General features: G+C 45.2%; 4 protein-coding genes and 1 pseudogene across 5 annotated transcripts; 2 read left to right on the forward strand and 3 right to left on the reverse strand.

Moving 5' to 3' along the window:
• The first annotated feature begins 3743 nt into the window (after window positions 1–3743).
• On the forward strand, window positions 3744–35415 carry FIGNL2 (fidgetin like 2). Of its 2 annotated transcripts, none has more exons than XM_036300664.1 (2): window positions 3744–3945; window positions 30923–35415. In XM_036300664.1, exon 2 carries the CDS (start codon window positions 30934–30936, stop codon window positions 32908–32910), a length of 1977 nt encoding a protein of 658 aa, XP_036156557.1. In that variant the 5' UTR covers window positions 3744–3945; window positions 30923–30933; the 3' UTR covers window positions 32911–35415. The 2 variants fall into 2 exon arrangements, with proteins under 2 accessions (XP_036156557.1, XP_036156558.1); XM_036300665.1 differs by lacking the exon at window positions 3744–3945 and adding an exon at window positions 22273–22507.
• A 2501-nt stretch (window positions 35416–37916) lies between these two features.
• On the forward strand, window positions 37917–40178 carry LOC118651357 (transmembrane and death domain protein 1-like). Its single transcript, XM_036300426.1, has one exon. It carries the CDS (start codon window positions 37933–37935, stop codon window positions 38890–38892), a length of 960 nt encoding a protein of 319 aa, XP_036156319.1. The 5' UTR covers window positions 37917–37932; the 3' UTR covers window positions 38893–40178.
• A 208-nt stretch (window positions 40179–40386) lies between these two features.
• On the reverse strand, window positions 40387–226445 carry SCN8A (sodium voltage-gated channel alpha subunit 8). The gene is made up of 27 exons (XM_036300192.1): window positions 226292–226445; window positions 163040–163369; window positions 135486–135604; window positions 132412–132501; window positions 131644–131772; window positions 129759–129850; window positions 119842–120063; window positions 118729–118792; window positions 118284–118425; window positions 116816–117022; window positions 115209–115502; window positions 105638–106033; window positions 94632–94764; window positions 86712–86950; window positions 77829–78002; window positions 75421–75777; window positions 72192–72662; window positions 71534–71651; window positions 70149–70303; window positions 66042–66215; window positions 60859–60981; window positions 54850–55134; window positions 53013–53066; window positions 52167–52304; window positions 50808–50912; window positions 49510–49780; window positions 40387–46239 (listed from the first exon to the last, which is right to left on the reverse strand). Exons 2-27 carry the CDS (start codon window positions 163313–163315, stop codon window positions 45092–45094), a joined length of 5976 nt encoding a protein of 1991 aa, XP_036156085.1. The 5' UTR covers window positions 163316–163369; window positions 226292–226445; the 3' UTR covers window positions 40387–45091.
• LOC118650673 (peptidyl-prolyl cis-trans isomerase A-like) lies at window positions 209331–215970 on the reverse strand. Its single transcript, XM_036299004.1, has 2 exons — window positions 215922–215970; window positions 209331–209856 (listed from the first exon to the last, which is right to left on the reverse strand). Exons 1-2 carry the CDS (start codon window positions 215968–215970, stop codon window positions 209357–209359), a joined length of 549 nt encoding a protein of 182 aa, XP_036154897.1. The 3' UTR covers window positions 209331–209356.
• On the reverse strand, window positions 216127–218027 carry LOC118650674 (annotated as a pseudogene).
• Window positions 226446–252390: the final 25945 nt, after the last annotated feature.

The following is a 252390-nucleotide window of genomic DNA, read 5'->3' on the forward strand; positions in this document are numbered from 1 at the left end:
CTAAAGGCTGTGCTGCAGGGTGGGGGTGCTTCTGCTCACAGGCCAAATGGCAGAGCCAGGTGCAGGGTGAAGATTTTGGAAGTGGATCTCAGGGTCCCCAAGTATTGGGCTCCTAGGGGAGAGGCGGGTACTGATGGCAAGTCCCAGCTCCTCCTCCCAAGCCTGTGTGGTCTGGCACAGAGCTGTGTCTGCCCAGGAAAGGACACTTTTTCTAATTCTACGAAGAGCCCCTAGGCTGGCTGTGGGGTGGGGGTGGGGCCCAGACAAAGCTGGAATCAGCACCAACGGTAAGGTTGTGAGTGGTTGGGCAGGGCTGGGGAGGCATGGGAACTGGAAGGCCAAGCAGCCAGAAGAGGAGGGCTAGGGCTTCCATTTGTGGGCGAGCAGCCTGAGCCCAGTGAAAGTGGGGGACAGTAGCAGCCAACAGGGTGTGGTGTCCACTGGGCATGCACCCCAGTCCCCAGGCCAGGACACATTTCCTTCCTTTCCTGCTTCTTAATGACTCCTGAGTGGCTCATGCCTAGGACCACAAAGAGAGGTCTCCCCGCCCTTTCCTCTTCCTCTCTTCCATTTCTTTCTCCCTTCCTCCCCCCACCCCATCCTTCCCCAGGGCCCTTGTCTTTCCTTCCTCCTCACCCTATCTGCTCCTGCCTGCTCCTTCTCTGGCTTCACACATCTTCCCTCTAACTCTCCTCTCTCCCATTCACACCACTGAATGCTGATTCTCTCTGGGCCAGCTGGGTTATTTTATTTTTTTGAAGTTTTCAGAAAGGCCCTGTTGCAAGTCCCTGGATCAGGAAGGTCATGGACTCGCACACCCCTGCATATATTCACATGCCCCTACCCAAGCCTAGCACTAGGAGCCGGGTGGAGGGTAGGATGTGACACAAGCAAAAGGGCTGGAAAGAATGAAGGGCCCTCCGCCAAAGCCACACTTTACTGCCACCAACACCACTATTATTATCCAATCCACTGCTGGGCACTTGACCTGCTGGGGGGTGATCACCAGACGCCCTGCCCAGCATGTTCTCAGCAGGAGGCTCTCCAGGCACAGATCCATTGGCTGGGACAGCCAGAGGGTCAGCAGGGCGTCTTCAGAGGCAGACCCCCCCAGGCCTCACACATGAGGGCCGAGGGAGAGACATGATGAAGGGCCATTTGCCAGGATTCAATGTCAGCCCAGGAGGCTGGATGATGTATTAACAGGACTTTAATGAGCTCGCAGAGGGGGGTCACACTTCATTGCCTGAGTACTGGTGCAGGATGGGGGGCTGAAGGGTGAAGAGACCAGCCTCACCCCCACCTGCGAATGTGACTCATGCCAGTTTACCCATCAGAAACAGTTCAGCACCTCCCAGATGCCGAACCTTGGAGTCCAGCAAAGGCCTCCTCAGCATGCTGGCCCACCCTCCTTTCTCACTGGGAAGGCCTTCCTGAGGTCTAACCTTGTCCTTCCTACCGGGACTGGAAGGGGGATGCAGAACTAGACCCCTGCTACAGGGGAGCACCCTATCAATTCTTTCCTCCATCCTAATGCTTGTCATCCACCCTGGGGCTTGTCACCCGGCCCCAGTGACACCCAGCCACAATGCCCTGGCAATGCCAGGTTTGCCCTGGTGCTAGTCTTGGTGGTTGAGGTCACTCAGCTCATGTGGACATTGGTCTCTCTTGCCTCTGACCCTTGGGGAGCCTGGCAGGCGGGGTGGAAAGGGTACAGTGGATTCTAGATCCAGCTCTGCCGTGTGACCCGAAGCATGTCACTTCTCTCTGGGCCTCAGATGCTCCGTCAGGAAGAAATACTAAACAAGGTCCTTCTACCTCTGTTATCTGTGGGGTGGTCCCTGCAGCACGGAGTTCAGCTCTTCTAGGGAGGTGGCTATAGCCCACTTCCTCCTACCTTCCCATTGAGAGCCTTGACAGATACCTCCCCTGTGCTGGGGTGTGGTCCCGCGTGTGTGTGTGTGTGTGTGTGTGTGTGTGTGTGTGTGTGTGTGTGTGTGGTGGAGAGGAAGAGAGGATAATGGAGGTGGAGAACCTGATCTTGGTGAGTTTTAAAGCCTGATTGGGTGCTGGTCTTGTTTCCATGGTTGGGCTGGGAAAAACATGGGAGCTATTGAGCCCCCCCTCCTTTTCCCCTGAGGGTGGGAAGGGGGATGCCCTGAGAGGTCAGAACCCAGAACTCCAAGAGGAACCATCACTAGAAATGTTTAGAATTCTTCACCACACAGAGGACAGACACTACCCTGCAGGCTGGTGGTGAAGGGTGCAGGGGCAACCCTGTCCTACTGGTACTTAGACTGAATTGCATGCAAAAGGGAAAAAAAAAAAAAAACCCGCAGAAGAGAGGACCCTCAGACACTGCCTTGGGACCCTCTAGGTCAGCGGTTCTCAACCTGCGGTTCGCGACCCCTTTGGGGGTCGAAAAACCCTTTCACAGGGGTCGCCTAAGACCATCAGAAAACACATATATAATTGCATATTGTTTTTGTGATTAATCACTATGCTTTAATTATGTTCAATGTGTAACAATGAAATTGGAGGGTGACTACAACATGAGGGACTGTACTAAAGGGTCGCGGCATGAGAAAGGTTGAGAACCACTGCTCTAGGTGCTCAACATCTCCTCCAGGAAATCTATCTGCATCCTCCAACCTACGCCCAGCCCCATCTATAACCTCCTGGGGCAAGACGGGTGCTGCTACGGGTCCCTCACCCTGCAGGCTTCCTTTCCCGGCCGGATCACTTCGGGAGCTGAAGCCGCGTGCCTGTGTGTCTGATGGAGTTCTGTCTCTCCGTGGACTGGACGGTGCCTTTGGGACCCTCTCAGATGTCCCCAGCACCTACTAGCCCCATGCCGCACAGCGATGGTTAATGGACACCTTGGGACACTCTGAGTGGCCACCCTCCGTCTCCGCCTCCCACCATTCAGCCCGCCTGGCCTAGAGGGGAGGTGGCCTTCCTGGGGAAACCCTGCTCGGGGGAGCACGTTTGTAACTCACACCTCACCCTCGGAGGCCGCGTCCGGGCTCGCGCTCGGCCCCGCACCCTCCGCTCTGAGTGGCCCTGCGCAGAGGGTGGGCTTGCCGGCGGTGCGTCCAGCCTCTGCATCCCGGGCTGGCGCGGCCACGGCTGGTACAGTGGGTGCTCCGTTCACCTCGGGGCGGGGATGGAAACGCGAGTCAACAAGGCTCTGGCCGGCCCAGGGGCGCAGGCCGAGGGGAGAGGGGTCCGGGAGTTAGCGGACCCGGCGGGCGGGCTGCCTTCCCCTTTGCCCTTCGACCCAGGAAGCCGCTCACACCCGGCGGACTCGCTCGCGGGCCGCTGCCCAATCCCGGCCTCCCCCTCGGCGGCCCGCTCCCCCACCCGACCGGCCGGCCCGGCTCCACCCGCACCCCAACTTCCCGCCCCGACGGCCAGGCAGAGGGGGCGGGCCGAGCGGGCCCAAGGACACTGCACACAAGGGTCATTGGCTCCTCCGCCCCCGAGTGGCTAATTTATTTCAGGGCCCGTGGAGGCGCGGGGCGGGCCGGCCCGGGGCGGAGAGGAGGGGCCGCCGAGCCCGGGAGTGGGGGCGGGGCGGGGCCGAGGGGTGGAGAGGGCCGCGAGGGGCGGGAGTTGGGGGAAGGGAGGGGCCCCGGGGGAGGGAGGAGGGGAGGAGGGGAGGGCTGCCAAGGCGGCGAGGGAGGGCGCTGGGGGCGGGCGAGGGGAGGCGGGGGTGGGGGTGGGGGTCCTGCCTGCGGGGGGAGCCGGGGCGGCCCCTTGTCCGGCCACCCCCACTGCCCAGTCCCGCTCCCGGCCGCGGCGGCCGCAGCAGTAGCGGCTCCAGGATGGTGAGCGCCGCTGCCCTCCAGCCTCGGCCTGTCGCCCCCGGCCCGCGCCCCGGCCCCGGGGCCGGACGCCCCCCGAGGCCGCGCACACTCACCTAGGACCGGCCGGGATGCCGAGGTACGGGGCGCGGGCCGGCCGGGCAGGCGCGGGAGCTCGCGGCCGGCGGGGTCAGGGGTGGTGACCGCTCGGGCCGGGTGTCCGGAGCTTTGTCCGCGGGCGCGCGGCGGGGCGAGGGCCGGAGAGGGCGGGGGCTGCAGGTCGCGGGGTTCAACTAGGCGGCGGTCGAAGGGCAAGACCCGCGAGAGACCCAGGCGGGCGCGTGGGGACCGGGGGTCGCCGCCCCGGGGAGGCGCGGGCCGGGGAGGGGGGGACCTCTCCGCCGCGGACAGGCACCCTCCTCGCCGCCCCCTCGGTGCGGAGGCTGCCGCAGTAGCGAGCTGCCGTCTCTGGGGGGAGCTTGCGGGATGGGGGGTGGGGAGCAGGATTTGCGGGTTCGGGTCCCAGAAGGATCCGGTGTCCGGAGCCCGAGGGCCGGTCCGCAGGCCCCTCCCACTCAGTCAGGTCTTTGTCCAGCGGCGTGTGTGTGTGTGTGTGTGTGTGTGTGTGTGTGTGTGTGTGTGAGAGAGAGAGAGAGAGAGAGAGAGAGAGAGAGAGAGAGAGAGAGAGGTGGGGGCTGGGTTCCTGGCCCGGAGATCCCCCAGCATCGTGACGGGCAGTGACAGGAGACGGAGGCCACTGGGGGCCCCGCGCCCCTAACCCTAGCCCTTCCTTTCTTCTCCCCTAGCCGGGAGAGCAGAGACCCCCGCTCAGGGTCAGGGTGCTGCGGGGAGCTGCTCTCACCTGCACCCACGGGCTGCAGCCTACAAGGGAGACCCACTGGCTCCCGCTCTAGACGGAGCCCCTTAAACTTGCCCACTCCGCCAGCGCGCGCTCGGTCTGCCCCATCCCCTCGCTGGGAGCCCGCTCTGTAAAGGGCCCTCCGCAGAGCGCTGGGCACACAGTAGGTGCTCAGCAAACGTGGGCCCCCTTGCCCGGCCCCTCCATCCCGGGTGCCCTTCCTGGGCAGAGGCGGCCTGGGCAGGGGTCTGCGCGAGGGAGAGTGTGAGCGGCCTGGGGCGCAGGGGTTGGGTGGGCGGGTGGGTGGGCTGTCGAAGGGACGGTCACTAAATCAGGATTAGGCCGTGGGGCTGTCAGGCTGCCTGGCCCGGTCGCCATGGATACCTAATTTGGAGGAGAATAGAGGACGGGAGAATGTTTGTGTTGTAGTCCGCACGGCTGCGGGCGGCTGAGCGGCCTCCCGACCCGGCCCAGCAGCGAGGACCCGGGACCCGGGTCCAATTCCATTCTGGGCTTCTGAGGCCGCAGAACTTCGCGGTTCTCGGGCGCAGAGCCTTCCCCGTGGGTGCTTTGGAGTGGGCCGGGCGATGCTGGGTCAGAAGGACTCTGGCCATGCCCAGGGCGCCCTCGACCCTCCCGAACCCAACCTGAAACCCCGGTGCATCCGTCTGGACACGGCGGGGCCGGGGTCCCCGAGCTTCTCTCCGGGAGCAAACGCCGTCCTCCCTGTGCCTTAGCCCAGAGGCCGGACGCGCCGGGAGACTGGGTGCCGCGGCTCTGCGGAACCCCAGCAGCCACACGGGTGCCCCCGCGGCCGTCCGAGCTGCGGGGCAGGGGGCGGGGCCGGGCGTCCGCGGGTGGGCGAGACAGGGGCGGGGCTTGTGGGCCCAGCGGTGCTGGGCCCCGTGACAGGCCTCGTAAATCCCCCTTCCTCGTATTTAACACCATTTCATTTATTTCCACTTGATTCCATTGGGATCCGCAGCAGCCACCCTTGTAAGGAGTGAGCCCTGTGCCCTCGCTGTAATGTCTTCTGCGGGAAAGCCCACTTGGGCCAAAGGGACTTCAGCTACTCGAGGCAGTGGAGCTGCTCCGGGAGAGGCCCCCAAGACCCCATTCCTCAGGAGGACCCCGTCTTCCGAGGAGAAGGAGCGGGGGAGAGACACGGGACGGCCTCGGAGGCCCTAGGCCCTAGGGATTTTCTGGCTGCGGTATAAGGGGGGGCTGGGCCAAGGGTCCTGGGAACGGACAATGCCAGTTCAGGGACTGGGAGAGGTACCAGCGCCCAGAGGTACCAGCGCCCAGGGACTGGGAGAGGTCCTAGCGCCCTTATTTGCTGTCCTCCTAGTCCGGCCACCGCGTTTTATGGAGCAGCGTCCCCGCCCCTCCCCCACCTGGCTGCAGCTTTATGGCTGAGGTCTCAGGCTCTCCACGCAATTTCACGCCTCTCTGCCTTCGCTCTTGCTGTTCCCCCAGCCAAATGCCTTCCCCATTGTCCCTGTCTTTCCACAACCTCCCCATTCTTCAAGGCCCAACTCGGGTGCCACACTTCCTCCGTGTAGCTTCCCCAGAGCCCCAGCTCCGTGTTCTCCTGGCCCTGCACCTGTGCCTCCCTTCAGCCGCGTGGCTTTGCCTTCTGGAGGGTGGAAGTGGAGCATGTACTTCCTTGTACCCTGCAGAGGGGCTCAGCACCTCACGGGTACCCCATAAATATGTGTTGGCTGGATTAAAGGGCTTTCATAAGGACAACCTGCAAAGCATAGAATCTGGACATTTTCAGGCAAATGGTGGGTGGGTGGAGACCCCTGGGTGGTGGTTCTCTTCCCCTCATTGCTGAGTCTCCCCCTCCCCCCACGTCGGGGAGGACTTTGCCCCTTCCTTTCCCCACAGACCAGCATTCTTTCCCTGCCATTATCATCCTGTTAAACAGAGAGGCCAGTCAGGGTCCATATGGATCACATTAACAATTGCTTATTATCTGGGCCAAGACTGCCCCCACTCTCCACCCCAGCGCCTACTGCTGCAGTTGCTGGGCCCTTAGGAGCCCAGTCTCCCTGCCTCCCCCTCCCCCCACCCTTGGTCAGCCAGGGAGACCAGGGAACAGGCTGGTCTCCCTCACCCTCCCTGTGCCTTCTAGCAGAACTTTGCTTCTTCTTGGCTTGTCTGGCAGTCAATGACTCCTTTACCCAATTTAATGAGAACCAGGTTCCCCACAGGAGCACAGCTCAGTGAGGTTTCAGGGCTGCAGCAGGGAGCGGTGGACCCAAGGCCCAGGTGCACCTGTGGTCTACAACAGCCCCTGCCTTCCAGGTGACAGAGGCGAGCCCCACTAGGCCGACCAGGGGGTATACTGGTGTCTTCTGCCACCTCAGCCCTGGGCTGGCCCTGCTGTCTTTTGAGAGCTGGCAGGCTAGTGAGGAAGATCAAAATAGGAGAGAATCTGCAAGACTGGGCCCAAGACTTGTGCTGCAGTCAAAGAAGCAAGACATTTGAGAGTTTCCTGGGGGCAGCAGCTGAGTTAGCCTTGAAGGTTGGGGAGTAGTTTATGTTGAAATGCATGTAGCCCAAGAATACTAGGCATAGAAGAGGCCTTCAAGATTACCCAGTCTAGGGGTCCATAACGTTTTTTATTTACAGACCCCCTCAAGGAACCAGCAAAAGCTGTTCCCAGAAAAGTGCACTTGCATCAGTTGACACTAGACTTTGCATTCTGCTTTAGAGATTCTTGGACCACCACCACCACCACCCCCACCACCCCTGGGGTCCATGGGACCCTACACCTAGTCCACCCCCTTCGGAAGTGCTGAGGGCAGAGTTAGCCTGCAGCCCAGCACTCCTTCCTTCACATGAAGCGCTGTTTCATGGCCTTATTACTGGCAGGTGAACAGGATGAGCTAAGGGACGAGAGGTAGTGGATCAAGGTGACAGGCCAGGCTTTGAATGGGAAAGGTTCCCACTGCCCAGGCCAGGGTATGGGTTCATCATCTCATCTCTTGAGTGTGGGCCTGGAAAGACCATGTCCAGGGCTGATTTTGTCTTAGGATCCATTTGTCCCCAGGAACCAGGATGAGTGGCAGGGAAATCTAGCTTCTCCAAGCATTTCATAAATGTCTTGATAAATCATAGCTAACACTTATGCAGCACCCATTAAATATTCTATATGTCATCTGTGAAATGGGACCAAGAACCGTGCCTACCTCATCAGCATTATTGTGAGGATCAAAGGAGTCAGGAGTCTGGAGCTGGGATTAATCAGGGATTGATAAAAAGATGTGACAGAGAGGCTGCATTTTGCTCTAACAAACCTATTTTGAGCACCTGCGGTGAGCAGCACTGTGCAGGGTGCTGGGTGTACCTCAGCCAGGCAGTGAAGAGCTCCCAGCTTGGGTTGGGGATTCCTGGGCACCTGTGTACCAGGCCAAGAGCTGGGCCTTCACACCTCAGGTCTCCTGTGACAACCCTCAGTTTTTCCCATGGCCAGGGAGGGCATCCCTAGCCCTGGCATTGATGGCTTTCCCACAGACACCTGGTGTAGCTCATGGCCACACTCACTGCACACTCAGCAGGGCCCTGTGCCAGGCCCCGGGTATTTTATCCAGGCAGCCATTCATCCAACAACCATTCTTTTCGGATGTGGTCCCACTTTCAAGGAGCTTGCAAGGCAGTTGGGGATCGAGAAGAAGCAAAGGGACAGGCTATGCTTTCAGGACCTCTCCTTGTACCCCCTATAGAAGGGAGCCACTGAAGGCGTGTGGGCTGGGGGTGACCTGCTCAGAGCTGTGGAATGGGCACAGGATGACTGGAGAGGAGAGACCCAGGGAAAAGGCCAGTACTTGACAGCAGGGCGTTGCATCACCAGTGGAGTTTCAGAGACAGAGACCCTATTCGGTGAATTAGTGGGGAACTGGGAGGGTCTAGTTGCTGCTGTCTGGCCTGTTTGGCCCTTGGATCCTCAAGAGTCTGGAGTGTTTGTTCTTTTTTCCCAAGCCAGTGGGGAAAGAAAAACTGGTGAGATTCAGGTTCTACTGAAACAAGAGCACCCTGTCCCCTTCATGTGGTTCTGCCCTGCCCCTACCCAGTCTGCCTCTGGTTTCCCTGGGGACTCTGGCCACCAGGGGACATCACCCCTTCATTCGGCTCCTCATTCATTCGTGGTCAGACCCTCACTTCTCTATAAAGGGGATCCTTTTCAGACAGCCTGGGTCCTGTGTGGGATGCCATTCCTATGTCACCGTCTCTCACACTGAAGTCTTCTTCAGGCTGAAGTTTTAGGGTCGAGCTGCCTGCCTCTTTGGGTTGGGGAGGGCAGCTGGAGGACTGCGAGGTGGTCAGTTCAGTGTGGGACTTGGGTTGACAGTGCCTGTTAGACATGCAAGTGGGGATGTCCCAGAAACAGGGCACAGAGGAGGGGAAGAGCCCTTCCCCAGAGAGCCCCTCCCAGGAGAGGTAGCTTCTTCTGCCGAATGCCTGTTCTGATGGGGAGCTCAACACGTCCAGCGACAACCCACATGTCGTCAGACAGCTAACATTAAGCCAATATCTTTTTAAAAAACAAATTTTGATTTCAGAGAGGAAGGGAGAGGGAGAGAGAGAGAGAGAGAGAAACATCAATGATGAGATAGAATCATTGATTGGCATCCTCCTGCACGCCCCCTACTGGGGATTGAGCCCACAACCTGGGCATGTGCCCTTGACTGGAATCAAACCTGGGACCCTTCAATCCGCAGGCCAAAGCTCTATCCACTGAACCAAACTGGCTAGGGTCAGACATCTTCCATGAAGGATTCACCTCATTCGAGGAGGGGGCAGGAACAGCGGGGCTGCAATGAGCTGCATAGTCTGCCACCCGACAGTCATTCAGGTGTTTTTCTCACACGACCCATTCCCCTAGCCCTGGTCTGCATGCAGCTGGCTGCCCTGGCTCCCTGATCAGTTTCCTGGTTTGTAACATGGGAGTAAGAGTTGCACCTGCTGCCAGGGTTATTGTGAGGATTAAATGAACTAATGTGTGCCAAGCACTTAGCACAGTGCTTGGCATGTGTGTGGGGATCTGTACAGCAGCAGAAGGAAAGGGTTGCTGTGGTTGTTCAGACTTTGCCTAGCACCCTCCCCCCAAGTTCTCAGTCTCTCTCTGCTCCTGTGGCCCTGCAGGTGTGGGGGGCCACCCCCTTGAGGACAACCCTGCCCACTCACACCCAGGTAGACCGGCCAGGCTGCATAGCTGGAGTTACTCAGCTCAGCACCCCAGGGCTGGGAAGGGTGGAGGAGGGGACAGAGGAACGCTGGGGAAGCCTGGGTGGGCTGCCTGGGCCTGCTTCCTTCCTTCTGCTCAGGCCTGGCCCTGCAGGGGTGTGTCTCCGACAGACCTCCAGGCACTGGGAGGGCGGCAGGTTGGAGCCCAGGACCATAGGATCACCTAGACTTTAAAGCTTATGTATTTTGGAGGTCACATGCCATCAAAATGGATTCAGTTCCACCTTGGATCCTAAACCTGGCTTGGCGGGTGGGGGGATGGGACTCTAGTCTCGTGGGCTGAGACATGTGGTCCATGACCCCTGATGAGTTCATGGATAGAATGATATTTCAATGCTATCAATTCCCTCTGTGGCCCCATGTATTTTTAAATTTCTTCCCCCAGCTTTACTGAAGTATAATTGACAAAGTAGTCCTGTGTATTATTTTTTTATTGAGGCATAATTGACATATTGGTTTCAAGTGTACAACATAATGATTTAATATATTTGCAAAATGATCACCACAAGAAATCTAGTTAACATCTCTCACCATACATAGCTATACTTTTTCCGTTGTATTTTTACCTTATGCATTGAAAAAAAGTTATTTTTGAGAACAGACAGCGTATTTACCAGACTGGAAAGAGAGCATCTGACTGAAAACTGGTAAATAGCCCCGAGCTCTTCCTCCATCCCACACCCATGCAGAGCCGAGTCCCCAGGGACTCAGAGATGGGCGCTGGGCGGGCCTTACCCAGCCCTGGAGAGCTGTGGTGCCTGAGTTGGATAGTAACCACAGCCCTCTCTGCCTGGTGCCTGCGTGGCTTGACTCCACTCAAGGCCCTGGGAGCCCTGTGCATAGCTGTCACTGTCTCCATATGTGGTGGGAAGCCCCAGGGAGGGATCGGCTCTAGTCAGGGCAAAGCTCAGGGTTCAGCAGCAAATCTTGCCTCAATGCCTCGATGAAAAAGCGCCTCAATGAAAAAGTAAGTCATCTTTAAAAATTACTTATTATAAGTAACTAGAGGCCCAATGCATGAAATTCATGCAAGGGGCTTGGGTCCCCACCGCTGCAGCGGCTGCCTCTGCCCCGGCCCTCACCCACCCCAGTAGCTGTCTCGGCCCTCACAGCCCTGGCTTCATCTGGAAGGTCATCTAGAAGGATGTCTGGTCTAATTAGCATATTACGCTTTTATTATTATAAATTCCTCTAGTAAGAAAATACTTCAAAGGCCCTTCTCTTATCGCCATTGCATCAGGGAAAGTTTTCTGAGGGAGGGGACTTTGGGAGGGTAAAGGACATGGTGGAAAGGGAGCAAGAAGGGGCTGCTGGACAAAAGAACTGCTGTGCAAAGGCCCAGGGGCAGGGGTGTCTGAGCAGGAAAGGTGACATCAACTCTTAAATAAGGCCTTTGAGTGGCAGGATAGATGTGCAGGGGACCAGTTCAGGCACCAAGCGGAAGCCAGCAATAGTGTCAGAGTGAAAGTGGCCTAATAGTCTGGGAGCACCCCAGCTGCAGTACCAGGAAGGCAGCCTTCTAGGCAGAGGAACTGACAGAGCAAAGGCCTGGAAGCGTGAACATGTATGGCCTAGAAAAATGAACCATTGTGGCTGGAGGGGCTAGAAGAGACCAGATTGGCAGGATCCAAGGCTGGAAGGAAGGAGAAACTGACTCACCGCTGGTGCCAGGCTAAGGGGTTTGGTGTCTACTCCATGGTAAGTGGGGGTTGAATGTGTTTTAGATAGAAGGACCACCCTGGCAGCCATTCAGAGAAGGACTAGGAGGGCAGACACCTGAGGTCAGATGCTGGGCCAGCTGTGGTGGGCGAGGTGAGAACTGTGGGTCATTTCAGAGAGAGTGTCAAGGGGACTCAGCAACCAGCTGGATGGGTAAAGGCTGCAAGAGTGGAGACACAGGGCCTCCACGGTTTCCAGCTGGGTGAAGGACAGACTCTGGAGAGAGAAGGCAGAGATGTTTTCCCTGGGGAGTCTGAGGTCTTAGTGGGCCTCCAGGGGGTCCTGTAGAGTCCACCAAATCCCTAAATCTCCCCCCTGAAGTTCCCAGGGACCATGAAAAGTGTGGATCAGCATGAAGTTGGTGTGGCAGGCTTTCCAAGAGGCAGAAGTTTGGGGGTAGGTGGGCATGTCAAAGTCCCAGGTCTCCTCCCTCTGTTGCCAGAGGAGGAGCTGGTGAGAGATGCCTCAGGACACGTTCAGAGGGGCCAGGTGTCAGGCTAGAGAGGTTTGGGATTCAGTGATGGAGCCCAGTTAGCCCCCCAGCCTCTGCAGACCCACCTGACAGTCAGCCCGTCAGGGGTGTGACAGGGACCTCACTCCCGCAGGGCAGGGCTCTCTAATCTGTGCTCAGCAGGCAACTGGGACAGTTCTCTTTTCTCCTTGAGTCCCTCAAGCCCATTGGATGTTTTTGGCATCAGAAAGCATCCTCCTTTCTCTGCCCCCTCCGGACCCCTCTCCCCACGCCCCTCTTTCCAAGGTTGAAGCTCCTAGCCAGCCCTCTGAGGAGCCAAGTCAGAGCCTGCCCTGGTGTCCTGCCCCCACTCCAGCCAAGCTTGACAGTACACCCTTCCTTCAGTGCCCTCACACCAGCCTGTGAGGGACCTGCCATGCCCTCCTGCTTCTCCCTGAAAGAAGCAGAGATTGAGACCCCTGAACCACATCTCAGAAGCTGACTCACTCCCGCACCAACTGAGCCACAGGAGGGAGGTGGGGCTGTGAGCTGCACATGGATGCCCTGGGTTCGCTAATGTGGACTCAGGGGCCCCAAGCTCTGGGTCAGTTAAAAAAAAAAATTATATATATATATATATATAAATGATTTCAGACAGGAAGAGAGAGAGAGAGAAAAACATCAATGATGAGAGACAATCACTGAATGGCTGCCTCCTGCATGCCTCACACTGGGGATGAAGCCCATAACCCGGGCATGTGCACTGACCGGGAATCGAACCATGACCTCTTGGTTCATAGGTTGACACTCAACTGGGTCAGTCTTTCAGGCTGGCCTTCAGACACCTGCCTATCTCAAGTCGCTAATGGTCCAGTCTGCATTTGTGGGTCCCTGGGAGCAGCCAGTGACAGTGAGGAAAAGGGAGAAGGGAAGGAGTGTGCCCTGCTATACAATGGGCCTGCACACAATGCCCGCGTAGCAGCCTGTTGTGGGACTGAGTGACACGGAGAACAAGCCCAGCCCAGCGTGCAGTGGCCTCCCCAGGAGAGAACAGCCCAGCCTTCCAAGCCTCTGGAATGCACAGACATAGGGTGACCCCTCCCTCCTTTTCTGTCTCTCTCAGGGCCCAGGAGTTGAAGTCTATCCTGAACCTGTTTCACCTAAGCTCAAGTAGTGAGAAGAGGGTGTGCAGGTGGGCAGTTACCAGCCTCAAAGACTCCCTTAACTTGGCTTCAATGTGCAGCTGGTCTCAAGCAGGCATTGGGGAGAGGCCAATCAGCCTCACTGGCCCTTCATGGAGGGATGAGGCCTGGTAGCCTCAATGAGAACTTGTATTTGCTGTACCCTTGTAGCCTGGAACCTCCCAGAGGTACTGTTGGTTTAAAAGAGGAAGCCTTTTAAAATATATATATATACTAGTGGCCCGGTGCACGAAATTCATGCACATTAAAAGGGGACTAATTAGAGGAAATATTTTAATATTGCTATTTGCCCTTTCTCTATAATAGAAGTGTCAGAGATGAAAGAAAATTAGTAAAAGTATATGAAAATCTTCCTCTTGTCAGAGTCTGGGATGCACCACGGGACCCAGAGTCAAGTCCCCACCCACCCACGTGTGCCTCGAAATCACGTGAGACCCAGATCCAGCTGGCCCCCCTCTTGGGCTAGATCCAGACCTGGCTGGTCCCACCCTTGTCAAGCCCCGCTGGGTGGGGGCGCAGCCTCAGGTCCCTCAGCCCAGGCCGGGGCAGGGGACACAGCCTGAGGTCCCCCGTCAAGCCCCGCCAGGCAGGGGAGCGGCCTCCCGTCCCCCCGTCAAGTCCCGCTGGGTGAGGGGCGCAGCATCAGGTCCCCCGGCCTGGTGCCGGGGTGGGGGGCACGGCCTCAGGTCCTCTGGCCTGGTGCCAGGGTGGGGGATGTGGTCTGAGGTCCCTCGGCCCAGCACTGGGGCAGGGGGCACACCTTGAGGTCCCCTGTTAAGCACTGCCAGGGTCGGGGCAGGGCCTCAGGTCCCCCGTCAAGCCCTGTCAGGTGTGAGGTGCAGCCTGAGGTCCCCTGTCAAGCTCCACGGGAACTCAGCTTCAGCTGTGAGTGCAGCCATCTTTGTGGTGGAGGGACAGTTAATTTGCATGTTTCTTATATAGGATATATATATAAATAAATATATTTCAGAGAGGAAAGGAGAGAGAGAAACATCAATGATGAGAATCATTGATCTGGTGCCTCCTGCACACCCCCTACTGGGGATTGAGCCCACAACCGGGGCATGTGCCCTTGACTGGAATCAAACCAGGGACCCTTCAGTCCTCAGGCCGATGCTCTATCCACTGAGCCCAAACCAGCTAGGGCAAAAGAGGATGCTTTTTTACCAGAATGGTTTTCAGTTGCTGAAATTCCTGCAGCCTCACTAAGTGAAGGGAACACAATTTAGGTGAAGACAGATTGTGTTTTCCTCTGGGGAAAAAGGTAATAACCGGGCTAGGGGGAGGGGGGTGGCGGTGCAGAAAGGGACTCAGAGCAGCCCCAGCAGCACACCATTGGAGGGGCAAGGGGAAACCTGCAGGGACTGTTGGAAAGACCGGGTGGGCGGGGTGGGATTCAGAGCTGGAAAAGTGATTAGTGGTGGTGATGAGTCTGAAGTCAGCTCCTGCAGCCCCGGGCAGCACAGGAGAGAAGAAGAGCTGTTATTCCCAGAGGACAGACAAAGGTGACTGCCTGGTGGGCCAGATCAGAGCGGGTACAGGCAGTTCCCTAAGCCCTGGGGATGGGTGCCCCGCCTAGGGATTCGGGGTGGGATCGTGTCTGCAGATAAAACACTGGGGGCCTGTGACCTGGGCCAGCTCCTGGCTCCCCAGGACCTTCTGCAAAAGTAGGGGAAGCCCAGGAACAACGCCCACCTCTGGGGCGGTAGAGGGGCCGTGTGATCAGTGAGTGTGTAAATTGGGATTTTATGGATCGCTTATTCGCTGCTGGAGCTGAGGCCCCCAAATTCCTCTGTGCCCCAGAACGCTTAATCTAGTCCTGAACTTTCCCCTGGGCGGGAGGGAGGCCGGCTCTCCACAGGCCCCGCCCTCCTGCTGTGTCTCCTCCCAGGCCCCAGGCTTTGTCATTGCAGGTTGAGCAGCTCAAATGTGCAAATACACTCCCTGGGGGCCACTGGGCAGTGGGACTTACCCTTCAGTGCTGTGATTGGCCAGAGACCAAGGCAGCAGCAGCAGCAGCTGTGTGTGTGTGTGTGTGTGTGTGTGTGTGTGTGTGTGTGTGTGTGTGTGGCGTGCCTGTTTGGGGGAGGGAGTTAGAGTTAGAGGGTGTCCAGCCTGCGTAGACCACTGGGCAGAGACAAAGAAACTTCATCTACCCTGGAACAGGGATTACCGCCAGAACAAACCTCGTCCCTACCTGGTCAAGCTGGTTAGGGAGCCTACCTGTCCATCTTTACATCCTCTTGTTAGATCCTGACATGGTGGGGGCTTACTCAGTGTGTGTTGAAAGGACGGATGGATGAGTGACCACATGAGTGGCTGCACCTTTAACTGCGGTTGTGTCTGCCGGAATAATCCAGCACCTACGCATTCCTAAATCTCCTAAGAGGCCCCTCCTCCCCTCACTGAGATTTGCTTTTAGCCGGAGCCTGGCTGACACAAGGCCGGACATGAGGGACTGGCCAGGCCTCGCGGGACCCAGCTGTGACCCCCGGACTCTGTTGCCACTTGAGAGGGCTTTCACTGTGGTCACGTTTCTCCCTGCCAGCCCCCATCTGTCCTTGGGACTTGATGAGGATGAGGATGGTAAACCAGGGGGGATGGGTGTTGAGCAGCTGATGGGGTGGGAAGGGAACACAGCCTAAAGGGCCAGATGACAGACAGCCCTGTCCTCTGCTCCTCTTCCGCCTGCCCCTCTCCTCCCTGCGGCAAGCAGGACAGGCTGGGCTTGGGGGGAGCCCTGCCTCCCTTCTTCCTGGGGAAGCTGGAGCTAAGCTCACCATTGAACTGCCTGGGAACCCTAGGGAAGGAGTCTGAGTCCTAGGGAGGTCTACCCAGAGAGCCTAAGAGGTGAGACTCCTGTACAAGAGAAAGCCCAGAGGATCCCGTTGTAGCGGGAAGTGCCCTGGCTGCCAGCCTAGTGCTGGCCAGGATGGAGCTCTGTCCAGAGGGCTTTCTGAGAGATGGGAATGTTGTGAGTGTGCGATGCCCAATCCAGCAGCCACGGCCACACATGACTGCTGAGCGCTCAGAGCGTGGCTAGTGCTATTGAGGAACTGAAATGTTAATGTAATTTATCTTTAATGATACATTTTTATTTTTAATAATAATTTAAATTGTAAAATAACTAATACATTTTAGTGAATTTAAATTCAAGTAGCCACCTGTGGCCAGCAGCTGCGATTTGGACAGCATAGGATTAGAGCAGGGGTGGGCAAACTTTTTGACTCGAGGGCCACAATGGGTTCTTCAACTGGACCGGAGGGCCGGAACAAAAGCATGGATGGAGTGTTTGTGTGAGCTAATATAAATTCAAAGTAAACATCATTACATAAAAGGGTACGGTCTTTTTTTTTTTTAGTTTTATTCATTTCAAACGCTACGGCTGGATTAGAGTCTGTGTTGAGGGATAGAATCAAACGCTTGGGTGCAAACCCCTTTCTGGCTGTGTGACCTTGGCCAGGGCTCTTCCCAGAATGGATGCTCCCTCCCCAGTCTGTCAGACCACCCAGCCCCAGTGTGGACATATGCAGTTAGGGGTCATCTACTCCTGTGGGGGGCTGAGCTACTCTTAAGTGGTCCTAGGCCACAAGGGGCCAAACACCCAGGGACAGACCTACAGCCCAGGGTGGGAAAGGAGTGGCTGTATGGAGCTCTAGACTGCAGCATCTTAGGAACTTCCATGGGGTTGCCACTCCTAGAAGGCTCCCTGGAAGAGGGGGCCGAAGGCACGCTTGGGCTGGAGCTGTGCCTGAGCACTGAGCTCTGGGACGGCCAGGTGTTGGCACCTACGCAGCTTGACCAAGGCTGGCAGAATGTTCTAAGAATCCCCACGTCCCCTCTTACCAGGTGTCAGGAACTTCGGAGAATCACTCCCCCTCTTTGAGCCTCCACATCCTCTTCTGTAAAATGGGGAGAATATGAGTATCTGGGAGGGAAGTTGTACGAGTGAAACTGAATGGTAACCATGAGAGTTCTTTGCAAACACTTAGTAGGCTGGGGGAGAGGGAAGGTTTATCCTCAAGGGTGCTGGGCCCCTGGCCTGGCCTGGCCTCTCAAGAGGACAACAGATGGTCACAGCCTGTCTGTGGCCCTGACCGCGGACACAGGAGGGATTTCTGTACTTCCCCCCCACCCCCCCACCCCGCCCAGTGTGTGCACACAGCCCAGATGGGGGCCACTTGGCCAGCCTCAGTCAGGCTGACCTCCTGCTGTTTGGCATTTGACATATGAAGAGTCCAGGCCCAGAGTACACCCCCCCCCCCACACACACCCCAGAGAGGAGCCAGACTGGCGGGGAGGCCTCTCTACCTTGAGGAAGCAGGATCCCAAGGGCCCTGATCTCTTTACCATGTGTCCGGTGGCCTTTGATGGGAATTCCATTGCCCCTTTTGTCCTCTCCCAGAGGCCTGGCTGGGGGAAGAGAGGAGAAAGATTAAGAAAGAAGAAAGAAAGAAAGAAAGAAAGAAAGAAAGAAAGAAAGAAAGAAAGAAAGAAGAAAGAAAGGAAGAAAGAAAGAAAGAAAGAAAGAAAGAAGGGAGGGAGGGAGGGAGGGAGGGAGGGAGGGAGGGAGGGCGGGCTAGTTGGGGTGGCTGGTGGCTGGGCTGAGAGCCCTTCGGCTGCAGGCACCCTTTCCCTATCCACCAGAGATAATTCCCTGGCTTTGCCACCCTCGCCATCTCATTGGGCTCAAATATAGTCACCCTACCTTTTTTAAAAAATTTGGACATGGAGGCAATTTCAAGCCTCTTTGCCCGTTAGCCATCCAGCCATCCTTCCATTACACAGGTCCATTAAGGACTCTGTGTGCCAGGCACTGTCCTAGGTGCTTGAAATATGACAGTGAACAAAACCAAGTCCCTGCTCTCATTGAACTTTCCAGTGGGTACAAGAAAATAGAGCAACAGGGAGCTAGCTTACGCGAGACCATCAGGTTGAGGGGACAGTGAGGTGGCAGTTGAGCAGAGACCTGAAGTGAGTGAGGGGGTGTGTGAGCCACGGGGAGACCTGGGGAAAGAGTGTTGAAGGCACTGCACACAGCAAGGTCGAGGGCTCGAGGTGGGAGCAGGCTGGGCGTGGGGTTACCCAGAAGGCCAGCACAGCTGGCGGAGGCCCAGAGGTAAGGGAAGCAGAGCGTCAGGACCTGCTAGGCCACAGGGAAGACTTCGGCTTTTCTTCTGGATGAGAAAGGAGCCATTGGAAATTTCTAGGTAGAAGAACGACAGGGTCAGACATGTTTTCTAGGTGGCTGCTGTGTTGAGACTAGAGAGTGGGGGACAAGGGTAGAAATGGGAGGTGAGATAGGAGACCACTGCAGCCGTCCAGGTGAGAGATGTCTTGGGAGGTGGTGAGAAGTGATTGCAGTTTGGATAGATTTTGAAGCCAGATTCGTTGGTCTGAGGAAAGTTTGAGATGACCCCAAGGTTTCTGGCCTGAACAGCTAGAAAGGCTGGAGCTGCCGTTTCCTGAGATGGGAAGCTGGGGTGGGGGTGGTGAGGAAGTCAGAAATTTGGTTTTTGGAGATGTCAGGTATGCCAATTAAATATTGGAGTGGAGGTGTCAGCAAGAAGGTTGGATGCACCAGTGGGGAGTGCATGACAGAAAACCAGGCTGGAGAGCCACGTTCAGGAAACCTCAATGCATAGACGATGGTCGAGGCCACAAGACTGGATGGGGTCTCTCAGGAATTAATGTGGAGAGAAGGACCCACAGGCTGAACCCCGGACTCTGCGAGGCTGGGGGTGAGGGCGAAGGAGGGCATGGCAGAGGCTGAAGAGGAGAGGGGCAGGGAGCCCAGCACGGACGTTGTCAGCTGAGGCTGAACTGCTGAGCTGAGGCCACTGAAACTGACCATCAGGTTTTACAACGTGGTCACACCCCACACCGCAGGCAGGTGTGAAAGGCCGTTTGGGAGGGGGGGCATCAGGAATAGCAGTGTAAGTGTCTTTCAAACTGTTTTTTGTTAAAAAGCAAGCAAAGAGCAAAAGGATGTAGTTGGAGGGGGATTGAGAGATTGCTTTGAACGTTTCCCCCCTCAGGTGGGAGACTAGCAGCATGTGTGTGGGCTGATGAGAGTGAAGAACAGGGGAAATGATCGTGCAGGAGAGGGGAGAATTGAGGGAACAACATCCTTGAGTGTTGAAAGGGGATTGAACCAGTGCAAAGAGGAAGGACATCCCCTGTTCTTGCTGTCAGGAGGGACCTTCCCCAGCTGCCCCAGGAAAGCAAGGCGTCGCTTAGGGCTGGGAGGATGCATAAAGGAGCAGGACTCGCCAGGGGCCTTGAAGGATGGGAGTCAGCTGGGAGAGGGAGGGCACTTCCAATGGGTGGGACCTGGTGAGCACAGGCATGTAGGCCCTGAATGAGCAGGGCTGGGGTTTTTTTTAGATTTCTTTAGGGCCTGTGCATGGAGAGGAAAGCTGGCTTGCATTTCATTACTGGGGGACCAGAGAAGCCTGGGACTTCCTGCCCCAAGACCCGAAGAGAATTAGCCCGACACCTGTCCTGGCCATTCCCACTCCTGGGTAACATGCAGCCTTTCCTCACCTTCCTAAGCCCCTCCCCCTTCCCCAGCTGCAGCTTCACCGTTTCTCCATCCGAGGAGCACAGGGACATGGAAGAACAGGTTCAGATTCTTGTGCATGGACCCCTGCTCTAGTTAGGGGTCTGCTCCTCTGTCTGCATCCTTGCCTTACCACAGCCTGAAGGAGTGGGAAAAACACTGCTCAGAGGGAGGGGGCCCCCATCTGGACCCTGGGCAAGCCACACCTCCTCTCTGGGACTCAGTTTTATCATCTGTAAATAGTATCTACTGCGGTGGGGTGTTGTGGGCAATGAGTGAGTGATGACCCGGATGTGCCAGCACTCCCTGCTCAGCTCTGGTCCTTCGCCTTCACTTCAAGTCCATGAATACACCCCAATGCTTCCCATCCCAAGACACCCATTTTAGGTGCTATCCTGATCCCCCTCCAAAAATAGCATCCACTGAGAACTACTGAACTCATTCTTCTCTTTTTCTTTCCCTCCCCTCCCCTCCCTTCCCTTCCTCTCCCATCCCTTTCCCTTTCTTCCCCTCCCCTTCCTTTCCTTTCCTTTCCTTCCCTCTCTCCATGACCACTTATGCCTTATCTTCTCTGTTACACAATAGAGTCTGTGAGGACAGCTCGCAGTTTGACCCAATCTTGCATCTCTAACACCCGGCATTGGGGATGCTGGCTAGGAACGGGACGGGGTGCCTGCAGAAACAGGCTGCAGCCCTTGCAGTGAGTTTGCAGCTGTCCCTCTGGCCTCCTTGGCTAATCCCCTAAACGGCCATGCTAGCCCAGAACCAGGCCCAGAAGGTCCCCCAGGCAGGGTTGTGCAGGCCCAGCTGTGCTGGGGGCTGCGCTCTGCCCTGAACCGGGGGAAGAGCTTCCTGTGTGGTGGGTGCTAGGGCTGTGGCAGGTGACTGGTCCTGGGGCGTCCTTTTGTCACTCCTCCCTCTCCTCTTGCAGGGCAGGGCCCAGCGGCTGGGGGAACAGTTGTGAGCACTAGACAAAAAGCCTGGGACAAAAGGCCTGTGGGAGCCGCAGTGAATAGATTAATGAGATTTCCATATGAGGGCCAACAATGGGATTCTCCACTCCAGCCCCTTTGTTCCCGGCTGAGATAATGGAGCCCTGGGGAGCTTGCCCAAGAGGGGGCTGCAGCAGCCCCTGCTCCTCACAGGCCTGGAGCCGCCGGGCAGCTGCCCCTCCTTCCCTGCCCCGCCCCCAGCCCTGCTCGGTCCAATCCCCTCCCTCCCGGTGGGTAATGGAATTCTGAATCATAGAATTCTGTAAGCTGGGGAAGGGGGTTAGGAGGCAAAGGCCTCCTTAGAGAGTTGGAGGGGTGTTGACACTGCATGGTTGGAGTCTCTTACTGCTGCATCAAGTATAAAGTTTACTTTAAAAGGTTCCTAGTGAGAGAGAAGTTTGCAGTCCACCATCCACACCAGCTGTCTCACTTGACAACTGAAGAAAGTGAATCGGATAGAGATTAGGTGTCTTGCCCATGGCCCCACAGTGACAGCTCAGGGCGTTTGCTGCCCTGGGGTGTCAGAGTGAGCGTGGAGGAGGCGTGTGTGAGAGAAAAACAGTCTCTTGATGCTCACACTACACCGCTTCACTTCTGACACCAGACGTGTGGGTTTCCACACCAGCCAATTCTGCAACACGGGCTGGGTGTCCTGCAGATTTAGCTAAATTCTGACACTGTTTACCTGGAGATAGCATCAGATCCCACAGGCTCCGGGCTGTCCCACGAGAAGGCCCCAGTGCAGAGGGTAATCACAAGTTGGGGTTGCCACTTGTGCTTCTGACCCAGGGACTATAAATCGGAGATTCCCACGCCCCTTTCTTTGGGTTCCATTAATTTGCTAGAGTGGCTCACAGAACTCAGGAAACCAGTTTACTTACTAGATTACCAGGTTGTTATAAAAGACTGTAATGCAGGTACAGCCAGATGGAAGAGGTGCACAGGGCGGGCACGTGGGAAGGACTGCAGCGCCTCCGTCCTCTCCCAGGGCACCACCTCCCAGCACCTCCACATGGCCCCCAACCCAGAACCTCTCTGAACCCCAGCCCTCGTATTTTTGTGGAGGCTACATTACGTAGGCATGATCTAGGCATGATCGACTAAATCACTGGCCACTGGAGATTGAGCTGGGTCTCCAGCGTCTCTCCTTTCCCAGGAGGCGGGGGGTTGGGGGGTGGGGGGGGGGGGGGGGGGGTGGGGGGGGGGGGCTGGGGCCGAAAGCTCCCCATTCCTAGGTTAACCATAGGAGCTTCCCATAGCCTGTGTCAGGCCCACTGCAGGGAGTGCCCTCCCTGGGCCCATGGGGGCTGGAGAGGTCCATGGGGCGGAAGTCGGTGCACTGAGTGTTCTGGCCGTTTGTGACGCTGAATCGCTTCTCATTGATCCCGGAAGACTTCCTAAAAACAAGGGGTGAGGGTGTGAGGAGCTTTTCACTTCCTCTTCCATCAAGTAGTTCCTTCCATTACTGTCTACTGCTCGCCTGCGTTTGAAGGTCGGTGGAGTCCAGTGGATCAGCCTCTTCTGTGTGGAAGGGCGCGTGGCCTTCAAGGGTCTGCAGAGAAAGAGCTGCTTCAGAGCCCGACCTTGCTCCCCAAAGGGTGCAGTTTCAGAAAGTTACCTCTCCTCCAGAGTCCAGCCACCACCAGGGAAGTCCCAGACCCAGGTGAGGAACTGTCTGCCCAGCCCAGGGGGGTGAATACCTATCAGATGGCAAGTCAGCAGGGAAAGGGACAGCTCTACTGGGCTGTTTTGCCATGAGAGGACACAAATGCTCCTGCCTGGGGGGCACAGGCCACACTCCCAGGCAAATACAGACACATGTTTCCATAGGGCCAAGGCAAAGATGAAGGCCAGGTAATGTCCTCAGGCTCTTCCCGGGCTGTGTGTACCCGAGGGCTGGACCAGGGAGTTGGTGCAGCCAAGAGATAGGGCCTGGGCTTCTGGTCAGACTGTTGCCCTCAGAATCCTGCTCTGTTATGTGATAGCTGTGTGAGCTTGAGGCTGTATTAATCTCTCAGTCTCCCCACCTGTCAAAGGGGAATGATGACAATGGCATTGATTCCATAAGCCTGTTGTGAGGGCTACACAAGATAGAACAGGGGCTGGCCCTGCCCCCAGTGCAGGGTGCTGGGAAATGGCATGAGGACTGTTCTATCATATCAGCTGGGATGAAACCCCCTCACAGAACATTCTCCCGGTCACCTCAACCCCAGGGGGAAGGCACTTGTTCAGAGTCACTCAGTAAGGATGGGCCACAGCTCTGGTTCTTAATTGTACCATTTATCACACTACTTTGTACCCCATACTGGACTGCATACGTTACATACATTATTTTTTTTCAATCCTCAAGACAGCTCTGCGAGGCCTATGTGATGCCCTTTAACAGATGGAGAAATTGAGCTTCAGTGAGGTCAGGCAACCTGAATAGGATTGTAGAATAAGTGAGTCTGGATTCAAACTCAGGCCTCCCTGATTCAAAGCTCACACTTTTCCCCAAGTCTCTGGTGATGTAGAGGACGAGTATAGTCTGTGAACCCCGAAGGGAGGCAGGGTCTCCTGGGAGATCCCTCATGTAGGAGGCTGCATGGGAGGGGCTTGTGAGCTGGGTCACAGGTAGACCCAGAGTCCCAGTGTGAGAGCAAGAGGACTGTCACTGGCCTGGGTGCGGTGGGTGTGGTGGGTGTGGTGGGTGTGGGGCAGGGAGACAGCATGCTCTACCCTAACCTCTCTGGATTGGCAGGCGGGGAGGGGGTGGGAGGAAGGCAAGCGGGGAGGCTGGTTGTGTCAGAAAGCACCAGCTGAGTTTGCATTTAAAGCCCCAGAGAGATGAGACCGAGCGCATATGTAAGCGACAGGCACAGACATGCACATGCGCCTGCAGCTGTGCACCCCTCTGCACAGCATGGGTGGTGTAGGCGTGAATGCCGGCGTGTGCCAGGCTCATGCGGGCCAGCATGCTCAGCCCAGTGCAGGATGGCAGTCTCACCTCCTCAAACTTCTGTCTTCTCCCCTTCCTTGGGCAGTGGCATTCTGGCCAGACCTTTGTTCCTCCCTTGAAAGAGGTGAGAGGAAGTCTTGAGATCAAACATGTTGTGACTAAGTTTAGAAGTTGCTGACCTGGCCCTCTGCTCCCCAGTCAAACCATTCAAGGATCTCTAACAGAGGCCAGATCATTGCATTTAGACAACGACCTGAAAGGATCTTGAAAGAAGGGGAAGAAAGATGGGCTGGTGGCAAGTGGAGACTTAGGGTCCAGGAGGTCTTTTTGAGGACAGGAAACAATTATGCTTGCTGTGGGGAGGGAGCCAGGACACAGTAGCGGGAAGGGATAGTTAATTAATGAGGCAAGATCCCAGCTGAACCAAGATGGGATCAAGGGCTGGGCTGGATGGACCCTCAGGCTTCCTGCCTGTGAAGTGGATGCAGACATAGATAAAGGTGCAAACAGAAAGCCAAAGTGGTTAAAATGGAAGAGAATTACCTAGAGTGGAAGGCCAGCACCTGGAGGGGTTGAGGGTAGAGATCAGGTGGGCTGGATGAGCTGCCAGGGACAAGGGCCCCTCTGGGTAGGGCTAGGAGCAGCTTGAGGGGCTAATCCTGGAATAGATGAGAGAGAGGGGGTGTGGTGCTGGGACAGGCTTGGAGAGCCACGGGGGCGGGGTGGGGGGGGGGATTCCTGGCATCCACACTGCTGGGTGGAGTGGTTCAGTGGTGGCCAAGGCTGAGTGCTTGGCCTTGAGGGTGGGGACCTGAGTGAAGAGGGGCAGAGGGGGTGAAGGAAATGCCTGTGGAACCGCCCGGACACACAGCCTTCCCTGCCGTGTCTATGGATGTCCTTCCCCATCATTCCCAGCTGAATGTGTTCAGGGAAAGTGCTATCATCAAACTTCTTTTCTCCATATGAAGGAGCCAAAACACAGATAACAATGAATAGAAAAAAAACAAAACAGGTTTAAGGGTCCATGTGGTAATACAACACGGGGCATCGCAAAAGCAGGTTTACAGTTGTTTGTATAGAAAATGCAATAATTAATAAATAATACAATAAACTGTGTTTCCGGTACTCACAACTGTAAACCCACTTTTGCCCCACCTGTGTTTGCACTTGTATAACTCTGATATTACGTCATATGACGCTGCAACCAGACCCCTTGTGATTCCTGACGTCCCTGGAAATGACCCCCTCTGACACCAGCTAATGCCTCTGCTCTTTGAAGACCCTCAGTAGGACCCGCAGACCTGCCCACAGACCTCGCACTCAGCTCTACTGCCTCTGCTCTGCTTTCTTGTCATTGCTGTTCAGGGTCAACTCTGAAGGCAAAACAACCTTAAAAACGTTCCTTTTTTAAGCTTTAGTATCTAAGGCTCACGCCCTCCCTAGGGCAGTGGGGATGAGGGTAAATAGTTTTAGATTCAAAGACTGTCCTCTCCCATTGATGTCAGGTCATAGCCTCTGGAGGTGGTGCTGTCAACAAACTGCTGTAAGTACGGGCAACTGAAGAGAACCCGAGAAGCCATTTGCTTATTTTCAGCTCTTCTTCTACCACTCTCTCTGCATACACCTACTTCCAGGCCTCCGGTGACCCAACATTCCTTGGTACTCCTTCTAGGCTTGCAGTGTATGATTATGTAGGTTGCTCACTGCACATGAGCCCTATTTCTTTTTTGTTTTAATATATATATATATTAAATTTAATATATATATAATTTTATTGTTGACAGTACTAGAGATATCCCCTAATAGCCCCCTCTGCCCACCCTCTACCTCCGCCTTAGGCCTTCACCACACTATTTAAAAAATATTTATTGTTGAAATTATTACATATGTCCCTCCTTTTCCCCCATTGACCCCTTCTAGCCCACCATCAGCCCCTGCCCCAGGCCTTAACCACCCTGTTGTCTGTGTCTATGGGTTATGCATATATGCATACAAGTTCTTTGGTTCATCTCTTCCCCTCTTTGGCCCCCACCCCCCCACCCCCACCTTCCCTCTGAGATTCCACAGTCTGTTCCATGCTTCTATGTCTCTGGATCTATTTTGTTCATTCCACGTATGAGTGAGATCATGTGATACTTGTCTTTCTCTGACTGGGTTATTTCACTTAGCATAATACTTTCCAGGTCCATCTATAGTGTCTCAAAGGGTAAGAGATCCTTCTTTTTTACAGCTGCATAGTATTCCATTGTGTAAATGTACCACAGCTTTTTAATTTTTAAAATATATATATATATATTTATTGATTTCAGAGAGGAAGAGAGAGGGAGAGACAGGAACATCAATGATGACAGAGAACCATTGATCAGCTGCCTCCCACATGCCCCCGACTGGGGATTGAGCCCACAAGCCAGGCATGTGTCCTAACTGGAAATTAAATCTAAACCTCTTAGTTCATAGGTCTATACTCAGTCATGCCCGCCAGGCTGTACCACAGCCTTTTTATCCATTCATCTACTGGTGGCACTTGGGCTGTTTCCAAATCTTAGCTATTGTAAATAACATTGCTATGAACATAGGGGTGCATATATTCTTTCTGATTAGTTTTTTGGAGGTTTTAGGGTATATTCCCAGAAGTGGGTTCACTGGGTCAAATGGCAGTTCCATTTTTAACTTTTTGAGGAAACTCCATATTGTTTTCCATAGTGGCTGCACCAGTCTGCATTTCCACCAACAGTGTACTAGGGTTCCTTTTTCTCCACATCCTTGCCAGCACTTGTTGTTTATTTATTGACTAGGGGCCCAGTGCACGAATTCGTGCACCTTGAAAGGAACTGTGGGCCTTGAGGCTGCAGTGGGCACAGGGGCAGGTCTCGGCCCATCCTCTGCACCCCCACCTGGCCCCTCCCACTGTGGTCCCCTGTCTGCTGGCAGCCCCCCCCCCCCCGGGGGCCCATTTCTGATGATTAGTGGCCACTGCTTGCACCTGCTGACAGCATGGAGCAATTGGGGCCAGCGCCAGCAGCAGGTGCAAGCAGTGGCTGCTGCCCTGACCGCCCCTCAGGAGCAGGGGGAGGTGGAGAAGCCCTCAGGGGCGATCAGGGCCAGCAGCCGCTACTTGCACCCCCTGAGGCACCAAGCGATTGGGCATTGGGTGGCAGCAGGTGTGAGCGCCAGGTGAGACCCAGTGCGCGCGGGAACAAAGACTTCTCAGTAACCACCAGAGGCTCACCCCGATGACTGTGACTGGTGCCCTGCCTTGGTCTGGCACCTCCACTCACCTGCTTCACCATCCCGCTGTTGCTGCCGCCTGCCATGTTCCATGCGCGCCCCCTGGTGGTCAGCGCACGTCATAGGGACCGGTTGTTCTGCTGTTCCATCTATTTGCATATTAGCCTTTTATTATATAGGATAGGATGGTAACCACTCTGACAGGTGTGAGGTGATATCTCATTGTGGTTTTAATTTGCATTTTGATGATTAGTGACTTAGAGCATTTTTTCATATGTCTATTGTCCATGTGTATGTCCTCTTTGGAGAGTTGTCTATTTAGGCCCTTTCCCCATTTTTAAATTGGACTTAATTGTTGAGTAGTATGAATTCCTTATGTGTTTGGATATTAACCCCTTATCAGATGTATCATTGGCAAATATGTTCTCCCATACAGTGGGTTCTCTTTTCATTTTGATGGTGGTTTCTTTTGCTGTGCAGAAGCTTTTTAGTTTGATGTAGTCCCATTTGTTTAATTTTTCCTATTTCTCTTGCGCTTGGAGATGTATCAGTGAAAATTCTGCTACATGAGATGTCTGAGTTTTTACTGCCTATGTTTTCTTCTAGGGTTTTTATGGCTTCACGACTTACATTTTGAACTTATTCTTGTGTATGGTGTAAGTTGGTGGTCTAGTTTCATCTTTTTGCATGTGCCTGTCCAGTTTTCCCCAAAACCATTTGTTGGAAAGACTGTCTTTGCGCCATTGTTTTTGCTTTCCTGGTCAAATATTGACAGCAATGGTGTGGGTCGATTTCTGGGGTCTCTGTTCTGTTCCATTGGTCTATATGCCTGTTCTTATGCCAGTAACAGGCTGTTTTGATTACAGTGGCTTTGTAGTATAGTTTGATATCCAGATTTGTGATCCCTCCAACTTTGTTCTTCTTTTACAAGATTGCTGTGGCTGTTTGGGGTCTTTTTTTGTTTGTTTGTTTGAAGCCCTATTTCTTAAGGCACATGATTCACATCATAGACACAGTAGATACGTAGATTTATTATGACAATTTTCAAGAATGTGGCAATAAATTGTCTTGAGGAAGGGGATAGGGTATATGAGTTAACCCAGTCCAGGCTTTCTGAATGCATTGTGCTCTGTATCTTTAAAGGTGTTGGCACCCTCTAGCCCCGTGGTCGGCAAACTGCTGCTCACAAGCCACATGCAGCTCTTTGGCCCCTTGAGTGTGGCTCTTCCTAAGCCTTAGGAGTACCCTAATTAAGTTAATAACAATGTACCTACCTATATAGTTTAAGTTTAAAAATTTGGCTCTCAAAAGAAATTTCAATCGTACTGTTGATATTTGGCTCTGATGAGTTTGCCAACCACTGCTCTAGCCTGTCTGGTCACCTTGGTCCCTCACCATTCAAAATCCAGTAAAGACACCACTTCCTTGGTGAGGCCTTCTCCACCAGGTGTAGCATGTTCCCTTGAGCCCCACCTCACAAAAGATGTTGTCTATCTGTCTCCACATCTGGCTGAACCATCATATTCACCTTGCAATCTGCCCCCGCCCGCCGCCACCTCCCCCCCCCCCCCCGCAGCATAACATTTAGTATTTGTTGAAGAAAGAATATTGAAACTGTAAGGCTAACTTATCTCATTAAAAGCGTAGGTTTGAGAAATACTCATCAGCAAAAACCATCTCTAGTATGCCGTTTAGTCTTTGAGCTTTTACCCTCGGATCAGGCTAACCCATTGGAGCCATGTGCCCAGAGAGTGCACTTCCCCAGGCCCTGAATCGTTTGACTAGTTTGGCTCATGCCTTGACTGGTGTTGAGGGGCAGTGTAAGAAACAGCCATGTAATATTTGTGTTTGTGGCATGGCTAAGAGGACATTATTACATCTCATAGGTTTGCTTCCTGAGGTCCATGAAAAATAAGCCCTGTGATCTCTATGCTAGAAACATTTTGCTGTTTTTGAGTATGGCCATGTTTTTTTACTTTGCAAAGTGAGTTATTTGGTTACTGGGAAGCTAAGATGTGCACTTAACTGCAATGCTGTGAACTAACTTTCCCCCATCTTCCCTGGATTGTGATTTATCTAAATAACCTCTCTGTATTGTGATGATCATATTTTGGGAATGAGACAGATGGCAACACTTGCCCTGGGCACACAGCCATCACGTGCAGAATTGGGTCTGGAACCCATGTGCTCTGACCTTATCAGGCAGAGACTAAAAGAAACCAAGTGGAAAGGAAGTGAATGCTTCTAGATCAGCCTCTGGGATTTCCCAGGGATGGCGCGGAACTGCCAAAGACATCTATATCCCTCACTTGAGGCCCCAAGGGGGCCCTGGAGTCTCTAGGAAGATGGAGGTGAACAGAGCACTGAAGGCTATCAAACTGTTGGGCCATTAGGTCAGCGGCCCTGGGCAGGCCTCTCATCATTACACAACCTCAGTGTCTCTTTAGTGCCTACCTAGCACGTCGGGCATGCAACAAACAGCTGTTCCTGAATGAGCCCCACGTGGGCTTGGCTATTTCCAGGGCTAGCATGTTCTACCCTTCACGACATTAGGTCTGGAAGTCAGGACCATTGTGTTCTAGAGGTCAGGGCTGGTGTGGCCAGGACAAATAATCATCATTGCCTATAAGATGCAGTTAGTTGGTTGCCAGAGGGAAGGGGGTGGGAGGAGAAGGCAGCCCCAATATATGGTGACAGGAGATGTGACGTTGGGTGGTGGGCACATGGTACAATATACAGATCTTGTAACATAGACACCTACACCTGAAACCTATATCATGTTGACCAATGTCACCTCAATAAATTTAATATAAAAAAAGGTGAAGTTAGGGCCAAACATGTCCTTTCCAGATCCCTCTTGCTCTGAGGGAAGTATTTTCAGATAACTTTAACCCTGGGACAAGAGGGGTAAATCCTGTACTGTAAGCATGTCAAACTCAAAGGCTAACAGGGCCAAATAAACAAGGTTTAACTTTATGTGGGCTGCAAAAAACCCAAAAGCTTCAATTTTCATAGAAATGTAGGTTTATTTCGATAGAGACATGCTGAATACAAGGACTGAAATAAATGAGTAATCGTTAACATAAAATAATAGAATATTTTAATAAAAATTAATATTTTTTCTTGAACATTAACTTACCAGACACTGAATAACTGCACAAATTAATAAGCGTAACGCAAATAAATCTATTTTTCTTGTTCTCCGAAAGCTAAATATTTCGTGTTGCGCACACCAAACAAGTCAGTGCAAGAGTAATGACGCAGCAATCGGCTGCTAAAATATTTGCTGCTGGTATTAGTGGAGAGAAGTGGTGCGCCTGCATGTAAGGCACGTAAGGGAAATGAATGCAACACGATTATAGTGATCAGTAATTAGTGAATGTTGTAATTTGTTATTAATAATTTGTATAACAGGATATTCTAAAGGTTAACCAGTTAACTGCCACGCGTCCAAAACGGGATGATATTGGAATTTCTTCCACATGCGCTGGAATATTTATGAATTTAAGTTACCATAATTTTCTTTACAAACCCAGAGATGTCACTAACAAGTCTAATTTTAAAATTGGGTGACCAGAGTTGATATGCAAGGTTTGCGGCTACAGATGCACGTGGTGTGTGTGGGGAAGATTATGAAATTATTATTAAAACGTTTCTTACATACTGTTATATTGGCTGGGCCGCAAAAATATTAATTGTGGGCCACATGCGGCCCGCAGGCTGAGTTTGACATGCTTGCGGTACTGTGTACTTGGTGCTGGAGAAGATTCCCCAGGAGGGTGGTGGGCGCGGGAGAACCAGCCTGTCCCGAGCTGCATGCAGTCTCGGTGGGTAGGGAGGTGGGCGCGCGGGGCGGTGGGCGCGCGGGGAGGTGGGGCCCTGAAGGACCTCACCACCCCTTCTCTCTTGCAGCTCTGTCGAAGATGCACTGGACACCGGAACACGCCCAGCCTCTCAACCAGTGGCCAGAGCAGCACCTGGACGTCTCCTCCACCACCCCGTCGCCAGCCCACAAGTTGGAGCTGCCCCCTGGGGGTCGCCAGCGCTGCCACTACGCTTGGGCACACGACGACATCTCCGCCCTCACGGCCTCCAACCTCCTCAAGCGCTACGCCGAGAAGTACTCGGGGGTCCTGGACTCGCCCTACGAGCGCCCCACCCTGGGCGGCTACGGCGATGCCTTTCTCAACGGCGCCAAGGGGGACCCCGAGCCCTGGCCAGGGCCAGAGACACACTACCCCTTGGCCTCGCTCCACGAAGGCCTCCCGGGAACCAAGTCGGGCAGTGGGGGCGGCTCCGGGGGCCTCGGGGGCTCCCCGGTTTTAGCCGGGAACCTGCCTGAGCCCCTCTACGCCGGCAATGCGTGCGGGGGCCCGCCCGCGGCGCAAGAGTACGCGGCCGGCTACGGCGGGGGGTACCTGGCCCCGGGCTACTGCGCGCAGACGGGGACCGCGCTGCCCCCGCCGCCCCCGGCCGCGCTGCTGCAGCCCCCGCCTCCCCCCGGCTACGGCCCCTCGGCGCCTCTGTACAACTACCCCGCGGGGGGCTACGCCGCGCAGCCGGGCTACGGGGCTCTGCCGCCGCCCCCGGCCCCGCCGCCCACCCCCTACCTGCCCTCGGGCCTGGCGGCGCCCACGCCCCTGCCCGCGCCCGCCCCGGCCCGGCCCGCGCCCGCCTCCTACGGCTTCCAGGCCGCCGCTCCGGGGGCGGAGGCCGGGGTGTCGCTGAAGCGCAAGGCCGCGGACGAGGGCGCGGAGGGCCGCTACCGCAAGTACGTCTACGAGCCCACCAAGGCCCCGGCGGCCGACGGCGCCGCCTACCCCGCCGCGGACAACGGCGACGGTCGAGGCCACGGGTTCCGGGCGAAGCTGCCGGGGGCGGCGGAGGAGGCGTCGGGCAAGTACGCCGGCGGCGTCCCCCTCAAGGTCCTGGGCTCCCCGGGCTACGGCCCGCCACTCGAGTCCTTCGACAAGTTCCCGGAGCGCGCGCCGGCCCCGGCTCCCCGGGGGGCCTTTGCCTTGCCGTCGGAGGAGCCCCCTAAAGCGGTGGACCCGGGGGCCCTGGAGCTGGTGACGAGCAAGATGCTGGACTGCGGGCCCCCGGTGCAGTGGGCGGACGTGGCGGGCCAGGGCCCGCTCAAGGCGGCGCTGGAGGAGGAGCTGGTGTGGCCCCTGCTGCGGCCGCCCGCCTACCCCGGCAGCCCGCGCCCGCCGCGGACCGTGCTGCTCTTCGGGCCGCGGGGCGCGGGCAAGGCGCTGCTGGGGCGCTGTCTGGCCACGCAGCTCGGCGCCTCGCTGCTGCGCCTGCGCGCAGCCTCGCTGGCCGCGCCCGGGGCCGCCGAGGGCGCGCGCCTCCTCCAGGCGGCCTTCGCGGCTGCGCGCTGCCGCCCGCCCGCGGTGCTGCTCATCAGCGAGCTGGACGCGCTGCTGCCGACCCGGGAGGACGGCGCGGCCGCCGCGGGCTCGCTGCTCGCGCCGCTCCTGGCTTGCCTGGACGGCGGCTGCGGCGCGGGGGCCGACGGCGTGCTGGTCGTGGGCACCACCTCGCGGCCCGCAGCTCTGGACGAGGCCACCCGCCGGCGTTTTGTCCTCCGCTTTTACGTGGCGCTGCCGGATGGTACGGCCCGCGGACAGATCCTGCAGCGGGCGCTGGCCCAGCAGGGCTGCGTGCTGAGCGATCGGGAGCTGGCGGCCCTGGTGCAGGGCACGCAGGGCTTCTCCGGGGGCGAGCTGGGCCAGCTGTGCCAGCAGGCGGCGGCCGGGGCGGGCCTCCCGGGGCTGCAGCGCCCCCTCTCCTACAAGGACTTGGAGGCGGCACTGGCCAAGGTGGGCCCCCGGGCCACCCCCAAGGACCTGGACTCGTATGTGGAGTGGGACAAAATGTACGGCTTCGGACACTGACGGCGCGAGGGGGAGGCGCGGGAGCCGCCACCCCTCCCTCCCCGGTCCTGGGAGGGATGTCTGTAACCCACCTGGCTGGGAGGGTGCAGTGATGAATGTGGGGAGGGAGGAAAGGGGGCTGTTGGTGGATTTTTTTTTTTCCGTGGGAAGGAAAATGCTTCTGCTAGGCAGATAGATGCCATATGCGCTGTGTACTCAGGTTTTTTCTATTTATTGTGGACGGGAAGCTTGCCATCTCCGCACCTCAGACGGGCAAGTCTGCCTGGGGGGCCTAAGGAACTCCTGCGCTCTCACCACAATTCTTGTGTCTCCTCGCTATCTGGATGCCTCCCTCCTCCTCCCCCCACTCTCCCCTCTTTCTTTGCTTTCGCTTAGTTTTCTCTCTCTGCCTTATTGTCACCACTCCTCCAGTCCCCCGATCCTGGCCCAGTTTCTCGTTTGCTCCTCCCTCCCCTATCTCCATCTATCACCCTCTGCTGTCTCCATCCCTTGCTCTCTAGCTTCGGTGCCTCTTGGTCCTTCTCCCTGCCTTCTGTCCCTCTCATTCAAAGACTGCAGTGTCCCTTTGCAGGAGATCTGGAGGTCCCGCGGCGGAGGAGGAGGGGATAGGGAGTTCCCGCCCACCCCATTACCCAGCTGAAACCTGGGTCTGGCGGGAGGTGTCAAGCAAAAACCACCCAAAGAAGGGCTTGTTGTTGTTTGTTTTTGAGGGGGGAGTCCCAGGAATGTAGCTTGTTTAATATTTAGGCCTCTTATTTTTGTAAGATGTGTAGAACTTGCTGTTTTTCTTTTTATTTTGACAACTCAGGAAGAAACTGACCTCAGAAAGAATGTTAGACGTCGGCTACTCTCCTGTGTGATCCCACCACCCACCCTGCCCCTCAGGGGAGCACATTTTCCCGGAAGACTTGGAAAGTGAGACTTGTGGGGCAGGGCGGAGGAGGACCCAGGGCTACACTTAGACCCCTGCTCTTCCTGGGACAGAGGGAAGCAGAATGTATTTGTAGGCTTCCTCCCAGTCCAAGGTTGTAGGCAGGGGTGCTGGGGAGCGTGTTGTGGGATTTGAGATCAGGTGAGTCTGGCCCCCTTTCTGCTACTCCTCCAACTGGGTCCCACTCTCAGCTTAGTATTTTCTGTGAAGGGTTAACCAGACTTGGGTTGTCCTCGCCTACTTCCTGCCCCAGACCCAGAGTAGCCTGAGAGGCCCCAATGGGAAGGTGACAGAGGCAGAAAGTCCTCAGAGCGGTCAGTCCACCTGGCCACTGACCAGGCAGAGGTCTCCTATAATCCAGGCTAAGGGGATTGCTTCTGGAGGGAAAGACAGTTTGGCCACAAGTCTGGTTGGGCACAAAACTGACTACAGACTCAACCTTCTCTGTCCGCTAGGAGGCTCTGATGAGCAGTGAGCATCTGACACAGGAGAGGTTCTGTGGGGAATATTCCTTTCTCGTTCTCCTAGGGTCGAGGTCTTGGCAGGCAGTGTGAGGGGGGCAGGCTGTTTTATGCTAACATTGGGGGTTTATTCTCAGTCACATCCACACTTTCCACCAGAAGCCCAGGCTTGGGCTCTCTTCTGAGAACCGTATTCCTCCTCTTCCTACCAACTTCCCTTGATGGGGCTTCAGCCACTTGCCACCTCCCCCTCGGGAGCCCATTTCACAACTCTGACCTTTGGTCCAAAGTTGGGGGGGGGACAAGCCCTCACCCCTAACTTCTTTTCTCTCCCACCCCAGCCTCCCTCCCTGTACCTGCCTGCCCTTTCAGCTGCTACAGTCTCTGCACCTCCCCCCCCTCCCAGCTGGAAGGGTGTGCAGGGGGAGCATTCGGGTGCCAAGGTGCTGAGGGCCGCCAGGGAAGCTGCTCTGTGTTCCCCCTCTTCACGCCTGGTCTCTTGCTGGCCTTCCTCTCCTCGGAGCTGGCTGTTTGCAGGACTGTTGCCTCAGAAGCAGTGGGGTGGGCTGCAGGGTCTTGGCTGTGAAAGGCCCTTAGAGGGAGCCAGGAGTGAGGAGGTTCTCTCAGGTGTGTATGTATATGGGGGGAGGGCTTCAGGGAAGTGGGGGTTGGGATCCCTTCCCTTCAAGAGGCAGGCGGCTCTGGGGGGTTGGGGGGCCTCGCTGACTGAGACCCACCGCCTCTTCTACTGGCCTTGGGGAACTTTGCACAAGGAGACATCCCCTAGTCTACTAGCACCTACCTCATGGGCACTGGGTTGGGTGGGGGAAGGCAGGTCCGGCTCTGGCAATGTTGGGGGGGCATACCAAAGAATCCAGGGGCAGGGGTTGGGGGAGGGCAGACACAGCAAGCTGGCCCTCTCCTTCCTCCACCCAGATTGGGGTCGGGGTCCTCTCCTCCAGCTGTAACCATTTCTACCTCATTTTGCTGTGTGTTGTACATGGACGTATTTATCTCCTGTCTGAAGATGCTCTGCAGTTGTGGTCTGTCTACCTCAGAAGAGACTGTATTTTAAAAGAAAGTATTACACAGTATTAAAACGATGACATGTGGTCTCCAGAGGATTTCTTGGGGGTAGCAAGATGTGGGGAGCCCTCTGGGGACGGCGTGGACATCCAGGCCTGTCAGTGCCCTTGGTGTGGTGCTATGGGTGTTACTGTTCCTTGAGCACAACATTATTGTGGAACCCCTGCTATTCAATCTGGCACAAGCAGTGCCCACCAGGCACTGGGCCCTGAGGCCACCAGGTGAAAGGCTATACTCTCAGGCTCCAAAAAGCCCCTGGGTAGGGAAAGCTCTCATGCAATTCTGAGCTCTCAGAGGCTCAGAATTGGGCCAGACTCATATCCCCAGAGCTCTGAAGTGTGGGGGGCCAAGAAAGGCTTACATGTTTGTTGAATGAGTAAATGAAGGAATAAATGAGTGCATGGAGGGAAAGTGGGCAGAGGGCAGAGGAAAGAGCTAGCTGAATTCTAGTCTTAAGGTCCCAAGGTCCTTTATCCGCCACCATTTGTCAATCCCCAAACTATCTTTGACAACTCAGCATAAACCCGGAGACTGATAAAACTAGGAAGGAGCATGTTGCTGAAAAAACTGTGTGGAGATACCCGTGAGGTTTGGATTCACAGCTTCCTTGACAAATGCTCTAAAATTGCTGAAAATGCACCAGAGTCCAAGGGGAGTAGTGGCCCCAGGGCTCAGTGCTTGGTATATACACCAGGCTTTCAGGAGACAAAGCAAATGGTTCTCCCCACTGAGAGAAGCATCTGGGGGTGTGCCTGGGCATGAGGGCTCCAGGGCATTGCCCCAGGGTTCAGTGACCCCAACTCTCTCCGGCCTTGGATGTCCAGACCCCCCTTGTACTCTAGTTGGTTTATTATGCACCTGCTGTGTGCATGGCACTGAGAATATAGAAATGATTAAGCACAACCACGGTTCTGAAGAGCCCAGAGTGTAGGGTAGGGAAAGCTGAAAAATGGATCCTTTGAAAACACAGCTGCATAGAGCTGCTTGAGGAGGGGCCAGATCAGAATTTTTATTCTCACATCTGGCACAGTATTTGGTACATGGAAGACAATGAATAAATCCTTGAATTAATTAATTAATTTACAGATAAGTGTCTTGATGTAGGATGCACAGTTATCTCAAGAATGCCCGGGCCCTTGCCAGTTTGTTTTTGGTTAGAGAGTCGGCCCACACACTGAAGGGTCTCAGGTTCGATTCTGGTCAAGGGTATGTTCCTTGGTTGAAGGCCTGATCCCTGGCCCCACTAGGGATGTGTGCGGGAGGCAACCAACCGATGTGTCTTTGTCACATCAATGTTTCTCTCTCTCTCTGTCTCTCCCCTCCTTTCCACTCAAAAAATCAATGGAAAAAATATCCTCTGGTGAGGATTAAAACAAACAAAAGAGAAGGCCCAGAAAAGACCCTGACTCACAGTGGTGGTGGTGGGTGTTGGAAAAACTTCCTGGACAGGACGGGGGACAGCAGCAAAGCTACGGAGGCTGGCAACTGCACCCTCCATGGGATTTGCTGTAAGAGCATGAAGTGAGGGCGGGAGTTGGGGGAAGTGAGGCTGGAAGAATCACTGGGACGGAGCCACTGCGCCGGGAGGACCTCACATGCCCTGTGGAGAGTGGAGGCTCCACCATGAATCTCGAATCTCGTGTGTGTTTGGGTGGGTGGGTGGGTGGGTGGGACACAACTGATTTGAAAGTTAATTCGCACACTGATTCAAGAAATCTTTACTAAATAATGATGCACTGGTTGCTATGGGGACAGTAGATGGGCTTCACGGTGGAATGGGGGAGGCAACGAAAAGGCAGAGCTGTAGGAGTGGAGAGGATGGAGTCAGGGAGGGCTTTCCAGAAGAGACCTGTCAGCGGAGGAGTGGCCCAGGCAGAACTAAGAGTGCAGCCAAGATCCAAAGGCGAGCCAGAGCCACTGGCTGGGTGTGAGTGGGCTCGGTGTGTGTGTGTGTGTGTGTGTGTGTGTGTGTGTGTGTGTGTAGGGAGCTGGGGCCTGGAGGAGGAGCTTGCCTCACCCAGACAAGCCTGGGTGAAGGTTTGGATGCCATGTCAGAGGATGGGAAATGACAGTCTAGAAATGTTTAGTATTTATCTGGAAAGAAGAGAATTTGGGTATTGATTGGATACCAGAGATAACGGAGGGCTAGGGGTCTAGGGCTTCTGGTGGAGGATGGGGGGGGGGGGGGCAGGAAATGGGCTAGAAGAGATGCCCGGGACTTTTTAAATTTGAGGCCTTAGTGGGGCAGCCCCTCCCAGTCTCAGGGGGACTGAGTCCCACCCACCCAGGGGTGCCGGGAAACTCCCAATTCCTGGATTTTGTGGGTCCCTCCGTCTTAATTTCTGTGTGTTGGGAGCTGTCTCTCCAACCAGTTGCGTGTATTGGAAGCCCCCTTCCAGGTCCTGGGGTGCTGGGCTCCCTCGCCCCAGTTGCTGAATGTGGACCCCCCCCCGCCCCGCCTCCCCACCACCCGTGGGTGTTAGCGCCCCGCCCCTCCCCTCCCCTCCCGGTGCGCATTCGGAGCTCCTCCGTCACCGCCAGGCGATGGCGGCCCCCGCTCCCGGCGGGGCCCTAGGCGTGGCACTCTGGGGCTCGGTACTGGTTCTGGCGGGGGCCTTGGACGCCATGGGGCCTCACACAGCCGTCCGTCTGGCCGAGCTGCTGACCCCGGAGGAGTGCAGCCATTTCCAGTCGCTTCTGAAGGCGCCGGACCCGGACGTTGAGGCCGAGCTGGCCAGACTTTCTGAGGATCGGTTGGCCCAGGCGGAACCGTCGGGGCCCACGTCGGGGTCGCCGGGCCGGCGGCGGCGGCGGCGGCAGGCGACTGACCCCGAGGTTTCCGACGGCTGCCGGGAGGGGCTGGCAGCTTGGCTGGCCGCCGAGGCCCCGACCCTGCCCTGGGACCGCGTGGCCCGGGCCCTGCGGCGCTGCGGCCGCCCCGACGTGGCCCGGGAGCTGGGCAAGAACCTCCACCAGCAGGCGGCGCTGCAGCTGCGCCAGTCCGGGCAGCGCTACCAGCCCCCGGCGCCGGCTGGGGTCCCCGCGGCAGCCCCCGCCCCCGCCCCGGCCCCGGCCCCGGCCCCCGCCCCGGCCCCGCGCTCCCGCCGCGCCTCGGCCTCCGAGCCTAACTGGGACGAGCTGGAGCTGATCGTGGAGCGGCTGCCGCAGGCCCCGTACGAGCGCAGCCCCGCAGGCTGGGCCGGGCCGCTGGCGCTCGGCTTCTTCGCTGGCTTCGTGGGGTCGCTGGGCGCCGGGGCGCTGCTCATCCTGCTCACGCTGTGGATCACGGGCGGCGACGGCGACGGCGACGGCGACGGCGATGGGGTGCGGCCGGGCAGCCCCGGCCCGCCCGCCACCGCCCCTGCCCGGCGCGGGCCCGCGGAGGCGCACGGCTGGTGGGAGGCAAAGCCGCTCTTGACTGAAGAGCGGCTGGTGTCGCCGGGCGCCTGGGCCTGGGCTGCAGATGGGCCGGATCCTCCCGCACCCCAGTGCCCCCGGCTGTAAAGTGGGCACCGTCTGGGGGAGTGCTCCCTGCGACGTATTATAAAAGTCACAGAACCCACAAAGGAGGGAGCGATCGGTTTGTTAGTTGGAAATGACGGGCATATCCAGGGGCGCTGTAAATAGAGAGGAAAGCCCGGGGCCAGCCTGCCAGGCGGGCAGGAGGCAGCCCCCCCCCCCCCCTTCTTGTCAGCGTGAGGACCTTATTTTGAACTTATTCTTCCACTAAGAGCTACCATTTACTGAGCACTAACAATGTGCCAGGCGCTATGGCGAAGCAGTTACATCGTTTGATCTAATTTCCAAAACCCAAGGCCGAAGGTATTAACTCCGTTACACATGGGAAACTCCGGTTAGGAGTCCCTAACCGCCTCTGGTGAGGGGCACAGGACGGCGTTGGAACCGGAGCTGCCGGAGCTGCAGGTGTGGCCCCAGAGGAAATGGTCTGTGGGCAGTAAGGGGGCGTGGGAAGCATAACGGGGCCAGAACAAAATGCTGGCCGTGTTGGGGCGCCACAGCTAGAGGTGTGCCCACGCCCAGGGGCTGCTGCCAAGCTTCTCTCCCCATCCTGGCAAGGCCTCGTGAGGGTCTCCCAAGAGCCCCAAACCTTTCCCACCCCCTGAATGGCTGGGCACCGCCAGACCAAGCACCTCACACAGACTCTGCTCAGATTATGTGCCCGGGCCCCAGGGGAGGGCAGGAGGGCAGCGGTGGGGTCCTGCTGGGTGCGAGCGCGGGACTCCCCATCCTCCCTGGGCGGAGGGGCTTCGGTGTGAGCGCGATGACAGAATGACAGGCCAGTCCAAGAGGAGAGTTGAAAACAGGATTGACGTAACCCTTTATTGCAAATTCTAAAGTAAAAAGATGTACAGTACAAAGTAAAATTGAAATTTCAGACTATAAACTTCCAACCCACTTATACATTCTCATTTCTCAAGCATCTCTGCCATTTCCGCATAAACGGAACAGGGAACAAGTTGAGGCGGTGAGGGGAGGAGATACAGCAAGGGAAAAAAATTAAGTGTTTAGAATAATCACAAACCCCAGAAGCAAGTGAAAGGAAAGATATTTTCTCGACCTGCTGTCCTGGTGATGAGAAGCGGGAGTGGTTGGAGCAGTGCAGTTTAAAATGGCTCTCAGAATAGCAGCATTTATGGTACCATTTCATCTTCCTTAAGTCCAAATAACACTTCGCCCTTCCCTAGTGCCTTTGCCTCTGTATCTCAAAACATTTTACACAACATTTAGTTAAAGCCTCACAACACCCCTGTGAGGTAGGTCAGTATTATTATCCCCATTTTACAGATGGGGAAACTGAGGCACAGAGAGGTTAAGTGACTTGCCCAAGGCCACACAGCGAGCCAGCGGCCGAGCTGGGAATGGAACACAGGAGTTCTGTCCCTTTTCTGGAACCACTGGCCCCGCTCCCCTTTACCTATATACATTCTTCACACACACACAAGTGCACACCCACCCCACCCCACCCCACCCCCCTTAGCCTCTATGTACAGCAAACAGTAGTGGGGGACAAGGGCAGGGGGTGCCTCAGCAGCGTTTAATGGAGGAAATCTTGGTAATCTTAAAAAGGGAATCCAAGAAAGCATAGAGCTAAGCCACAATGCAGACTCTGTGCAAACCTTGGGCCCCTCCCAATCCCGACTTCCTCTTCTCTCCTGCTGTCCCCCTGGCTGGCTAGTTGCAGCCAATTCTTTAGGGGGTGGGGGTACCTGAAAATGAACGAAGCTTTTTGCAAAACTTTGGGCAACATCTGAGAAAAGAAAGAGGCATCGCTACAGAAGATGCCCAGGACTCAAGTCACAAAGTCGTAATCCATGGCAATCTCACCTCCATATTAGGCCTGGAGGCTGGGGACCGGGGGAGGATGGGGACTGACCTACCAGCCATTTCTCTCCAGAGTGGAGCTACTGGAGCAGACTAGAGTGGGCACTTCAGAATCCTCCTGAGAGTGTTTCTGGATCGGGAGACATGGCCTAGAGAGGGATGTCCCCAAAGCAGGGCAGGGTGAGGGCAGCGGAGGGGGGCCCCTCATCCCTGCACAAATGTGAACGAGGCCAGCCCTGGTGCGCTGGTTTATCTGGGGGTGATGGAGGGCAAGGCCCAGCATAGCTAGCAGAGTGGAGGCTGCTGGGCATCGTGCACGCCTGAGCTTGGGGGCACTGGGTTAGATTTTTTTCACAAACTGGTGAAAAAGGCAGAAGGCCAGCCCAGCTGGGCTGGCTGATATCATCCCTGGGGCTCTGCCAGCTGGACTGGTGAGGAAGGGGTTTCGTGGGCCTGTAAGCACCGGCCTGGCCTACGGAGGTGTGAGGCATGCAATGGGCGAATGCAGGGGTGGGGGTGGGGGTGGGCAGGTGTCAGGACCTTGCTTTTCTCTCCAATCTCTACCTCTCAGCCAGAATGTGGCTAGAGACCCTGATCTCTCTCCATTCCTCTCCTTTCCCCAGATGTGCTAAGGTCCCAATTCCCAGACCCCTCCCAGGACTCAAGAATTGGGATAGTCAAGCAACACACACACAGCAAGACAGGCTTCCCTTGTACAGGAAAAAGGGTCGTTTTTATTATGTCTCCTTTTTTGGATGATAGTAGTGATGTACGTTTTGTCATGTCTCATTTAGAGCAGTGGTGGCCCCCATGCATTCACTAATACACTAATCTTCACTATTGGTCTTGCACAAGTTTACGTTGGTTGCGGCAGAAAATAAAAGAGCTCTGGGCACTGTTGTTCCAGGGGCTTTGATTGGGAGTTTCTATTTAACTCTCCCAGGTCAACTTCTGGTGCCAAGAGAGGCCCATTCGGCGAGGGTGGGAGTTGGACATGCCGACCCCCGTTTGTCCCTGCTCTCGCCCTCTGCTTTCGATTGTGGAGTCTCCTCATTGCGAGTAACAAAGAGATCAAGGAAAGAGGGGGAAGGTGTTTTTCCACACAAACCAGCAACCGTGTCCGCTGCCGCTCAGTGGCTTTGGCTCTGCATTTTAAATGAACAGCATCACACACGTCTTTTTGCTTTTTGTCCTTTTTTAAAGGTGGATTGTGGAGTATAAATACTGCACCAAGGACCTGGCTACAAAAAATAAATATTTATATTGTATTTATATATCTATATATATATATATGTGCAGTGATACTGTGGCTGCTGCTGCTTTTTGATTGGCTTCGTTAATATTTGGCAAAGCGTTGCCGCTTACCCACTCAGTGAAGACGTACAGAAACGTCACCACTGATTCTCTCGGTTCAATGCCTGTTAACTGCGGGTGTAAACTGCTGGTGATGGTGTCATTTACTACCAAAGAAGTGTGGAGCAGGGCAGGTGAGTGAGTGAGAGTGGTGGGTGGGTGGAGGGACGGAGGGGAGGAAAAAGATGGTGGGAAAAATCTGAAGAAAAAAAAAGTGAAACCTCAAATAGAGTGGTGGTGGCGTCTTTCCTGTGAAGCTGGCTGATGGGTGTCAGATACCAAGGCCCGCGTGTGCCTGAGGAGATAGCCTGCTGGGCTGGGATCAGGTCTGGGGGGAGGGAAAGGGTCAGATATCAGAAAAGACTCATGAATATGTTCTAATAGCTTAACGGTATCGTTAGCACGAGCACTTGGGGTAGCGAGTGGGACCTTATAGCTCTCTTGCCCATCTCAATCCTAAGAAACAGTTATGAAGTTTAGCCAAATCTTGCATAGAAGTGGTTAGAATTTATTGCACATTGGAACAAAAATATATATTTGTGTTGTTTTGGAAAAGACCATTAGCAATAAAAAATTTTTTTGTCTGTCTGTCTGGTTTGGGGATGTACATTGGCTGACAGCATCTAAGTTCTAAGAAAGAAAGGAAAGTATAAAAAATAAAAATAAACATGACAATGGCATAAGCCAGAAGCCATTTCCTATTTAGTACGTTAATAATTTTGTATTTACAAAAAGGCATGCCAATAAAATAAAATGATATATTACAGTATTTATAATTCTCTTAAAAAGAATAACCACACACGTCAGCTTCTGTTTTGTGCTGTTTACGATGTAACCTGTACACGATGCTATGCATTCATCCTAGCGGTTAGCAGGGTCACCTAAAGAGATGCCTTTTCAACCTCGTGTTGGGCGTAGTGCGAAAGTTCCACCGTGGTGCCACAGAAGCAGGCTTACGAGAGCTGGCCCGCATCGAATGGTCCAGCAGGACAGAAAGCTCTGCTTCCCGACTCGCTGTGGTTTGTTCTACGCAAAACTAGTCAGGTGGACATACATCCAAAGTGCGTCTACTGCAAGGCAGATTGGTGTGTCTGATTATGGGTTCTTTCCCTCCCCTCTGTTATAAGGTTCAGGGAAAATTCATTTTGATTTGGTTAGCAAGCGAAAGTCTCTCCTCATTCTTTGTATAGACTTCCTGACACATTCAACTGCAGCGTCTTGGCTTTAAAATCTAGTCATCAGACAAGAAACCCCTGGGCTACTAAAAACTGTCTTCCCTAAAGCAGGAGATGGAATGAGAGAGAGGACGCTCCCCCCAAAAGCCATTCTCCAATGGCAATGAGCAGGTTGCTAAGCAGACAGCAAAACTGGCTGGAAGGGAATGCGCTGGGGGAAGCTGGAACATTTTAAGAATAAATAAGTTGTTTTCTCGTGAGAATCAGTGCAATAAAGAAACCAAGTGGGCTTGGTTCAGAGGAGGCGCCATCACTACCTCAGGTCCCACCAGTGATGAGTTATTCTAACAGTACGTGAAGAAACTGCAGCCATAGCCCCAGTGCTGCTGCCCTCACCCACCTCTGTGGGCAAGGGAAGCCCTGCTCGGTGGAAAATGTGAGGGAGGTGAGAGGGATCATGCAGTGTGTGAGCTTGGGACAACCCCTCTGCAGAAGGGAGGCCTGTTCAGACCGTCTGAACCCCTCTCCATGTGGACCCGAGCCCAGAGGAAGCCACATGCAGAAGGGCGTGATACCAGATGAAGTGAGCACCCCTTCACCCCCAACGAAAGGTGTTGTAAGTTCCCCAAGTTACCCCCTAGAGATAACATACTACTCTGAATAGCATTTTTACCTCTATCCCAAATAAGTGTCAGTTCTCCAGATGAACTTTTGATTTTTGTGTTTAGCCCTAGGATTTGGTTTTACAGTGACATTATTAATACAAGCCATTTGAGATCAAAATTTCCCCACGTACGGGACACAGAGCAGCATTAAACAGTTCATCTTTCAAAATGTGCAACAATGGCTGTAAGAGATGTCTGTTAAACATATACACACACGGATCCATCTGCTTGTTGGATTGGGTTTGTTTTTGTTGGACGTGGTCAATTGGTTGGTTATGTTTCCCTATCAGGTGTATGAAAGGCTTCTAAGAATTCATAAAGAATTATGGTGGGTATGGAACTCTTACCATTTTTTTTCCCAAATACAGTGAACGGTGCAGGGCTGGGTCCTGTTGGAAGGCTGACCCAGTGCAGGGGACAGGATGAGCAGCGTCCTGTGGTGTATGGTTCTCATGCATGACTTCTGATCACGGCATGCCATCATGCAAATCATTTCCACGCATTGAACGAGCACAATGTTTGGAATCGGCCTGAGCAAGTCCTCCTCAGCCTGAAGAAACCTGATTGTTTGCCCCCACCCATCTCCAAACCACGTGCAGCCCATGTGGAGAAGATGCGGTTTATGTCAAAGAAACTGACAATTAAATGACATGGGCTACATGTGAGTGTGAGTGTGAGTGTGAGTGTGAGTGTGTGTGTGTGTGTGTGTTTTCTTTTGCTGCGTAGCTTAACTAATGGAGGAATGCAAATATAGTTTGCATGAACAAACGAACTTTTTAAAGTGATGCTTTCTGCTTCTGAGAATCAACAAAATGAAAAAATAAGATCCATGTGGCTGCAAGGGAAATATGCTGGTCCCGGCAGCCTCTCCTCTGTTTTTGTGTCCTGTTTAGTTTTGTCCTAAGTTGCATTGACTGATGTGGAACATGCAGTAACCACCTGCCCAAGCGTTAGAAAATCTGCGAGTCGGGGGGCAGGGTCCTTTGCCCTGGGCAGGTCACTGCTCAAGATGCAACCATGTGACATGGTAAGCAGACTACGTTTGGTATAGATCGTCAGGGTAAAGTGTCTCCATAGCTGTTCTGCACTGATAATATTCAGGAAGTTTGTAAACAATCTTTCACTTGCGCATTTTAAGTCTGTACAATATTAAATTTTCGCTTTCCTCTAACACTTGGATTCTCTGGCCTCTTTCTGTCTTTTGGCTCTTTCCCTTCTTCCTTCCTCTGCCCGCTGCTGTTTCTCCTTCTCAGGTTTAGTCACACTGTCATAGGATGGGAGGGAGGCGGTAGACGGGGTGCTCTCCTTCTTCTCCGGGTGTGTGCCTCCGTTCTCCAGCTTGTTGGAAGCTGTCTTTTTGCAAATGAAGCCCCGCCTTGCTAAATGTCCCCGGTAGGCGCGCTGCAGGACCACGGCCGACACCTCCTCCTGCTTGCGCCGCAGTGTGGTCGTGATCGGCTCGTAAGACACTTTGGAAGGATTGGACGCCACGAACCGCTCCTCCATCTGCTGTCGAAGGATGTCCAGCTCCCCGCTGTCTCCCAGGACCCGCTTGGTGAAGGCAAAAAGGATGTCCAAGCAGTGGATGCGGTCCCCGCTGACCATGGGCAGATCCATGGCAATGAGCTCAATGGTGTTGGGCTTGGGCACTCGCAGAGGATGCTCCAAGGCATCTGCGAAGTCTGCCAGCTTACAGTACTCGATGAACTGCGTGGCGTCGGGGTCGAACTTCTCCCAGATCTCGTAGAAGGTCTCAAAGTCGTCCTCACTCAGAGGGTCTGCACTTTCCTCGGTGGCTACACTGAAGTTCTCCAAGATGATGGCAATGTACATGTTCACAACAATTAGGAAGGAGATGATGATGTAGCTTACGAAGAAGAAGATGCCCACTGAGGGGTTCCCGCAGTCTCCCTTAAAGCCACTCCCGGGGTGCTCCTTGTCCAGACTGCAGTCAGGCGGGCGGTTGAGAATGGGCAGCAGCAGGCCATCCCACCCAGCGGAGGTTGTGATCTGGAACAGGCAGATCATGCTATTGCCAAACGTCTCAAAGTTGAACATGTCATCAATGCCAGCCTCGTGCTTCACATACGCAAAATTGGACATCCCAAAGATGGAGAAGATGAACATGACCAAGAAGAGCAGAAGGCCAATGTTGAACAGAGCAGGCAAGGACATCATTAAGGCAAAGAGCAGGGTCCGAATCCCTTTGGCGCCTTTGATCAGACGCAAGATGCGCCCAATACGGGCCAATCGGATGACTCGGAATAGGGTTGGGGAAACAAAGTATTTCTCAATTATATCCGCCAGGAACATTCCTAAGAAGAGGAATAGAAGAAGATATGTTACTGGGGTTGGAGACATCCTTTCTCTTTACTGTGTCACATGGTATAATGAAACCCTTAAGTTCAAAGGACTTTATAGAATAACTAACTGCCTTACTATTCAATCTGAACTATCATGATAAAAAAGAAAATCACATGTTTCAAAGATATAAAAAAAGATAAAACAATAAAATAGACACCCATGTAGGTAACACCCAGATTTAAGAGACGCTAGCATTTCACCAGGTTGCTTCTTCTTCATTCCCAGAAGCAACCACAGTCCTGAACACAGTGTGTATCACTGCGGTGCCATTATGATTTTGGTATGTATGGATCCATAAGTAATATATAAATAGCATTTTACATGCTTAAGGAATTAAAATATATCTCTTTTTAGATCAAATCTTTTTAGATTTCTATCTTGCTTTTAGATTTAACATTGTGAAATCTGGTATTAAAATAATTTTAGATTATTCATGATAATGGTTGAAAATCATGACTAGGTCCTCATTTGTCTGGTTTCCCACTCAAGGATAATTAGTTATTTTCAAATTTGTGCACGTATGGCTTCCTGAGGTGCTATCAGTTCTTTTCCAAAATGCTGTCAAATTCCCATGTCCACACACAGCAATGAGAGGCCCCGCTCCGCCCTGTGGCTCTGCTCCCTTTGGCTGTGATGTCTGAGTTATTCTGGTGATGCCGCCCATTTTCAGGGTACCTTCTTCCTGGCTCTGAAAAGACATTTTGGTTTCTCATCGCCCCATGTCCATACCCCAAAGAATGAGTCTAGAAAACTAAAGAGACCACTCGCGAGTGGCTTTTAACTCAGCCTCTAAATTTTGAAACAAGTACGGGTAGATAAAAAGGTCGAGACATTAGTAGGAAATAACAGTAGATGGTGAAAATGTACACACCAGAGGGCTGTGTTCTATCCACACTCAGCCAGCGGCCCACCTCCACCAGACCACTTGCCTTAAAGCTACAGAGCAATAATGGGAGCCCCACAAGGGCCACAGAAGGAAGAGCAGATGGAAAGGATGGGAACCTGCAGGGAAGACAAAAGTGTGGTCTCCTCCTTCGGTGCCTTCTGCTGTCGAGGCCCCAGTGAGACAACACGGGCTTCAACCGACATGAGGGACTGACTTTAAGTTAAAATATGTCTTTCAACCATAAGGATTCATAAACATTGGGTGACGATCAGCAGAAGGCGGTGGACTCCCCTTACCTGAAGGTTTTAAGGTAGGTAAGACTCTCAGGAAAGGACAAGAGGCAGGAAGTTCAAAGTAGGCCAGGTAACCTCTTGGGGTTTCATCTGGAGCTAGAATTCCATGGGTGTTTGAACTTTTAAGAAAACCTCTACCTCATCCAGGCCCCAAATCGCTATTCCGCTCTCTTCCTTTCACTTCTCAATGAAGCCATAACCAGTGGCCATAAGAAGTCAGGTAACTTGCATTGCATGTATGGTGGCCAAGTAAGGCTTCAGAGAGAAGATGCCTGAGTGATGTTTTGTCGGATGAATGTCTATTTGTCCCCAGAGAATAGGAGAGAGATGGGGCAAACAGCAACCCAGGCAGCAGGAACACCATTTACGGGGCCTTTCAGGAGGTTCCAGGGCTAGTTTCACCCCAGATCCTCTTTAAAAAGATAATTTCTGCCAAAACCGGTTTGGCTCAGTGGATAGAGCGTCGGCCTGCGGACTGAGGGGTCCCGGGTTTGATTCCGGTCGAGGGCATGTACCTGGGTTGCGGGCACATCCCCAGTGGGAGATGTGCAGGAGGCGGCTGATCGATGTTTCTCTCTCATCGATGTTTCTCACTCTCTATCTCTCTCCCTTCCTCTCTGTGAAGAGTCGGTAAAATATATTTAAAAAAAAAAAAAAAAAGATAATTTCTATACTTTCATTTCTGAGCAAATTAATGATATCTAATAGAAACTCCAATCATTAAAATCTATTTTTGAGAGCAGGGGGCACGGTCTGGTCTGCGGGTTTTCTGTCCCACTCAGTGATGGGGGGGCAGAAAAGGGTTGGGCACAGTGGAAAGGGCAGCACTGTTCAACGTGTGCTCGGGGGAGGCTGAGAGTGTGGGCCTGAGGCCGGGCGCTGGGCTTGAATCCCGTTTGCTCACTTACGAGTCCCATGTCTCAGCAGCTGCTCTGTGCTTGCTGATACTTACAGGGCTGTTGGACGGGCTATAAATTAAAACATGCAAAGCACTTGGAATGGTGATCAGCACATACTAATTCCACTAAAATGTAAGGTATCATTATTATAACTTGAAAAAGATGTTGTGATCAAAGAAAAGTGGGATGGTGTATTAAACAAGTCTTTACTGCAGGACTTCCAGGAGCCTTCTAGAGCAGCGATGGCGAACCTTTTGAGCTCGGCGTGTCAGCATTTTGAAAAACCCTAACTTAACTCTGGTGCCGTGTCACATATAGAAATTTTTTGATATTTGCAACCATAGTAAAACAAAGATTAATATTTTTGGTATTTATTTTATATGTTTAAATGCCATTTAACAAAGAAAAATCAACCAAAAAAAATGAGTTCGCGTGTCACCTCTGACACGCGTGTCATAGGTTCGCCATCACTGCTCTAGAGACTGCTGTGCTCTGTGACCCTCACCAGGGAAACTCACTGTACAGTGTTGCCCAAAGTAATTTCATCATGGGATCCTTTTATTGGGGAAGAGATGGATGATGGGATTAGTGTTCCATGTAGCAACACATATTTGGACATGCTGCCCCTGAGGACAGAAACTAGAAAGTGGCCCAGGCCCAGGTGAGTGCCGCGTCACTAAACCAGCCTGGCCACCAGAGCTCTGGAACTGGTCCCCAGGGGGCTCGGGCACTCTCTCTCTGCTAGCCTGTCAGTCAGACCCACCGAGGCAGTGTTTCACCATTCAGGATGCCTTTTAAGAAGGCAAGGAATGGTTCTGAGAGGGCAAGCAATGGGACAGCATTTCCTCTGTCTGCCAGAACAGCACCCCTTCAACCTTTAGGTGAAGCAAAATGCCACACAGTTGCTGTTAAAACACCAACCTGAGTTCTGCTTCTGCTGCCTCTGAGCTGAGTGACCTTCATGTCTTTACAGTGAAGGTAATAAAATGGCCCGCTTCCTGGGCTGTCATAAGGTGACACATGGGCTTAAGCGAAGAGCGTGACCGGCCTGCACCCCAGACCTGCGTAACTCGTTGCTCTCCCAGGAATCTTGTCCTCAAGGCCAGTCAGATGCCCATCTCCCTTCCCGCCTGCCCCACTCACCCACAATGGAGAGGATGACGACCACGAAGTCGAAGATGTTCCAGCCAATGGTGAAGTAGTAGTGCCTCAGGGCAAACATTTTGAGCACACACTCACAGGTGAAGAAGATGACGAAGACCAGGTTAATCCAGTAGAGGATGTTCTCCATCTGCTTGCTCTGAGTGTCTGTCTCCACCATCATTGTCACCATGTTAAGGCAGATGAGCATCATGATAACAATGTCAAAGGCTTGTTGAGTGACAAAATCAAAGACGATACCTTGGATTTTGTTCTGGGGTGGGGAGAAGGGGAAGAAAGAAACGAAGGATTCATGAAAGCCTTTCTAAGCAGGCTGTGGTTGCCATCCTGTTGATCAGAGTGCGCTGTTTCTTTATATAATACCAGCCAGCTCGATCCTGCTGCTCTCTCAGGGGAGCAGGAACATGGGCAGACCCCAACATCAGTGTCACTTCACCTAGAGATTTCGAAATTGCCGCTCTTTTCTTTTTTTTTAGAATTTGGTGAGGCGAGTATGCCAGGTGTGGCGGTGAGTAGGGAAAATACTCTGGAACTCCCACTCTTGATTAAAACAAAGTAGCTCTACTATTATGTTTACAAAAGGAGTTGCCAGGAAAGCTTCTATTTTAAGAGTTCTGCTGGGTGTGTGTGTGTGTTACTTTAAATGCAAGTTACAGAAGAAGGAACTTTGAACCTGGTCTTTGGGGGCCACGGGGCATCAGGAGCCTCTGCTCTGAAGCAAGAGGACAACCACCAACAGAGGGTAAAGCAGAATCCCAGGCGCCAAATCTGCTTTACAGAAGGCTCAGTTCAAGGAGGAGACCAGGACGCCAGGCTCTCCTAGCTTCACTCTCTTCTGCTCCCACAAATACCCGGAAGCACTATGTTAGCTTCTAGGCACAAGGCTGACCTGTGGGGTAGAGTGTTGAGGAAATGATGGCTAAACCTATCTCGGACTGATAGGAAAGACATCAGTGTTCATTCCTCCGTCCTCTGTGAGTTTTTAGCTGCCTCTTAAACATTTCTCTGGCAGGGCCAGAGCCAATGTGGTTAACATGCCAATTTCCTGCTGCTGCCCAAGGAAGCCCAGAGGCAAGGTCAAGCTCACATGTAAAAGCCACCCCACACCTTCATCCCTGTCCTTGTGCCATTCTCCTCAGGTCTTCTGGATGCGGTGAGCAGGAGACGATGCGAGGGCACAGGCAGCCCATCACTCACCCCTTTCCTTCCTCCGAAGTAACCCTACCGGTGTCTGCTTCCATACGGGGCCTCACTGCCCGGGGCCTGCACAGTGCACTCACCAGGGGGCGGGGAATGGGTTTCTGTGGCTTCTTCGAACCCAGCTTTTTCATGGCGTTGTAGTACTTCTTCTGTTCCTCAGTCATGAAGATGTCCTGACCTCCAAAGTAAAGGAGGGAAGAGAGAAGCAGCGATTACAACCGGTTCTCAAGGGTTACGGCTTTGGAACCCAAGGTTCAAAATTGGGAACTGAGGGACACTTATCCCCTTTCCTCTCCCAAGGTCAGTTCAGCTAATGGTTGTCCCAGAGTGAGGCAGACCTGGGACAACCACTGTAATTCAAAGAGACACCTGCCTTTGTTTCAGCTTGGGTTTCCTGAGCTCTGCCAGGAAGGAAGGAAATGAACGGCCCAATTACAGACTCTCAGGGAAGGCTAACCTTGAGAGCAATGGCTTTGAAGATAGTCACATCTCAGGATTCCTAATTTTTTTTGGGGGGGGGGCGGGGGGGGGTGCTGCTTTCTTGACAAAATTCGAGGGAAAAGACATTTTAAAATAAAAGGATTTTCAAGTCCTGGCTAATGGCCCATTTATTTCTAACAATATTAAAAATATAGAAATTCTGATGCAAGAAAACAATCTGGGGCGCTCCTTGGAGTGGGTTGGGATAGACTTGATTTATAAAATGAGTAACAAGTAATCTTTTCAATTTGCTTTGGAAAATTGTTAACCATCTGGGACAAGTAAGGAAGTGAATTTTCTAAGGATGGCCTCTCAATCCCAATTTGCTAGTAGTAGTACCCAGGGATTAATGTGGACAGTTACAAGTCCAGACAATTTCTACTTCTCACTGTAGCTATTCATTTGCTTCCCTTTTCACTCCTGTCACTAGACCAGTGATGGCGAACCTATGACACGCGTGTCAGAGGTGACACGCGAACTCATTTTTTTTGGTTGATTTTTCTTTGTTAAATGGCATTTAAACATATAAAATAAATATCAAAAATATTAATCTTTGTTTTACTATGGTTGCAAATATCAAAAAATTTCTATATGTGACACGACACCAGAGTTAAGTTAGGGTTTTTCAAAATGCTGACACGCCGAGCTCAAAAGGTTCGCCATCACTGCACTAGACCCTCTCCTACCCTACTTCCCTCTGGTAGGAGACCACAACCAGTAAAAGGTCTCAAGAATAAGACTGCTAGTAACTGTGGTAAGCCACACACTGAAATCCAGGCCTCAACAGGAAGGGCTGGTTGGGGCTATTGTGCAGTGGGGCAAGTGCCACAGTGACGTGACAGTATGGATTTTAGAGGAAGAAAGGTGCTCCCTCTCTCGAGATAGGGTCAGAGACACAGAGAGCTACGCTCTCATCTGGGTGGACCTCTGACCGCTGGCAAGGAGGGGAGGAGACCTATCTTTTTCTTTTGTTGATTGAAGTTATCAATGATGACACCAATGAACAGGTTCAGGGTGAAGAAGGAGCCGAAGATGATGAAGATGACAAAGTAGATGTACATGTAGATGTTGTCCTCATACTTAGGCTGCTCTTCAGGCTGTCAAAGGACAGGAGAGAAAGGAAGAGAGTCAGCTCCTCACCTGGGGACCAGGTGGGCAGTTCTGACCTCCCACGGACATCAGCCATAACTGACCACTCGAGCTGCTGAACAAGCTGGGAAGGGGGAGCCCTAGGTTCTCTGTCTCCTTCACCGTGGAGGCCCTGCCTCAGAAGACATTGTTCCTGCCATGGCTTAGGTCAGCGGTTCTCAACCTGTGGGTCACGACCCCTTTGAGGGTCGAACGACCCTTTCACAGGGGTCGCCTAAGACCATCGGACAACACACATATAATTACATATTGTTTTTGTGATTAATCACTATGCTTTAATTATGTTCAATTTGTAACAATGAAATTGGGGGTCACCACAACATGAGGAACTGTATTAAAGGGTAGCGGCATTAGGAAGGTTGAGAACCACTGACTTAGGTGGAGAATATGCAAATCATGAGGTGAGAGGCTGTCTGCTAGGAGCCACACTTATTTCAAAGCAGCACTGAGGAGCAGACAGCCCCACTGGGCAGGCAGCCTGGTCGTCTGGAGTCAGCATAAGAGAGTGATGACTTACTGAGAGGAGCCAAGTGTCCTATAATCAATAAAACAAGCAATAAAGGTTCCAACCCCCCCTCTCTTTCCTGATGAGATCCACCATGCTGCTCCCGTCCTAGCATCTAGGAAGGTTGTGGTTTCATCAGGTACATCCTTACCTTTCGGGAATCTACAGCTGCGTACATGATGTCCATCCAGCCTTTGAAGGTTGCCTGGCAAACAGAGTCAGTCATTAGACTGTGCCTGTGAGGGGGTGGGTGGGAGCCTAAGCAGTGGTCCAAGAGGTCAGGCTTAGGTTCAGTGAGAACACAAAAAGGGAGACTGAGTGTAGCCTCACGTGGACATACACCTTTTCTGTTTATTAATACACGTCCCAAGGGAGCTTTGTCTACGTCCCTTAAAATAACATCAAAGTTTGGCAGAGAAACATGTTGACAATGGTAACTGGATCAATAGTTTTACAAAAGGTCTTAAAAGTGGGCCTGAGAAGGTTGCCTAAAGCTGGGGGAAACTCATATTCATGAATGAATAGCATGAATCTGCTGAGGGTACTTAGAACTTGGAGGAATCATTTTTTAAAAGGTGTTAAACAAGCAATTGGCTCTGGAAAATTCATAGCTGCATTAAAAAATACAACAAAAAAACCTAAGTCAGAACTACTCCTTTACCAATACGTACATGTATAGCCTATGGTAGTGGCAATACTGGCTTCACCCTAGGCAGCCCCTTCCCAGTTCTGTTTCTCAATCTAGTATACCTAGCCTGATTTTGCAAACAAATATGGGTGACCAACTACAATTCTCCATGTTTCACTCACATTCTATGTATGTTTTATTTACTTAACCAGATTCTATGTTTTTTTCAGGGTGTGGGCAGCTCTTTATTCGTTTTATGGCTCTAGCAGTGCCAAGCACAGCACCTGGCATGTGGTGGGGACAGTGGAACTAATGTTGGACTGGCTGGTGGATGTGCATTGGTCTCCTGGAGCTGCTCCAATTAAAATTCAATTTGCGGGTACAATTTCTTGAACTGGGATAGAACAATGAGAGTACTTTGGAATGAAATGAACTACTGCTCATCCCCTTAACGCTGCCTCCTACTACCAGTTAGCAGTAAGTGCTTAATATTTAAGACTGTGTTGAGAGCTTCACCTGCGTAATAGCATTTAATACACCCAACAACTATATGATGTAGACAGTTGTACTAGTAACAAAATACATAATTGCAAATACCATTATTAAGCACGACTATATGCCAGGCACTGTGGTAAGAAATTTGAGTAAATTATCATGAATCTTCCTGACAACCATACATGGTATTATTATCCACATTTAATAGAGGAAGAAACTGACTCAGAGAGGTTAGGTAATTGTCCAAGATGACATATCCAATAAATGAGTGTGGCTCAAACCTACATCAGTCTGACTCCAAAGCCTAGGAACTTTCACTGCCTCACACAGTCCTATAAAACATCCCAAAAGCTGGTAAGAGGAAGAGGAGGCTAGGCATAATGGAATGTTACCTGATTACAATAAACCCTTCCTCACTGTGATACTCTGAGACCTTCCTCTGGGGCTGACCTGAGTGGCAGCAACATAGCACCACCACGTTCTTTCCCTTAACTTCAGTGCAGGCGTTACTCCACCCAACTGCCCTCACTTTTGTTTGTTTATCTATGCACTCATCTTCATTTTTTCCCCCTTTCTCTTTAGCTACACACTTGCACTGGAGAAAGAAGGCGATTGCTCTGCAACTTTATTATGCCGCAGGAACCGCTGTTCGTTGCTGATCAAGAGCTCCTTGGAGTGGTCAGAGTACGCGGGGAAAGTGTCTCCCTGGAACTAGGTTGAGAAATGACCCAGTGCCAGGTGACCTATTAAGAATCATCTTGATTCTGGAAGCGGGGTTTGGGGGGGGCGGTTTGGGGGGGAGAACCACAGAAGATTTCTGCTACCCACCTGAACTTCATAGGACAGAAAAAATAACAACACTTACCACCTGAAGAAGCGCCAGGTATCCTGCCCCAACGTTGTCGAAGTTGATCTTCACGTTCTTCCATCTGATTTCTGTATTGTTCCCCTCCATGAGCTTTTCACAATCAGTTTTATTGTTGACAATTTCAATTTCAAATCGTTCTTCAGAAGTCTCATTAAAGCAGTAGTGGTACTTTCCCGCAAATAGGTTAACTCCCATGATGCTGAAAATCAGCCAGAAGATGAGACACACCAGCAGCACATTCATGATGGAGGGGATGGCGCCCACCAAGGCATTCACCACCACCTGCATTGGAAGGGGGAGGTTGCTGAGTGGGGGAGTAGTACGGGCAAACACACTTTTTTTTTGATTTCCAGGAGGGGAATGACATTGTGTGGCTTGTGCTGGCTACAGAAGCATCATGTCCCTTTTGAAATTAGGGTAACTGGAAGAGGTCCAGAAGTAGGACCAAAATTTTCTAAATCGATGAAATATATTTGGAAGAATTCTAATAAATTACATATTTATTTCATCTAACACAAATCCCCTGCCCATGTTGACCTAGTCTTCCCTCCTAGGTATCAACCTGGACCAAAAACATTATTTTAGTCCAACCTCCCTCTCATAAAACATGCCCCAAGGGAAAATCTGACAGATCTCAAGCTCACAGGTTGCCTTTCAACAGACATTCCCCCTCTGCAAAACAAGTGCGACTGTTTAAAAATCACAGAGAATCACCCTTTAGGGTTAGCAGTGAGTCAGTCAACGGTACATAAAGTCTCTTCTATGACTATGCAAGGCCAGTTATCTTAACGTCAGGCAACAGCTGAGCATGCATATTTTGCAGGCTCAAGAAAAAAAAAAAAAAAGCTATATTCCCTCTACCAAACAGTATACAATAAAATCTGCACAGATGTGTTTTTCATACATGATTCCTTTTTCTTCCTCAGCTTCTTCTTCCTGATTTTGTAGGTTCCTGGATCTAAGTCACCCCTTGCTTGGCTAACACTGACGTCTCCGCTCAATCCAAAGCTTGACTGGACTCTTCACATAGGATTGGCAAGTTTTTTTGGGGGAAAGTTTTTGGTTAGATCACCGCTCTTAAAACCCCAAACTGGCATCTTGTTAAAAATCACTGACTACAGTAGGCTGAGAAATGAGAAAAAAAAGTAAAGGGGGGAAAAATCCCCTCAGGAATCTAAGTTTCTGGGTTGTTTTAACTTTGATTTTGCTTCACACTGTACGTGAAGGTAGCTAGACAAGGTCCACTGTGGCAACAGTTTTCACCTAAGGAGCTGAGTGCTTATAAAAACAGCATTTCAGACGGTGAGACAAAGGCAAGGCTGGCGTTCATTTCTGCCCTGATTCTTACTTGCTGTGGTCCCAAGTGGGGCTGCCAAGGCCCAGAAAGGGGACTCTGAAATGGGAAGAATGCATCTTCCTTTTGCTGGTATTCTAGGAGAATCAGTGGAGCTAAAATGAAGACAATGGACATAAGCGAAGTCTTCCAATGTTTTGTTAGAAGGAGGGGACAACTGTCACCATGACCCTGCAGCTTTCGGTGCAGAGAGGAGACAGCTCAGGCTGCCAACTGGCACTGCACCCAAAGGGCCGAAAGCACGATGCCCCAGCGGGAACACCGGGCAGCTCTGGGCTCTAACCAGAGCCCGGCGTGGGTCCAGGTTTTCCTTATATCCCGCTTTTGTCTTAGGTTGCGTGTCACTCATTGGAACACATGGCTGAGAAGCAATGTCTGTTCTGACCTATATAAAAAAGGCAATGACATTCTGCGAAGGATCCCTCTTCCTCAGATTAAAATACTAGTTTTGTGTTTCTCCAAATCACACATGAAGGCCTTTAGACTGAGAGGCAGTTATTTCTTAATTCTCAGACCAAGAAATCTCTTCAAGATCTAACAGCTCTGTCATTCGTATAAAATCATTGTGTTTCAACCATTTATCACATGGAGCAAGGAAAGCCAGAATATCTGAAATATGAAAAACCCTCAGTGCTATTTTGGAGACTGATATTCATATTTATTTACTTGTGACCACATTTGTCAGGTGATCAGATCTGAATTTTACCTCCTCGCTTACAGTTGCTCACCCTTTGGTGGGAGCACCAGAAAGCAACGAGATGTGCTCAAGAACAGGCACAAGGAGGGGATCCACAACAGGAATAATCATTTCTCAAACAACAAGAGGTTATGCAGATTCAAAAGCGAGGTCTCTGTGACAGCGTCTGCCGCAGAGCTTAGGTGAGAGATCACAACCTTCTACTGGATCCTCTCAGGTAGGCCACAGGGAAGAAGGCTCCCAAAGATCTGAAACCTAGAAATAGTGTTTTTAAAATCTCAATTCAGAATCAACCTCCTCTGGGAACTCTCCTATTGTAATCCAGCCTAACCTGTCCAACATAGTGTCTTTGTGTTACAGCTGAATATGGTGTAATATTAACAGCAGGAAAGGATAATTAGCTAACTGACTAAGTGATCTTTTCACACTTTTATACTCAAAGATTGATCAAAGGAATCAATACACAGAACTATTTACTGAGCCTTGTTCTCAGACATGTGTAACATAAAAATCCTATGAAATCCAATGTACTTATAAGGTAAACATATTTTCATTTATTAATCATAACCAAAGAGAAACTTCTTACCTTAGTTTTATGAATCAAATAGTAAACAGAGCTGATGAAATTTACTAATAATTCTTTCTGGCTATAAACAGTAGCTGGTGAGCTGCGATATGTTAAACAGAAGTTGTTTAATTGTGCTCCGTATATAATTGTGCTGATATTCTCAGCAAACAAAGGGTAAGAAACCATGCTTTGCTATTTTGAACTCTCACGCTATGGATGGGTTATAAATGCGAATTCAAGTGTCCATGGATAGTCTCTTAATAAACTGAACCTTCTCTTCTGCTCTCTAATAATTCTCAAGAAATTCATTATTTTTTAAAAACGAGGTATAGAAGTATTACTCAAAGCTAGGTTCTAACAATCTATAAAAAGCTACTGTTTTCAGTGAAAGTTTATACTTAACAATTGATACAAATTTCATATAATTAATGATAAAATGCCAATGAATATCAAATTTTACAGCATTTTTGTCATCTCTATGGCTAGAATATTACTGCTCAATTAAACACTATAAAATATGTCAAATAGCTTCTAATATCTGGCAGAGGGAACATGGCTTTAATGGACCACTATGTACTGACAATCAACAAAAATGCATGCATGTTTCATAGCATTACTCCTAAATGCCCTCAAATATGTAATAGCACAGCAACACCTTAAATGAAGATTACTATGGAGGAGAGAAAAGCAAAGAACTACATCAAGGATTACTTTTCCAATAGCATGAGTGTTTCAGTTTTCTGGTCTTTGGTTTGAGGAAGGAGAGAGGAAGAGGCTGAGGTCAGTGTCCAGGCCCGGCTAGGGCAGTTCGTCCCCCTCCAGTGACGCTCTGAGCCTGTCCTCGGAGCAGCACAGTGACAGTTGAGCCCATCTGCATTGCTAGTATTTGGTTCTCGCAAAGTTCTTAGTTAACATTTTCTAAGGGTAATCTCTCAAGTGTGGGTAGACACAAGAGCCCAAAGCAAGGAATTAAGGACATATGCCCCCATAGAAAAATAACACATAAACTATAAATTCCGGCAAATTCAATATTTTTCCTTGCAGTTATTCTTCCACAACAGAGGAATGGACCCGAGCCCTCTCCTCCTGCCCAGCCAGAGCTGTTGGCTGGAGTCAACCAAATGAGGTGACACTCCTAAACCAGAGCTTCCTTAGCTCTACGTTTCTATACTGTTTGAAATCCTAGCTTTGGGTTCACTTGTTCCTGCCCATGTTTGAGAAAACCTTGATATACAAGCTCCTCTTTCCAATGCTTTTCCAATAAAGCTTTCTACTGCTCTGACCATCCATTCTGGACCTCTGGCCTCTTAAAGGTCCTAGAAGTTTTGGGGCAGTGGCAACTGCGAGTCCAGGAAAGGGGAGGAAGGGAAGGGCTAAAAGGAGGAGTGTGGCCACCAAAAGGGCTCCGTGTCTGGATTATTCAAATAATTTCCTCCTGAGCAAGCCGGCACCAGCTTGTTTCTGCCACATAATGAGCATCTAGACTGAGAAAGTTAGTAGCAAGTATCAGCTGGGCATTTTTTCCTTGGGCTTTCTTCCGGTAACCAGTCTCATTTTAGGAGACCCAGGATCACTGTGGGGAATGTAGAGGCTCCCAGGCTACTGGGCTTGGGTACAATGTTGCAAATATTGTCTTTAAGGGATTTTTTTTTTTTTTAAATCCTCAGTTTTTTAGTCACCAAAATGAATAACAAACTCTTTAACAAAAAATTAGTATGATTTATTTAAAATATTTAACTAACCCCTTCTGATAAAAGTGGGAACGCGGGGGAGGAGGGAAGAGCATTTTAATCCCAGTTTCAATGACGCCACGGCCACCGAAAATACCCAGCCCTCGGCAGTAGCCTCTCTCCCTACATTTAGCCTGAGCAGCACCACGACCTTATCACACATCCTGAAGCCTCTCTCATCTACGGGAGAAAGACCAAGAATCCCGAGTTTTGTTTTGCTTTTCAAGTTAAAATAGATTTACGCTGCTGGGGACTGGCCTTCCTGCAGATGGCTTTGGGTGGGTTGCAGAAAGCTGGTGTTTAGTAAACCAAACTGTGACTGTGCTACAGAAAGAAGCACAAATTTGTTGCAAAAAGCATTTGTGTGAATAAACTAAAATAATAAAATCCCCAAGCGCCAGTGAAATTTTCATCTTTCCATACAATCATGGGTGTCATCATAGAGTAGTTAGTGGCCAGGGGCACAGATGAGGAATGAATGAAGCAGCACGGTCGAGTGTCTCGTTTCTCCAATTAGCCTGGCTTTGCGTGCGGGCTACTGCGACTGTTGAATATTCATTCCTACATTCTGACATTTGCACATTGAAAAACACATCCTCTGGTTTGCTCTCCTGCATGTATTCAACATCTGAATGGAAATGAGGTTTCTTGGTCTCGTTAAGTACAACAGACCTCTCTGATCACCACAGGACAACCGTTACCACCAAAAGCCTGTTGCCCACTTGGTTTTAGGAAATTGACTTTTCAGTGTGTATGTGTGTATGTGCACATGTGTATATACACACACACTTTTTTTTTTTTATTCAAGAGAAACAGCAAAAAGGCACCTAAAGAGGGAGCCTTATTTCTAAATTGTTAGGGTGATAGCACCTTGCACCTTTTGGATTTGGGTGGAGTGTCACCAAAGCAGGAATAGCAGGTGTCAAGTAATTGAAGGAGAACTAGCTGATAATCATGTGGCATCGTACCTGGTTGCTCCTTTGACAGTGTTAGGACAGGGGATCACAGAGCATGGGCAGAGGGGTAGGGGGTGAGGAGGAAAGCTTTGCTATCATCAGACAGAGGCTGCCAGTCCTTATGGGACTGGGCTGAGAACAACAAGGTGCAATAAGAGGAATCACAATACAAAGAAAAGCATTTCTTTCCCCAGGGCCGTGCCAAATTCCGCTCAGTCCCCATTCCAGGCCTGCCAGCGTGTCTTCAAGCTCCTTCTCAGCTGCTTGCTGAGTGACTCCAAGGTCACAGTCCCCACCTGGCTGATGGCCCTACACAAGATCTCCCTACCTGCAGCCTCTGCTTTTCAGGGGGGTCTCTGGGTTACAATTCCCCTTCTTTGCACCTGGTGATTCTCCCTATTAAGTCAACAGCCCAGAAAGCTGCCCCAAGTGCTACAGGTAAGCCAGGCCAAATGAGAATAGCCAATGTAACATGTTCTGCGATGGCATGTTGTTGGGGGGTGGGGCCTTTATTAATGTGATGAGGCAGCTTAATGCAACTCTCCTCGCACGGGGCAGGTGCGGGGGAGAGAGTGGAGGATCAAAGAGCAGCTGCATCACAGAGTTGGGGTTTGAATGATCTTTCCACCATGTGATCAGTTCTAGCATGCTTAAACAGTTCCATTGGCATGCAGAAGGATCAGCGGCTCTTAGTATCTTACCCTCATCCCTTCAAATCGTGATAAGGCTCTTAAGGGTCTCAAAGCTCTTAGGGTCCTAAGGGACTTTATGGCACCTAGTTCCGAGTAGCCCAGGGCATTAGCTACAAGGCTGACTAAAGAGACCTACACGGAAACAGAAGAGAAAAACAAAAAAGGAAACACAACAAAAAGAAAAAGAAAACAGAGGTTCCAGAGTGTTAGAACAGAGCCCCTAGCACTGATCAGACAGGGTGGGCCCCCCAGGTAGAGGAAGTGGGTAACACCAGCTGCCTACTTCAACTTGGACTCAAACGACCTGGAAGGAAAGGTGGTTGAGAGGCAGAAGAAAAAACACAAAGGAAAGAGCAAATCGAGAGAGGGCGGCAGACAGACATACAAGTTGGAAAAGGGAAGAGGTTGAAGGGAGCGGGAGAGAATGAGGAAGTTCCATTGGAAGAAGAGGAGCCTGAACAGATGACAAAAACCTTACCCTCGCCCTTTACAGTCTCTGCAGGTCCCAGAAGTTCCCATTAAATTAAGCCAGACAAATTTAATGGTACCTATGGAAAAGAATACAGATAAATACACACACTCCGCACAGGCCGCCCCCTCCTCAGCTCTTTCACCAGGGACTTCCAAGGACAAGCTCTCTTACTCCTGGGTGACAAGAAACCATTTGTTGAGGAATTTGATGAGTCACTACATGAACAAAGGCAACATTCATAAGTACCACAGCTGACTTTCCAGTTCCCACGGAGAAAAGAACCAGACGAAGAAACTTCTTGACAAAATTTTGAGTCTCTGAGAACTCGCTTAAGTATAATTCTTCCATTTCTCATTTTTAACTATAACAATCCTTCCATCTTTTAACTATACCCCTGACTCCTCCCTGGCCATGAGGACATGGGCGGGTCTGCACAACTGCATCCATACTTTTCCCTCTAATCCCCAGAACAGTCCACAGCAACCTGGCCTCAGGTCTGTCCTTTCCAGGCCAGTCTAGTTCCTCATCATTAAAATAACAGCTGGCAAGATCCTTGGAAAAATTTTTTGAATTTTATTTTATAGATGAGGAAACTGAGACCCATATGCCCAATACACAAGAGTTTGCCCGGGATCACGTCAGCAGCCCTGAAGCTAGGATGAAGACCCGCACTTCTGGTTCCCAGGCCAGAGCTCTTTCTTCCAAATTTAGAGGAGAAAAATAAACAACTCATAGCTTAGTTTCATTTGTTGCTTTTCATCTCTATCTTAGGGATTTAATTCTGCATCTCTGAACTGCACCAAACTGTGTTGTTGTTGTTTTTAAATGAAGACATTTATAATTGAGCAGCAGTACTGGCAGGGGGTAGAAGGAGGTCAATGACCGAGTGAGGGTCAGGGATGGGGAGCCTTAAAAGTTTCCATTTTAAAAAGGGTTGTAAACCTTTACCTATGCAAGTACTCATAATCCACCAATACAGGAATCTTCTCTGGATTCCTAGGTAGTGTCCAAAACAAATCCAGAATTAAATGCTGCCCTATTAGGCTACTCATGTTCTTTAAAAGGTACATAGTTCAGGGTTGAATTTCTGCCTAAGACAAGGGCCTCAAAGCCTTATCTAGAACACACTAGCAACAACCAATCATCTTCCTCCCATCTACCATGGTCGATAAGACATGGAGGTGTATTTTGCCTGCCATTGCCAATTACAGTCAACTCTTAAACACATTTAAATAATAGGGAGAGAGATAGAAACCTCAATGATGAGAATCATTGATTGGCTGCTCCTGCATGCCCCCTACTGGGGATCGAGCCCGAAACCCAGGCATGTGCTCTGATGGGGAATCGAACTGTGACCTCCTTGTTCACGGAGGATGATGCTCAACCACTGAGCCACACTGGCTGGGCTTAGCAAGATCTTAATAGGTAAGTCTGAAGGTAAGCTATCCCATCCCAATCAAGTGCCTGAGTCCTAAATACCCCTTATCAGCTCTGTCCTGTGAAACTGCCAGGTAAAGACTACTGAAGGCTAAGCTTCCAGCGGCTATTAGTCCCATACAAAGCGAGAAGACCTCCAGCTCTTTTCTGGGGGGAGTGGTGGTGAGTATGATTTATCTGATAACAAAGAAGACTAAAGTGGGGAGGAGGTACAGGTGCCAATTCAGAGGTTGGCTCTAAGCGCTGTTGAGAGATAATCTGCGCTTGACTGATCAATCTGGCCAAGATCTCCCCAGGAAGATAGTAAGGATCCTAGCGGGGTTATTCCTTAGTAGCTGAGGACTTTCTTATAACCCTCCGAGCCTCCCTGTTAAACTCTCAGTGGAGATAGTGAGAACATTGCTCAAAGTATACTTTAAGGAAAGAACCAAACCTGAAAAAGGAGTTGAGAAGTCAAAATTCAGATTATCGATGGCTGGAGGCATGGGAAAAAAGGGGAAGGCATTGGGTGACTTTTTCAAAATGATGTGAACGTTTCAAACAGAGACCATTTCAGCAGTCTGAATTCAGAATGAGGTGAGTGGTTCCTGGAGCCAGCGTGCTGGCTAACCGTGGTTATGACGGGGCCATGTTTTCTGGGGAAAAGATGACAAAATTCTTCTACAGGACAAGATCTCCAGTGTGGCCAAGGACCCGAGCAAAATAAAATGTCTCTGTTTGGGAACTCAGATGGCTTATAAATACAGATAATTAACTTTATAAGTTATCTGGATTACCTCCTGATTCTAAAAAGTACTCAAAGTAGCTTAAAGGGGCAATAGGAAGAATGAAAATTCATTAGGGAAACAAACATGGTGATGAATGAGATTCGGACATCAGTCACCGGTGGGTGACACCCTGGGAGGAAGAGAGTCTCTAAGAAATGATGCTGAATTGGGCCCCAAAATGTTTACGTTGCTGGATGACCTAACATGCCAAGGGCACTAGATATCTTACTCAAAGGACACCGAAAACTCTTGAGAGTTTCAGCTGTCAGTCTCAGCCTTATTCTCCACCCACAACTCAAAAATGGCAACCAGTGCGGCCATGGTTCACACCAGGGCTGTCCCTACTTAGCACACTCTGCTTCTGCTACGGATGTTTGTATGTGCCTCATCTTTCAGGCCCTTAGAAGTGCCCGTCTTCTACTCTCTGTATTTCCCCAACACCTGGCAGCAGGCTGTGCATGTTGTGGATCTCAATAAACATTTGATGCGTGAAGACTAAATGGACTGTTCTGCCTGACAGACGTGAACAGAAGGGGGTTCCTGGGAGAGCCTTGTTCCCAGAATGCCTGATTACCACCTGCCTGAATCAGGCCGCCGCGGCCCTGCAAGCTAGTGTGAGCTCCCCAGGGGGTGGAGCACGCCTGCCCATCCCTTGTGACCCCCTATGGCTCCTGGGACAATCCCACACAGAGAATGGTATTTGCTTACTAATAACTGGTAGAGGTGTTCTCAGGAGCCACTGTCAGGCCTCATGGCAATGTGAGAACGCAACAACTCCCCAAAGCTGGAGGGACTTACGGATTGTTGTTCGTTGGCTACATACCTGTCTCATGCCTTTTACTTCCCTGACACTGAGTATAAAAAGTGATTAAAAATGTTTGCTGAATAAATGATGATGTGCAGAATTGTTAATGCTTTTAGCAGCTTATTTGGGTACAGAGGGATGTGAGATTCCTGATTGATATCCTCAAATTCCGGGGTTGCTCACCCCCGAGAGGAAGAAGATAGTGGTTCAGGTTAGGGTGGGCAGCGGAGGCAGTAAAAGTCATGGTGGGAGAGATTTGTTCCAAATCGCAGCTTCCCTAGGGCCGTTGGAGTGCGGTAGTGGATGCATCTGTCAGAATTCTTGGAAGGTCCAGAAGAGGAAGGGCTTCTTGGACTCCCGTAGGTGTGTCACCTGACTCTCAGTGTCCCGTGCTCTAGAAAGAGAGCAGGCCCAGTTCTCTTGGCCTTCTCCCAAGCCCCTCCCTTAACTCCGAGAGCTCGAGTCTCAGTCTGGGAGGAAGAGGCCCTTCTATCACGAGGTGCTATCAACAGGTGCTCGAGGGAGTGCCGAAACCTCTAGGTAGGAGGGTTGCGCTGGCACCCTCTGCGGGACCACCCGTTCGGCTCACTTTAAGAGCAGGGGGTGACCTCCTCACCTCACTGAGGCAGAGGGACAGCTCTTGGAAGGAGTCATGAGCCGGGGAAGCTGCAGACCTTGTTGGGAAAGGGATGCATTTATAGAGCAGAGATCACTGCCGCCGCCGAGTGCTGGGCGCCTGTTATCCAAGGAAGAGGTCCCCATGCTGCTCTAGCCGGGGTCCCAGAAGCACTCTACAGAGAGCTCCCCATGCAGCCAACAAACCGATATTCTAAATGGACCGACTCAGCCTCCAAATGCTCTACTTTCTTGGCACCTCTCAGCCCTCAGCAGGAACCGAGTTCTCCAGGGGCCCTGGTCCTACAATTCCCATTCACCCTTTCTCTCCAGTGCTGAGTTGGGGGGGAGAAAAAGCTGTCGTTATTACACAGAATGAGAGACAATCACCACGGTTAGAAAAGCCAACAAGAAACAAGTGCTGGTGGGGGAGAAATAGTTACAGATGCAGCGGCCTCCACCCTGAAAAATAACTCGGGATGTAACGGCCAAGCCTTGGAGATGGTCTTGGAACCTGAAGGAGAAAAGGATTTTCTTAAGTTCGATCGTCCCTGTGGGGAAGAGGGGGCTTTATGTGGGTGTGAGCTCCCCTCTCCCTGAGAAGCTGACTGGCTCAGATCAGTCTGGTATGAAGACTTGAGCTGGATGGAAGCGTCACGGGAACGGTCAGCAGGACAGTCTACCCAGACCCCCCTCTACCTGCATCCCGGCAGCACCCACCTCCTTCCCTCACCCCTCTCCTGGCAGCAGAAAGAGGACAGCCCACTCTTTGGGACAAGAGCCTTCCTGTTCCCAGCCTAAGAAACAGGGGCTTTGATACCAAGGATTCCACTTCCCTTTCCCAATCTCTAAACCGCCACGGCAAAGAGCTGGCTGGCTGGCTGGCTGGCTGGTCAGTCCCCGGAGCAGGTGCATTCAGAAGTCCCTTCCCAAAGTGAAGATCTGACGGCTCTGAAAGCAACTTACCCAGACCTACATCTATCTACATCTTGCCTTATGCCCAGGGCCCCAAGCCGCTCCAGCCATGAAAAGAAGAAAACTCCCTGTTTTTGTTTTCCTGCTAGAAAGGGTGGGAAGTAGAAAGCAGGACACGTACAGCCACAATGAGGAAGTCCAGCCAGCACCAGGCATTGGTGAAGAACTTGACGAAACCGTAGGCTGTCCACTTGAGCAGCATCTCCAGGATGAAGATGTAGGTGAAGACTTTGTCGGCGTACTCCAGCACGGTCCGGATGGTCCTCCTCTGCTCAATGTAGATGTCCTCGAAGGCCTGAAAGAGAGGCAGCAGCTGCCCATCGCGCCTAAGGGCACACAAGCACCGCCCTCGCCGCAGCTCCTCCCACCGGGGCTGGCCTCTCCAGCTTCCTGTCTCTTCCACTTCACTCCCCTGCTACACGTGATTTTTTTTTAAAAGTTTTATTGAGCTATACCATACAATTCAGCTATTTAAAGTGTACCACAGCTTTTGGCATGTTCATAGTTGTACCTCCATCACCACCATCAATTTTAGAATATTTTCATTACCCCTAAAAGAAAGCCCATGTTCTCTAGCGGTCACCCTCTAGTCCATCTCCCCTTAGTCCTAGGCAACCACTCATCTACTTCCTTCCTCTACAGATTTGCCTCTTCTGGACATTTCATATAAATAAAATCATATAATATGTGGTCCTTTGCCCTGACCGGTTTGGCTCAGTGGATAGAGCATCAGCCTGCCGACTCCAGGGTCCCAGGCTCGATTCCAGTCAAGGACATGTACCTTGGCTGCGGGCACATCCCCAGTGGGGGGCGTGCAGGAGGCAGCTGATCGATGTTTCTCGCTCATCGCTCATCGATGTTTCTGGCTCTCTATCCCTCTCCCTTCCTCTCTGTAAAGGGTCAATGGGATATATTTATTTATTTATTTTTTTTATTTTTTATTTTTTATTTTTTATTATTTTTTTTTTATTGCTTAAAGTATTACAAAGGGTATTACATATGTGTCCATTTTATCCCCCCGCCCTAGACAGTCCCCTAGCCTCCCCTATCCCCCAATGTCTTATGTCCACTGGTTATGCTTCTATGCATGCATACAAGTCCTTTAGTTGATCTCTTACCCCCCTACCTCCTGCCCCGCAACCCTCACCGGCCTTCCTGCTGCAGTTTGACAATCTGTTTGAGGCAGCTCTGCCTCTGTATCTATTATTGTTCAAAAGTTTATAATGGTCTCTATTATCCATGAATGAGTGAGATCATGTGGTATTTTTCCTTCATTGACTGGCTTATTTCACTTAGCATAATGCTCTCCAGTTCTATCCATGACGTTGCAAATGGTAAGAGTTCCTTCCTTTTTAGAGCAGCATAGTATTCCATCGTGTAGATGTACCACAGTTTTCTAATCCATTCATCTACTGATGGGCACTTAGGCTGTTTCCAGATCTTAGCTATGGTGAATTGTGCTGCTATGAACATAGGGGTGCATATATCCTTTCTGATTGGTGTTTCTGGTTTCTTGGGATATATTCCTAGAAGTGGGATCACAGGGTCAAATGGGAGTTCCATTTGTAGTTTTTTGAGGAAACTCCATACTGTCTTCCATAGTGGCTGCACCAGTCTGCATTCCCACCAGCAGTGCACAAGTGTTCCTTTTTCTCCACATCCTCTCCAGCACTTGTCGTTTGTTGATTTGTTGATGATAGCCAGTCTGACAGGTGTGAGATGGTACCTCATTGTTGTTTTGATAATATATTTAAAAATAATAATAATATGTGGTCCTTTGTGGCTCGCTTCTTTCACCAAGCCCAATGTTTTCAGGTTTCATCCATGTTGCAGCAGGTATCAGTACTTCACTTCTTACTGATGAATAATATTCCAGTGAATGGCTATACCACCTGTTGTTCATCTTTCATCAATTGATGGACATTTGTGCTGTTTCTACTTTTTGGCTATTGTGAATGCTGCTGCTCTGGGCATCTGTGGACAAGTTTTTATCTGGACATGTTTTCATTTCCCTAAGATATATACACCTAGTAGTGGAATGGCTAGGTCATACGGTAACGCTATGTTTAATTTTCTGAGGAACTGCCCAACTCTATTCCAAAGTGGTCGCACCATTTTTTTTTATATTCCCACCAGCAATGTGTAAGGGTTCCAATTTTTTCACAATCTTGCCAATGCTATATATTTATATGACAAAATATTTTCTCCTTTTAGCCCCTGATGTCACAGATACAGGTAGAGGGCCACAGGGCTGGGAGATATTCAGGTAAAAAAAAAGTCTTAGTACTACTTTCTTTCTCTGGAATTCCCGAATGAGGTAATTCTCTGATACAAAGGTATGAGCATTCCATGTGCAGAGTGGTAGGCTGCACAAGGGTGGTGCCAAGAGAAGAGACTTCCTATAGTGGGAAAAAGGAAACCTGGAAGGGGGGAAAAGTCCCTTGTCACGCAGACGGAGGTGGGGGCTCTGAGCAGTCCCAGAGGGACACTGAGCTGCCTGCAGACTCTCTTCCAGAGGAGGCACGGGAACACAGGTGTTCGTCTCACCACTGGACAGTGGGGCAGAGGTCATGGGTCCACAGTCCTCAGGATCTTGGTACAAATAAACCCCCCGGTGAAAACAGCAACAGCTTCCATGTTGCTTCCCCTGAACTCCATTTGTAGAAATCCATTCTACAGCCCCGCACATGTGAGAGGCCAAACACTGATCTTCGGGTCACCAGAGGCTCTAATCCCTTCCTCTGAGGCTCCATCACAACCACAGTCTAGTCTTTTCTGGGACAATTTGGCTGCGGCTTCACTTTGCTATTCTTAAGTCTCATGCCGACTATTGCACGGGGCCTCAGGTACTGAGCCACGTATCCCCTTTTATTCAATTATGATACACAACAATTGTCAAGGGTGAGTAGTAAACCAAGCTCAGAACGTTTATTTCACTGCTGCTTTTTCTGTGGAGACGGGGAAGAGAAGGGCCAAAGGCTGGGGCATGCTTGTTAGTTTAGGTTTCTGTTTCCTAGATTTGAAGAAGGACGGCAACAATGACACAACACCTCTCCCCAACCACTGGCCTTAGTCTGACCCGCCCTTTCCTGGGGGGCAGAGGCCAGGCTGTCTGTCACCCTGCTGCCTGCACGGAGCCTCAGGAAGCGCCGAGGGAGTGCCTGCCTGCCGATGCAGTGACTCAGGGGTGGGCAGGGCGGCAGCTCCCCGTCACTCAGACCACGGACACCAGCCACCATTTTCTGCCTCCAGCTTTCGCGCTGACGCTTTCCTACGTGAACCTGGTCCTTGGCATCCTTGGGCTCTGCTTTACCACACGTGACTGCCTGTTTCACCTTTTCTTATTCTCCGATCTCACAAGTCAGCAAAACTTCCCAAGGCCTTGGTGGGATCTATGACACTGAATTTGAGGTTTCTCCCTTGTTATTTTCTTTGCTTCCAGATTAAGCTTTGATTCCACACCTACATAAATGTGCCCACCTTCTTTAAAAACATTTCAAAAATCTCTCCCTTAGCAAACAGAAGGGAAGTGTGTAGTGTCTCTAGTCCCTGCTGTCCTCAAATCTGCTCAACTAGGAAGCAGCTCCCTCATAAATCCCCCAGGGAAAACAGGCCTCCTCAGCTACAATCCAGCCCACGTGAAAGCAAATGCTAGAAAAAATGAGTCCTGGCAGGGGAGGAGCCTGTGTGTTCAGTGCCCTATAAGCCTCACTGATTAATGACCACGTACAACCACAGGAACAGAAATACCCGTGTACCCGAGATCTAACACTCTAAATATCTGCTAAGGCCACCAGTTCTCCAAAGCCAGTAGGCTGTGAAGGGCGAGGGGGTGGAGGAACACTTCTCCCTCCATACCTTGGGCAACTGAAAAGTAAAGAGCAAGAGATTTGGGGTATTAGATGAGAAAGGGAAGTTCATTTTAGGAAGTTGCTGAGGTTGGGGCAGACCAAGCGGTGAAGACACTTGGTACTTTGTATTCTCGTCCTGATGAAAAGGCGGCCTTAGGGCTGAGAGTGATCGTGCTGAGTCTAAAGATCAGGATGTGGATTCTAATCCCAAAGGCTCAAAGCACCAGCCAAAGCACTTCAACGGACCATTATTCTCGGGTGCACACCCAATCAGTGTTCTCAGAGAAACTGGTCTTGGGCCCCATGCAGTCTTTCCCACTAGTTCCTATACACCCTTCCCCAGCCAATGCCTCATCATATTCTCCCCCGGACCTCACCAGGGCGCCACTGCTGAGCAGAATCATGAAGATGATGAAGGTCTCAAACCAATTGTGCTCTACAATGAGGAAGCACGTTTTCCGCAGGATCCACCAGGACTTGCCTAGGCCTTCTTCGATGTTGACAGTGCAGCACTTGAATCGCCGGACACAACCTGGCACCAGGGGGAGAGGCAGGTCAGACCATGAACATGCCCCACCCAGCCCTGCCCTCTCCTCTATCTCCCAGCCCCACCAGATGCTGCCCCACCACGCAGCTGGGAGCACAGCAGATGAATCAGATCATCTGATTAAGAAATCAAGAGGCTCACAGGCTGAGGCCCTGCTGCAAGGCTGCCTGGGCCCCCTGGAGTTGGGAAGACGCCCCATAAAGTGAGGGAAAGAAAAGGGAGTCAAGAGGCAGACAGAGCCATGACAGAAAAGTCCTTTCTAATGGAAATTTCTGGACTGATGCCAAGAGAAAGTGGACAAAGAAAAGTCAGAGCCCTGGCCAGTGTGGCTAGGTTGACTAAGCACTGTCATGTGCACAGGTTGCAGGTTCAATTCCAAGTCAGGGTACATGCCGGGGTTGTAGGCTCAAACCCCAGTGGGAGGCATGCAGGAAGCAGCCAATCGATATGTCTCTCTTGTCGATGTTTCTATCTCCCTCTCTCTTCCTCCCTCTCTAAAATCAATACATACATATAGATAGATAGATAGATAGATAGATAGATAGATAGATAGATTGCCTGGCCAGAATGGCTCAGTGGTTGAGCATCAATCTATGAACCAGGAGGTCATGGTTTGATTCCCAGTCAGGGTATATGCCCGGCTTGCGAGCTTGATCCGCAGTGTGGGGTGCGCAGGAGGCAGCCAATCAATGATTCTCTCTCATCGTTGATGTTTCTTATTTAAAAAAAGAAAGAAAGAAAGAAAGAAAGGAAGGAAGGAAGGAAGGAAGGAAGGAAGGAAGGAAGGAAGGAAGGAAGGAAGGAAGGAAAAGAAAGAGCCTGGCCAGTTTTTCTCAGTGGTTAGAGCATTGGGTCACTTCATTCCAGTGAAGGGAATGCACCTTGGTTGCAGGCTTGCTCCCTGGCCCTGGCTGGGGCATGTGCTTGAGGCAACCAATCAATGTGTCTCTTTCACATTAATGTTTCTATTCTCTTTAAAAATCAATGGAAAAATGGGAAAAATATCTTTGGGTGAGGATTCACAAAAAAGAAAAAGAAAAGTTAGAGAATAGTTTGAGCAGGGAAAACAGCATCAACTGCCCTCAAAATGAGGAGGTGGGGAACAAGGTTCTTGAAGAAAGCCACTGAGTCCCCACCCTCTCATCCAATCAGTATCCCTAGCAACGCTGTAAACAGCAAGTGCCCCCTGCCCCCACCCCCCTCCTTTCCCCGCACCTTCTGTGAAGCAAGCTTCTGGGTCCAAGTATTCCTCAGGCTGTTCCACTGGGACCTCTTCTACTTCCGGCTTGATATCAATGGTACTTCCTTCAGAGGAGCTAGTATCATCCAGTTTCTAGATATGCAAGGAAAAGGGAAATCGAAATCAAGAGACTCTGCAGCAACATGTCCACTCCCCGCTGACTACTCTACACCTTTGGTGTGGATGATGTACTAGCTATAATTTTTCTCCTCAATTCTTACTTGAAAGTCATCATCATCCAACTCATGATGGGCAAACAAGTACCACAGGGCCTCCCAAACCTGTCAGGATGGGATAAACATTGGAACGCACTCACAGATGTCAGTAATCCACCCTAAACAAATGTGGCCATAGGCCAGTCTCAGGGATTCCGCTCACACAGATTAATGGCAGGGAACTACTTGCGGGTGTACTCCAGCCTCTGACCTACATGATCCAGGGGCCAGGGAGATAGATCCAGGAACATCTCAGGAATTGAGGTCACCTAGGGAAGGCCTAGGATGGCGACAGGGGGGTGAGTTGGCTATTCCAGATTCTCTCTACAAAGTCCATAGCTGAACCAATATCTGGAGCTGACAGAGCCCTGTTTGTTCTCACACAGGATCAAGGCAGGTTTCTAGGCTGGGACCTTACATCTTTGCTGCCGTCAGGATCTGATTCGCTGCTAACGTCCTCTGTGTTGACGTTCTCAAAATCGGACTCGCCTACGGCAATGGGCACCCGCACGGTTAAGTTAGGGTTGTTGATGAAGGACATGTGGTCCTCATCAATAATGTACTTCTCCACGCTGCTGCCGATGCCGCTGGTGGTGCCATTGCCATTCTTCTGGAAGTCACCATTCCGGTGGATGTCTGCACCGGTGTGGTTGGCGATGCAGTTGGCCTTCTTATCATACATCTCGTCCAGAGGTTTCACTTCATCGGTCTCGCGCTGCTTGAAGTGGGCCTGCATGAAGGCGTGCACTTTCACTTTGGTCCAAGCCACGCCCTTCTTGATACGGATGACTGAGATCTGTAGGTTGTTCATCTCCCCGTCATCATCCGTGGCTGCCAGATTGTCTGCACTGAAGGAGCTCAGGAGCAAGGCCAGGAACAGGTTCAGCACCTGCGCCAGCGGCATTAGGAAAAGGGAGTGAATGTAGCACAGTATTAGGTCAGTTGTCCATTAAACTAGGAAACTGGAAGCCTACGGATTTATGTAACACACTCAAGAATTTATGTTGTGTTTTGCTTGGCCCACATAGTGTTTTAAATGTTCACGTTACTAGGTGAGCACTGTGTTTGATTTTTGGTTGTAATATAAGGAGTTTAGCACCTCTTTTCTTGGTTCTTTTATAGTTTTACATATATATATATATATGTGTGTGTGTGTGTGTGTGTGTACCTTGGTTACCTTTTTTATTAACAGAAAAAGAAAAGTCTGTATCCATTTTGGAAGAAAATCCCCCCCAAATAAAACCAAAAAGGTAGATATGAATTATTGGGGAACATGAAAGCGTGCATACATGCCAAGTGCTCATGAGCAGTGATGCCTTGGAGGACCCGTGTTAGAAAAAATAGGCTTGGAGAGCCCTACTTTCATACAACAAATCAGGAAGGTAGAACTAAAATACATTTCATGTCATCGCCTTTTAAAAATTAATTTTGTTTTCCTAACATTTATCAAAATAAAATAGTTTTATAAGACAGTGATGGTTCTGTTGTATATCTAAGTGTTAAGCCACAGGATACAAGCTTGCTTTCTTTCTTTCTCTTTTAATTTCCTATTTTACTATATTGGTCATTAAGGTTAATTATTTTTATTAAAACTTACTTTTGAAAAGTGGGAGAGGTGCTCACTTCCTGATTTATACTTGGCCCTTAATTTGTCACACTTCTGAAGAGTAAGGCATATATTTTAAGTGAGATAATAGCAGGTACAGAGTGGGAGGGATGGAAACAATACATGAAATATACATATCTGGATTATCTGGGCCATCTGTAGAATTAAAAAGGAGCATGTTGGTAATATGGGGGGGAGGGTGAACTGGAGAGGGCTCTGAAGGCCAAATTGAGGGATTTGAATTGTAATTGGATCCACAACTGATTCTTGAGCAAAGGAGTCACAGATGATTATACAGATTTGAGAAAGCCATTCCTTAGGAACTAGGAGTTAGGAGACATATTTGCAGGAGGTGATAAGGGTCTGGATTAGGCTACAGTGATGTCAAATCTTAGAATGCACAAGAATCTCCTGTGGTGGGATGTTTATTAAAACTACATAGTTCCTTGGCCTCACCTGAGAGGTTCTGATCCAGTAGATCTGGTGTAGGGCCCGGGACTTGACCTTTTTAATGAGTGAAACTTGGGTGGTTATGATGTTGGTGGTCTTCTAGAAACACCGGGTGGGTTATAGAAATGGAAAGGGAGGGGCAGATCTTAGACTATGAAGAAAGATGTATATACAGAAAAGGAAGGAAGATGTATGAAAAACATCAAACATTTACTGGGAACGGAGAGAAAAGGGTCAGAAGAGACTTACAGTTACAGATTCCTAGAGACTAGATGAGCAGAAGCACTGAGCAAAGGGGAACCTGGGAAGGTGTCATCAGAAGAAGAAATAATAGGTGGCTTTCTCATGTGCTCAGGTATCTGTAGACAGTCATGGAGAGCTGTCCTTGAAACAACCGAGAATGGGAGACTAGGGAAAGTGGGGTGAGTCAGGGCTGGTAAATGCTGATCCTGCTACACACTAGTAGGTAATAGGGTAATAGCTGTGCTCACTGAAGGAGTGGGAAAACTAGAGGGATTAGGACTGAGGGAATGGTGGTTGGGAATGGAGAAAGGGAGAGATTAAAACAAAAACACATGACAGAGGAGGGTGGCTATGGCTGGTTCAGAGGCTGGTGAGTAGGAACCCTCTACTGGAATGCTTCTCTATTGCAGAAGAGGGAAGAGAACTAATATGGATGAGCTTACAAGGGATCCTCTGAGTGTCCCTTCTTCCAGTCCTCCTTGCTCTACACTTACAAGTGGGATTCGGCCTGATCTGAGAAATGGGTGCTCCCACGCGCTTTAGCGTGCATGTCAATCATCCGGGGATCTTGTTAAATATGCAGATTCTGATTCAGTAGCTCTGGGGTGGGGCCTAACTTCTGCATTTGTCACACACTCGCAAGTGATCTTGTTGTTGCTAGTCCTCAGATCACACTCTGAGAAACAAGGTGTTAAAATCTGTTGGTGAACGCTCTATCTACAGAGGCAGAAAACAGCAGGCAGACAGATCGAAGTAAAGCAAGAAAGCAATTTGTCATTTTTACAAATTAAATAAAACCCTAACATGGTTTAGGTCAGTGGTTCTTAATGTAGGGCAATTTTGCCAACTAGGGGGCAATGTCTGGAAACATTTTTGGTTGTCACAACTTGGGGTTGGGGTCACTTCCGGCCAGTGAAGGATAGAGGCCAGGGATGCTGCTAAATATCCTACAATACACAGGACAGTCCGACAACGAAGAATTATCTAACCCAAAATGTCAACAGTGTCAAAGTTGAGAAATTCTGGTGTAGAAGACAGAAAGTTTTGTAGTAGAAAGAGTATAGAGTTTGAAGTCTAGGATCTAACACAAGCCCCAACATTTATCAACTATGTGAGTCTAAGAAAAGTCACTTTGCTGAGTTTATTTCCATAACTATGAAAAATGTGGGCAGGTTGTGGGGCTTATGACTCAGTAGGCCTCTGTAAATAGCAGCCTCCTTTCCTTCATTTGTACCTTAGGGTTCTTGGGCCAAGAAAGAATAAAAACCAACACAGACAAGGAAGATACTAGAAGGTTGAAACAGACTGGACTTCTGGGCCAAGATAAGATGTACAAGTTAGTACTAACCACCAAGTTGCCAATAACCATGACCATCATGAAGACGATGAGGCACATGGCCTGGCCTGCCACCTCCATGCAGTCCCACATGGTCTCGATCCACTCCCCGCACAACACTCGAAAGACAATGAGGAAGGAATGAAAAAAGTCATGCATGTGCCACCGAGGGAGTTCGCAGTCCTGGTTGATCTTGCAGACACACTCTTTGTAGCTCTTTCCAAAGAGCTGCATCCCCACCACAGCAAAGATGAAGACAATAATGGCCAGCACCAGGGTCAGGTTGCCCAGGGCACCGACTGAATTTCCAATAATCTTAATCAGCATGTTCAGGGTGGGCCAGGATTTGGCCAATTTGAAGACCCGGAGCTAAGGGGAAAAAAAACAACAAACAAAAACCAAGTGATACTCCATCCATTTCTTACCACATGGCTAACGTAAAAGCACATGTCATTGATACGATCAGCTTACACTTACTGAGCACCCCTGGGAAATTCCCAGGACTTTCTAACAGTCTTGGACTAAACTGGGAGAAACTGAGGCACAAATAAGGGAAAACCGGTTAATTTTACAGTAAGTGAAAGATTTAGAAGTAGGAACCACAAATTCTGGCTTTAGTCCCTGGGCCAATCTACTTTTTAAAAAAGCCATACATGAATATACCTTTTTCCTATTAATTTTCCCTCAATTTCTCAAGGGACATATCACGGAAAACGTGATACGTAGTAAACTAAAAGATTAGTATGGTAAGGACAGTGACAATAAATTATCTGTCCCCTTAAAAAAAGCATTTACAACTTCTAAATAGCTGTTTTGCTTGCCAATAAATAATTAATGGATGCTATGAAACTTTGTGATATGTTTGGAATAATTTGGAAGGAAAGCACAACTCCCGAGAAGGGGCGGTTCCACATATGTCAAACATCTCCTGAGAAGGGACTATACAGGGTGGGGCCAAAGTAGGTTTACAATTGTTTGTACGGAAAATAATACAATAATTAATAAATAATAATACAAGAATACACTGTGCTTCATGTACTCACAACTGTAACCCTACTTTGCCCCACCCTGTGTTGATACCAATTCGGAGGACGGAACTTTGGTACGTCAATCATGAAATTTCGATATTCTATATTCATTCATGTGACCAGATTACAAGGTCTTGGCTAACAGCCTGAGAATGCATAAAGACTATGAATGGAATGATAGTAATGAGGTTATCATCAGTCATAAGTTAACAACTCAAAGATAATGTAGCAGGAATTCTAATAGAAGCAACAGCATTGATTTGAACATTTTTATTTTATTTTATTGAAAACTTTAGTCTTATCTGAGGGTTCAAGATTTACCCGGTGTTGCTCTGTGTATATCTGGGTCAGTCATATTTTCCCCTCTTGACTGGCTTCTAATTTATTAAGAATATTAGCGCTAAGGCTTCTATCTTTTAATCCTGCTTCTCATTTTGTAGATAATGAGAACTGTTCTCAAAAAGTCTATTATGAAAAAAAAAAGTCTACTGTGGGCTGGATCCTAACCAAAGACTAGTAAGCAGAGGTTCCAGAAACTTGGCAGATGTTAAGTTTGTGAGTTGGACTGAATGAGATCTCTATTTTACAAGTATTTCTACTCTATTCCAATTCTTTTACTTAGATATGCTGACGATCCTGATGAGAAAAACACACCTTAAATTCTTTTAGCTGCAAGTGCACAGGTATCTTCCCAATAGGGAGAGAGAAACCTAAGCCAGTTCTGATGCTTTGTCTGAGCGGGATCCACGAAGCTTCTCAAGGGACTTAGTCAGCACATCACACTTATGCTTATGCAAATGGGAAACTATTCTGAAGCTACTGTTCACTATGCTTTCAGAGTCATTTTAGTAATTACACATTAACTTCTTCAAATACACTAATTTTAAAAATCCTTCTTAGTTAACGATATGGAAAACAAAGCCAATGTTCAACAGCTAATCTCAATGTATATATTTTAAAGATTATTTTATTTTCGTTTTCTGGAAGGAGTTACCAAAATAGAAGCAACCAGGAAAGCCATCTTTGAATAAGCAGGAATTTTTGCCATTTCAGAGAGATGTTCGGATAAAGAAATGGGTCCACAAGCAAATCCAAATAGGATCTCAGACTAGTCCTCGGGAGCCCTCCTTCATTTTTCACATTAACCATTACCTTCGGAGGAACTTCCTAAAATGGACATCTGTTTGTTGACTGATTATAAAACTAACCTCTACATTAGGTGGTTAGCAGGACAATTTTCAAGGTTTTATTACCTAAGCCAATAAATAGCCAACTGGAATTGGGAGCAGAATATAGCTAAGGATTTTTAAAAATCAAATTAACTTATGCAAAACTCCTTCTAGCATTTGCAAGACAGGAAATGTAAAAAGAAACTGGAGAAGTGTGGAATACCAATCGGAAAGATCGCAGCACCGAAAGCCCCTCCACATCTGCTAGACTCAGTTCCATTAAACTGAGGGAGACAATAAATCCATCAAAAATGTTCCAGCCTTCTTGGAAATAATAGTAGGGATCCATGGCTATGAGCTTCAGAAACATTTCCGCTGTGAAAATTCCAGTGAAAACCTGAAGGGGGAACGCATGGGTTAAGAAAAAGAAATAACAGGACAATGGCTTTTTTTTTTTTTCAGGACAATAGCTTTATCACCAAATTTGAATATAATATATCCAAGAAGCCTCAAGAACCAGCCTTGGTTAAATTCTGCATCTGAGGAATCAATATCTGGATGTCCCATGACCACGCCACATGATGCAGGAAAGTCTTATTTTTATTTTTACTTTTTAATATATTTTTATTGATTTCAGAGAGAGGAAGGGAGAGGGATAGAGAGATGGAAACATCAATGAGAAAGAAACATTGATCGGCTGCCTCCTGTACACCCCCTACTGGGGATTGAGTCCACAACCGGGGCATGTGTCCTGATCGGGAATTGAACCAGTGACCACCACTTGGTTCATGGGTCAATGCTCAACCACTGAACAACACTGGCTTTCTTTCTTTCTTTCATTCAAATATTTTTTTATTCACTGATTTTTAGAGAGAGGAAGGAAGAGAGATTGAGAGAGACTAGACATTAATTTTGTTGTTCCACTTATTTATGCATTTATTGGTTGCTTCTTGTATGTGCACTGATGGGGGATGGAACCCATAACCTTGGTGTATCTGGACAATGCTCTAACCAACTGAGCTACATGGCCAGGGCCTTATTTTCCTCTTGAATGAAGTACTCAGCCCTAACGTTTACATCTTTGTTTCTAGAACCACCCAAATCACATGATTTAAATGTAGCTGAAAAATGATTCTAAGCAATGAGAATACCACACAGGTGACTGCTTCTAAAGGGTCAGCAGTCATTTGAGTATGCATGCTTGGGATGTTTGCCTAAATAAATAAATAAATAAATCACTCATCCTATTTAATAAAAGGCTAATATGCAAATCGACCGGATGGCAGAACGACCGGTCACTATGACGCGTACTGACCACTAGGGGGCAGATGCTCAATGCAGGAGCTGCCCCCTGGTGGTCAGTGCACTCCCACAGCAGGAGCGCCGCTCAGCCAGAAGCCGGGCTCATGGCTGGCGAGTGCAGTGGCGGTGGCGGGAGCCTCTCCCACCTCCGCGGCAGCGCTAAGGATGTCCGCTGCTGTCGGGGGCGGGTCTAGGCCATCAGTTGGACATTGTTGAGGTTTCTCAGACTGCGAGAGGGTGCAGGCCGGGCTGAGGGACTCCCCTTCCCCTGAGTGCACAAATTTCATGCACTGGGCCTCTAGTTGTTTTATAATTATATTAGGAAAATACAGCATTATTTCTGATTTGATATTATGTTTTATCAAACTTAAACATATGCTACAGGGTTTCTTGTTTTAAATAGTAAAGCAACAGAACATTGCTAAAAGTGTACAAAATACAGGAAAAACATCCATAGTCTCATCACCTTGCATACACTATCCATTTTATATATCTCCTTTCTGCTTTTTTCAAATGTGGACACACTTTGACAAAGTTGTAAAATCGCTGTTACCTGTCTCCCACTCCTCTGCCTGACAGAGCACCTTGTGCTGCCTAATGCCCTCTGTGTCCCATGGCCTTAGTCACATGACAGGCAGCAGGGAAGTACAATGCCATGAACAAACCAGTTCCCTCGCTCCAAGCTGACCACATGACATCAGACTCTTACTAAATATTTTGTTTTTTAGAGGTGAAGACTTTAAATGCAATAGATTTAAAACTGAAAATAAATTAGTACTTATAACCACTTGGTTACCAAATTTACACATGAAAGAGTTTAAGAAAAATGTTAAAGAAAAGGTGTGAGGAGAGAATTAAAAATAGTGAAAAATACTTAAGATTACAGATATTGTGAAAATATATTGAAATGATGTATAGAAATGTAAAACCCCCAGAATGACTTGAAGGATAAATATCAAAATAGATTAAGTGGGCTACCAGTTTTTGGGGCCCATATACTTTTCTGTGGTTTCCCATTTTTCTACATTGCAGATGCAGTATTCTAAAATGGAAAGAAAATATGCCCTGAAGAGATCCACTTAAGCAAAATCAAAGTTCATAGGGCAAGCGAAGTATCTACAGATAAAACATCCTGCCAAGTGAGGCCAGGGAAAGTCAGGGCAGCTAGTCAACTCCAGACATACATTTTACCCTTAGTGCAAACCCATCAACGGTTTCTCTACACAGACATGTTCGTCTGCTTGATGCACCCCAGTAGAGGCTGCATTTGCTGTCCCACTAGTTCCTGGTGAACACACAGGAAGAGCCCAGTAATAAGCACTGGCTGGCTGACTACGGGGTATCCGTACTGTGGGAACGTGGTCCCTATGAGAAAATCAGCAATGGCACAGTCCTGTGGTGCTGCCTTCCAATGGGGTGAATGGCCCCCAGACGCCTGGTGCGAATGTCTAGGACAGAGGCCAGCAACCCTGTTGTTTCAACACACAGTGTGCTGCCATCATCTGGGGTTTGGGTGAAAACAAATTTGCAACCACTGGCTGTATGAAGAAATGACTTTTTTTTTAAACAGAAGAGTAGATTTATGGTTATCCCTACGATGTCATTCTTATTTGCTCTGAGATATGCTTCTTGAAGCAGATAAAGAAGAATAAAGTAGTAAGCAGTGAATCAACAACTGTATATAAATGTCCCTCTCGTGAATGTCATCAAATATTCATCTAGGAATTTATGTCCTAGTGCAGCAGTTCTCCAGGTGTAGTTGAGGATACCTGGGGTCCCTAACACCTTTTCAGAGGACATGAGGTCCTCCCTTTTGCAACTGTGTGAGGCCAGATTTCTTTCTTATGCTTCCGCCAAAACAATATTTCACAAAGGACTGAATACACAAGCAGATAGGAGAATCTAACTATCTCCTATTAAACCAGACATGAAAGATATTTGCAAAAAATGTCAAACAATGCCTTTTTCCTTAGAAAATGTAACTTTATCCCGTAAAATATGTTATTTATGTAATTATATAATGGGTACATTATTGTGATTTTAAATAAATATTTAAGATTCTCATTGTCTTTAATTTCAAATATGGTAAATATCAATAGATATAACTATCATAAACAAAAGCTTTTCAGCTCTTTTTAAGAGTATAAAGGGGTCATAAGACCAAAAAAGATTGAGAACTGCTGTTCTAATAGAATGTCCTGAATTCAGAGTTGGCATATCTTTCGAGTTGGAGCAAACCCCAGACTTGTGAAAAGTATTTAAAAAGAAGTATGCATAAGAGGCTACAAGGATACAAATGAAAGAAAAATTAAAATATAAAAACAATTCCTTCTGGCTGAAAATCTAGCTAAGCTGTGGTTAAGCTGTAGTCAAGAAATGATAACATGTGTATTTGGTAAAGAAGGGCAATAACTTTTCCCTTTTTTTGCTTAGAATCTCAGAAATTAAACTTACATGTCAGGTTAAGCTTCTGCCCTTCCTTCCATATTCCCAACCCCTCAAATGGCTCAGTCCTAAATCCCTTGGGTGGGCGTCCACAGGAGGGAGGCCGGTGCCAGGTGCTGGGGCCTAAGCAGAGCATCTGTGCACGGGAGTAGCCTGGCGTGGGCGGTCAGAGCCTGTGCAGGCCAAAGAGGGGGTCCATCTTGGGGGGCAGCCCAATACAAGCTGACTGGGATGAGGATGGCTGCCCAGCACAGGGTATCAGAGTGTAAGCAGGATGGAGAGCTTTCATGCAGGGGAAGCTTGGAGTGGGGTGAAGTGGGGGGATCCAGGTGGGGGAGGCCCAATGTGAGGCGTTCAAATCTAAGTGGGGTGAGGGAAACAAGAATGTGTGGGGTGGCCTTGCCTGGGTGTCAGAGCCTGAGAAGTGTGAGGAGGGTCCACATGGAGGACACCGGTGAGGGAGTCTGAACAGTGTGAGGGCATCCAGCTGTTCGAGGCAACAGTGGCTTCTGATCAAGTAAGTTAACATGCTAAAGACAATGGCAACCAGGTTTCTTTTTGTTAGATAAGGAGCTACAAACATAGGAAGGAGAAAACCAGAATGAATCCTGCAGGGCTGGGTTAGAACTGGAAGTGACAGCATGAACTCATGGTTTTCAGCATAGACAGTTAGCTTAAGAGCAGCAGCTAGCCCTGCACTGAGAGGGCCGAGGCCTGCATATTGCTCCAATAGATCCTCACTTCTAAATATCTTTTTCTACTAACCCAGGGTTCCTTGGGAAATGGCTGATTCCAGGCCTGAGGCAGGAAAAAGGTAAAATTAGCTTGGGAAATCTAGTGGTACCAGAAAACAAGGAAGTAATGAGGACGCGATGAAAGGACCCAGAAGCCAGCCTGAAGGGACTCCCATTGGCCCAGTCTGGAATGGTGTAAACATCGAAGTAAATGACAGTTCTAACTCACTGGATAACATTGAAAACCATGAGTCCATACTGATATAATTAAGTAAAGGACTGAATCAGAAATTTAATGAAGAACAGAAAATTCAGATAGTTTTAAAGCACCTTCATCACAAATACTTATCTATACTTATAAAAGGGTAATATGCTAATTAGACCCAGTCGACCGGCCATCTTCCAGACGTCTGACTTCCTTCCGGACAAAGCCATGGTGGTGGGGGCTGAGGCAGAGGCAGTTAGGGGTGATCAGGTCAGCAGGGGAGGGCAGTTGGGGGCGAGATCAGGCTGGCAGGGGGTTAGGGGCAATCAGGCCGGCAGGAGAGGGCAGTTGGGGCAACCAGGCTGGCAGGGGAGGGAATTTGGGAGCAAGATCAGGCCAGCAGGGGAGGGCCACTGGGGGTGAGATCAGGCCTGCAGGGGAGGGCAGTTGGGGGCAACCAGGCCTGCAGGGGAGGGCAGTTAGGGGCGATCAGGCAGGTAGAGGCAGTTAGGGGCGATCAGGCCGACAGAGGAGAGCAGTTTAGGGGCGAGATCAGGCAGGCACGCAGAGGGGTTAAGGGCAATCAGGCAGGCAGGCAGGTGAGCGGTTAAGAGCCAGCAGTCCCAGATTGTGAGAGGGATGTCCAATTGGAAAGGGTGCAGGCTGGGCTGAGCTCCCCCCTCGTCGGCCCCCCCCCCACGAATTTTGTGCACCGGGCCACTAGTTAATTATAAATGGTAAAGAGTAAGTTTACAGGGGAGAAGCCTGGCAGGCACCTCCTCAACCAAGTCACCATCACCAGTAATGACACAAATGAAAAGTGTGTGCCACTGGGCAGGTGCAATGAGAGGACAGCCTCACTTGTGTGATATTCCTGCCAAATGCATAGCTTGAGCCTAATCATGAGGAAGCATCAGACAAACCCAAACTGAGTGAATTCTACAAACTATCTGGCCTGTAGTCTTCAGAAGTGTCATGGTCATGACAGTCAAAGGAAGACTGAGGCACTCGCCCAGGCTGAAGAAGATGAAAGAGAGGACAGCTAAATGCAATCTGTAACTCTGAAACGGAATCCTTTGTTATAAAGGATATTACTGGGGCCCATGGGAAAAACTTGAAGGGGCCTGAGAATTAAATGGCTGCAATGAATCCATGTTAATTCCCTGACTCTGACGTTAAATTAAGGTTCTGTGGGAGAATGCACTTGTCCATAAAAAACACACACTAAAGTATTCGGGGGTGAAAGGCTGTGTCAGCAATTTACTCTAAAAAAAAAAAAAGAAAAAAAGTGTATATTGTACTTGAAACTTCCCAGTACGACTATTTAAAAAACCACCTTATAAACCTACTGTTGTGTTCAATTGGTTGCAAAAAAAGGCAAGAAAAGAATCATGAAAAACAATACAAAAGTTGTGTAAGTCACATAGCTGCCCTGGGCTTCAACTTCATTTAGAAAACACGGGCGTTGGATTGAATTATCTGTAAGGTTCCTTCTATTATTAGATTTTTCTTGTGGGGAGGGCAGAAGAGGCAGGGATTACAGATTTACAGAAGACAGTTCTCATCTTCCCTCAGAGACACCTCTCTGCACCTCTACAGACAGACGCACCCAACCACTGTCCTGGCTGTGGGAAAAGCGTCTCGTTCCAACAAGACGACAAGGGTGTGCTCACATCGGGTTAGTCTCACCTTTTCTTATCCTCTTTTTCTCAGGTTTCTATCAAAGACTTTGCCCAAATCTCCAAGCCTTTGAAAGTTCTCCTATTGAGTTACACTAATACAGTTCCTAAGATTTATAGAGTACTTTTCATGATTCCAAAAACTTTGGTTTAAGTTCTCATTTTATCCTCCCACCCACTGATGGATGACATGGTATTAGCTTCATTTTATAGATCTGCAACATTTCTGGACAGAAATTAATGGCTTATTTAAGGTTAAACGGCATCAAACAGGAATCAAAACCCAAACCTTCTGACTTCTAATTCTGTGTTCTTTCTGCCAAACTCAGCACGTGTGTTAATTGGCAGGAAAGTACATTTTTGAACTTATGTTATTATTCAGAAAACACTCATAATGCAAGTTTCCCCGAGGTCCAGCACATATCCAACTGCCTCATTTGGCATCTTCACTCTGAATAAATAGACATCTCATTCTGAATACATCCAAATAGAATTCTTGATTTAAAACTCCAAACCTGTTCCTTCCTCAGTCGTGCCATTTCCCCTGCAGTAACTATGCCCCTAAATCTAGGCACTATTCTTCATTTCTTTCCCATCGCCCTCACATGTAACCCATCAGCCAATCCAAAGCATCCTGGCCACGCACTACTCGCCATCCCCATTGCTAATTGTACCCTTACTTTCCCCCTGGAAACCCCACCCCACCCAGTGCTTGCTTATTGCAGAACCTGGTTGTGGTTAGTGTGCCTCATGGAGTCCCTAAATATTATGACCTTCTCTCATATCCTCTTTCTTCACCAGTGGTTCTGGGCAAGGTCTTCTGAATGCTCACAACTGTAATTTAGGTGTGGCCCTACATCTCTTTAGATTTTTAAGAAAGGGAAAAACCATGGTATTTGCTGGTTTGAGGGCCATTCTGCTGGTAGTAGGTGAAAAGGTCTCTCAGACTCCCTTGGAAATTGAGAACCTGTTCTGTAAATACTTTGAGAGAAAAAATGCTATAAGGAAAACAGCAGCAACAGCACCACCACCAACAAAATCCATCAAGTCATATTTCTTATTACTTAACTCATGGCTAATACAATAAAACTTATATCTATAGAATATTGTTGGTTGACTCAAAATTCTGCTTGATGGCCAGCTAGCTATACAGCAAGCTTACCTGAGGCACCTTTCAGAGCCAGTGAGCACATTTCCTGGACATAGTTCAAGACTATGGGTATTTCAGCCCTGGCTAGTTTCCTCAGTGGTTAGAGCGTTGGCCCTCGGACAGGTCTATTACCCGTCAAGGGCATGTACCTCAGTTGCAGGTTTAATCCCCGGCCCTGGTCGGGGCATGAGTGGGAGGCAACCAACCCATGTCAGAAACATCTAACACATCAGTGCTTCTCTTCTCCGTCCCTGCCCCCACATACCACCTCCCCCCTCACTTCCACTCTCTCTAAAACTCAATGGAAAAATATCCTCACTCCTCAGGTGAGGATTAAAAAAAAAAGACTATGGGTATTTCATCAGGCTGCATATGAGTTCACATCAAGCAGTGAGCTAACCTAGACATGGAAACTGGACAGACCACAGAATCATCTTGGGTGTGTACCAGGGAACTCAATGGACAGGGTCGCTCTTGCCACATGTGTTTTCAGAATCAGAACTCAACACGATGTTATAATGCTTTAATAGTGCATTAGCACTTAAGGCGGAAACGTGTGTGTGTGTGTGTGTGTGTGTGTGTGTGTGTGTGTGTGAGACAGAGACAGGCAGAGAAAGAGATAGAGAGTGAGACAGAGGTGATGGGAGGGAGGGAAGGATAGGGAGAGGGAGGGTGAGAAGTTGGCGGACAGGAAGGGTGAGGAAGGCAGGAACGGAGGAGAAAAAAAACATATACCAGGCAGAGATTATGCTCAAATTAAACGGTAACAAAAGATTAGACATGCCTATGGCGCGACTCCTAAAGAATAGAGAGGCCCGGACGACCTAGAGGATTCTTTCCGACTAATTCCTTACTATCTATAAAATCCAACCAACTCCTGATTTTTGCACCAAAGAAGTAAAACAGATAATCCCCAAATCACAACTACTTGACCTCAGAATCCGTTGTGTAATCTGTTTTTTAAAAGTGTATTATTATCTTCTAATTAATATCATAAATGACATATAAGACTTAAGCTAACATTAAAATAAACTTGGCACAGATCAACGAATGGAAACTGGATGACAGCCCGGGAGTTGGACTGGAGGGGAAACCAGCTGGAGTTAAAAATGTCCCTGAGACAGTCCCCACCTGGGTGTGAGTATGACCGTGCAGGCCAATTTACAGCTACACTGAATGCACTACAGAGCTCCCCCACTGTCTGGTGGTTGTCACTGAGGGTGAGAGGGGAAGGGATTTGCTGGACCGATGCAGGAATCAATGTGAGAAGCAGAACGAGAAGAACCCGGAAGTCCTTGGCTCAGGCTACTGAAGCCTGTGCCAGGCCTCCCATTCCGTCACCACAGCTGGCTTTCAGCCAGCAGCTCCTAGCGGACGGACGTCTTCTCGATTCTGCAGGAGGAGGAAGCAGCCCAGGGGTCACAACAGTGAGCAGAAGCGGCTGGGGCCCGCGGCATATGTGGGAGCATTTGCCTTCCAATTAACTACTACTTTCTCTTCAACCAAACCCCTGCTTTCAGTATCAGAAAAACACGTCCTACAGGCAGCACACGTTCAGATCACAAAACTGGGAGATGGCGCTCTGTCTTACCAGATTCCCCACAGACAAGACATGTTCGAATTGTGGGGTCATAGGATGGTGCTCCATCGCCATGAACAGTGTATTCAGGACGATGCAGATGGTGATGGCCAAGTCCACAAAAGGGTCCATAACGATCAAGTTCACAATCTCTTTCAGCTTTATCCAGTAGGGGTGACACTCCCAGATGAGGAACGTGTTGGCGAATTTATACCAGCACGGCGGGCACTTCCTCTGGGACTCTTCCAGCTCTGCAGGGAGTAAAGAACAAAGGTGGCCCCTCAATCCCAGTGTGGGGACAAAGGAGACGGCTGCAGATCCTCACGGGGCATCATCGCCGCGATCACGTGAGGACAAAGTGCAGACTCTCCCTTGTGTCCCTCGGTTTTCCTTCTCAAAGGGAGAGAGGGGGCAGGATCAGAGGGGCCAGGTCACTTCCCTGTTAATAATGATGATATGGTTATAAACAAAATTCAACCCATCTGTTTTGGGAGCACGCAGAGCAGCCAGGAGCTTAGCCTCTGGAATCTCAGCTGGCTTCAACACTTAACTGTGGGAACTTGAGCGAGTGATTTCAATTTCCTGTGAGAATTAAACGAGCTAAATTAAAGTGCCTCAGAAGACCCTAGAACAGTGGTTCTCAACCTTCCTAATGCCGCGACCCTTTAATACAGTTCTTCATGTTGTGGTGACCCCCAATTTCATTGTTACAAATTGAACATAATTAAGGCATAGTGATTAATCACAAAAACAATATGTAATTATATGTGAGTTTTCCGATGGTTTTAGGCGACCCCTGTGAAAGGGTGGTTCGACCCCCAAAGGGGTCGCGACCCACAGGTTGAGAACCGCTGCCCTAGAACAACATAAGCCAATGACTAAAATTCTGCGGTACACCAAATTATATATATTTTTCTGATCTGACCAAAAAAAAGGTATAATTTTGATTCATTCACACTGGACAGTTATCATTGTGTTGGCTGTTGTCATTTTTTAATTTGACAATCTAAGGGAAAAGAGGTCAGTACCCCTGATTAAATCGATATTGCATGTTTTAAAAACTCTTGCGGTGCACCAGTGTGCTTTGGCACACCAGGTGAGAACAGCTGCCCTAGCACATACTAAGTGCTGCCGAAATATTTGCTATTGTTATTGTCTTTATAGCAGGATCGGCATCATCAACCACGCCACCATGTGTTCGTATGTTCCAAAGAAGTATAAGTCAGTGAGTTTACAATTCATAATTCAGTAAGGAATGTTGTTACATTTCCTCCCTTCCTTCCCCTTTCTTATCTCTCCTCGTCCTTCCTCGTCCTCTCTTACCCTTTCCCACTTTCATCCTTTCCTTTTTGCTTCATCTTCTTCCCCTCTCCTTCTTTTGTCTTATCCCTCTCTTTCTGTTTGTCTCTTTTAGAAACAGAACCTGTTTTCTTCCAAACATGATTTTACGTAAGCCCCAATATGTAAAATACATAAACCAGGAATTGCTCTAGTTGAGACAAGAAGAGGAGCTTGGAGCCAGTCCAATTGACTTACTCCTTTCCTGAGGGACTTCCCTAATCCTAGGACTCTGATAAACACAGACTGAAAATCACTGAACTAGATGATCTCTAAGGTCGTTTATAAAGCAAAGACCAAAAAGGATGCTTAGACCCTAAAGGCAGAGAGCCATTCAGCTGGCAGCCACAACCACCTGGGCACGAGGCCCTACAGAACAAAGCTCTCCCCAAATTGAGTGTGAAATATAATAGCTAGGATTCCGAAAGTCCAAGGATCTTGATCCTGGAGAATGTTAGGAGATGTAACTTTGCAAACCTGTCAGCATGATAATCCTTAGAGGCACGGTATTGGTTCTAGAGGGTTGGCTATAATGGCACCCCCCTCCCCCCCGCCCAATTCTTCTGACAAAACCAAATCATTCATGGAATAAAGGAAAGTTTCCCAACATTTCACCACCAACAAGATGGAAACCTTCAATTAGTCTACTTTCCCTTTTCCAACCAATTGGATGGTCCCGTGGTGATGGCTTTATTTTACATGGGGTGCTTTGCTGGGTTTCTGATTGGCTCCCTGGTTGCTAAGAAAATGGTTGCCTTGGTTTTTCAGATTTAAGGGCCACAGTAAGCGCCACGTGGGAGTCTGCGTGGGAAAGGAAGTCTGTGAAGAAAATGTGCTTTGGCTTCTTCCTCATAGAACTCCCTCCGTTTCCAAGGTAAATTTAGTTTTCTTCCCCCCCTCCTAAAAGAAAGAAAATGAAAAGGTTCTCTTATTTCCATAAATTCTTGTAGTACATATTTGGAAATCTGGTTCCGTTTCTTTTTTTACCTCCTCCCATCTCCAAATGTCTGCTGCTCACCAGCACAGCACGCACGTGGAGGTTGAAGCAGCTACTGTTCACATTTCTGACAGCTGACACAATTGTAATGTTTTATAACGAACTAGAGGCCAGGTGCACGAAATTTGTGCACGAGTGGGGTCCCTAAGCCTGGCCAGCAATCAGGGCCTATTGGGGCCAGGCCAGCCGGGGCCTGCTGGCTGTCAGCTGGGGCCTACTGGCTGCTGCTGGGGCCTGCTGGATTGGGGGATGGATGGGGGTAGGGACTGCGGGAGGTTTGCTGGCCAGGGGGAGGGACTGGCGGAGGTTGGCTGTGGAAGTGCACTGAGCACCAGGGGACAGCTCCTGCATTGAGCACCTGTCTCCTGGTGGTCAGTGCGCATCATAGCGACTGGTCAACCAGTTGTTCTGGTCATAATGGTCACTTAGGTTTTTATATATATAGACTAGGCTCCAAGTCTTTACCAGACAGCAAAGAGGCGTTTCTCTGCCCTGTGGGGCACCAAGAAGATTCCTAGAGGGATATGAGATATCTCTTAACCACCTTTACTGAGCAAAGGGTAGATCTTCAGGCTTTTTTTCATTTCATCAAAAGTAACATAACGTAGAATGTTAGGAACTAGAAAAGCTCACTAGGTGAATAAGGAAGTGTATAAAGTAACTCACAACTTTGCAAACTTACTGGCCTCACGTGCCTGGAATAGGGGAAGTAACTGATTTGGAGGAATGAGTTAACATGGGGGATGAGATGTCCAAAGGTTTGTGGGGTTTCCTTACCTTGCTCCTGGACGTTTTCAGAGAGGGTACTGCAGGTCTCAACTTCAGGGCTACTGGGAATTGTTTCCAGAGAGGGCCTCATAATTCCACCAAGATGGTGGCATTGGCAGACCATGAGGTTTCTGAAGGCAGGGGCTTCTCTCAATTCAATTCAACAATGTTTATGCACCTATAGTTTTCAAGGCACTGGGAAAACGCTGATGAACACGAGTCCCCATCCTAACAGAGCTTACAATTGCACCGGAAAGGCAGAGATGCCAGAGAAGTGACTGTGCTGACACTTGACATTTGTCAGTTGAATAAAAGAATGAGTAAGTATGCCCTAGCTCATTGGTCGTCAAACTCATTAGTCAACAGAGCCAAATATCAACAGTACAACGATTGAAATTTCTTTTGAGAGCCAAATTTTTAAACTTAAACTATATAGGTAGGTACATTGTTATTAACTTAATTAGGGTACTCCTAAGGCTTAGGAAGAGCCACACTCAAGGGGCCAAAGAGCTGTGTGTGGCTCGCGAGCTGCAGTTTGCCGACCACTGCCCTAGCTGGTTGGGCTCAGTGGAGAGAGTGTCAGCCTGCAGACTGAAGGGTCCCGGGTTCAATTCTGGTCAAGGGCACATACCCGGGTTGCAGGCTCGATCCCCAGTAGGGAGCATGCAGGAGGCAGCCGATCAATGATTCGCTCTTATCATTGATGTTTCTATCTCTCCCTCCCTCTCTCTTCCTCTCTGAAATCAATCTATATATATAAAAGGCTAATATGCAAACTGTCCCCTCAGGAGTTCAATCATTCGCTATGATGTGTGCTGACCACCAGGGGTCAGCACAGAATGAAGAAAGGCCCTGGCTGGTAGCCAGGGAAGGAAGGCCCCGGCTGGCAGCCGGCAGCCAGAAGGCCCCGATTGGCCCTGATTGCTGGCCAGGCTTAGGGACCATACCCATGCACAAATTTCATGCACTGGGCCTCTAGTAAAAATATATTATATATATTTTAAGAAAAGAATGAGTAAGTGATTTGTGGCAGCAATAGCTACAGCCAGCTACCTCTATAGGGGAGTGTTTCAAACTGTTTAACCCGAGAATAAGTAATGCCAAGTACCTTCACTACGTCCTCATTCTTACTTTACTTACTCTCTCCCCTTCCTTCTCCCAGGGCTTTTCTGCTTTGAGAAGTGAAACTACACTATTCTCTGCCTACACCCCACCTCCAGGCCTTTGAAATATCCCCAAAGCTGATGGCTCCCCTGACTGAATTCTGCTAAGTTTATTGGATCCCGGTGAGCATGTCTACAACCGGATAGGGGTGAGGCAGAGCAGGCAGGACTTTTTCATTATTTACAGAATTCTGGAATTCTCCACTGTGGTTTTATTTATTAAAAAATATTTTTTATCCTCATCCGAGGATATTTTTCCATTGCTGAGAGAGAGAGAGAGAGAGAGAGAGAGAGAGAGAGAGAGAAATATTGATGTGAGAGAAACACATCTATTGGTTGCCTACTGCGCACGCCCTGACCAGGGCCTGGGCCAGGAAGGAGCCTGCAACCAAGGTACTAGGTATGCACCCTTGACTGTAATCGAACCCGGAACCCTTTGGTCCACAGGCCAATGCTCTATCCACTGAGCCAAACCATTAGGGCTCCACTGTAGTTTTAAACAGGTAGGTAGGAGCCTGTTTCTTTGATTTTAAATAATAATAATTTTAATACTTGGGTTAAAATGTCAGGGCTTCCTAACTGAAGGTCTGGAAAGCAGGGAACAATTATTCATTCAACGCTAGCTTTTCACATTGTAGCGATCTAGCGACCATTAATCCAGAGGGACCAGCGGTCAAACAGGAATGATCTTTCTTAAGGTCCGTAATTCCCTCTTCACATTATTCAGCTCCAGCCATTCATCGTTCTTTGCTTACAACAGTTGTCTCATCAGTTTTAACAAAGGGAGTCAACTACTAGGAGAGGGGATAGGAGGAATGTTTGAGCAGGAACAGGCAGTAAAGGTAAAAGTGATGTGAACTTCAGGGCTTAGAAAAGGGGAAATGAACTGGAATGGCATCTTACCCAGGAACACAATTACAGTCGTCTCCTCTGAGCTACCCTTGCATCTATTTTTTTTCTTTAATCCTCACCCAAGGGTATTTTTTCTATTGGTATTTTTTTTAAAGAGAGTGGAAGGAAAAGAGGGGGAGAGGAAGAGGAGGGGAGAGAGAGAGAGAGAGAGAGAGAGAGAGAGAGAGAGAGAGAGAGAGAGAGAGAGAGAGAAAGGGACAGAGAAGAAGAGAGGGAGAGAAACATCGATGTGAGAGAGACACATCCATTGGTTGCCTCCTGCACCCACCCAGAGCAGGGTGGGGGAATGAACCTGCAGCTCAGATACAAACCACTGACCCTTCAGTGTGTGGGCTGATGCTCTACCAATGAGCTACATTGGCCAGGGTTGTTGTTGTTGTTGTTGTTATTATTATTATTATTTTTTTATGTGTGTGCTGGTGGGTGGAGAATGAGTAGAGCAGAACATAAAGATAAAGAGGAGAGGGAGAACAGGAAAATATGGGACTAGAGAAAGGCAGTAAAGCTCCAATGATTTAGATCTAACTCAGTACAGGGACAAAAGTACTAGGTCTCCAGCAGAAATCCTGCCACACCAACACTCCCCACCACTCCAAGCTCAGCAAGATTCAGTTCAACGAGCATTTCTGAGCATCTACTTCTGCCAAACCCTGTGCTAGGTCACCGAGGTAATCAATAAAAAATTGCTGCATTGCTTCGTTAGTTCTCCTGCTCTGAATATCTTTGCCAATAATAAAATATGCCTATTAGAGGTCGTTAGTTTTCTTTCTCAGCTGCCATAGATAATCAGATAAATCTTGTCTTGGTGTTCAAGTGAAGAATAAAATCAGCCAAGGTTCTTAAACTAGTGTTTCTTATCTTGAAATGATCTGTAGTTATCACCTGCAACCTTAAGTATAAGCTACAAAGAGCTTAAATATGTTCTATCGGCAAGGACCCTGATGAGATGGAAAGGAAACAGGAATCACTGAAGTTGTTCAGGTGGCTGAAAGCAGTAGGTTCAGTATTGTTTTTACCTGATATATTCTCCAGATTAGGCAGGGAAAAGTGTAGCTCCTTGTAAACACTCCTTGTAAACACTTCAAGGGAGATCCTTTCTGGGGATTCTCCCTTCACCACAGACGCCCCTGCCCAACACACACACACACACACTCACTCACTCACTCACACACACACTCACACACACACACTCACACACACACACTCACACACTCACACACACACACACACTCACACACTCACAAAATGGTATTGGTCTTAAATGACTCAATGACTCAAAAAATAACTTGTCTCAAGGACACCAGGATCATTTTGAGTCTCCTGATATCTGAGACTCTGGCTATGGTTGGGTTAGTCTGGTGTTTGAACTCTGAAGGAAGGCAATTTGAGGCCTCAAGAATAGTCTGTAACAGAACGGATAAAGAAGTGGTGGTACATATATGCAATGGAATACTACTCAGCCATAATAAAGAAGGAAATCTTGCCATCTGCAACAAAATGGATGGATCTTAAGGATGCTATACTAAGTGAAAGAAACCAGACAGAAAGACAAATACCACATATTTCCACTTATATGTGGAATCTAAACAACCAAATAAATGAATAAACAAAACAGAAACAAACTCAAAGGTACCTAAAACGAACTGATGGTTGCTGGATGGGCCTGGGGTTGGGGCACTGAGTGAAAACAGGTGAAGGGATTAAGAAGTACAAAATGCCAGTTATAAAAACAGTCATGGGGATGTAGGTACAGCATAGGGACTATAGTCAATAAATTGAAATAACTAAGTGTGGTGTCAGACGGGTACTAGACTTATCAGGTGACCACTCTGTAAGTTATGTAATGTCTGATCACTATGTAGAATACTGAAACTAATATTGTATGCCAACTGTAATTGGGAAAAGAAAGCTGGATCTATAATGGGACAAGTCAACTAAATCAACACGAATCAAATGAAGAAGATTCATACAGAATCAATCAGAACCTGTGAGAGAAAACTTCGCCACTGAATCGGCTTCTAAAGAAAGCAAGAGGAGCCTGGGATGCAGACCCCGATTGGATGGAAAGCTAGCACTTGCTGGGGACGGTGGGAACTGGAGCTCTCAGGTGCTCCTGAGCATGCCCACTGCGTCATGGAGGAGCCACCTAATGCCGAGGTCGGGCACTGACAGCAACGTCACTGCAGGCATGCTAAAATTCAACAGCAGCTGCTCTGTCGGTGGCACAGTGCTGGAGAAGAGGGGTTTCAGCGCATCTACTCACACATCAAATGTATTTAAGGCTACATGAGAGTGCTTGGAGAGGCAGAATTAGGCGCAATCGAAATGCACAGTACATTCATCCTTAAGGGAAAACCCTTAAGCGTTGTAAGTAGCTGAAAAGGAAAAGAAGAAGGTATGTTTTGGGGTGATGGGATTCCATCATCCTTTATCTTCACAGTTCTTCAGTCTATATTCCTTTATGCCTTACATCACCCCACTGGCTCCTCGTGATGACAATTACAGAGACTTCTTCAGATCTTCTAGCTCACACTTATGTCACTCTTCCACACTTATTATCTGTCTGTGCACAATGCTGGCAGCAACTTTGAAGTCCTTATTGAATTCTCTGCATGCAGATTTGGGATGTTGGTTTCTATGACCAGCACCCTATTCCTAAAGCTTAGAGGCAATTTTTGTAAAACTCAGACCAAGGGACAAGCACACTACATATTTGTATCTCAGCAGCTTGGACTGACATCACAGGGCACATACCTTCTACTAGTGTATTTGTAACAACACTCAGTATACTGTTTATCCTGTCCTTCCGCCCATAGGAGGCCAGTTGCTCCATGGAAACTAAGAGAGATCCAGGACCTTTCTTCTTAATTTCCACTTCAGTTGTACCCTGAAAAAAAAAAAGCAAATGGGGTGAGTAGTCTTATAAACATTCAGGCTGGGCCTTACCAGATCAATAATCCAGACTGTGAGCAGAAACATATGCTCTTCCTTAAATTTCTTACTTTAATCCTACAATCAATCCTATTGACCTCAAGAAGCAGAATGCTATAACTTAGCCATGGACTATGCTTACTTCTATAGATGACAAGACCAAGCCATTTAAGTTTGTACAAATCTACAATGAACCTGAGTCTGGCTGGGACCCAAATAACTCATCTGCTTAATTCCAAACATAGAATAGAAAGACCAGGTCCCCTGGGGCAATGCCATCAGAAGCAGACCCTGAATTTTCCTGGCCTCGTCTCATATCCGCAGCATTTGACTAGAACTGGACCACACCATAGAATAAGTCAAATTCACCTCCATTTGAAATTTCATTAAGGGCCATGTCCCTAATCACACTGAGAGTTACAAATACTGTTCCCTCCATGTGTAGGAGCACCATCACTCTAGAGACTGTTGCTTCCAAATGCCAAATCTGGGCCTAACTGAATGTTAACAAGTTCTACCCCAAATCTCCTCCGAGCCACTGTAAAGAAGCATGGTAAGGTTTAGCTAGTTTAATTAAATATATTGCACTATATGTGTTGATCTTGTCTTTTAAAAATTTTATTTTATGAGTTAACCTGCATGGTTCAAATCCCCAACGAAATAAAAAGTGCAGAAAGTACCATCAGATTGTTATACAAAATATTTTTACATGCTCCACAGTGGTCAATATACCACTGGCTCCTCATGATGTCAATTAGATTACAGTAGCTGGTTTCTTCGTATTCCTTGCTTGTGTTCTTTGTGCCAACCTGAATATTCTACATCAAATCAGGCTCAATGGGATGGCTTAAAACCTAGCTTTCTAGTAACCATGTTGTCCACTTTTACACGTTACCCACCTAAAGTCGGCTGCCCCTTCCCTGGTGAGGACCACGGGGCAGAGAAAGTCACCATCACCGAAGGCCAAGGAAGAGACATGTTTGTATGAAGCTAGAGAAGTATCTGTCTGACCCATACCAGAGTGATCCTACCAGTTTTAAAAAGAAAACAATTATCTCTGGAGAGGTACATCAGAAAGCCTTTCTGTTCTTATATGTTCAGATTTTAAGAACCATACAGAAGAAAATTTCTGGCAGATTATAATTTATCTCATCACAATGTTTCATCAAATTTTCACTGGTTCAGACATCTGGTTTACCTTACAGTTTTGTTTGGCAGAGCTGCAGAAGAAATAGAAAGGAAAAAGCACTATTTTCTTGGCAATTCCTGCCTCATTATTTACAAACATCTGTATATGTAAGAATGACTAGTTAACTCTTGCCTCAGGTCATATGAGGTATATTTCCTTGAGAAGCCACTTTTGGTTAAAATTCCCAGCCTGATATTCACAACATCTAATAAATCAGATAAACTACTACATTTTAAAAAGGACAATCGTTTAAAAATGAACAAAGAAAGACCCCACTCAATGCACACTCTAATTTCTGGCACTTATTGAGTCTAGATTTTTATTGAATTGCTCTTCTGAAAAATTATAGTATGTGGTAGATAATCTTCTTAATACTGATCCCTAAGATACGGTATGATCTAATAGACCAGTTAATACTTCAAGGAAGGATGAAATTGCATTTAATGTAGCTCTGGTACTAATTATATCTTTTTTTTTTCTAATTATATCTTAATATTTTCTGGTCTTGCTGGATATAACAAGATGTAAATTCTTTGGGCTTTAATCACAATAATATTAAAAACAAAATTAATGAAAATGCTGTCTAAGAATGATCATTTCATGATTTTTAAAAAATTACAAAAAATATAAATACCAAGAACTAAATCTAGAAAAGATATACAAACCCCCCACTACAAACTATTCAACTTTGCTGAGAGAAACTTGAGAAGAGTTAAATAAGTGAAAAAATATACTCATAGATTGGAATACTCAATATAATTAAGATGCTCATTCTTCCCAAATTGATCTCTAGATTCAGTGCAATCAGTATCAAAATTCTCCACTTTTTTGAAGAAATTAACAAGATGATTCTAAAATATATAAAAACATACAAAGGACCTAGAATAGGAAAATCTTTTGAAATATTATCTAGAATAGCAAAAGTATCTCTTAAAAGATTACTTAATAATATTTTAAAATATTTTTTATTTGGAGAGCTTACACTGTCTCATTTCAAGAGTAATAAAGTTACAATAATTAAGACAAATGTAGTATTGGTATAAGCATAGATAAATAGATCAAGGGAATAGGAATAGGATACAGAAATAGACCCACACCTACTACATTAAGTGATTTCGACCAAGGAGTCAAATCAACTCAATGGAGATAGGAAAGTCTTTTTAACAAAGGGTACTAAAAAACTAGATATCAACCCAGGTCCACTCCTATGTAGTTCCATACACAAAAATTAATTTGAGCTGAATCAGAGACCTGAATGTAAAACTCAGAACTATAAAGCCAAATAGAAGGAAAATATCTTCACAATCTTAGGGATTGGCAAAGATTTCTCAGGCAGATGCAAAAATATCATAAAAGGGGAAAAACTGATATTTTGGACTTCATCAAAATTAAAAATTTATATAAATGATAAAGGGTTTATATCCATAGCATATAAAAAGCTAATAAATCAATAATAAAAAGAACAGCTCAGTTAAAATGGGCAAAATATTTGAATAAGCAATTAACAAAAGATATAAGAAGCCAATAAGCACATGAAAAAATGCTCATCATCATGGAAATTAAAAGGACAATAAGATCGTATTTTATACTCACTAAGATGCTAAAATCAAAGATTAACACAACCACATATTGGCTAGGATGTGGAGCAACTGGAACTCTAATACACTGTTAATCCTATATAATAAAAGGATAAAAAAAATAATGACATAGACAAAGTTTACAAAAGAAAAAAAAGAAAAAAGGAAAAGATAATGCCTTCTTGTCCCAAAAGAAAGAAAATGTGCACCTTCTATTTTTACCAAAAATATACATCCATCCATACATACATACCCCCCCCCACACGTATGTATCAAGATACAATTTATCTCCTATTATATTGAAAATTAATACTACCCTGTGATTCTGAGAATGCTGGAATTGGAGAATACATCCTTTTTTAGAGCAATCTTGTAACTACAGCAAATTCATTAAAAGAATGTCAGCTCTACCCTGGCCAGTGTGGGTCAGTGGGTTGGAGCATCATCCCTTGCTCCAATGTTGTAGATTCAATTCCTGGTCTGGGTACATGTGGAGGCAACTGATAGATGTTTCTCTCTCTTTCTCTCTCCCCCTTCCACTCTCTCTGAATCAATTAAAAACATGTTCTTGGGTGAGGATTAAGAAATAAAATCAGTTTTATGAACCATCAAAAAAAAAAAAGGATAATATGCAAATTGACTCTAACTGCAGAATGACTGGGAATGACTGGTCACTATGACACACACTGACCACCAGGGGGCAGACACTCAATGCAGGAGCTTCCCCTTGGTGGTCAGTGCACTCCCACAGGGGGAGCTCTGCTCAGCCACAAGCCAGGCTGATGGCTGCCAGCACAGCGGTGGTAGTGGGAGCCTCTCCCGCCTCCTCAGCAGTGCTAAGGATGTCCGACTGCAGCTTAGGCCTGCTCCCCGCTGGCAAGTGGACATCCCCCGAGGGCTCCCGGGCTGCCAGAGGGATGTCTGATTGCCAGCTTAGGCCCGATCCCCTGGGGAGTGGGCCTAAGTCAGCAGGTGGACATCCCCCGAAGGGTCCCAGACTGCGAGAGGGCATAGGCTGGGCTGAGGAACCCCCCGAGTGCACAAATTTTTGTGCACCAAGCCTCTAGTAGAAGTATAAAAGAATGATGTAACTATTTTGGAGAGTCCTTTGGAAGTTTCTCATGAAGTTAAACATACATTTACCATATGACCCAAAAATTTCACTGTGAGTTGAAATCTATCCAATATAAATGAAAATACTTATCTACAAAAAGAATTATACAAGAATGCTCTTGGCAAGCTTATTCATGCTACTGAAAACTGGGAATACAAGGAAGCCCATCAATAGGAAAATGGACAAATTATGATATATTTATACAATGAAATACCACTCATCAATAACAAGGAGTGAACTACTGATACACAAAACAACATGAATGTATCTCTAAAACATCTTTTTGAGTGAAAGAAGCCAAATAAAAATTTCATATTGTAGAGTCCACAAGAATGAAAGAAAACTAATCTATGGTGACACAAGTCAGAAGCAGTTGTCTGGAAGGGGGAGGGGCCAGGTTAGAAAGGAGTATGAGGGTACTTTCTGGGAGAATTTGCAGGTAAGGAGGGATAATCCTCAACTGGTCATAGAGCCCATTCTCTACCTCGGTTTTACCCACAACTCTGGTAACTCTTGGGTGAGGGTTACCCATCGTACTAATGCCATACTGATTACAGAGGAGCATATGGAATGCAGAGTGTGTAAATATGTATAAAATGTATCTGTATTTTGGAAATAAACAAAGATCAACTAAACAAGAAAAACGCAGGTTATGTATGCTATCTGACATAGTGAGGGAGTCAGCCAACAACGTGTGTTTTAGCAAACTCAAAAGCAGGCAAAGGAATCGGAAAGCATCATAGTGGGAGACAGAAGGCTTCAGGTACGCCCTGATTAAAGCCTGTTGGCCTGGGGCAGCTGAGGCAGGCTGACTAGAAGCTGGGCACCCTATGTGCTTTGTTAGGGGTGCACATTTGGCTTCCTTTGGTTGGTCCTACGTTGGAACAGGGACAAAAATTAGGGCAGTTGTCAGTTCTTAATCAAGTCATGGACATTTGGGGCTGATGTAGAAGTTATTGCTTAGCTCCCTGGATTGTCATTAGATATGGAAATTTGGCTTCTTATAAGTTTGAGTTAAAGCAGGCTGGCTTCCTGGGCTGTTTATTGTGGATAGGAGGTTAGCTTCTTGGGCAAGTTGTGGGTGAAAGTTCTATTTTATACTATGATCGGGTCATTTCAGTTAGTATATGCAAACTCTCAGTATTCATCTATCAGACTGATTAGTGGAGAGATAGAGAGCAAACATATTCACTACTGTTAACTGCTTACGACGATATAAGTTAAAGAATACCAAGATGGGCGGGTAGTTCCTGCAACTCCCTCCTCCCTAGGTGAGGTTTTCAAAATTGGGACTGCAAGTCCAGGTACTTGGATATTGTTTCTTTCTTTTCAGTTTAAAAAAATTTGAGATAAAATGCATATAGCATAAAATTCAACATTTTAACCACTTTAAAGAGTACAATTCAGTGGCTTTTACAATGCTGTACAATCATCACTATAATCTGATTCCAGAACGTTCCCAAAGAGAAACGTGGTGCCTGTTAGCAGACAATCCCAATCCCCACCTCTACCCGGCCCCTTGCAAGCAATAGTCTGCTTTCTGTCTCTAGGGATTTGCCTCTTTAAACATTTCATATGAATGGGATCATAGGACATGTGGCCTCTTGTGCCTGGCTTCTTCCAGTTAGCATAATGTTCTTCAAGGTCCATCCGTGCTGTAGCACATATCAATTCTTCATTCCTTTTTATGGCTGAGTCATATCCCATTGTAGAAACGTATCACATTTTGTTTATCCATCCATCAGTTGGTGGGCACTTGGGTTGTTTCTACTCTTTGGCTATTACGAATAATAATTTTATAAATATTTATGTGTAAGTTTTTGCATAAACACCTGTTTTCAATTTTCCTGGGGATATCTCTAGGAGTAGAAATGCTGGGTCATATGGTAACTCTATGGTTACATTTTTATTTTTATTTTATTAACTGCCAAACTACATTCTGAAGTGGCTGCACCATTTTACATTCCCACCAACAACATGGGCTATTGTTTCTCGGGTCAGACTACAGCCAATGGAAGGGAAGAAAACCTGCAGCAGACACCCTCCTATGTAAGGAAGCATCTTCCCAGCCACCTTCCACCCAGAATCTGCTCGGGATTCTGTGAGGTCAACCTCTGCTTTTGGTCCAGCTGCCTGATTCTCTCACCGAGGATGAGACCCGAGGACCAGAGGAAGATCACACGCACTTTCCCAACCTCTTCCCTATCCTTTCGGCGTTGTGTTTGGCAAATGGAGGTGTACAGATATGTTTTCTTTACTTTGTTTCGTTGTTGGGGAAGGAGGAGGAGGATGAATGACTTTTTGAAAAAGCCAGGAGCCTCTGCTTTTGGAAAATTCAGCTTCTAAGGAGCCTTGGTGCAAAACTACCAGCAACAGAGGGAGAAATTGAGAACCTTACTTTTGTTCTTTGAAATTTAAACCCAGTATATATTTGTTCCATTTCTCTTAACCCAAATGCAAAGTTGATTAGAACATCTAGCCACTGACTTCCAACCTCCTAAACTGTAGCTGTCCTCAAAGAGATATTCTGCAACCTCTGCAGGTAGCAGATTCTGCCCAAGTTCTACAGCTCTGCCCAAGGAAGCTCAACTTGCTATTGATTCTAAATCGCTTTCACATGGGAATGCATAATGGGCATCTAACTTCCAGTCCAGTCACCTTTCTTGGAGCTAATATTTAGAGCATTTTAGAAGTGGTCTTGGAACCTAGCCATTTATCTCTGTTCAAGTCTTTCTTGAACTTTTGTAGTGTTTTGCTTTAAAATAACTGTACAATTATTTCTCCGTCTCAGAGAAAGTTTCTTTAGAATCTCAGAAGGAACCCCATCCTCTCCAAGGCAGGCAATTCAGCAGAAACCCCACTGTCTACTTTTTAGGGCTAAAACGTCCAACAAATTATAGGGAGAAAAATAGAAACTGGATAGGAAGAACCTGAATACCAAGAATGGATCCAATAATATGCTTCACATTTTATATGCTATTACATTTCATGTTCATAATAGTCGTATAATAAAGGCCCTTTTATCTTTTTATTACAGGTATGGAAATAGGCTTAGTGAGGTTAATTTTTTAGGATCACACAAGTCAATAAAAAACTTGGGCTTTCGAGTTAGTATAGTATAACGGTTAATGGTTAGCACTCTGCAGTTAGATTCAAATCCTAACTCTACTGCTTACTGTGCAGCCAGTACGTTCTAAGCCTTGGTTTCCTCCTCAGTGAAATGCAGACAACTAGGGTACCTATCTCACAGGGCGGGGGCCATGTGCATGAAATGAGATGTTTGTACACCTGCAAGCTAATGTGTCGTAACTTCTGAATTATGTTTGATTTTGGATTGTCAGTGGCATTTGCCTTCTTAAAGAGTGAAGAGCTATGATTCCCACCTACTTTTCCATCTCAGAGATGAAGACATGGGAGAAGTCCCCTTATCCTCTGTTTCACCAAAAACCAAAGTAGAAATTCCTAAACTATCCAAAAAAAAATCACCACTCAATCACAAGTGAATACTTAATGAAGATGTGACATAGTTTTTGATGACACTCTGACGATATGATGGCTGGATGTCTTTTTTTAAAAGGAAGATATTTCTTAATTTGATTCTGAAGAAAAAACGCAGATGTGGCGTAGCCTAAACATTAATATTGTGTGAGCCTGCTTGTAAACCATCAGCGCTACTATAGCGAAACACAAAGCATTTGTATAGAACTGGAGGCACTCCAATGGTTCAGGTGAAGACACGTTAATCTGTGGCTGTAGACACATCCAAAATGTTTTGAGAGTAAGAATCGCTACATCCTAGCCCAAAAAGGTATTAATGGCCCATCTGGCCTGCTCTGCATATGACATTATTAATATATTGTGTCCTAAGATAAATGATTGTTTTTCCCCCAAGGAGCTAATATTTAATCAGTCAGAAAGTTCTCTTTGGCATCAGGAAGACCTTGGTTCAAGTTCCATTTCCAAAACTCACTCAATCTCTGAGTCTCATCTGTTAATAGGATAAAACACCTACCGAATAAGGTGGTTATAAGAATTAAACGAGATCATGCGTATGAAGTGCTTAGCAGAGTGTAGTAAGATCTCAGTATATGGTAGCTATAAATACTACGCCCACCATAGAAAACTGGAAAGAACAGAAAAGTATAAGAAAGACAAAAAACAGTACTTTCCCCTTCCAAAGGCAACTACTGTTAATTTTAGTCATTTTTTTTTCTGTATGCAGTTTGTCTTCATACAGATCTAACTCACAAACGATATGCATTCTGTTTTTGTTTTGTCTTTTGGCCTGTTAATGTAACTTAGATATTTAGTCACACCATTAACAACTAGGAAGTTATTTATGGCTTCTAACAAAATAGTTTTTCCTAATTATGAAGCCCTCGGGCGTGATAGACTCCTCCCTACCTCATCTTCCGGCCACTCGGGGATCTGACCGCTTTGTCTGGGGAATCCTAAGTCTGTCGCCATCACCACCTGGGACCACTGCAGAGAATCTCCTAAGTGCTCACAGGTGCTGAGCGGGCAGGCTCCTCCTCCCCCGAGGGCAGCGCTCTGTCGTTTACAATGCAAGGAGGTGCAGAGAGCCTCACTTTCCACAGCCATCTGCCCAACTGCCTCTCCGGTTTCTCTCCCACACAGTCCAACAGAAACTGCTAATCAAACCAAACCAAAAACAAACCCCAAGCCTGCTCATCTGCCGTAAGCTGAATCCCAAACTCCCTCTTGGGCGCCTTTTCTCATACCTTCTCTACAAAGAAAAAACGAGATGTATTACTGAGCTCAAATATTTTTAAGGACTGCCAGGATATTAATATTTAATTTGGTTCTCAGCATCTGAATTGCCCCAACTTTACTGCCCATGCTGACACCCCTCATCCTTTTTGATATCATTGCTTGTTTTTTTCAGAGAATATAATTATCTATCTAATTGTAGAGCCCCAAATTGACCTCTAGACATAGAATTAGTGAAAATCAAACACAAATTAAATTTAAAGTAAAGATGATAATCTATAACAGTTATTTTGACCAACTATCTGGTTTGGAAGGGATTGTGTAACCACTGTTTGTTATTATTGTTGTCCCTTTTATTGCTGATTTTCTTCTTCTTTTTTTTTTGGTTAATCCCCACACGAGGATATTTTTCCATTGACTTTTAAAGAGAGTGAAAGGTGGGGGAGAGGTAGAGAGAGGGAAACATCGATGTGAGAGAGACACATCAATTGGTTGCCTCCCACACAGGGCCAGAGATTGAGCCTGCAACAAAGGCACGTGCCCTAGACTGGAATTGAACCTAGGACCCTTCCATCTGCAGGCTGACACTCTATTCACTGAGCCAAACCAGCTAGAGCAATTATTGCTGGTTTTCCATAAACAGTTTTCCAGAAGAGCAATGGCTATGTGACTATGCAGAGAAGACATTAAAATGAACTGAGAAACAACAGATTGGGGTTTCTGAAAGGTCTAAGATTCTGGCTCTATCAGTGATGAGCTGTGTGACCTCAAGGAGCACACATTCTCTGAGTCTGCTTCCCCACCTAAAAAAAAGGAATAATAGTCTATCTCCATTTTGTCAGCCTTATGGAATTTTTATTCAGAACAAATTAAATTATACATGTAAAAGTAATTTGCAGCTTGTAAAGAGCTATACAAATGTAAGGGGGAAAGTATTTTGCTTTTAAGTAAAACGGCAGGGAAAGAAAAGATGATTTCAAATACACCCTGATTGCCTTTTGAATCTCTATACAGCCAACAACTGCTAAAAACAGGTCCTTCTGAATAATTCCAACCTCGATTGTCCAGTTTTCCTACCCACATGCATCATGCTACTTAAAGGATTGGCTATCTTCATGCTGTGTTAGAGGAAACGGAAGTGTTAGAACAAAACAGACTGACATGCTATCTCAGGGAACTTACACAGCTAAGGAGGGACTGAGGAAAGTTAAGGAATTAGAGACAGGAAGGATTAGGGTCATAGAGGCTATAAGAATTTAAAACTAGAAAAAAAGGTATAAACAGCTTAGAATTTAAAGAAATGTTAAGAGACGGTTTTCCCAAAGAGGAGAGCCATTATCCAAACCCCTAGACAAGAGATTTTGTGAAGCTATTATATTCACCTCCTCCAGGGCCTGACATGTGATTACATTTAAAATTAATCTTTTGCTTCCCTTTTCCTTCCTCCCCCGTACGCCATGTGTTCCTGCCCCACCTTCTATTTCCCGCTCCTTTGCTTTATTTCCATTTCAAGCCCTTTGGTGGCTAGGTCCAGTTCTGCAGTGTTTTCCTTAACCCCTCCTCGCCTTTCTCTCCCTGGTGTACATCTCCCACCTCAGCATCATGTAGGCACGCTCCTCTTTGGGAAAATCACCTCTCATTCTTGCAGCAGAGCCTTAGAACATGATTCAAAACTATACTGCTTTTTAAAACGGAAAGATAAGAGCTTTAAAGTCCAAGCTGTTTCCCTAGGAGGAGTGAGGACGTGGCCGGGAGAAGCAATGGTAGTTCTAAACCTGCTCAGACTTGGTCATTGGCGGTGGCACGATGCTTCTCATTCCGTCAGGGCAGGGTCCGCTGGCCAGAGGCATTCAGTCACAGCGGGGGAGGCGGGAGGGGGGGTGGGGGGGGGGACGGACAGACAGGCAGATAGAGACTTCCAAAGATGGAGAGAAGGAAAAGGAGGCAGAGTAAAAGGAGTTAATGGAGGAAGAGGAATCATCAGAAACAAGGAAAGATGGGGGAAATGGAGCAAATAATAAAGTAAACGGGACAGGGAGAGTAAAGGGGGCGGGTAGGACTGAAGAGAGAAATAGAAGCAAACAGGAGAGAAATGGCTTGGGGGTGGGGGGTAGAAACAAGAGTGTGGGGCAGAGGGTGGGGAGAGACCAGGAAGGCGCAGAGCAGGGCAGGAAGGGCGCGGCCATGCCTAGCCTCGTCTATACGGGTGCTTCCTTACACTGTCATCGGTAGCTGCCTTATCTATTTTCACCTCTGGCAGGAGCCGCCCGCCGATGTGGGAGCCGGGGCCGCCGATGAGGGACACCACGCCGTTGCAGTCCACCGTGCTGTTGCGCTTCACGCTGCGCCGCAGGCTGGGGAAGACGCGCGAGGAGCGGCTGCCCTGGCTGTAGCCGCTGTAGCCGCTGTAGCTGCTGCGGCGCTCGCGGGCGCGGATCGGGATGAAGAGCGAGTCGCGGCGGCCCTCGCTCTCCTCCACGGTGCTGTGCTCGTCGTCCGCAAACTCGTTCTCCGAGCCCGGGTCCCGGAACCGCCCGGGGCCCCTGAAGCTGAAGATGCTGCTCTTGCTGTTGTGGCGGGAGAGGAAGGGGGAGCCCGGGATGCTGAGCAGTGACTGTGGGGCAGAAAGAGAGAGGTTGGCAGGTAGGAGACAGGACGCTGACCCCCCAGAGCCTGAGCAAAGGCTGCTAACACCCGCCCCCCCCCCCCCCATCCTTGCATTCCTGCGGTCAGAGCAGAAGTGTTTGCAGAGAGCGCTCGGGAGGTTAAATTTCTACTGCTGCGCACTCCCCATGACTACTCACTTCTGGCCCCTCAGCCTTGAGGTCTACCTGGCTTTAAACCAGTTCACCGCTGAAAATTCTACTCATTGTTCACTCAGCGGAAACCACGCTTCCACCTCACGCTCTCTGCAGCCAAAGCCCTGGGAAACATGTCTGTGGTGCCTTTCCTTTCCTCAAGTGGGGCTCATGCCACACTCGGCAGGAAGACAGAATGTCAAAGTGGGCATCACCTGCCAGTCCTTCAAGGAGAACATGCCTGGAGGTCAGGTGCTGTGCCAACAGTGATCTTCAAGCATTTTTGTTCAACTGGACATTATTTATGTTCCCTTCCACGTTATTTTAAACTCAACATAAATTTTTTCACCAAAAGTTTCCATATTTGTAAATTATGTAGTTCTCAGCACTGACATTTTAAAATAAAGCTCTTCTATACCACTTAGAAATTTTTCCTCATTTCTTTTTCCTTCTACACATATTTCCTTTCTACATTCCCTAGAGAATTTTATGCTAATGTACATTTTAAACTTTGTTTTTTACTGATCACCTTTAAATACTTTTCTGCAGAAAATTATAAACTATATTTAAAAATTTTTTAATTTTCCCATGACCATGAGTCTCTGAGAAATTAAAAAACCCTCCTGGATTGAGTTATTCGTCTATTAACAAAAGTTGACCAAGATACATAAATACAGAGTTTATAAGTAATTACTAAGCTTTAAAAATTTTATAAAGATGTATCTCTTAAAGAGATGGGTGAAATTTTTTTCAATTGGTGTTTTTGGTGTGTAAATATTTGTAGATAGTATTACTTATTATTAGAATGAAACATGGCTCAACATCAACTCCCTTCCCCCCCTTTTAAAACTTGATTTTTAAGTGCTGAGAAATATTATTAACAAACAGTATCTTAGAACGGAAGAATGTTGTTATAGTAATGTTACTCACTTCTTTGAACTCTTGTCAAATTATATGCCCTCACATTTTAAGGATTTATTGGTAGCAATTAAATTAGTTCCTCTCAATTTTTTTAAAAGCAAAGACTTAAAACCATCCAACTTGCCTAAGGATTTACTACCTAATTATTAGAATTATTCTATTTCTTGATTTCTGTGAATACCCAAAAGGCTTTATTTATTATTTCTAATAATTATATGGGTTACCCTTAAAGGGTTTATTCCTTTACTTAAAGGAACCTTATTTAACCCAACAGAAAAGATTAGAATAACCCAAATATTGTTAATTTATATATATCAATGCCAACATTAATTTTTTAATAAGGTGATTTACCTTATCACATGCTTTTAAAACATTTTCATCAAAACCTCAAAGCAAAAAAACCCAAAAAACACACAACAAAAAACAAAACAAAACAAAAAAACCTCAAAGCCATAGATTTGGCTCATTTAATTTATGAAAATGTCTATGCCCTCACTGCCAAAGCAACTGGCCAAATCAGACTTATTTTCACAGGAGAAAGTATGACCTAATTTTTTAAAATGAGTTTATTAATATGTATCCCAGTGGTAACCACCTGGCTCCTGAACTTAAACATCCCAATACCCTGGACTATAACTCTGTTTCACTCTTAACAGAAGTGTGTCAGAAATAAATTCAGAAAGCCTTACGGTGGATTTACATTTCCTGGATTAAAGAAAACTTTGTAGATACTAATATTCTCAATTGTCCCTTTGTTTGGCACCTCAAAGATTTTTATACCTTAGGGTAATGCACTACATAATAATTGGATGACAGAGAGGTATGTCTTTCTTTTGTAAAGTCGGGAGGAGGTGAACTGTGAAAGGGGTAAGGGAAAAGGAGAAATGGTGTGATTTTGGACCACAGGGCTAACCTGGGGCATAGGAATAAGTTAAAGATCTGGGCCCTGACCGTGTTTCCAAGTGGTTAGAGCGTCGTCCTGCACACCAAAAGGCACGTAGCTGGGCTTTGGGTTTGCTCCCCGGCCTGGGTTAGGGTGTGTGCAGGAGGCAACCAATCCATGTCTCTCTTCTCTCTCAGCTCCGCCCCCCCACCCCCTCAATGCAAAAAATATCCTCAGGTGAGGATTAATAAAAATTAAAAAAAAGATCTGGGGATCAGGTTCCTTAAAACTGTGCTGGGAAAACCTTCAAATGTCCAACAGGATGCACCTCCAGTTTGAGGACCGCTGCTCTAACAGAAAGAAACTTAACAACTGACTTTGGGTAATCCTTCCTGTTACACTCTGAGATACTTAGTTTGCCCAATTATGACTTGAAGGAATTTTCAAAATAATTTTTAGCTATATGAGATTTTTGCCTTAGAGTTCAGGCCTTAACCTTTTTGTAAATGATCCCTCCGTGGAAGTTCTTTGTGGGCCTCTATAATACTGCATGTGCTATGTGTTAAATAAACCTTTTACAATAATACTGTTGGTGATAACCCTGGAAGGGCCGCAGGGATCCTCTTTAATATTCCCACCCAGATGTTTTTGTTCCCTAGAACTCCATTTCTAACTCTAGATTCAAAATGCTCCCAGTTCCAGTTTCTCCCTGTAATGCATGGGGAAGCCCCCGCAGGTGTATTTTCTTCGGATATTTCTAGTTCTATCATTCTCTCTTCTCTCATTTGCATTTCCCTTGGTATGCAGTCTTTTCCTGCCTTGGGTCAAAGCAACTCACAAATCTCTGAGACAATAAATGAATTTGATCACTGCAGGGGGGGGGGGGCACATCAAGAAAACCACTAACCATCGATTATTTGACATAAATGTCACTGCTAAATACATACGACATGCTGTACATAGGCCTTTGAAAAGAGAATGCAGGTATGCAACGTCTCTGACCCCTTTCCTGATTACTCTGATTTGTTTTGCTCTTTTGCCCCAACCCTGCACCACAGAGGAGAAGCGGCATTGGTTAGATTCTAGAATGTTCACTAGGTCTCATTTATGAGCGGGAAGTGTCACTGTGTGTTAAAAGGGCACACACATGGCCAGCTCTTAGACTTCCTTCCTCGGAAAGGAATAAAGGCCTCCACCAACTCCCTGCTGGCTAGTCCTCTCCTCACATGTATGTTGGGCGTTCTCACTGATTCATTCCCCTGAACCAATTCTCAAAGTATGATTCACAGACCAATGTTAGTGAGTGCCCTACTACTGGTTTGCAACTAGGCAAGTAGAAAAACAAAGAGAATCATTGAGAAACTCTTACAGCAAGTAGACGTCACAACATCCAAGACTGTGACCATTTTTCTAGAAATTCATTGTTATTTTATTTTACAACAGTATCAGTTCATGAAAACTTGGGAAAAAGAGAAACTGGTTCTTCACCACAGACAGGTTGAGAAACACTTCCCTAAACAGTGTGGCTGGCCAGAAGACGGTGTCTTAAAATGTACCGATGATTTTGTTTTAATCTGGTAAGGTAAGGTGACAGACAGAGACAACTGCCTTTGAAGGAGGAGTTTATTCCTTACAGTTTCTCAGAGAAGGGAGCATGGAGGGCCTCATGGGGAGGTTCTAGGATTAGTAAGGAGGCAGAAGGGGTGACGGGGCGGGAGGGGGGGGGGGGAGCATGGCCGAGTCTGCATTGTGGTTTACTCAGGAACAAATGGGTGAGGCAGAGTAGGTTGCTCAGAGTAACCTCTGAGCAAGTTTAGGATTGGACAGTTTAGGTAATTCCAGGCAGGCTCTGGGCTATAGGAGTGGTCCCAGTTGCCCAGTAGTTGGCCCTGGAGGGATTGGGGAAATATTGGTGTGTGAGTTAGACAAAAGGAAAAGATTGGGAAACAGGGGTTTTGCATATGAAAGGCACACTTCTAGGCAAGTAGCCTCTAGGAATTAAGCTAGCACTGGAAGGGGCAGTCCCTACCCTGCCAGCAAGGCTCCTAAAATGTCAGAGCATCCTAAAATACAGAGCACAAACATGATTAAGAGAGTAAGGTCCCATGACTGGGTGCCGAGGGGATAGGAAGTATCCTTGAGCTTCTGCCTACCTGCGCAGTTGAGTTTAACATAGAACACTGAGGTTCAGAGCATAAGTTTACATGTTAATAAACTGTGCCGTGGGCATATATATCTGCCTTGAGGGCCTCCCCAGAGAGAACTATGGCCAGGTCAAGACAGGACACAGGTACTCCTGGACTCCTTTGCTAAATCTCAAGGTCACCTTTAGCACCTAATTTATTTTCTCCATTTACCTTTCACTCTTTAACTCACATACCTTGCCATTCAGGCACACTGCCCTTGGGTCTTTATTTTCTCCATTTCCACTCTTTGTTCAGCTGTGGAAATCCTCTTGGTTCTCCTCCACAAACTTCTTAATCTTCCCACAGCACTGAGCCCTTTCAGAGTACTTACGCTCTACTATTTACTACAGTTCTTTAAACACATGCTTTATCTCTCCTTTAAAAAAATTTTTTTTTTATTGATTTCAGAGAGGAAGGGAGAGAGAGAAATATCGATGAGAGAGAATCACTGATTGGCTACCTCCTACACGCTCCCCACTGGGGACTGAGCCTGCAACCTGGGCATGCACCTTGACCAGGAATCAAACCATGATCTCCTGGTTCATAGGTCGATGCTCAACCACTGAGTCACACCGGCCAGGCTTAGCAAGATCTTAATAGGTACGTCTGAAAGTAAGCTGTCCCATCCCAGTCAAGTACCTGAGTTCTAAATACCCCTTTATCAGCGTGGACCAGCATTTACCTACACCGCCATCTTGGTTCCCCTCCAGTGTCAAAGTTCCACGAATTTTTTGTTCTGAGAAAGTTACTTTTTACAAAAATATGTACAACGTGTATTAAACATATAATCAGTTTTATCATTATTATTTTAAAATAAATCAGTAAATATTTAAATTTTTAAAAATTATAGTTTCTTCTAATATAATAAAAGCACATTTAAAAAAGCTCTTTAAGCCCTAACCAGTTTGGCTTAGTGGATAGAGCATCGGCCTGCAGACTGAAAGGTCCCAGGTTCAATTCCAGTGAAGGGCATGTGTCCTTGGTTGTGGACACATCCCAAGTGGGAGGTGTGCAGAAGGCAGCTGATCGGTGTTTCTCTCTCATCGATGTTTCTAACTCTCTATCCCTCTCAGAAAGAGAGAATTGATGCAATACAATAATTAAAATACTTTGCAAAAATGGACTCAACCTAATATTTATAAACTGTCCTAAGCCCTAAAAACACAGCAGTAATTTTATAGGAAAATGGGTTGGGCAGATGTCTCAAGAGGGTGCCAAAGACCTGACAGTGAAGGACACTGATATACACCTGAACTGTGCTTTGGGAAACTGAAGCCACATTCATTGTTAAGCCAAGAGGAGAGATGGCCATGCATGCGTGGAGTGAGTAAGGGGACGATTACAGACTGCAGTGCTTACGGACACAAGCTTTGCTCTGCAGTCAGAGGGACCTCGTTCAAATGCTGACACTAATATTTACTAGCTATATAACCTTAGACAAGTTAGCTAATCTCTAGCCCTCAGTTTCTTCAGCCATTCTTCCAGATAAAATCAGAGAAACTGCAGGAGGATCCTAGGACATAGACTACTACTACCTTGTGGGGCTTCTAAGCAAGTCTTGGCAGTCAGCCATGGCCTGTAGAAATCGACAATTTTTCTCAGATGGGGAAATTAGAGGAAGTGAACATTTTCATGCAAAGCAAGACCTCTCAGAAGCCCAGATTTGTGCTTTGAGCTATGGAGCAATCAGTACAACTCTGTGCTAAAGTGTTTGGATTAATCAGAGACCATTCAGCAGCAAAGTGTTAACAGCACTAACTAGCTCAGTGATGGTTTGCCAGTGAAAGGCGGGATTACAACAAAGCTGCAATCACACTTTTCCCCCAAAGAGGCTGCCCTAGGAGATAGGTGAGGTGAAGGTGAGACAGCTGGCGCCAGGCCATAAAGAAGTCCCAGATGGGGTTAAGTATCAGTTTTTAAAAGTCCTTCATTTAATTGTCCAACACATATCTGAATGCTAGCCATGTGCAAAGAAGCAAGTCTTGGCTTTAGGACTTTAAGAAGAGGATATGAACATAAGAAACTATAATATCACCGAGAGTAAAGAGGTATGTATAAAATAGAATGAAAAGATGAAATAATTTCCAATTGGGTGTGGAATGGGGGAGGTCAGGAAATGTTTCTTGAGAAAGAATGTGAAGAATAAGTATAATGCAGACATTCAGAGATGGAAAAATGGGGCATCTTAGGGTATATTTAGAGCAAAACAGAGGGTAGAAAACAAACACATGGGAGAAGCACCTAGTAGTTCACTCCGTTAAGAATAGGATGCTTAGTGACGAGAGACCAAAAAGGCAGATTGCGTCCAGGAGAAGGGGTTGGGACTTTGTTAGTAAGTAGAGTAAATCTGGTTACAGGAATTCTCTCTCCCATTCTTATGAACTATTTTAAACTGTCAATATTTTCTTTAAACCCTACGCAACCTCTCATTCCCTTCAATAAGATTTTAAACTTTCTACATTATTGAAAACTAGAGACTGTCAGGTATTATCTTCCTCAGCTTCCTACTCCCTACCTAAAAACTTATCCACGCCCAACCTCCCCTATTCTCCCAATGTTCTGGGGAACAAGAAGCCCGTTTCCTATTAGAGACTACATCTTCCAAGACTGTGTTCTATTTTCTTTTCTGTTCTACCTCATTTTCTACCTCCATCTCCCCTTCTTCTGGGCTTCCCTCCTCCCATATTACAAAAATGCTTATTTTCACCCAGATTCTTTAAATAAGCACGAGTGAGAAGTCTATGCCCATTGTCTCCACTTCCCACTCAATATAACATCCATCCTTACCCTGTACTGAAACGTGTCTTTAAAGTTCTCAGTGCTTTAGATTGCCAAATTCAACAAACATTTCCACTTCTGATCTCACGAAGCATCTCTGTTAAATTTTAATCCATCGGTCACTTCCCTACCTTCTCTAACCCTTGTGTTCTCTTGGCTTCACTGAACTCTTGGTTCTCTTAGCATCGCTAATGGCCACTCATTTATTTTCCTTCATGAGCTTCATCTCTGCTGCCCATGGACACCAGTGGTTGTGTTTTTGGCCCACTGTTCTGTCACTCGACACAATATTTTTGAGTAATTTCATTATTTCAATCACCACTCCTCAGCTTAGCGCCTCTTCAGTGAGCTATCATTTGATTGTATGTGTGCCTAAAAGACCACTCTATTTGGTTATCCAATAAATAATTCCACTGGGTATATCCAAACTGGAACATACTTTTCTTCAAATGCCCTTTCTTCTAACTGCTCCCTCACCAACACACACATACATCACCTGAAAATCTCTGCTGAACCTCTGGGTTGGGATAGATCTGTGTCCTCCAAAATAACCCAGCATATCTCAATTATGAAATATTGCCATCAATGTTATTATGTAAGTAACTTTTCAATGTGTCGGGCTGGTCCACTACACTGTAAGCTTCTAGGACAGGGATGGTATTTGAATCATCTTTTAACCTCTAGGATCTAGCGTAATCCTTGACCCATGGCAGGCACTCCATGAGTAATGAGAGCTATGCTTTAGGAAGCCATCTGCTGCCAGTATATAAAACACAAAGCAGAGGGAGGACCAGAGGGAATGAAACTGTGGTGGGTAACTGCAGAAGAACAGAATTATACAAGTCTGAACTAAGATCAGACGAATAAGAAGGGAATGGACATGTGAGTTCTGTTATGATAAAATGAATAGGACTAGCAAAAGACTGAACTGGGAAGAGAGGGAGGCAAAAAAGACACACAATGGCTCCAGCTGGGTGGCTCCGTTAGTTGGAGCGTCGTCCTGTACACCAAAAAGATGGCAGGCTCGACTCCCAGTCAGGGCACATACCTGGGTTTTGGCTTCAATCCCTAGTCAGGGTGCCTGTGGGAGTCAACGATCTCTGTCTCTGTCTCTGCTTCTGTCCCCCTCCTCCCTTCCTCTCCCTCCATGATCAATAAGCACATCCTTGCCCTAGCTGGTTTGGCTCAGTGGATAGAGTGCTGGCCCATGGACTGAAGGGTCCTGGATTCTATTCTGGTCAAGGGTACATGTCTCAGTTGCAGGTTCGATCCCTGCCTGGTTTAGGGCACGTTCAGGAGGCAACCAATCGATGTGTCTCTCTCACATCAATATTTCTTTCTCTTTCTTCTCTCTCTCTCTCTCTCTCTCTCTCTCTCTCTCTCTCTCTCTCTCACCCCCCCCACCCCCACCCCTTCCATTCTCTCTAAAAATCAATGGAAAAATATCCTCAGGTGAGGATTAACAAACAAACAAAAAAAGCAACGAATCAAACCTGGGAAACAGGAAGACACTGGATACAATGCCATAACCAATAACTGTAATCTATTCTATACCTTACAAACTTTCCAGCATTTCTTTAAAATGGGGAATTAAATGGCCTAAAAATTGGATTTTAGTGGCTGGTGTTCTTTGAAATAAAAAATATGTCATGTGATATTTACTGTAATGCTCAATAATTATCCATAAGTGCTCCCCCCTCTCTTTCTCTTCATTTTCCCCATTTACCAAAGTTGGGTAGAGTGGAGGCTTTTAACCTACCATGGGCTGATTTATCAGCGTGACACTATATATCTAGAATAATTACTAGAACTTGCCACATTCCAATAAGGCGACCTAAAGAGTTTCATCACATTTTTAAATCTACGGTTACATGCAATTCTTTAACAGGGGTGTTGGTGCTAAATTCGCATGTTCAGATGCTAAGAGGGGAGCAGTTCTGCCTGATGTTTTAGAACATGGGCTTGCTGAGGAGACACAGGCTTTACGCCCCAGTACGTCTGCCAAAGGTCGTCACATCGTCCTAGGCTGCGTTCGAGCAGCAATGGTCCTAACATGCCAGTAACTCTTCCTCCCAGAAGAGAACAACCGGGCGCATGGGGAGGCAGGCCCTAGGAGGCAGGGATGGGTCTGGAAAATGTAAAGCCAAAGAGGAATACGAGAATGAAGTGAGATCAGGAAAACCAGAACTTCTTAGGCCGTCTGACCCAGCGCCAAGAGTTTACCTGATTCATGATGGAAAATTTCCTCCCGATCCTGTTGTCTGGCAGCCGAATGCCCTTCCTCCTCATACCATCTTCTGACTCGGACTTGAACACCTTCTCTGGATCCCCTTTCTCCTCTCCTTCAGAGAGTTCCTTCTGCTTCCTCTTCCTCCTCCGGTTCCGTCTTTCCTTCGCACTCTTGGAACTGAGCTTAGACATTTCCGACGAGCTCCTAGGGGAGCCTCCCTCTTCTTCACCTTCTTCCTCGATGGCATCTTCTGAGACAGTTCCTGCTGAAGTGGCCATCGCAGCGGCCTAGGAAAGGAGCCAGAGCCACAGGTCAGATCAGAAGCACTTACCTGGAGCCGCCGGAGCCAAGCAGTTAGTTGCTGGTTATTTCCTTTTCCTTAGACGGAAAGGAGTGAGAAAAGGAGGAAGGAGAACCAGCCAGGGGGAGACTGTGGCCAGGGCCCGGCTCTGTCCGTTTTCCAGTTGAATCTGCTTTGTGGCACACAGCAATGAGCAATCAGAGCAGAGCCCCGTGGGGAGAACTCTGGGATTTATTCTCCTGAGTATCTCAGATAAGAATTTGGCTGCCTTCTTGGCACCAAACAATCTTTTCTGGGCAACTCTGAAAATGCATGCTAAGAAACTATATCATACATATGGGCCTGACAACATAAAAATACACGTATATTTGGATAAGGATTAGAAAGTAAAGTGTTAGGGTGGTGGCATTATGAATTTGTTTTTCTTTTCTTTTTTTAAAAAATATATTTTATTGATTTTTTACAGAGAGGAAGGGAGAGGGACAGAGAGTCAGAAACATCAACAAGAGAGAAACATCGATCAGCTGCCTCCTGCACACCCCCCACTGGGGATGTGCCCGCAACCACAGTACATGCCCTTGACGGGAACCAAACCTGGGACCCCTCAGTCCGCAGGCCGACACTCCATCCACTGAGCCAAACCAGCCAGGGCATGTTTTTCAAATTTTACTTTAGCCGAACCGGTTTGGCTCAGTGCATAGAGCGTCGGCCTGCGGACTCAGGGGTCCCGGGTTCGATTCCGGTCAAGGGCATGTACCTTGGTTGCGGGCACATCCCCACTGGGGGGCGTGCAGGAGGCAGCTGATCGATCTCTCTCATCGATGTTTCTAACTCTCTATCCCTCTCCCTTCTTCTCTGTAAAAAATCAATAAAATATATTAAAAACAAATTTTACTTTAGAATTTCATCTATATCTTAATTTTAATTACAATCAATACTTTTCTAAGACTACAGAAAATCTCTGAAGGCGATCCTAATATTCTCCTCAACAGAAAGGCTATGTTGACATGAAGCATTATCTAAACTTCTCTGGCCACTTATTTTTCCACCACAGCCTCATGGCAGCTGAACACTGAACAGTTGAGAAATTCAACAAAAGATCATATTACCAAATAATTTGGCCATTAAGAAAATGGCATAATTGCAGCAACCATGTGCAGTTGTTAACTGTATTTTAATCAGATCAATAACTGCTATTTGACAATGTGCCTAGAAGAGATCAATCGGAGTGGCAATCAGATGGGGCCTTAGTCACGGCGATCTGGCAGGCAGGACTGTGGCAAAGCGTTAATCACTAACCTGTGCCTCTTCCTGTTGCTTCTTAAGTTGCTCCAACATTGCTTTGAATTCAGCCTCTTTCTGCTCTGCCTCCTCCAGTGTTGCCTGATTCTGCTCTTCATAAGCCATGGCTACCACAGCCAAGATCAAGTTCACCAAATAGAAAGAACCCACAAAGATGACCAAGACGAAGAAGATCATGTACGTTTTTCCAGCTGCTCGTAAAGTCTGCAAAGATAAAGACCATTTTCAGAGTCACTTGAATTGACTGAACCAGGCTGAAAACAGCCCGGGGCTAATGTTCCTCTGTAGGGGCACTGCTGCGTTTTGAACAGGACGGTCCTTCACTGAGTGGTACTCCTTCATATTGCAAAGCACTGTGGCAAAAGAAGCCCTCTTCCATTTCCAAAACCTCCTAATATAGTCCTTTCATAGCATTTTTTTTTTAATAGAAAAAAATGCCCTAGGCTAAGAATTATATTTGACTTTGTCAGTTGGTTCTAAAACAAATACAAGAAAACAATACAAGCTTTAGCTCATTTACCTACTGGCCCTTGAAGAGTATTAACAGACAAATCCCATCTCTGGGATCAGGTCCAAGTCACAGGAAGTTCCCATTTTGAGTGACATTCTTCCTTATCCTCTTGTAATAGGACGGGTTTTTAAAGAGGGTATGACATAAAGCAGTGGTTCTCAACCTTCTGGCCCTTTAAATACAGTTCCTCATGTTGTGACCCAACTACAAAATTATTTTCGTTGCTACTTCATAACTGTAATGTTGCTACTGTTATGAATCGTCATGCAAATATCTGATATGCACGATGGTCTTAGGCGACCCCTTGAAAGGGTCATTCGACCGCCAAAGGGGTCGCGACCCACAGGTTGAGAACCGCTGACCTAGACTAACTTCTCCATCAGAACCAGCAAAGTTAAATGACTTGCCCAGTCACCAACGCAGCCCAATAGAATGGTACTGACCTTTTTTTTTTTTTTTTTTAAACTGTCACGACCTGCTTGAACAAGTCCAAATATGTTACAAATCCCCAAAACATTGATCTATTTAGACTCTAAGGTCCTTGTGGATAGAAATCTTATCTTTACAATGTCTGGCACAGTGCCTTGCACAATGTGCTTAATTAATATTTCTTAAAAGGATGCCATAAACCCAAAAATCCAAAAGCAGCAATACTGCAGATGGTCTGGTGAAACAATAAGAAGTAGGAGGAGACAGCAGATTCTCAGGCCAGGCAAGAGGCTGTGAGCCTCCACGGCTATACATGACTGAGCATTAAAGAAGCAGGACAGGAGCTGAAAGAATTCACTTAATTTTATAGAACAGAGAAATAACATCCTAAGGTGACTGTATAATGTCTTCACTAAAGGTCTCTTACATAGAATGTGCCCAACCCCAGATAGCCTCATGCAAACATTATCACAAAAAAATAAAAATAAAAAAAGAGGTAGCACTTGAGAAAGAGGTATTACTTACCAGTTGATATAAGTTTTCCCAATAGTCCTGGGTCATAAGGCGAAATAATGCCAAGAAGGCCCAGCTGAAAGTGTCAAAGCTTGTGTAACCATAGTTGGGATTCCTTCCTGCCTTCATACATTGGTATCCCTCTGGGCATTGCCTGAGGAAAGAAAGGGACGTTCAGGGCTTTCAACAGTCCTGTAAGTCATCTTTATGACCTTGGAGATAATAAATAACTAACTATAGAACCAGGCCAACAAATGGGAATTTAAAAAAAGAAGAAGAAGAAAAGAAAGAGGGAAGAAACAAAGTAGCCAGGTTAATTTTAAAGAAAATGCGTTAGCCCCAAAATGTTAGATCCAATTAGGGCCTACTACAGAGCACCAAGAAAAGTGAAAATATTGCCTGTTTCATCTGAAACATTATTTTAAGGGATGAGAGTAAAACTAGGTGAGCTACTTACCCAGCATCAGAACTGTTCCCACAGAGTAGAGGTTCTAGCATTCCAGGAACTGTGTAAAAATTTGCTAGAAGAGTTTGAAGAGGCAGGAAATGAATAAGGCAGATTTAAGGGAATGAGAGAATAAGGTTACACTGTCCCTCATTAGCCCCAGGAAAAAGAGTTATTGATTTTTAGCTCATATAAATATTTTCTGACAGGCATGAAACCTGATAAGAATTCTTTCCCATAATTTTCCTATATGTATTTAAAAATTAAAAGTGCTACCATAAAGCCCTTAATGCAATGTTCTTTTCCCAGACATCTGACTTTCACTCGTACTTCAAATCTACATGCCAGGTCCAGTAGTTAACTCAAAGGGGTTTAAGAAGGTTTTCTAAGCTGGAATATGTTTATATAACTTTATTCTCTATCCTTATATCTTCTCTTAACCACAGGTAAACTAGAAATCCTCACTGATCACCAGTTAACATGTCCTATATTAAACGGAAGGCATGACTTCTTTAATTTTATGTGTCCCAAAAATCCCCTTTGCAACATTTCTTTTGGCTACTTAACTGCCTTTATTTCCTCAAGAGTGACTAATAGTGATATTGTTAACTTTTCCCCATCATTTCATAGCAGTACTATTACACCAAATGTTCCTTAAAGTGCTTTGATTCCTGAAATGAAATTATTAAAATTCCTTAACTGTAATAAGATCAAATGATGCCTTAGAAATTACCTGACTCCACCAGATCAATTAATGATGTCTTGAAGAATTAAGAATGCTTAAGAGGTATATTCTAGACCAAATGTTTAAATATCTCAGGCAACCCAATTAGGGAAAAAAGAATTTTTATCTACTGAGCCTGATTTTCAAAGCAAAAAGTTAGGAGCACATGTGACAAAGCTACAAAGTCTCACTTTTGGTTTTAAAGGGAGAGAAGTGGGGTGGGAGAGCTTCCGAACACAACCCCACCTCCAGGAAAGGACATGCTCCACAAAGCTACCTCCGGCAGCACCGGCATTCCTTTCTGGCCCCAGCTACCTTTGTGAAAGCCCAGTGGTGGCTTCTGGCCGTGGAACCTAGAGATACATTTTCCTTTCTCCTCTTGCAGAGAAGGGGCCACCTACTTTTATTGTTGATATACTCGTCCCAGTCGAAGCCTCGGGTGCCGTTCTCGAGGTAGCTGTCATTGAAGTTTATGGGCCACACCACACACTTGTTCCGCAGGTTGCCCATGAACAGCTGCAGGCCGATCAAGGCAAAAACACTCAGGCAGAACACTGTCAGGATCATCACATCTGACAGCTTCTTCACAGACTGAATCAGGGCGCCCACAATGGTCTTCAGGCCTGAGGAGACAGAACCCCCAGAATCAGAGTCACCCCACAGCCCTCCCCACCTCCCCCAGCCTCCTTCTGAGCTACTGGCTCCCACTCCTCCCCACAGCACCACCCTTGAAACCAGGCCACTTCATCTTTCATATCATGAGACTAACAATGGGTCAGCAATATCATCACTTTTTCCAGAAGTATCCATTTTCAAGCCACTAACTTTTAAAAAGAACAAAAAAAGGTCCTTCTCCAACCTGTGGCTTTTTTTCTGCATGGAAGCACTTTCCTGTCGTTGACTGCTTCTTAGCAACTAAATGAGTCAAGTTTTACTTGCGTTGGGGCCTTCCTATGTGCTAGAGACCCTTTGCCTGGAACGCTTCCTTCCGTTCCCGTCCTACCTGCCTAACTCCTACTCAGCCTTCTGGTCTCAACTTAAATATCAATCCCCCAGAAAACCTTCCCTGACTTCACAGCTCTTCTCCCTCCCCATTATTATTAAAATTTTAACAGCACCTTATACTTTCCTCTGTAGCTTTTATCGTGGTTATAATTAAGTACGTCAGTCTTTTTCACAGCTGTTATCTATACTTCCTAGAACAGAGCAGGTACTCAGTAAATATTAGCTCAATAAACAAATGGAAAAATCAGGAATTGAGGAGGCTTGCAGGTTGGAAAGAGAACTACTGGAAGCTTGAAGGCCAATAAGTGAGAAGGTGTAATAATATTTTCCCAAGACCTCTGGAAATGCCGATGTGTTGAAAGGGTTAATTATTATCAATCGAGTACTTATGGTTTGTCTTTCCATTTAAAAACACACCTTTACTATATCACATATATGCCCTGTTTTCTACAACTGACCTTTTACTGTCCTACATTTAATAAAAAATAAAAAATACATAATCTACTTGAATCTGAGTTTAAACGCAAGCTACTGGTTTAAATTTGAACCTGCGGGTAGATTTCTTAATTGCACAGGAAGAGATCAGTGATTGGAGACAGAAAAATATGGTTGTGGGTTCATGAGGTTTGGGTCAAAACTGGGTCTACATGGCTCTCCTGGGCATTGCCAGACATCTGACTATCCATAGGACACGGCCAACCAAGCACTGAGCACTCCGGGGTGCCATGCACCAGACGGGCAGGAGGCAGACACAGGGCCTTGACATGGGCCTCAGGAGGAATCTCGTCTCTGATCTACTTCTGAAGGCGAGAATGTTGGATGGAAATACACGGGGGATCCCTATCCTGGCTCTGAAGTGGGCGGCTGGGTAGATAATTCCTCATCTTAACCAAGTCACACCATGTACTTATATGACCTGAGCAAAATGCCTAACCTCTTGGAATGTCATACTTTTCATCATTAAAATGGGAATAATTTTGGTCGGATATCACAGGGCTCTTGTGAAGGTTATGCGTGATTCATATAAACACTTAACACACCGCCTGGTGCACAGGAAATGACTCAAATGTTAACCATTTTTGTCTGAACCTCAGTTTACTCATCTATAAAAATGCATTTATAATACCAACCTTATTGGGTTGTTGTGAGGTTTAAATTAAGATAATGAATGCTGCCCTCCTCAAAGAGATATGACTGTGATAATGACACTGTATAGCTAACCTCATATGATAATGATCTAATTAATGGGTGATATGAACATGACTCTTCTTTTTCAAGCAACTACCTTGAATTTTCAAAGTTCAGTCAAATGGAATTTTCTATGTGAGTCCAATAGTAGTAATGGGCCTGGCACAAACAGGCACTTAGTATATTTTCATTGAAAGATTAAATTAATGAGACCTTTTTTTCGCACACTGATATCCTGAAAGAGATCCAAAAGAAATTAAAGGAGGGGGGAGGGGCAAGAGTTGGACTGCAGAGATGTAAAGTGTGTAGAACCCTGTGCTTTCTTACAGAGTGGGCCTTCCATGTTGCCACCAAAGAGATTAGAAAGAAATTGCCATGTGTTCCAAGACACAAGGCCTCTCTAACCTGGTTCCTTTTCACAGGGCTGCGCAGAAAGAACAGCAGACAGGGAATCAGAAAGCGGGAATTCTGGTCCTGGCTCAGCTACTGCTTATGGCCCACTGTGTTTCAGAACAAGTTTAAGTCACTTTTCAATCTCATTGTCTCATACACAGAATGTGGATAAACATAGGAATACATGGGCAGTGGAAGAGAAGCTGAGGAATCTGCTCTAAAAGTCTTTTAAAACAAATCAGAGATATTTGTTTGAGATTACCAGTAAGTAGTTGAAATTTCAATCTTCTATTCCTAAGGCCCTGGGAAATTGTATCATAATCACAGAGCTAAGTAGGATGGTATTGGTGGTATAAAAAAGAAGGCAGACATAAAGAAGTAAAAATTGTTCCTGTGTTATAGAACTTACTTCCATAAGTTTCTGGGGAATAGAAAAGTCTTTCATTTTATTTGGCTGGATTGGGGCAGGTCTATACTGGGTTAATAATTCAATTCTAGGCCCCTAAAATTATACAGTTCTGTTTGCAGAGTCAAAGACTGACTTTAAAACAAGTATAGTTGAACAGTTCACTGAAGAATGTTTGTAGAGTTTCTTTTCTTGGGCTTCTTTATAGAGCATCTATACAGCCATTTCTCCTGAATGGTTCAGACAATCACCTATCTGAAAACCAGATGACTGTTCAAGGCCTTTTCTATTTCTACTTTAAATAACTTGAGAGCCCGGCTGGTGTGGCTCAGCGGTTGAGGTCCCTGGTTCGATTCCTGGTCACACATGCGGGATTAAAGGCTAGATCCCCAGCTGCAGGCTTGATCCCCAGTGGGGGGCATACAGGAGGCAGCCGATGGATGAGTCTCATCATTGATGTTTCTATCTCTCTCCCCCTCTCCCTTCCTCTCTCTGAAATCAATTAAGAAATATTTTAAAAAATATAATTGAGACATGAGCTGTAAGCTGACATTTGTACAGGTAACAAGTGTATAATGATACAAAAAATCAAACCAATGCATTTGTGATATAAATAAATTTGAAAAAATAACCATACAATTTTAGCATGAGTCTAATCTGGTTTTCCTAGGGTAGGAGCTCCTTGGATGGTTCCATCCAAGCCCATGTAATAGGACATTCCTGGCCAGGAGCTCAGACTACCCCGTTTCATAATGGTGGGCTCCCAGCAACCTTGTTTGTAGGAAGTGACCTTCTGTTAGTAGGTTACAGATGACAGGATAGAGACATCTGGTTTCAATCCAGATCATTTCCTCCAGGAATTTGAAACAGGACAAGAGATAGTCCAGTAGTCTTTTCATATAAACTTGGGAGCTAAGTGGTAGCCATATTCTGTCATTAACTCAGAACACATCTGAGAAGTAAAGGCATTTAGCATGCTAAGATAGAAAGGGGAAATAGAAACATGGAGAGAGGCAAGAGGCAGGAAGGCAAAGTACTTCTGGTATCTGGGGCTTTCTGGCCCTACATTCTGTTTCACGGGCTTCCAAAAGCCCTTAGATTCCGGAAGTACTGCTGTCTCCTGCACCCAGAGATGCTCACTAATACACCAACCATACACGGAACTCTTCACTGTCCTGGGGATGGACTTGCACACTCACACACAGCTGGTTTGACAGTTCTTCTCCATGAACCAGGTGTCACTGCTGAAGAAGTATGTAAACCCGAGTCCAGAAAAGTGTAAAAAAATTTCTTCAGCTCGGCCAGTGTTGCTCAGTGATTGAGCATTGACCTATGAACCAGGAGGTCACGGTTCCATTCCTGGTCAGGGCACATGCCTGTGTTGCGGGCTCGATCTCCAGTGCGGGGCTTGCAGGAGGCAGCCGATTCTCTCTCATCATGGATGTTTCTATCTCTTTCTCCCTTCCTCTCTGAAATCAATAAAAATGTATTTTTAAAAATTCTTCAAGTGTTTTACTTGAAAATTTAAGGCATAGATCAACTTCTTGGTGCGAGTTCAAGAAGTCTGAAGTAGAAGCTTAGATTGGAAATTGTATTCAACTATTTATACTTCAGAGGGGTTCAGAGAAACAAATCTTAATTAAGCAAGAATAATCTTAACTAAATAACATTAACTAAGGCCATCTAAAAAGTTTATTATCCAAGATTCTCACCCAGTTTGCTAGGAGGAAATTAGAGGAAGGTACAGGAAGAAGAAAGGTGGTGTAGCTTAATGCTTGCAGGTCAAGGTTGGCACTGGATTGCATAGCAATATTAAATATAAATGGTCACTGTATTATACACTGCTCTCAGCCAAGACTCTTTTTCCTTCTATTAGGGTTGATAATTGCAAACAACCATGTTTGCAGACATCAATGCCAATTTATGGAAATGACGCCATCAATGCATTTCTTAAACTCAAGTCTTGACAGCAGTGGCTGCCATGTACCAGTAAGTGCAGCCAAGCAAAAGTGCTCCCTGATACCACCAACACAGGCCCCTAAAGGCAAGAAGCTGCTGGTGAATCCCTGACCTGATATGTACGAGAATGGAGACTGGCACTGTTCTGCCTGTGAAGACAAGCTGTCTTGCTTCTTCCATTGGCTCACACACCAGAACAAGCAAGATTCTGACTGAAAATGATTATCCAAAACAGAGCAGAATGCTCCTTCAAATGACTCCTACACAACAGAGTGTGCAACAGAAGCCATGTGGGGGCAAATTGGACAGCAAGAACTCTTGGGAAAGGCTAACATTAACTAGCACTGGGATGTCTGAGTAGAGCAGTTAGTACATCTACATTTATTATAGATCAAGGAAAGACAACTAGACCCAATGTACAGAAAGGTCAGCACCTGAGAAGGAGTCAGACATTTCATGAATTCTGAGAAGTAGGTGAAGCCACTACAATCCCTCCAACAAATGAACAAAGCCTGATGATGTTTAGTCCAGGGAAAACAGCCATGCATACTGGGATCAAAAACTTCCACCATGGTGATGCCAGATTACAAATAAAGTACATTTATATTTCCTAGTTTGTGGCTCAGGTTGAGAAATCTAACTGGTCTGAAGTAACGTGAGCTAATTATCCTACAAAATTTACATTGGAACAGGCCTCAATAGCAACAACAAGCAGCTGCTCACCCCAGGGGGAAGAAAAGTTCCCCAATCCCCAAGGTCTGGTTTGGCCCAGACAAGTGCGAGGAGTAAATCATGCAGGTCAACTTTCCTGCTGTAGATTAAATCCTCAAAAGGATAGTTCTCGAAGGTTCTTCAGGTCAAGAGTAATTTGGGAGAGATTTGGGGGCCACAGATTTATTTACTTGAGACCAGATTCAAATCACAAAGTTTGACAAAACTTAACTAGCTCTCAAAGGTAGGCCAAGGGGAATCCCATGTGTCTTCAATGTTTTTCCACTTAGGACACTGTGTTAAAAAAACCTTTTTCTTTTTTAATTGATTTCAGAGAGGAATGAGAGGGAGAGAGAGGTAGGAACATCAATGATGAGAGAATCATTAATCGGCTGCCTCCTGCATGCCCCACTGGGGACCGAATTCACAACCCAGGCATGTGCCCTGACCGGGAATCAAACCGTGATCTCCTGGTTCATAGGTCGACACTCAACCACTGAGCCACACCTGTAGGGCCATTGTGTTAAACTTTAGTTACCTTTTTTGAGAATGCAATGTGGATAAAGGAGAAATATAAAAGCAACTGGATTAATAACTAGAATATTTTAAGAGACACAATGAGCCTAAACATAGTCTTAAAACACTTTCTATCTCCCTTCTCTAGAAATTGGCATATTCATAATGTATACATGTAAAGAAAATGCTTTCTTAAATGCAAATCTGGGGTGGGAAGGAGAAGGCCCATCATTCTCCCTGCTTCTTCTTATCTGATCCCACAGTTAAAAGAGAAAGTAACAGAAATCAAAGCAGAGAAATAAAAAACCAGAGAGAAAAAGAATCAAGAAATCACAACTCTGAAGAGAATAAAATGATATTAAACCAATGCTGACAAACAGAGAAGTCGAAGTGCTTTCGGGGAGCCATTTAAGTGATGGAAATGAAAAGGAAGTGTGAGGGAGGCTCTCCTGCCTGGTTTCACTCACACCAATAAGGGATGTTCTCTGAGAAAAACACGAGACACCTGCTTTGAGATTTCCACCCTCCCATTGGGCCTGCCGGTCCTATGCACAGAGTCAAAGCATGCAGAAGACGAAACTTCTAGCAAAGTCACTAAAAATTTCTGTACGCAGGTCCTTGATAAATATAAACTGAAAACTAAGTTTTAAGACATATGACTTTCTACGTGGAATACTTAAATATCAAGTTGAATCTGGAAAATTCCAGACCAAAGGAAAATTAGAAAGGGTCTCCTTCTGTAAGCTTTAGCACAGGGTTTGTGTGCATTGTTCTCCAAGTCAAGTCCTTTGAAGCAAAATGGAAACATGAATGACACATATCCATTCACATCGAATTAGCATATAAAAGGGTCAGGATGTGGGTTCGTATTTTCTAAGCTAAATCAAAGCTTCTCGTATACAAAAGGCTGGAGCTCACTAATGCACTGCACCCTCCAATCTTCTGGGAGTCCTAGCAGCCCTGACGCACTCAGAATAACTACCAAAGATGCTCAGAGGAAGGACAGGGTCAGCCCCGGGAGCCGGGTGAGTGCTCTGGGAAAGGGAAAACTCTCAGGAAGGGAACTGAGACTTGGAGAGCAGGCCCCAGGCCAGTTCTGTTGTTGATCTCACTTGTTTGTGACAACTCTGGCAAAAACCTATAATCGAACTGGGAACAGGAAAAGGCAAAGAAAGCAGTAATTCCACTGAAGTGATCCATGACAAAATTTGGTATGAAAAACAATGGTTCTTACTAAGAGAGAACTATATCCCAGCTCTGCAACAGTGGAGTTAAAATGACTTAGATTGCCAATCGAGAGGTGGCCCAGGTCTACTGACTCATGCACTGGTGCTCCCACCTTGGGAGGAGGCCTGGGTAAGAGGCAGGTGGGAAGAGGACCACAGCCTCCACGGGAAAGGAAAGCAGAGCAGGCGAGTGCAGAGTGTTACACAGGATGGCAGCAGTGTCTCACGAGGGAGGCATCGTTTACCAAATAAGTACTTCACTCCGGATTTCTCTTACTAACTCTATGTAGAATGTGAAAAAAAGAATTTAGGATTAAAAGTCACACTTTAATTCAAGCATCAATTATATCATTCACTGACAGTGGACTCTTATTGGCTTTATTATCCTTTAAAAGTTACATTTCATACCAGTTAACCTCCCAAAGCCAGCTCATTTGGGGTGCTTCTAGAAACAAGAATTCAGAAGTCTATTTCAACTGTGAAGCTGACGTCTAAATTTTGATACAAATCCTTTCTCTGGGCTTAGGTTTCTTCTTTATAATAACTGCTGCTACTACAATCATTTATGGAGCACTGCTATGCACCAGAAATTGTGTTTATTTATATATATAGTACTGGAGTATTAAGGATGAATAATGTGACATCAGTCAAAATCTTTCTTACAGTAATGCTGTGGTCAGAAATTAACCATACAGCACAGAGACAGAAGCTAAAAGCTAGACCAGAGATAGCATCTGCTGCCCTAGTTAGTGAACAGAACACAGCTTTCCAATTTAATTCTGGAAGAGAAGTTCTGAGATCACAAGAACATACAGAGACAGATGCCTTGTGGAATACGCTGGGGGAAGTGAGCAGAAACATGGGATCATATTTAAAAAGAGGCCAGAGGAGGAAAGAGACCAAAGGAAAAGTAGAAGAAGTAAAGACATGGTGCTCCAGATGCTTTAAACAAATAAAACAGGGCCTGCCTATGGATCAGGCCACTGCCAATGAGGCTGCCTGGAGGATGAGCTGGGCTTTCTGTCAAAGGGATTTAAAAGGCTAGAAACTAAACCTTGGTAAGTCAGGGAGGGTTTTTTGCCAAGAAGGAAATACTCCAACTGATACCCAAACTCTGTTGATAAGGAGTAAGTTACCACAGCTGAAGACAAAGGAGTTCACTGCCAGTAGGGCTCAATGACTGGCCCACTTCATGGCCCAAATTTATAAATGGAGGAACGGGGGTTGCCTTCCTTGGAGTTCTTGCTGCTACATTCTACAGCTGTCCTCTCCAGGATGCAACCTTTGTGTTTCGCTCTGGTACCTCATATTTAGATAATGTTAAAAAGGGGAAAAAAGAAATGTTTCTGAGCCAGCCACAAGGAGAAGAACCATGTGATGCCAGGAATAGGATGTCTTCATGTCCCTGTTTCTACAAAAGTGCCGCGGGAAGTCTGGTCTCTTGCCTGAATACAACCAATCAGCAACAATATAGTCCTGACATCTGCCATGTTACTGCCAGTGTATCCTAGGCTCACAAGACTAATGAAAATATCTTTCCTACTAGACATCAAGACTGCTCTTTAAAAAGATAGTTCAATATTATCAGGTAGCAAGGATTTAAACGAAATTAAGGCATCTTAACCTGGGGCCCACAGAGGGGTTTCAGGGGGGTCTGTGAACTTTGATCTGATTCTCAAAAGGATCCAAAACCTTCAAGGTTAAGGACTACTGAGTCAGGTTAACCAGGACGAAAAAGAAAAACAACCTTTTAACCACTCACTGATTCCTTTTCTTTCTTCTCAAATTTCTGTACTTTTTGTTAGCCCATACCTTCAGATGAATTTTATCTTACCTTTGATTTTTTTTAACAGCACCTGCATATGCTTCATTGGGATTTATGTTTGAGAATGGTCTCTGACTATATGTCTACTGGTTCTTATTAATGAAACAGACATAGAAGATGATTATTAAGTAATTATTAAGGTTCAGTTCACTAACTCAAGTTCTTAAATCCTATATAATAAAAGCCTAATATGCTAAGTGTCTGGTCAACCGGTCGGCCATTCAACCAATCAAAGCGTAATATGCTAATGATATGCTAAGGCTGCTCACCACTCGCTATGACGTGCACTGACCACAGGGGGCAGACAGTCGACCGGTCAACCAGTTGCTATAACATGCACTGACCACCAGGGGTTAGCTTGCTAATGGGGTCCGGCTGATCAGGACTGAGCGAGATGGGCCAGACACTCCCTGGAGCCCTCCTGCAGTCCCTCCCTGGCTGGCCAACCTCCCACATTCCTCCCCGGCCCTGATCATGCACCTGTGGGGTCTCTCGGCCTGGCCTGCGCCCTCTCGCAATCCGGGACCCCTCAGGGGATGTTGGAGAGCCGGTTTTGGTCCGATCCCACAGGCCAGGCCGAGGGCCTCTAGTTTGTCTATAATACTGGACTAGTTAACTGGGTAGGTCTCTTATGTGATTAAATGATCTCATTAACACAGTAACAATAAAAGTGCAATTCTTTGAGTAACATCCCATCAGCAAATCATGCGATAGGAAGCATAGAAATCATAAGCAATGGAATGATGGTGAATGTTAAAATTGCTGTAATTCCACGAGGCCAGAAAGCAAATGATTTATATTCAAAGAGATAGCTTAGCTCTGTGACAATTTTCTCAATATTGTGAAATCCAAGTGATTCTTAAGCACGTGCTTTTTTAGAAGCATGGATGGAATGGGGGCTGCATGCCTGGCAAGCGCTGTCGGAGAAAGTGCCCAAAGGGCCACTCCAGAGAATGTCTCCAGGTAAACACATGCGGAATGCAAGGCCATATCAAATGTGCTGACACTGGTTGAGAATGTAGTGGACAAAATGAATGGCGGGGGAAGAGAAGATGAGGCAAAGTCAGTCTTGTGTTTAGATTTTCTCACCTGGAATTACAGAGATAGTTTTCAAAGCTCGGAGAACCCTGAATGTTCTCAGCGCTGAGACATTGCCCAGGTCCACAAACTCTGTCACATATCTGCAGTAAGGGAGGTCACACACAGACACAAATGACAAACACAGACACAAACACAAACACCAAAGGAAGAAAACAAAACCACAACAAAACAAAAAGTACAATACGTCACGTCAGGGCCCTAACCCAACACCTAACACCAACCCCGGGCCATCTTACCTGGGATTACCGAAATAGTTTTCAAAGCCCTCAGTACCCTGAAAGTGCGTAGAGCTGAAACATTGCCTAGGTTTACAAACTCTGTTATATACCTGCAGAATCAAACCAAAGTTAACTTGTAATGGTACCACTGGGCGAGGGTTTGAGAATGGGGGGGAAGAAAGGGTCTTATACACAAGCTATGATTTCATTTTTTTTTCCTTGAAAAAGAAAAGTTTCAACATATAAACATTTAAGGAACTTTTTTTTTTAATTGAGCAAGGAGAATTTAAAAGTATATTTGAAAGAACTGATACGGAGATTCCTGGAGCTTTACTCTCTTAATCAGTATTGTGATATGCGGGTCTGAATCAGAAGGGTTACTCTCGGCCAATCACTTGAGGCCAGGAGGTAACAAAGGCTTATGTCCCATGTTTTGTGCACAATTTCTTAGGAAAAGGAGACATATTTCTGTAGCAGGAGCCCCATAAAACCAAGTATACGTTAAAATAACTCCTTAGCTGACAATGGCAAAAATGCCTAAATGTCTGTATATATGACTTATCCAAAAGTTGTTTGCATATCTTTGCAGTTATGCCTAAAGATGAAATTTCAGCCTATGACATACAAAAGCAGGGCTCAGGAAAATCCAGGTCATGAGATCAGAGCAAATATCATACTAAATGCCCATTTTATCACCAGTCCTGTGCCAAGTGAGGACACTTAAATTTCAAATGAACACAAATGTGTTCAGTTTCATAATGCTGGAAAGCTAGAAATTGCCTTAATAGAACAGAAAGTCAAAGTTCCAGTTTCAAATATTCGATGCATATCGTTCACTTACATTTTACAGTGGAAATACATGTTTCTATCTGCTGCCCAGACCCATACACACACTCAATCTCTTACACATCTGCATGCACACACCAGAACTCACATACAATCTATACAACACCCTTATTCCCTCTACCAAACCATCAAGTGCTTTCTCAACCTGGAAATAAAAACAATAAGGTCTGCTATAACTCCTCTATCATCAGCTAAGTTTCCCAGGCTTACATTTCATTGTCACAACAGAAATCACTAAGAGCGCTAGCATACCGACGTGGAGCTGCATTGTTCTCTAGCAATAGTTTGAAGTTCTGGTCAGGATTTCTTTATAAATCAACCAGTCTGGATATATCTTGGCTCATGTTTTGATTCTAAAATGTGCTCTGAAGTCGGTAACATCTGGCTTGCCTCATGAAATTATAGGAAATGAAATGTACTCAGGAAACTGATTTTCAATTTAAGATTTGCACCTATAAAATGTCAAGTCTTCACCAAGGCACGCTAGTGATAAATGTGTAATCTGCGGTCAATATTATGAGGGGGAAGAAAATATGAGAGAGCATTATTAGGAAATCACTTCCTGCTATCTCTCCCAGCTGTAAAGCCTCTGCTTACCTTCTCCCATATAAACCTGCTGTCACTGCCTGAGCAGAGGACCTCACAAGCAAGAATCATAAGCATAAACCCATACGGCCTTACAGAGTTGTCCATTAATTCCTCATACAACTGTGCCCATAAACGCACACTTACACTATCATACAAACACCCAGGAGTACAACCACCCACAACTGCACCCAGAACACCAAAAAAGTAAGCAGAGAACTTACGCCATCATGATGACACTGAAATCTAACCAGTTCCATGGATCCCGTAAAAAGGTGAAGCCATCTATGCAGAAACCTCTTGCAATGATTTTAACTAGTGATTCAAATGTATAAATCCCTGTGAATGTGTACCTGTCAAAGAAATGGATAGCGTGAGGTCATTTCTGAACAGCCAGAAACGATACACGAATCTTTTAAGATAATATACTTGCCTCGGTGTGGCTTCAACCAACAGAGACAAAACAAAAAGGACATAGCCAATGCAGCAAAATAGAAGCGAGGAAGAGAAAGGGACGCTTACTGGAACACACAAATCAAGAACTTTGGAATTCTGTGCTGGGTCTTGACAGGTATCACACATATGTACCTTTGCACTGCCATCTGTATGTGATCATTTCCAATCAGGGGAGGCAGCCCCAGAGCTATTTTTAACTTTAAACAAGTCAAAATGAAGGGAAAGGTAATATTGGAGAAGAAGGTAGTATTGTCAGGAACTGAGGGTAGAAGATGGTGATGTGGCAGCAAGTCAAAGGCACCAGCTCGCACAGGAAACGACGGGGGTGAAGGGCAGGAACTTCCAGAGCCTTTCTCTTTTTAGAGATGACTACTGATAGTTCCTAAATCCTACCTTTATGTATCTCACCCCTCTCTGTGAAATAAAAAATAGGCAATTAACTATTTTTCCTCCTGATGGACAAACCGTGGCAAGGCAAGATTCAGTGACTAAAAATGAACTAAACAAGCGGTCAAATGAATAAATGAGCTACTTACTCCACATTCTTCGACCAGTCGGGAGGGTTACTAAAAGTCATGAATACACAGTTGGTCAAAATAGTGCACATAATGATCATGCTAAATACTGTAGAGAAGAGTCAAGGGAGAATGCGCAAAACGGGAGAAGACACAAAGTCTGACCACTTTATTTTTTTCTCAGAAAACAAACACGTTGCACATGGGGTATCATGTGACCTAAACCAGTAACCTGAAAGAAGGCAAAGCACAGAAGAGGAGGAAAAGGTGAGGTGATAATGAAAACTGTGGCCACCACAGAATCCCACGGTGCGTACAAACAGCTGGCCAGAGAATCATGAATGGACACAACAGAACGTCCACGCGCTTTCAAAAAGGCCGTCCTTATGCCGCTCCTTTGGGATAAAACGTTTTCCTCTCTTACCGCTTTCACCTCAAGGATGGAATAAGCCCCTAAATACCTTTGTGCACAGTAATCGAAAATCTACCAGTCTGCCAGACTCAAGGTCATCAGGTGAGAAAATAAATTAAATTTAATCTATATTACTCAGTCCTCATTTATTGTTAGTTACCTGGCATAACTCATTGTTTGAAAATCTACATGTAGTTAAGGGTTCACTTACCCCCGAGTCCTACAAAGGGCTGAACTACTCTTGGGGGGCAAGGCAATAGCCAGTGTGTGCTGAATCTGTCTACCTTGGGAAACCTGTAGTGACATGTTGGGTAAGGATTTCAAGGGCATCCACACCATCACATGTCTAAGAACTAGGCAATGGGGCAAATTCACCTGGTCATTCTGGAACTGCGGAATGTTTATGGATAGCAAAGTACTTAGCTGCCATTTCAGTTTCATTCACAACCTTTCTAGGCCCTTTCTGTTCTTGTCTACTGAGAAAAATCAAACTGCTTTAGGTCAGGAGTTACTCAAACACAAACTGTCACTTTAACAAGCACAGAAGCTGCATCTCGTCTGTTGCTAATTCACTCTTTCTTGCTAATGGCATTCACCGTCTTCATTCTAAAGGGTGTTCCAAAATTCACGCAAGAAGTAATTTTGATAGAAAACAGGTTTATAATTAAAAATTGTAAATTTTTTATTGATTCCTAAAGTATACAGTATAGGGTTATGTATGGAATAGCATATCGGGTAAATGGCCTCCACGGCTTTGCTGTCACATACGCACTCTTTTGTTGAAATTTTCCATGACCATTTTGCATAAATGTGGCTGAATTTCGTTGAGACAGCGCTCAATTTCCTCCTTCAAGGCGTGGTGGTCGTGAGCTTGTTGGCATAAACCTTAGACTTCAAAAAACCCCAAAGAAAAAAGTCCAACGGTGTTAAATCGCATGATCTGGGCGGCCAATTCTGATCACCAAAACGGGAAATCACACGACCAGGAAATGACTCTTGCAGTAATTGAATTGTTTCTCGGGCTGTATGGCATGCGGCACCGTCTTGTTGAAACCACATCTCGTCCACATCCGTATCTTGCAATTTAGGCACAAAAAACTGGATTATCATGTCGCGATAGCGAGCGCCATTAAACTCAAATCTTGGGTGAAGTTTGGGACACCCTTTACTAGTGAGGTTTTAAAAAGAAAATATACTTTGCATAGCTGGATTTTCTTCACTACAACTGGATTTTCCCCCAGGGAATAACAACATGTTCTGGTTAGGAGAGGAAAAAACACTCCCCATCTCCTGATAATAAAAAGGGAAGACGTACTAGTATTGTGATTTGTTTATTTATTTGTAAGCCTTCAGATTTCAGAACAATGTTGCTTATAAGCCACATGTTGCTCATATGCCTGTGTTCTTGCCTGTGAGGGCCTCTTGTTCAGGCTACGACAGCAGGTTTATATGGGCGAAGGTAAGCAGCGGCGTTACAGCTGGGAGAGAAGGTGGGAAGTGATTTCCTAACGACACTCTCTCATGTTTTCTTCCCCCTCATAGCACTGACCAAGGTTTGCACATTTATCACTAGGGTGCCTCGGTGAGGATTTGACATGTCATAGGTGCAAATCTTAATCTGAAAATCAGTTTCCTGGGTATATTTTAGAACCAGGTTGCTAAATTCTTGCAAGTTAATAAAATGTGGTGAAAGCTTGGCAAACCAACTTGCCAAGTTGCAACTGCTCGTTTCCTCATCCTAATTGGAGGATACAATACGCTTTGCAGCATGGGACTAAATCCTGTTATATTAAATACCAACCATGAGAGTGTCAAGCCACTATACAAAGTTGCTGCACCCATCACGTAATTTTTTTGTCATATGAGCTCCTATATTAATAAGATGTAAAAGTCAGGCCACATGAATAAATTGGTAATTTCTGTTTCAGGGGAGTAAAAATACCAGAAAAGATTCCTATCAATCCTGCATATAAACCTAAACCTCTGTACCAGGGCCATTTAACTTGAGAAACTATTTCAGATACTTTCTAAGCTCACTGTTCAAAAACTAAAAAATAGTCAAGGCAGACCTCTAAAGCATTCATTCAACTATCTGTAATTCAAGAAGTAGCTTTTAAAATATTCTAATATTGGACTTTAATACATTAAAAACCTCAATAATCTGCTTCAGGATGAAATTACTAAAGTCTGAGCACTTTAAAAAGTAAGATTTTAGTAAAAGGTTACTATTTAATTTGTCCTTCTAAATCAGAGGTGGGGAACCTTTCTTCTGCCAAGGGTCATTTGGATATTAATAGCACATTCACAGGCTGTACAAAATTATCAGCTTAAAAACTAGCCTGCTATATTTCAGTCAAACATTGAATTAACTCACCCCTAATGCCTCGGCAGGGCCAGGCCAGATGATTCCGAGGGCCTTATACAGCCCTCGGGCCAGACGGCCCCCACCCCATGCTCTAAATGATACCAACACCATTCCAGGGTCATCCTAAGAAAAAAAGAATTTGCTGAAGCTCACTGTTCAGAATTTGGCAGACGTTCCCTTCTAAACCTCTGATTGGTGGGACGGTCAATGACACTATTGATAAAATACTTAACATATAACTCAGTTGTCACAATTCACAAACTTGTACCAGAGACCATGCAATTGCTACCCTCACTCCACATTTGTAGAAAAGGATATGAATGTATCAAAATTTTAATAGCTATTCTTCTTATCAGGTTAAAAGGACTTAAAATATACAAGGCAGGCGTGGCACTAAATCTGAAGAGAGTTTTCCCTCTGTTTAATACTACAAAGGTCTGTGGAGAAAGAAAAAGAGAAATTATTAAAGCATTGGAATTAATCACCACACAAAACAACATTTTTTAAAGCAAGAAGTAATTCAAATGTACTTATACTTATAATTTTTACTTCCCAATTTGGTTTCTAAGGCAAGAAACCTTAAGGCAATACCTCTCTTTCCCTAATCTCCATGCCCCCCCCTCCCCCCAAGCTCTGCCCCAGATTATATTACAAATAGATGGCACTATTTTAGCAGTTTTACAGAACAAATGTCTCAGAAGCAAGACATCTGAACTATATACCTAAGCTGTCTATGCCAGCTCTGAACAAGATGCTGAAGTTCATTAATTTAGGCTTCACTGAGTGCCTACTATGGGCCAGGCAATGTCGTAGGTGCTTGGGAAATACCAGTGAACAAGACTACCTTGGCTGGGAAGCTTATATTCCAAAGGGGAAGACAAACAATAAATAAAAAACATAACAAAAAAGTAAATTATATTGAATGTGATATGCAATGGAAAAAAGAGAAAGGTTGGGGAAAGGGAGATCAAGAATGCTGGGGTAAGAAGGGTGAATGTAGAGGTGATGGTTTTAAAGGAGGTGGTCAGGGTAGGCCTACTGAGAAGAGAGATTGGAGAAAAGACTTGAAGGAAGTGAGAAAAGTTCTTCGTTCACCAACATTTACCTACCAAGTCTGCTCTATCTGGCTTTTAAGAGCCTCCATTATCAGTCTTGCCAAAACCACTCAACCATATTTCTTTGTATGAATCTTCCTGTCTTGCCAAACTAGTTCATGTTACAAATTCATGACTTTGGCCTTTGCTCACATTGCTCATCGTACCCATAATGCCTTTTCTTATATCACTAATTCAATTAAAATGTTCTTGAGCATCTATTTTGTGCCGACCATTGTGCTAGGATCCAGGGATACAAAATTGAATAAATTGTACTTTTAGGAAAGACATATGTGTGAACTGGTAATTATGATGCAGGGTAAATACAAAGTTCAGTAAGAAAAATATGCCTAATGTATGACAAGCAGCAGAAGAAAGAGATTTTACCCCTTTGGATGGGAAAAGACAAGGAGAAGAGTGAGCTGAGACATGTTCACAAAGGAAGGTAACTAACATTTGGAAGGTAAATAATATTTAAAAGGATAAGTAGAGATGAAGAGATATTAATTGGTCAGATATAGGGGGAAGGAATGACAAGGAACAGGAATAGCATAGGATGTACAAAGGCACCCTAGCATATAACTGTGGTTGTTTTCAGGGAATTGACAAGTAATTCAGTGTGATGGAAGATAAAATAGAGAAGGGGAGAGCAGACTGTGAAGCTGAAGAGAGATGCAGGAACCTACTGGACTATGAGTACCTAAGGAGACAGGCCAATACACACACCCCTAGCATTTCACTGTGTGAGTGAAAGAGCAAATGGGCAAATGCTAGACATTTTAGATAGTGTTTTTTATGTAAAGCAATACATGTACACATTTTTTTAAAAGAACAGAAGACTAAAAGTTCCCATCTCCCCTAGAAACTAGAAACACCAATTAGAAAGGATATATGCACCCCTATGTTCATAGCAGCACAATTCACCATAGCTAAGATTTGCAAACATCCTAAGTGCCCATTAGTAGATGAGTGGATTAAAAAACTGTGGTACATCTACACAATGGAATACTATGCTGCGGTAAAAAAGGAGTCCTTACCATTGGCAACAGCATGGATGGACCTGGAGAGCATTATGCTAAGTGAAATAAGCCAGTCAGAGAAAGATAAATATCACATGATCTCACTCATTTATGGAATATAATGAACAACATAAACTGATGAACAAAAACAGATCCAGAGACAGAGAAGCATCGATCAGATCATCAAACCTCAGAGGGAAGGTAGGGGAGGGTGGGGGTCAGGGGGAGAGATCAACCAAAGGACTTGTATGCAAGCATATAGGCCTAACCAATGGACACAGACAACAGGGGGTGAGGGCATGAGGGGGGTAACGTGGGGATAAGGACACATATGTAATAACTTAATCAATAAAAAAAAGTTCCCATCTCATTACTCAATGATAACCTTTGTTACTTGTATATCTTTTCAAAACTTTTCTTTATAAATATAAGCATCCAGATATGGCCTTAAAAAGACTTCCCTCTCTCCTTCCAATAGGATTATACTATAAATACCCTTCTGTACCTTACATTAAAAAACAAACTCCCACAAAGGAAAGTCTAGGACCAACCAGATGGCTTCACTGATAAATTCTATCAAATGTTTAAAGAAGAAAAGTAATACCAATCCTTCATAAACTATTCCAGAAAGTAGAAGAGAAGGGCACCCTTCCCAACTCATTCTATAAGGAGAGTATTACCTTGATACAAAACTGACAGAAATGACAAGAAATGAAAACTACAGACTAATATCCCTTATAAATACAGATGCTATCAGCAAACTGAATCCAGCAACATATATGAGGATTATATACCATGACCATGTGGAATTTACCTCAGAAATATAAAGATGTTATAACATATGAAAATCAATCAATGTAATAATGTTAATAAAATAAAGGAAAATAACCACACTATCGTCTCAATAGAAGCAGAAAAAACATTTGACAAAATACAACACTCTTTCATAATAAACACACTCACCTAAAGAGAACTAGAAGGGAATTTCCTTAACTTAATAAAAGGCATCTATAAAAAATCCACAGCCAGCGTCATACTTAATAGTAAAAACCTGAAAGCTTTCTCCCTAAGATCAGGAATAAGACAAGGACGTCCACTTTCTCCACTTCTATTCAACATTATAAAACGGATGTTCTAGAGAAGGCAATTGAGCAAGTAAAACCATTTCTAGTTCAGATGAAACAATCTTGCACACAGAAAACCCTAAGGAATATGTACACACGAAACTATTAGAGCTCATAAACAAGTTCAACAAGGTCTTAAGGTACCAGATCAATATGCAAAAATCAGTTGTATTTTTATATATCGGCAATAAACAACCCCCAAATTAAGAAAACTCCATTTATAATAGCATCCAAATAAATAAAATACCTAGGAATAAATTTAACAAAAAGAAGTATGATTTGACACAGAAAAACATAAAATGTAATTAAAAGGAATTAAGACCTAAGTAAATAGAAAGACATCTTTTTCTCATGGATTAGAAGACTTATCATTAAGATGACAGCATTCCCCTAAATGATCTACAAATTCCATGCACTTTTAATCAAAATTTCACCTGCCATTTTGGGCAGAAATTAACAGGCTGATCATAAAATTTCATGTAGAAATGTAAGGGAACCGGAACAGTCAAAATAGTCTTAAAAAGTATGAACAAAGTTGAGGACTCACACTGCCCTATTTCAAAGCTTATTACAAAGCTATAGTATTCAAGACTAGTATGAACATAAGGATAGCCATATAGATCAATAGAATAGAATTGAGAGTCCAAAAATAAACCCTTATATTTTCAGTCAATTGAATTTTTGACAAGAATGCCAAGACAACTCAAAGGAGAAAGAATAGTCTCTTCAACAAATGGACAACTAGGTAACCACATGCAAAAGAATGAATTTGGACCTCATACCCTATACAAAAATTAACTAAAATGGATCAATGACCTAAATAAATGTAAGAGCTAAAACTATAAAACTACTAGAAGAAAACAGAAGGTGATTAGACAAGTGTCAGAGATGTGACACCTAAAGCACAAGCAACCAAAGAAAAAAAACAGATAAATTGCACTTCATCAAACTTCAAAACTATTGTGCAATAAATGACACAATCAAGAAAGTGAAAAGACGCCCCCACAGAATGGGAGAAAATATTTGCAAATTATGTATCTAATAATGGTCTAGCAGCCAGAATAAAGAACTCTTATAACTCAACAGTAAAAAAGACAAATAATCTGATTTAAAAAGGGGCAAAGGATTTGAATAGACATTTCTACAAATCAGTTAATACACAGCAAATAAACATATGAAAAAATGGTCAATATAATTAGTCATTAGGGAAATGCAAATAAAATGACAATGAAATACTATTTCACACCCACTAGGATGGTTATAATTGTTTTTTAAAATGGAAATTAACAAGTACTGTCAGGGATGTGAAGAACTTAGAGCCCTTACCAGTGGTTCTCAACCTTCTGGCTCTTTAAATACAGTTCCTCACGTTGTGACCCAACCATAAAATTATTTTTGTTGCTACTTCATAACTGTAATGTTGCTACTGTTATGAATCATAATGTAAATATCTGATATGCAGGATGGTCTTAGGCGACCCCTGTGAAAGGGTCGTTCAACCACCAAAGGGGTCGCGACCCACAGGTTGAGAACCGCTGCCTTATACACTACTGAAAGGAATGTAAACTGGTGCAGCCACTTTGGAAAACAGTTTGGCAGTTCCTTCCTCAAAAGTTAAACATAGAGCTACGTATGACTCAGCAATCCTACTCCTAGGTGTATACTCAGGAGAACTAAAAGCAGGTGTTCATGTTAAACTTATACATAAATATTCATAAAAGCATTATTCAGAATACTTCAAAAATGGAAATAACCCAAATGTCTGTCAACTGACAAATGGATAAACCAAATGAAGTATCTATATATATAAAAGGCTAAGCGACCATCCAACCAGCTGGTAGGTATGATGCACACTGACCACCAGGGGGCAGATGCTCAACCCAGGAGCTGCTGAGCTGCGGTGACTTGGCAGCAGTTCTCCAGTAATGCACCCAGAACCAGAGAGGAGGGAGCCCAACTGAGAACCACCCTCTTGCAATCCAGGACCCCTCAGGGGATGTTGAAGGGCCAGTTTTGGCCCAATCCCCGCAGGCCAGGCCGAGGGACCCCACCTGCTGAAAGGACCCCACTCACTCCACGGAAGACCTTTGAGCCACCCCAGGTGCGGCTGGCTGGGGAGAGACTGTGGGAGGTTGGCTCTAGGGCATGTCCAGCCCATCTCACTCAGTCCCACCCCGCCAGTCACCTTCTAATTAATTTCCTTCCAATGTGCACTAATCCATGCACTGGGGCACTAGTATATATATAATGGAATATGATTCAGTCTTTAAAAGGAATGAAGTTCTGATATATGTTATAACGTATGCTAAGTGAAATAAACCAGACACAAAAGGACAAATACTATGTGATTCCATTGATACGAGGTAGGTAGAATTGGCAAATTCATAGAGACAGAAAGTAGAAGAGAGTTTGCCAAGGGCTAGGGGGCAGGGGAAATAAGGAATTTCTGTTAAATGGGTACAGAGTTTCTGTTTGGGATAACAAAAAAGTTCTGGAAATGAACAGTGGTGACAGTTGTACAACATGGTGATATATCTGATACCAGTGAATTGTGCACTTAAAAATGGTAAATTTTTCCCAGCCAATGTGGCTCAGTTGGTCGAGCATCATCCCATGCAACAAAGGGCTGCAGGCTCGATTTCTACCCGGCAAGGTAGACTGAGGTCCTACTTTTTCTGTTTAAATCATCACCTGAGGACATGCTTAGAGAGAGGGAGGTAGCGGGAGATATATCAATGTGAGAGAGAAACGTTGACCGGTTGCCTTCCGCACGCTTCCTGGCTGGGAATCAAACTCGCAACCCAGGGATGTGCCCTGCCAGGGAATCGAACCTGCAACCTTTTGGTGCACAGGGCAACGCTCAACAATTGAGCCACTCTGGCCAGGCTGAGTTCCCACTTTTTAAATGATATTTTAAATATTTCCAAGTATTCTGAGCTCTCCCTTTTCTGAACTCATTGTACTCGGAGTTTGTGTCTTTCATTACTCTTCAATCTTTTGTTTTTTTTACCTTCCTTCTACCCATGAAACTAGGTTTTAAGCTCTTACAGGGCAGGAACCAATCTCACCTTTCGTCCCACAGTTCCAATACAACACGCAGCCCATGAGCTCCCAATAAACAGTTGCTGGCAGATTAAAAAAACAACACAAAACTCCTTTCCTCTCATCTTCTATTCCTTCTCAAGCTGGCAGAGTCATGCCATCCTCTCCCTCACAGAACAGCAGTGCTGGCATTGAGCCTTATACATTCTGAAAACGCTCAATGTGCCATCCCGCGTGCGCTGGCTACGGCGGGGTCTGTGCCGGGAAGGCGCAATCCGGTAAGCAAGAGGAGCGACAGACCTGGGGTTAGGTTAAAGTTTAACCTAACGTTTAACCGTTAAACCAAGGGCTGTTTCTCTTGCCTCTTCCATACTTTGGCTTCCCAAAGAAACAAGGAGCCCAGGACTTTCCCGAAATCCCCTCTCGGAAGTCCTTGTACTCCTGTGTTTCTATAGCAACTCCCTGTAGGAAAATGGCAAGCTTTTAAAATAACCTCTTCATAATATTCCTGTGAAGTACGGGTACAGGAGGGATTATTATCCTCTATGCATTTTACAAAAGCTCAGGAGAGGGACACCACCTATCAAAGGTCACGCAGCAAAAAGCAGGACATTATGCCAAGTTTAAAGCCTCTGTACAGCTTCTACCGTGCCAGATCGAGAGGCAATTCAGTGGCGATATTGGCAGGGAATAAAGCTGGTGAGGGGGATGGATTCTCTGGTGAATGAGAAATTTGAGCCCCCGGGGTCCACTACATAAAAGCCTACTCAACAATGAAAGCCCTGGCCCATGTCCCAGGATCAAAAAGCCATCAGACCTTTGCAAAATCACCAACCGGCCTTAGGAGGCAGGCAACAAGATTTAAAAGGTAATCTACTGTGCACTTTCTATTTCTCTTGTCTTTTAGTGTGGTCGCGATGGAAAGATAGGTCTAGAGGTACCAATGAGGGTATTTCCGATCACAAAATCAGGGCCTGCACAGTGCTTGGCATAGAGCAGGTAATAAGGGCTGATTGGTTAATGAACAGATGCTGTATGTCTAAGGTGAGGAAAGAGAAGGAGAAGAAAAAAAAAGGAAGACATTAGGAAATTAACATTGTTAGACCTTGGTTGAAGCAAAAAAAAGCAACCAAGTAGGAGGCAGCACGGATTCTGAATCAGTACAGTGTTGAGTTGGTAAGAAGGGGACCGATGACCCTGAGGTTATGTTTAGTGAATTAAAAACCATGGTTTTGTAAATATAAAGGCTCTATTAAGAACATTTTATGGGGAAAGCAGAGACTTCATAATCAATTTAGGTACTGAATATTGCACATAGGATAAAAATAGTTTATCATCATTCCTTTCCAATTATTTACATCTAGTATCTCTGTCAAGTATAAAAACAGAGCTCTTTCTATTCAGACAAACAGACATCTAGTACATACTACACCTCCTGAAAAAAAAAGGTAAATCCTCTATACTTAAAGTAGCAAGTTGCATCACAATAAAACATATATCTTTGTTAAAAGAATTAGATTTGCGTATACTTACTTATATGTAATTTTTCATAACTGAATCTTTTGCATAAAGCAAGATGGTATTTGAACCAACACAAATACTTAAAGCTTAGGAATCTCCCTTTTTAAAAAAAATATATATTTTATTGATTTTTTACAGAGAGGAAGGGAGAGGGATAGAGAGCCAGAAACATCGATGAGAGAGAAAGACCGATCAGCTGCCTCCTGCACACCCCTCACTGGGGATGTGCCCGCAACCAAGGTACATGCCCTTGACTGGAATCACACCTGGGACCCTTCAGTCCGCAGGCCGATGCTCTATCCACTGAGCCAAACTGGTCAGGGCAGGAATCTCCCTTTTTAATGCAGGTGCTTGCTGTGCTTGTATGAGAGATAGAATAGTATAAATCACGGATCAGCAAACTTCTTTTGTAAAGGGCCAGATAGTAAATATTATAGGCTTTCTAGGCCATATAGTCTCTGTTACAACAACTCAACCTTGCCACTGTAGTGCAAAAGTAACCACAGACAACATGTAAACAAATAAGAGTAGCTGTGTTCCAGTAAAACAAGAAATGGACAAGAAAATTTTAATTTCATATATTTTTCATGGATCAGAAAATATTATTCTTTTGAATTTTTCCCAACCATTTAAAAATGCAACCCCCAACCCCCCATCCCCCGAGCTGGTTTGGCTCAGTGGATAGAGCTTCAGCCTGCAGACTGAAGGGTCCCAGGTTCAATTCTGGTCAAGGGCACATGCCCAGGTTGCAGGCTCGATCCCCAGTGTGGGGCGTGCAGGAGGCAGCCAATCAATGATTCTCTCATCATTGATGTTTCTAACTCTCTCTCCCTCTCCTTTCCTCTTTGAAACCAATAAAAATATATTTTAAAAATAAAATAAAAATGCAAAAACCTTCTTAGCTCATGGGCCATACAAAAATAAATGGCAGCGCTGATCTGGCCCATGGGTCAGAGTTGGCTGGTCCTTGGTATACACTAATACTAGTTCCTGACCTAGGTCAGACTAGCTGCATTAAGAATGATCTGAGTAGCCTTTTTAAAAAAAAAAAAAATGCAGATTCACGCCCTTGCCACGGTGGCTCAGTTGGTTGGAACGTCATCCCATGCACCAGAAGGTCAGGGCACATACCTAGGTTGTGGGTTCAATTCATGGTCCAGATGGGTGCGGGAGGCAACTGATGGATGTCTCTCTCTCACATCAATGTTTCTCTCTCTCGCCCTTCCTAAAATCAATTTTTTAAAAATGCAGATTCACATGTCCCACTCCAGAGGTTCTGATGAAATCAGCTGCAGAGAAATCTGTGCTCACCAGGATCTGGGAACCACCAGCTCATCTCTCAGGTCACGCTGTCCTGAAACACTGGGGCTCTCCGTCACTTGCCTCTACTAGCCGTGCGGCCTGGGTGAGCCACTGCATCTCTCTGGATCTCATTTTCCGCACTGATAAAATGAGAGAGAGGGCTGCCTGTTGGGTGTGCCCAGGTCTTTTCCAGCTCTGACATCTATGATTTAGAAGATACACAGAAGCATCCCAGATTAAGTGCAACAAAGCAGCAAGCCACACTTTTGAGGAGAAAGCCTGTTATTACTTATTCTTTCACATCACATCACGGTAGAACTCTCCTGAATTGGTTATTTTGCTCCCTGCCAAGTCCAGGGTCAACAGTGTCCAATACTATCCTGACAACTATACTTACTGTGGGCAGGGGCAGCATGGAGCAGGCCCATGGCAGACTGTGCCCGAAGCTGCGTCTTCCTGACCTATTTCCCCTATTTTTATCTCAGCAGAACAGTGAACATGGTAGAGAGAATGAATAGGGATGATTGGTGATGGGCTGACTTTTAAAAATAAAACATGAAAGCATTTTTAAGCCATATACCTAGGTGATTAAATCTCCATAATCATCGTTAAACTGCTGGTGAGGATCCAGAAAAGGAGGTTTGTCCCTTTCAACACTGCTCCAACACCAGGCCCTTCCCGCCCGGGAGGAGCTGGGAAGGGCAGCAAGCTTTGGATTCTTACAGAATACTTCTTAAGCAATAGTCACTTGGTGCCCATAAAGTCCAACAATAGTTTACCTAATCTGTCTGAAATTAGATCTTTGTGAAGTAAATGAGTTAAAAGGGAAACTGAAATTGGATTGCGGTTTGCTGCCCAAGGGGAAATACCAGTTTATCACAACAGCCACGGAATGTGTTTGAGCACACGGCCCATTAGGAGCGGTGGAACAGCTCTTAACGAGTTATGGCCTAGAGTATTAATAAACGTGTCACGCTGGCATAAAATGAGCCTTTTGAAAAGCACAGGCTTTTCATTTCTAATTAGCAATATGGGCCTCGGAGCACAGGACGGAGGAGCGCTGCTGTGGATAACTCAGGCTAAAATGTATTCTCTTTGGGGTCCACATACGGGGAGGAACATTGTACAAGTTACAAGCACGCTGTGCCAGTTACAGGCACACTCACATCAACGCCAAATCCCAGCATACTGCAAATGCAATACAATGACATACAAAGTTACCAGCGTATTGCAGTGCAGCCGACTTATTAGCTTCTCCCCACACTCACCCAGGATGGGATTAATTTTTTTAACCAATCAAAACGTATGCATTAAAATAATAAAGGGTACATAAATATGAAAAGACCTTATAGAGAAGGGTATTCAGTGCAGGAGTGGAATATACCACAGAACAGGAAGCTTCTTAGAGAAACGTTTATTATCCAGCCCCTGGTTCGCTGTGGCTCTCCGCTCAAACAAGCTCTCCCTCTCCTGAGGTTATCATCTCAGTTAGGGCACAGATAGCCTACAGGTCTCTAATGGCCTTCCGGCTGTAATGCAGACCTAGAGGCTGAGAGGTGTTGCTAATCTCCTAGAGGGCAGCTGGGAACCAATATCTTTTGAATTTATCTTACTATAACTGTCATTGATTGACACAGACTTACGACTGTCTCCCAGAGTTTGCAACCTACATCTTAACTGTTTAACCTCTAGAACTGCCTAACCCTCTAATTTTTAACTGACTTCTCTAGCCTTAAATCCTTGCCTGCCTAAACCTAATATATATACCTTATGCTCCTGGACCTATGCACCTCTTCTGAACCAGGCAACTGGCCAATTTGACTTAACAATAGTTGTTAGCTCTTTCCTGCCTAACTATAAATTCCCAAATTATAAATTCTCAATTCTGGTACTTTTTGCCAGGGGAACATCCTTGCTGCCTATTGGTTTGAGTGTGCATGCACAGAGCAGTCCTCTCCTACCCACTAATGACGTAAATGCAGCTGTTCTGAAGGGCAGTTACAGCAGGGAGAACAGCAGTAGCCAGTGGTCCGCTAATCGGCAGAGATGTGGCACTCACTTCTGAGAACCTGTCTATACAGCCAACACAGCAGGAGACAAATAAACGTCCTTTCCGATTTCCCGTTTTAATGAAGGATAATATAATCCCGAATCTGAAGACTCTACTGCAGACTGGGAAGCTGCTCGGGAATAAATGACCTGTACTGTCAAAATGACCACACCACGTTGAAAAGAGCCCCGATACCTTTCTTAATGCTGATCTGCTTAGTGGGTCCCTCAAGAAAATTCACAGTGAGTGTCCCAGGATGTCCCAGGCATGGCTCCAACAAAGGCACAACTGGCCTGAATTTCCAGAGTACTGTGTTCTGGTACCCAGCCAGCCTTAGAAATACTGAACTGAGGCCGGACATGTGGACACAGGCAAGTCCCCCACCCCTCTTTATACTTGTACTTTTGTTTGAACTATATGAAAATTTAGAGTTCTCCTCTTCCAAGTCTCTATTCCACTATATTGAGGATTTGAGCAAGAGAGATCGCTAAATCCTACATTTGTGTTTTAATCCTTCCAGTCTATTTGGAGAAATAATAACATTTAACACGTATTAAACATTTACTCTGCGGCACACACCCTACTCATATTAAACATTTACTCTGTGGCAGACACCCTACTCAGATGTGTTCTGCAACAACTATCTCACAACAACTACTCCATGAGGTAAGCACTGCTGTATAGGTGATGATACTGAGGCAGGAAGGTTAAGTAACTTGCCTAAGACTACAAAGTTTTTAAGTGGCGAAACTTAGAACTGCTCTAAGATAATGTAACTCCAGAGCCTATGCTTTTAATGATCAGACCACACTGCAGTTTTAAAAAGCTTCATGAGTACTTATCAAATGTAGCCCCTCACTTTATAAGAAACCAAGTACAGAATGCTCTGCCCAAGCTAAGGGCACGGAGCTGGAGAGCAGGAGTAGGAGAGTCACTAGGGTCCAGGTGACCTGGCGTCTAGCCCTGAACTCTTCACCACACCAGGTCCCCTGATCCCATTCGCAGGTCAATCAAGGAACCTCTTCTACTTAATTCCTTTAACTCTGCATATGCCTCAGAGATCACACAGCTCTTTACGGTCTTTTCCTCCGATTTAAGCCTGATGAAGATAATGCTACGTCACATCTGTCTGCGGCTTTACAGTTTTCCAGGTGCTTCTGCATACAGTTTCTGATTTGGTTTGACCTTGTAACCCCGTGCCCTCCAACCCACATTTGGAGCAGCTGACACCCTTCCTGCCCACATCCTGCTCAAGGAAGCCATACCTGGCAGGACAGCAGCACCATGCACCTGCTGCAGCGCTGAGCCAGCACGATGCTGCTCCCCGCCAGGGCACCTCTGAACCTCCTGCTCTTCCTCGCTGACCCTCCATATGTGTTTGCCTTTGAACTTCTTCCCGTTTACCCTCTCAGGGTGCACAGACTGCAGCTGCTCTAGTGCAGAGCAAAATACAGGTTTATTATCTAAGCGTATCGACCCCTCGATTCACTGTATTCATATTCTAGAATCTGTTCTCATTCTCCTCTCTTGGTCAAAGCAGCAGAGCAGAGTGGTTTAGAGGCTTTGAGGCCACAAGCCCTGGATTCAAGACCCAGCTTTGTTACTTATTAGCTATTACGATTTCAGGCAGCTTATGTTGCTACAGTTCAGATATCTCATTGATAAAATAGGGAGAATGACTGAAAGTGTCTACTTTAACAGGATGTTACAAGGAGTAAATGAAATCCACAGAAAGTCCTTAATACAGTCCTAGCACAGACTCAGCATTCAATAAATGCTGTGATTCCGATGGTGCCACTGTTATCACCGACGACTGCCACCCCTCCACGCCTCCTGACCTTTGGCTCCAAACGCAGCGTGCCCTTTAGGACGGTCTGAGGGCGAACAGTCACACTGCGTAGTATTCACACGCTTCACATAAGCCAGCAGAACACTTGAGCATAGGCTAGACCCGTGGTCGGCAAACCGCGGCTCTCAAGCCACACGCGGCTCTTTGGCCCCTTGAGTGTGGCTCTTCCTAAGCCTTAGGAGTAACCTAATTAAGTTAATAACAATGTGCCTACCTATATAGTTTAAGTTTAAAAAATTTGGCTCTCAAAAGAAATTTCAATCGTTGTACTGTTGATGTTTGGCTCTGTTGACTAATGAGTTTGCCGACCACTGGGCTAGACCAAGACTCCAGAGTCACTGGGACATACCTATATACCTACACTGGCTCAAAATGGGCCCCAAAGGTTATTTCAGACCCGAGAACTATGAAGTGGGAGAAAATAAAATCTGCTTAGAATGCACAAAGTGGGATCCAACCTGCCTCTCCAGCTTTATCTTCTGTCTTAACCAAACTATACCCCATGCTCCAGTCACAACCGAATTCACTATTTGAATGATTTGACTTTTCGTGCTTTTCTGCCTTTGCATGTACTGTTGTTTATACCTGAACTACTCTTCGTTCTCTTCTCCAACAAGTGAATTTATTTTTTACCAGACTTTAATACTTTAAGGTCCAGCTCAAATGTCACCTCCACTCTGAAGATGGCCCTGTTCAGCTCTCTCCAACAGAACTATCCTTCCTTACTGTGTGTCCCCACAACATTTTGTACTTACTTCTTTTAGATCAGTTTGCATAGTATCGTCATTTTTTTGTTTACATATCAGTATCTCTCACTGAACCCTGAGATCCGTAAAGGCAATGGTATATCTTCTAACTACTGTGACTTTCTCAGCTTAGCAAGCAGAGTATGTAATATGATGCCCATCTGGCCCAAGGTAGACAGTTCAGATATGTTTGTGGAATGTATGAATGAATTTCTGGACATGAGAAAATTATATAGCTACAATCAACTTACTTATAACTACATGCAACTTTCTGCTAAGTATATAATTAAAACTATGTTATCACCTTTTCTATCCTTCATCAAATTATCAAATGAATGTAAAAATACTCAACTCTTTCCATAATAAAAACTCATTAATTTTAGTTAAAGAAGTCTTTTAGTCTTTTCTATGTCTTCGATAACACGCTAAAGATATGATATGAAACAAATAAACTAAAACAAAACAAAACACCATGCTAACTCATATTGAGGCTGTGCAAAATGATGAAGATTATCTAAAAACGACAGAACACAAAAAATAATTCTGCAATATACTCTAATAAAAACAACATGGTATGTAGAAGGCGCATGAGTATTAAATGCACACATCCCTGACACTGAAAGCTGGCTCTACCACACATTAGTTGAGGGAATTTGAACAAGTAAATGAACATTTCAGAGCCATAATTTTTTTCTTGTAAAAATGTGCAACATTGTACTGAGAGCTCCCTAATATTAGTGATCCTCAAGGACTGCAGAAAGTTGGGGTGTCAATGATATCTAGAATTTGGGTGGTATCAACTAAAATAGCAGATGCAAGTAGATAAGTGGGTTTGGGTAGAGAAAACGAGTCAGTTTTGAACACAGTGAGTTACCTGCGGGAAATCCAGTTAGAGATGCCTGGCAATGTGTTGAATATTTAAGGAGTGTTCTAGGCTAAAGATACAGATTCAAGAGTATTGAGAGAATGGATGAGGTCACCCAGGGAGAGAGAGTGTGCCAAATGAGAGGAACATAAGCCAAGGAATGAACCCCAGGGAATATTAACATTTAAGAGAAAGGAGAAGAAAATGAAAGAGAAAGAGAAGGAATAGTCCAAGATATAAGGAGAATTAGGCCAAGGAAGCGAAGAGCTGCAGGAATCATAGAGTAATAAATGCTCTCAAACACAGAGGTTCAGTGAGATACTAATAAGAACTGAAAAAATGCCTGTTAGATTTGTCAACTTGAAATCATAGAAGATCTTATCATGGGAATGTCAGTAGAGAGGTAAGGTTGCAGAGCCAGGCTGCAAGAATGGAGGACTGGGAGGAAGATGTGCAGGTGGTGATGGTGAATAAAGGCTGCCCTTTAAAAGTTTCAATGGCATGAAAAGAGAGATTAGGTTAGTTAGGGACCTGAGGTCAAGAGAGGGTTCATTAGGATGGGAGATATGTTGAATATGTTTACAAGCTGAGGGCTTGTAAACCTATATGTAACTAATGTAAACATATATGTAACTAATAATGTAACTAATATGAGAGGGAAAGATTGAAAGTGCAGAAAAGAGAGGGGACAACTGAGAGAGTGAAGTTCTAGAGATTCAGGTCAAAGGCACAGGGATTGATCTTGATGGTAGATGGGATACCTCATTCTCTGAAACTGAAGGAATCTCTTATTCAAACTTAATTCAATAGACCATACTTTGTTACTTCAACAAAGTGTCTGGAAGAGGAGTGCTTCTTCAGAGCCTGTATCAAAAATTCTGCTAGAATCAGAGTTGGCAAAAACTGTCATATAATGGGGCAATCCTAACGTTACATGTGTCAAACAGGATTACATGAGCTGAAACCGGTTTGGCTCAGTGGATAGAGCGTCGGCCTGCGGACTGAGAGGTCCCAGGTTCGATTCCGGTCAAGGGCATGTACCTGGGTTGCGGGCATATCCCCAGTGGGAGATGTGCAGGAGGCAGCTGATCGATGATTCTCTCTCATCGATGTTTCTAACTCTCTATCTCTCTCCTTTCCTCTCTGTAAAAAATCAATAAAATATATTTAAAAAAAAAACAAAACAAAAAAAAACAGGATTACATGTAAAGAATTTTAAAACTAATGTGAATTTGGAAACAATTAGTAAGATAAGCATTCCTTTGTACAATGACAATGGAGTCTTACTCTCCTTGATTAAAAAAGAACTTTAAAATATGGTTAATTTAAAATATTATCAGAACATTTCTCTTAGCAATATTTTTTTTCTAAGATATCTTGTGGGAAGCTGCCTATTGTCTTCACTAGCAGAGAGGTGTGGACAAGGAACCGGGAAGGCTGGTGATCCTTGAATCCCTTGCAAAGGTCAGGGCTGTGCACCCACTGTTAGTCCAGACAATGATAGCTGAAGCAACTTCCCCATTTACTATTATGTAAATCCTTGCTGATGGGCTAGTCTGCCTATTACTGGAAATTGCCTGCCTAAGGGCTATGGCTGTATCCCAAACCAATAAAAGGTTGGCGAGGCATGAGCACCAGTGGAAGTCCTTCCCCTTGAGTTGGACTCGCCTGCCTGGCCCCCCAGTATTTCCAAATTATCTCTTGTCTCTTCTCTTTGATTTGTGTGCGGCTCCTCTTCCAGATCCTGAACCCTGAACCACGCGGGACGTGGGGGGAACAAACATTACACAATATCTATTCAGACAAGGGGAACAAATGAAAAAAATAAACAAGTGGGACTACATCAAACTAAAAAGTTTTTGCATAGCAAAGGAAACCATCAACAAAATGAAAAGACAACCTACTGAATGGAAAAGGATAGTCACCAATGATATATCTCATAAGGGATAATATCCAAATTTATAAAGAACTCATAAAACTCAACACAAAAAAACAAACAATCCAATTAAAAAGTGGGCAGGGGACTTGAACATACACTTCTCCAAAGAAGACATACAGAAGGCCAATAGCCATATGAAAAGATGCTCAAAGTCACAAATCATCAGAGAAATGCAAATTGAAACCACATGAGATAACACCTCACACCTGTCAGAATGGCTATCCTGAAGTTGTAATATGCAAATGGTTGTTATGTAATCACCGACCTGGTAACAACCAGATCACAGATCAGCAGGAGGGTGGGGCAGCAAGGTACAAGCTGGCAGTGGAGAGCTACAGGAGGGGGCAGGGCAGCAAGCTATGGGGGGCGGGGGCAGGGCAGAGGGGGGCTAGGGGAGCTACAGGAGGGCAGCAGCAAGCTACTGGCGCATGGATTCGTGCACAGGGCTACTAGTCATTAATAACAAACAACAAGCGTTGGCAAGAATATGGAGAAAAGGGAACCCTCATGCATTTTTGGTGGGAATGCAGATTGGAGCAGCCACTATGGAAAACAGTAGGGAGGTTCCTCAAAAAATTAAAAATGGAATGACGTTAACAACTCAGCAATCCCCTTCTGGGTATATATCTGAGAAACCCAAAACACTGATTTGGAAGAATATATGTACTCCTGTCTTCATTGCAGCATTATTTACAATAGCCAAGATCTAAAAGCAACCCAAGCGATGAGTGGATAAAAAAGCTGTGGTACATATATACAATGGAATATCAGTAGGCCATAAAGAAGGTGAAATCTTACCATCTGTGGCAGCATGGATGGACCTAGAGAATATTATGCTAAGCGAAATAAGTCAGTCAGATAGAAACAAATACCATATGATTTCACTTATACCTGGAATCTAAAGAATAAAACAAACAAAATAAAAAGACTCATAGATACAGAGAAAAGACTCGATGGCTGCCAGAGGGGAGGAGGGTAGCAGGACTGGGTGAAAAAGGTGAGGGGATTAAGAATTACAAATTGCTAATTACAAAATAGTCACAGCATAAGGAATACAGGCAATAATATCATAATAACTGTGTATGGTACCAGGTGGGTACTGGAAATATTGGAGGGAACACTTTGGAAAGTTCCAACCACTATGCTATACACATGAAAACGAATCTATAATAATAAAAGCATAATATGCTAATTAGACAGGACATCCTTCCTGATGACCTTTCGGATGAAGCTGGGGCTGTGAGGGCTGAGGCAGAGGCAGCCGCCGCTGCGGCCAGGGGCCGAGCCCCTTGCACAAATTTCATGCATCGGGCCTCTAGTACAAAATTATACTGAATGTAAACTGTAATTAAAAAATAAAATTTAAATTAAAAAGTATTGTCAGAAGATGATCAATATCACTGTAGTCTTTAAACATCCTCCAACATTTAAATGATTATTATTAAATAACCCATTGAATAGGTCAGTTCTCAGAGTAAGGTTCCATAACTCACACCCTGCAGAAGCCATCATAGACTAATTCCTAAAATTACCAATCAGTGGAATGTTAGGACTGAGGTGATTAGCTAATAACACACATCCTAAAATTCAAGCAACAGTTGTCTCATACACTGTAGCTCAGAATTTTGGAATCACAGCTTAGTACTTATACAAAGACAAGAAACCCAGAAGTTCTTTTCTGGAGAAAATTATAGGTTTATCTGCAGGAACCCCTATAGCTCACACTGATGCAGAAATGTATTGAACTAAAAATCCAAGATGGGCAAACTCTCAACAGAGTGACAATACTGGTTTTTAAACAACTCAGAATATCTGCATTATAGGTCCCTTTTAAAGCTTATGATTTAGTACCAGCTTAAAGTCTAATTAAGACACTAATGTCTGAGTAATCATGTAGCCTTTGGTTACTCTGGATTCTCCAAGTTTAGTCTCCGTACCAAGTCAGAGCACCACAAACTAAAGTACCTGGACCGTATTATCATCACCAATGCACTTATCATTATTCATAATGATGTTATTCCTTCACTTGTCTCCCAACAAAACTAAGTTCCAAGAGTGTATAGGACTTGTCTGGAATAGAGGCTGGGCCTACAGAAAATGCTCATTAACAATTTATCAAATGGATGACTGAATGCTCAACTCTCCTTTATCCTCCACAATAACAAAATACTTGACTACCCCTTCCCCTAACTTTACACTTCCATCACTTTAGTTCAGACCCTCATTACTCCATGTTTGGTCTCTCTGCCCCAGTTCTCTTTTCGTCTGGTCCATCCTGCATACCCCTGCCACGCCCACCTCCCTAAAACACGGCTTTGTTCACATGTCCTTACTACCATTCAAAAACCTTCAGTAGCTCCCGACTGCTTATCAAGTAGACACCAAACTTCTTAGTCTACCACTGTAAGTCCTCTGTGATTTGGCTCCAGCTCTCCCTTCCCAGCGTTGTCTCCCATTGCTCCTCAGTCACTTCCCCACATTCCAATCAAATCACACGACTCAGCTTTTCCTTAATTGTCCTATGTCCTGTCTCTGAGCCTTTGTTCATACTGTTCTTTGTGCTGGAGTGTTGCCATCTACCCCTCTTTCCTAAAATCCAAGGTGTATTTCAAATAGCACTCTTACTATGAAGTAAGTAAGGCCCGTTCTGGGGTCCCTCTGTCAAAAGTGGTATCACATTATACATTCCCATGTTTTAAGTTAATTAATCGTAAAGAATTGACTTTATTAATCTCCCCCCATAACAACCTAATGCCCCCAATGCCTCACATATAGGAAGTACTCAAGAAGTATTTGTTAAATAAATGGGTCATATTCTATTATGAGGCAACCCAAGCCACTATATATTCCATGCCAGCTTCTCTCATTTCCTTTATAGTCAGTTATGATAGCTCATACAGCCAAGAAAAAAACAAAATACTTAATACAGGTAGACACAACAGGACAACTTGTTTAATACACACGTGATACCAATAAATCAGGTATCAATTCAAGCACTAGATAGAGGCTGTTACCCAATGCCTCTTATAAAGTCTCTTCGAGTTCTAAGGTTCTACAAGAGGCATGTTAAGACTGCTAACACTTAACAATAGTTATCTAGCCCTCTGAAAAATACCCACAAAACATCAGGAAACCTATTTCCTGATCTACTTCCTGAGACCCTAAAGGAAACTAATTCTTTGGGAAAGGAAAATATATATTGGTAATTGTCTTTTTTCCTCCTAGAGTTCATTTTTGCAGATGGAAAATTTTTTCATTATAATGTTACCTTTTTTATTCAAAGCATTTAGAAAAGCAGTGTTTTCATATGCATTGTTTCATAATATTAATTAATTCATTCAACAAATAATGACTGAACACTTACTATAGGGCAGACACTGCTCTGGCTGAAGAAAATATAAGAGGATGAATAGTTAATAAATAAATTAAGTGATTATACACCAATGGAGAAAAATGAAGCAGTGTTCAGGCAATAGGCTATTTCATCTCATTTTTTTAAAATATATTTTTACTAGAGGCCCAGTGCATGGATTCATGCACTGATGGGGTCCCTCAGCCTGGCCTGTGCCCTCTCACAATCCAGGACCCCTTGGGGGATGTCAGACTGCCAGTTTCAGCCCAATCCCTGGCCTGGGGGGGTCAAGCCGAAACCGGCAGTCCAATATGCCCCGAGGAATGTAGTAGTGCATGAAGCGCAGGTGGCCAGGGAGGAGCCCGAGCCCAGGCCTGGCACCACACCGCTCCCGCTCGTCCCGGCCCCTCTGCACCTGCGGACACCACTCCACTCAGTAGCGCTGCCACGGAGGCGGGAGAGGCTGCGCCACTGCAGCTGCGCTTGCCAGCCGTGAGCCTGGTGTCTGGCATCTGTCGGTCAGCTGAGCAGCACTCCCCCCGTGGGAGCACACTGACCACCAAGGGGCAGCTCCTGCGTTGAGCGTCTGCCCCCAATGGTCAGTGCGCATCATAGCAACTGGTCGTTCAGTCAACCAGTTGCTTAGGCTTTTATATATATAGACTGATTTCAGAGTGGAAGGGAGAGAGATGGGAACATCAATGATGAGAGAGAATCACTGATTGGCTGCCTCCTACATGCCCCCCACTGGGGATTGAGCCCTCAACTCAGGCATATGCCCTTGACTGGAATTGAACCTGGGACCCTTCAGAATGCAGACCGAAGCTCTATCCACCAGCTAGGGCTAGGGTGTTTCACTTTAGATAGGGTAGTCAAGAAATGATCTTCACAACACCCTCTACCAGTAAGTAAGATATTAGCTAGTACCATAATCTTTATTTTCTAGGTTTGGGGAACGGAGACTCTGAATAGTTAAGTGACAAGCCCAAGATCACCTACAATTAGATCCACATCTAATGGGATCAGAAACAAGATTTCACAACTTTTGGTCTAATTTGCTAAGGCTATAATAGAGGACTCTGACTTCGGAATGTTTAGTTAAATTCCTTTCCCTAGATAATGCTACTTGGAGGGCGGAACAGAACCCCAAACAGGAGCATCACTAATCCACCACCCTGAGAATGACATGCCTTCCATCCGCTCACAAATATTTGCCTCACTTTGATTTGGTGAATAAAATAAGGAAAACACTATTTTATTTTCTTATATTGTTGCAAAAAATTTAACAAAATAAAACAAAGTTTTAATATATGTCGTTTTTATTTAAAACAGAAAGCAGCATCTAGGTTTAATGTGTAAAAGTAGACAAGGCAACACCTCATTAGCAACACTTCAGATCACACCTAGTGAATGTAAACTCTCCTTTAACAGCCTGTCTCTGCTCAGCCTGTTAAAAGTGTGTGAAAAAAAGAATCTGCAAGGATTTTCTGCCAGAAGCTCATGGGACACACACGCTCTCTCTATCTCTATCTCTCCCCCCCCCATCACTAGAGTTCTTCACGTGGGAAGCTGATGACTCTAATATCAGTGATGTACGGAGGAAAATGTAAGGAACAAGGTGCCCTGCCACACCTAACCTGAGTTAAACCTAAAACCCTACCAAAGACAGGGCCGAAGATCTTAATGTGTTATAGAAACTCAGAAGGAAGAGAAGTCAGTTCCGGTGTAGGAGAATCAAGTTAGGCTGTAAGAAGAAGAGGCCTCAGGTCTGGACCTAGACGAATGGGTAGTGTTAAAAGGTAAAATTAGCCTGGCCCATGTGGCTCCGTGGTTGAGTGTCAGCCCGTGAACCAGGAGGTCACGGTTCAATTCTGGTCAGGGTTTCTGGCTTGATCCCCAGTCGGGGGCGTGCAGGAGGCAGCCGATCAATGTTTCTCTCTCATCGATGTTTCTTTATCTCTATCCCTCTCCCTTTCTCTTTCTAAAATCAATAAAAATACATTTTTTTAATTTAAAAAAAGGTGAAGTTAAAGTACAGAGTACTTTCCAAGAGGAGGAGATAGAAGCTAGAAAACAGGGGACACTAAGGAAACCACTTAGGAGTTTGCTACTGCTACAACATGTGATAGGCATAAGTGTGAAACGCAATTAGAGAGATACAGACAGGTCCAACTACATCTTGCATATATTATAGATAAAAAAATTGAAGGCCAGAGAATTTGAGTGATTTGACTAAGGGCAAACAAGAGGCAAAGGTAGAACTGAAACGAAGGTTTTTATTTTCCTAGTTAGGTGTTCTTTTCACTAAACCATCCTGCTGGTAGGCTAGGCAGTGGTCGGCAAACTGTGGCTCGTGAGCCACATGCGGCTCTTTGGCCCCTTGAGTGTGGCTCTTCCATAGAATACCACGTGTGGGTGCGCGTGGGCCACAAAGTTTCAATCGCACTGTACATGCGCACCCACACGTGGTATTTTGTGGAAGAGCCACACTCAAGGAGCCAAAGAGCCGCATGTGGCTCACGAGCGGCAGTTTGCCGACCACTGGTAGGGGACTGGCACATGTGGGAGATAACCTTCCTTTAAATAGCAGGACTCTGTGGAGAGGTTAAGTAAATTGCCTCCAGATTACATATCCAGCTGAACAGCTGTGGCGGTACTGATGCTGAGCCCATGTCTGTGGAACACCTTGTCTACGGCTGCTAGGCTACTCGGAGCCCCTTCACTTGAGAAGATACAATACTGGAGCTGAAACGAATGCCATCCTTTCCCTCAGAAGCACTGCACTTCTTAGGACCCATCCGAAGAAGGGTCCATAAACCACGGGGATTATCAGGGATGTGAATGAAAAAGCAGGGTTTTTGTGTTTGTTTTTTTTGTCTCTATATTTGCCTATCTAGCTTCAGAACAGAGCCAGCTGAATCTGAGGACCAATTAATGAAAAATTAGAAACGCAGGGAACTAGAAATATGTTGTAATGAACTAAGAGTTAGGAGGTATGGGTTCTAGTCCTCTCTCTATGACTAATGATGATGTTGGCTTTTATTTTTCCCCCTAAGTATTTTTAATTGATTTTGAGAGAGAGAGAGAGAGAGAGAGAGAGAGAGAGAGAGAGAGAGAGAGAGAGAGAGAAGAAGAAGAAGAAGAAGAAGAAGAAGAAGAAGAAGAAGAAGGAGGAGGGGGAGGGGGAGGGGGAGGGGGAGGAGGAGGAGGAGGAGGGGGAGGGGAGGGGAGGGGAGGGGAGGGGAGGGGAGGGAGGGAGGGAGGGAGGGAGGGAGGGAGGGAGGAAAAAAACAAAACATTGATGTGAGAGTGAAACACTGATCAGCTAACTCCTGCACGTCCCCTGTCGGGGATCGAGCCTGCAATCCAGGCATATACCGACTGGGAATTGATCCCACAATTAATCCCACAATGCTCAACCAACTGAGCCACACTGCCAGGGCTGGTGGGTTGGCTTCTAACAAAGTACTTTACACCTCATTACATTTATAAAATGAGGAGGCTAAATGAGAGGATCTCTAAGGCTACTATGATATAATTTTCTATGATTCTAGGTAGCCTTCAATTTGCAGGAAAAGGCAGACATGAAAAGTAGAAGGTAAAATGAGCTTTGGGAAACCACATTGCCCTATTTAAAGGCTCAGTCAATTCTATAATTTGGATTTTTGTTTATAGGACTTTTTTTAAGTTGAACTTATTGAGGTTAATAAAATTATATAGGTTCCAGGTGCACAATTCCACAACACAGCATCTGTACAATGTATTATGTGTTCACCACCCCAAGTCAAGTTTCCTTCATCACCATTTATCCCCACTTTACCCCCCTCCACCTCCCCGTATCTCCACCCCCCAGGACTTTCTTATAAGAGGACATACCAAATTAAACAAAAAGATTACACAAATCAATGACCAGTTTTAAGAAATAGGAAGAGGGGTAGGAGCCTACCCTGAAGGCGTTCTTTCAACTTATCCGCAGACATTCTTGCTGCCTTAAGACAGTTATTAGAAATATATGTGGCCATTTAAGATTCAACAAGTTATTATTAAGCACTGGAGAGTATTTTTTGTAGCGAACACAGAGACACACTTCAAGCAATACAGAAAAAGTCCTTGATTTGATTCTCTATAAAAGTGAGGGAAGAGAAATCATTGAGAATTTACACTGATAAAACTTAAGATTCCATATTATGAAAGAAGAGAAAACAAATAACAAAATTAAGACTTCAGCAGGCGTAACAAAATAGCAGAGAGAAAACAAACAAACAAACAAAAAGGCATTCAGGAGAGTTCAAGTTCCTTGAAACACCTACTTGTTTTTGCTTGTACATATATAAAGAAACTCTGGAAGATACTACTAACAGTGGTTACCTGCTCAGGGAGACAGGAAGTGAGCAGAGAGAGTAAGGTGTTAAAAGGAGACTTTTTACTGAATACCTTTTGTAAGAATATCTTTTTACTGAATTTTTAACCATGTAAATATATTACCAATTTTAAAAATTAAATAAATAAAAGTTTCAAGTGCTCCTCAAATTCCATTATTTACAGGCAACAGTTGTAAAACAAGAAAGCCAAAGAAAGGAGACATTAGAACAAGGTGCCAAGAGGCAAAGAAAATGTTGTAGCATTGGGAGGTCTGAGGCAATCCAAAGAGAGGACGATCCAGGTTTTTTTCAAGAATCAGAAGGGAAGTGAGTTGAAATGCAACGTGGACAATACTGTTGAGGACGCCAAGAAGCAGATGACAGCTCAAACCAGCACCAGCTGGTACAAGAGTATCCTGAAAATGTGATATACGAATTTTAAGGCTCTGTGTGCCTGGACAGTGTGAAATCCACAATGGGAGGAAACCAGGGCTTTACTAATAGAGAAGTAGCTTTCTTTCACCCTTAAAATAAAGAGGGAAGAAAATAAGAAACAAGTTTCTATAAGAGTAACAAAAACTATTAATTAATTTGAAAAGATAAAGAAATCCACTCACATCATTTAGCAAAGAAAAGAAATTCTATTTTGCAAGAATTATTTAAGGCAGTTCTGGAAAAACTATAGAACGGAACGTCCTCTTAAAGTCATTTCTAACCTCAAGATTTTTTTATTTTGGTTTAATCCCCAGTGTGCTTCCTTGTAGGGGAGGCTTTGCTAATTTGACGTAGTGAAAGGCCTAGTTAGTAAGAAGTAATGCCAGTGAAAATTTGGAAGTAAGCTTTAGCAAACTTATCTTTAATCAACTGAAAAATCCTTTACTTAAAAGTATAATTAAAACTTCTGAAGTGCTACTAATGTTCTTTCTTGTCATGGGTGTTACTTTGTTTGCTTTATAATAATCATTAAATTAGGTACTTACGAACCTTTCTGCATGGTGGCATAGTATGGTGGTATGGTTCACAATTATTTTTAAAGGATTTCAAAAATAACAACACAACAGTTAAAGCTATTCTTTCCACGAACTATTTACCCATATGGTGAAACCAAAGGCTGAAGTCAGACTGTCTATCACGAAAGCCAGTCCCTCGTGGAACATTATCAGTATCTGGCGTACCTAAGGAATGATACTGACCAGGGCCAGAAACCCACCCACTTTGGCTCCTCTCCCCCAGGCCAGGGCCGCTGAAGTCTGAGACATTAGATATTGTCTATGGGGCAGGAATCACGGGGAAGGCATGAAAAGGAACACTAGGGCTCTGACAGCAAATAGCTCTATATGTTTTTCATATATTAATTCAGGTTCAAAAAAGAAAACTTAATTTGTATATGAGTTAGAAAAATAAAGAATTCAAATAAAAGTAAAGAGGTTTTAGCCATCTGAAAGGCAAGGGTCCAACGGGCTTTACCTGTCTGCTTATGGCTACGAGTACTTTCTGAAAAAGTTACACCAACTGGCCAAACTTATTTAAGTAGGCACAACCTGAATCCTGCAAGTTATCATTCATTTATAGTTCTAATAAGGACATGGATGCAAGTGTAGGAAAGAGGAAGGAAATATATTTCAAAACTTTACGACTAAAGTATTTTTCTAAAAACAGTCGAAGTTTCTATGCTCCCTTATTCACTCACCCAGAAAGTAAGTGTGCCTCCTCTCTCATCCACGTACCCCTACTTGCAAAGGCCCATGTAAAAAAGTTAAACTTCAAAAAAGAGAAGAGTAAATGGGGAAATTGATGACAGTTTATGAAAACTGCTTAGGTCCAGAACTTGGTATCTGAAAAAAAAATCCTTAAAAATTATGTCCAACTTCTCAGTTTCTGGATGAGAAAATTTAGGTCTATAGATGTGCAGTGACTCGCTAAAGGGCATGAATTAGTTTTGAGAAGTTTGTTTCTTCACTTATTACTTTCTTTTCCCATAAATTACTTTGTAGTTTGAAAAATACATATACTAAAAAAAGAAAAACAGAAATAATAAGCATGGTAAATTATGGTAGAGTCAGGATTTATTACGTCCAGTCTACTGTTCTCTATATTATGTTGTGTGCCTTACACTTTCTAAATTTCCCAGTGGAAGATATAAGCTACTGGTTCCACTTTTTCCTATTAGGTAGGACCATTTTGTGTAGAGAGTATCTTAAATGCTTTTGCCATCCTGAACTAAAAGTGCTTCCATAAGTATAACTAAGTCAAGAGATCTATTGGCCTCGTCTTACTTCTGTCCCATAATTAAGCCAAAGAAAGGGAAATTTCTTCTAAAATGGAAATACTAAAAGGAGATTTAATTAAAGGCAGTTTTGTTAATAAAGGCAGTTTAGTTAAGCTTTATATTTATAAAAATATAATTACACAACCCCCCCTCCCGAATCTGGAAAAACGATTGATTTAATTACTTAAATGACATCTGTTAAAAGAGGGATCCCCTAAAATGGTATCCAATGTTAGTCCTCACTGTTCAATGGCTAATTGCTTGGCTGGTGGATTATCTGGGGGGCTCTGCTTCTCTACTTGTTGCCTTGTTTTGTAAGTTAATCATGAGGAAGAAACCCAAGGTTTGGTCGATTATTTGTTAGGGAGTTTTGAAATTCGACCAAGTGAAGATTGGTATTTCTTTCACCCATGCTCCTTACTAGCAGGAATAACAGGATAGACTCTAATGCAAGAATCAGTGCTCGCTCAACCCAGACAACTGTGTAACAAGGCCAAAGACCCAGAGTCTCTCCTCACTGACCCAGTTTGGCTTCCTCTATTCTATTCCTGTGCCCAGTAGCAATGCTTCAATGTAAAAAATAGAGCTGGTAAGAGTACAAATCTATCATCTCCACTGTATTAACAGGCTCTGTTAATGTCACAATACCAACACCAACCTTATTTTTATTTATTTTTTGCTAATCCTCAGCTGAGAATATTTTTTCCACTGATTTTTAGAGAGAGTAGGAGGGAGGGAGGGAAGAAGGGAAGGAAGATAGAGATAGAGATAGAGATATATATAGAGAGATAGAGATAGAGATAGAGAGAGAGAGAGAAACATTGATGTGAAAAAAACACATTGATTAGTTGCCTCCTGCACACGCCCGGCCATGGATCAAACCTGCAACCCAGGTCCATGCCCTTGATTGGGAATCGAACTTGAGACCCTTTAGTGCACACCAACGCTCTGACCATCGAGCAACACTGGCTAGGGCCATCTTTATATTTAAAGATAGAATTTTGAATGTGAGTGTGAGATTCTTTAGGGCTATACCATCTTTTACTATGTCATCTTTCTTGGACTCTATTAAATACTTCCATTCCATTTATGTCCTCTTCTTCTAATCTGGGCAGGAGCCAAAAAACATAAGTCTTATTAAGAGAGTTCAGAAGTGCCACAGCCCACAAATGACCCTTAGCAGCAATTAAACTGAAAAATAATCCCCATGAGCCAGAACTGCAACGAAAGGTTAACTACTTATCCAAACTTTGGCAAAGAGGCAGCTCTTCCTCCCGTTTGCCCCAAGCCTGCGAGGAAAGGGGAATGTGAAGCTGTCCCTCCACCTCCTGCCACTCACTTTCTGCGTCAAATAGTATGGGTCAAAGTCCTCCAGGGGAACAGCGACCAGGCCTTGTGGGATGTCCCCATAGATGAAAGGCAAACTCTTCCCGGCTTCCAGGTCACTGTTGGGCTTGGGCTTGCTGTCCTCATCGTCGTCCCGGTGGCTGCCATCTCCCTTTGGTGGTTTCTTAAGCTTGCTCTCGGCAATGCGCCTCTCGATGTTTGCCAGAGACTCGGGGGTGAAAGGCTTGAAACTATCAGGGCCTGGTGGTGCGAGCAGCCGCCCTGCCATCTTCTCATCCTGCAGCAGCTTCGTTAGTTATGCTGCGTCCAGGACAGGCCAGCTCTGGAAGGAAAAGCAACACAGACAGCATTAATCAATCACTGCTCGGAAAGGAGGCCAGCCTAAACCGTCTCACTCAGCCTGTACCCACAACCTCTGCACCACATCGTTTCTTCCATGACATGGTTACACTTCTCTTCAGAAAAATCTGTGGCGTGAATGGATTAGGTCATGTCATAGCCACCCCTCAGGGAAATGATCAGCTAGAAGATCAAAAGATGGGAGTTTCCTGAATGCTGGTATTTATTATTCACTTAAGATGCAACTCATTGCCCTAACTGGTCTGGCTCAGTGGATAGAGCATCGGCCTGCAGACTGAAGGGTCCCAGGTTTGATTCCGGTCAGGGGCATGTATCTTGATTGCAGGCACATTCCCAGTGGGGGGGGGGGGGGTGTGCTGGAGGCAGCTGATCGATGTTTCTCTCTCATCGATGTTTCTGACTCTCTGTCCCTCTCCCTTCCTGTCAAAAATCAATAAAATATATTAAAAAAAAAAAAGATGCAACTCATTGTTAGGAACCACATACAACTACTGCACAGAAATAAATTCCAGCCCTGACCGGTTTGGCTCAGTGGATAGAGCGTCGGCCTAAGGACTGAAGGGTCCTGGGTTCGATTCCGCTCAAGGGCATGTACCTTGGTTGCAGGCACATTCCCAGTGGGGAGTGTGCTGGAGGCAGCTGATCGATGTTTCTCTCTCATCGATGTTTCTGACTCTCTGTCCCTCTCCCTTCCTCTCTGTCAAAAATCAATAAAATACATTTTTTTAAAAAAGTAAATAAATAAATTCCATATCCTCAAGGAACTTTTATTCTAAACTAATAAGGCACATTTAATGTCACCCAGGCATATGTGTTAGCTTTGGACAAGTCACCTTCCTTTTCTGGAACTCCATTTCCCAAAGAAATACTATAACTTCCAAGGACAACACAAGGGTAAATTGTCAGTCTTTCCAGCTTCTGAAAACACTAAACCTTTCAAAACTTTGGAGGCACAAAATATAGAAAAAAATAGTTCCATCTGCGTTGGCTCTTCTGTTTCAAGGTATTTTTCAATTCACCAAGTTGTGTAAAATCCATCCAGTATAAAAGCTCAGAAGTACCTTCTTTGATGACCAAGCTCCTGCCAGGGACAAACGCAAAACACTTTCCTCTGTGGAGAGGGCAGACACTGCTCTCCGCACCCCCCACACAGCAGCAAGGAAAAGCAGATGGGAGAGGCATTTTAGAGGACTTCCTGATGCAGCAGCATTGCAGCCCTGCAGGGTGAATGACAGCAGAAACGCCTGCGTGCAACCCGAGAGGGGTTCAAAGCAGGAAGGACGGAAGAGAGAACAGAGTAACAAACCACAATTCCCTTCTGAAAAGAAAAACTGAGGTAGTGCCAAAACAGAGCCAATGATTTCGAAGCATGGTATTTGAAAGCAATTTCCATTTCCATTTACACAGGTTTATGTAAATCCATGCCTTGAGACAAAGGACTCCCTGATGTCAAAAGGGACACAGTGTTTGGTGACTGTCACAAAAGGACACTGGCAGGTGAGCCTAACCCTGAAAGCTTTAGGGTGTCACTGGCAGTTCATCGGGTGCTCCTGGCGCTGCTCTTCCTGTAGTTCGGTGAGCCCCACAAAGACAACCTGAGGTTTTTATTTTTAAAGCTAGAGGTTGTTCTTTCCCTCCTCCTTAGCCCTCAGGGTCCACTTTAAGGCACCATCCATAAAACTCCAGGCTCCTCAGGAGAACAGTAGCAGAGTTAACTCTAAATAGTTTGGGAGTGAAATACCCAGGGGCTCCTTTTATAAGTACACCCGCAGAGGTCCCAGCTTTCTCTAGTGGTGTGATCGCTACGCGTTGCAAAGGCAGTAAGTAGTGTCCACATGCAGGCTGGTCGGCTCACTCACAGCACAGGACTAATGAGGCCAGAACCACAAGTTAGCCCCACGCAGACCTGTCAGCTTCTCGCTGTGCAAAAGAACACGGTTCCACAGGCGGTACGGTCAAATAGGTCGTTTGCACATATGAAACATGAAATTTTACAGCTTTGAGGGATTACAGATCCAGTCCATTTCATTTTACAGGTTAGGAAACTTGGGGACCTAAGAGGCTGGACAACCTGCCCAAAGACACAGGGCCAGGATAAAAATCACAACCAAAGAGCTCTGACTCCTCAACTCACACTCCTGCTATTATGACAAATACTAGAGGCCTGGTGCACAAGATTTGTGCACTGGAGGGGGGGGGTCCCTCAGCCCGTTCTGCACCCTCTCATAGTCCGGGACCCCTTGGGTGGTGTCTGCCTGCCGGCTTAGGCCCGATCCCAGAGGAATCGGGCCTAAGCCGACAGGCAGACATCCCTCTCACAGTCTGGGACTCTCATAGTCCAGGACCCCTCACTCCTTACCACCCGCCTGCAGTGGAGGTGGAAGAGGCTCCTGCCACTGCTGCTGTGCTCGCTAGCTGTGAGCCTGGCTTTTGGTTGAGCGGCACTCCCCCTGTGGGAGTGCACTGACCAGCAGGGGGCAGCTTCTGCATTGAGCGTCTGCCCCTCGTGGTCAGTGCACATCATAGCGACCGGTGGTTCCTCAGTTTGGTCGATTTGCATATGAGCCTTTTATTATATAGGATCAGTTATCTATCCTCCTATCCTACTCTAACTCCCAGTCTTCACAACAGGAAGCATCTGAGTCATCGAGTAAGTTACATGCAAAGGCCAATAGTTTTACTAATCCAAGACTTCATTTACAATGTTTTCCCCAACTTAGAATTCCTTCTTCTTCATCCATTTCCTCCTATCTATCCCTGAATAACCTCCCATAAATCCCCACTCCTCTACAGGGCCTTCCCACCAGCTCCAGCCTTTACTATTTTCCCCTTGTGAACTCCTAAAGCTTTATCATGATCTTAGCTAACATTTATCATGTACTTACTATGTTTTAGGCATTGGTCCAAGCACCTTGCTTGTATTAGTTCATTTAATCTCCAGAACAATATATGAGGTAGATATTATTAACTTACATGCTAGAAAATGACATAGTCAGAACTCAAAACATCCTGCTCACATTTGTTTTGGCTTTTAATTATTGTTGAATTGCACCATATAAATTTCCAGAGGTCATGGGTGGTATCTTAAACTTCTTTTGTATCCTTCCACAGAGAATTGGATTATGTCTGGAACCCAAAATTAGTCCAAATCCCTGGGACTCCATGGTTCCCATAGCCACACTCATTTTCAACTTTAAGTCTCCCTCAGTTCCGACTTAGAGGACAAATAATACTGCAAGGAAGTCACTGAAGATGCTGCCAAACTCTTGTGACCTGATATACACACCTGGGTTCTTCACAGGTAAAGTTGTCCAAGGCTAAGTCCTCTGCCTTTGCTTCCAGATCCTATTTCCTCCTGACTTCCCCAAGACCATGTTCCTTCAATTACCCCTGCTCTCTATGACATTCTCAGTCTTTCCTTTTCCTCTCCTACTTTTGTATCTTCTCCTTTAATCTTCACCCCCACCACCCACTCTCTCTTCGTTTGCCTTAAATGATCCTGGTTCTATCCACATCTGCAGTCTCCTCTTCCCCCACAACCTTTTCCTTCTCTAAGGGCCGGCCTTTTGCAATCTCTCTGATACACTTTCTTTCAGGGATCTCATCTACTCAAAATAATCTGTACGTGCGCGATTTTCAGATTCCTATCCAAAGAGCCCTGACTGTTCTTCTGAACCCCACAACTGCTGTCACCACTGGGCTTGACTGGTATTGGTCAGTAATTGAGCGTCAACCTATGAACCAGGAGGTCACGATTCAATTCCCGATCAGGGCACATGATCAGGTTGGGGACTTGACCTCTACGAGGTAGCTGATCAATGATTCTCTCTCATCATTGATGTTTCTATCTCTCTCTCCCACTCCCTTCCTCTCTGAAATAAATAAAAACATATAATCCTATCTAATAAAAGAGAAACATGGTAATTGGCGTACGACCGCTACCCTTCCCATTGGCTAATCAGGGCGATATGCAAATTAACTGCCAGCCAAGATGGCGGCCAGCAGCCAGGCAGCTTGAAACTAACATGAGGCTTGCTTGCTTCAGTGACGGAGGACTCCAACGTTCCCGGCCTGCCCCTGCAGGCCTCTGAGCTGCAAGCAACTATGTAACAAACATAGAAGCTAAACAAAACCCCAGAAACCTGCCGGGCTTCAGCCAGCAGGATCGCAACATTGTAAGCAAAGGCCAGAAACCTACTTTCAGCAGCGGAGGCCTAAGAGCTGGAGCCAAGCCTCAAAGCTAAAGCTGGCCCAGAATAAAAAAGAAAAAAAAAGAAAAAAAGGAGCGGTTGGGAGCTTCAGTCACCCCCAGCCTGAAAACAGCCCTCAGCTCCTCACCCAGACTGGCCAGGCACCCCAGTGGGGACCCCCACCCTGAAGGGTGTGTGACCAGCTGCAAACAGCCATCATCCCCTCACCCAGACTGGCCAGGCACCCCAGTGGGGACCCCCACCCTGAAGGGTGTGTGACCAGCTGCAAACAGCCATCATCCCCTCACCCAGGCTGGCCAGGCACCCCAGTGGGGACCCCCACCCTGAAGGATGTGTGACCAGCTGCAAACAGCCATCATCCCCTCACCCAGGCTGGCCAGGCACCCCAGTGGGGACCCCCACCCTGATCCAGGACACCCTTCAGGGCAAACCAGCCGGCACCCACCTGTGCACCAGGCCTCTACCCTATAGAGTAAAAGGGTAATATGCCTCCCAGCACCGGAATCAGCGGAGCCGCGAGGCCTCCCGGCACCGGGATCAGGGTGACAGGGGCCAGCGCCCAAACCCCCTGATCGCCCTGCGGCTCTGTGTGTGACGGGGGCGGGGCCACAACCTCCCTATCCACCCTGCTCTGTTCGTGACAGGGGTAAGCACCCCAACCCCCTGATCACCCTGCGGCTCTGTGTGTGACAGGGTGCGGCGCCCCAACCCCCTGATCGGCCCTGCTCTGTGTGTGACAGGGTGCGGTGCCCCAAACCCCCCGCCCCCCACGGGCCCTGCTCTATGTGTGACGAGGTAGAGCCATAACCTCCCCATCGGCCCTGCCCTGACTGTGAGAGTGGCGGCGCCCCGAACCCCTGATCGGCCCTGCTCTGTGGGTGATAGAGGGCGGCGCCCCAACCCCCTGATGGGTCCTGCTCTGTGCGTGACAGGGGGCAGCGCCCCAACCTCCTGATTGGCCCTGCTCTGTGCGTGACAGGGTACAGAGCCCCAACCCCCCTGATGGGCCCTGCTCTGTGAGTGACAGGGGGCAGTGCCCCAACCCCCTGATTGGCCCTGCTCTGTGCGTGACGGGGTGGCACCGCAACCTCCCCATTGACCCTGCCTTGAGTGTGACAGGGGACGGTGCCCCAACCTCCCAATCGGCCCTACCCTGAGCGTGACTGAGGGTGGCATCACAACCTCCCGATCGCCCTGCTCTGAGCCCGACCAGGGGCTGCACCTAGGGATTGGGCCTGCCCTCTGCCACCCAGGAGCAGGACTAAGCCAGCAGGTCGTTATCTCCCGAGGGGTCCCAGACTGTGAGAGGGCACAGGCCGGGCTGAGGGACCCCCCTCCCCCCCGAGTGCACAAATTTTTGTGCACCGGGCCTCTAGTCTAAAAATAAAAAAATAAAAACTACACGTTTTGACTTCCCAAACTGATTCCTCCTCCGGGCCTTCTAAATTCTGTTATTGGGACAATTGTTTTTCCAGGCACCTAAGTATGGAACCTCAGTCATGTTTGCCCTGTCGTCTTTGCTGTCCTTGTCCAACCCATTCACCAGCCTTACTAATTCTTCCTTCTGAGTTTCCATTTAAAATAGCATCACCCAATAAGTCAGTTCAGAGAAAGACAAATACCACATGATTTCACCTATATATAGAATCCAAAGAACAAAATAAACAAATAAACAAAATTGAAGCAGACTCATAAACAGAGAACAGAGTGATGGTTGCCAAAGGGGAGTGGGTTAGAGAACTGGGTGAAAAAGGCGAGGGTTTAAGAAGTACAAATTGGTAGTCTGTACTTCTTATGTAAGTATAGCATAGGGAATATATAGCCAGTAATATTGTAATAACTATGGATGGCGCCAGGTGGGTACTGGAAATATCGGGGGGACACTTTCGTAAAGTATATGGTTTCCTAACCACTATGCTGTACACCTGAAACTAATACAAAATATTGAATGTAAACTGTAATTGAAAAAAAGACATTAAATAGTGAAAAACAAACCAAAAAAAATAGCATCACCCTAATTCAGGCCATATGCAACAGTCTCCCACTGTGGACCAAGCTTCAGTCCACCCAGCACATCTCCAAAGGTCTGTTTCCCTAAAAATATGCCTCCATTATGTCATTTCCCTCCCTCTGAACTATCAGAGTTGTGGACTGAATCCATTTCACTGCCATTCAAGGCCTTTTACAACCTCACTTCTCAAGCATTTTCTTCCACTGCTTCCCTGCAAGAACATCTACTCTGGCAACTGTTTTTGTTTTTGTTTTCTAGTTTGTTTTTCTAAGGTAGAACATAGTACAAGTGAACAGGTCTTAAGTGTACAGACTGGTTATTTTGTGTGTGTGTGTGTGTGTGTGTGTGTGTGTGTGTATATATATATATATATATATATATATATATATATATATATATGTAACAATTACTCAGATCAAGATACATATTTATTTTCAGCACTCCAGATGGCTCTCTTGTCAATATCCACCAACCCCATACAATTCCAGCCATGGTTATCTGATATCCATCACCACAGATTAGTTTGGCCTGTTCTTGAACTTCATATAAATGGAATATAAGTATACTCTTCAGGGTCTGGCTTCTTTCTTTCAACATTATTTCTGTGAAATGAATCTGTGTTGTATGTGTAGCATGATACATTTTTTTTTATTACTGTGTAGTATTCTGTGTATGAATATAGAACAATTCTCCATTCTACCTGATAGACATTCTTGTGTTTGATTGTTTGTTTGTTCGTTCTAGAAATCTTTGCCTATCCTACGGTCATGAAGCTAATAGCCTATGTTTTCTTCTAGAAGCTTTATTGTTTTACTTTTCTTATTTAGATTTCAAATCATTTAAAATTGATTTTTGTATGTCCTGTGAGATAGAGGTCGAGGTTAATTCTTTTGCTATGTGGATATCCCACTGACTCTGCCTCACTTAATAAAAAGTCTGGTCACTGTTATTTTCATTGATTCCTAAATATACTTTCATTTCCTTGTTTTAAATCTCCTAAAGTCTCTCTTTCCTTCTTAACTAAATTCTATTCATCCATTAAAACCAGCTTAAACTCCTTCTTCCTTCTGAGGAAATTGTCTTGCAAAAAGTAAAAATAACCTTTTTAGGACTTAGACCATATAGTCCAACTATCCTTACTGTAATAAACTTATCAGTAAATTAAATAAGAGAAGCTATGTTGTCTAACTGCAAATTAGTGACAGATGCAGAGCTACAGTACACAGTTCTTGGCCTCCAATAAAATGCTCTTTTCCCATACCACCGTCTCTTAGGTAATTCGCCCTGTGCATCATCCCACTACTATCTCAGCTTTCTTCTTCCTGCAGTGCTAAGGTGATGAACAAACAATGTAAGTGACTTTTAAACCTGAGAGTTCCAAAAGAGAATGAACTAGACTCAAAGTTGGGGCCACAGATGATCAAGGCTCTCTTCCTTTGGTCATCCAGGAAGACTAAGATTTTAAAATGCTAGCTATAGCCTGGACACATAAAAATAAAGATGAATCTAAATTAAGGAGAAAAGACCGGAAGAGAGAAAGAAAACTGGCACTGAGTGAGCTTGTAACAGGGAAGAAGGAAGAAAGACATCTGGGTAGAATTGTTAAAGGAAACACTTCAGGCAAGGGCACACAAGAAAAAAATGTCAGGAGCAAGTAGTATTAAAATTTGTCTCAGACTTAAAAAAGAACAAAATTGAATAACTCAATTTTGATATCAAAAGTTACTACAAATACAGTAACCAAAGCAATGTGTAACTGACATAAAGACAGATATATAGACCAGAATAGATTAGGGAGCCTAGAAACAAACCCTCACGTATATAGTCAAATGATTTTCAACAAGATGCCAAGGCCATTCAATGGGGGGGACGGGCAGTCTTTTCAATAAATGGTGCTGGGAAAACTGGTTACCTAAATGCAATAGAACAAAGTTGGACTCTTACCTTATACCATACAAAAATTAATTCAAAATGGGTAAAATATCTAAATGTAAAAGCTAAACTGTACAACTCTTAGAAAAATCATAGGGGAAAAGCTTCAAGACACTGAATTTGGCAACGATTTCTTGCATTTGGCACCAAAAGTGCAGCAACGAAAGAAAAATTAAAGCAATTCCTCTTTTAGGTATATACCCAAAAGAATTGAAAGCAGGGACTCAACCAGATATTTGTACACCCACACTCATAGCAGCATTATTCACAATAGCCAAAATGTGAAAACAACCCAAATGTCCGTGGACAGATGATGGATAAACAAGATGTGCTACATACATACAATGGAATATTATTCAGCCTTGAAAAGGAAGGAAGTTCTGACACATGCTACAACATGGATGAACCTTGAAGACATTACACAAAGTGATTAAACTAGATACAAAAATTCAAATATTGTATAATTCCATTCATATGAGGTACCTATAGTCAAATGCCTAGAGACAAAAAGTAGAATAGTGGTTACTGAAGGCTAGGGGAAGGGAGCATTGTTTAATGGGTAGGTTGTTTTCAGTTTGATATGATGAAAATATTCTGGTAGTGGACAGTGGTGATGGCTGCACAATGTGAATGTGCTTAATACTACTGCACTGTACACTTAAAATAATTAAAATGATAAATTTTATATTACATATATTTTACCATAGTTTTCTTAAAAAGAGAGGGGGAAAAAAAAAAAAAAACCGAAGATATTTACTGTGCCCTTACTATATGCCAGAGACCGTACTCATAATAATTATAACTACCTGCCTTCAGGACCTTTAAAGTCTTCTGGGGGTGGTAGACAAGTCAACAGGTGAGGTACAGTATGACAAATCCAATCAAGGAAAACAGGCTTTTATAGACATACATAAGCAAGACACCTAATCTAGTTTGGAAAGGTCACGGAAGGCTTCCTAGAGAAAGTGGCATTTTAGCCAAAGCCTGAAGGAGAATTTGTGGAGTGGTGACGGCAGAAAAACGGAGGTCAGTAAGAAGAAGTAGCATATACAAGACACCACAGGCAAGGGCGATCAAGCCACTTGGGTACTGCAAACAGTTCAGTGTAAGTGGACTTGAGACAATTAACAAACAGGTAAGCAGGTGCCACATCAAGAAGGTAAAGTCATTACCAGGGGAAGGAGTTTTTATTTTTATCCTGAAGGCAATAAGAAGACTCAAAGTTATATTTCAGAAAGACCATTCTGGCTACAGTGTAGAGAATGAGGGGGGTGGGGAGATGGGGTGGAGGAGAAGCAAGATCAGGGTGAAGAAGTGATTTAGTTGAGAGAGAATGATGGTTTGAACCCGGCAGCAGCATTAGGGATAATGTACCAAAGAGTCTTGTCAACTAACTGAAGTGGGGAGTAAAGTAGAACAAAATCCAGAAAGAGGCCCAGATTTCTGTTATGGGCAAATGAAAGGAGGTAGTAAATTCATTGAGACGGGAAATAAAATATGATGTACAGCTCAGGTAAGACGATGACTTCACTTTTGAACATACTGAGTCTGAGTTGCTTCGTTATATCCAAATAGAGACACTAAACAGGCAGCAGGTGTGTGGTTCTGAAGTTCAAGGAAAAGATTTAACAACTAAAAGAAGAGAAGAGAAGAAGCTTGATATAGAACTATAGCTGGACTCGGAGGACTGCCAGCCAGCTCTCTGCATGTGGATAAATAGCTCGTTTGGAATTAGCCAGAGGAGCAGTTCTGCACTGGGAGGAAGGTGGGCGGCTCTTATCACAGGAGAGAGACATGCAGCCAGATGGTAAGTTTACACTGTCCCACTCCTGGGGCCCCTCCCTCCTCCAGTGACAACTACATGCCAGGATGCCAATTTTCTTCTTTGTCACTTACAGGCTTCATTTTGGGAAATCACATAACAGTTCTAGAAATCGAAATAAAAACAATTTTATCAAACCTTAATTTTATTCATTTGAAACAAAAATTGCAGACCTGGGTCTCTCTTAATAACATCAAAATCTGGCTCTCCCACCTACAAGTTCTTATGGCTCAGCCTCACCCTGGCGAACGTCATTCTTCTCATTGGCTTTCTACTTCATGAAACTCTGAAGTTTGTCCTTCCCAAGCTTCACACCCACCAAATTTCCCCAAAGCTGAGCTCTTTGTCTCTGATTTTATATACCTGATCTCTTCCTAATCCATTTGAGACACATAATCCTGGCTGATTTACATTATGTCTTCCTGCAGAAATGCTTTGAAGGGTCTGTTTATAGAATATTTTGAAAGATGCCTACTATGGATATAAATGAAAGATTAACCATAATAATAAAAAAAAGTCCATGATAAAGAACTCTATCAGAAGATATTTGCGAAGTACCTTCATTTTTAAGTACTTGAATATTTTGACCTAAAAATGCTTTTAAATGAAGTTAAAACAATGATTATTATGATTTTAAATAGATCGGAAAGTGTCTCTGAGCAAGTCCCAGCAGCCCCAAATGAAGATAGTTTCCACCTTGTCTCTACAGTCATACAACTATCAAGCCTGCTCTGCTGTTCATCAGCATATAGCCCAATCAAGACGTCATCAGACCTCCGGCATTCTGGCACTGCAAACTCACTACACGCCAAAACTCCCCTCTATTTTGTCACCTGTCCCCCACCACCGATTCCCCCCAAATGTAACTGGCTTCCCACATTTCCTTTATTTCTTCCACAAAGCTTAGGAGCCTTTTCTCTTGATAACTACACGTTAAACTCCCTGTAGACTCTGGTTGTTGCTCCACATCTATTATCATTCTCTTCACTAGTCTCCTGACTCAAAATAAAATACATTGCTTTTAATACTCATCCAAGGCTATGTGTTTACTGATTTTAGATAGAGGGGAAGTGAGAGAGGGAGGTGGGGGAGAGACAGGGGGAGAGAGAGAGGAGAGGAGAAACATTGATCAGTTGCTTCTTGTTCATGCCCCAACCAGAGAATCGAACCCAAAACTTAGGTATGTGCCCTGACCAGGAATTGAACCTTTTAGTGTATGGGACTGTGCTCCAGCCAAGCTACCTGGCCAGGGTAAGTTACACTACAAATTTTCTTGCTTTATAATTGAAAAAGATTTCATTTTTGTGATCTGTAGTTTTCTACTTCTCTTTGCTTCAATTCCAACATGCACATCAGATTTCACCCTCAATTTCCTGTAGGAATTATAATATTCACAGTAACATTGAGACTCTCTTTATCACCTATTTGGTCCCCTCTCCTCCCATCCCCATTCAATGGTCTAAAGAGAAAGTACATTTTGTCTTATTTTCTACTAATTTTTTCCATGTTTTCCAGAGAACTAAACTGTTGGCATAATGTTTAACATCTAAAAAAAGACATTTCAATTAGTGGGTGCTCATACTAGGGAGCTATATTTTATCTCAAGTATCAACGACTGGCTTCTAGGTACCACCCTAGAGCCTGGATGAGAAGTTCCCATTTTATACTTTCTCCCGTAAGCATTTAGTGGGCATAGTGGAAACAGCAAAAATCCCTCCATATGAAGGAATATGGTTGGAGTGGAGGAAGTAGCTGTACACAGTAAGAAAAATTAATTCCTAATTGTACCTGAGAAAAAAGAAATCAACACATGCTATATTTAGATATAACATGTTCCTTCACATTGGATATATAGTTAATCAGCTTAAGTTCACTGCTTCTGACCAAAAATCCAATGGTTTTTGGTTTTAAGCTCTGCCACTCTACTATATAATGACTATGAGACCTATTTAAATAACAAAGAAAGTACAGGGGCTAAAGAAGTGTCTTAACATGTGGAAAGTGCACAGTAAATATTAGCTCTTAATACCACTTGTATCACCAGCTTCATTTTTTCCATTCCACTCAATCTTCATAAAATAAATAAAAATCCAAAACAATTCCTGCAAACCATTGCTTAAGTCCTACAAAACAAAAATGACATCATTGTAGAAATAAATTTTTATTGGGCAATTGGTGACACTAAACACTATAAATGTTCATTTTTCAATTGATACAAAAATCCAAGTGTAAAGGTAATTAAGGGGTATCAATATATCATATATACAAAAGACAAATGCAGGCAAGTTATATATAATCTCTATTACATTATAGAATATATGCAGCCAGAGGCATGCTTGCCAAGTTGAACTGAGAAATGAAGATGATTTCACTCTAACCAGAGAAAGAGATGGTGGAAACGCTTGGTGGACTTAGAACATATTTCACAACTGAGGATGAAGGTATGGACCACGTTAACATCAGTAACATCCCACGGTCTTATTACTTTGGTCTGCATATACTTTTTTTCATAGCATACAGAAATCAGAAGTTAAGTCACAATATTTGACCTTATCTTTGTCATCTTCAAAAATACGGCATTTGACTATAATGAGGATTATAAGGTTTCTGCTCTCCATGATCAGTAAGATCCTAGCCCATATGCTTTTATAAAGCTTGACAATTTCCAACGAAAATAATGGTTTTGGACAGCTGACATCACCTTTGCCACAGAGATTTTTAAAAAATTAAGACATCAGATCAAGATCTCTATTAAACTCCCTAAAGAGAAACAATCCTAGGCCAAGCCTGAGAAACTGATCTTATAATTCAGATATTGTCACTGACCAGCAGGATGGCCCTTAATAAATTAATTCACCTACCCAAGTTTTGGTCTTATTTATAAAAGGAGGGAGGTGAGTGAAATGATTTATAGAGCCAGCTGTGTTGACTTTGGGCAAATTATCTTATAGCATCTCCATTTCTTCATTTGAGTGTTAAATGAGGTGATACAGAAGTGGATCTCAATAAATAATGATGATCATAATACTACCAGTAATAGTAGTTAAATGGAGCATTTACAACATGCTAGGCACAGTTCTAAGAGCTTTCCTATAATTATTTTGATCCTGCTAATAACCCTGTGAGGTTATTTATAAGAAAACTGAAGCACAGAGAGGTTAAGCAACTTGCCCTAGATCACAGAGTGGGAATCGAGCTGTTTGGCTTCAGGATCTGTGTTCTGAACCATTTCACTACACTAGTTCTTATCAGCAGTCTTTCCCCCTTCTCTGCATCTCTTCTAAGATCCTTTCCTGCATAAATATTAACTACCTTAAACTCTGACCGGCTAAGCAAAGTTTGCTTCTCTAAGAGAATTTACCAAAGCTTTAAAACACATGAAGGCTCAGAACTTTGAAAACTGTTATCAGAACACATTCTCTTAAGTCATTATCTGTCAGTCATGTTGTAAAGTATATTCCTGCACCGGATGGTAGAAAGCTGGACTAAAAATTTAAAAAGCTTTTGTTTTCAATGACTGAAAGTTCAAATGAAATCTTAGATGAAATGTCAATCTATAATACAGGGAAAAGCATCTCTGCCTGAAGTCTACCTCACTCCTCTCATGTCACCCCTGAAGACATTCCTGCAAAGTGTCACGATAGTTCTAAAACTATTACACAAAATAATGACTATGTCTCTTTCAACTCCAGATTCAATGGTCAACTCTTACAACAATGGATCTGGGACTATCTATATATATAAAAGCCTGTGCACTGACTATGGTGTGCACTGACTATGATGCACACTGACCACCAGGGAGCAGATGCTCAACGCAGGAGCTGACCCCTGGTGGTCAGTGCACTCCCCCATCGGGAGCGCTAATCAGCTGACAGACAGGTGCCAGACACCGGGCTCAGGCAATCGGGGCCTGCTGGCCAGAGGGGAGGGACCAACTGCCATCACAATGGGTGGGCGCAGGCCGATTGGGGCCTGCCGGATGGGGGGAGGGATGGGGGAAGGGACCCGGGAGGTTGGCCGCCGACCCTGAGGAGGGAGCCGGCCCTTGGCCTCCCTGGGAAAGGGGCTGTGTCTGCCACGACCCCCCGCCAGTTCCCCATCCCAGCGCGGGGGCCTGCTGGCCCCGGGGGAGGGACCAGGAGGTTGGCCCGCAGGACCCATTGGCGACTGGGGCCTGCAGGCTGGGGGCAGCTCCTGCGTTGAGCGTCTGCCCCCTGGTGGTCAGTGCGTGTTATTAGAGACCAGTTGTTCTGGTGGTTCCATCCTAACGGTCGCTTAGGCTTTTATATAGAGAGATTGTCAGACATAAAAAAATTACCTTTAATCCTCACAACAACCTAATTAGGCAGTATTGACGGCTTCATTTTACAAGTGAGGAAACAGACTCCAAGAAAAAATATAAACTCCCAAGGTTAACAAGGGAAGCAGCCGCCTGTCAAAACTCCCCCTCTACCATGATGCTCTGACAATGACTAAGGTCAAGCATTTGCCTACTCCGAAGATGAAATGTTAATATACAATACAGACAAAAGCAGCTCTGCTGTGATTGGAGCAGGGAGTGCGCCTGAAGTCCAACTCACTCCTCTCATGTCACCCCCGGAAGACTTTTAATGACAACATGAGAATTGACAGCTTGCATGGGGTTTTGCTACTCTGGCAACACACAGGTTGCTTCACTCGTCAAAAAAGACACCCAAACTGGGTCAAATCATAGGGCATTCAAGCAGCATCGAGTGACAGAGCTTGAGTGTGGACGAGAGGTCTGGATACAGGCACCACAAGGTCTGCTCTTCACTTCCTGAATCAATCACTAATGGATAGCAGCTTGGTCCCACTACACGGTAACTAGAAGATAACCTACTGACCACATTCAGAAGCACCGCTCACACTTGTATGAGACTGTAAGGGAGAAGAGAAGACTATCACCCAAGTGGCTGCTGTGGTACTGAGACCACATAAGCAGGGGACTCCAAACAGGGGAAACACATATAGACAGCTGGGAGGTACAGCTTCAACCACGGAGTCGATAAAACCATCCTCCTCAAAGAGTTACCACGAGGAACAGATGACAGGGTATCTGTCAGAGCTCTCCAAGTGCCATTTTATACAAGTGTAAGTGCAATAATACTCAGTGCCCGGCTATGAATTACTAGGAAGGCACAGCAGCAAACAATACATTGTGTTCAGCCATGATAAAAATCAAGGTAGATCTCACGTTAACAAAAAGAAGAAAAATCATATGATCATCTCAAAAGATGAGAAAAAGCATTTGACAAAATTCAGCACCCATTTATGATAAAAACAAAACAAAAAACCTCTCAACAAACTGGATATAGAGGGAACATACTCCAACATAATAAAGGCCAAAACCAAGGTAGCTCTTACCTGAACAAGATTTCAGACTTGCTAAGAATCTTAAGAGATTGAACTGACAGAGTGACACACTGCAAACAGCTGCCAAGGCTACAAATGAATGCCACCTCATATTTGTGTAGTGCTTTAACATTTACAGAGCATTTTCTATCCTCTACCTCATCTCACCCTCGCTTGTGAGGTTAAAGGAGCAAATATTGCTAGATCCGACTTCACAGCAAAGGTATTTGGGGTTAAAGAGGTTAACTGACTTACTTGGCATCAAACAGCCAGTGACACAGGACAAAATATTAAACGGTCCTTGTCCATTTTCTGAGGAGGGAGAATTCCTTTCCTGGTGAGAGTAGCTATATTCCTTATGCTGAACAGCATAATGTGTAAGGGAAAACTCTCTAAATAATAATAATATTGATTATGATGGCAATGACAAAGAGGCCAAGAAGGAAAACTCTGAGAATATGGCTGATGCTGGAGAGCGTGGACCAGGAGGCAGCTGTCAATCAGACTGGGAAGTCTGAGGGCAGAAAACAAAGGAGATAGAAAAAGGAGACAGATGCCTAATGAATACTTTTTAGGAAGTCTAGTGGTTTAAAGTCCAATACATCCTGCTAGTACCTTCAAGAATCCTCCAGTCAAGGTCTACATTGCTCGTTAAGTCTTTTGGAATTGAATTTGAGTGTTTTGTTGCTGTCCTGTTTTGTGTTTACGGTGCCTTAAGACAAAAGCAGAGTAGCTTACAAAAGCAGGTAGTTACATCTGAGTGACACCATTAAGTGGCAGAGTGTAGGCTGGGATTTAGTGTTTCTGCTTTCTAGCCTAGTGCTTGTCTATGATAACTCACTGCCTCTAAGCACTTGTGGACATAATGTAGAAAGTCTTTTCAGAAGCATCCGTAACCACCACCAGCAATGCCTGTATGAGACATCATCTCTAAATGTAAAGCACAGCAACATGCATCCCAATACTGTTAATAATACTTACACATCCACTTTCCAACTGGAGTCCCACTGCCACCCCCACGACAGGCTCACAGAGGTTAAGCGACTTGCTCACGGTCACACACAGTAAGTACCAGAGCTAGGACTTAAACTCAGGATGTGACTCTTCGTCCAGTGTGCTTCTCTGTAGTACGGTGCTCTCATTCAGGAAAAGAATGTTATAATGGGATGAGCACAGTGGTAGCAAGATGAGAAATATATTTATAATCTCATTTGTAATGTACTAACAAGACTTAATCTTATACCTTTTCTTGAGATGTTCAGAGTTCTCCCTCTCATCTACTGAGAGAAAATGAGGCCAACAAAGATCCTACACAAAAAATTAAAGCAGAAAAGTGTTTATGATTGTTATGGTACCTTAACTATTGTTAACCACCTCACTGATGACAAATGAATCTGACTAATCCTCAAGGCTGGCAGAACCCATGCAACTTCAGGGGCTGTACAGCAATTCTACACTGGCGGATAAAACTGCAAACTGGTAGGAAATTTGGTTTGATGGCCATGGCTCCCTTCTGCTCAAAAACTCTCTACTGCTTTTTGATTAAAATTTCAAACCCTTAAAAGAGCACTCAGGGCCCTTTTCAGCCTATTAATAGACATCCTCTGCTTGTATTTTATGCTCCATAAAACCATTCCTCATTCCTACTGTATTTTTCCATTCCTACACCTTTGGTTGTGCCATTCCTTTTGCCTAGAATGCTATCTTATCACTCCTTACTTGGGATAGCTATTCATAGTCCCCGTAGTCAAAAACAATCTGGACCTCCCTTAGTATTTTATATTATTCCTAAAACACTACTTTAAATTATAGTTTTATGTTCCTGCTTCCTTTTCCCTACCTCATTAAAAGAGCCTCAAGGATAAATCATGCTTATTAATTATTGTATGCTCCAGATGCCTTGCCTTGTTCACAAAGAGGAATACAGTAGACCATTGGGTAATTGTTTGTGGCATAAGTGAGAGACTGATATGGTCTTCAGTACACAACAAAAACATACTGGGAAGCAAATTGACTCTAAATACCTGTTTGAGATCTTCAATAGCCAAGAGAACCAGGGCTCAAATCAACTATATAACTAAATTTCTGTTAATCACCTTTCCACATACCCAGAGTCTAAGATCTCTGTGATAAAAGTTAAGTGATGATTTGGGGATATGACATTTGTTGTCCACAAAATTGAGCATCCCCCTTGGGGTAAAGTTGTCATGCCTTCATTCAGACCACTAGATAGAAGGCCTAATAGACTGACTTCCTCTTGATATAGGAATACAATAGGTTGAAACATTCTATAAAAACTACTAGAGGCCTGGTGCACGAAATTCGTGCACAGGTGGGGGGAGTCCCCTCAGCCCAGCCTGCACCCTCTCCAATCTGGGACTCCTTGGGGACATCCCTCTCACAATCCTGGAACACTGGCTCCTAATCGCTCACCTGCCTGCTTGCCTAGTGGCCCCTAACTGCCCCCCCCTCCACTGGCCTGATTGCCCCTCACTGCCCCCCCCCCACCCTCCCACCAGCCTGGTCACCCTACTGTCCCCCCTGCTGGCCTGGTTGCCCCCAACTGCCCCATCCCTGCCGGCCTGGTCGCTCCTAACTGCCCCCCCCCACCAGCCTGGTCACCCCTTACTGTCCCCCCTGCTGGCGTGGTCGCCCCCAACTGCCTCCCCTGTGCCAGTCTAGTTGCCCCTCACTGGCCCCCCCCCGCCAGACTAATCACCCTCAACTGCCCCTCCCCCCCGCTGGCCTGGTCACCCCCAACTGCACCCCTCTCCGCCAGCCTATTCACCTCTTACTGCCCCCCTCTGCTGGCCTGGTAGCCCCTAACTACCCACCCTGCCGGCCTGGTTGCCCCTAACTGGCCCCCTGCCGGCCTGGTCACCCCCAGCTGCCCTCCCTTGCTGGCCTGGTTGCCCCCAACTGCCCCCCACTGCTGGCCTGGTCGTCCCTCGCGGCTCCCAGCCAGCCTGGTCACCCCACACACCCTGCTGTTCAGTTGTTTGGTCATCCCTCACTAACCCCCCTGCCGGCCTGGTTGCCCCACACAGCCTGCTGTTCAGTCGTTTGGTCATCCTTCACTAACACCCCTGCTGGCCTGATCGTAGGCAGCCATCTTGCGAGGGCATGAGGGTTAATTTGTATATTACCTCTTTATTATATAGAATGTTATTAAACAATGACTACTTGGGCTAGTCGTTCCCTTGGGGAAAGGAAATGAGTAGGAGATACTGGGTTGCGGGTTACATAGGTGTACTCTTCCACTTGTTTATATCTTCTTCTATCTTTTTTCAATGTCCTGTAGTTTTCTGAATACAGGTATTTTACCTCAAAAGCTTCTGCACAGCAAAAGAAACTGTCAACAAAATGAAAGGGAACCTACTGTATGGAAGAACATTTTATTTTTAATCTTTAAATTCTTTATTAGGTAAGGAATTACAAATGTGTCCTCATTCCGCCCCCATTAACCCCCATCCTCCCCACCCCCCACTCATGCTCTCATCCCCCTGTTGTCCATGTCCATTGGTTTGGCTTATATGCATGCATACAAGTCCTTTGGTTGATCTCTTACCCTTACCCCCACCCTCCCCTACTTTCCCTTTGGGGGTTAATAGTCTGATTGCTGTTTCTCTGTCTTTGGATCTGTCCCTGTTCATCAGTCTATGTTGTTCTCTATATTCCACAGATGAGTGAGATCATGTGGTATTTATCTTTCTCTGACTGGCTTATTTCACTTAGCATAATGCTCTCCAGTTCCATCCAAGCTGTTGCAAAAGGCAAGAGTTCCTTCTTTTTTATCACAGCATAGTATTCCATTGTGTAGATGTACCACAGTTTTCTAATCCACTCATCTGGCAGAACATATTTCCCAATGATACATCTGATAAGGGATTAATATCCAAAAATATATAAGGAACTCATACAACTTAACAAGAGGAAGACAAACAATCCAATTAAAAAAGAACCTAGATAGGCACTTTTACAAAGAGGACATATAGATAGCCAATAGACATATGAAAAAACACTCAAAGTCACTCATCATCAAAGGGATGCAAATTAAGATGACAATGAGGTATCACCTCACACCTATCAGAAGGGGTACCATCAACAAATCAACAAATGACAAATGCTGGCGAGGATGTGGAGAAAAGGGAACCCAAGCACACTTCTGATGGGAATGTAGACTGGTGCAGCCATTATAAAAAACAGTATGGAGTTTCCTAAAAAAAATTACATATGGAACTGCCATCTGATCCCACTTCTAGAAATATATCCTAAGAAACCCAAAGCACCACTCAGAAAGAATGTATGCACCCCTATGTTCATAGCAGCATAATTTATAATAGCTAAGATCTGGAAATAGCCCAAGTGCCCATCAGTAGATGAGCGAATAAAAAAACCTATGGAATACTATGTAGCAGTAAAAAAGAAGAATCTCTTACTACCCTTTGAGACAGCATGGAGGGTATTATGCTAAGTTATATAGGCCAGTCAGAGAAAGAAAGATAGGCATCTTATGATCTCACTCATATGTGAAATCTAAAGGACAAAATAAACTGATGAATGAAATAGATCCAGAGACATAGAAACATGAAACAGACTGATAAATCTCAGAGGGAAGGCAGGGGTGGGAGGAGATTAACCAAAGAACTTATATGTATATAAGCATAACCTATGGACACAGAAATAGTGTGGTGAAGGCCTGGGGTGGGATAGAAGGGGTCCATGGGAAAAAGGGGGACATCTGTAATACTTTCAATAAAGATAAATTTTAAAAACACATAACATGTTATAATGGGAGAGAAACTTATAAAATTATATCATGTTATTCTGTTTTCCTATATGTGAACAAAGCCAAGAAATAAACATACCTACTTCAACAGTGGGAAAAAAAAGAATACTGATAAAACAATTTATCTGGTATTAAGAAATCATGCCAATTAAAGTAAGCACGATTTTAAAACACATAAAACCATATAAGATGAAGGAGGAATCTTTTTAAACTTTTAAAAATCATTATTGCTGTAACCGGTTTGGCTCAGTGGATAGAGCGTCGGCCTGCGGACTGAAGGGTCCCAGGTTCGATTCCGGTCAAGGGCATGTACCTTGGTTGCGGGCACATCCCCGGTAGGGGGTGTGCAGGAGGCAGCTGATCGATGTTTCTCTCTCATCGATGTTTCTAACTCTCTATCCCACTTCCTTCCTCTCTGTAAAAAAATCAATAAAATATATTTAAAAATCATTATTTATGTCAATGCTGGGTATACTCTCTTCATTTCCCTACTTCTTGATTCATTATTTCTACCTTTCTTATACCTATGAGTAGAAAACCTAGTTTAAAGTTTCCCAACAAATGGCTGTTTCCAGACGGTCCCCTTTCAGAGTGATCTTTTCATTCATTCGTTCATTCAAGAATTATCTACCAGTGTTTTCTATGTACCAAGACATTGTGCTGCATCCTGGGGATTGATTCAACAATGAACAAAATTCCTGCACCTCATCCTTATGGAGCTTAAATTCCAGTAGAGATAGATGGATTGTCAGTCAACTGCAATGCAGTGACACAATAACATTAAAGGTAAGCTAATAGGGATCCATGTAGCCCACAACGTGGGGCAGATGGATGTAGCGATGCGGGGGTGGAGTAGAGGAGGGTTTCCTATAAAAGTAACATCTAAGCTGAGAAGAAAATGAAGTTTATTCTATAAACATGTGAAATGTGTGAAGTCCTAGGGAGCAGACAGAAAATAATAACAAAAAATTAAAATTATGTTTATTTCTCTTCAGTTTGATCCAGTCTGTCTCCAGCCCCATGAGAATCTCTCCTAACTAGACGTGGTTAAAATATAAACCATCTTGTCAGTCTCTGAAAATCATTATTAGTCTTAACATGATTTTACATAATACCTTAAATAGCATCCTTTGGCTAAAAATCCTATTAGTTTTTCCCTCTAAATCTAATTCTTTTTTTAAAAAATATATTTTATTGATTTTTTACAGAGAGGAAGGGAGAGAGATAGAGAGTTAGAAACATCGATGAGAGAGAAACATCAATCAGCTGCCTCCTGCACACCCCCTACCGGGGATGTGCCCGCAACCAAGGTACATGCCCTTGACCGGAATCAAACCTGGGACCTTTCAGTCCGCAGGCTGACGCTCTATCCACTGAGCCAAACCGGTTCTGGCTAAATCCAATTCTTTAAAAACAATTTGTTTTTTCAAGAAAAGAGAACAGTCAACCACTCGTCAAGTTAGTCTTTGAATATTATAGCCAGTATTCTCAGGTCCAGATTAGAGAGAAAAAAACACCTCTCAGTGGCTGTCAGTATTATTTTACTTTCTTATTTTGATATCCTGTGATATCTTTAACAAAATAACATTTATTGCCATTTTTCCTGCCTATAAAAATAATACATCTTTCATGGTAGAAAACTTGGAAAATAAAAAATAAAAACCATCTATGAGCCTAATATCCAGAGAACTACTGTTAAATTTCACTGGCCTAAAATTTTACAAAACTGAAGATCACATTCTACATACATTGCTTCAGACGGAGCATATGTGTCCTCCCCTAAATTCATATATTGAATTATAAGAGAGTTCCTTCTAAAAGGGACCCCAGAGAGCTCCCTGCCCCTTCTGCCCCAGGGGACACGGCAAAGGGGCCACCTATGAACCAGGAAGCGGAACCTCCCCAAAAAATGAACCTGCCAACACCTGGATCTTAGACTGCCAAGCCTCCAGAACTAAGATATCAATGTCTGTGATTTATAAGCCACCCACTCTGTGGTATTTTTATGATAGCAACTCAGACTAACACATGCATTTTGAAACCTTTTTATTACAGTTGATTTATTTTATGAAATATTTCAGGTCAAAACAAAACATACAGATACTAACAGAACTTTACAGATACAACTGAAGCCCTTGTATATTCTTTTCCATGTAATTCCTCTCTACTTTTCTTAAAGGCAACCACTATTCTGAATCAGGCCTTCTCAAACTCTCCCATGTTTTTGTATGAGTACCACATAAAGAGTGTGTCCACATATGATATAAAGGATTGTTTTGCATGTCCTGAAACTGTATATTAGTAAATGCAAAATATTGATTATATCCTGAAACTTGCATTTTTCCGCCCCAGATTATTTCTTTTGAACACATTTTCCTCTAATTCATTCATTTTCATGGCTTCATGGCAGTAGTTCACCTTTTGACTATGCCACAATATATCAACTTTCCGGCTGATGAACCTTTGTTCCCTACAACTGTGTGCTATTATATCAACAAGGCTACCCTAAACATTCTTGTCCAGGTCTCCCTGTGCTCATGTGAGTTTCTCTTAGATTTACATATATACATACATACACACATACCTAGGAGTTCAATTACTGTGTTCAGAGTATAAGCATTTTCAATTTCTATACATTTTAAACAATAAAACCAGATAGTTCTTAAATAGAATTATACAGGAATATCTTCACCCAAGTATCCTTTCTCTAGTTTGGGCCAGAGTATCATCTATAATAATAAAAGCATAATATGCTAATTAGATTGGACGTCCTTCCGGACAACCTTCCAGATGAAGCCACGGTGGGCGGGGGCTGAGGCAGAGGCGGCTGCTGCAGCAGAGGGGGCCAAGGCAGCCACCGCAGCGGCCGAGCCCCTTGCACAAATTTCGTGCATCGGGCCTCTAGTCATTAAATAAAGTCAAATGATTAAGCAAATGTGAAAGGCGGAGACAATGACCAGCAACAAGGATCTACACACAGACAACCTACACACTGGTACCGAAATGACTAAACAATAATTATACCTGTCTTCAGTTTAGCGTGCAATAAGGAAACGCTGAGGCATCCTTAACTCTTCCACAGCAGGAGAACCCTCTCCAGACTACATTCAGCAGGAGAGACAGAGCACAAAGAGAAAGGCATATTCTGGGGTAATAAAGAATTAGTGGCACGAACTTTGCAATGCACACTGGAAAAGCAATCCTCCATAGCCAAACAGCTGATGAAGAGTCTTACTGAAAATCTGAACTTTGAGCAAATAGAGACTAATAAACTGATTTTTTAAAAAGGCCATTCCCGTGAGAAACCATGTGGGAGATAGGTCAGAAAATAACAGAGAGCCTTGAAAATGATAGAAGGGAATGTAAATAAAGAAGATTTCCATTGGCCTCTACCTTCAAAGTATTCCTAATAGTTATCTATATATATAAAAGCCTAAGAAACCGTTTTGACCTAATGACCGGAACGACCGGTCAACCAGTTGCTATGATGCACACTGACCACCAGGGGGTGGACGCTCAATGCAGGAGCTGCCCCCTGGTGGTCAGTGCACTCCCACAGCCAACTTCCCACGGTCCCTCCCCCCATCCAGCAGGCCCCAGCTGGCAGGCCCCCTCTAGCGGCCGGCCCGGCCCCAATCGGGACTGGGCGAGATGGCCCCAATAGGCCTTCATCACTGGCCAGGCCTAGGGACACCCCCTCCACCGCCCCCGTGCACAAACTTCATGCACCGGGCCGTGTGTGTGTGTGTGTGTGTGTGTGTGTGTATTAGTATATGTGTATTCATGTGTGTATACACATACAAGTGTAGGGTAGATATGTCATTGTTTGAAAAAGCCCCTGGGGATTCTGACCCACCACTTCCTTTGGCAATCTCCCTTCTCTCTGAATCCCCTCCCACAGCCTTGGAAAACAATGCTATCGGTTCTCTATTAGATAAAGGATGCCACACATAACAGAGCTTTACAAACTACTTCTACATACATTACCACATTTGATTTTCAAAATAGCCCAGAGAAGGCAGATGTTGCTATTATTCTCATTTTACAGATGAGAAATATAAGCCCAGAGAAGTAATTTGCCCAAGATCTCAGTGAGGGATGAGGAGGGGAAGGGAGCTATGAAAACTCTTGAGGAAGCAGAGGATAATGAATGTAGGTCATGGAAGGCAGACCTCCTACAGGGAGGCTAAGCACGCCACACTGAGCTTTGGACAAAAAAATGGTTTGTTTAGAGTTGGGGAGGGGGTGAAAGTGGTGCCTTTGGGCTTCAAATGAACCCACAATGATTTCCTATGTTAAAAAAAAAAAGACCTAAAACAAATACTATATTATTCTGTATACTTAAAATATTTCATATTAGAGAATTCAGAGGGCAAAGTTTATAAAGATGCCACGTTAAGGTTAGGATGCCAAAGGGTAGACAGTACCTGAGGCCTGGGTAGAAAAGATTTTACTTCTCCAGGGATCAGCAGAGGTGAAAGGTATAGTCATGTTTAGGACTGAGGTTGGACAAGAGTAGAGAGAACTAGAGAAGCCCCAAAGAAACAAGCAATCATGTACACTGGGCCAAGCTGATCTCAGTAACCTGAGACCACGCACCTAGCACTAACTTAGCCTTTAAATTGTTCTGAAAACAGTTTCAACTTAGCAGAAAAAACTGTTTGTGCTTTTAGAAACAGCTAAATGCACCCAAGTAAGTTCTGTGGGATAGAGGCATCACAGGTTTGAGAACAAAACCAGGAGAAATTCCTCTTTATTGTACCAGCAGAGGCAATTATGGTAAATTACTTGAGCAAGTGATGATAACAAAACTGTCCAGCCAGAGGGTCATGGGTTTGGGGGCCAAAATCTCTCTGGGAAAACCATTTTCTGAAAACTCTTCTTTTCTCATCTGTCTTGTTGGCTTTACTTATGTCCCTGATTCTTCCATATCAACACAGTGGAGTGGTGGGGAAGGGGGACTATATCTTACTGAATGAAGGTGCATGGCTGGGCCAAGAATAGAATTCCAGCATCCTGTCTCTCGGCTCTCTTCTGGACCATGCTACCTCAGGAAGGAACGTTTGAAAATAGTAATTCTCCCCCACCTTGCAAACAAGCTGTGCACAAGCACATGATCAATGAATGAAGCTGGCTAAGTGACTCAGCGCTGGGCTGGCTCTCCTGTGAGTCAGACCCAGAATCCTGAGTGGTTGGAGAACAATCTCTTTAAATAAGACTTTAAAACCAAGGTCCTTACCACTCAGGACCACTGAAAGATTTTAGGAGTATTTTATTTTGTTTGAACAAGGAATAGGATGTCACCTCTGGCATCTTAGACATGCATCGGCTTGAATAATTAATTACGTCAGCCATAGTTTCCATGGATGCCCCATTCTTTGTACACAGTGGGTTGCTTCAGGAATAGTCTTAAGAGTCCAAAACAGGTGAGGTAGATAGAGGCAAGAGCATGGACAGGGCAGCTGGTGACCTGGAGTTAACTAACAATATAGGATCACATCTGCATCTCTTCCTCTTTAACAAAGAAAAGGCCCCAAGGTAAGTTCTTTTCTTCCTCTGAAGGATATAGCTAGACACACAGCTTGGGAGGTGGGGGGCATATTAGTAATCTGCCCCAACCTGACCCTGTCAATAGCCCTTAGTTCTGACCACCTGCTCCCAGCAGGGAAGAAGCTAGCCTCTGAGCAATGACCCCTGTGACAGATGGCACAGAGCAGACAGAAAAGGGCCAGCCAAAAATATTCCTTCCCACATAGGGAGGGAGCCTGGGTGTTTACAGGCAGAAGTCAAAGAACAAAGCAAAGAAATTCTCCAAGTGTATCTAAAACTTGCCCTCGGGATATCAATGGTATTTGAATGATACCTGAATCAAAACCCTTGATGAAGGGACTTGGGGACCCTAGGCGCAGCAAGCTGCCACTAGCCAGGTTTCCGAACAAATTATCTTAGAGAAAAGTGTGACAATGAGATTTAGTGAAGGACTCTCAGAGCCATTAAGGAGAACCTGAGCACTGAAGGCAACCTTAGAGTCAACTCAACTTTCCAAAGAGACTGACCAGTCTTAAAAGAGCACAAACAGTTCAGAGAACGTTGATTGCAAAATGTCAGTCCTGGAATGGACTTTAATTGGCGGGGGTGGGGGGGGGGTACATTAGCCCCTGCTTTGGTTTGATTATAGCCCTAGGTGGGAGATACAAAAGAAGCAAAAGTGAAGAAGCTGGCATAAAACAGGATGAGGAAAGAAAGTGTCACTTATGTGCCCATGCCCAGCACTCTACAAGGAGCCTGAACAGACAGCCACATTATCCTATAAAGGAAGTGCGCTTTTTTTTGCCATTTGAAATGAAAAACACAGCATTATTCACAATAGCCAAAAAGTGAAAGCACCCCAAGTGTCCTTCCACAGATGAATGGATACACATAATATGGCATATACACACAACGGAATATTGTTCAGCCTTAAAAAAGAGATTTTGAGCACGCTGCAACATGGATGAAGCTTGAAACCATTATGCTAAGTGAAATCAGCCAGTCACAAAAGGACAAATACTGTATGATTCATCTTATAGGAGGCACATAGAGTGGTCAAATTCTTGAAAACATAAAGTAGAATGGTGGTTACCCGTGGCTGGGGGGAAGGGAGAATGGGGAGCTAGTGTTTAATGGGTACAGAATTTCAGTTTGGGAAGATAAAATGTTCTGGAGATGGATGGTGGTTATAGTTGCACAAGTGAATGTACTTAATGCCACTGAACTGTACACGTAAAATGGTTAAATAGTACATTTTGTTATTTATATTTTACCACAAATGTTTAAAATGGAAAAAAACCAACAAGATACAGTGAGATTAAGAAACTTGGCCATGTCAAAAGTCATAAATGGAGGCTATTGGATTCAAGCCAAGATTAAAGTTTGTAATTTCCTTGGGCACTTCTTCCTTCTCCACCACAGAACTGCACAGACTTTGAGAGAGAGAAAAAGATAGTGATCAAGAAGAGAACCTTTTTTAAAAACACACACACACAAATCAACCATATGGTGTGTGTTTTTTGTTTTTGTTTGTTTTTTTTTTTTGTTTTTCAGAGTGGAAGGGAGAGGGAAAGATAGAAATACCAATGATGAGAATCATTGATCAGCTGCCTCCTATACACCCCCTATTGGGGATCGAGTCCACAACCCAGGCATGCACCCTTGACTGGAATCGAACCTGGGACCCTTCAGTCCTCAGGCCGATGCTCTATCTACCGAGCCAATCCAGCTAGGGCAAGAAGAGAACCTTGCTGCTCTGCTTAACCACAACTGACCAGATTTTTATGACTAATTTACATATCTTCACCCTCACCCTCACACTAATCACTCCAGCTGTCTTTACTCAAACCTTATCTAATCTTCTCATTTTCATGTCCTTTCCCAAGAACATGCCCTGTTTAGGGAATATTCTGCATATTTCAAGCTCACCAATACTACTCAACAGATATTGAAAACCTTTCAATCCCAGAAATCGTCCCTGAATTGGAAGATAACAGAATACTATCACCTCAATTATGTAAGTCCTCTAACTCATTCTCACTTGCTAACGTATGCTGCAGAATTCACTTACAAACAAGAAAGTTTACAGTACCAGACTTCTGAGGCACCTTAATTTCACCCAGCCCAGCGGTGCTATACTGGGATGCTTCGGTCTCTCCGGGAACACTTGGCAGTGTCTGGAGACATTTTTAAGCATCACAGCTTAAGGGAGGATGACGGGGGGGACAACTACTGGCATCTAGTGGTTGGCCAGGGATGCTGCTAAACATCCTACAATGCACAGAACAGCCCCCCAGAACAAAGAATTATCCTGTTCAAAATGTCAATAGTGCAAAGGCTGAGATTCTTTGATAGCCCAACCACACCAAGGACACTTGCAATTCCTTTATAAAGGTACCAAGTGACAACAGCCTCCACTGCAATATGTATGGTAGGCAGAGAACTGCGACCCGAGGCAGCCCATTTCATCTGTTAACAAATAAGTACATTCCTCAAACTCTATCAGTTTTTCACGTAGCAGTCTGAATGCTAACTCTTGAGGTCAAACAGTAGTCAAATCCCTGTTCTACATGGCAGTACTTCAAAATCAGTAGTTACCACATCTTCCTATATAATAAAGGCCTAATATGCTAAGTGTCTGGTCATCTGGTCGTCCGTTCAACCAATCAAAGTGTAATATGCTAATGATATGCTAAGGCCACTCAACTGCTCGCTGTGACATGCACTGACCACCAGGGGGCAGACGCTGTGACCAGGTTAGCTTGCTGCTGGGGTTCGGCCCATTGGGACTGAGCGAGACAGGCTGGACATGCCCTGAAACCATCCCATGGTTCCTCCCCAGCTGGCCAACATCCCGCATCCCTCCCCAGCTCCGATCGTGCACTTGTGGGGTCCCTCGGCCTGGCCTGTGCCCCCTCGCAATCCAGGACCCCTAGGGGGATGTCAGAGAGCGGTTTCAGCCCGATCCCACAGGCCAAGCTGCGGGACCCCACTGATAAATGAATTCATGCACCGGGCCTCTAGTATATTATAAACATAGTGGATGGACATTTATACAATTGTCTATACATGCTTTTATATTTATCTATTGTCTATACATGCTTTAATGTTTCTTTAAGTTTAAGAGTCCTGTACTGAGTCCTGTCTGGTATGGCTCAGTTGGTTGAGCATCATCCTGTGCACAGAAAGGTGGCAGGCTGGGTTACCAGTCAGAGTACATGCCTAGGCTGTGGGTTCAGTCCCCAGTGGAAGTGCATAAAGAGGCAACCAATTGATGTTTCTTTCTCACATTAATGTCTCTCCTCTCTCTCTCTCTGTCTCTCTCTGTCTCTCTCTGTCTCTCTCTCTCTCTCTCTCTCCCCACCCTTCCTTTCTCTCTAAAAAAAAAAAATTCTCAAGAGCAGGTAATGTGTGTACATTGTGTTGCCCAGATTGCCATTAAGAACATCATCCACACTAGTACTAATACCCAATAGCATATAATCAGTACTTACTAATACTTAACTAAGTTGATGGTGAACCTGAGGGAGGTGGGTACCTGCCAATCTGCTACAATTCCTGGATAAGAAAGGTACTTTTTAAATTTATTTATTTATTTTTATTTTTTAAATATATTTTATTGATTTTTTAAGAGAGGAAGGGAGAGGTATAGAGTCAGAAACATCAATGAGAGAGAAACATCGATCAGCTGCTTCCTGTACACTCCCCACTGGGGATGTGCCTGCAACCAAGGTACATGCCCTTGACCAGAATCGAACCCAGGACCCTTGAGTCCGCAGGCTGACGCTCCATCCACTGACCCAAACCAGTCAGGGCAGAAAGGTACTTTTTTTTTTTTTTTAATGTTTTTATTGATTTGAGAGGGAGAGAAACATGAATTGGCTACCTCCTGCACGGCCCCTACTGGGGATTGAGCCTGCAACCTGGGCATGTGCCCGGATCAGGAATCGAACCGGTGATCTCTTGGTGCATGGGATGACGCTCAACCAACTGAGCCACACAGGCCAGGGCAGTACTCTTATTTTAAAGGAGAAGTGCCACTGGGAGCCCACACAAACACAGGCCTGTGAATACCAATATTCGACTCTTCTTTCCACTCTAAACAGTCTCAACCAGCCACCGACCGCTGGGGGCCAGCGTGCAGTCACACACCGCCCCATCCCCAAACCCAGCTTCTGAGAACACATACCCAGCAAGAATCCTCTTCATCTTCCAGAAGGAAAGTAACCCAAACTTTGGCGCATCTCCATAAAAGACTGCTTGTTTCTGGACTATCTGCTTGGCTGGATTACAAAATTGTTAAAAAAAAAAAAACCTGACGCTCTACATGGATTATATTAATGACATCAGCAGTTCTCCAAAAGCCAGGGGCTTTGTAAGCATTCAGTCTCAACCTTGAAGAGTCTATATAATGACAAGGACTTGCTTCTGAACAAAGTTTGAAGGCTGCTTGCTTGACTCTGATAGCCACAGTGAATAACTGCAATTTTAAAATTATTCTTAAAACCTCGTCAACCTGACCTTTACTACTGTTCCACCAGTCATTCACATTCTAACACACCAGCCTCATTCATACCTCTAATCCTCTATCTGGCATGCCCTTCTTTTGTTTCCCAAATTAAACCTACAGGGCCTTTAAGTTCTGTATCAGGCTCTCTCTCAAACCTTCTATCAAGTCTTTTTTTTTAACTCCACACCCTGTTGGTCTCTCTCAGTCTGTATACCAACTTCTCACTCATTTGCATTTGTTCTGCTTTAGAATTAGTCCCCCAAAGTTTTAATTGGATGTGCTAAACCTTCAACAAGTAGCAATCAATCAACAAATACTTATTGAGTACCCATAATGCACTTTGCACTCTGGCTTCTATAATAGACAGAAAATATGTATACACTTTAGTTATTGCCCTTGAGGTACCAAGACTAACTCATTCAAAACAGTCACTAAATATAAGAAAGCATGTAATTACTAAATTACAGCTATAGATTATAATACTAGAGAAGTTCAGAAAATAAGATCAACCTCCCTGAGTTCTCATTTCTTGGAATGAATGTCAGAAACAAAAGAAAAAAGATATATTCATTCATTCCCTCAATGTTTTCTGAGGCTTTTTATTTATAAGGCACTGTAATATACATTATATTTGTATTGTACTTTAAGTCTGATATTTATTATCTCATTTCACCTTTAACTATAATTTAAGATAGGTAGAGCAGTTGTAATAACCAACCCCATTCTCTAAATGAGGAACCCAGGAGCAGAAAGAAGACATCTGCCCATAATTTACATGTTAACAACAGAACCAACTCTAGAAGAAATCTCCTGACCTGACCTCTAGATCTAAGTTTATAACCCTCTCCACAGTCCCTAATATTTTCCCACAGCCCCTCCTCCCCCTACTCCTTCAGCCACACATGTATAACTGCTTACTTCCTCCATTACAACTATTTAGATGCAATAGTAAAAAGTTTAGACAACTACCTATATGAAAGCTTTCTGAGTTAAAATATTTGCTCTACATCTTTAAAACCTATCAATCATAAGCATTTGCTTATATTTTTAATGAATGTAAAAACTCAAATCCATAATCTAAGCTCCTCTAAATCTATCCAGAAAAAAAAAACCCTGAAAAGTAGAGGGTGGAGGAAAATAGGAAACACAACAAAATAAGAGGATATATTTTTATATTAAACCAGAAGCCCATTGCACGAAGATTCGTGCAATAGGCCTTCCTTCCCCTGACTGCTGGCACCGGTTTTCCTCCGGCACCCGGGACCCAGGCCTTTGGTCCGGCCACAGCGGAGAAGCCAAGCCTCTTCAGTCTTCAGTCTTCAGTCTTCACTCCAGTTGGAGCCTTCAGTCTTCGTTCCACGCCTGCATATGCAAATTAACTGACATCTTTGTTGGGTTAATTTGCATAGTCACTCTGATTGGCTGATGGGTGTAGTGGAGTGACACCAATTTGCATGTTTCTCTTTTATTAGTGTAGATAGTAATGTTTGTAAGGGAGAGTAACACACATCTGTTATATTAAACCCTGTATCTCCAGAGACTTGCAAGTGCCTGGTACATGGTAGATGTTCAATAAATGTTTACATAGTGAATGAATGAATCTGATTTTCCTGATATATCATGAGCTCCTTGCGGGCAAAGACCTCATCTCGGGCACTTTTGTAGGCAGTCAATATCTCAATTAATTAAATTATTCAACTGGTAGATAGAGATCTATGTAGAAAAGTTTAGTTAGTATTCTGTATTTTCTTAAATTATCCCTTTGTCCAATTTGGAATCCATTATTTATAGGGCCAAACTAACAAATGACCAGAGCTGTTTATACCATCCCTGGCATCCAGGTGCCCACACTCTGAACCACCATCTTTATCTAACTCTCACAACCAAGCCAATACTTCCCTGCCCTAAGTCAACCCAGAGCCAGGTTACAGACAACTGGGAACAGCTCCTAACTCCCAAAGCCCATGGAAATTATTCAAAGTAGCCAATCCTAACCATTTCCCTTGCCCTGCCTTGCCTTCCCCATGAAAACACAACAAAGGCTCTGGGCTATACTTCCCCTCATTCCTTCTTCCTCCCAACCAAACCTGTGCTTCCTCCTGTGGCCCTGTGTGGTATGGCATGCATCTTTCTCTTGGAAAATATAAATAATAAATTCTTTTAATTAAAATTTTTTGAATTTTTATTGATCCTAAAAATTAATATTCAATATATTCAAGTTTACAAATTCAAATCCCTCCTTTCCTCTTAAGAATTAAAGTTCAACTTACAAATCTACTTCTATATAAGCACATTTTAACAATTTTTTCTAAGGGGGATTTTACAAATTATACTCTCTGAATGTTTTAAATTGCATTCACAAATTTTCAATGATTCATTCTTTTTAGAGTACTTCAACTGTCTCACTTAACCCTTGGAAGTTTAATTATAAATATCAATATAGTTAGTTCTTAATGTCTCAAATGTTCCCATACTTGCAAAATAAGTCTACACCGCTTACTCAATTACCTATATTAAATTTAAATACAAGGATATTCCCTGTGAGGCTGAGACAGCCTCTGTGAGGCTGAGACGGCCCCTGTGAGGCTGGGACGGCCCCCGTGAGGCTGAGACGGCCCCTGTGAGGCTGAGACGGCCCCTGTGAGGCTGGGACGGCCCCTGTGAGGCTGAGACAGCCCCTGCGAGGCTGAGATGGCCCCCGCGAGTCTGCGCCAGCCCCTGGGAAGCCGAGAAAAATACCACATGATCTCATTCATTTATGGATAATAAAGACCATTATAAACTGATGAACAAAAATAGATACAGAGGCAGAGCAGCATTGAATAGGCTGTCAAACTACAGTGGGAAGCCTTGGGAGGGTTGGGGGGGGGGGTAAGAGATCAACCGAAGGACTTGTATGCATGCATATAAGAATAACCAATGGACACAAGACACTGGGGGGTAGGGGAGGCTGAGGGAATGTCAAGGGGGGGGAAGGAGACATATGTAATACTCTTTGTAATACTTTAAGAAATAAACAAAATTTTAAAAAATATATATATATAAAAAAATAAATACAAGGATATTTTTCTCTCATCGGTAACATTTTATTAAAGTATCTACACTAATAAAAGAGAAACATGCAAACTGGTGTCACTACACCCACCAGCCAATCAGAGCGACTATGCAAATTAACCCAACAAAGATGGCGGCTAATTTGAATACGCAGGAGCGGAACGAAGACTGAGGGCTCCGGCCGGAGTGAAGAGTGAAGACTGAAGACTGAAGACTGAAGACTGAAGACTGAAGACTGAAGAGGCTTGGCTTCTCCGCTGTGGAGAAGCCAAGCTTCGCTGCGGATGGACCAAAGGCCTGGGTCCCGGGTGCTGGAGGAAAACCGGTGCCAGCAGTCAGGGGAAGGAAGGCCTATTGCATGAATCTTCATGCAACGCGCTTCTAGTTACTAATATTTAATATAACAAACAGAGATTTCTCTTTAACAAAAAAAATAATACATGCTTAATTTACTTTACTATTATTATTTTTTTTTTTTTTACAAAGTTCTCACTACGCCATGTTGCCACTCAGACACCTTTATCAAGTAAGGCCAAAGGCACAAGCAATTGGACACTACCATTACCATTGCCATCAGAAGTAAAGAACCAGAACCAATGCAGCCTAACCCTAATTGCTGACTTATACCACCACTTATAAAATCTTACCTTCCCTTTAGATGGCAAACTCCTTGGAAGACTTAAACAAAATCTCTTATGTTCCCTACTCACCAAATTTAATGCCATATATATGTATATTTCAGTCACTTGACAAGCTGAATTTTACATACATAAGTAAATAATTAGTTGACTTGTTAAAAGCCTGAATCTTATCAGATGTTAATTATCCCCTCTGCCTTCAAAAAGCAAAACAAAACCCCAAATGGGTGATTAAACTCTAATTCTGCACAGTCTGTCAGTTTCCTATTATAATTTCAGCTAGAAATTATAAGGCTAAAGACAGAAGGAACTATACATAAAAAATACTGTACTCTTGTTGATAAATTTGTTGCTCACATAAGTCTGAGTTAACAATTCTTAACCTACACTGCATGTATACAGGATTTAATAAATAAGCAATCCACCATCTCCTGTGGTGGATGGTGAGAGGCAGGTTTCTCACTGTCAGAGAGGGAACTGCAAATAGCAAGGGGGGAAGGCTGGAATAAACTCTGTGGTACTGAATTAGAGTTAAGGACATCTGTGTGAACCCATGCTTAACTTAATATATATATATGTTATATGTATGTACATATATACACACACACACACACACATATATGTACAGATTTGTATATTATATATATAGATATATACAGTTAGTAGATATCCTACATAATGAAAGGCTAATATGCAAATTGACCAAATAGCACAAAAACTGGTCACTATGACATGCACTGACCACCAGGGGCAGATGTAAGTGGGCCTAAGCCAGCAGTCTGACATCCCCTGAGGGCTCCCGGACTGCGAGAGGGCACAGGCCGGGCTGAGGGAACCCCCCCTCACCGAGCGCATGAATTTAGTGCACAAATTTAGTGCACTGGGCCTCTAATAGAATTATAAATATGTATATAAACATGGGTTAGTATACATATGTATAATTCCTAGCTCTACCCATTGAAAGGGCCTACTAGTGATGCACATGTGTATGTGTGTGTGTGTGTGTGTGTGTGTGTGTGTGTGCATGCCTCTCTAAAAATCAATTAAGAAATCTTACAGGAGGCAGGCGATCAATGTCTGGCCTCGTGTGTGTGTGTCTAAAAATCAATTAAGAAATCTTAAAAGAAAAAAAAAAAAAGAAGAGCCAGGGCTCTTTAGGAAAACTGCTGATTCTAGACCTAGGGCGGAGAAAATACAAGATGAGTCGGGAATACCTTCTAGTTCCAGAGAATAAGGAGTGTTCAAGTAGCAAAAGGATGACGACATGTCAAAGGAAGACAGTAGCCAAAACTGGAATAATCTGAGCAATGAAATGAATAGCATGGTATTATGTAACCCAAAGTATAAAATAAATACATGAGTTCATACTGAAAAAAATGAATGAAAATAAATAAATACATGGGTAGAAAAACTAAATCTTCCTTTACAGAATTCCAAATAATATACATAGATACTTCTTCCAGAGGTCGAGTTTAATCCTCACCCCTCCTCCCCCAAGTTTGGGCTGGACTCAGTGACTCCTTTCCAAAGAATGCAGTATGGAGAGTGGAGAAACCTGGCAAATATAACCTTAACCTGGCATTCTTTCTTAAAACCCATAACCCCCTACAAAAAAACCAAGCAAACAAAAGACCCATGACCCTAGTCTAATCATGAGAAAGACTTCAACAAACCAAAACTGAGGGACAGGCTACAAAATACCTCACTGGTATTCCCCAAAACTGCCAAGGTTATAAAAAACAAGGGAAGTTCGAGAAACTGTCACAGACCGGAGGATACTAGGAGACACGATGACTAAAAGCAATTGCAATGCAGTACACTGGACTAGATCCTAGAACAGAAAAAGACATTAGTGTAAAAAAAGGTAAAATCCAAATAAAGCCTGGAATTTAATAGTAATGTACCAACATTGGTTTCTTAATTTTGACAAAAATACCAGGGTAATGTAAGATGTTGATATTAGGGAAAACTGAGTCTTTGCAACTTTCTGTAAATCCAAAATTATTCCAAACTAAAAAGTTGATTTTTTAAAATTATCTAATGCTAGTTTAGGGTCAAATTAGTGAGAAAAATTAACTAATTAAAGCCTTATTTGCCCTAGCTGGTTGGGCTCAATGGCTAGAGTGTCCGCCTGCGGACTGAAGGAGTCCCAGGTTCGATTCCAGCCAAGGGCACATGCCCGGGTTGCAGACTCGATCCCCAGTAGGGGTTGTGCAGGAGGCAGCCAATCAATGATTCTCTCTCATCATTGATGTTTCTATCTTTCTCTCCCTCTTTCTTCCTCTCTGAAATCAATAAGAAAATATATTTTTTAAAAAAACCTTATTTGCAGGATTTCTGTGTGACATATCTTTTTACAGAGAGCAAATACAGTGCACTTGACATACTATCTTGTATACTGAATCGATTGTATGGATACTTTTCTTGACAAAAAAGAATGCATGTCCATGGCACATTCATGGTCAGATGCTTCACCAGAGGTAGAAATAATCCCCAAAATACATAACTACATATTCTTTCTTTCCATGCCTCCAGATAAGATTAACTGGATGTCCCTGGTTATCTTGCCTGTGTAGAACTCTAGCCTCTCTTGGGACTCTCACCTTGTATGGTCTGGACCCTGGTCTACCTATAATGGGCCTAGGGCTGTGGATGAGACTCTGCCCCTTCCTTCTAGAATTCACTATTGCCTCTGATACAAAACTAAAGAGATCTGAACTACCCCAGTCTCTTCGTGTCCATATTAAATTATCCCCAGAAGCATCACCATGTACATAAAAACTGGTAATAGCGATATCCTAGTCTGTCAAATAACTGCATAGGTTCTGCATAAGATATCAGAACTGATGAGTAACACCTGATACCCACCCCTACTGTTAGATTTTTTTGAGAGCTCACTATTTAAAAGGGGACGTCAATGCGATGCACTTTGTATTCCCAAATGAAAAGTAGTAGTATTTTTTAAGGTAACAATTTAGAATACTAAGAATTCATTGGCTGCTCTCTGGAAAGATGTATACTGACAACATAAATTCTTATCTCTAAATCCAAATTCAGAAAATGGCATTCAAAAGGCAATTTCTAGACCCAAAAGAACACAATAAGTTAACAGTTGACAAGGGCCACCTTCACTTAATATGCTTTATATGCTAAGCAGAAAAGGTCACAAAACTTTATGAAGAAATAAAAAATATAGCATTTAAGCAGTAAAAATGTTAAAAGGAAAAAGAGCATTCTGTACAAAAATGCTAGGGTCCCTCCTTAGGGTGTCTCTTCCAAAAGGGTCCCTGCAGCCCACCTGTTAGTACAGTCCAATCACTTGATCTTTCAGGATTGGTAACCTGCCACCCTTGGTCCTCTCTCAGCATGTGTTTATTAAATAACCAAAGTTCCTGGTTCCAGTTAAGATGGAATAAGTCCACTCCACCCTGTCTGTCCCACTGAAGTCAACTGAAAACCAAAACTCAATATATCATAAAACCAGCAGAGCGTTTCTTTTTCCTTCTCCTGGTATTTCTTGGCCTGGACTTTAAGGCAACCCAAACCCAGAACTATGCACCACGCGCAGAGAAAGAACTCGAAGAGAAGACTCTGTTTTGGGACCAAGAAGCAGGAAAAGGAGCCCCTAAAAGTCAAAGGGAGCAGAGGAAATCCCTCGATTTTGTTGGTTTTCTTTCTGTTCTCTCCTGTCCTACCCCAAGGCAATTAGGCAGCACTGGGAATGACAACAGCAGCTTAGATGGAAGAACCTCTGCTCTGATGGGAGGAACTGAGATCCCAAGAGCACAGAGGGAATCTCCATTGCTTTGTTTTCTCTCCCTATCCTCTTGCCATTTGGTTCCCCAGGGAAATGTGGGCACAGAGAGTGCAAGGCAGAGCAAAGAAATTAGTCTTAGCTTTTTAGCAAGAGAAGCAGGAAGGAGAATCCTTTGGATCTGGAACATTGGGAGAACAACAGAAAGGAGAGGAAGCTCAATAAAGCCGTATGTGAACTCCAGGGCACATCTCTAAGCTGCACATGCAAGTCTCTGACTTTACAGCATACCAAAGGTTTTGACAACTGATCTATGGGGTATACCACTGCCCAGGTCTGAGGCTGGCCACTGGCTGGCATATACATGAGCCAAACTAAATGTGTATGCACAGCAAATACTTTTGAAAACTGAACAGATAGTGAATCCCAGCTCATTAGAAGGCAGGTAGGTACTTGCAGCCTGAATCTAGCTCAATTGACTGCCTGCTTTAAAAAACAAAAGGAAATATAATCTATAGGATTTAAACAAGACCCAAAGTCTCATAAGATAATATTCAAAGTGTCCAAGATAAAAATCCAAACTGTATACAAAGAAACCGAAAATCTCAACATCTCACAAAGGAAAAGATAATCAACAGACACCAACCCCAAGATATTAGGGTTATCAAAGACTTTAAAGCAGCTACTATAATCATGCTCCAAGAAATAAAGGCAAACACTCTTGAAGTGAGTGGAAAAATAGAAAGTCTTAAAGAAATACAACACTTTTCTTAAAAAAGGAAATATTTAAACTAGAAAATATATTTTAAAATTCATTGGATGGGATCAATAGTATAATTGAGATGACAGAAGAGCCAATGAATTTGAAGATGGACCAACAAAAAATTTCCAAGCAGAACAACAAAGAGAAAAAAGATTGTGGAAAAACAAACAAACAAACAAAAAAACCAGAAGACATAAAAAGAATACCACCAAAGACCTAACAACACCAAAGGCCTAACACTTGTATCATCAAATACCTATATGAAAAGGAGAAAGAGTGGTTCAGGAGAAAAAGAAAAAAAAAGAAAAAAAAAGCTGAAGAAATAACAGGTGAAAAATTCCTAAATTTGGAATAGAAATAAAGAAATAGCAATAAATATGGTAAATACCTAAGTAAATATAACACCTTATTTTACTCATCTAAAGTCCTTTAAAATACAAATGATGGCTAAAAGTAAAAAATATAACAATGTGTGATGGGGTTTTCAATAAAAGTACATGTAATACATATAACAATTACAACATAAAAGGGAGAAGGTAAACCAATCTATATGGTACTAAAGCTTTTAGATTCTACTTGAAGTGATACATATTAATTCTAAGTAGACTGAATACTAATTATGAATATTATAATCTGTAGTCAACATTAAAATAACTATACAAATGGAGATAGTTAAAATCTCAATAGATAAATTAAAATAGAATACTAAAAAAATATTCAAATACTCCAAAAGAAGGGTAGGGAAACAAAACACACAGAGGGAACAAACAATACAAATAATAACATGGCAGACCTAAATCCAAAATGCCAATAATTTTTTTTTAAAATATATTTTATTGATTTTTTACAGAGAGGAAGGGAGAGACATAGAGAGTTAGAAACATCGATGAGAGAGAAACATCGATCAGCCGCCTCCTGCACATCTCCTACTGGGGATGTGCCCACAACCCAGGTACATGCCCTTCACCGGAATCGAACCCGGGACCTTTCAGTCCGCAGGCCAACGCTCTATCCACTGAGCCAAACCGGTTTTGGCGCCAATAATTATATTAAATGTAAATGGTCTCTACCAGAAACCCACCAAATACAATGATATATGTAGGTTAAAAATAAAAGCATGCTAAATGTAATATGGCAACCTGGACTGAATTATAGAACAGAAAAAGGACACTAGTAGAAAATCTGGTGAAATCCAAATAAAATTTGTAGTTTACTTAATAGAGTACTATACCAACGTTAAATTCTTACTTTTGATAAATGTACCTGCATAAGATGTTAACATGGGGGGAAACTAGATGAAGGGCATGTAGGAACTCTCTGTATTATTTTTGCAACTCATTTATAAATCTGAAATTATTTCAAAATTGAAAAAATATATATTTTAAGTAAAAAGAGGAGAAAATGTATACCATGAACACATTAATCAATAGAAAATTGCAGTGGCTGTATTAACATCAGACAAAGTATATGTCAAAGCAAGGAAAATTACCAGGGTTAAAAGGGACATTAAATAATGATAAAAAGGTTCAATTCACCAAAAGACGTAACAATCCTAAATGTATATGCACCTAACATAAGAGCCTCAAATATATGAAGCAAAAATTGATAGAACTAAGGGAAGAAATGAAAAAATCTACAATTATAGTTGGAGACTTAATCTTACTTTCTCAGTAATCAATAAAACAAGTGCACAGAAAATAATCAAGGATATCAAAACACAAAGTTGAATACTTTACATATATACAACTCCTATTTGTCAAATAGACCTCAATAAAGCTGAAAAATAAATAAAAAATAATGTTGCAATTAAATAATTAAATCACATTTTAATTTTTTTAAAGGAAAAGATAAATAATAGAGAGGAACTGAACAATGCCGTCAACCAAATTTACAAAAAATTTCACCTAATAACAGCAGTTTTCAAGTGCACATAGAACATTCACCCAGCTAGACCATATCTTGGGGCATAAAACAAAATCTTAACAAATTTAAAAGTATTGGAATAATACAAAGTATGCTCTCTGACCAAAATTTAATTAAGCTAGGAATCAATAAAATAAAGATTCTGGAAAAGCTTTCAACACACCAAATACTCAAACAACACACTTCTAAATAATTCATTGGTCAAAGAAGAAGTCTCAAGGGAAATAAAAATTCAACATATCTATTTGTGAAATGCAGCCCACAGCAGTGCTTAGAGGGAATTTACAGAATTAAAAGCTTATATTGGAAAAGAAGAAAGGTCTTAAATCAACCATCCACCTTAAAAAAAAAAAAAAGAGTAAATTAACTCAAAGCAAGTAGAATAAAAAACAGAAACCAATTAAATTGAAAAGACAAACACCAATAAAATAAAAGGCTGGTTCTCTGAAAAGATGTATAAAATTGATAGGCCTCTAGCCACCCTCCAAAATGAATGAATACAGTAGTCCCCTTTTATCTGTGTTATCACTCTCTGCGGTGTCAGTTACCCACAGTCAACTGCGGTCTGAATACATTAAATGGAAAATTCCAGAAAGAATTCATAAGTTTTAAATTGCATGCCATTCTGAGTAGCTTGATGAAACCTCTCTTGGGACAACCATCTGGGACATTAATTATCCCTTTGTCAAGCTGTATATGCTACCCACCCATAAGATCTACTGTCATGGTATCACAGCTCTTGTGTTCAAGTAACCTTTTTCTTACTTAATAATTGCCTCAAAGTGCAAGAGAAGTGATATTGGCAATTCAGATATGCCAAAGAGAAGTTATAAAGTGCTTCCTATAAGTGAACAGACTACAGTTCTCAAGTTAATAAGGCATTTTATCATCTCACATAAGAAGGGTAAGTACAATACAATAAGATATTTTGAGAGACACCACATTCACATGACTTTTATTACAGTATTGTTATAATTGTCCTATTTAAGTATTAATTACTAGTGGCCCAGTGCACGAAATTTGTGCACAGGGGGTAGGGGGTTGCCCTCAGCCCAGCCTGAACCCTCTCCAATAGGGGACCCCTTGAGGGATGTCCGACTGCCAGTTTAGGCCCGGTCCCACATTCGGGCCTAAACTGGCAGTCGGACATCCCTCTCACAATCTGGGACCACTGGCTCCTAACTGCTCACCTGCCTGCCTGCCTGATCACCGCTAACTGCCTCCGCCTGCCTGCCTGATTGCCCCTAACTGCCCTCCCCTACCAGCCTGATCTCGCCCCCAACAGCCCTCCCCTGCCAGCCTGATCGCGCCATCAACTGCCCTCCCCTGCTGGCCTGATTGCCCCTAATTGCCTCTGCCTCAGCCCTCACCGCCATGGCTTTGTCCAGAAGGAAGTCGGACATCCAGAAGATGGCCAGTCGACCCGGTCTAATTAGCATATTACCCTTCTATTAGTATTGGTAGATTATATAGGATAGGATTGCTTAAATGGGGGGAGTGGGGGAGCCTTTTTCAGCAGGAGGAGATGCTCTTGGCAGACAAAAATACATAATCCCTATATCTGGATAGCCAGCCATATGCACTATACTGCCAAACCGGTCATTAAAAAATTGAACCACTTTCTTACACCTTACACCAAACAGCTGTTGCCCTTAAAACCCCTCCTCAGCCCCCACCTTAGGTTCTGCCTTCGCAGTTCACCCAGATTAGGTTCTGCTTGGTCGGTTTCTATGCCAGTCAGCATCAAAAGCTCCGCCTCCTATGCAACCACTGGCTCCTCGCACTTCACCCAGATTTGGTTCTGATTGGTCAGTTTCTATGCCAGTCAGCATCTCTGGGCCTATCTCCAGGCCTAATCAGAGAGGCAGGGCTGGTCAGCAGCCCCAGCAGAGGCCTGGAGAGAAACAGAAGCGTGGCTGCTGGCCAGGCCCGGAGTGAGAGAGGCAAGGGCTGATCAACAGCTGCCACAGAGGCTATGGATCAGACCCTGCTTCTCTCTCCAGGCCTCTCTCCGGGCCCAATCCGCAGCCCCCTCGGCAGTCAGCACTGGCAACCCAGCACTGACTGCAGGACTGACTTCCGGTGGGTCGAGCCTTCGGTCGTTTTGGATGTTATGGACCCTGGGTTTTTATATATTAGGATTATTAATCTCTTACTGTGCCTAATTTATAAATTAAACTTTATCATAGGTATGTTTGTATAAGAAAAAAACATAATTTACATATATAGGGTTGAGTATTAGCCACAGTTTCAGGTATCCACTGGGGGTCTTGTAATGTATCCTATACAGATAAGGAGGGGCCTACTGTAGATAAAGTATCAATATCAGGAATGAAAGAAGCAATATCACTATAGATCCACAGACATTAAAAGGATAAAAAGGATACTCATACAAACAAATCTATGTACATAAATTCGACAACTCAGATGAAATGGACTAATTCCTTAAAAGCTGCAAAGTACCAAAACTCACCCGGAAAGAAATAGACTACCTGAATAACCTATATCTATTAAAGAAATCGAATTTGTAGTTTAACACCTTCACACAAAGAAAACCCTAGACTCAGATGGCTTCATTGGAGAATTCTGCCAAACAAAAAGAGAGAATTTTACACATCTCTTCCAGAAAAATTAAACGGAACATTCTCTAACTGGCTTTATAAAAACAGCATTCTCCTGATACTAAAACTAGACAAAGATAGCACAAGAAAAAAACAAAACTACAAACCAATATCCACATGACCATAGATGCAAATTCCTCGACAAAATATTTTAATGAACCTTGACCTAAATTTAATTAACTCATCCAAAAATCAACTAAAATGAATCATAGATGTAAATGTAAAATGTGAAACTATAAAAAATCTTTAAAAAGAAGACTATCTTTGTGACCTTGGACAAAGAATTTTTATACCAAAACATGATCCATAAAAGAAAGACACAAATTTGACTTACTCAAAATTTAAAACTTTAGTTCTACAAAAGATGAAAAAGAAAAACTACACATTAGGAACAAATATATAAAACTTATTTATCTGACAAAAGACTCGTATCCAGGATATATTAAAAGAAAAAAACTCTCAAAACTCACAGAAAGAAAACAAATAATCCAACTTAAAAACTAGGCAAAAGGCCCTGGCTGGTATGGTTCGGTTGGTTGGAGCATCATCCCATGCACCAGAAGGTCTCAGGTTCAATTCCCAGTTAGGGCACATACCTAGGTTTCAGGTTTGACCCCCTGTTGGGGCATGTACAGGAGGCAACTGATTGATGTATTTCTCTCATCCATATCTCTCTCTCTCTCTCTCTCTCTCTCTCTCTCTCTCTCTCTTTCCCTCCCTCCCTCTCTCTCTCCTCCCCTCTCTAAAATAAATGTAAAAACCAGGCAAAATATTTGAGCAGACACTTCACCAAAGATATATTAAAATACATGGTTATAAGAATGTGAAAAGATGCTCAATATCATTAGCCATTAGGGATATGCAAATTGAAATCATGAGGTAACACTACATACCTATTAAAGTGACTAGAATAAAAAATCTGAATGTTCAATGTCACTAATCATAAGGGCAATGCAAATCAAAACTACAATAAGATATTACCTCACACCTGTCAGATGGCTATGACCAAAAAAAAGACATTAAGTGTTAGCAAGGATGTGGAGAAATGTTGGAACCCTGGCACACTATTGCTGGGAATGCAAAAGGGTACAGCTGCAATGGAAAAATAGTATGGAGGTTCCTCAAAAAATTTAAAAAAGAACTACTGTATGATTTAGCAATCCCACTTCTGTGTATATACCCAAAGAAACTGAAATCAGGATCTCAAAGAGATATTAGCTCTCTCAGTGTTCATCACAGCACTATTCACAATAGCCAAAATTGGAAATGTCCATCAATAGATGAACTGATTTTTAAAATGGGGCACATGTTCTCTCGTTCTCTCTCTCTCTCTCTCTCTCTCTCTAATATTATTCAGCCTTTTCAAAGAAGGAAAATTTGCCTGGCCGGCTTAGCTCAGTGGTTGAGCGCTGACCTATGAACCAGGAAGTCAAGGTTCAATTCCCGGTCAGGACACATGCCCGGGTTGCAGGCTTAATCCCCAGTGTGGACGTGCAAGAGGCAGCCAATCAATGATTCTCTCTCACCACTGATGTTTCTATTCTCTCTCTCCCTCTCCTTTCTCTCTAAAATCAATAAAAATACATTTTAAAACATTTTTTAAATAAATAAAAGAAGAAAAATATGACACAAGCTATAACATGAACGAACTTTGGTGACATTATTCTAAGTGCAATAATCCAGTCAAAGAGAGAGAAATACTGCATGATTCTGCATATATGAGTTACCTGACATAGTCAAATTCACAGAATTCAAGTGGAATGATAGTTGCCAGGGGCTGGGGGAGGGCAAAATGGGAGGTTACTAATCAATGGGCATAGAGTTTCAGTTAAGTAAGATGAATAAACTCTAGAGATCCACTGTACAACCTTGTACCTATAGTCAACAATAATGTATTGCACATTCAAAATTTTGCTGCGGGTAAATCTCACATTGTATTCTTACCACAATAACATAAACTTTAAAAAAAATTGACAATTCCAAATGCAAATGAGGATATGGAGCACCTGAACTCTCATATATTGCCAACGGGAATGTAAAATGGTACAACCACCTGATGAATGGATAAACAAACTATTATGTAACCAACAATGAAATACTACTCAGCAATAAAAAAGAACAAACTACTGATAGATGTAACAACATGGATTAAATCTCCACGGTATTGTGCTGAGTGAAAGAAGCCAATCTCAAAGAGTTACTGGTATATCCTGTAGTATAATTAATCCCATTTACATGACATTCTAGAAAAGACAAAACCACAGGAATGGAGAACTGATCAGGGGCTGCCAGGGATTAGGAGTTAAAAAGAATCTGACTACAAAGGGGCAGCAGTGGGGAGCTTTTCGAGGTGAAGGAACTGTTCTCTGTCCTGACTGTGGTGGTGATTACATGAATCTATACATGTGTTAAGATTCATGAAACTGTATACCAAAATTTCTTCAACTGTACTATTTGTAAATTTTAAAAATAGTAACAATAAAAGAAAAAATAACTAAAGCTGTTAAAAATAAAAGGAAAAATACAGTCGCTATATATGAACTAGAACTTTAAAAGCTTTTCAAATATTAGTTCTATTGAACTTAGTCTTTGAAGGAGTACGCTATTTGATTATAGTTCCCTAACAGAAATATATTTCCAAATAGAAAAAAGAACACTGTTTGTCCCAGGGACACTGTGTATTGGCCTAAAGTCACAACTAGACTGCAGGGGTTCTGATACCTAAATGTTGGCCATAATAACGCTGATACTTGCTAAAAATACAGACTAGCACCCATACTTTGAACTTTATACTGGATTTTTTTTTTTGACAAACAACGGTTTAGTTTTTATTTCATAATCATAAACTTAACTCTGCAATCCAGCTAGACCGGGAAGGGGTAGGGACATTATGGAACCCAATAAATTGGCAAGAGCACAAAGATTATGGAACATTCCAAGCAAATCGGAGTGAATGGGTGCTCCCCTGAGCTACAGAAGGAATGGTCTGGTGGTTAAGATAAAACACAAGTCAAATTTATTAGAGTTGCCCACAGTCAGCAATGGTGAGCTTCTTGCTGGTCTTGCCATTCCTGGACCCTGCAGAGCGCTCCATGGCTGCCACAATATCCATGCCTTCCTTCACCTGGCCAAAGACCACATGCTTGCCCTCCAACCACTCAGGCTTGGCAGTGCAGATGAAAAACTGGGAGCCGTTTGTGTTCGGTCCAGCATTTGCCATGGACAAGATGCCAGGACCTGTATGTTTCAGGACGAAGTTCTCCTCCTCAAATTTCTCCCCATGGACGGACTTGCTGCCTGTGCCATTGTGGTGTGTTAAGTCACTACCCTGGCACATAAATCCCGGAATAATTCTGTGAAAGCAGGAACCTTTGTACCCAAATCCCTTCTCCCCAGTGCTCAGAGCACGGAAGTTTTCTGCCGTCTTTGGAACTTTGTCTGCAAACAGCTCGAAGGAGATGCGGCCCCGGGGCTCGCCGTCGGCGGCGATGTCCAAGTACACGGTGGGGTTCACTACGGCTGCTCACGGGCGGCTTCCAGGCGGTGTCTGCAAAACCTATACTGGATTTTTATAATACCCCCAAAAGTCAGCATTCAGTTGCCACAAATAAGAGTTCTTACCAGGTTTTGTGATTAAACCATGGAAGAAAAAACAACAGCTAGAAAGACCTTGACAACTCAACATCTATAAACAGAATCAGTGCCTATAAGGAACTGATGTTTCTGGAATCCTGGCTAGAAAAGTGACACTTTTTTCTTGAAAATTTGCAACAGATTGCACTAATAAGTGCATTTCTCTTAAAACAAACAAACAAAAAACAGAACACCTTTCTCTGAGCACTCCCCTGGGCAAAAGCAGCGCTCCGGAACGGAGCCCAAGTCACAGTGCCCCGTATGACAGCCATGCCTCATCCCTGGAAACCAGCAAGGTGGCCTGCTGAGGAGGGAAGCAGAAGATGTGACAACTCCTACAACCTACTGGGGACAATATAAACCAGGGATTTACTAATGGTCAGGAAGAAGCATGTGGCTAGGAACAAAGCACATCAGCCCCCAAGGGTCAGGTTGGATATAATCTGATTAAAATTAAACATGGAGCTCTAGCTGGTTTGACTCAGTAGATAGAGCGTTGGTCTGTGGACTGAAGGGTATGGGTTCGATTCCAGTCAACAGCATGTACCTTGGTTGCAGGCTCTATCCCTGGCCTGGTTGGGGTGCATGTGGGAGGCAACCAATCGATGTGTCTCTCTCACATCAGTGTTTCTCTCTCTGGGTCTCCCCCTCTCCCTTCCACTCTTTCTAAAAATCAATGAAAAATTTTTCCTCAGGTGAGGATTAACAAACAAAATGAAAAACACTCAAATCTAATAATGAGTCTCTGACAGCCACTCATCACATAGAATGGACTTATTTTCTTTGACCTAGAAAGCTTTTGAGCAATTTCTAATGCCAAGAGTCTACATTAAGATCCCAAAATAAAAGAAGTCTTACTCCTTTGGCACTTATGTCTGAAGTTTCCAGGATGAACCAGAAAAAGAAAAAGCCTTGTGAGGTAAGTGAAATACTCACATGATCATTCTACTTTGTTTCCCCTCTACAGTTAACCACTCAATCTGTGCCTTTCTTGAGTCTTATACTCACTCTGTCTCTTCTGGAGACAAGAAACAAGAAATATTATAAAAAGAAGGAAAGCAAAAAAAATTTTTTTGTTTAATCTATAAACAGTACTTGCACTAGACTATCTATATTAATAAAACAAATGGCCATCATTCAGTTAAGTGGTCTTTATGAACTTCCCTCATCCAAGGCTATCTGAAGAATGCCTTCCCAAGGGGCTGTTGTTTAACTGTTCTTAATCACTGTTACTGTGAGCACTCAAATTAGGAAGCAGGGACAAACTTACAATGTGATTGCACAGAGAACTTCCTAATGGGATTACTGTAAGGATGCTTTGCATCCCTAAATAAACTGCTAAATTTACTAACAGTTTGTACATGAACTCTGCCTGCTCTACTGGTTCCACACAAACCATGGGGACTTCTGCCAACTGTCTAAGCACAGACGGTGGCAAATGCTAATGGAATCTGCATGAATTCAGTAACTTTAGTGGTGAGAAGGAGAAAAATATTAACAAATTAAATGAAATGTTTTACTGCATTCCATTACTTTTCTCATTCTGTGATTTTGTATGTATATATTCTGATGTTCCAATCACCCTTTATTTTTTCTTAGTCAATGATCTTTACTGACTACAAAAGGCTGGGTCAGACCCCAAGTTCCCTGAGCTCAGCCTTTGCTCTAAATCCCCACTACACCAGGTGTACCGGTTAATAATGCAGATTTTGTAATCAAAGAAAACACGATCATTTCAAGAGAAACATCAAAAGTGCTTTATTCAAAGTAATGTCCATTGCTAGCTACACATTTCCCCCATCTTTCAGGTAATTTGTGGATACCGTCCCAATAGAACTTTTCTTGTTTTGAAGCAAACCATTCAGAGACCCAATCTTCCACTTCTTCGTACGTTTTGGAGTGCTGCTCAGAAAGTGCATGTGCCATCGATCCAAACAAGTGATAATCTGAAGGAGCAAGGTCTGGTGAGTACAGCGGTTGGATTAATACTTCCCAGGAAAGATCTTTTAATGTATCTTTAACTGGTTTTGAAGTGTGTGATGGTGCATTATCATGAAGCAAAATTACTTTGCCGTGTCTTCTGGCCAATTCTGGTTGTTTTACGATCAAAGCGTTGTTCAAATTGATTATTTGTTGTCGGTAGCGATCAGTATTAATGGTTTCACCTGGTTTTAGAAGCTCATAATACACCACACCTTCCGGATCCCACCAGACACAGAGCACTGTCTTCTTTCCGAAGCGATCTGGCCTTGCAGTTGATGTTGATGATTGAACTGGATCAACCCATGATTTTGTGCATTTGGGATCCTCAAAATAAATCCACTTTTCATCGCCAGTCACAATTCGATGCAAAAAAGACTTTCTTTTATGACGTTGAAGCAACATTTTACTGATGACTTTTTGGTTTTCCATTTGTCTTTCGTTCAGTTGATGTAGCACCCATTTTCCTTCCTTTAAAATCAGCGTTTCTCAACCTGTGGGTAGCGACGCCTTTGGGGATCAAACGACCCTTTCACAGGGGTCGCCTAAGGCCATCGGAAAACACATAGATAATTACATTTTGTTGTTGTGATTAATCACTATGCTTTAATTATGTTCAATTTGTTACAATGAAAATACATCCTGCATATCAGATATTTACATTACAATTCATAACAGTAGCAAAATTGCAGTTATGAAGTAGCAACGAAAATAATTTTATGGTTGGGGGTCACCACAACATGAGGAACTGTATTAAAGGGTCGCAGCATTAGGAAGGTTGAGAACCACTGCTTTAAAATCTTTCCCATTGCTTGTAAACGATCGGAAATTGTTTGCTGAGCAATGTTTAATCTTTCTGCAAGTTGTATTTGAGTTTGACACGCATCTTCATCCAGTAATGCTTGTAACTGTTGGTCTTCAAACTTTTTTGGTTGACCTGGACGTTCTTTGCCTTTCACATCGAAATCATCACTTTTAAAGCGTTTAAACCAGCATTCACAAGTATCTTAAGATGAAGCATGTTCACCATAAGCTTCCCGAAGTATACGATAACTTTTTCTTCAAAATAAAGTAATGAATTAAAACTTCCCACAAATGCTCTCTTTTTTTGGCACAAAATTCGACATTTTTAAGCGTAAAAAATATCTATGATGTTAACACCTTCAGCAAATTTGACATATGAAGTTTTGAAGCTTGCTGTCAATACAACAAAATAGCATACATATCAAATTGCATGTCTATCAACATATGTGTAATTCCATTTACTGAAAAAAATCCACATTAGTAACCGGTACACCTGGGTATTTTGAAATTGTACATTACAGCCCACGTGTCTTGTACCCCAGCTTGGCCAAGGAAGTTTATTCAAGTCAAGTCTGACATTTGGTGTCCAAAGCCGGATTCAGTACCCTAGAAGAAAGCAACAGCACTGGCTGATAAGGCTTTTAACTCTTTCTTTCTGCTTTCACATATTAGAATCCTCTCAGTCGCTATCCTTAATTCTCCCTGCAATTTCAAATACTATTGCTCTCATGAAGCACAGAGGATATAAGCAAATGATCAAAGAAAGAAAGCCAGGGAATTTCAGTAAAGACAAAACAGTCATCCATCAGGTCTATGAAAAGGAGTATAATTTTTGTTTCTCTATACACTAAACTGAAGGCTAGTTGAAAATATCAAGAAAAAAAAATGAATTACGTGGCTGTAAATGGGTAGAATGAAAGACTCCAAAATAAGAAAAAGATAAAGATCCACAAAGATTAAGTAATCTTTATCAGTGAGAGGGCACAGAGAATAAAGAAGTTGGAAAATTTAGGTTTTCCTTAAAGAAATAACAGTAGAAGCTCTAGGGGGAGGGGGGAACCCCTCTACAGAGAAAGGCTTAAAAATTAGAAATAAAGATAGCTTGCTAACCAAGATGCTCTGGATTAGAATGCCAACATGTATTACCGAGCATACGTCCCCAGATTTTCTAAATAGAATATTCTGTCTCTAAAACTTTAAAATAGCAAAATAATCTTTAACTATTCCTCCTTCCCCTTTCACCTTGTAAAGTCAATCACCAAGTCCTATTGAGTCATCCTATACACTATTTCTTACATTAGAAAACTGTTACTTAAACACACACATCCATGTGACACACATATACGAAATTATATTATTTTCCTTCCTATCTTTTTCATTATTATCCTACTCCATGCCTTTGTCACCGCACAGCGAGGCCAAATCAAAGAGCCCATTAGCTGGATGCTCATTCTAGTCCGTGCTATTAGACACTGCTGCCCAATCCTCCTAAAACATCACAGCAGCTTTGATGATGTGGCATTCTGTACTCCCTCAGAAATCTTCCATGTTCTCCATTGTCTCTAAGGATACATACAACTTCCCAAAAGACTTAATATTTGGCAAACCATACCCTATCTATCTTTCCAGGCTTATCTGCCACTGGGGGATCCCACCAAAGCCCAACTGATTTGCTCACTGCTCCATGAAAACACTCTGTACATTCTCACCTTCTCACTTTGGCTCACGCTGTTCTACCCAACCATCCTGTCAAGTCCAGCTCAAATCATACTTCTTCCATCAATCATACTAGCTTGAAGTTCTTGCCTTTCTAAAAAATCAATTATTTTCTGTACCACTTATGTGGCAATTAAACCCTGTTCAATTGCTATCATGAACCATTATGAAAACTTCTACTTATTAAGCATTTTGTGTTTACAATTTATTTCACCAAATAAATAAGTTCCTAAAATAAAAGGTTTATCTTTTCTGTATCTTTCAATACTTGTCACAATGTCTCACCTTTAGTTGTTGCTCACTAAATATTTGTTGGTTGTGTGTGGTCAGGATAGGTGATTTATAGTTCCCCACTGAAAGCAATAATTCTATGTATGTAGTGAGACTGATAGCTCTCAAGGTCATGTCTTCCTCTACACTTTTATTTTCATAGATAATTTTTAAATGGAAATCCTAAAAAGCAATGTATGTAGTACAAAAGGATTCCTTTGACCCAAACTAACTTTTTGCTTTAAATAAGCTAAGAAATTAGGATATATCTATCTCACTACGAAAAATAAAACACAGGAATTATCTATGTCTATCTATGTAGTTCTGTTTAGTTCCGGAGAATAAAACAAGGCCCAATAGGTAGAAATTATAGGAAAGCAGATTTCACTCACTATAAGGAATAACTTCTAACAATTGGAATTATCCTACGATAGAACCAGGGCCTCAGGAGGTGGGGACTCCCTATCACCTAAGTGTTCAAGCAGAGGCTAGGCATCCAGACACTAGAAATGTTGAAAAGGAAACTCACCCCAATCTCCCTCCGATATCAGCCAGGCAACCCTTCTACGGCAACCCTTCTACAGCACACCTTCTGGAAGGTGTGAAAGACGATTGGGTGTTTAGACAACACCCTGGACACAGGACTGCTGACAGCCAGGGCGTGCTCTAGGCATGGGGAGGGTGGTGGATAAAGAGTCAGATGGGCCTGGCTGGTGTGGCTCAGTGATTGAGTGTTGACCTATGAACCAGGAGGTCACAGTTAGGTTCCAGGTCAGGGCACATGCCCAGGTTACAGGCTCGATCCCCAGTAGGGGGCCTGCAGGAGGCAGCCCATCAATGATTCTCTCTCATCACTGATGCTTCCATCTCTCTCTCTCCCTCTCCATTCCTCTCTGAAATCAATAAAATATATATTTCTTTTTAAAAAATCAAATGGGGTGACCTGTGCAGAAACCAGAACTGACCTCTAGGAAGGAAGGGGAAGCCAAGACTAACAGCAGATGGGTCTCTCCAAGACTGGGTGCCAATGCAGGAGCAGGTGGGAGGGCTGGGGTGGGACAGGTCTGAGCAGCTTGGCCTCACCTCCCAGGACTGCCTAACAAGGCCAACAGGTTCCCCCAGCTATATCCAGCTGGTCCACTTTGCTTCCCAAGCGCTCTTTACTAAGGATTGTACCACACCTACTTCCAAAAACAAGCCGAAGGAGCTCAAAATAAAAGGCAGGGACATTAAGGCGTTAACACCAGAGAAGGGTCATCCTGTCCACCGGTAGCCCCTCCAGCAGAGGACAGACACTAAGGGGTGGGTACAGGTGCTACTGCTACTTTTCCAGGAAACAGGACAGTGAGGAGGGAACCTCAGCAAATACCAGCTGGAGGCCGGGTCCCTGTGCTCTGCAGTGGGTTCCCTGGCCTAAGGCGTGGAGGCTGACCTCCCTCTCTATCTAACAGGGCCTGCCTCTCCAGCCCTGGCTACACAACAGCAGCACAGGCCCTGCGGCCCCACTGCATCGCTTCCTCCCGAATGATGCCCCTGCCCTCAGATATCATGCTTCTTCTGATGGGTCAGGAGTTTCCCCTCATCATCAAAGGTCTGACCACAGATGGCACAGCAGAAGGCGCCGTCCTGGATGTGGCTCTTGTGGTGGGTGGTGAGACTGGACTTCTGGCTGGAGCTCTTGTCGCCGTCGGGGCAGGCGGAAGGGCGCTCGCCGGTGTGGATGTGCCGGTGGGCTGCCTGGTAGGGCTTGTGGCAGAAAGCCTTGCCAGAGTCTGGGCAGACGGAGGGCCGCTTGGACGCGTGGTCACGACAGTGGGCCGCCAGGTGGCTCCCCTGGGAGAAGCGGCACCCACACTCCTCACAGGCAAAGGGCCGCTCCCCTGAGTGGACCCGAGGGCCGCCACGTGGGGCTTCCTGCCAAAGTTCTTCCCACACTCGGTGCAGATGAAGGGCCGCTCCCCGTGTGCCGCCGCTGGTGGGCCCGCAGGAAGCGCTCCAGCCCGAAGCTCCTGCCACAGTCATCGGAGCTGCAGAGAGATGGGGGGGCTTCTGCCTGGTCCCGGGGGACCTCTCCGGGGCCTCCAGCAGAGGCTTGGGGGTAGGCTCCTGGGCAGGTCTCAGTGGAGCCTGTGCGGTGGGCTCCGCTGAGGATTCCAGGGACCGGCTGAAAGCTGGGGGCTTCCTGCGCTGGGGGCGCTCTGGGTGGACCCTGCGGACGCAGGTGGATCTTGCTGAGACAGAGGTTGGGTTTGTGGCAGAAGCAGCGCCCGCACTCAGTGCACGGTAGGGCTTCTCACCAGTGTGGGTCCGGTAGGGCTTATTGGTGAAGCGCCCCTGCAACCAGGGCACTGGTGAGGCCGCGAGCCCGTGTGCACGCGGCAGTGGGCAATCAGGTCGGGTTTGTGCCTGAAGCGCTGGACACAGCGGGCACACTGAAAGGGACGGTCAATGGCATCTCCACCCGGCCGGGGGCAGTCAGAGCCTTGGCTGCGGCCTCCTCCAGGGCCTCGGCTACATGCACCCGTTTGTGAGAACTAGCTGGTCCCACTGGGCAAAGCTCCTGCCACAACTGCCACATACAGGCCGGGCCTCAGGCGTAGGGAGATGGCTCCTCCGCAGACGCACTCGAAGCTGCTTTCGTCGCCAGAAGCGTCTCTCACACTCAGGGCAGGCGATTGGCCGCTTGGCAGCCGAGTGGGCCTGCAGATGCAGACCAGGGCCACCCAGCCTCAGAAGCTCTGCTTGCAGAGGTGGCAGGAGAAGCCCAGGTCTGGAGTGGCAGCCGCATGGACCTGGCAGTGCAGTGCCAAGAAGGGGCGTGTCGGCAGCAATGGCCACATTCCGGGCAGGCCAGGGGCAGCCGGGCCTGGGCCTGGCAGTGTCGGGCATGAAGCCACAGGGCTACCCAGCCGGGAAAGTGCCTGCGACAGTGGGCCCAGCGATGGACCCGACCTGGAGCTTGGCTGCCTGATTGGGCCACGGAGGTACCTTGCAACCTCGTGGGGCTCCTTCTCCAGGGTCTGGGACGACTCCTGGGAGGGCCCAGAAAGGAGCTGGGGCTGGGCAGAGCCCATGGCCGGGGGCCCCTGCGGCTTCGTTCCAGCATCGGTTCTTCCTCTGCCTGGAGACTGTGGAGCTGGAGATGAGGTTTCTTTCCAGCTCCTGCTGGGGATGCTCCTGGAGATACTTCTGCGGTTGTAGCGCCTGCTTCGGCCCACACTCTGGTAGCCCCCAGATGTCAGAGAAAACTCTCCCACCGGCTGCGTGGAAGCGCGTTGCGCATCCATGAGGCCAGAAAGCCGGAGGCTACGGAGCCGGAAGCCGCAGCGACAGCAGCAGCAGGTTCGAGTTCATCACTGCCAGGCCCGTGCCCACACCTTCCTACCCACGCCCCCCCCCTCCTCCCCCTGGTTCCCAGCGCTTAACAGTACCTTTTGAGAAAATGTTTTTATATTAAATAACTTAAAATCCTAAAAAAAAAAAAAGGTTTAAAAAACCTTTAAGAATGTTACTAAATTTTTTGCCCTAGAACAGCGGTTCTCAACCTGTGGGTCGCGACCCCTTTGGGGGTCGAATGACCCTTTCACAGGGGTCGCCTAAGACCATCGGAAAACACATATATAATTACATATTTTTGTTGTGATTAATCACTATGCTTTAATTACATTCAATTTGTAACAATGAAAATACATCCTGCATATCAGATATTTACATTACGATTCATAACAGTAGCAAAATTACAGTTATGAAGTAGCAACGAAAATAATTTTATGGTTGGGGGTCACGAGCACATGAGGAACTGTATTAAAGGGTCGCGGCATTAGGAAGGTTGAGAACCACTGCTCTAGAGCAAGAAAATATTCTCCAGTTTTTTCCACTGCAGAAATAGAAAAAGAAAGCAATTTGCAGCAAAGTTCTAGCAGACTTAGGAATAAATTAACATTTAAAAAAACAAAAAACACCTTCCTAAAGCTCTGTGCCCTACTGGGATCACTCTAGTTCATATGTGCCCAAAGGTATCTGCAGAGGGGAGAGAAGTCCTCTTAAAGTCTGAACAGCTCCCCAAGTCCCCATCCATTTCACTGCCGTCATTCACTCTCTCTCACTCTCCGCTATAATGATCCTTCACTCTCCCAATACCTTCTTCTCTATCACAGTACAAATCTTTTAAAATGCCTTATTTTCTTCTTTCTTCAAGACATTTTCTCCTTTGTAGTATTCACCAAAATCTTAGGAAATCCAACTGAGAATTCTGCAACAAATGAGATCTCTGGTTATTCTGACCTCTGAGAAAGCTCTACCAGTCTCATTTGTCACCTGCTCACTTTTTCTCTGCAATTTAATAATAATGCATCAATTTGTTTTCATTTAAAAGCATTTTACTCAGCTTCTTATTAAGACAAAAAGACACTAGTGACTGTGAAGTGGAAGCCTTTTGTATTAGCCTTAATTGAAGAAGAATCCCTTCAGAAACAAGAAGCTAACCATGTAATACATTTAGCCCTATTTATTTACAGGGCTGTCATTCGGGAAAATGAAGGAAAATGTTATTTCACACTGGTTTCTAGTGAACATTAAGTTTCTGAAGGCTCAGCCTTCAATTGCCTATAGTAATAAAATAAGGAGAGACTAAGAATAGATGAAAATGAATTGCTTTTTCACTGACAGTGTTATTTGTGTTCTTTTTATCAATCATTAGCTCAAAATTTAAAGTGACATTTTAATTTTGATTTTTTTCTCCCTTCCCAAGTTCACTCTGGTGGAAGTGCTAATGATCAATTAAAATACCCAAATGTAGAAAAATAAATGGTATGTATAATTCACTGCCTAGACAATCCATCCCTAGGTAAATAACCACTCACTGTATTTCTCTAATGTTCTTACTCCCCAGGAACTCAAAAGATTTTACAGAATAAAAACTGCGCTAATTAAATGAACATGAAAGGAGTCCGTTAATATGTCTTTTGAGGGATTTCAGTGCTTTCCATTTCCAGATCCTGGTATAATCCTGATGAAGACAGGATGCCTCGCCCTACCACCAACGGTGCATGAAAAAGTGCTCCAAACCCCCTGGCTACCATTTTCACCATCCTAACCCAGCGGACTCCCAGCATCAAGATAGCTTCTGTTCCAAGAGCACCTCTTACCAGTGATTCTCAACCTTTTGGCCCTTTAAATACAGTTCCTCATGTTGTGACCCAACCATAAAATTATTTTCATTGCTACTTCATAACTGTAATTTTGCTACTGTTATGAATCGTCATGTAAATATCTGATATGCAGGATGGTCTTAGGCGACCCCTGTGAAAGGGTTGTTCGACCGCCAAAGGGGTCGTGACCCACAGGTTGAGAACTGCTGTCTTAGACCCTCAGCCTTCCGGCCTTTTTTTTTTTTTTTTGGTTACACTCTCCTCAGTATGACACATTTCCACATACCTCAGAGAAATCTTAACTATTATCCTCTTTCACCCTTGTTCTTCTAGCCCAAGAGTCTCCCAGAACTTTTTCTGCTCCAACGCACAAATCCCTCCTAGCACTGATTCCCAGTACACACTGTTCTTCTCTCAGTCCTACATCAATTTCAGCCTTGCATAAGCAAGGTCCAGGTGGTGGTGGTCAAAACTCCCCTGTGACCCTGGTCATAACTTACGTTGGCAACTTGAGAGCATTTATCAGTAGCCAAGTGTACATATCTAAGGGCAGGAGAAAGAAAAAGATGGACACCAAAACATGACGGCCTTTTAAAAAGTAGCTAGGATAGGTACAGGAACAAAACAAACATATTACTTCAACGCCTCTTTTCTCATCCATATTCTCTTTGTTGGTACATCTTCTGCCCATTTCCCCTCATTCTTTCTGCTTCCAAAATGCTCTCCCTCAAAGGCACTTTTGCCTTTCTTCTGACTATCCCAGAATCTTGCACTATGCCCACACACTAAACTGTGTTTAGCTACTTGGGATAATGATACTTTCTTTAAAAAGTCAAAACTGTTCACACTACCTGGTTATATGAACATGAGATATAACACCATTTAATGGGGAAAAAATCTTTAAGCATGTGTCAACCAACTCCACCACTTAGTTGTCCGATAGCCCTAGACAACTCACTTAAGGCACTGGGTGCTTACTCAGCTTCCTCGGCCATCACATATGTAGAATAATATTTGCTTCACCCAATTCCAATAACCAACTGATAGGATGATTTTAAAAGTTTTTATAAACACTCTAGTTAACAAAGGTCAACCGTGACACCTAAAAGTATGAGGCCCATTCAAATAAAGCAGTTCAAAGGCTACATAATGGGAAAACCTGGAGTCGTGCTGAAGACAAAAGCAACTCCAAACCTGTATAATCACATTAAAATATCCAACTCAAGGAAGAATAAAGGGGAGTCTCAGCTGTTGGGTCCATCCCACCTCCAGACCCCAGGCTACAGTCAAAAACAGCTCCATTGCCTGCCAATCGGTGAGTGCCAAAGCTCTCCATTTGGGTAGAGTCCTATTCTAGAATAGTTTGGGAATGAATGAGGAAACAGTGACTCTGGTAACTGCAACTGCGCTGTGATGGTGAAGACCAGCACTACAATTATAGAGTAAAACCTTTCTCCATTTAGACTAGCAATGTCCAACCAAATCAGGGTACCTGTGGTTCTATCCTTCATGCCAGACTGAAGATAAAGCAACTGTCTGCTTTTCAGACTACCGAAATTTAATACAGTACATATATACTGTATCAAATACACATATAAATACACACTAAGCTGCTAAATCCTTAGAGGGAAAGGAGCAAATATATATTGAGCTCTATGTGTCAGAAACCATAAGGAAACAGAGATTTCATTTAATCCTCACAAACACCCTGTAACGTAGATATTACTATTCCTATTTTTATAGATGAGAACACTGAAGCTTAGATAGATTAAGTAACTTGCCCAAGGTCACAAAGCTAGTAAGTAGCAGAGTCAAGACTTGAACTTGGTTTTGCCTAACTCCAAAGCCCACACTGCTTCTGGCATTTTTCTTAATAGCAAAACCATGGCAAACTTCTTGGGTCTTCATTTCACCTTAATTTCTGGCATACTATCTAACTGCATGTCCTCGTTGTGCCTTTTATAACTTCACAAAGGGGCTGATAAAAATTTTCCTTAAGACTTCCTCTTTATCTTTTCTTTTCCTGCATTTACTTCCTATTCCTGCACAAACTGTTCTTTTTTAGGCTGAATCACTGGGTAAGTCTGCCACACAACATTGCAGCATTAATATACCTAAAGAATAAAAGATCTCCGTTTCCTACTTTCAATACTTTAATATCCACAGTTTTTGAGCATGGTATAATTTTATTTTTTAAAATATATATATATATTTGTATTGATTCCAGAAAGGAAGGGAGAGGGAGAGAGAGAGAGAGACAGAAACATCAGTGATGAGAGAGAATCCTTGATCGGCCGCCTCCTGCATGTCCTCCACTGGAGATCGAGCCTGAAACACAGGCATGTGCCCTGACCGGAATCGAACCATGACCTCCTGGTTCATAGGTCAATGCTCAACCATTGAGCCGTGCCAGTCGGGCACGGTATCATATTCTAAACTGGTTCCTATCATTTAAAGAGTGGTAGGGCCTAGCTAGTACATTGCTTCACTCACAGTAGGTGCAGAGGGGAAATATTTGTTGATTAATTGATTGAGAAAGATTTCTTTACTCCTTTAATGAGCTTGCTATATTTAAATCAAGAGACTTTATAGGAGCTCAATTCTAAGAATGAATTATTTCACATTAAAGATAATTTCCTGGAAAATTTAAAGATGATTCAGAAAAAAAGATAAATTGAAATATAACAATCTAGTGTTTAATTCCCTAACTAACTAATGGACTATGAACATAAGAGTTTAAAAGGCTTGGTTTAAAAATACTGTTATTTCCAAAATAAATAAACAAAACAAACTCAGGTTGCCAGAGGGGAGGGGGGCTGGGAGGTTGGGTGACAAAGGTGAAGGGATTAAGAAGTACAAATTTATAATTATAAAATAGTCACAGGGGTGTAAAGCACAGCACAGGGAATACAGTCAGTAATATTGTAAGGCTGTGTCAGGTGGGTGCTAGACTAAGCTGGGTGATCATTTTGTAAGTTAATAAATGTCTAATCACTATGTTGTATACCTGAAACTAATATAATATTGTATGTCAACTGTAATTGATACCATAAAACACTTATGGTAATAAGACTGACATTTTTCATTTTTTACATATATTAAAAATTTTCTGCAATAAATGTGTTACTTTTATAATTAAGGAAACTGATCTCATTCTGCATAACTATGTATTTTTAACATTTTCTATACAGCGTGGGTTTATTTTCTCAGATATAATCTGTCAGAATTTAATATTCATTAATTCATGCACATGTCTCTAGAACAACTTATTATATAATATCAGCACATTTAAGATATTTTCTTCATTCATGTAATCTTTTTCTTGCTTTCGGTGGATTGTCTCTATCTCTGTATTCTTTTCAAGCAGGTGCATGTTCTTGTATACTCTCCATAGAACACTGATTTTCGATCTTTTCTTGATAACAAACACAAGTTATGACATTTTCCCCTGACAAGGTCCAGTTTACATGTCTTTTAACTTTATGTATGCTACCTTTCCAATGGTGTTAAAGTACTTAAATCACAGTGCAAACCAAATGGAATGAGCTACTTTATGTGGTAATGAGTTGCCTACCAATAGAAGTATTCAAAGCAGAGATCTCTCATAAGGGATTCCTGTGCTGGGTGGAAGGTTATACATGCTGTATTTTATGGCTCCCTTCCTCTTCTAGGATTTTAAAAACATTCTTGACAAGTCTGCTTAGTGATACAATGGGTCGCATACAGGCCTCTGTTATGTTAAGCCTTCTCCTAAGCTCGCTGTTTAAATCAGCCAGAGAAGATGCCCTTCTGATCCAGCTCAGCTTAGTGTGCGTTCTGATTACTCCCTGTGGAGACCCATTCCCATAGCATTAAATAACAGTTTCTTGCTATTTGAAATTACTGAAGTGTGCTGAAATAACGCAGTCAGCAAAATGTCACTGTATGACTTACATATGGATCTGTTGCAGCCTGTAAAACACTGTCTCCACGAGGGACAGCCAAAATGAAGAATTATGTGGGAGTAATAAAATATGATAACTAGGCCTGCAACCTCAAGAATAAACCCAACTGCGCATGCACACACAGCTACAGAAAAGCCTGCTGACAATAAAAGCAAAGGAAAACCCAAATCATGGACAGCATGTGTGCACTTACTTCCCGGCGGGGCTGGCCAGGGAACTGTCCTTTCAGCACCACAGCAAGACACCCAGGCACAAGCCTAACCTCAAGCAACCAAAGCTGGCTGGTGAGAACAAGTTGTTAAAAGCTCCTGCGAAGACACCAACAAGCAACTGGATGGTTGTCTTTAAGTATGCTAGATTCCACTCCGTGATCCTTTATTAATTTAAGACAAAATCCTTCAAATATTTTGATAAAAGTTGACAAAACCCCAAATGAAAACCAAAGGTATGTATATTCAGTCAGCTTCTCAAACTCAACCAGAGAAACCAATAACCGGCCTGAACTATCAAGAATTGCTTTGCCAGCCCAACTAAGAACCACAGCACCTTTACACATACCCTTATCATAGTCAAGGAACGCAGAACATGCTTGCAGCCCTCTCCAGGGAGAGCCTCAATTTCTAGGACAGAGAATGCTTGCTGAATACCAAAGCATCACTACCCCACCCCCCCACCCCCAAGCAATCAAATTCTCTTTCAGGGAGAATTGAAGGCCTTATGGGTCATGAGTTCCAAAGAAAAATGCTGCAGTATTTCAAGAACCAGGTTACAGGCAGCGTGCTACAAAGCTTTCAGCATTTTAAGTGTGATTCCCCCAAGATTCCTACCAGGATGACACTGGGTGGTAATGTTATCCAGCCATTTGCATTACACATCAAAAAAAAATTTTTTTTTGAGAAAAGAAAAAGCTCACCCACCCCTAAAAATCTTCTAATGCACGTGGAGAAAAGAGAAGTATGGAGAGACTGGGGAACAGGGAAAACCTACCACACCCGAATCTCCTTTGGAAAGCTAACACATCCCCCAGCCCTAACACCGCTACCTCTCTAAAAGCTCCCCAGGTTCAAACTTGAGAAAACTGTTATGAAAAGCACTCCCCCCCCCCCCCCCCCCCCCCCCCGCCTTTGCTCTCAAAGCCCTCACCCACACTTCCTGCTGCCATCCCTGCTTCTCTGGTGCCCACTGTGCAATAAAAGCCGTTTTCCCTGCAGGTAGACCTTGCTCCATGCCAATTATTCTGCCTCCCCCTGAATTAGCCAGATGCCATGCAAGTTTCTTTTATCAACCGACCCCCCCCCCAACAGATAACACCCTTTTATTATGAACACAGATGCGGAATCCAGGGATCTCCAGATATAAAACGTATTCTCCCATGTTTCAAAAACTGCAGTGTAAGTGAGGAAGAGGGCACAGGGTGGAGTAGTTGGAAGGAACGCATGGTTTGAAGAATCTTATTCATCAGGCTGAAAAAGGGTTCCCCCTCCACCCCACCTCGAGGCTGGGGCCCCTGAAGGGGTCTGAAAGCCCAGGCTAACCCCTGGAAAGTTAGCTGCCAAGTCTCCACCGGTGGTTGCTGCTGGCACGGGGGGACTGAGCTGAGAGCTGGGGGGGGGGGGGGCGCAGAGGCTTTGGGGTCCTCCAATTACCATAAGAGAACTAGGGGGGAAGGGTCCACGCCTGTGGAGCTGGGCAGTCCCACCAGCCCAAGGCTAACAAGCCCAGGATGCCGCCGGTGGAGGGAGGTGGGGGAGGGAAGCCAGGGAGGACGGGAGCTAGCTCTGCACCGGGTGGCGTAGAGGGGGAAGGGGATATTCTGAGAGTGATGTCCTCCCGAATGCAGGAGCCCTAGCCTTCCCAACAAGGTCCCGGGGGGGCCCCCAACACAGCCCCGGAGCACGGGGACGGACGCAGCCAGTGAAGGACAGGAGGAGTCCTGCTGCCCTAGGAACCCAGGAAGCCCGGTTCCTGCAGTTGGTACCAATCCGGGTCCGGATGGGGGAGAAGGATGCAGCAAGCCATGGGGGAGGGGGCAGAGCTGAGGGGCGGCCGAGGAAGAGCCCGACGGCGCTGCCCTTCTCGGTACCACCCGGCGAGGAGCCCGACTCTGCCGGGCCCGGGGCGACGGGGTTAGGGAGGCTGCACGAGGAGGGGGCGCCGAGGGCAGGCGGAGCCCCCCGCGCAGCCCAAAGACCGGGAGAGCGAGGGTGCCTGGGGGTGGGGCCCGGTGGTCCTCGAGTCTCCTCGGAACCCGGGCAAACACCGGCGGGGAAAGCGAGACTTGCCAGCCCCGGTCCGAAGCCGGGCGGGCCGGCACCCAGCCCACGGCCCCTCCGCCCGCCGCGCGCTCTGCGGCAAAGCCCGAGACCAGAGGCGGGCGAGTCCGCTCCGGGGTCCCCGGCGAGAGGGGGAGCTCGGCGGGCGGGGAGCGGCCGCGGCGGGGGCTCGGGGGCGACTTACGGCAGCGGCGGCGAGGGAGGCGGCGGCGGCCCTAGCGCGGGGCCCGGGAGGCGCGGCCGGACTGCAGAGGCGCCGAGGCTGCGGCGGGCGGGACTGCGGTGGGCGCCATCTTGGAGCGCTCCCCGCGCCCGCCCCGCGCCGCCCGGGCCCTTGCATAATTGATGGCTCCCGCCCGCCGCGCCCGCGCGCCCCCCGCCCGCCCGGCCCGCGCGCCCCCGCGCCGCCCGGCCCCCCGCCCGACCCGCCCGCGCGCGCCCCCCGCCCCCCGCCCGCGCGCCCGCGACCCACCTACCCCTGCAGGGCGCACCCGCTCGGCCGCGCCGCACCGCGCCGCCCGCCCGCTCGCTAGCGGGCTCCCAGGCCGGCGTCCCCGCGCCGCCCGGACGGGATCCAGGACGAGGGAGCAGGGCGCCGGCAGGGGGCGCCTCGCCCGAGCGCCTCGCGAGCGTCCCCGGGCCCGCCTCCCCGACGTCCGGCGGAGCGCGCGGGCGGGGCGCCCGAACCGAGCGACGGGACGGGGCCGCCCAGCTCCTGCCCACGGGCCGCTCCTGGGCGCTGACACCCAGAAGGTGCCCCGTGGCCCCCTTGGAAGTGCCTTCTTCCTGACCCGCAGGCGCAGAAGGAAATGCCTGGTCATATTGCCACGCTCGGTTGGGAGTGTCTGACATCCACCAACACGGGAAGGCAATGTACGTGATCTTTGGCTGAATGAGTAAAAATAAAACCAACAAAGAAAAAGCAGACGCAGAAGTCAGCAGCAGCGGGAGACTTGTGAGTCCATGGACAGGGCGCTGGTGTAAGGAGTAGGGAAACGTCGCTCCCCTGCAGTCCCCAGGTCTAAACTGTGAAGATCACTTTTATCTTGTCAACCCCAGTTTGTCCATCCGCAAAGCAGGCATGAACTGCTCCCTCCACACTCTCCCCCAGGACCGTCCTAGATAATGAAGGTGAGGACGCTAAGCATGTTATTGTGCCTCGTCCACGTGTTTCCACCTCCGTTCACAGTTAAGAGGGAAAGAGTATGGTCAGGCTGCCGCTTGCTGACTGGGTGGACTTGGACTGAACGGCTTTTCGAAGCGTCGGTGTTCTCCTCTGTAAAGGGAACAATCACAGCAAACACCTGGAGGTTTGTTCTGAAGATTAAAGAGAGTGCATTTCACACGTTCACAACACAGTTTGCCACACGGTATGCCTGTCATGCAGTGTGGCATTTAAAATAGCTTTACTGGGCTGTAACTGGCGTAGGATGCACTATCCATGTTCGGAGTGCGCGATTTTGCCTTATGTAGACATGCATGAAACTATCACCACCATTAAGATAGTGCACATACAGAGCCATCACCTCCAAAGTTTTCCCAGGCCTCTGTAATCCCTGTATGTATCACTCTCACACTCACTCCTTCTCCAGACAACCACTAATCTTTCTATTGTACATTAGTTTGCATTTTCCAGAACTTTAAGCAAATGGAATCATACATTATGTACTCTTTTTTTGTATGGTTTCTTCCACTCGACATAATTTTTTGAGATTATTCTATTGTCAATTATTCAATTGTCTGTCAACCCATCCCTTTTCATTGCTGAGGAGTATTCATTATGAGGATACACAATTTAAACCCTTAGCTTTCTGTGCTATTACAAATAAAGCTGTTATGAGTATTTGTGTGCAAGTCTTTGTATGGACATATGCTTTCATTTCTCTTGGGTATAAATATCTAGGAATGGAATGGCTGAGTCCTATTGTAGGTATATATTTAGCATGTTTAACATGGTAGGAAGGGGCCAAACTGCTTTCCAAAGTGGTGGTGACATTTTACATTCATACTAGCAGTATATGAGAGTTTCAGCTGCTCTACATCCCTAACAGCATTAGGAATGATCTCTCTTTTTCATTTTAGCCATTCTAACAAGTGAGTAGTATTATCTTACTGTGGTTTGCACTGGAATTTCCTTAATGACCAACGATACTGAGCATATTTTTATGGATTTATTTGTCATTAGTAAATCCTCTTGGGTGAATGCTCAAACCTTTGGCCTATCTTTTAAGTTGGGTTTTGTTTTCTTATTATTGAGTTCTGAGAGATGTTTATATATTCTGAATACAAGTCTTTTATCAGGGTACATTATTTGTAAATGTGGTCTCCCAGTCTGGGCATATCTTTTTATTCTCTTCACAGTGCCTTTCAAAGAGCAGAAATACATTATTTTTATGAAGTTTGATACATATTATCTCTTCTTCTATGGATCATGCTCTTGGACTCATATGAAAAAATTTTTAAACATAGATATCTAGTTGTCCCTCCACTATCTGATTACCCTTGTACCTTTGTTAAAAATCAATTAATCAGGTATGTTAAGGGCCTATTTCTGGACTCTATATGCTATTTCATTGATCTATTTGTCTATCTTGACATGAATACAATACTGTCTTGATTACTCCAGCTTTATTTTATAATAAATTTTGAAGTCAGATAGTGTAAGCCCTCTGACTTTGCGCTTCTTCTTTTTTCAGTATTGATTTTGCTATTCTAGGTCCTTTGCATTTCCATATGAATTTTAGAATCAGCTTGTCAAATTCTTAAAAAAAAAAAAAGCCCCCTGGGGAATTTTTATCAAGATTGCATTGAATCTATAGATAAATTTGGAGACAGCTGACATCATAACAACAATACAGTGTATCTCTATTTATTTCAGTTCTCTTTAATTTCTCTCAACAATGTTTTATAGTTTTCAGAATACAGGTTTTGCTCACCTTTCTGGGATTTGTTCCTAAATATTTTACATTTTTGATGCCATTGAATAGTATTTTTACATTAACTTCTAGTTATTTATTGGTAGTATATACAAGGATAATTAACGTTTGTATATTGATTGTATGTGCTACAACCTTGCTAAATTCGCTTATTAGCTCTAGTAGATTTTTTGCAGATCTCATCGGTTTTCTACAGAGACCTGCAAGTAAACACAGTTTTGTTTCTCCCTTTCCAATCTGAATGCTTTTATTTATTTTTCTTGCTTTATTACACTGGCTAGGACCTCTAGTTCAATGTTGAACAGAAGTAGAAAGAACTTTGTTCCTCATTCTAGGGGGAAAACATTCAATCTTTTGCCATAAGTATATGTTAGCTATAGGTTTTTCCTAGATACCCTTTATCATGTTGAGCAAGATCTAGTCCAATTTTCCTGAGAGTTTTTATGAGCTTTATGTAGCATATAATGCATAAGAAAGTCAGTGTGTTTCAAAGAAAATCTGAGGTCACAGATTTTTTAAAAATGCAATTCCACAACATAGAGACACTCCTTCTGCAAAATAGACTCGCTTTTCTAAATAATTTTTATTTTGCATTTTCCAGTGCTGTACAGTTGTTATAATCAGGATGTGTGCCCTCCTTACTAAAGCTGCTTTTCCTGAAAATCAGACTCTTTGGAGCTATCATTAGACCTTATTTGCCAAACAATAAGAGAGGACAGACTCCTGTATCCTTTCTCTAATATTTTAAGGAACATGGAAATTCCTTAAATTCCTTACGTGAGTTTTAAGTAAGAATCTGCTACATTTAAGTTCCTGGTAGCTAAACTTACAAACTTTTCAAAATATGAGGATATTTGCTGACTCCATGAGAATCTTTGAAGGCATAAAAAATGTCAAGGATTTCCTTTTACAACTAAGCGTTTATCAGGAAAAATTTAATACACGGAAAAATGAGTTTCCATTTAGAAAGAAGATAGAAGGATTAGACTTGCCCAGTGTTGCTCCAAAGGGCAAACCAAGATTTGGGGGTAGGAGTTCCTAGAAGCTCAGTGTGAGGAAAGATGGTCTAAGAGAGCAAATCAGCACAAAACAGCCCCTGCGTAAAGGAGCCAGCAGTGTTTGTTCAAAGAGAAACTGTAAGCTCGGCTGTTCTGGACATTTTTAGGATCAAGGGCCCCTTTGGAAATCTGATGAGAGCTCTGGGTCTTTCTTCTCCCCAGATAAATTTGCCGGTCCGTGCACACACATGCACATATACCAACCCACAGCTTCACAGTCCATTTGAAGCTCATGGCTAAACCCGAGGTGAAGAAGGCACAGTGCACACAGATGTTTGAAGCATGAAGTGGGACTCTGTCCCCTCCCACCCTGACAGCCTCTGGCCCTTCGGTTCTACCCCCATCCTTACCGCTACTCTTAAAGATCATCGAGGGTCTCCTGATGGAAACCCAGCAGAAGTCCTTTCCTTCCTTCAATGCCACGCCTCATTTCTTCTACCTTTTGACCCAGTAATAATTTGCTTAATCTTCTGTCCCTCATTCCAGACATTACTGTTTCCTCTCAATTTACTGTTTCCTTCCATAGAAACAGGATTTAATCCCTTCGCTTTCTGTGCTGCCAGAGGACTCCAGTCTGAAAATTTTATCTCTGGGATGACTCCTAATCTCCTCCCACACTGGCAAGCCCTGCAGGAATGTTGGTGATGTGGAAGGTATCACTCACTCCAGCCTTCCTTTCCACTGCGGCCAGTGTGAAATCCCCTATACAACGTGCCCCAGGGGTTAGCCTGTGGACTTTTGGACGACCTTGCTTTTGGTTTATCTTACTTTTGGCTTATCCTGCTTTTTATTGTAGCTTTTCAAATAATTGACCAATTAATTTGGTCAAACTGCATCTATCAGAGCATACCTCATGCCTCAGGCTCAGCATCTGGATCCCCATCGATGGTGCTGCTGTGCATCCTGTGTTGTAAATATTCTCTTTGATAGACATAGTTGAGCGGCAGTATTCATAGTGGTCAGCTAATGGACTGGGGAGCAAAATGTCAGGGATTCAAATCCAAGCATCACCATGTCTTATAATCTTGGGAAAGTTATGTAACTACTGTGTTTTTGGTATCCTTATCTGTGAAATGGAGTTAATGATAGCTTCTATCTCATAGTGTTGTTAAGACAAGAGTCTATTAGTCAGTGTACATAAGTGCTTAGAATGGTGCCAAGCACCTATTTAGCTCTCTGTAAGTATTGATTTATTATCCATATGCTCAGGATAGAAACCTCTGTCCCTTCACTCACCTTATTTCTAATGGACCCTAAGTCTTGGGAGCTCTTTCTCCCGTATGCCTTTGACTCTAGATCAGTGGTTCTCAACCTTCTGGCCCTTTAAATACAGTTCCTCGTGTTGTGACCCAACCATAAACATTATTTTCGTTGCTACTTCATAACTGTAATGTTGCTACTGTTATGAATCGTAATGTAAATATCTGATATGCAGGATGGTCTTAGGCGACCCCTGTGAAAGGGTCGTTCGACCGCCAAAGGGGTCGTGACCCACAGGTTGAGAACCACTGCTCTAGACCCTCCTTTCCATTGTCATTGCTCTAATCATATCTTGCCCCTTCTACAATGACATGAGTATTGTTAATGGAGTATTGCTAATTCTTGCTTCTCTTCCCCAACCACGTGACTTTGGATCAAGCTATGTGACCTGCTTAATTCAATAGAAAATTAGCAGATATAATCCAAGCAGAGGCTATTCATGTACCTGTACACCATTTGGCTTGGTTACTTGCAATGAAATTTACCATGAGAAGAGCACACCCCATAAGTGTCTCTGGTCCAGGGCTAATGTAGAGACACATGGAACAAATCTGGACCTATAGCCTGGAGCCTGGAATCCAACCTACCCTAGCTGAGTTGCAGTCAACCCACAGATCCACCAGTGAGAAGCACTAACACAGCAAGAGCTGACTAACACAGCCATCTCCTGACCTAGTCTTCCTGGTTAAGCCCATCTTCATGCTGCCAGAATTATCTCATCACATGGTTCAATTTTCAAAAGTCTTTGACAGCTCCTTATACTTCTCAGAATAAAGTCTAAACGCTATAGTGTCTCCTTCAAAGCTCTTCACAGTTAGGCTCCAACCTATCTTTTCTCATCTCCTGCCATTTAAATCATTGTTCCAGCTGTAGGAGTCCTGTGCAGTTCATGAAGAAGCCATGCACTATCATGCCTGTTCATTTGACTGTCTTTCTCCCCCTGCTCAACTAGTCTTCATTTTTTTCAAGAAGCAGCCTCATGTTCTATGCTTTATGAGGCTTTCTCTAACTTCCTCCAAAATCAAAATCAATCACTAGGTATATATTTTTGTTAGAAGAATAATCACAATGTATTGCATGTCACATATTCATTCTGTCTTTCCAGCTATAATTTGCATTTCCAGAGACTAAGACGATGCATTCCTGGCATTCCATTGGGTCTGGACAAAATTTAATGTGACAGACAACACTTTACACAAGTTTCCTGCCGCCTAATGGTTTACCTCCATTCCCTCTGTCTCTCCTCTGCACAAACATGTGATCTTCCGGCAGCACGGAAATGCTTTCAGTTCTCCCACATGTCTAATGCCTGCAGCTCCCAGACTGTGCACCAGGGCAACCCAGGACACTCACCTCACAGGGGCTTTGGGAGATATTTTAAAGTTTAGAGGGAGATACGCTGTTAATGAACATCTATCAGATACTGCACAAACTACTAACTTGAGGCAGTTCACAGTTTCAACATTAGGTGACAAACATTTCTTTCAGTGACATTATCTCTTTGCAAAGTTGAAATGTTCAACTATAACAAAAAGCAAACACCATGTGAAAATCAACGTGGAATAGGAAATTATGGTGGTGGTACCCCCAACCCGATTCAAACATCCGAGAAACTGTATAGGGCCAGGGGGTGCATACATCCTATTAGTTTGTCATTGGTGTTACTTAATAATAAAATAAAAATATTTTCTTATAATTTATATGTATTATTTTTTAAAGAAACTACTTAGTTCTTAGGACATAAATACTCATTAAGGTGTTTAGAACTAATTTGCCAGTAATGGAACTGTTAGGCATTACGTTTGGCCTAGGGATGCGGGGAAGAAGTCACCAAGACATTAAGGGTGCAGTAAACTGAGCAAGTTTGGAAACGTCTGCCCGTGCTGTTTCATTCACTCTTCCAGACCTTTACCATCCGTTCGTGTATTTGTAAGGCCCAGGGTTCACCTGGCATTCTCATTTTCTCCTTCCAGAAAACTCACTTGATGTCAACCTCCAATACTTTCCTTTGACTTTTGTTGATAGAGGTGGTGGCATATGAGTTTGGCCCGGCACCTACATCACATTGAAGTTCCTCTTCTCTGTTTGTCAGCGTTCTATGTATAGTAATGCTCATCAAATAATAAAAACTTCCTTCCTCTGTAGAAAATATCCCTAAGAAGAAATTCTGGAGTCATCTTTGACTACTGTCTCCTCTCAAATGTCACATCTGATCCATCAGCAAATCCAGCATCTAACCTCTCTCACCACTGCTACCAAGTCACCATCATCTCTCACCGGACTTGTCTCAGCAGACTCTTAGCTAATCTGTTTCTACCCTGGCCCCTCTTCAATCTTTTCCCAGTTCAACATCCATAATAGTTTTTTTAAATATATTTGTATTGATTTCAGAGAGGAAGGGAGAGGGAGAGAGAGAAATAGAAACATCAGTGATGACAGAGAGTCACTGATTGGCCTCCTGCGTGCCCCACACTGTGGACAGAGCCCACACCCCACACCCCGGGCATGTGCCCTGACCGGAAATGGAACCGTGACTCTTGGTTCATAGGCTGATGCTCAACCACTGAGCCACACCAGCTGGGCCAGAAGCATCCTTTTAAATAGAAGTTAGATCAAGTTATTCCACTCAAACCATCTAATAGCAGTACAAACCAAATTCAGTACTGGGAATTATAAGCTCCTTGCCCCCATGATTGGCCACTATTGACTCTCTCATGGCCTTTCTCCGTCTCTCTCTCTCTCTCTCTCTCTCTCTCTCTCTCTCTCTCTCTCTTTCTCACTCTCTCTCTTTAAATATGTTTTTATTTATTTTAGAGTTAATTATTCTTGCTTTGTCTCTGTTTCTTCATCTTTAAATTGGACAAATAAATAGGATGATGCATATAAAGCACTTTGCACAGTTCCTGGCACTTCCCCAGCTCTCAATACAGGTGAGATATTATTGTGAAATGGGGCTAACAAGGGAAGCCTCAGGGAGAGGTGTTTCTCGGGGAAGGCAGAAGACAGCACAGATGGTCCAGAGATGTCCTGGGAAGGAATGCCAGGAGCAACGGTGTAGAATTGGGGTCTACAAGGACGATGCGAGAGATGTCAACAGATTTGTAGTCGAGGCACAGACAACATCTTGAAAAGTAATGAAAAAATGAGATTGGTGAGATGTGGACTTTGATAGCAAATTGAAGTTTGTGCTTAATACCAATGTAAGTCAAAGGGCTGACATAGCAATATCTCTGTTTCAGGAAGATAATTTTAACAAGCAATGTTCAGGTTGGACGAAACAAGACTAAGACCAGAGAAAGAGAAAAAATAAAACTGTGCTCCTACTTTGTGTTGATTTTGGCACTCCACAGACTTGATCTTGTTCCATCCTCAGTCAGCTCTATGATGTAGGTATTAGTAGCTCTGTTGTAGAAATAACCCGGGCTTGAAGAGGCTGGGTGTATTCTCCATGGTTAAAGAATAAGGAACTGGTAATGTTAAATATAAACCTGAAGTTGTGTGACCCCAAAGCAGAGGTGTGCTGGAGCTGACTCATACAGGCTTGTAAGAGCTGATAGTTAATATTTTAGGAATTTTTGTGAGTATTTGTTAAACACAGCCATTATTAAAAATTAAATAATGCAAACTTATAATTAAATAGATTATATTTTTTTAAAAGGTAATAAATACTCAAAATTTATCACAACCTGATTATTATTAATTTTTACTAGTGTCTATGCTCTTAAGGTAATCTACATCTCTTTAATTTGCGGGGTGAAAATACTACCTAATGGTGTGCTATTACACACACCTCGTTCCACCTCCACATTGACAAGTGAAAATTAGCCATGGTGGGAGTATTTACAACACAGCAATTGGCACACACTACATATCACAACTTGATTTATCATTTTGATTGTCCAGACTTATGAAGGTGGTGGGAAAATGTTAATAATATAGACTAAACTTAAATGTGTTGTGTCTATAGCTATTATATTTTTCATAACACAGAAACATTGAAGGAAGTTTTTTTTCCTGTCTTAGAAGATTGTTATCCGATTTAGCAAAAAACTCATGTCATTGACAAATGAGTGAAGTTCCAACGTGTGCTTTTCTGTTTCACTTTGCTCTTACTCACTCGTGTAAACAAAAATATCAACCAACATTCATGCCAGAACTGTACCCATTTCTCATTAGCAGCACAGGTTGGCTATGGATACAGAGTTAAGGAAAAATCTACAAAAGCATTCTATGGGACTCAATTAGCTAACTGATAATTTACACCTCATTTATGTCAGTAAAATTTATCATAAACATATAGATATGTGCATTTTCTTTCCCAGAAAGCTGGCTGCTAAACATTTACCAGCACTGCACGGCTCTAGGTTATCGTATCACCTTGCCTCCAAAGCGGAGAGGGAGACCAGCCGTGCTTCTCCATATCAAGTTCACGAACACCAGCCCCCATCAAGCATAGTATATTTATTTTAGGCAAACTATGTTCTTTTCCTTTGACCTATTCCCTGACTCTCTTCTAGGTCCTTGAAATACATCCTGCTTATTTTCAGCCCAAATTATGCAAGTATGTAAGACTTCCTCTAACTCTCTAAATAGTAATTTTCTGACTTTGCCTTTCCCTTCGACACACTGAATCATCTGTTCTAAGACACACATTTTCTCACGTTTTAACATCTCTGGAAATTGAGAAGCCCCTTATGGTCACTGTTGGCCTGGCAGCAGCTGTGTCACTGCCTTCACATGTGTAACTTGGCCATGGCTCTTCCATTGGCATCGCTGTCGATGAATTTGATTAATGTTTAAAAATGCCTTTTAAAAGATTTTCATTGAGACAAAAGGTTATTGTGGTCACCAGAAGGCAAGGAAAGAGAGCAGCCGGGGCAAATTGGTAATAATAAAGCAAACATACCACTTGGAAGAATGGCCAAACTGCTCAATTCTCTTGTAAAGACCGACCAAGAGCTTTACAGGACCCAAGAAAGGAAGAGACCCACAATTAGCTAAAATTGTACTTCATTTTGTTTCTGAAATATATGCAAAAGCATGTCTATCATAACATCACAAACCAAGCAAATAAGATAACTGAAGATAGGAAAAATGTCAAGTTCCTTGGAATAAATCAAAGAAATCTAAAGGCAATGAGAAGCTGATATGACCAATTCGTGTATCAACGAGACCATTGTTAAGGCATGGTTTCATATTTAATTAGCAACATATTTTTCTCTGTAAATAGTTTGTTAAAATATCGGTACATTCTACAGTCAGTGGTATTTGAGATTTACTGAAATCTGACTACTAGTTTTATTTTCCTCTTCTACCCACCATTTTATATCAGATATCATACATTACTTTGCATGAATCTTAAATATCTTGTATGTTTTGGTGCTTCCCTAGAGAAACGCAACAGCTACTTTGAAACCAAAAGGCTACCCCCATGTCCTGACTCCATCCTGCCTCTCTTCAGTCCTACTTCCTTTAGAATATAACATAAGATCCAATTTCTTCTTTAAAATAACTTTCAGATTTCAGATTGATGCGTAATACACGTAAAAGTGCAAACATTATAAATGTACATTTAAAAGACTAATCACTTTTAGTCTTTTGGCTTTGAGCAGCCCAGAGACATAGAAGCATGGACAGACTGACAAACCTCAGAGGGAAGGCTGGGGTGGGTGGGAAGAGATCAACCAAAGAACTTGTATGCATATATGCATAACCCATGGACACAGACAATAATAGGACGGTACAGGCCTGGGGGGCGGGAGGGGGCAGGAGGGCAGGCTAGAAGAGGTCAATAGGGGAAAAGGGGGAACATACTTTCAACAATAAAAATTAAAAACAAACAAATATCACCCTGGTGAGCCACTTCAGAATAATTGGAATCTATGGCCACTATTTTTTTTTCTTAAAGAACCATCAGATTTTATTAAGATTAATGAGATAAAATATTCATTGTTTTGTTTGATATATTTATAATGTTAATTATTTTAAAGTTAAAGTCAATGTTTAATTTTATCAGTTATCTAAAGAATTATATATTTGAATATAATGTATACCCCACACCTATGTGATATGCAGATTATGTATGTGAATATGATTATGAGCAATAAAAATGAATAAAATAATAGAATATGTTAGACATTCTAACAAAGAAATAAAATAAAAGAATGTTCACAGAGCGAATACCACCAGATGAAGAAATAGGCCATTAATAGCACCTCAGAAACCCTCCACGTCCCCGGTTACCAAGTCCACTCTCATCCACTCTCCTCCCCAGAGGTAACCTCCTAACACCATTTAAAAACTTTATATAAGTAAAATGATATATTGTGGTTTATTATTATTTTACTTTTGTGTGTTTTTTTTTTCACTCAGTAATATGGTTGTGATATTTATCAAAGTTTATTGTGTGTAGTTTAGCTCACTTGTTTTCGTGGCTGTTTTATTTATTTTTGCAAAATATATCATGATTCTTTTACTTATGCTACTGCTGGTCAACATTTGGGTTATTTTCATTTTAGCGCTATTTTGAATAATGCTGCTATAAACATTCTTGAATCTGTCTTTTCATGCACACATGAATTTATTTCTGTTAGGTATATATGTAGGGATGAATTTAGTCAATCAGAGGGTATGCGCATGTTCAATTTTAGTAGATACTGCCCAATGCCTTTGATTTATGACAAAGTTATCACTGTAGAGCCACAGAAAAAGAATAGTTTCTAAAACAACTTAGAAACATTGTTTTTACCTCATACAGTGCATAAAACCCAGTTCCAGGTGAATTTCAAATCTATATTTCAAAACCAAATAGCTAATAAGAATTTTCTCTTTGCCAAAGAATGCTAAAGTTTCTGTGAGAACATTTAGGAGACTATACAGAACATATTTGAGAAAACACTTCACTGTTTTATTAATAGTACACGAATGCTGCCGCGGGCCTTCTGACCGCTAATGTGACAAACACGTTCAGCCTGAGCAAGCTGCAGGAGTGGAAGGGGTGTCGATGCTTTTCACAAATGCATGTAGCCCCCCTCAGAGACTTGGGAGTATTTTGACTGTGCGCTCCTCTTCTCCCTCAATGTGTAGACTTAGTGAAGACATTTACCTTGTCTTTAACTTTTCCATCTAAAAATTCCCTACATTCTTTGAGGAGGATTCCCTGTCCCACCATTTCCCAGCACCATCAGATACTAGATGCTTCAAGGGGACCCCAGTGGCACCCCAACTAGCCAGATAGCCCCCAGGGCTGGCATGGCGGCCACAGGAGCACATCCAGGAACTGAGCGGCTTCCTTCTGTCTTGTTGCTCTGCCATCTTTAGGGCGCTGCCTGGTCTTCATGGCCCAACACGGTGCCCCACAACATCCACTTTGTGAGCAGTAGGGTGGAGGGAGGCGGGAAGGGCTCACTCTCCTCCTGAAGGGTACAACCTGGGACTTGCACAGATCACGTCTCATCACAGCCCATAGGGGAGAACCTTGTCACATGGGCGCACCAAACTGCAAGGGAGAATGAAAAAGTTACCTTATTTCTGGAACAGCGTGTGTCCTGGCCTAGAAGAAAGAGAGAACTGGTGTTGGGGAACGACTGTCATACCCTCCCTGCCACCTCATCCTTCAGGCTCAGCTGAAGTGCCACCACTTCTACAAGGTCCCTGAGGACCAGCAGCCGGAAGGACTGGCTCCCAGCTCTGCCTCTGAGAAGTCCTCTGGGCATGCTCAGAGCCCTCTCACCTCTTGGCTTCTCTCATCTCTTCTGTCCGCATTTCTTATGCCCCTGCCAGATGGTAAGCTCCTTGAGGGCAGGATCCACATCAGATTCAATTTGCATTTTCCATACTAGGAGCCAATTCTTGCGTTGAAAACTGGTTCAAGCATATATACCTTTCCTATGGGTATGTGCAGGGATAACCAGATCGCGAATGAGAATTTTCTCTTCGTAGAAATATTCCAACTAATAAATCAAGACGGAAAGACAGAAGTAAAATATCTCCATTTTGTATCCCTGAAAGAACTAATAATGGATTGAATATTACTGTTGACATCCCAAAAGGAGAGACAACCATACATTTTGTATCTGTCTAAAATATTCCTGGGAATATAAATAAAATCTGAATTTAAAAGAAGTACAGGGAATGGAGGAATATTTAAAATAATACCACAGACATGCAATCAGCAAAATCTTGACTGTGGGAAACTCTATAGGACAAATGACTTGGTTTCTTCTACATCTAAGTTGAAAGGAGAAAAGAGAGAGAAAGGGAAGAAGCTACAGATTGGAAGGAACTCGAGACCTATCCTTCAGTTGAATATTTGGATCTTAATTTGGACAAACTGTAAAAAATAAACAGGCAAACCTGAACTGAGTGAATATTTGATATTAAGCAATGATTGTTAATTTTTAAGGTGTGATAATGGCATTATGATTATGTCCTCATAGTTAGGAGTCCTTGTCTTTTGGCAATTCATGCTGAAATATTTACAAATGAAATGCTGTAAAGCCATGGGAAGGGGAGCAGGTGGTGTATAGGTGGAAAAAAACCAACACATTGCACTGGACACAGGACATCTGAACCTGGTGTCTGCTGATAGAATTCAGGGAAACTGTGAACTTGAATGGGGGAAAAAAATCTTCATTTCCTCTGATTACTAACTGAAAATTAGCCTTCTCTTCAATGATGAAAGTTGGCAACAAACTCCAGTAGAATTTGAGGTACCTGTGACTTGGTTACCAATGGAAACCACAGATATTCTTATAGCATATCACAGCTGCTGCAGAAACTCTGAAATTTTGCATTCATGCTACTTAGAGCTAAAGCTTCTGGGCTTGATCCGCTCTGATCTGACTTCCTGGAGGGCAGGAATGGTGTTGCCGCTGGTCCCCATGCACAGCGTGTGGCACCTAACAGGTGCTCAGACTGTTTGCTGGAATGAATTGACTTCTATGATTCCATTCATGTCTGCTCTCGGGGAACTCAGAGACCCTGGGTAGTGTGGCTCAGTTGGTGGGAGCGTCATCCTGTGCACCGCACGGCGGCAGGTTCGATTCCCAGTCAGGACACACACCCAAGCTGCGGGTTCGATCCCCGGTCAGAGTGCATCTGGGAGACAACGTTTCACATCGATGTTTCTCTCTCTCCCTTCCTTTCTCTGAATCAATTTAAAACATTTTTAAAGAAAAAAGAAACAACTTCTTGGAAATGGAAGTTATTTTGTTCCTCTCTTGCCTACAGAATGGCCACCACTTGGCCTCTTCCATCTGCCACTGTGTCTCCCTCTGGCTTGCTAACTTCCTCCCAATATCAGGTGGTGAGATACTGTACCAGCCATTGAAGAACACACTATTCTTTGATGTCAGTTTCAGACATTCTGTTTCTCTATGACAACTGTCATTTAAACAGGGGTTTAGTTCCCTGGCTTGGACAACTCCTTCCCCTGCTTGGCACACATTCCTAGCAGTGATGCAGCTGATTGGCACAGGAGGTAGCTGGAGTCCCTCCCCCATGGCAGGTGGCCCTAAGCTGGGGACACTGAGGGGAGAGAAGGTCCGTAGATAAATATGTTACTATTGCAAGGGGAAAGCCCTCTGGGTAAGTGTAGGGATAAAGCACTCAATACAATGACTTCTCCTATCAATGTATCCGTTACCTATTGCCACTCATAAACCACCCAAAAATTAGTAGCAGAAAATATCAACAGTTTATCATTTCTTACCATTCTGTGGGTGGAGAGGGCAATTCTTACGTGGGTCTCTCCTGGCCTCACTCGCGCCGCTGCATTCGAGGCGGAGTGGTGCATAGCGGCCTCACTTGTGTCTGGGGCCTGGGCTAGGGCAGGGATGTCCACGGCCCCCGGCCTCTCCATGGCGCTCCTGTCCTGGACGTCTCAGCATGGTGGTCCCCGGCAGAAGCCCAAGAGGGCCAGAGTGGGAGCCGCTAGGTCTCCTGAGCCTTGCTTGGAAGTCATACATCCCCACCGCCAGGTTCTACTGGCCAAAGCAAATCGAAAGGGCAGCCCAGACTCAAGAGATGGAGAAATAAGCTCCGTCCCTTGATAGGAAGAAAGAACAGCAAAGAGTGTGCGGCTGTTTTTAATCCACCACGTGATGTGGGGAAAGTAGCCTTCCCAGGTGGCAGGTCTGCTACACTGGGTTCAACAAAAGCCTCTCCGGAAAGAACAGGGCCAAGCAGCCAAATAACAAACACGGAGCAGCCCTGAGCACCCCAGAGGCACAGACGGGCGGGGCAAGAGAAAGCCGGAGACAGTCCGCCCTGAGTGCAATCCCGGCTCTGCTGATTTCGTGCTGTGCGACCTTGGAAAAGTTACTTAACCTTTCTGACCACCTTCTCCCTTTTCACAGAGAGAAAATATTGATTTCCCAGTGTTGCTGTGAAGAATAACATAATCTGTGTGACACACTGTTTGGCACATAGTAGGAACTCAATAAATGTTAGTTTCCCTTTCCCTTGACCCTTACCTGCGGACTCAGACGACCACTTGGTTCTTTTTATTTCTCAAACAGTTTTTATTTATTTAGCATGTATCATGATTAAAACAAAGTTGGGAAGAGGGGGAAAGAGAGGAAAGAAAAGGGAAGTCGGGACCATATCCCCATTTTGCAACCAAGGCAAGTTACTACCCACTGAGAGTGAGGGCTGGGCCGCAGACCTTCTGGCTTCGCATGCAAGCCAAGCCTCTGCATCTACCACCTCTGCCCAGCCACCTTTAAAAATAAAAAACCCTTTCATTGCTTTCAGAGAGGAAGGGAGAGGGAGAGAGAGATAGAAACATCAACGATGAGAGAGAATCGTGGGTCAGCTGCCTCCTGCACACCCCACACTGAGGATCCAGCCGTGGGCTCGAACCGTGACCTCCTGGCTCATGGGTCAATGCTCACCCACTGAGCCACGCCGGCCGGGCCAATCAGCCACCTTTTGAGAGTGGGGTGGGCTGCGGTGTGGAGGCCCAAAGGCATCTCATCTCCCCCAGCACATTTGCCCTAGGCCTGTTTTCAGTAGGCCACTCCACGTGCGCTGTTTCTGTTGGGTTCACTCTCCGGTGGTCTCGGTTGGCTGTTTGTCTTGCCTGTGTGGTGCTATGATGATTCCTACGGGTAGAGAACAGGTTGGGGGACTTCCTCAGGTCAGCTGCCGGGAAACCTTCCCCCGGGGATGAGATCGGGCTCCGCTGCTGCAGCTAATAGGAAATGATGCCGTGGGGCTGGCCGTCTGTCAGCCAGAGAGAGGAGGAGAGGGGCCCAGGAGCTCACTCATGCCCAGTCTTTTTAAGGACAAGAACTTAGGGTGTACATATGTGTATTATAAATGTTACTAGATATATGTCAGTGTGTGTGTGTGTGTGTGTGTGTGTGTGTGTGTGTAAAGGTGATCCAGGTCCAGATTAAGTATCTCCACATCACAGCTTTCAAACTTTTGACTGGAACACCTACTATATCTATCTATCTATCTATCTATCATCTATCTATCTATACATATATCTATATCTATCTATCTATATCTATCTATCTATCTATCTATCTATATCTATCTATCTATACATATATCTATATCATCTATCTATCTATCTATCTATCTATCTATCTATCTATCTATCTATCTATCTATCTATACATATATCTATATCATCTATCTATCTACATCTATCTATCTATCTATCTATACATATATCTATATCTATCTATCTATCTATCTATGTATATCTATCTATCTATCTATCTATCTATCTATCTATCTATCTAATAAGCAAAGTGTCCCCTCAGGAGTTTGACCAGGAGACCGGGAGTTCGATCACTCGCTATGACATGTGCTGACCACCAGGGGGCGGCGCAGAATGAAGGAAGGCCCAGCCAGCAGCCAGATCTGCTGTGATCGCAGGCCAAGCCAAGGGACCAGGGACCCTACCTGTGCAAGAATTTCGTGCACCGGGCCTCTAGTAAGAAATATTGTTTATGTTGTACACACATACGTCTTTGAAACAAACATTTCCCAAAACAACATCCTGTACCACACGCAGTGCATTCTGACGCTTTCTGTCCTATTCCATTTCCTTTTTTACATGCTGTCCACACCCCACTAATAAGCCTCTCCCTGGGACCCTGCTCCTAGTGACCTGCTCCCCAACTTCGCCTCCCACTAAGCCCTGCCTATTCCCAAGCGCTGTCTCTCCCACCTGGAGCACTCATTGTGCAGGTGCTGCAGTAGCCCGCTCCCTCCATCTATTCAGGTCTCTGCCCAAACAGTACCCACCCCAGAAAGGCACTCCCTGGCTACCCAGTCTGAAGTCACATCCCCCAGAATCCTGTCATTCTCCGTCCCTTTCCCTGCTTTCTATAGCTCCGTGGCACTGATCACAGCCTGATATTATGTCACACATATTTGCTGTGTATTTGTGTGTTGTCTTTCTCCCTGACTAGAAAGTCAGCCCCATCAAACATGGACTTGATCTGCTTTTGCTCCGCTGTGTCCTGCCTGGACCACAGCAGCCAGTTTTTAAAATCCTGTGTGTTTCCAGATGCAAGAAGAGATAACATGGCTCAACATGCATTTTCTTGCTCTCCTCCCTTAATTATTGACCCAAGCCCAGCTTCCGTGATCTCTTGCATTCATGTCGAGTTCTCGGCAGCCCTGCAGTGACCAGGCCCTTCAGCTCCTATCCCACCAGTGTGTGCTCAGCTTTTACTGAACAACCGGCTTCTCTTTGCTTCCACCTGGCTGCTCCTCCAGACTTCGCAGCAATCTCTTTTATTTCCGTCAAGAATCTGAGAGGAAGGAAAGGAAGAGGAGGGAGAGAAGGAAGGGAGGAGAACGACAATGCATCAGCCTTCTCCATCACCATTTCTCTTGCAATGAAGCATGTCACACTGGCCCTCAGGCTTCTGTAGGGCCGGCTCACTTCAGCTCCCCTGGCTTTGGCATTCTCTCCTGATGTCTGAACTGTCTCTGCACTAAGTAACGTAAGAGTCCTCTCCAACTATAGCTACCTTCCGTAGCTCAGTGTTTTCTGACTAGATACAAACTGCTTCTACCTCCTGAAGGGCTGTATGTTTCTCTCCCTCCTGACCATTTGGGGGAGGATACTAGTAGTTTCCTCATAATTAAGGGCTTTAAAAAGGGGATTTGATCGTTAACTAGCAAAGACAAGGCACATGGTGTATTAATGGCTATGTAAAAGGGGAAAGAGGAGAATATGTATTCGGTTTTTGTTTGTAAATGCATAAGAGACTCGGAAAATGTACATAAGAAATAAATAACAGTGGGTCCCTCTGGAAGGTCCCTGGGGAACAGGAACACTTTTCAGTTATCTCTTGCAAGCATTTAATCAGCCATTTAATTTTGAGCTGTTGGCCCAGGGGGTGAACAGGAAGGTAAGTTTAAGTTGTGTTTCGGAGGAGGAAACAGCTCATCCACGGGTCTGTAGGAGGTGAAGACTGTGATGCCATCAAGAGTGTAACTAAGGGGATGGATGAAACTGGCCTTTGATACTCAGGCCATTTAAGAAACGTTGTAAGCTCCAGGGACGCCTACCTTTATTATATCCAATCTGTCACAGTGCACTCACATCCCACAATAAACATCATTTTGCCCTGAACATTTGAAAGGATTTTTATAATTTTATTTTGGAAATTTTTTGGCTCTGAATAATATTTAATTTGCAATTGGCTACGATTTCTCAGAAGTCACCATCTCTACTCGGGAATTCTTATGAAGTGGGGAAATCTAACCCACAAATCCTTTTCAAACGGAATGACTATCAAAGCTAAACTTTGTGATTAATGGAGCTGACATAATGTTAGGTTCTGCTGGCATTTAATTATTTATTACTTTTGCTTTCTTCTCAGTTCTACACAAGATGAAACACCCCTTCGATAAGTGTCCCCGCCTTTCCTTTTGGAATCTCTACCCCCGGGTGAGTGGGTCCTTAGTTCCCTCCGACCTCCCTCCAATGCCCCAACCTCTCCCCAACCTTATCTTCAAAAGTGTCTCATGCTCAACTCTCTCCTCCTTCATCCTCTTCCCTTCTTCCATTTCTCATCTTTTTTGCCGCCTAATACCCCATGTCATCAGGACCCCTGAGCTCTGGGTTCTGCTAATCTGCTAGTGCCCAAGTGGCCAATGGCTCACAGTTCAGGCAGCGTGTTCACATCTTTTCAGTTACATTTTAATTGGGTCTTTCCAGAGATGCATTTGAGTTCAACGGTCTCTCTTTAATGATGTAAACTTAGGGTTTGGTTGTAGGGGACATTTCTGGGGAGGTGCAAAATCCTTCCGGAGTAAAGGTAAAAAAAAAAATGATTTTCCTTTGGGTGCTCACTAATTAGTTGGGGAGATAACATGTACTGTGTGCCCATGACATACGACAGACAGCACCATCTGGGAGGTATACAGGAAGGGCTGTGAAAGCTCACATTAAGGAACTTGCTTTTAACGGCAAGAATCCAGAGGGGGCTTCCTGGAAGAGGTGACGTTTAACTTAGAGCCTGAGGAAGAGTAGGATTTGTGTGGGATTTTGGAAGCCTCCTGCCTTGGGTTTCTCTCTCCTGACACTGTTCACGAGTCATTCCAGTAGAGGGCAGGCTGAGCCAAGATGGGATGGGAAGTTCATTGTTCGGCCAAGTTTCATGTTGGTCTCAGCACAGTCAGAACTGTCTGGACAGCTTTCTGGGCTTCCTAAGAAGGGGAGTCCTCTCTGTGTGAATTTTGAAGTTATTTGCTCCAAGTCTGGGCTCCAGATTTACTCCTTTGTCTTTGCCTGGAATCGATATTGAGTTTGTGTTCACCATGGTTCAGGGCGGTCTGATGCCTGGTGCCACCTCTCCTTGGGCACTAGCAATGCCCTGTTAGAGAGGCTGGGCCAGGCAGGTTTGGGCAGTCCAGGATGGGGGAGGGGAGAGGCCGGCTTTTCTCCCCGCCCCTCATTTTGTCCCCTTTCTCTAAAGAACTGTGAGCAGGGCGTAAGACAGACAGCACCATCCGGGAGGTGTACAGGAAGGGCTGGAGAGCTCACATTAAGGAACTAGATTTAGTGCTACCCCTGTCTCTCTGTCTCAGGTTAGATGACACAGATTCAGTCACAAGTGGTCTACAAGGAAACATTCCCATGACACTAAGTGGGTGGGGAAGGCAGAATAAGGAAATGCTTGATTCAGGTGCAGTCCCAGCCTTGGCCTGATCCTGCAGGGGGCGCTGAGTGTAAGTGGTAGCACGGGATGGTCCCACCTGGGCAAGGACTGACTGTGCTTTCACGCTCCTGCCCCATCAGTCACTCCGTCCATCACTGGCTCCGACTGCCCCAGAGGGACGTAAACTTGCAAGCACTTCCAGTTCTTGGTGTATCTGGGTGAAGTGGCTCTGGTGGTCCATGGTTTTTGTTTGTTTGTTTGTTTTTATGGATTTTACAGAGAGACGAAGGGAGAGAGAGAGAAACCTCAATTTGTTGTTCCACTTATTTATGCATTCATTGGTTGATTCTTGTATGTGCCCTGACTGGGGATTGAACCCACAACCTTGGCGTATCAGGATGATGATCTAGCCTCATGGTCAGCAAACCATGGCTCGCGAGCCACATGCGGCTCCTTGGCCTCTTGAGTGTGGCTCTTCCACAAAATACCACATGCCGGCGCGCATGTACAGAGCTATTGAAACTTCGTGGCCCATGCGCAGAAGTCGGTATTCTGTGGAAGAGCCACACTCAAGGGGCCAAAGAGCCGCATGTGGCTTGCGAGTCGCAGTTTGCCGACCACTGGTCTAGCCAGTTGAGCTACCCGGCCAGGGCCTGGCAGCCCATGTCTTATCCTTTGAAGACAGTTGCTGACAGGAGCCTTTCGGAGGGAACACACAGAAGCTGCAGGGTGGACACAGCTGGTGACCAGGACCCAAGGGGGTCAGGGAGCAGCACCAACAGTGTTTGCTACTCTCTCCAAGGGCCCTTCTATCTGTTCAGTCTCCAGGAGACCAAAGCCTCTGTCCCTCAGGCAGTGGCTGTGTGGTCGGGCGGCAGACGGTGGGCTGCAGGCTTCATGGCTGAGGAGGAAGGGGAATCAGTTCTGCACTTGCCATCGGGGTCCCCGCAACCGTGAGTGCTGCCAGGGAGCCCCTCCTGGTGGGCTGAGCGTTCAGCCTCCCCAGGTGATGACGATCTGGGGTCCAGCCACTGGGAGACAGCAGACGTAGGGAACGAGAAAGAAAACAGAAGTTGTTGAGACTTGTGGGCGCAGGAAGGAAAACCTACCGGCGGTCTTGTTAGAGGAGATCGCAAATCAACATCTCACTTGGGAAGGGGGAGGCCACGAAGAGTAACGTAGCGCTACAATCTCAGGGCCAGCGAAGTGTGGACAGTGGACGGGCAGGAGGATATTGGTGACCAGCGTCATGGAGGTAGGAGAGGAGGTCTGGGGAGGCCTGCGAAGGATCAGCGCACTCGCCTTCCCATGGGACACAGACAGTAGTAGGGGGTGGGAGCAGCTGGGAAGAGTCAGTGGGGGGAAAGGGAGACATGTGATACTTCAAACAATAAAGAATTTAAATAAAATATACTTTGAGCCCAGCCAGTGTGGCTCAGTGGTTGAGCATCAACCTATGAACCTGGAGATTGTGGTTTAATTCCCGGTCAGGGCACATGGCTGGGTTGGGGGCTCGATCCCCAGTAGAGGGCGTGCAGGAGGCAGCCGATGGATGATTCTCTCTCATCATTGATGTTTCTATCTCTCTCTTCCTCTACCTTCTCTGAAATCAATAAAAATATATCAAACATAAATAAAATATACTTTGAAATAAATTGGCAATAAAGTACACTGTTTTCCTAGGTTCTGTGAGCCACTTTAGCAAGTTACCAAACCAGAGGAAGGGTCATGAGAACCTCCAGTTTGTCGCCAAGTTGCTCTCTAATAAACTTCTCTGTGGACATGGGACGATTTTCCCAAAAAATAAAGAAATCCCCCACAATGTGGGCACGAATTTTCTGAATTTCAAACTGTTTTTCCAAGTTCCTATTTCTCCTGAAGTGCACCTGCACTGTGCTCGAACAGCAGGTCAAACCCTGACAGTCAGAGCTCCCTCTTTCTCTTCTCAATGTTGGGGTGTCTGGAGGAGCGCCCAGCCCAGCATGGCCTCTGCCAACTCTCTCCAGACTGGGGAAACATTGTGCTTCCTGGTAAGGGTTCTGTTTGAGTCCTTGGGGGCTGATGAGAAATCTGGGTTACCCCTGCCTGTTTGGAGGGAGGTGCTGCTCAGGGAGGGGCAAGCTTCTCAACTCAACCAAAACCAGGAGTTCCCAAACCGAGACCCAGCGCAGCAAAATGAGCATGCCCATCCCCTGTGGGGGAGTATCCGCTGGTCCATCTGGGGAAAGCAGCCAGTCAATTGTATCAGGAGCCTTAAGAATTGCCATGCTTTTTTTTTTTTTTTTAATATGATGGGGGAAGTTTTTTGTTTGTTTTTTTAATATATTTTTTATTGATTTCAAACAGGAAGGAAGAGGGAGAGATAAAAACATCGATGAGAGAGAATCATGGATCAGCTGCCTCCTGCATGCCCCCCACTGGGGATCGAGCCCGCAACCCAGGCATGTGGCCTTGACTAGAATCGAACCTGGGACCCTTCAGTCTACAGGCCTATGCTCTATCCACTGAGCCAAACCGGCCAGGGCTGCCATGCTCTTTATGTCCATAATCCCCATTAGGACTAAAGAAGTAGTGTGACATGTAGAAAACACGTATGCACAAACATGTCTGTCACTGTGTTGATAATAATGGGCAAAAAATTAGGCACAACATGTACCTTCAACAATAGGAAACTAGTTAAATGTCATACCATATCCCTTGGTAGGATGCTATCCAGTCGTTAATAATGATGCTTGTAATGACTTCTCCATGACATGATAGTGGTAAAAAATAATTGATTCAAATGGTAGTAACGTGATTTTAGTAATGCAAAAAAGAAATATGCTCAGAAAAAGACTGGAAGGATATCCCAAAATGTTAGCAAAGGTGGATTACAGATTTATATTGCTGTGTCTTCTTTTCATATTGTGGTAAGCAGAATTCTCAGCTGCCTGTGACTCCTCCCCCCTGTATTCACACCTGGGTGTAATCCCTTCTCCTTGAGTCTGGGAGGAACCTCTGAGACTAGAAGCAAGTGCTTCTAACCCATAGACAACAGCAAAGCTGGTGGGGTGTCACCCCGTGACTATGGTACATTACATGGCAAAGGTGAAGGAATTTTCAGGTATAAAGTTGGCCAGTCAGTGGCTCTAAGTTCATCAGAAGGGGTTGTCCCGGGTGGGCCTGACGTCATCAGGCAAGCTGGCTAAGAGAGGCCTAGGGGTCAGAGACTCTCTCCTGCTGGCCTTGAAGCAGCAGTCGTGTTTGCAGTGGAGGCAAGTAGCCTCTGGGAGCCCAAGGCCACAGCCACAAGGCACTGAATTCTCCCAACAACTTGAATGATCTGGGAAGAGAAGCCGGAGCCCTGTGAGAGGCCCTGAGCAGAGGACCCTGCTCGGCCCCAGAGACTGTGAGTTCATAAGTGTGTTGTTTAAGTCCCTAAGGTTGTAGTCATTTGTGACAGACCATTGCAAAACCAATACATTTAAACTTCTATGTAACTTCATAATTTTCTGTGCCTCCTTATATCTGTAATAGAGCTATAAAATACATCTTTCTGCAATGCTAGGAATGTTCCACTCTGCTGTCCAGTACACTGGCCACTAGCCACGCGTGGCTATGGAGCACTCGAAATGCAGCTGGTGAGACTAAGGAACTGAATTTTTACATTTAAGAAAGTTAAGTTTAAATAGCCACATGTGGCTAGTGGGTAGCATATTTGACAACACGATTCTATAATTTATTTTTATAATTTTTAAAAATCTGACCCCTGAAACTAACTGCTGGTAGATGTCCACTTTGCAAGGGTGTGACACTGTACGAACCGCGACAGGAGGCAATGAGGGACAGCACTGACTGCTGTAGCCTGAGGGCTCTTATCGCTAAAAGTGAACAACTGCCCTTAAGACAGTTTCAAGGATCAGCTAAGATGCTACATGCAAAAAGGCTGCTCTGAAGAAAGAAGCCAGCCGCTTAGTCTCCTCCAGTTTGGGACAAACGGATTGAAGAGCTGCTGCTTTCTGGGGAACTTCAGTGCTTTCTGACCCGATGGTGCAGGCAGAGAGACTCCGGTCCCCCCTCCCCCCGAGTCCCGAGGGTCTGTTCCTCGGGCTTTGCTTGATTCCAGCTCAGGGGCCCTGTGCTTCTCACTCTAAGGCGCCGGCAGATCCCTTTCTTTCTGGCTGTACTTGTCTGGCTGAGGACAGGAGGGTTCTGGCCTCTCCCCCAACGGAATCACACCCCTCGAAGGTCCTGGGGAGCTGGGCTGGGGTGGCGAGAGTCTCTTCCTATGAGTGTGTGCCGGCTCTGAGGGTGAGAAGGCAGTGGATACCGAGTGGAAAAAGCATACTTAGTGTTATGAAATACTTTCATATTCGGATAGTGAGCACCGGTTAAATGGCTTGCCTTTTCTGGAGGCTCTGGGAGGTAAATGAATGTAGTTGAAGGAGAAAAGGATTTTGGAGTTATATCTGCCACCTAATAGCTTGTGTGATCTTGGGAGAATTACTTAGCATCTCTGAGCCCATTTCTTCGTCTATAAAATAGGAATAACTGTACCTACAATACACTACTCCATAAAAGGTATGTTTCATTTGAGACTATGTATAGCACAACAGCATCCATATACCCCATCCAATTCCAATCCCTGGTGAGGCTGAGTGTAGGAGGTAGATGAGAGAGGAGCTGGAGGCAGGAGAGGGCATGCACGGTGGGGGGTTAATATGAGAGGCACCAGGGAGCCCTGGAGCCAGGGGAGCCCTGGGGGAGAATGAGGTTCCATAGTGTTCTCTGAGATATGACTCTTCTCTGCATATCTATCCTGAGCAAGGGGGGCGGGGATGGATGAGAAGGAACCAGTGGGCAGGATGAGGGTTGAAGATGTGGGGAGGGGCTGTGTTAGAGGAATAGTGAGAAGGATGAGACCGGATGCAGGTAGATGATTAGCTTTCATCACCTCCCCGCAAAGCTGGAAAGAGAACCGTAGCGAGCCATTTCTCACGTGGACAACGGAAGGCTACTGGGTCGGGGGGCAGAGCAGGGGTAGACAAGTCTCTCCCTCTGCAGGTGTTCATTTCCACCTTTCCTGGTTGGGACGCTGCCAGTGGGACGAATTCCAGTTCCAGGGATTTGATCCGCAAGGTCATAGTGTTGTCTGGGGGTGTGGCTTTCTCTACAGTAACATGATGCAGGTTCCCTCCAGTTGGATTTTTCCAATAACTCATTAAAGGCCCTCTGCTCAGCGAGACCCTGCTGCTGCCACCTCCATCACTCAGTACATGCACGCTGTGCCAGTCTACTCTGTCCTGGGCCAGGAAAGGCACCGCTTGTGTCCTTTATGGAACCTTTTCTTAAAACCTAGCTCCGTGTCACCTGGCACCCATGTAACCCAAAGACCAAGTCCCAGACCAGGGGACTCGATGTGCGGGGCTCTCATCACCCTCTTGGCCTTGGAGCAGACCACAGCATCCCCCTCGCTTTTTCTTCCCCGCACCCACTGTGTGCTCCCTCCACTCGACTCAGACATCTGTTCCCCACCCACTCCTTCACCACCCTCCCAACTCTCCTCCTGCCCCAGGCGATGTGGTCTGTCTGCACACCCTCCGGTCCCTGTCACCTGCAGCTTTCCTGGCAGGCGGCCCCTGTGCCCAGCGAGCATCTCCAGTGCTGGACGCTCTCTGGCTTCCGAGGCAGCAAGTCCCCATAGACAAGTCTTGGACAGCGCTGGGCTCAGTTCCCAGCACAAGCCCCATCTGCCTCCTAAGAGGATACCTCGGTCCCAGTCATGTCCTCTGTAGCACCGTAAGCAAGTTCACTCCATTTACATGCAGCTTTTCTCTCAGACGGTGACGCCACAGTGACGTTCACTCATGCGTCCCCCCCACCCAGTCCCTTTCCTTTCGTCTCCCTCCTCTG

The sequence above is a fragment of the Myotis myotis genome, unplaced genomic scaffold, assembly GCF_014108235.1.
Source record: "Myotis myotis isolate mMyoMyo1 unplaced genomic scaffold, mMyoMyo1.p scaffold_m19_p_3, whole genome shotgun sequence".
Taxonomy (NCBI): domain Eukaryota; kingdom Metazoa; phylum Chordata; class Mammalia; order Chiroptera; family Vespertilionidae; genus Myotis; species Myotis myotis.

What these genes read in the sequence shown, in the direction of transcription:
- LOC118651357 (XM_036300426.1), top strand. Translation starts at nt 37,933, where the DNA reads ATGGCGGCCCCCGCTCCCGGCGGGGCCCTAGGCGTGGCACTCTGGGGC.
- FIGNL2 (XM_036300664.1), top strand. Translation starts at nt 30,934, where the DNA reads ATGCACTGGACACCGGAACACGCCCAGCCTCTCAACCAGTGGCCAGAG.
- LOC118650673 (XM_036299004.1), bottom strand. Translation starts at nt 215,970, where the DNA reads ATGTCCCTGCCTTTTATTTTGAGCTCCTTCGGCTTGTTTTTGGAAGTA. An exon ending in CGGCTTGTTTTTGGAAGTAG is followed by an intron (nt 209,857 to 215,921) that starts GTGTGGTACAAT and finishes GCCCGTGAGCAG; the next exon opens with CCGTAGTGAACCCCACCGTG.
- SCN8A (XM_036300192.1), bottom strand. Translation starts at nt 163,315, where the DNA reads ATGGCAGGGCGGCTGCTCGCACCACCAGGCCCTGATAGTTTCAAGCCT. An exon ending in GGGAACAGTTCTGATGCTGG is followed by an intron (nt 118,426 to 118,728) that starts GTAAGTAGCTCA and finishes TTCTTTCCTCAG; the next exon opens with GCAATGCCCAGAGGGATACC. An exon ending in ACCTGGCGCTTCTTCAGGTG is followed by an intron (nt 53,067 to 54,849) that starts GTAAGTGTTGTT and finishes TCTGTTTGCCAG; the next exon opens with GCAACCTTCAAAGGCTGGAT.